General features: G+C 43.2%; 2 protein-coding genes across 3 annotated transcripts; one reads left to right on the top strand and one right to left on the bottom strand.

Annotated features, from left to right (window-relative positions):
- Positions 1-18,651: 18,651 nt before the first annotated feature.
- Positions 18,652-38,786, top strand: ARFGAP2 (ADP ribosylation factor GTPase activating protein 2). 2 transcript variants are annotated; one of them, XM_048483828.1, is made up of 17 exons: positions 18,652-18,794; positions 19,259-19,377; positions 25,306-25,378; positions 25,610-25,741; positions 25,830-25,910; positions 26,251-26,353; positions 28,429-28,485; positions 28,852-28,896; positions 29,584-29,636; positions 31,427-31,563; positions 31,798-31,929; positions 32,604-32,732; positions 32,819-32,953; positions 33,982-34,108; positions 34,217-34,307; positions 34,563-34,681; positions 36,885-38,786. In XM_048483828.1, the coding sequence occupies exons 1-17, from the start codon at positions 18,723-18,725 to the stop codon at positions 36,903-36,905; spliced, it is 1,626 nt and encodes a 541-aa protein (XP_048339785.1). In that variant the 5' UTR covers positions 18,652-18,722; the 3' UTR covers positions 36,906-38,786. The 2 variants fall into 2 exon arrangements, with proteins under 2 accessions (XP_048339785.1, XP_048339786.1); XM_048483829.1 differs by lacking the exon at positions 28,852-28,896.
- Positions 38,787-38,994: 208 nt separating this feature from the next.
- Positions 38,995-183,788, bottom strand: CSTPP1 (centriolar satellite-associated tubulin polyglutamylase complex regulator 1). The gene is made up of 9 exons (XM_048483831.1): positions 183,627-183,788; positions 163,544-163,646; positions 132,506-132,636; positions 60,498-60,582; positions 50,041-50,126; positions 46,664-46,859; positions 45,376-45,485; positions 40,533-40,596; positions 38,995-39,905 (listed from the first exon to the last, which is right to left on the bottom strand). Exons 1-9 carry the CDS (start codon positions 183,670-183,672, stop codon positions 39,725-39,727), a joined length of 1,002 nt encoding a protein of 333 aa, XP_048339788.1. The 5' UTR covers positions 183,673-183,788; the 3' UTR covers positions 38,995-39,724.
- Positions 183,789-204,573: the final 20,785 nt, after the last annotated feature.

Below are 204,573 nucleotides of genomic sequence, written 5' to 3'. Positions count from 1 at the left end.
CTGCCCCTGGGCCGTGGCCCTGCCTTTCCAAGCCCCTCCCCCAGGCCTCAGTGCTTATAAAAGCAGCTCTCAGAAGCCAGGGATGGCAGATTCCCCTGCGCCCCCCACCAGCTGGGCTCCCCTCCGTGCAGAGGCGTAGCTAGGGAAAATGGAGCCTGGTGCAAAATCTGAGTTTTGTGGGGGGACCCCCATGGGCAGCCACTGTGATGCTGGAATCCACCCCCAAACAGCATCACTTTCAATGGTGGAACTTTAAAACCAGGGGAGCCCAAGATTCCTCCTTTTTAAATCCACACTTTTGCTAAAGGGGGAGAATCTGGGGTCCCCAGTTAAAACAACATTGAAAGTGATGCTGTTTTGGGGTGGATTCTCCCCCACTCTGAAACAGCATCACTTTCAATGTTTAAACTGGGGACCTCAGATTCTCCCTTTAAATCCATGCCAAAGGGGGTGGATTTAAAAGGAGAATCGGGAAATTTGGGCGGGGGGGGGGGTGCCTGCAGTCAGGGGTGCAATTGTTAAGTTAGCAGCACCAAACTTTCAGGGTATTTTTAGGAGACTCTCCTGATAATACCACCCGGGAAGGCCACCCCAGCAGGCCACGCTGGGTGAAGTTTAGTTCAGGGGGTCCAAAGTTTTGGACCCTCAAAGATGTAGCCCTCATCTTCCATAAGCTCCCATTGGAAACAATGGGGGAAGGGGCACCCTGTTTGGAAGTCCATAACTTTGGACCCCCTGAACCAAATCTCACCAAACCTGGGTGGTATCATCAGGAGAGTCTCCCAGCAAAACCCTAAAATTGTGGTGCTTGTAGCCTAAAAACTGCACCCCCTTCAGGCCAAAAACAGGAAAAAACATTTTAAAAACACCAAAAACCCACAAACGGGGGGCGGAGCGTCAGACATGTAATGGGGAGGGTTGAACCCAAGAACCCCCCCTTACCTACGTCCTTGGATCGGACCATGCACCTGGGCCAGTGGCACAGCCTGCCCTAGCCCGGAAAGGCCACCTTGGCAGGCCGCACTGCTGGCCCAGGCGCACGACCCGATCTGTGACCGGCTGGCTGGCCCACCACAGGGGACTCCCTCCAGCCCTCCCAGGCAGTGCCGGAGAAAAGGCTCCCCTCTGGTGGCTGGCCAATGAAAGAAGCCCAGAGGGTGAAAGAAGCCCGGCTCTTTCGATAGTCGCAGCCACAGTCTTCCCTCGCCTCCCCCCGGCCCAACATCGAAAGGTGGGGGGCCGCAACAGCTAGGTAAATTCACGGTGGAGGGCACATGGAGAGGGGGATGTGAACTGGTAGCTAAATAATTAGAATCCCACCACTGCTCTAAGAGTAGATGTTTAATACACACAGTTAAGGGATTTGATGTGAATTTGCAGGAATCCAAAAAGCGCACAAATCTTTTCCTCTTAGACTGAGTAACTCTGCATAAGACTGCATTGTTGGTCACTTCCGTAGAACTCATAACGCATAACCATTCCTAAAAAATATTTTAAACATTGTACCGGTATGTGTATAGTGCCATCAAGTTGCAGTCGACTTCTGGTGACCCCAAGCTAGGGGCTTTCAAAGCAAATGAGAAGCAGAAGTGGTTTGCCATTACCTTTTTCTGCATAGTTTTTCTTGAAGGAAACCCATCCAAGTGCTGACTCTGCTTAGCTTCTGAGATGTGACCAGATCAGGCTACACCATGCTGCTTTCCCTCCATTTTTAAAATTTAAATTCCTTCTGTGTAGTACTGACGATCCTGAATTAAAGTAACATGTGTTGCAGGATCTTTTGTAGGTAAAGAACTCTCTTAAAGAAGTTTGGATAAAGATTTTTTATAGAGTGTTTTTTTTCCCTTTGCATGGTAAGAATCCAGTTAAACATCTAATACAAAAGAGTTACTTTATTCGTCATGCACTGACCCTTGTTATCTTCCCATGTTTAATAATGGATACCTACAAGGATTATCCTATCCCTTTTACAGCCATTGTTCTGTGTAGGATGCATCCTGGCTAAAACAGGTTATTTGAGGTGGGAAATGAAATGAAATGAGGTGAGGAATACAGAGTACAAAGGACACTGAACTAACAAAAAGCGACCACTGATCTATCTAAGAGCACACTTCGAGAATGGATGAAGCTACTTTGTAAGCAACTTTTGCTGGATATTATTCCAGGAGGATTTTTGGCTTATGTTCATGTAATGCAATTTAGAGACGTAACACATTTGAGGGTTAATCATTATGTTATTAGCAACTCTGCTGATCTCTCCCCCAGTGAATACAAATTAATGATTTTAACGTTTAAATTGGATTTTAAAAATGCAACAAGTCTGGGTCTTTAAAGATTACATGGTTAAATTAAATCTGAACCTAAGCATGTCAAATATATTATCTCTTAGCAACAAATCAGTGGCTGGCAGTCTCTCAAACTTAGTTAAAGGCTGCTTCCCTAGGTAAATGAAAATCCAATTTGCTCAGTTATCAAATTATTTATCCTTTACTACAAATCAAGCATGGGCACTGTTTTCATTTCATAAAAATTGATCCACCCAATCACAGAAACTACTTAGTTACTGATTCTTAGCAATGTTTTGGCCCATTACTTGTTCATTCTACACAAAGTCACACATGCAAGGGCACTGGAGTACAAAAAGCAAAAACCCTGGTTTCTGTGCTGGTTAAGGTGGGAGTTGGGGTGACACTGCAACAAATAGGAAGAGTAATACAAGATAGGAAAGGGGCAGAAAAACACACTTCAAAGAGGGGAAGATGACAATCAGTATTCAGCTTCCCGTATGCTGCAGAAAAACTGTTGTGGCCTTTGGTGGATGTAAAAGGCTCAGTTTGTGACTATCTTGAATACATTTCTTCTCTGGGTAAAAAAAATGTTGCAAAGCTTATACAAGATATAACAACTCACAGAAAGAATGAAGCACAATTAGAAAAATGCTAATTGGAAGACAGTGACTTTATGGATGAAGATGTGGATGAGTTTGAACAATTTGAATTAACTGGTATGTAAATTCAAAATTTTCTTGATGCTTTATATGCCTTTTATTATTTAACAATTACATTCCCAAGCTCTTTGCAATGGTGCTGTAGTTTCCTATGTTGCTAAGAACATTCCTTAACTAATACTGATGGTTTATTTTTCATTCTAAAACTACATTTACATCTTGGACCACAACAATTTTTAAAAAGCCACAATAAGAGAAATCCAGATTTGCTGCTGGGTATTATTCTCTTAAGATGAATCCGCATTCTTTATTTATAGTACATGTCCCTTTATTTTTGGAACATTGTGCTAAAATAAATAAAAAATAGAGATTTATGACTTCACCATTGTGACCTATGGGTATCAGCCCATATTTTATCCAACATATACAACCCTATCAAATGTTATTTACAGAGCATTGAAGAGCCAGTTAGTTCAACAGGGCTTACTCAGATAAGTATGCATAAAAGTCCTTATTGTACTGCTGTGAAAAATGGCCAAAAGATGCTAGTGAATTATGATTATCTGCAATTTCAGAGTCCTCTGTTGGTATCCTAGCACCAAGGCTGCAACTAAGTGTACTTCAGATAAACTGTTAGTAGCAAGTCAAAGGTGTTTTTTTTTCAATTATTCAGTAAAGCTAACACAGGTGGTCTTAAAGACCAGCACAAGATGAACCATGGCTAATTATGACATAAATTTTCTTTTCATATAGTTAAAGCATTTCATTGACATGGTTGTAGGATAACTACCAAGCTACACTCTACCTGTTAGTGCAGTCTATGTGGAAGATTGTTGGATATAAGAGAAGAAACTTGGTTGCGTACAAAGAATTCGGATGAGATGTTTGCCAGTTACAGCCTTCGTGGGTGGCTCAATGTACACAATGATCCAAATATATCAAGAAGTGCCTACAAAGCAGAATAACAGCCTTGAGTCCAAATGAGAAAGGCAGACTATAAATAACATAAATAAGTATCTAAAAGGAGTGGCAGTAAAATTAAATATATGCAGTTTTGTGACAGTGCTGCAAACATCACAAAGCTATGAAGGTATGTAAAAGGAAAAAAAAGGCTGTTTTAAATCTGATACCAAAAGGCTGCAAAGAGAATGGAAAGTGAAAGCGGGGCTGGAGGAAATGCATCCGCACAAAATCTTGCCATGGTGGACGTTTGCCTCCACCATGTAGCAAACGCCTTGTGCATAATCAACCCTAGTTCCTTAGCATCCAACCAAATTTCAGCATCCTTTTGCCATCATAGTCATTCTTTGCATCAGCAAGTTGAAAGAAGTGAAGGAAGTTTCCCTACTTATGGGGGGTCATCTTCATCTGATAAGTCACCCTCCTCCCTGTCTATCTGAGTCCTGGTCTGATTCTGTGGAGAAAATAGTGGGGGAGTCCTCTCATCTTTTGGAAGAAAGAGTGTGGCAGTAGCCCATGAAGTAGTTGCTAGCAGCAGTCCTAGAAAACCCAGTAAGGCTGGAATCAAATTGCTTTGGATCTCTTTGCAGTGCCTGTGATTTGGGAAAAACGCAGAGATTTATGTATTTTTCTAGTGGGCTGGAAAATATACTGCTCTTTGATTGCCCACTGCCAATTTGTGAACTGTCCAATCCAAGCATGTAAGTCTGGGAGCACAGAAAAGTCATCCTCTCCCCTGATTTTGTGGAATTACAGGGAGTCCCTGTGTGCTTACCATTCCTGCAGAATACACCTGTTCCTCATTCTTTACCGCCCTGGTAACTATTCTCACCATTTGCAACCTTCTGCTTGGCATTACTGACTTTTTGGGCCACAAGTCACATGGCCATTTATGTCACCTTCTGAGCCTGAGCAAGAGGCTCTTCCTTGGGAGGCAAGATCGGGTGCTCACAACAGAGCCATCTTCCAGTCATTCTTATGGGGAAATGACTTGCTCTGTCTCTTTTGATAAGACTGCCACTTTGTCTTCTGCCAGTGAGCCAATGGAGGCCATTGCCACAGTTGAAGGACAGAGCTGTCAAGGACAGACCAGAGAAAACGCAAAGAGGAGGAAAGCTTTTTTGATAGCGTACATTAGAAGGTTGGGGGGAGAGACACAAAGGGAAAAAGGAACCTGAGACCTCCCCTGTTTACTAGGTAGACTGTGTTTACAGAGTGGTTTGCCATTGCCTTCTCCAGTCATCTACACTTTGCCCTCAGCAAGCTGGGTACTCATTTTACCTTAGAAAGATGGAAATCTGAGTCAACCCTGAGCTGGCTACCTGAAACTGACTTCCGTTGGGATCAAACTTAAGTTGTGAGCTGAGCTTCGACAGCAGTGCTGCAGCTTCCCACTCTGCATCAAAGTCCTCCACTCACACTGATGCAGGATGAAAATAAGGCAGAGATGGAAAACAGCAACCTACTAGCTGTCCACAGAGATCATGGGAAGAAGAGTATCCAAATATCTCAGGCCGTTTCAAGACGTTTCCTGTTTATGCAAGCATACCCTAGGGAACGGTAAGCGTTTGGGAATACCATGCTTACAGAAGCGTCGCTGCTGCTAAGCAGCAGCGCCGACCTGGCGTCGCTCCCCCTCCCCCAGGGCGGTGTCAAGCCGCCCTGAAAAACAACCCTTTAAAGGGTTGTTTTTCCCTTAACAGCGTGACTTCGGTGATGGGGCAGCGCCGGGAACACGCTGGTTTCTTCGACGTCCGACTCACCTTGTCCGTGTCGTCGGCCTGCTGGCCGTCGAGAGCGCCAGTACGCTTCATCCTCCGACCCCTGGAGGTCGCCTGAGGGCCAGTGTGAAGCGGGCCTTCAACGGCCAGCAGGCGGCTTCGTAATACGGGGACTAAAGCCTTTATTCGTGAGGGTAGGAAGAGGCGGCTCATCTCGGGGCCTATCTTAGCGCCGGCCTCTCCAGAGGCCGTCCGCATGCTTGCATGCGAACGGCTTCCGCCTCCACGCCGGCAGAATTCTTGCCGGCGTGGAGGCGCCTGGGGGGCCATGCAGAAATGGCCTCAGAGTGTCTTCCTCTCTTCTAGTGAAGATTGAACGGATTCTGTTCTAACTCCACCCTAATTTCTTGTTAATATTTTCAATCCGGATAGAATAAAAGATGCCTAACTTCTGGAGAAGCTGCTGCTGCCATGATGGACCCCTAATAGTTCTACCTGAATTATGCTAAGTGTTATAAATCCCAGGACTGGAAGAAAATCATTTAAATGGTGGGTATTTGCTGATGCAGCCAGTTGACACGTCTTTAGACCTTGAACCAGAGTTCCTTTCATTGCTTAGCCAGCTTTTTACGGTAGTGGCTTCCTCTGCAGACACAGAACTTTCTCATTATTTGGTGTTCTTCATTCCATTCAAAATTCAACCTGCAGCAAAAAAAGCAGGAAAACTTGTATTTCAGTTTCAATCTATGAATGACAATTACAGTAGGAATGGGGAAGATGAAATTTAGTTTACATTTAAGGTTGTTTAGTTAAAATATGGCCTCTTGTGTTCTGTGCAATTTATTTCTAATTAGCATTTTTAAACTACTGTGGCTTGAAGGAAGTAATAAACTAAATTATCCATTTAAACTATTATCTACTGTTTCCTAACATAAGTAAAAATCAAATTATCTAAATTACCTAGAGTACACCCTCCTCAACCATGTGAAGGCTGTATTAAACCTAGACATATTTGTGACCAAAATTGCACATTGCTGATGTAGAAAAAGTGTTACTGGGAGACCTGATTTAAATCAGCTCTTTTCCTTGGTGACTTGAATCATGATTTAAATGTCCCCCCTTTTTTAAAATGAAAGGGTTTAGAATCCTCTAGAACACATGCACAAACTGTAGCTGATGTTGCACCCAAAGGCCATGTGCCCTAGACCTTGAAGAGGCGCAGCTAGTCAGAGGAAGCAAAGTTTTGCGTCATCTTATTGTAGTCAAAGCAACACTGAGCTTCAGCCAATGGAGTATAAAATATCAGTACATGCACCAAAATATGAATATAATGCAAGCTAAGCAGTGACTCAGCTCATGGTCCCTGTCCAGAACTGATGTATGTTTTTCCATCCTCTCAGCCCCCAGGTTTATTTCAGCTTTTATGACAGAACAGGTGCTGGAGGCCTACAGCTTAGATTTACAAAGAACCATTCCAGAAGTACTTCTGGAATCTGAAATAGAATGCCTAATATGGAAGTCAGGTGTATGTGAAGAAGCTTAAATTTGATGCTATAGCATCATATTGTAGTCCTTTTCTTTCAAAAAGTGGAATGTCATACTTTGTGGTGGTGAAAAGTGCTGTCAAGTTGTAGCTGACTTACAGCAACCTCTCATGGGATTTTTAAGGCAAGAGATGAACAGAGGCTGGCTAGCTGCCTTTGCATTAAAAAGTCTTGGACTTTCTTGGTGGTCTCCCATCCTAGTATTAACCAAAGCCAACTCTGCTTAACTTCCAAGATTTGACAAGACTGGGCTAGCCTGGACCACCCAGGTAAAAATTAATACTTGTTACTGTTATGCAACTTTTGTTACATCTTTAAGGAAAATTCATGCATATTTATAAAAACGCTTTAAAAACTTGTTCAACAAGAGCTAATATGGAAACTTGTACAATGTGGTTTCACAAGCAGGGAGGAGGAAAATTGTGCCAATATAACTTACACCAACTTTGACACCAACTTTGAAATTTCGGGATGGACCTGTATTTAATATAAGCCATTTATGGATGTTGGCCCTGATCTGGCTGAAATAATATTTTGCTGTATGCAATTCAGGTGTCAGGAGGGGGGCTGTACAAAGTTTAAGGAAGAGTAAGTTTCTTAAAGGATGGATATTTCAATAAGTTTTACATTCAGCTTCTTGAATCAGAGACTTATTTCCTCTATTCTGCAGATTCCAAAAATATTAAAAAAAAATTCAGCTACAGAAACTCCTCAGAAAGATTGGCACAGCATCCCAGGTGCTAGTATTTATGTTTAGTTGCCTGTTCCATATGCCTTTATACAGATCCTTGGGGCTGCTATGGGGAATTAAAGTCACCCTCTCTCAGCACAACAAAACTCAGCAGTCTTGATGGAAACCTGCACAGCAGTCTTGATAGAAACCTGTAGCTTGTGTAGCAAGCATGCATAATCTTGTGGCTGACATTTTGCAACAGATGCCAGTCTGTTGACATTCTAAGCACAGCTGCTGCAATGAGTCATGTTTTTCTTCCCTGGCCTATTTACTGACCTGGCCCAAGGCTGTAGTTACTGAGTAATGGACTTTGCTTCTCTATAGCCCAAAGGTCAGAGAAGTGGTTTAATTCTGGCTGCTGACTCAGCTTTGCTTGTACAGACTAGGGTGGGGCTAGAATCAGCAAGTCTTTCAGAAGTGAAGGGAAAGAGCCCAAATGTGTGGCTGGCTGGGGGGAAAGGTGGTAAGAACCGGATTAAAATAGAGCAGCAAGTTTCTCACCTGTAGCTTTATTAGTGCAGACTCTTCCAAAAGGAAGAAATAAAAAATACCTCAAAATCAAAAAAGATTCAAGTAGGAAAGCTTTTTATACCATTTCTTCATTTTCAAAAGTGGGCCAAAAGTCTTCTTCATTGTCAAAAGTGGGCCAAAGAAAGGACTAAAGGAAGCAAGCAGATCTGAAACAATAAGTGGTTGTTCCCTTGGGTAAAGGAACAGCACAAAATTACTGTAAGAACTGACAAACTGTAGCCAGGTGAAGTTTTTACTATCAAGACCAATTAAATACAGTCTTCAGATACCACAGATGGCAGTCCTTCATTTACTCCATTTACTCCACAATTCTCCTCTCTACCATTTTTGCACTATTTTGGCTGCTGGGTCCAATCTGCTTCTGCCATGCTTTACACAATATTTTATTTTAGTAGGGCATACTGGGTTTTATATGCTCCACCAATGACAATCTTGCCTGGGAAGGAAATTAGGACTCTCACCTTACTTCTTGTCCATGGTTAAGTCTCTACACATAATTTATATTCTGTTCATTTTTAAACTTCTCTTTACTAAAAAAGGATTCCCAGAATCTTTTATCTATTTCTCAGTCTTCCAGTAACTGAAAATCCAATTCTGTTATTTATCATCCATTCATATGATTTGGTGAGAAGGAAATAATGGTCAAAGAACTGATGTTGAGTTACAATCTCACGTGAAACATAGCTGAAATGCTTTAATTATGTCCTTACATAGTGTAACATAGCTTTTTTATGTTCTCCAGTAATACCCTCCAAGCTTTTCTGCAGGATGTACCATACTACCATACTTATAATACTTCTACAGGAAGTATTATAAAATACTTCACACAGTGGGTAATATAGGGCTAGCAATTTAGGGTTAGGACTTTCTGAAAGACAGGGGGTCTGTGTCTTCCTCTAACTCAACCAGAAGGGTCAGGGCTGTATCATACTGTTTTTCCTTTTGGGAAAACTGGTGCAGTGAGGAGACTGCCAGATTTGCCTGTGCCTCAAAGGCCAGGAGGCCTGCAACTGGAGACTGGCCTATCTGCTCAAGGATATGTCAAGAAGGTTTGGCAGATCAAGTCCCAGCTCAGAAACAGCTCTCCTTAAGACCTGTCTGTGTGGATGCTGGAAATGCCATGCTGGGGGCACTTCTTTATGATCACATGCTTGACTAATGGCTCTCCTACACCATTCCAAAGGGTCCAAGGGAGCAAATAAGCTATGGGGTTGTCCTCTGTTTGTAGTTGGGTCTGCATCACCCACTGAAAGCTGTGTGGGTTCACCAGAAAGCCAAGGAATCCCAACAATGCCTACTCAGCCATAACAGTTCCCCTGTGCCAGTTTGCAATGTATGGAGCAGGTTCTCATACTCATTGCAGAGACTGTTAAAAGCATCTGCACTGGTGAGGGATAGAGGGGCTTTGGTGCCTCTCCCATGGATGTCCCAGCTATTGCATGCATCAAAAACTGCACTGAGAAGCCTAATAAAGTAGGTAGTTGATTCATGACCCTGAAATTGGGGTAGGCCTAGCCTGGCTGCAAAATCTAAAGCCTGTGCTGTGCCCTCACTAAACAACTGAGGCACAGGTACCATTTCCCCACACACGGTGCTTGTGGAGTCAAATTCCTCCAGCTTGGCTTGCTGCTTGGAACACCTCTTCTTCCTGCAGAGCCCCCAGTTGCAAGAGATAGTGCCAGCAGATGGTCTTGCCATTCATCAAGAGGCTGCCATTAGCTTGTAATTTATTATGTATCAGTGTCAACAAGTGACTGGGGCCAAGTAATATGCAATTTCCAGTGGTGTGTGGCTGGATGAAATCATGTGGACTTGACAGAAAGACCATCTACCACCACTCCCAAATGCCTGGTTGTATCAATGTTGGGAGCCATAGCATCAGATATCACACACGACCTGCACACCAATGTGGTACAGTTTGAAGATACAGTGATGTAGGAGATTGTATATGCCATGGGCTTGTATATCAATGTATCACCTCTAAGTGTGGCAAGGAGGAAGTAACCAAGAGGCATAATCCATTTACTTTGGAAGCCAACAGCCCCAAACAGGAGAGCTTCTACAGTTGTGGGAATTTCATCTGCATCATAAAACCCAGCACCAAAATCCACAAGCCCATGGCACAGATCTCTCATTCAAACTGAGAAAGCACTCAGATATTTTGAGGTGATTTGTCCTGTGTTGCACAACACTCACTGCCAGGGAAGAGTCACCAGCAGGAAGCCTCTCCTGTCCTATGCAAGGAAGACAAACATTCTTTGTGCCAACAATTTGCACATTTCTGCTGCTGTGATGGAAAACAGAAAGCCAGGGTTAGCAGGAGGCATCCACATCTGCAGTTGTTCTGATGAACACTAACTATGCAGGCCTTTGAGAGATCCAACAAAAAATTTATGGACAATAACCAGCCTGCATCCGCACCACAACCCCTACTCACCTTGGAAATGGAATCGCATGCTGGGCTGGGATGAACTGTTGGAAAGTCATTCTGATTCAGTGATCTGTGCAATGTCACTTTTAAACCTGTGCTGCTCCCAAGTGCCTCGTCACTTGCAGAAGAATGTACTTTAACTTTCAGAAGGGGGTGACGAGAGTGGATGCCTCAGACTTTCAGTTCTGGACTGAGGTCTACAACAGTGCCTTCTCACACGATGTTGTGGCTGCCTCTTTTGTCCAGACCGTATGTTGACCACAGTGGGAAGAATGGAACAATCCCATCTTATAGTCACTAAAATGTAAAACTCCTTTTGGTAAAAGAATCAAACATATCCCTCTCTTCTGAAAATGTTTAAAGTTGCATCCACAATATGGTCCATAGAATTAAAGATTTAAAAGCAGCGCAGATAAGATGCAATTAGTCCAAAGGATAAAGCAGAAAAGTAAATAATAATTTAATTAAATCAATATATACAAGCCTACAAATTAAGACACACACCCAGAAAGAAGTGTGAAACAGAGATACACTCTCTGTACAACTGCCTTCAAAAGTTGTACAATAATCTATCGGTCTACAGGTTCTCCAGAGACAGCCTTCCATGATCCAAGTCTCCATAGGCTAATGTCCTGGCATTAATGTCTTGCAGAGAGAAGGAACATCCCAGCCAAAATGTATTTTATTTATGCACAGTATTTATTTATGTATTTATTTATACATAAAAGACAACCAGAGCAAGCTCACATCATTCTCCACTCCCCCATTTTGTCATCATAACAACCTTGTTGAGGCTGGGTATGACTGGCACAAAGTCACTGAATAAGCTTCCTACTGACCTGGATGGCACAGGCTGGAAGATAAACAGGGTCGACCCTGGTTAGTAGTAAGATACATCAAAAGCAGGAAGCCAGATAGGGAAGCGGTAGGCCCGTTAGATGATGAAGGAACAAAAGGTGTGCTAAAAGATGACAGGGAGATTGCAGAGAAGCTGAATGAATTCTTTGCATCTGTCTTCACCCAAGAGGAGGTGAGGAACATTCCTGCACCTGAACCAAGCTTCTTAGGAGGTGAATCCGAGGAACTAGCGAAGATAGTGGTAGACAAGGAAGAAGTTCTGGCAGCCATTGATAAACTAAATGCTACCAAATCCCCTGGCCCAGATTGCATTCATCCAAGAGTTCTTAAAGAGCTCAAGCATGAAATTGCTGATCTTCTCACATTAATATGCAACTTATCCCTGAAATCAGGCTCCATCCCTGAAGACTGGAAGATGGCCAATGTCACACCAATCTTTAAGAAAGGGTCTAGGGGGGACTCCAGGAAATTACAGGCCAGTCAGTTTTGACATCTGTTCCTGGTAAATTATTAGTAGAATCTATCATTAAAGATAAAATTATTAAACATGTAGAAAAGCAAGACCTGCTGAGGAAGAGTCAGCATGTGGCTTTTTTGTGGGGAGGCAAGTCCTGTCTTACAAACTTACTAGGGGAGTTCTTTGAGTGGTGTAAACAGACATGTGGATAAGGGGGAACCAAGTGGACATTGTGTCTACTTAGATTTCCAAAAGGCTTTTGACAAAGTTCCTCCACGCAAGAGACTAGTTGAGAAAACTCAGCAATGAAGGAATAAGAGGGGAAGTCCTCCTATGGATTAAAAACTGGTTGAGGAACAGGAAACAAAGGGTGGGAATAGATGGGAAGTTCTCACAATGGAGAGATGTAAGGAGTGGTGTCCCTGCAAAAGGATCCGTTTTGGGACCAGTGCTCTTTAACTTATTCATAAATGACCTGGAAGTAGGGGTGGGTAGTGTGGTGGGCTAAGTTTGCAGATGATACCAAATTATACTTAGGGTGGTAAGAACCACAAAGGATTCGCGTAAGAGCTCCAAGTGGACCTTGATAAATTAGGTGAGTGGGCTAAGAAATGGCAAAATGCAGTTCAATGTAGCTAAATGTAAAGAGTGAATGATGCACATAGGGGCAAAAAATCCAAACTTCACATAACCGCGCTTACTGAGGGGTCAGTGCTATCAGTCACTGAGACCAGGAAAGGGATTTAATGCGTCTTAGTTGATAGTTCCATTGAGGACATGTCAACTCAATGCATGGCAGCTGTGAAAAAGGCAAACTCTATGCTGGGGATCATTAGGAAAGGAGTTGATAATAAAACTGCAAAAGATTGCCATGCCCTTATATAAAGCAGTGGGTGCGCTGCACCGCATTTGGAAGTAACTGTGTGTTCAGTTCTGAGTCGCCAAGCATCTCAAAAAAGGATATCGGAAGAGATAGAAAAAGTGCAGAGACAGGTGGGCAACGTAGGATGATTGAAGGATTGGAGCACCTTCCCTATGAGGAGAGGCTGCAAAGGCGTAATTGGGACTCTTTAGTTTTGGAGAGGAGACGCCTGGAGGGGGATATGATTGAAGTCTATAAAATTACATGCATGGGATAGAAAAATGTTGACAAAGAGAAATCTTTTTTCTCTCTTTCTCACAATACTAGAACCAGGGGGCATTCATTGAAAATGCTGGGGGGAAGAATTGTAGGACTAATAAAAGGAAACACTTCTTCACGCAACGTGTGATTGGTGTTTGGAATATGCTGCCACAGGAGGTGGTGATGGCCACTAACCTGGATAGCTTTAAAAAGGGCTTGGACAGATTTATGGAGGAGAAGTCAATCTATGGCTACCAATCTTGATCCTCCTTGATCTCAGATTGCAAATGCCTTAGCAGACCAGGTGCTCAGGAGCAGCAGCAGCAGCAGAAGGCCATTGCTTTCACATCCTGCATGTGAGCTCCCAAAGGCACCTGGTGGGCCACTGCGAGTAGCAGAATGCTGGACTAGATGGACTCTGGTCTGATCCAGCAGGCTAGTTCTTATGTTCTTATGTTCTTAAGATGGGAGAGCCCCAAGCTAATTCAGGATTGCTATGCTGAGACAAGCAACGGCAACAACCTCTGTCAGTCATCTTCAAAACCCCATGAGAGGTTGACTTAAGTCTGCTGTGACTTGACAGCGTTCTCTACCACCACTCTACATCAATGCAATGTAGAATTTTCCATTACACAGTGGTTCTCAAACTGTAGGTTGGGTGCTAAAAAGTGGGTCATGGCTCCCTTGCAGGTGGTTTGCAAGACCAAGAGGAAGGAGGCAGTACAGAGTAAACTGGACAAGGAGATTCTGGGAGAGTAGAAAATTGAGCAAATAGGGTTTGCCTCTACATAAGGGTCATGAAATACTACGCACTGCTCAGTAATTCCATATATTTACAAATACTAAACATGAAAAATAGAATGTAACATATGAGATTCTTGCATTTTATGTTAGGGAAGACAAAAGTAGTTGGAGTAACTTTGCCAGTAGGTCTTGAAAAGTACAATGCATTTAGAAGTTGTCCCATTTTAAAAAATCTTCAGAACTACTTTAGCAGATGAGTAAACTAAGAGAAGAACAGTCACATATTCCATGTTAGAATTCATGTTAGAACCAGATTATAGGGGAAAAAATTTCCTCAGCTTTGAGTATCTTCTTCATTAAAGCAGCTTACAGATCCTTTACCAGAGATGGTGATGAAAACAGCTAAAAGACTACATGCAGACATACAATAAACACCACAGCTCCACACAGTGGCTGTAGCTCTTGAAGCATTATGGCAAACCTCTCTAACAAGTTATACAGTCATTTCTTAACAAGATTTGATTCCTGTTCAAAGTGCATATGTTGCTTGAGTGTATAAGGGAACTGATCACGTCAGCTAGCAGTGTCCCTTTGGACATCTGCATGTGCTGATGAACACCTTACGGAAACCATATCTTGCCAGTCTGAAGAGAAATATATCAGCTGACAAGTTACTTGCAGGCTCAATTCAAGGCACTGTTTAACATTGAAAGCACTAAAGAACTTGGGAGCAGCTGAGATCATCCACAGAGGCCTTGCTTCATGTGGCCCTATCTTCTGACATAAACTGAATGGCCACTGGACCCAAGACCTTTCCTGTTGGGACACCTGAGCTGTGAAAGTCTCCTCAACTATTTGCAGAGTTTATTATAATTGTAGTATTGATGGTATTTATCCAGATTTGTGGTTGAGTTTTTCCCCTCCCCATCTTCAGCTAGCCCTTTGTACTGGGCTTTTTAATTAATTTATTATTAATTTTATTAATTACTGTAACTGGTCTTGTTACTAGCTTTATACTGCTATACTTTTGTATTCTAAAAGCTTTATGCTGGTCAATTTGTGTTTTGTGACTTTATGTGTTTTGTTGTGGACACTGGAAGTCAGCTTGACCAGCCAATTTTGACCAAGTTTGGGATATGGAACTAATAATGAAAGAATGGGTGAAATTATACCTTGAAGGAGAACTTGGAGGGAACCACAGAGAGAGCCTTCAGTATCTTCTGCCCTCCATAGACCTCAAACTCATCCTGACTGAAGTGCTCTGAGCAAAGGCAGGCCACAGAACCTGGGATCCACAACTTCCTGGAAGCTGGTTCAGTGCGATTCACAGCAAGCACCCACTTCTTCCTCAGCTCATGGGCTTTAGGAAAGTTGAAAGAAGAAAGGAACAAGGACATCACTTTTGCCTCAGGGTAGTCTTGTCCCTCTGTTGTAGCAAAAATAAAACAAAGGTCTTGTTGAACCTTACAGACAGACAAAATAGTATTCTAGCATACGGTGTTGTGGGCAAGGGCTGATTTTTCCAATGCTATAAGCAATGTACACATTGTACTGACTTTTTATGTAGGGAGTTTGATGGAATATATGGAAGAGGCCTGCTGAATCAGACCAGAGGTCCATCTAGTCTAGCATCACATGTCACACAGTGGCCCACCAGTTGCCTGCAAGGCCAAACAAACAGGGCATAAAGGGGACGATTTTTCCATGATGTGATCTCCTAGCACTGGTTTTCAGAGGTTTACCGCTTCTGCATATTGCAGTTACCTTTAGTCACTATGGCTGGTAGTCACTGATGGACTTATCCTCCATGAGAAAAAAGCCTCCTGCATGCACTGAATGGAGACTTAAGATTTTTTTAATCTTATTATAACTGTGACTATATTAATCAGATCTGTAGCTAAGCAGCTTAGGATAACTAAAGAATGGTCCCTGTACTATTAGTGATTACATTTGTATTATACATAACTACATTCCATCCTGTACTTTATTTCATGGTCTTCCTACACAAATTGTCTGCATGGTAGGAATTCCACACAGCATCTGAAGTAGTGGCCTCTCTAGTCCACAAATGCTCATGAAGGAATAAAAACTTGTTAGCATTTAAAGGACTAAACTAGACTCTAGTTTATTGGCTTCCTCTCAGGAGATGGTACTATACTGGTAAAGTCGGGGACTACTGCAAAAAGGAGTATGTCACCACACAGCTTCAGCTTGCAGGCACTGGTACAGTGGCCCCTCCTGTCCCTCTAGCTGACTTCAGCCTCCCAGCAGATGGGGAACAGGGACTGGGGAGGGGGCATGATTCTTTTCCAGGGCCATTTTGGCCGCCCAGCCCAGCCCAGCCCAGCCCCACCCCACCTCAGCCACACTGCTCCAGTCTAAGATTGCCACTTTTGCAACAGGCCTTGAGCTTCCTTTGGCCCTTGCCAGTCCCTACCCGAAGCTGCACGAGGAAAGCCCCCACCTTCAGTTAGCTTCTGCCACCAGCATTTATGAAGCCTAATATCCAGGAAAGGGCCCTGCCTTCTCCTACCACCAGAACCCATAACTAGATGGTGGAAGAGCAGGTGGAGGGAGAGACGGCACTGCCATGCTCCTTCTCAGTGGCTGAACTATGCTTGGGCCTGCAGAGGATGAAGCTAGATGCCACCGTGCCCATGCTCCTCCCTGCCAGTCACATCACACCTGGGCCACAGAAGGGGAAGCTGCACTATTAAGGAAATGAGCCTTTTCAGACAGGAATCAAAAGTTTCCAGCTATCTGATCAATAGCTGGTTACTTTGGTGTTTTGTTGTTAACGATACTAAGTTTTACATTACTGTTTTGTAACATGCATTCTGCATTATCATTGAAATCTGCTTTGATCAAGTATTGGGTAAAGAGCTTGTGTTGGAAAGTGCCAACAAGTTGTGACTGACTGTTCGTGGCCCTGTAGGGTTTTTAAGGCAAGAAATAAACAGAAGTAGTTTTGCCATTGCCTTCCTCTGCATAGCAACCCTGGACTTCCTTGCTTGTCTCCCATCCAAGTACTAACCAAAGCTGATGACTCTACTCAGCTTCTGAGATCTGACAAGATCACACTATTCTGGGCCATCAAGGTCAGGGTGGGCAAAGAACTACATGGAAACAAATAGTAATACCGCATGGGCTCCTGAACTGGAGCAGTGCTGGTGCTGCAGAAGTCCTGGAGTAGGAGTGTCACAGTGCAGTTCCCCCATACCTATGCACCAGCATAAATTCCCCTTATGCTGGTGCAAGTGGCACCAGGGTCACACTGCCTCCTTAGAGGTTTGCCCCCCACCCTCAAGACTGTACTGTTAGCATGTGGTTTTAAGCTACGATTTCCTTTTATAACCACAGTGGTTCTCAAGTTGGTCCTCAAAATCACACTCATTCGAACTCCAGTAGCAATTAGAACAAAACAATTCAAACTACATTTCCCCAAGCAAAGTGATATTTATTAATAAAAACAGCACATTTGATAACAATATAGCAATTATGCAGCTATGCGCACAGTTATCAAAAGAGGTTTTAGCAAAAGACCTGGTTTTTAAAAAGAACTTACTGCATCTGTGGGTGCTGATAATGAGTTCACAAGCAAAAAAGCATGCTATGTTCCATTGCATAAAGAACTGCACAGATGGGCTGCACCAGCAAAGGTGTAACCAAAGCAAAACAAGGTTTGATCTCCTGAGCATCAGGATCATTGGATAAATATTGTTTATTTGAAGATTCCTTTCACACCTTGTGTTTTGCTTTGTTTACACCACTATATAAAGCCCAGAGCCCAGTTTAAGGCATCAGTGAGAGCATTGGGTTTAAATATGTAGGAATCTAGTTCAAAACCTCATAACACTTACTGGGATGCCATTCTCACAAGGCTGATTCAAGAAGATGATGGTGGATTTGCCATTTAATTTACCAGGAGAAATCCTACTCTGCTGAAAGACTGCCGTGGCCACAGCCCACTTTCTCAGGGAGAGTAGGGAAGAGGATGAATGAGTATGGGCCAGTTTCAGCCAATCAGTCTGATGCAGCAGGTGAGGAAGGGCATGGCAGCGCACAATTTTGTCCACTACTAGCTTGGCCATGGTATGAACGGTTGCAACATGTCCCGACTGGCACAAGGTGAAAATGGTCACGGCCATGCTCTCTGGTGCCACACTGGACACAGACCAACACAGGATGAATCCAGGTGCTATGGTGCTCCTGGACATCAGTCTCTAACCACAACTGAGCTTGTGGGGCAAAACTGGGTGCTGCTTTGTTCGTATCCAGATCAGCACAAGGTAAAACCAGGCACTCCTGCTCCTCCCTGCCAGTCAATCTATGTCCAAAATAAGTGGGCGAATCTGGGTGCCACCGTGGTCTTCCCACACTGCACCTGGGTGCAAACATGGCTATCACCGTATCTGTACTAATCCTCGACTGCACTGCACCCAGGAAGCCGGGCAATGACATACTTCTCCTCAGCGGCTGCACCCGGGCTGCGACCCAAGCTACGAGCCGCAGTGCCCATGCCCCTCTTCACTGGCAAAATAAACGATCAGCCCGCCCCTGCTAACACTTTATGTCCCTCCCACCCACAACATTATGTCTGGTCCAGCCTGTGTGCGGATTGGTCCTCACGGGGACCCGTTGCTGGCCGCGGGGAGTGCTGGGAAAAAGAAAAAATGGCGGCCGGGCCCAGCAAGACTGAAATCCAGACGCTGTTCAAGCGGTTACGGGCTGTACCGGCTAACAAGGTACCGTGATGTGCTGTCATTCCGAGGGCTTTCAGAAAGGTCGGGGACTCTGTCATTTGCCGGTCACAGTTCTCCCCCCCCCCCCCCGCCTTACAGGGACATCGGGTGTAGATCCATCGCCCATTCACCGGTCAGGGGCTTCGCCAATTCTCTGGGCTCAAAACTCGGGGCGGGGGGAGCGTGAGCGAGCCCTTTGGTGCTTTGCCTACAGGAACGGCCCCAAGTTCAGTCATTTGTTTGGCCTTTTAAAGAATCTGAGGTAGTGAAGAACGGCCGCTGCTGCTGCTAGTCAGAGTGGACAATACGGAGCAGGGTGGATCAGTAGCCTGGCTTGACATACAGCAGTTTGATACGAGTGGTTCGTTTTTCTGCCTCCTTTCCCTTTTCCTGTTCTCCGTCCTTCCCAACCACCAGTGCGGGCTTTACATTTGTCACCTGCCCAGTCTCGTTTCTGTTTCTTGTAGTCCTGTTTCGATTGTGGTGCAAAGAATCCGAGCTGGGCCAGCGTCACTTACGGTGTTTTTCTCTGTATTGACTGCTCCGGAGTCCATCGGTCACTGGGTGTGCACCTCAGCTTCATCCGGTGAGTGCGAGTTAATGAGGTTGGGTATGTGTGTGATCTGGTACACGCTGTCTGGTTGAGATCGATTTGGTTGTTCACCCCCTCTCTTGCTCTTTGCACGTGTCAAAGGTGTTTAATCAGGTAATTTTTGAGGAAACAGTCTAAGAGTAGTGTAATTTGCCTCTCCTTCCCTTTTCTTTGATTAGTCTGGGGTATCCTTACTTGAACTCAAGCAGGGAACTGAGAGAGAATTCATGGCTAGAATGGTGGGGAGAAACCTTCTTCCCAGTAGTGACCCTTTACAAGAGAACTCTCCAGGTTGGCTTTTGATGCCAGAATGAATTTGGTGAATGGATTTCACTGTATTTTGTGAATGATGACAAATGTAGTGTTCTATGAGAGCAATGTGATCACTAGAGCATTAGGCTAGAATCTGGAAAGTCCAGGTTTGAACCCTCGCTTTATTATGGAAGCTGGCCACAGAACCTTAAGCAAGTCGCATCACTTTTAGCTTAATCTTGTTATTATGGTAAAACTGAAAAAGGAATAATGGCGTAAGCCACCTTTTGGGGAAAAAGTGGGTGTAATTAATTACCTAAATGTTTTGCTTTTGTACAATTTGTGACGTAGCATAACTTCTATTCTGATTGCCCTGCATGTGTGTGTGTGAGACTATGTGTGTGAAGTGCTGTCAAGTTGCTTTGGAATTAAGGAACCCTATGAATTAGCAATTTCTAAAATATCCTATCATTAGCATCTTGCTCAGCAGGTCTGCAAATTGAGTGTCATGGCATCCTTGATTGAGTCAATCCATCTCATGTTGGGTCTTCTTTTCCTAGTGCCTTCAACTTTCCCTAGCAGTATTGTTTTTTTCCAGGGATTTTTGGCTTCTCATAAAGTACAGTAGCCTCAGTTTAGTCATTTTAGCTTCTAGGGAGAGTTCAGGTAGAACCCACTTATTTATCTTTTTGGCAGTCTGTGATATCCATAAAACTCTCCTCCAGCATGTTTCAAGTGACTTTCTTCCTCCTAGCTTTCTTCATTGTCCCACTTTCACACTCTTCCACAGTAATGGGTAATACTAGCATGAATTAACTTGATCTTGGCTGCCAGTGACACATCATTACACTTAAAAATCTTTTCTAGCTCCTTCACAGTTGCCCTTCTCTCTCTTGATCTCCTTCTGATTTCCTGATTGCTGTCTTATGACTTAAGCTAAGAATAGAAAAATAAAAATTTCAGTTTCTTCATCTGCCTTAAAGTTGTGGAACTCCCCTGTGGTCATGTACTTTTATCTTTTTGATGTTCATCTGCAATCCATGATTAGGAGTTGGGCAGCACAGTTCAGATAGGGTGGAAGTGCTGTGCGATGGCACAGTGAAGGTGGTGCCAAGCCACTCTAAGGGGGATTTGAACAGCACAAAAAAGGAGAAATCAGAAACTCCCCCTTGTCCCCGAATCGCCCCATTGAGGAAACACACTTATGGCTCACTTCTGTGTGTCATAAGTCTGCAGGGTCAGAGGGCAGTGTTCCCAGACCACACTCAGAGACCAGTGTAGCTCCCTGGTGATACCCACTTCCAGGTTTGGCCACCATGGAGCTGTGTGGTGCCTAGATGCTGGCATGGGTACCCCTTACACTGGCAGAGGGGGCAGATGCGCCAGTGGGGCCATCTGCTATTCCCAAACACTGTTTTAGCCCCACCATCTGGATTGGGCCATAAATTCCTTACAGTATTTTTGTCAGCTTTGCTGACACAAACCCCTTCACTGTATTACGCACCATTTATGTAACACATATTTGAAAATTTACACACAAAATCATTTTAAATATATAGATTTGTGTAGTTTCTTTTTATCACGCTTCATTTCTACAGACGTCATTATTAAAACCAAAATAGGAGATAGAGTGGTGCATCTCCAGTTATAAAAAGGATATAAAATCCATGTTGTATATCAAAATTCCAAGCCTTTTTCAAATGTGTGTACTGTATGTTCATGTTGTGTTGCTTGACAGCTTTCTGGATGTGTGAGCTGCTTCTATTTCCCTGTGTTTTAATGGGATGTGTAGGGATATCAACACTTTCCATCTCTAATATTTGATCTTTGGTACTTTCATGTATGCACATCAGTATTTTATATTACAACAATAAAGCAATGAGCAAGTGTATATGAACTCCACCTTAGAAGTGTATTTTGTTCCTTTTTAGTATTGCTGTTTAATTACTGCATTTCAATGTATTAGTGGAAGTTGAAGGCTTTTGCTTGCTGTCACATAAGTAGGTCATGTGAAATGTGTTAAGATTTTTTAAAATGTAGTGTTACCATAAAATTACTACTACATTTTTCCTTTCTGAAAGATTGGTTATTTGTTCCAAGAAGGCATCATCCAAATTTTCAGTCTGACTTAGGGATCTGTAATAAACCCCCACAATGACATCACTATTGTTTCTGTCCTCCTTAATTTTTACCCAGATGCTTTCAACCTGGCTTCCAGAATTTAAGTCTTGAACCTCCTCATAGGTATAATCATCCCTGACATATAGTGCTATTCCTCCTCCTTCCCTATTTGGTCTGTTTCTTTGAAACAGGTTATACCCCTCAATTATTAAATTCCAATCATGAGACTCATCCCACCAGGTTTTAGTGATGCTATTAGTCATATTTGCTTTGCTAAGAATTCAAGTTCATCATATTTGCTTTGCTAAGAGTTCGAGTTCATCTTGTTTATTTCCCATGCTGTGTGCGTTAGTGTAGAGATACCTAAGACCAGGGGCCATCCCTCCTGACTGCTTTTTAAAGGTTGTTTTCCTCCCACTGTTGGGATCTTAAACTACTTGCTCAGTTATCTCTATAACATTTGGAATAGTATGTCCAGCACTTTATGAACTCCTGCCCTCAAGAATATTGTCTCACTTCCCACAAAACTTAGTTTAAATCCCTCCTCATCGGGTTTGTAAGCCTCCTAGCAAAAATGTTTCTATCACTTCTGTGATGTGCAACCCATCCCTTGCCAGAAGTTCATCTTCATGAAATCACAGACCATAGTCCAAGAAGCAAAAATGTTCTTGGTGGCACCATCTGTGAAGCTAGTTATTCACCTCCACTGTTCTTCTCTCCCTCCCGGGGCTGCATCTTTTAACTGGGAGGAGAGACAGGATGACAACCTGTGCATCAAGGTCCTTCAGCTTCCTACCCAGAGCTTCATAATCCCTTGTGATATCCTAAAAACTGTGTCTTGCAATGTAATTGGTTCCCACATGGACCAAAGAGAAGGGATAAGGATCAGTGGTCTTGATACATCTTGTCAGCCTCTCTGTGACATCATGGATTTTCACCCCAGGGAGACAGTATACCTCTCGAGACATGTTGTCAGGCCTACAGATCACTGTTTATGCTCCCAACAAGGAGGCTTCTACCACCACCATGTGTCTCCTGTGGGAATTGGCAGAGGTAATTCCATGTACTAAATCTTCCAAGGTCACTGCACATTCTCTGAGGATTGACTGTGTTGCTCATGGGCCTGTTACTTCTTATCATTAACAATGGAGAGAACTGTCATGGGCCATCCCCTGGAGAGTGATGAGTCTTCAGGAGATGAGCAGAGCCCAGTAAGCCCAGACCTGGTTGGGAACCAACAGGGACTGGGCTTGGAGCAGCCAGGCCCCCTGCAGTCTTTCCAACAGCCAGGTCAAAACTCAGAGCCAGAAGTGCCTACTGAAGCAGGCCATGCATCCAGCCCTGCTCCAGCTGCAGAGGCTCAAGCACCTAGCTCACCTGAGCCAACGTGGCAGCAAAGGCAGAGACAGAAGGAGTTGTTGTATGTTAAACAAAGAAATGTGAGCCTGCTAGCTCAGAAGGCACCTTCTGCAGCAGGGGGAAGCAGAGTCTTCACAGGATGAAGCCTAACATGCTGGAAGAGCCTTTATCAAGCAGGTTCACAGAATATCCTGGCCTGGATGCAACAAAACACATGACTGTTGCAGCACTTCCTCTGACTTGTGGATTCTGTGCGTTCCTTGGACCGGACTTCTGATGCTGAAACCTGACAAGAACTTTTTGTAGTTTTAAACTTACAGAATAATCCTTGGTTCTTCTACTTCTGTGTGTCACATTCTGTTTACCTCCTGTGTTTGGGATTTTGCCCTCCTCCTCAGAAACGTCCCCTGTCTGTTCCTCATCCAGGACAGTCTGCTCCACTGTGTCCAAGAAATCCTCCTTCTTCCTAATGTGCTGAGGAGTAGATACCCACACCTCAAGTTGCTGGACCTTCTCTTCCAAGAGAGCAATCAACGTGCACTTGCTGCAGGTGTAGCTTCCCACATCCTCTGCAGAAAAACAAACATACCACAGCTGTTACAGGTGACTGCAGCAACTCCCTCACCATCCATATTCAGTAGTACTAAATAGGTACGAAAACAGAACTCTGGGCTTCCCCCATAAAAGTCTCCTACTAAAATCCCAACAAATGTTGATTGGTCTTCTAACCTGAGGTTTTCAGACCTCACCAAATGTCTAGTGAAGCTGAAAGCACTTAAGTGTGAAAGCCTCTGAACTAATTGTAGGTCCCCAGACCAAGAGCCTTTTAGCTCTCTATGCCTCTGGTAAGGAGAAGTCTCACAACTTAAAGGATCACGGTCCCCACTTCTCAACAGCCACAGCAACAACAAAAGGCAGGGCCAGCAATCAACTCTGGAAAAACTGACCTCCTTCACCCAGCAACAAGCTGGAGACAAAGGAACATGGAGCACAGCAATCAGAAACCCCTCTCCAGCAGGCTCCCAGCACTGCTCTCTCACACACACTGTTCTCTCACACAGCACCCTCCGTTAATCCTTCCTGGCTGTTTGGGACCAGCAAAAACACTGAGTCTACCAAGACTCTAGATTGGTTTTATAGCACAAATTCTTCAGTCTTTAGATTACATGCTCTTTATTAGAACATATTTATAAGGTCTCCCAGTTTGTCTACTTGATGGATGGGTATACAGAAGAACAGTAAACTTTTTTTGTTTCAGCAGAACCATATAAAGATCTTTATTCTGCTGTAGCTTAAGTCAAGCCAGAAGTGGGTTAGCCCCTCCTGACTTCTTGGTCAGGAGACAGAAATGTGAGATGTTTGATACATTCCAACTGCCAGGTATCTTATATCCTGCAGTGCTGCCTTGGATTAAATGAAATGGATACATTTGGGAGCAAATTTCAGGGTGATTGAGAGCCATTCAGTATCAATTGTGCTTCTGAGTACTTACATTAAATTTTTAAAATGGGCTGTTGTAACTGTTCCCCCATCTTTTAAGATGTCTTGCGGAGTTCATGGTGCTGTTCATCTGGTGAGATCTATGGATTTTTGTGTGCGTGTATTTATAAACCTGGTAAAGTACCTGTAAAACATGGTGCTTTTTTTGGTTGATTCAGATTAAATGGTACTTTTTTGGGGGTTGATTCAGATTAAGTTAGACTTCAAGAAAAATTCATTGGGCACTGCTGTAATGTAGTTGTTTAGAGGCACTAAAGCTAACAGTTCCTTTTGTTGCTCTAGTTTAGCTTCTGGTGTAGCCTTTCTTACTGGATGACACCTGCTGAGAAGGATTACATATGTTCAAAAACAATCTTCGTGTGTTGTCTGTTTCCTCCATTCCAAAAATCTGTGTTCCCTTTTGTTATTCTGTCCATTTGGAGCAACTCTGTGCACAGCAAGTCAGTTTGAATAGCATTTTCCCTTCTAAATCTCCAAACAAATTATCCTTGCCCAGTATTTTGGTGCCTGGGTCAAAAGGTGACCACTGCTTTGTATTCAGATTGGAATAGCTCATATTAGAACCCTTACTTCCTCTCGTGTGATGAGGGTGCTGGAAATACTTTGTATATTCCTCGAGCTCTGTCTACATTGCCTTTGTCTATTTTGAATTCTTTTAGACAATGACTTCTCTTTTTATTCTGTTGCCAGGTCTACAGAGCTTGACTCCAGTTGGAGCTGGTTTCAGCTGAGATGTATGCAAGTGGGTAGCAATGCCAATGCGGTAAGGATCCATTTGCAGTTTTGCCTTTGGTGTCATGCCTGGATATTTTATCTTCTTCTCATGAAGCTGTGAGGAGATTTGGTAGCTGTATTCAGGAAAACACAGTGAACTTTCCTTAGGTTCCTGGAGTCCACAAAATATGTGTTTGGGATCAACAAGAGGTTTCTTGAGTTTTAAAATGTGTTATTCCTTTTTGTGGTCTTGGAAATCAACTGTATTTCCTCTTTGCAGACTGCCTTTTTCCGCCAGCATGGTTGCACCACTACAGATGCCAGTGCCAAGTATAATAGCCGTGCAGCCCAGGTGTATCGGGAGAAGATAAGGCAGTTGGCAAGTGCTGCCATAGCCAAATATGGGAATGATGTAAGTGCCAGTGAATCTTTACTCTTTTGGAAAGTATGCAGGTCCATGATGCTTGTTGCTGAGCTGAGTGGATTGTCTTCTCCTGCAGCTCTTGATTGATGGGTTGAGTGGGACACCTGGCCATTCCCCGGAGAAGAGTGATGCTGACTTCTTTCTGGAACACACACAGGTAAGATGAGCCAACCTGGATTTCATTTTCCCTTTCCATTAGAAGGCTTTATGGACATGATACGTTACTGTATAGATGCTACCAGAGCTTTGCCATAACATAGATTAGTTATCTAAGGACGTGGATCAGTAATTTGGGCTGGGTGTTACTACTAGGTTTGTTCCCATGTGGTTGTATGCATTATTTATGTATGGGAATGTCTTATGAGTAGTCCTGACTACTGGCTATTGTAGATTGTCTTTAATTCTTATCAGTAAGTGGCTCATCATTTAGTGATCTCATTGTTCTGGATCATTCGAGCCATTGAACCTCCCCAATAACTTAACTTGCATTCTTTAAGGCTTGTAATACTTGGGATGTGGCTGAGACAGGTCAGAGTACACTAGAATCTTCACTGGAGTTGGAGAGAGCTGCAAAGCCGTCTGAAAACTATGAGGGTCCCTGTGAGTATCTTTATTTGGAACTTCCTCTATGTCTAGTTGGGAAAGAATCCTGGTATTTCTAGACTGGATATATATATATATAATTTTTTCCCATTTGAGAAGGGTTATATTCTTTGAGTAAGTGGAAAGAATAAGAATCTTACAAGTCTATAGAAACTGAAAGTTAACAGATGTGGTGTAGAGGAAGAGTGACCTACTCTCCTCAAACGTGGGTTAGGATTTTGAACATTCACACAGCTCAGAAAAAGGAGACTGTTTCTTTAAAACAAGTTCTTAAAGTTTATTGAACTTAGCATCATTCAACAAACGATAGTCAGATGGCATACTATGCATACAATCAATTGAATAAAAGCAAGCAGAGACAAAATCACTGAACCTACTAAAATCAAAATGTAAAACTTCTCCATTGCTTAGCAGGTGAAAGGAAAATAAAGCAGCTCTCATAACTCAATAGACAGCCTCTAGCCAGCGTGAGGTAGCATTGCATATTGGGAGGAAAAAAGGGAGGGGGGAAGCGGGAAAAGGGGTGCCTCTTTTACAATATGGAAAGGCAGATATAGGGAAATTGTACATCAGGTGATCTTAATAAACCAATCACAACTTAGTGCCAATTAACTAAAGCAGGTGATGTAACTCTTCATTCTTATCAGGTGTTGTGGCTGAAAGTTTATTGAAGTTCCAACCGTTAGCAAAACATTGTGCAGCTGGGCCAAGACCTTCAATTAACTGTTACTCGGTACCAGGATGGGAAAGCTGGTGAAAAGCCAAAGACAGGCAATTAATTTCAAGAACTATTAAGGCCAGCAAGACCGTGGTAGTGATGTTGAACTATTATAAAGTTCACCAATAACGGTTACATTAATAACTGCATACAAAATGGCGATGGTTAAGCTAACATAGCCACTCTCTCTACATGTGGAGAAGCAGTTCTGATAGTTGAAGTAGTAGTAGTAGTAAGTTTATGATCTTGTCCATAGGCCTTCACAATCTCCACTTACACAAACATAGTAATATTAAAACCCACACTAAAAGTACCCTGTATATACCAATATAGCTAAAAAGAACTGTACTGGTGCAAATATCCCTGTCAAATAATAAGACATATCACCATTACACCATAAGTAGCCTAATTCTTCTTGCGGCATGAGCAAAACATGCTACTTGGTTGGAAATGTATAGCTCACCATTGGACAGTAGACAAATCAATTCCCCGTGTTGTCAATATTCCCTACAGTTGGGAGAAATCCTTTAATATATTTGGTCCTTATGTCATCATAAAGAGGACACTCCAAAACAAAATGCAGAATGTCCTCATCTGCCTCACTGCCACGAATGCATCTATGGTTAGATACTGGCACATCATGTGCTATACAGTGCCATTGGTATAGCCTGGAATCTCAGGTTAGTAAATGCCATTCTGAAAATATAAGTTGACAGGTTCTCTAAATATGGCGACCTAATATGGTCCTTCTTAAAAAGTTTAAAGAAGGGGGCAACTTTGGACTGTTTAATTCGGTCTCTATCTATTAATGCATCCATCTGAAAAATCCAGTCCCTCAGGTCCGTTCCCTGGGTACCACTATTAAGAACATCATCTGGTATGGAAAAATGTGCTTGAGTTGAAGTAAGATATTCTAAATGAGATTTCTCTTGGACCAGATAGTTGAAGTACTTTTTGCATTGAGGGTTATTTGCAGGCTCCTGGATTGTGCTACTGCCAGGGCTGAGGAATGGATTGTACTGAGCCAGTATTCCCCTGATGGAGGAGAGGGGACGGTCAGTCTTGCTGGATTCCCCTCATCCTTGCAGCCTCTTGACCGTCATGAGAGTGCCATGGTGTTAACCTCAGTTTTTCAAGGTTTGCAGGCTGCTGCTGAGGTCGGGGAAGGTGGGTGTTGATTAGCTTTTGGAATCATAAAGCTGGCATAATCCAGCCCTGTGTTCCTAGAGTTCCATGAAACTAGAAGAAATGGGTATCTCTCCATTGAGTCCAAGAAGTAATGTAAAATGTTCATGGCAGAGGAGGTAGAGGTGTGTTGTCCTTTCTATGGGTTATATCCCCCTTCTGTACACAGATCCTGACCATGGTCCTTCAACTGACTTGCTGAGCGCTTCTCCTAAAGGGTCTCTTGGTAAGTGTTAGATCTTCTGTTTCTGCTTTCACATAAGTCTGCTTCTGTTTACCATATAATGCAAATAGGCGGCTTAGATGCCAGCTGTTGTTGGATCAGTTAGAGGAGTCAGCATTTCTGTTGTGATGGTATTATAATAATAAAAGGGAACTGAGCATTTTCTTAATCTATCCTTAAAGTTTCCATTCATCCATGTGTTATGAGTTGCCATTCCCCTTCTTCCAATGTTAGTGTCATCTTCAGTCTTGATTTGGACCTTTTGTTATCAGTTTTTTGGGTCTGTGCCATATCCAGATTGTACCCAGAATTCTGGCTTTCTGGTCATTTTTTCCACTACCAATATGTGCATGTCTTTTTCTTCCTCAGACGCATCCATGTGTCTGTCCTCGCAAGGGGCTACTCCTGCCAGAGGTAACTGGCTACTTGTGGTGCCTCTGCCTTCTATTTCTTTGGCTCTTCCTTCAGCCTAATGTTTGTCTGTCTCCCGCTCCTTCTATGTGAGGAGGGAACTCCTGTAAGTCTCTCAACTGGATCAAAAAATAAATCCTGTGCTTTGCCATCTCTGCAATCAGTCAACTGAGCACGCATGGTTCCAGTTGCAGAAAGAGACTTAAGACACCAACTGCTTGAGCTTTTTTGGAATTGTTGGGCAACTTTCAAGACAGTGCGTCATTCTTTAGGAGCACACCACGGTGTTGCTGTCTTGGTGGCAGTGGTCTTCCCACAAGCAAAATATTTGTTTGCAGGTCATATTTTGAATTTTTGCACTGCAGATGTTACTGTGTGGAATGCTGCTTGTCAGGCAGCTGAATTATTTTTTTCTGACCTTTATCCTCTGAAGCATCACCTCTTGGTGTGATCTGCTTTTTCACCTCTGAGTGAGGAAGCCAAAAGACTGATCTGAAACTGCATGGTGTGTGGCCTATTACATTTGGATCTCTGCACACTGCTGCCAAGAGTGTTGGGCCTATTAACCATGCACATGGCACTTCTGGCTTAGCTGCCTGTGCTCTGAAGCCTTTAAAATACTGCTAATTAACAGCAACCTACCTGCTGTCATCTTTTTTCCTGTTCATTGTCTTCCTATTTTTATTGTAGAAGTAAAGCCTTCCCTTATCGGAAAGAAGAAGCCGGGTGCTACCAAGAAAGGGGTATGTTCACTGAGGAGGAACTGCATGTATGCATTTTATGTTCGTGTACACACACACCCCAAACTGAGTGAAGATTTCCTCATTGGCTCTCTGGCTTCTTTACCTGTATGATTTCTATAGTTTTCACTATTTCCCTTGTGGGTAGAAACACTGTCTGCATTTGAATGCTGGTTTCAAAGACACCTAGTGCAGTTCATACCCATGAAGAGGGTGTCCATCTTGAAGGAATTTTCTAGCCTGAACTAGTTTCTGCCTCTCACACATGCGGCGTGCACTCCCCAATAGGGGTCTTTCTTAATGACATGTTCCAAGGCAAGCTGAACTTCAGCTGAGCATTTCACTGCATGGGGTGGGGTGGGGGTGGGGTTCATTAATTCCCTGGAAGCTTCCATGAAGTCAGCCCTATGATTGGTTGAGGGGAGTCAGCAGGTTAGGGCCACCTTTTCCAATAAGAGTAGTTAATGAAAAGACTAGTTCCAGAAAATTTGTGCCTCAAGAAGCTTTGTTTTAATAACTTTTCCTAATTTTCTCTTGTTAGCTTTTTATGGTGTCAAACTTAAGTGAGCTTGGTTACGTTACTGTAGAGCTGCTGGAATGCGGCAGAGCTTCACTTCTTAAGTGCTTGTCATAGCACTGAACTTCATTTGTGTTTAACTGTTGCTGCCATATGCAACGAAGTCTCAGATTGAGTACAGGAACTGAGAATTCTGTTCGTGTGAACTTGTATTTTGCTTTGTCCTCTGGCTTCAGCACATGGAAAAGATGACCCTCCCCCTCCACTAAAACCTGGGTTTGTTATACTGAGCTGTTGCCCACTGTATGTTAATCCAAACAAATAGTTTTCCAAAACTGCTTGGACTTTTTAGAGTTCTGTCTGTGTGAGATCTCCCTCTCTGTTCTTGTTGTTCAATTGTGATGCACCAGGTGGTTTTATTAAGAGGTCCTTTTTGATGTGTCTGAGACACAAATAGGACTGAATTTTGATTTTAGCTGGGGATGTTTTTACTATCATTGTATGCAACCTCGAACCAAGAAAGAAAGTGTGATATTTAATATTTTTAAAATATTTAATATTTAAATAAATAAACCAGGTTTGGGGCTCACAGATGTTTTAAAACCTGCCCAAAAGTAAGGATTTCTGCGGACCTTCCTCTGTTAGAAAGCAATTATGCATTTTCACAAGAGCTGCAACTTGAACCCTCTTCAGTACTAGTATAGAACAACTTAAAGTGTAGAGGTGTTGTCCTTTTTGGACAACATTAGCAAGAAGCCACTGCTAAGACCTAACCTATCCAGGCTCAGTGAGTTCAGGTGTATCGCAAAGCTCAGAACCTCTGGTGACACCAGGCTCTTCTGTCATACGCATCCTTGTTCTTGTACTGATTCTCTCTCAATTGATCCTGTCATAGCCAGAAACTGGGAGTAAGAAGCGTAGAATTAGGCTGGAAACCTGTAAGAGTGGAAATAATGCTGTGTTTTCTGCATAGCATTTCTGAAGCTCTATATCCATTCCCTTAGTTCTCCCACGTGAATTATCCTTGTTATGAGCAGAGCTTGCAAAGTGATATGTGTGTGTTTCTCCCTTTCTGGGAATTAGCAGCACTCCTCAAATTAGTTCTAAACCAGCAAGATAAATAAAGGCTCATATTATTTCATTGATTGTCTTCCTGCGCTCTTTTCCTGCATAGTCTGCTGCAGTTAACACCTTAGCAGTCGTAGTTTTCACAGGTTGCTTTTTATTGTAATTTTGGCTTTTCTGGGAATTCTTACTTTTTTGTTTTTTCTTTCAGTTGGGAGCCAAAAAGGGTCTTGGAGCTCAGAAAGTGAGCAGCCAGAGCTTCACAGAAGTTGAACGGCAGGCTCAGGTGGCAGAAAAGCTGAGGGAGCAGCAGGCTGCAGAGTACAGGAAGCAAGCAGAAGAGTCTCTGTAAGTGTGGCAGACTTACATCATCCTTGCATAGGATACAGATCTACTTACTTGTCTGTAAATAGACAGTGACTTCCTTTCCTTAGCATATAGAGGCAGGATCAAACAGGTGTAGCTCTGCCCAGATCTAGGCTACAATGGCCAAATAAAGTGACATTCAAAATGATGAGATACTAGAACAAGCAAATGTATCATTTAACTCTGCAGTGGACTGATACTACAATTTTTACTCAGGGTTACCTCAATGAGACTGGCCTACCAGGAGCTGCAGATTGACCGGAAGAAGGAGGAGAAGAAACTTCAGAATCTGGAAGGGAAGAAGCGTGAACAGGCTGAAAGACTGGGCATGGGCTTGGTGTCCAGAAGGTACTTGCTGTGCTTGAAGAACAAGGAGATTGTGCTGGGTGGGTAGATGTTTCTTGTGTAATACCTGCCCTAGGTTGCTTGGCTGTTGTGCTACTGCTGTTTAAGTAGGCTTGAGTATTGCAGTTAAAGAGACAATCTATGGTCAGATGTGTCCTAGAGTATACTCTGGCATGATGCATGGATCCTGAATTCTTTAAGAAGAACAATCTGATTGTTCCTATCAGATGACTGTTTACATCCTGCAGGTGTTCAACCCTTCACTGGCTTACCGCTTTTTGGTACATTTATGAAATGGATGAATTGAAGCTCTTTTTGGGCAGCAACTTTCTTAGTAGAAAGTTGAAGGGCAGGCTCAGGTGGATTAAGATCCTTGGAATATGCCATCTGGTGTTCTGGCATCCACATTTGCTCAAGCCTTGGCGTCTCTAAGCTGATTACCTCATGGCATGATGTGAAAGAATATGATACATCAGCCTTACTGGTAATAAGTTGATCATTGACAAAATGGGCAAATCCTAGGAATCCTGAGTATGCAACCTTGAGCTCCCTAAAGAATGTATTTGTACATAAAAATGGGTCTTGTTTTTGTGATGATGGTATTTATAGTGGTGATGGGCAGGGGTTGGGATATGTGAGTTCTACCAAGACTTTATTTTGTCTCTTCTTCCTACCAGTTCCATCTCGCACTCTGTCCTTTCTGAAATGCAAGTGATAGAACAAGAAACGCCAGTGACTGCAAAGTCCTCTCGTTCTCAGCTGGATTTGTTTGAGGATACTGGAAGCTTTACATCTGGACCTCCCAAGTATGGCTGCATTGTCATCTTCAGTCTTACCCGATTTCTTTTTGTCCAGTTTCGATAAATGCCATCATTTTGTGTTTGTTCCCTAGGTATAAAGATAACCCATTCTCACTAGGAGATGCCTTTGGCTCACAGTGGGAAACAGACAACTCCTCTTGGGGCATCGACAAAGGGGAGGAGGAGACAGACATCACGATCTCCAGCATCCGGCCCATTGGTGACAGGTAGAAATAAGTTAAACTTGGAAAAGAGCTTCCTGGGGAAAAACATGTAGGGATATGCAGTGTTGCTTTTCATTCAGCAGCTAAACAAAGCCTCTTAGACCAGTGGTTCTCAACCTTCCTAACCCTTTAATACAGTTCCTCATGTTGTGGTGACCCCCAACCCTAACATTTATCCATTTTACAGATGGAGAAAACTGATGCAGAGAGTCTTAGGCGACCCCTGTGAAAGGGTTGTTCGACCCCCAAAGAGGTTGCGACCCCCAGGTTGAGAACCACTGTCTTAGACCTTACCTATGCCTTTTCCCTGAAGCATAATCTTAAAAAACCAATCTCAAAACTTTCACACTTGATATGGTCTAATGTTGAGTTGCACTTTATCAAAATGGCCAGTGAGATCTTGGCTGTGTCTTGTGGCAGTGCTTGGACTAAGACAGGGTCCCTGAGTTTGTTGATCTGTGGGCATTTTTTGAATTTTGAGAATGCGGAGTAGGCACCACAACAAAATAGTTTCCATTGGAGGTGGGTTATATAAATCATGAAACTGTGGAAGAGCCTAAGCCAAACATCTTCCTGTGATAGAGGCAGCTGATAGAGCACCAAAATGGGTGCTCCCTGCTGGCACAAAGCCTCAAAGGCTCTTCTGAAGCATTTCCTGCCCCAAAGATATAGAGGAAAGCCAAAATTGGCTCTTTGCTTTGGGGAAGAGGAAAGTGGGCATCAGGAAATATAGTCATGGGAGATATGGACTAAGTTGGGTATCTTAAGAGTTTAAACAGCTTGCATTATTGCTGTGTTACTGACTGATGTGGATGGAAGGCTCGGAGACTTCCTTTTAAATTAAAGGGAGTCAATGTCACTTTTTAGCTAAGGAGGGAGTCACGCCATAAACCAGTTTGGAACTGAGCTGGCAGTTCTATGCTGTGGCTGATTTTGGTGGAGCGCATTGGTGTGTGTTAGGAGCTCAGCTGCTTTCTGTGCTGTTTCAGTGAGTGGAAAGGTTTGAGTGTTTTACTTTCTCTGCCCCTCAGACCTACCAACAGAAGGGAAACTGAGGGCAAGATATCCATAGTGGAGTCCAGTGAAGCTCGACAGAAATTTGCTGGGGCCAAAGCTATCTCCTCTGACATGTTCTTTGGGCGGGAAGCTGATGCTGAGGCGAGTGCAGTATTGATTCCTCATTCCTTAAATTGCCTGTCCTGCAACCCTTCTCAGCAATGATGAGCCATCACTAGCTAAATTTCTGTATATTACTTTGTTTTTCAGTATGAAGCCAGATCCCGACTACAGCAACTCTCTGGCAGCAATGCCATCAGTTCTGCTGATCTGTTTGGAGAGTCAGAGTCTATGAACTCAAGTACGTTTGCAAACAGCTTGACAAGTGGAGCAGCATTCCAGTGGGATACTGCCAACAATGGGTTGTGGATGGGTGGCCCAGCTCCATGTTGGGGACAACTTGGTACAAAGTGCAGAGCAGTTCAAGTTAGTCCAGGGCCCAAGGCCCTCAGTCAACCCCCCGGCTATTCGTAAAAGATAAGAATCCACCACATTTAAGTTGCTGGATCAATAGTACTACTTCTGCCTCTCATGCTTCCACATTACTTACTTGTAGGTGGTGTATCAATTGGAAATGTTTTGCCTGCTGCTGATATTGCCCAGTTCAAGCAAGGGGTGAAGTCTGTTGCTGGCAAGATGGCTGTTCTGGCCAATGGTGTGATGAACTCCCTCCAGGTGAGAAAATCATATGCTTGCTGAGTAGAATTTGTTTTGGTTAGGGGCTTAAGGGCCCCTCTGCATGTAGGTATTCTGATAGCTAAATTCAGCATGTGTGGAAACAGTAATGGGAAATAGTTGTAGATCAGTTTTTGTTGAAACTCTGAAGTTCAGAAGTTTACCACATTTTAAAAACAGCTAGATAGTCCACTAACATATTTCTTTCCCACATACAGTAATTTAGCCAATTGTTTAAGTTATGTAGAACTCTTCCTAGATCATACTCAATTCACCATTAGGATGTAGAGCAGAAGAAAAGATTGCAGTCTGAGGCACACTTTCCTATCTGATCCCATTGATATCAATAGGCCTTATAGATAGCGTGAAACTGGTTTACTCTAAAGGCAGGATGTGCAGGATGGCAGCAGCAAGTATATACTTCAGAGGGAATCCTCTCCAAAGAGAACTGGAATTCCTTAGATGCAAGCCCACTAGAAACTGCAGTGTTGCTGCTAGCAAGAGATTAACTCTGTTTATTTTCTAGGGATGATGGAGCTGAACTAGTACAACAGTTGGACAGCGTGGTGTAGTGGTTAAGATAGTAATCTGGTGAACTGGGGTATAAAAACCAGTTCTTCTTTACTACTGGGTTAAATTGATTGGTTAAGAGCTGCTGTTGGGTACTAACTCATCTGCTCTTGATTAGTTCGGCTTGAGCTTCTCGCCCTGTTCCTTAGTAATGGCTATGGGGACAGGAGCAGCAGCCTGGCATGGTGGCAGCTGGGAACTAGCCATTTGGGCTTATCTGAGGTCCTGCACTGAGGCCTTCCTTTTTCCATTTGCCACTATGAGAATGTATAGCAAAATTCTCCAACCATTTGAAGCCCTTTGGAGAACTCAGTGTTGGCACCTGATGATTGAATTCAATACCATTCTCATTCTAATCAGCCTTCTCAGAACTCCAAGGTCAGTCCACACATAATTGCAACATGTAGGTCATACTTATGGCAGGTTACAAAAGGGAGCCATTGTATCATACTTGTATTGCTTTTGTACCTTGAGTGTGAATTTGGATCTTTCTTCCAGACCTCACTGACATTCATGTCTCTGTATGTGAACCCAAGGCACATCCCTGTGCCTGCTTACCTGTTATTGGGGTTTTACACCAACCTGTCTTAAACATGCATGCTGCTCTACCGTGAGACTTGGGAACCAAATCCCATTTCTTTCCCCTGTGACATGTTTTGCTAATAGCTGTTTCCTGCTTTTAAATCCTATCTTTGTGTACTCTGAGGCAGTGCCATGAGATTTTCTGCCAGTGAGGATATTCCTTCTATATGGCTCATCATAGGGATGGGCATTTGGATAATCCAGAAAGGAAAAAAAGGTGTCAATAAAAGAGCAGTAAAGGGGAGGCAAATAAGTGGATCCTGAAAAAAGCTGAATTCTTTGGCATTTTTCGAGTGCCCCTCCCCGCCTGGCTGAGCCCAACATTCAACTAGGGGCTCATAGTTCAGAGCCCTTCAGGGGTGGGCAGTATAAGAAATCCAATAGATAAATAGATAGTTTAACACTGGGCTCAGCCTGGACAGGGCCAACTTTAAACTGCAGGCTCACTGAAGTTGCAGGCTGGTACTGCTGGCTCTGCCCCTGAAGCTCTGCCTCCAAAGACTACTTGACCTGGGAGGTAATGCCAGTGGAATAAAGCTGGACCCAGCCAAGGGCAGCCTGTAATTCAATGCTGGCCTCTGCCTGGCTGGGTCCAGCTTTAAACTGCAGGCTTCAGAGAGCCTGCAGTTTAAAGCCAAATCCAGCCAGGCCAGATCCCAGCAACAAATTCTGCATGCCTCCTACCTTCACGTGGTTCTTGGAGGCAACAGATGGCGCCTGACACCTGCTGCCTCTGAGAGCCACGTGCAGGTCAGGGGGAGCATTTTTGGGCAGTTTGAGTTTAATAACCTGAAAATTTTCATAAATCCTGATGATCCAATAAGCATTGGCTTTTGGGGTTTGTTGAAAATTTCTGGGTCTATTGAATCTGAACCGGAAAAATAACAATAATAATTTTTTTGCCCACCCCTAGTGCAAAGGACCCTCACAAAGAGTTTGGAAGAAAAGGCTTGCTTCCTTACGTTTTGGTGGTTTACTTTGAGTTGGCTCTGTATCCAGATGCTTGGAGTTCCATTTGATGAACTGTCACTATGTCTTTTCCATCCCCTAGGATCGGTATGGCTCATATTGATATTTCTGGAGAATTTGCTGCTCATGGCCATCAGTGAAAAACCACTTGCACCTTGAGTCATCTGGCGGAATTATGCGAGATTATTGTTCAACCGAGCGTGGCTGGAGGGCTGCTTGAGAATAGGGTTGGGCTGAGAAATGGACATGCCTGGCATTTGCTCGAAACCTCTCTGCACATCAGTTGTGTTAGAAACAAGTTTTTTCCCCCAAACCCCAGCGTCCTTCAAACAGAGCATGATCTCATCCAAAGAACGTCCCTTGCTGCTGTCCACAGAGACGGGGTGCAGGGTGGTACTCCCTTTTCTGCTTTTATTCCACAGAACAAATATTGTGGCAGCAGGAAGCAGTATTGAATACTCTTCACCCTTCTGCATCCATGGGGAGTTCGTGGGTTGTTTTCTAGCACACAGGGCAGTTCCCACTTCTGCCCAAAGTAGTTCTTACAGCTTCTTTAAATCGACATGGTATAAGCCAATCAGCCCTAGAGCAAGGGCTGTGGCTTAAAAGCCTAACTCCATAGTGTGCTGGAAAAGTTCAAAGCATGCTTGGAGGAGACCTCTGCATGGTTTTACACTGCAAGTATGGTGGATAATTGGAAACATTAATTCCAATAGCTTTGCAGGAGCAGTTTTTGGGAGAGTATGGATCTAAGGAAGGTTGTCTGGCCTGCACTTTCATAGGAACTTGCTGCCTTGCCTCATTGGTTATCTCTGATTTCCATCTAGTCCTTCCTTGGAGAAAACTGGGGACAGAATGAGGCCATGGTGACTTGCCCCTTGGACTCTGCCACCACTCCTCCAATAATGCAGCCACTGCTATTGCCACTCTCCCTCCCTCTCATGTGCACTGATAGATTTGTCTGAATGTCACTGCCATGCTATATGTGGGGAAAGAAAATAAATAAAAGCAATGCCTTTTCCTCCTGCCCAAGCTTCGTTGCTGTCCCTTTGCTCCTGCACGCCTTGCATTATAGAGGGTTTTCTCCTACAATAATTTAGCTACAGACCTTTCATGAACATGAAGAATCAGAGAAGAAAAACACACCCTTAATCTCCTCCTCCTGTGCTGCTCTGAGGCCCAGGACATTCAACAATATCCTGCTACGAAGCCCCTTGCTGAATCTGCATACCTTATCCTCTCCACATGTCAGAGGCTGGTGATGCTCTTCGGCTGGCAGTGGAGCCTCCTCAGCACAGTGAGAGTGGAGGAAGACTTTCTGTTGACACCTTTGTGCAGTTCCATTGCTCAGCAGCTGCAGCTGTCCTTTTAGGGTCGGGTCTCCTGGAAGCTCTTATCAAATTGACACTGTTTCCTGGGGTAGTGGGGTGAAGTCTGGACTGTGGCAGGGCTTGTTCTTGTAATGGGGAAGCAACCACTAATAGGACGTTGTAGTGACACCTTGAGTTTTAGTAAGCCACCCTTGCTAGAGGAAAGGACTCCGCTCTATATTTGCTTATTTGTTGGTGTGGTTGACCTGCTTTCTCCTTGCACACTTCTCTAAGAAGGCAAGTGGCTGCATGGACTTACTGGAGTTGTCTTTCCCATTAGCACTTTCCTCTGCTCCCTTTCTCATTATTTGCTCCCTGGGTTCTGAAAATGCACTGATGTTTATCTTTGATTATTGCAAATTTTGTCATAAAATATGAGGTTTATCTTTAGAGCGCTTGCTCCTTTTATGGAAAAGGGCTGGCTCAGTGTTCCCTCTGCTCTTAGACTGGAAGAGGGTTCTCTTCATGAGCTGTCTGTATACTTTGAGTTAATGGTAGTATTGATGAGCTATGTGTGGCCAGGATTGGATCTCGGGGTGGGGGTTAAGAGAGAGTCATGTGGATTTTTCCCACTCCCCTCAAGTGAATAAAATTGAATACTTATGTGTCCTTCATCTTATGGTATGTGTTATTTCAAAGGTAGCCCTGGAGTTTTGGTTAGATGTATACAGGCGGTATTTCCTTTTTTTTTTAATTTTCACATTTAGGATTGTAATTCTCCCTGTCCAGATTCAAGTTGGCTTTTGCTGACCTTCCCTTCTCTGGAGAACCAGACCTCTCTCAAGTATCTTTGGTATTTATCCCCCTAGCCCAACATTGAAGAGCAGTGCAGCAGAGTCTTTATTGGGTTCTGTTCAGTCACAACAAATTGCAGTTTATTCATCCATGAATGAGGCTCAAATAATCCTCATGTGCTCATTCCTATCTCTCCCTTCAACTCCCCCACAGGGTGCAATGATGGAAGGTCCCCCACTTCATAGGAAGCCGCTGCCCTAATTGTAATTTATGGCATCTGAATTTGGGGCATCTTAAACTGGGGCTTCTAATACCTGGGATTCTAACACTGCAAACTAAATACATTTCATGCTTGTCTAACCCCAGTAACATAAATGGACTTACAAGAGTATAACTCGGCTTACCAGTGCCCTGTAAATAACAGTTTGCATTTGATTTAAAATGCTGGTTACTGGGAAAGGAAAAAAACTAGTTTGGCAAAGCATCCAAATTTGGGCTAGGGCTATTATTTTGCATGTGACGAGATGGGAAGAAATGGATGAGCCATGAAGCATAGGGGTTAGAGGGTATCTCTGTTCTGTTCATTTGCCTTGCTTGCCATTAGAGGGCAGTATAGCCTTGCAAATGGCGCACTTTTGGTTAGAACAGAGTTGTTAAGCCTTGTTAACAGGAAGATACATGAACGTGCATGCATTGTAGTGTTGATGTGGCAAGAAGGCAACTGAGTACAAAGATGGCCAAGAGGTGCAAGATGTGCCTCTTCTCCTGATTCCCGTGCCTTCAGACTCTGGATGTGAGCTGGTGCTTCTGGCCTCCATTAATTCTCAGACGAATCCGTCTCTTCTGTGGAGCCATCACTTTCAGTGTCCATTTTCCGGCGGTGGTAGAGAGGCCGCCAAGGGAAACTGATCCTAGGTGACTGGCGGGAAGGCAAATTTGCAATATCCCCACTGGAGATGGGAGAACTGGAGATGGAGATCCCTGCGACTTGGGCTGTGCTGAAAAAGAGGACAGAGTTTTGGTGACCAAACTTAATGGCAGAAAGCCCCTCCTATAAATAAGTGGAAACAATTTTCTGACTAAATTCCCCCTCTAACACTATTAAAGGGAAGATAGTCCTTGGCTGTATTAGTTTGGACTTATTGTCTAGCAAAAGCAGTAATCAAAGGGCTTGCTTTGACAACTACATCCCCTTATGCTGTGGAATAAGCAGACTGTGCTCACTGCCACCAACAGACTCTGGCTACCACTGTCCCAGGGACTACGCTTTCAATTCTTTCCCAGCTCCTCATTCTTCAGTGAGGCTTCTCCCAGAAACCTCTGTTCCATGCAAATGAGTAGGGATGAGGGATGCGTATTTGAAATTTCTTCCTTGGACTTCCTTTTTTCTTTTTTTTTGCGGGGGGGGGGGAAGGGAAGGGGTGACCCTTTTGTCCATATCCTACTATAAATATCTCCCCTTTGCTGCTTATACCACCCCTCTGCCACACACACAATAACTTCAAAGAGATATGGTAAACCTCCTCCTGTGTGCTACTGTTTAGGCAGCCCATACAAAGGAAGGCATGGGCTGCCCATGCTGCCCTACTTTAGATCTCTTGCTGTCTGTCACTAATTAAACTTACAGTTTTTCTAGTTCTTGGTCCATAAGTGGGTCTAGCAGAAGTTCTGCTTTATCTGGAAGCGCACCTGCAATGGACAGCACCAACAGAGGAAGAGTTGGATTGATGTTTTGGAAGAAGATCGTCTTATGTAGTAATAATTTGAAGTCTCTGTGCCAGAAGGAATTGATCAGCACAAGTCCAGAGGGGCAGCTATGTTGCAGCAAATAAAACAGGAGTCTAGTGGCACTTCAAAGAGCTTACAGCAGCATTTTGTGCATCAGAAATGAGCTCCAATTTATGAAGACCTATGAGAATAAATTGTTAGGCTTTAAAGTGCCATTGGGTTCCTGATTATTTATCTACACAAGAAAATGTACAAATGAGTGCAGATCTGTGCTCTCCAGCAATTGAGCTCATGCTGGAAATGTGGCAGTCTCTGCAGTGTATTCCTTTGAGAGCCTTGTCAGTGATGCCTGGCCTCATCTTCTGAAAACAAAATTTGCAGATGCTCATTAACCCAAGCTGACTGAGGCCTTTTCCCCTCACAAACTTAAGTCACTATGAGATGTTTCTCCAGGAGTCAAATTCAGCCATCATAGCAAGGGATACGGTCTGCAAATAGTTTTGGCTGGAGGGGCTTCACTGATTGCGTTCAATGTTAGGTATGTACTCTGTGGTACATGTTTTGTAAGGTGAAATTCATAAATTTAATGGCAGCTACAGTGAACGGGATGTATGTGCAATGTAGTGCTCTGTAGAAATCTGCCTGGAAATCCACATCTCACAACAGGGGCTCTCCTTATAGTTCTTTTCCCATGAGGAGCTGGATCAAACAGATGGCCAGCACCATGTTATCTAAGCCAGGGAGCAACAGCTGCTCTGCTCTGACAGCATTTTTTCCTACAACAGGAAAAGGATCCTTAATGAAAAAGATTCTTGTGTCTTTCATCCCAAGCTGTATATTCAGTTGTGTGATTTGGTTTTTCGGCTCAGGTGATCTATGTCAGCTGCAGCCACTGTCACCTGAATGTTGCTTTTGCATTATCAGATTCTTGCACAAAAATGACTTCCTGTACATGTGATACTCAGACATGTAGATAAATCACTGGATGTTCACTAGCACGAAATCCTGTTGGGGCTTCTTTTGCTGCTGAGCACATTAGCAGGAGACATGATGAAGCACAGAAACAGTGAAAGAAAAAGAAACGTGACCTTGCTCCTTATTGCATTCCCTAACTCACAACTGGTTTCTAGTGTCTCTTCACCTCGCCCAGGTTTCAGAGATGTATTTGTGGGGATAAACATATCTGCAACTTTGTACAGGGGAAAGCTGCTTGAGAGAAAAGGATCAAGCACCCTCCTCCCTGCAGCAATCCACCATATACTACGCTCTCTCTCAGAATGGAATTGCAGTGAAATGGGTTGCTGGGATATTATTGTATGTGAACACAATGTTGCAGCCACGTTTATCTTGCAATAACATGTGACAATAGGCCTTGAACAATAGGGACAGATTCCCCAAGCTGAACAACTGGTCTGTTCTGGCAACAGCTGCCCACTAGGAACAGAATCTGTGTATTCCCCCTACCCTAGTAGTGAAGAGAGAGGGGGCTTAAGTTTTGAACTCATGCAGGGGTTGAGAAACACACAGTTCACAGCTCAGGCATTCTACCACCAGACAGCAGCCCAGCCTCTCTCACCATCCCCCCCCCTTCCCAGAAGTCAGGTATTCCAGTGCCCCCAGCATGATGCCATGGAAGCCTGGAACACTGAAAAATGCTTTTATCTGCTGCCAGGCTTCCATGGCCTCAATTAGATGAACTCAACCAAAGACTGGGCTTGTTCCTGAATTTACTGAAAGGTCTCTGGGGTGCTCCAATCTCTTGGGAGAGTTGGTAAACAACACTTAGAGGATTGATGAATCAATATTGACACAGGAGTTAGGCTGGGCGTTGCAATCTGCCTGACAAACTCATCAGCTATGTTCTAATCCCTGGCTCTCTTCTATGCAGGGCTGCCGCTGCTTTTCAAGACCCTTGCATGACTTGGGGGGGGGGGCGTGAGCCCCTGATAGAAATCTCTTTCCTTCTCTGAAGGTCTTGCCCGGGGGGGGGGGGGAGGGGGCTGCCCTTGCTGCAGGCTTCCAGGGAGCCTGTGATCCCCTGCCGACCAAAGCCTATTCAAATCATCCTGTGTGCAAGGAAGATTAAAAGCCGCCAGGATAAGAATCCTGCTTTCCTTGCCAAGATGATAGCACCTGTTAGACTTGCGGCTGCTGCCCCTCCCTGTGAGAGGCTTTGGCAGGAAACCAAGGGACGGGCCTTCCTTAATGGAAGGGGAAACCCATGCACTTTGTACATGGCACAATGGAGACAGTAGGCAGGGCTCTCTCAGCCAGTCTGTTTTCTTTGCACCTTGCTGGAAGTGGATTGTGTGGAGTCAGGAAGAAAGCCTGGCTGGGTGCAATCCAGGCATCATCTTCCCCTGTGAATGCACTGCTCTCTAAGCCTGTTTGCAGAGGGGATTGCAAGCTTGTATTCATGTCCCTTTGATATATAATCCCTATGCTGCTGGGTAAACAGCCCTGCACCAGGAGAGCATTAGCAGCTCAAACAGTCGGCAGGGACTGGGGCACAGCAAGGGAGAGAGGAATGCTGCTCTGCGCTATGCATGGCCTTGTATATAGCAGCAGCAGTCAGCTCAGGCAGGGACTGAGAATATTGCAGAGAATAAGAAGCGACTGGAGGGTAGCCTGTGATGTCTGAAGACCATGTCAGCGCTACATGTTCAAATCCATATCCTGATACAGCACTTTACAGTGATGTGCCACTTGAAGAATAATTCCACACTCTACATTGTATTCAGTGGCGCATAACTGTAGTGGGGCTAGAAACGTATGTTTGTGTGTATGATTGTTTCAGGAAAAATGCACAATAAGAACATGTTTGAGGTCTTCCTGAAACAAGATGGATATCTCCTAGGCCGTTTCTGCACGGGCATTTAATGGCGGCCTGGAGACAGCAAAAACGCTGTCTCCAGGCCGCCATTCGCACAGGGGGCGCAGCTGCATCGCAGCCGCGCTGCCCTCGCACCGCCCGCCCAGCCCAAAGTCGGCGTTTCCCCAGAGCGCTCGGAAGCGCTCTTGTTGGGGAAACGCCGCCCCGAAGCCGCTGCCGAGCGAACGGCAGCGGCTTCGGGACGCCTCCCCCACCCGGCACTTACCTTGTCCCTGGGCCTCCGGCGTGTCGCCGAGGCCTGGGGACACGCCCCCCTGCCCTGCGCCGCTGGAGTGCGGAGTGCGGAAACGGCCCTAGATTCAAGACAGAATTGCTTTCCATGGCATTCTGCTGGATCCTTTTAAAAACTACAAATTAGCATGCACTAACAAGCAAAGCTGGATTGTGTGACCTATGTAAATTAAGTGATATGTTTTCATTTACTTATTTTGCACCACTGATTCTGTTTCTAGTTAGTAGGTCACAGAGAAGTATGACGAAATGACAGTATTCAAAAGCCACACTCCAATGGATATCCTGATTTAGGGTCATTTACCATACACCATATCACCAAGCCTATATTTGCAACTTGGTTTGTTTTTTTTAAGAGGACAAAAAGAAAGCCAGTACTCCTTATCAAATTCTGCATTTGTGCTGTATAATCACGGAATGACAGAACAAATTGAGCTACAATTGTTAGGCCAGCAATGTAACTTGGAAGGCCTGGGCAGGAAAATCTAGAGATTTAAGAGCCATGTCACTCATTTTGCAGCTATCCACTCTGCAGCCAGCCCCTTCTCCCTGATTAGCACTCCTCTTTGCCAAGTTCATGTGCTTTGGGTTTACTCTTCAAATGTCCAAAGTCCACATCTAAAGACACAGGGCAGATTTCTATGCCGCCCATATGCTACTATGAGCAAGTGGAAGATGGACATTTCCCACTTGCCCCTTCCTCCAAAAGCCACTTGTGAGCCTTGAAAAGGCCATCTTGAGGATTGGGCGACTTGCATGGCAGAAAAGGGGCCCTCCAACCTTCAGCACGGCTTTTTTGTCACTGCAGGGAAGTGGGAAATCTAGTCCTGCCAACCTCTGAAAGGAATTCAGGTCATATTATGTGGTGTAATCTTTAGCAATTTAGAAGGAATTAAGGCAACAGCTTCAATCTGCTGGAGAGTTTCTGCAGACAGAAGGATTTCCAACCATGGAGATGCCACTCCCCTCCCACTGCAGCCCAAAACACCTCCCAAAATTCTACTCCTGCCCCCAGGTGCAGAGGGTATTTGGGGCTGTAGCAAAAGCAGAGGCAAGAAAACTGCAGCACATCAGCAGACATCCTTTCACCTGGCCAAACTCCACTGGATCCAAGCCAACTTTTAGCTTTTTTTTTGCTGCAGCATGTCGTAGCTCTTGATAACATCATCTGAAAGGCTTTGATCTGAAGGTACCTTTCTAGTTCACCTTTCTCACTTGAACTCAAGGTGGATTGTAGAGTGAGTCAAAACAATTGATAGGACGGGGTGTTCAATAAACAATGCAATAGGATTGGGGTTATAGAACCAACCAGAATTCTAAAAACAGAACTTAAGAAAAGTGTAAGTATTAACATGACACATTAAATGATGCAAAAACTACATAGTAGGATCCTTGTTTCAGCAAACTGCACAGTAGTATAGACTAATAATCCCTAATAATAGACTAATAATCCCTAATAATTTATCCAAATAACTTTGTGAGTTATTTAGTACTGTGCAATCCTATTGTCTGTGTAGATAAGCCCTCTTGTGGGGCTTTGTGGCCTGGATACAGGCATGTTTCTCAGGGGAACAGCTTCCCTAAATTATGTCAAGCCACAGAATAGGTTTCTTTACCAAGGGCTCTGTTGATCCCATGATGCTTTGTAAGAGCCATTAGGAATCCATAGAAGGTCAATCTCTGCACACTGCTCAGAACATCCTTGACAACAGCAGATGGGGGGCAGCTAGGAAAACAAGAGGAATACAGGAAAAGCGCAGCATGAATACCAGAGTACCATCTTCCTTTTAGACCCATATGGAAGGTCCTGTCTGAATCAGGTCCAGCTTTGTAACCTGCACATGGCTTCCTAAATTATGCGACAGGAACTACACCATGTAGCCTCTCTTTAGCTCATGAGCTGTTCCTTTGGATCCCATTTCCCAGAAGTAGCATTTGGAGGGGGGAGCAATTTGGACTGCAGCATACCAGGTGGCACTCCAGTGCAAATCACTCCTGACTCTAAGCCTCATACTCTTAAGCCTCACCATACTTTACAACTATAGCCTGAAACCATCAAATGCTACCAGAAAGGCTACTCAGTCCCTAGAGACCCAAAAGCAAAATGGCACTGCTTCACTGTTCTGTTATCCAAGTAAAATATCTTAGGTGCCCTGTACTCAGCCAGAACAGAGTGGGAGACTCACAAGCAAGGTGTAACAGTTAAAAAAAGAGAGGCTTTATTGCATAGAAGAAATGAGACCCTAACTCCTCCCAGAGTCTGACTAAAATAAAGTACTTGCTTGACTGGAACAACTTGAAGCTTGAGACTTTGATTCTTTCTTGACTTCTTCCAAGAAAGTCTACTTTGTTTGTGGTTTCTCTTGGTTCCTTCAGTGTCCTTTATCTAGATTCTACTTTCTGTTAACACCTTAACTTTTACACTCCATAGACTTATACACCATAGACGTAAGAGATATTGAAGCCTTCCAACTCCACTGGCACCTTAAACTAAATTAACTAAACAGGGGCACTACTGGGTAATGAAAGGAAGACCGCCTCTAGGGGGATTTCTTAAAGGGACAAGGTCCAACTACAGTTCCCTCCCTTAGAACACTATACAAAAGAACTAAACCCATTGTAACTGAAGGGTCAACTTAATAAGAAAATAATAAGAGCTTCTCTGAGGGCATGACACTCACAGTGATAATAAGGTGTAGAATGACAATGCGGGTCGCCACAGCAGTATACAGCTATTGCTCTTTTGTTTTGTTAAGGAACAATGCAGCTATGTACTTTGTATTTCTCCATCTGAGTTACTCATGTGACCAAGCATTTAGGTAGCCCCTCCTCTACCACTCTTCCAAGGCAGCAGTAGATGAACTACACTTGGATCTGAATAAGCCCACCAATCTCAGGTCTTACCTGTATTTTGACCTGTCACACAAAGACTCAAGGCACTGAAAAAATGCAGCTGCATCCACCCCATCAAGTGGGCTGCAGTCACTTAGTGTCTGGCGTGGACGATGCTGCCCAGAGGATGATGTAGGCACAATGACAGTGTTTGGATTTTTGCCAGTCAGGAGCTCTTGATAGATGGCAGCCACACTTTCAAGGAACTCTGTAAAAATGGTGCAATGGTTTAGAAATTGTTGTTCAACACTAGTCCGTCTATCACAGTGATGGCGAACCTTTTCGAGACCGAGTGCCCAAATTGCAACCCAAAACCCACTTATTTATTGCAAAGTGCCAACATGGCAATTTAACCTGAATACTGAGGTTTTAGTTTAGAAAAAATGGTTGGCTCCGAGGCGTGCGTTACTCGGGAGTAAGCTTGGTGGTAGTTGGTGGCTTTGCTTTGAAGCAACCGTGCAACTCTTCCACCGGGTGAATCACGACCCTAGGAGGGTTTACTCAAAAGCAAGCCCCATTGCCAGCAGCCGAGCTTACTCCCAGGTAAAGGATTGTGCTTTAGTTTTTCACATGAAAGTCAGTGGGATTTAACAGCTTAATAGGGTTACCTGCACTGCTTCCCCAAAACTAGGCCTTAGGTTTAATGCTAATAACCGAGCCCAGCGGCCCAGGCCAGCCTAGATGTGTGGGGGGGGTGGCGATTTCACCCCCACATGATGAACTCTGTTTGCATGTGCCCATGCCACTCGGGAGTAAGCTTGGTGGTAGTCAGTGGTTTGCTTTGAAGCAACCTGCAACTCTTCCAACGGGTGAATCACGACTCCAGGAGGGTTTACTCAGAAGCAAGCCCCATTGCCAGCAACTGAGCGTACTCCCAGGTAAAGGATCGTGCTTTAATTCTTCGCATGAAAATCAGTGGGGCTTAACAGTGCTTAACAGGGTTACCTATACTGCTTCCCCAAAACTAGGTCTTAAGGTTAATGCTAATAATCGACCCCAGGGGCTCAGGTCAGCCTAGATGTATGTGTGTGTGTGTGGGGGGGATGACTCTGTTTGCACGTGCCCACAGAGAGGGCTCTGAGTGCCACCTCTGGCACCTGTGCCATAGGTTCGCCACCACTGGTCTATCAGGCTGAAGGCGGCCTTGGGAACTGATGTCGTGTCTACAATACTTTCAGGAGCATGATTGCAGCACAGCAATTCCCTGATTGCTCACAGTGTATGTATGGCAGGGGTGTCCAACTCTGGTGCCCCAGATGTTCATGGACTATGATTCCCATCAGTCCCTGGCAGATGGACACCCCTGATGTATGGTTTAAGAACATAAGAACAAGCCTGCTGGATCAGACCAGAGTCCACCTAGTCCAGCACTCTGCTACTCGCAGTGGCCCACCAGGTGCCTTTGGGAGCTCACATGCAGGAGGTGAAAGCAATGGCCTTCTGCTGCTGCTGCTCCCAAGCACCTGGTCTGTTAAGGCATTTGCAATCTCAGATCAAGGAGGATCAAGATTGACAGCCACAGATCGACTTCCCCATAAATCTGTCCAAACCCTTTTAAAAGCTATTCAGGTTAGTGGCCATCACCACCTCCTGTGGCAGCATATTCCATTGTTCAGTGTTCCCATGATCTACTGATTAAGTTCTTCAGAAATGCACAGGAAAGCCATGGGAGGATCACAAACAGTGGCCTCTGAGTATCTACTGCACGGGGTTGCCAATTTTTTTGTTAACAAGAGCTGCTTCTGAGTAATGAAACATTTCCCAAGCTACTGGGATTATTATGTCCAGGAACCAGAACACAGACAAGGAACAGCACCAGAAATTAAAGTATCAGCTAAGCAGTGCCAAATAATATCTGAGCAACAACACAATCCTGGAACTAAGAAGAATGGACAGAAATGAAAACTTCCTTTAAAAATATTTTTTTTAAAAAAAATGCCAGACAGTTTTGCAGCTCTGCAGCAATCAACAAGTTACTAGTACCACACAAGCTATCCATTTGATCTAGCAGTTGGGGGCAGGGTGGCCTTGCTCTATGGGTAGCGGATTAACTAGATGGCTCTTGGTCCCTTCCAACATTGATTCTACACAGTAGAGTAAAAGAGAAAGCCACCCAATTTAGTATCTTTGTCCTGAAAGCCTCCACGTTCACAGAAATAAACACCACCCAAGTTATAGGCAGGCTGTTTGAAACTGTTGGAGGAGCCAAGGGAGCTGGGTTAGACAGGCTCCAGTTACAGTCCAGCATGCCTCAGTACAACTCCAAAGTAAACACAACATGGGGCCTGAAGGGAAAACTGAGGAAGTAATTGGCCAACAGCACTCTCCTCCCAGGCTCTAGACCTTTCCAGCTATTTACTCTCAGAACCTAAATTTAAACCAGTTTGTTTATGGACTTGGTCAGCCATTTACAGATGCAGACAGATTCCACTCTGAGTGATTTGTGGGCTGGTGGGCTAGCCTAGGAAAGATGCTGGGTGTGGATGAGAATGGATGTGAGGTATTACAGTGTGTGCCTGTAGAACTCTACGTACACACAAAAAACTGAAGGGCTCTATGCATGCAAGGGGCTGGGGATTATTTAAAATTATTCTGAAGCTCCATGGTTCAGTGAAGATTTCCATATGACCCTGTCTGTCTGTCTGTCTGTCTGTCCTCATGAACAGCACTCTAAACCATTAAGAAAGATGGAAAGATTATGAGGGGAGATGAGACCTGCAAACGGGATTATTTTCTGTTAATGCTGTTGGATTCCATCCCTGTGCAGAAAACAACAGCAACAGAAGCAGCCAGAACAAGCTACTTGGGTGATGTTCTGTATCTTAGAAGGGAGGCATTTCTCATCCTACTAATAGTAATGAAACCCCTCTTTCATTCTTTATCTTACTCACCAAATAATACTGGAAGCTTCACTTAGCTCCTCATTTTCCTTGAGACTTGCAGGAAAAAAAAATTCCCTGGCTCCCAGAAAATAATTACTCCCTGTTTAGCATAAACAAAGAATCTGGGCTACTTCAAACCCCATGTATTTCCTATACCAAAACCCCCACTGGGAAGAAAAAGATGTGAAAACTACGTAGATTGATCATAACACTCATTTCTTTAACTTCTTTCCGACGTGCTGGGAAGTTGAAGCTGTCCACACTTTACTGACTCATGTGCATGTTGTGAAGCAGATGTATGTGTGATATTCATTTGTGCTAGGCCATGTGGAGTTTTCAAGTTTAAAGTGGCCATCAAACCCAGCATAACATAATAGGATTTGCTCTTGCAAACGACTAGGAGGATCTGTATTGTGTTTAAAGGTTTTCTGACCAAGGCCACATCCAAATCTTACACTTCTGTTGTAGTTGAGTAGTAGCAGAGAAGAGAATTTGAGGTGGGCTCACCAGAGTAGTAAAATTGGATCTGGAAAGCAAACAGGAAGTCTGAAAAAGACATCAAGCAGTCCACAGCATCGTCCATTAACACAATCCTGGAACCAAGAAGAAGAAACAGTCACAAGCATGTACTATAGACTGGGAGTAAAGTGTGTTGAAGGAGAACAAAAGACACTCACAGTCATAAAACAGGCTCCCCAAATGGACTCACAACTTGCAAATGTATACCTTTAAAATCAAACCTAGGGTCCACTGTATGTACTGGGCTTATGTGATTTTATAGATTGTGGAAATATTCTAAGAACCCTGTGAATATTAAAGGAAAAGATGGATTGCTCCTAAGAGATGGAGTGATTTTAGGGAAATGTCCTTTTTTATATGAGGTAGCATCCAAAGGTAACAATACTCCTCCACCATGACTTTTGGAATCCCACAAGGTTGAGCAATGACCAGGAAAACTGTCTAATTTTCTCCAGTGTGCTTCACACATAACAACAGCCTCCAAAATGATCTAGTTATTTAAATATCAGCTCATTCATGAAGAAATCTTTGTTTGAAACCCAAGTTTGGAGAAGACTGGGGCTATAGTGATTGGTGAGGAAAAGTAATCCGCACCCACCAAGTAACAGCATGGTGACCCTGGAGGGTTTTCAAGGCAAGAGGCAAACAAAGGGGGTTTGCCATCACCTGCTTCTGCATACCAATCCTGGACTTTGTTGGTGATCTCCCATCCAAGTATTAATCAGGGCTGGCCCTGGCTAGCTTCTAAGATCTGATGAGATCAGGCCAGGTTGGCCATCCAAGGCAAGACTCAAGATATACTGGGACATCTAATAAAGTAGACCCATTATTTAAGAAGGGTATTGGGACACTAAGAGAACAAAGAAATAACAATTTCTTCTCTTAGTTTGGTGTGAGCATCACCCCTCTCCACCATCCTTGGAGGGTAGGATCATACCCTCCCAACTGGTCAGTGTGACCACATTACGTGAAGACCTCGGATTCTTTGCTTGGAAGGCCTTTATTTCCACTTCCAGCAGTTACAGTCCTCCCCTCCCCATATCTCTCCCACCAACCACTCTGTGCTGCCCCCCTCTTCCCTCCTTTTATCCCTCTCAAAAGGGTTCCTCCTCCATTGGAATCTTCCTGCTTCTGGTCATCAATGGCCGGCAGCCTGTCTGTCAAGCCCTGCCAGCTTGGGATTGGCCACCAAGTACTTTTGGCCCTACCCCTTTATTGCAGCCTGGTGTAGGCTGTGTGGGCCTTGCCCTACTCTGAGGAAAGGCTGGAGCCTTCTGATTACAGCCTGGTTGAGGCTGTGTCAACCCACCCTTGCTCTATGGAAGTGCTGAGGCTGGCTCCTGTTGCCAGTGGCGTACTGCCCATGGGGACCTGTGGAGTCACATGTCCTGGGGTGGAGGCTATTTAGTCACATGGGGGGGCAGAAAATCACCCCCCACACACCTGGGGAATGGTGGCTGCAGCTGTGGGACCTTCCCTGCCCCACAGCCATCCTTCCCTCTGCAATCCCGCTGGGGAATTGCTTGCAAGAGCTAGGCCCAAAAAACTGGGGCATGGTGCACTGCTTGGGCTTCCTTGCCTGACCTTGACTATTGGGGTGACTTTCAAGAGTTGTGCATGCAAAGGAGCCAGCAGGAATTTGCAGGTGCCCCCTTGCTTAATTGCAAGGGGGGAGGAAAAGGGTGCGGGTCCCTGCTTTAGCCACCCTCCCAGACCTCTTTGCCCCCTTCCTGGTGCCACTTTCACCACTTTGCCCAGCTCTTTGCACACTGGAGCCCTTCAGCTCTAGGGAGCTCCGACTCATTCAGCAAGGCAGCGCCGGGTCACGCCCACTGTGGCTTTGGATTGGCTGCCGGCAAGGCTGCACTCATTAAGGAAAAAAGGCACTGAGCAGTTGCTAGTCAACAGCAGAGGATCAGGGCAGGGTGTTGAGCTACAGCCCCCCCCACCCTTGGACTCTAATCTGTGCTTGCAAGATCTGATCGCTGGGTGGGACCGAAGTGTGGGGAGGAGGCCACTGCTGGCAAAACATGCCTAGTGTCTATTTCTCCCTCCCCACAAAAACAGACAAATTGCTTGATGTAAGTTTAGGCTTGCCAGTCCAGGCTCCTCCGGCTCCAATAGATCCCTGATAGATGCCCATAGCATTCCATCCTGCCATTCAGTGCCCTTCCTTTGCAAGCTCTCCTCCTTGGGCAATGCTTCTTGGAGAGTGTTTTTGGGAAGGGGGTTGTGCTTAATTTCAAGTGATTCTCCTGCCTGGGATTGGCATAGTCAGATACAGGGCTGCTCGGTTTCAAGAATTGATTTCAAGTTTCAAGATTTCTTAGTGGAGGGGTTGCCCCGTTGATCTCTTTCTGACCTGCTTTGCATGGAGGAAGGAGGGCGAGAATAGAAGCCGGTGCCCTGGGGGAGTGGAGAAGTGGGGGGAGAGAAACCAGCCTCCATACAATAACCTGATGCAACTGTAGGCAGCGAGCAGCTTTCTCAGTGTAAGTCCCCCCCTGGAAACGCTGGCGCCCGGCCGGAGGGAGGCCACAAGGGCTCCAAGCCCCGAGGGAGGGGGCCGACAGCCAAGCAGGCCCAGGAGCATGCAGGATGGTAGTAAGTGCCAGGGCTCAGAGAGGCTCCAAAGTCATGGTGTGTAGGGGGGGCGGGGGGCGTGCTCAGGTTTTGCCGCTGGCTCCATTTCCTCTAGATACGCTTCCTGCCAGCTCCCTGCAGCTTCTCCGGGCTTCTGGCTTCCACAAGGTGCCTATGTTCATTGGTAAGTCTGGGGGTTGGGTTGCCAGTTGCAGGGACTCTTGCTGTCTGTGAGTGGGTGCCTGTGAAAGGGAGGGGTGTGAGGAGGGCTGCTGGGTGGTGGAAGGCATCCCCGTCCCTGGACATTTGGCAAAAAAAATGCCAAAGTATTCTACAGACTGAAGAATTACATAAAAGATAAAAATGAAGAACAAGATTACAGCAATACATTCCTCTTATTTGCTGTCTTAACCCTGGACAAACACAGCTATTACGGCAAGTAGGGCAAAGGCTGTACTATGTCAATTTATGCTGCTATTTCAAGCAGATTTGATATTTATTAAACTAATAGAGCAAGATGAAAGTTAAACCTGGCCTGTCCTTTTAAAGGATTCAGGAAAGAAGCCTTTTGTCTCATCTCCCAAGGTAGACCCTATATTTAAGGAAGCATACCATCCCCTCGGCTTATCATCCATACAGAACTTGCACAATATCTAGCAAAAGCAACAAGAGTTATGGCCATTTTATTTAGTATTTAAGAGAATGGTGGTCCTATAAGAATGGACCTATAAGAATGCAGGCAAGACTTTACAACTTTTACAGAAGAAGTGGACTTAACTCCACAAAACGGGCAAAAAAGGAAACCAGGTGGCACGTCTGGACTATATTTGTTTGAAAGATATCAGAACTCCTATGATCAACAGTCTACTACTCACTTATTTACATTGTTCAAACTGTGGAATTGTTTCTATTGTGTACATTGCACTTGCTTGCACTGAGATATTAAATGGCCATAACATTTGTTGCACCATATTTAGGGTTATGTTAAGCATTATTGTAGTCCAGGTATAGTCATTTTGATTTTTTGGGTCGCTTAGGCAAGACTATTTTTGCTTTGCCCTGTCTTCTTGTTATAATATCTAGCAAGCTATGTATTTGTTTTGCTTTGATTTCTAATTACACATTTTTACCTTTAATTCCCTATGAATAAACAGATGCCTTGATCTGAGGTCCAAGTGTTCTACCTGGTTATTCTAATTGGTCCTTGCCTGAAACCCACATACTTTGGCATTTTAGACTTGCGTTCTGACACTATAGTCAATGTCAGACATAGTCGAGATGGGTCTTGGGCGAAGTACTGCAGAGTCAAATAAGTTCTTTTCTTCTCTTTTCGGTTCCTAATTACTACTGGTTTTGTATTCCAACTTACATGCCAAAACATATGCTCTGATTAAGGCAATGTTTATTATTTGTGTCACTGGCATTAATTCTGGTGACTCATGTTGTCCTTTTCATCCATATAAAAACAGTCCCCTCAGGACTGTGCCTGGATAGAACGAGACCCTATTAGGGCGCTTGCAGTTCCATTATAGCTTATAGGATTTGCTGGCTCTGGGTTCCTGCGGCTCACAGTCGAGGCTCTAGGAGACCGGGGTAGAAGAGATACAGGATCCGTCTCGGGGTGATCCTTCCTTGCCACTCTGACCAGCTCAGTTCAGTAAGGCAAATTCAAGCATGCAGAACAGCTTGAATTAATTATTGCAAGGAAGAAAGACTAAAGCTAAGAGGGTCCCCAGGAGAAAAGCTACTATTTAAAACAAAACCCTTTGAAGATCTCAAAGTGCTTCTGCTTTATTTATTATGTCCCAAAAACCTCCTTCTCCTCCTCCCGCTGCTGCCTAGAACAGCAGTAGCTCCAGTTCTTAATTCCCACTAATAAGCACGTTATGGGGATTGTCAGCGGCCACAGCAAGGAGATGGCTTTGAAGCTGGCAGACGGAGTATCTTTATCTCCCAGGCAATAGAGCACAGCCCATGGCATTCTCCTTCAGACCTTGGAAATATTACAGGCCACATAGCTGGCTGCTCCATTACTTTATGTGCCCCTGATAGCCCCCAGCAGGCATCAAAGGAGAGGTATGAAAGCTGTTGCCTGTACAGTCCTGCTCTCTGGAGAAGGGGACAGTCAAGAAAGAAGGGGCTTATTCAGTGGAGGGTAACCTCTCTATGCAATCCAGCTAATTTGCCTGTGGAACTCCTAAGCTGCAATGTCAGGGCCCTGGTCCTTGGTGGAACTACCTGTGATTCCTCTCCCCCAAATTCTAAAAGTAGCTTGAAGCTATTCTGAGATATTTTTCGATGCTAAATTAAGTGATGGCAACAAAGCTATACAGGAAGATTTTTCTCTATCTTGGGGGAATTACCTCGCTGAAAGCAGGTGCACACAGGTGCTGGGTTACTGACTTGAATCAGCCAAGCTCCTGTGCAGCAGAGAAGCCAAGAATGACTTAGAATCAGTTACTCAATTGGGCAGCAACCGACTAACCACACAGCTGGAGCATCTGGGAAAGTACTGTGTGTGCCTCTTCTGAAGGACTGGATGAGAGGCCAATCTGTGCAAGTTAGGGTATGTAACCAAGGGACCAAATACTTGTACAGGCCAAGTATTACAGCTGGAAAACAGACAGGCATAAAGTCTTCAGAATGCAGGTGTTCGGTGGGGGTGGGGGTGAGGGAGGGGGAGGCACAACAGCTCTTTCCCGTCTGCTTTTCAAAATGCACCACAAATACGTAGTTATATGGCCCATGTTACATGTCATCATGAGGCTTAGTGTATTCTGGGCAGTCATTTTAAAAAAATAATTAATGAGGAAAACCAAGGAAACACAAGTAGAAAAGAAGAGCTACAAGCTGGAAATAGGTGACATGGTGGGGTAGAAACACAGGAATGTCACTTGTTCTGCTGTCAATCAACCCACTAACGTAGTCCATCCCTTCCACTCTTAAGTGAATTCCTGACTTCTCCACCTTCACCTTTCAGCCTAACGTAATCATCCAGGAGTGCAAGAAGTAAATGTGGCCTATTGCACATGGCAGTCCAGGGATGAGAAATGGAAACTCTCTAATATATGCTTTGGGAGACGGGGGGGTGGGGGGGGGGGTGGGGGGTGGGAGGTGGCACTGCTATTTCACAATATGTCAATGGCTTTTGTTACAATGGCTAGATTCAATCTGCTCAGTTCTTTTAATAGTTAGGGAAGGGGTATGTTGCTAAAACTGCTGAGCCAACATGGAAATTTAGAAAACTGCCTGATGCTAAGTGACTGCCCCTTTCATGTGCCTTGGGATGGGCTGGCTGCTTTAATAGTTCAGAGGGGCTAGAGCAGTGGTGGCAAACCTATGGCACGCATGTCAGAGGTGGCACTCAGAGCCCTCTCTGTGGGCACGTGCGCACAGAGTTCGTCATGTAGGGGGAGCGGAAAATCACACACACCCCCACACACACATCTAGGCTGGCCTTGCTTCTGATTCACCCTAGGGTCGTGATTCACCCATTTGAAGCATTGCATGGTTGCTTCACCAAGCTTACTCCCGAGTAACGTGCACCTCGAAGCAACCCGTTTTTTCTAAACTAAAACCTCAGCATTCATGTTAAACTGCCAACTTGGCACTTTGCGATAAATAAGTGGGTTTTGGGTTGCAATTTGGGCACTCGGTCTCGAAAAGGTTCGCCATCACTGAGCTAGAGGGTCCCAACACTTAGCTGACAGATAAGACACAGCACCTTCTTTTTCAGCAGAGGAAGGAAGCACGCTTACAGCAAAGCTCAATTCTGCCGACCAGCCAGGCTTGTGTGTGACTTCTAGGACTGCATTTTCACTCCTTTCTGAAGATCACCTGTGTTTTGGGGTGGGAGCTTTGTAACTTACTTCACAGAGTGTTTAATATTAACAGAGCCTAACAATAACAAGCAGTTACAAGCCTTTGTTCTAAAATGAGATGCAGGATGTAGAACGCATGTAATTCTACTACAGGCCTTAACGTTTCGCCGCCAGCAAAAAAATCTTTCCCACTCCACAAATCAAAGCCCATGTAAGACACATAATACAGCAAAGGATCAAAGCTTCCAACTGCCTGTGGCCGATGCCTTGCAGAGAACGTGCTGACACTTGTGGCAACTGGTCCAGTTCTCTCTGAAGGTTCAATATGAAAACATTTCATATTGTGTTTTCGGAAGGGAAAGGGGATCATGAAAGTGGGGCATCCACGTATTTACACACAATTCAGAGAGGGGTGGAAGCGCCAAAGGGGCGTGCGGCCCTGAACTCTCCCCACACTCCTCACTTCCATCATTTTTCTCAGCCAGGCTCATTCGTGATATAGAATTCTGGCTAAGAGAAAATTGCCTGGAGAGCGACTGCAGGGACTAGAGAAGTGAATGACGGGCTCATCATCCCCCTCCCATTGTCCCCTGTCTTCTCCAATCACACACCACCCATTTTACATGTCAATGGGGCAAGCCCAGCTTTAAAAACCATTGCCTAGGATTATTTTGGTTTCATTTGCAATGCTGTTGCCTCTTATCTTTGACCTAATGGTGCATGATCTCTTTCAAGAGGTTGTTGCTATCACTACTTAGCAACAGCCCCTGAAAAACCTAGTTGTGTTTTGGAATCATCTCAATCTATGATTTCATAGTTTCCAAGGTTCATCAGTTGCCCCTGAGTTGTAACCATAAATTACAACCTACGCTTGAAGCAACTATGCAGCTGTCAGAGCCTTCTTGAAAGGTTACGTGAAAGGCGTGGCCATGTTCAGGAAACTATACACAGAGACAGTTGAATGGAAAAGTGACCATCCCTTGACTATCACTTCCCAGCTGGCAAGGCTAAAGGGTTTTACAGTTGGATGAAAAGGGGCATCAGACAGAAGATCAGAGGAGGGGGAGAAGAATTCAGATAAGAGTGTTTGAAGGCATTGATGAGGAAGGACACAGAAAGACAGATTTAAGTTTAAAACAGTATCAAGTAACCTCACTTGACTAGCTTAGTAGGTGAGAGCAGACTTAACAGAAGGAAGCACTCAGAAGCCAGTGAGATCATCCCCACCTGAGCCTCAGACATAGATCTCATTTTTCTCTCACACCTGCCGTCCCAAGTCCCCAAGTGTGTTTGTCTCCAAGGCACAATGCTCACAGCAGAGGAGTGGTGTGAAAGCTGCCCCCTCAGTGCAGCCCTTGGTTTACAATGGCTTTGTAGATTAAATTCCCTGACATCATCATCATCACATCTGGCTTCAAACTGATCGTGTGTATTTGTTTAGATTTATAGCCCACTCTGCGAAGACGGTGGACCAATATCTTACTCGCTACAGGGTTCCCAATTCATTGTTGTAACAGGTTCGCGAAGGAGGTTATTACTCTCACTTTTGCAGAACAAAGGTTGAAACATCAGTGACTTAGCTAAGTAAATTAGTGTGTTCACAGAATCTGGGCCTACATTTCACAGCCTATATAATATTCTGCCCTTAGTTAAATCCCATGCCATAAAGCTGGCATAGACTGGCAATTCTTCCTCTTGTGGGAATAAGGGGTTAAATGATGCAGACAACATGGTCTGGTAGCTTTTGCTCCTAATGTTTTGAGTGCATCTTTGGCTGGCATCTTCAGAGGCACTTCACAGTAAGATGTGTTTCTCTTTGTGATGCAGAAAACATTGTTCCTACAGCACAGCAAACATTTTACTTGGGAGTATTCCTCTGGCCCTTAATAACTTCACTGGGAACCATTCTTGCTGGCATATTCATATGTTTATTGGATATCCAGAATACTGGTTTTCAAACTATATTGTGGGAAACCCTTGGAATCTTTGGAAGCTGATCAAAGATTTCTGAATGAGAAGATCATTAATGGAAAGTAAGCCTGAGAAAGAGTATGCTCACCACTACTAATCTTCCACTACAATGTGTACCATCCAGGGCATGTTGAGAAACATTCTATGGCATGCTGCCCGTTCATTTGGGGTGATAGAGACCCATAGGCCTGGCCAGCCCCTCGAATACCCTTCTCTAATCCTCTGCAGTCTACAGGAGTTCCATAGTGAATATTAATGGTTACTGGCCATCATCCCTGTTTCCTTTTTGTTTGTTTGTTTCTTTTGTTTTTTGTTTTTGTTTCTGATATTGTTTATTTAATGTGTTTTTAATGAATTGTTTTCTATTTTTAAACCAATGGTTTTTTTCCTCAACCCAAAGCCTCTTGAAACATGCTGCTGGTCCTTATAACCTGCACTGGTTAAATACTACCGAATCCACCTTCCACTGATGGCCCTCTGAATATTTGACTTGCCCAGGAATGGATGCAGCCATGCCACCAGCTAAAGCTGGGTGAAAACGCTCTGGACTGCTGCAGCCACATGATTTTCCAAGGTGACTGCTGTGCTGAGGAACACTCTTAAGATGCAAAACTGGCTTGTCAACAGAAGCAGAGCTCAATCCAAGGTAAGAGAGATCTCAAGTCCCAAGTCTGTGTTTCTACAAACCCAGAGAACCTCAGTCTCACCAGGATTAAGTTTCAGCTTGTTCACAGTAAGCCAGCCCATTACTGACTCCAAGCACCAATTCAGGACTCCATCCTTGGAATTAGGCAGGTAATAAAGGTAGAGCTAGGTATCAGTCACACATGGGTAACACTGCAGTCCATACCTCCTGATAGATCTCTCCCAGTGGCTCAAGTAGATATTATATTGGGTCTTATTAATGCTACCGTTTTTATCATTTCTATTATGGCTGCCTTTAACGGTTCCAGGGTTTAAAGCTCCATTTGCATGGGCTGTAAGAAGGCTTTCAACTGTTTCTGCTTTACTGTTTCACTCATTTTATTTTTTCAAACTTACTTTAGTCAAATCAATTCTCTTTATGTATTTGATACTTATACTCTTTATAAGCTGCCAGAAATGTTTTTTCAAACAGAATGGTAGTATAAAAATCATATCAGTGAATATCAGTCTGGGTTCTGCATGATCTTAGTACCAGGATTCCCTTGGATGTCCTGTGGATGATTTTTTGTCTGAAAACTATGCAAGGAGATTAATACATTCTTCCTCATCTTCCCAGAATTCATCTTTGATCCAGTGGATGCAATAGTAATGGTAGAAGAAGAGTTTGAAGAAGAGTTTGGATTTATATCCCCCCTTTCTCTCCTGCAGGAGACTCAAAGGGGCTTACAATCTCCTTGCCCTTCCCCGCTCACAACAAACACCCTGTGAGGTAGGTGGGGCTGAGAGAGCTCCGAGAAGCTGTGACTAGCCCAAGGTCAGGAGTGTACAGGCTAATCTGAATTCCCCAGATAAGCCTCCACAGCTCAGGCGGCAGAGCTGGGAATCAAACCCAGTTCCTCCAGATTAGATACACGAGCTCTTAACCTCCTACACCACTGCTGCTCCTTGTAGGATTACTTGTAGGATTTGGCAGAAACACAAGGCACATGTAACTGGATCCAATTACTTCTATTAAACCAACCCCCCGCCCAGTAGTATAAAAACCTGTGGTACAATCACATCCCTTACCGCACGGATGTTGTGCCTCTGCCTTCAGTATTTAAACCCTGATGCAAAAAATCCACCCATGTTTAAGTAACTATGTAGTGCAGTCAAGTCACGGGATATTCGTATTTACATGATCAAGGATGAATTTGCCTGAATTAAATGCAGAAGCAGTAGTCTGAATTAAACTGAATTAAACGCAGAAGCAGAAGTTTTATTGCAGCAAAACCAGGCTACTGAAATGCACACATACCATTCGCACCTGGCAGTTCTGCACATTAATTCTGCCCTTTAAACACAGGTACTTTTAGTACCCATTACACAAGTATGAGTTGCATATATCCAAAGCTGTGAATCCACAGGGAATGCACGCATACTCACCTTGCTGCCTTCTGAGTAAGCTCCATTGGAAAGTCAGGGCAAAGCAGCTGCAACAGGCAGTGATATTCCTTGGCAGTCAGCAAGTCTGAATAGACAAAAGGATGAAAAGCTTAGGAGAATGACCTTTCCCCTACCATTTGGCCTATGAATAAAATTCAAGTTATTCACAGTGTACGTTCTAGAAGCACTGTAGTTACACTGGATTTCATTTCAGTGTACATCTCAGCTCTATGTGTGGCTTCCCTGCCCTTTCCCAGGGAGCCTCCAGTTGGGATCCCTTGCATCCCAAACCTATTTTGAGCTATGGCACCGATGCAGTCTTTTCAAGTCCAACTGATATAGCTGGGATCCCTGAGTTCTATAGATGGGGGAGCTGGCTACGGAAGATGGAGCTTTGGGAGTCAGGCTCTCAGAAATCTAACAGGTTCTCATCCCTTGTCGGTCTTCTGACACCTTTTCTGTGTGGACAACAAGCGGCTCTCTGTGATGTTCTCAGACTGGAGAGATACTGTTTTTTGCTTTGGCAAGTCTTGTGTGTGGGATGGCTCTCTAGCACAAACCCAGCATCCTAGCTGCTGCTGCTGCATAATGAGTGCAGGCACTGGTGGAAAGTAGCTTCATGAGTGGTGGCAAAGAGAGACTGAAGCCAACCTACATTACATCTACATACATGGAATCTCTTTTTAAAAAGGAACTGGGAGAGGAGTTGAGCACAATCAAGGAAGTGGGATGTTAATGCCTTGAGGGGAAAATCTACTTGAAAGGATAGGCAATTGGGGGGAGGGCAGAAAAGATAAGCAAAGAAACAGCTAATCCCCCTTTCCCATGCTTTTCCTATCCCAGTTGTTACTTTGGAAGCTGCTCTTCCTGTGTAAACAGAGTCACCAGGATAATGTTACACACTTCTGGTTGCAACATCTAATTTAGCCTTGAGAAGCCTCCCAAATGAAAGCTGCTTACATTTTTGAGAATTCAGTGGCATGGTAACATTCACTCATACCACATGCCTGGAAAACCATCCAAGCAACATCTGGCAACAAGGGCAAAGGCAAGCAAGTTCTAAGGATATGCAGGAAGAAGTATGGAGTCTAAACCCACAGGCATTATTACTTTGGCATCCAGCAAGACAGCAGTATGGTCTCTCTTGGAATTTTGTGTGCAAATATGGTCACACTATATTAAAGGAAGGTGGAGAGAAAAGATCCAAAATACACAGACAACCAACCAAAAGATTCATTTCTTAGAGAACGACTTTGTGAGACTGGCAAGGAACTGCCTTTGCGGTTCAGGAGGAGGAGGAGGAAAAAGAAGCGACTAAAGAGGTGACGCTCAGGGAGGTTTAGGGGATCTAAACAGAATGGAAACATATTGATGTCAGAAAGCTGTTCATGATTGCATGTTCTCAGTCCAAAAGCCTGTGGACTGAAGCTAAGGAGGAGATTGTCTGAACAGCAATAATTTTGCTGTATTTCTATATACCAAAGAATGTAAACTATGGAAGAAAAGCCAGCACTAGAACAACTGCCAGACAGAAGTCAGAGAGGGAGTCCAAAGGGCACAGAACAGGAGGATATGGCTGGAGCTCTTCTGCTGCTCACTTTGTTGTGAGCCTTGTTTTGTTCCAAATATTTAAATCGCATGCCTAACCTCCAAAAAAGTTCATGCATACATGCAAAGAATTTTTGTGTGTACACCCAAGGACAGTGAGTTTCCCATTTACATGAAACCCCCTTCTATGGGATCAGTCAAATGTGTCCTTCACAAATATTTATCTACTTACTTCATCTACACCCTACCTCATTCTGCAAGGGATACCCACCAAAGCAGCTTACTTTGTTCTCCTCTCTTCCATTCTATCCTCACAACAGCTTTAAGAGTAAGCTGACCATCCGTCCCGCTTTTGGCCCGGAGACATTCCGCAATAGAGAACAGAAGACTTGTCCCGCATGGGTTTCCCCAATGTCACGGGTTCTGGAAGGCTGCCGCTGCCTTCTGCAGAGCATACAAGGCAGTGCAAGCAGCCTCCAGCGCTAACCGCCACGCGAGCACACTGCCTTCTGGAAGTAGCTGCCATTTCCCACCCTGTCACAGAGGCGGGAAGCGGCAGCGCCCCAGAAATATCCTGCGACCGCCTCTTTGCTTAGCTGAGCGCAGAGGCATGGCCAACCTTCTGGGGCGCTGCCGTTTCCCACGCCCTGTGACAGGGGTGGGGAAACAGCAGCAGAAGGCCCAAGCAGCAGCCCATGTGTGTCGCGAATATTGATGGCGTCTCTTGGCGGTGTATTATGGCTGTATCTTGTGTGCGTAAAGTGTCGCGAGTGTAGTAATGGCTCCATGTGTGTGTGCGAGTGTGTGTGGCTGCGTGAATATTGTGTGTGCGGTATTAGCGCGCATGTCTTGCTTGTAGCGAATTGCCTGCACCCGTCCCGGTTCTTGAAGGTGACCATCTGGTCACCTTATTTAAGAGGTAAGCTAGGCTGAGTGTGTGTGTTCAAGTGGCTCAAGATCACCCTGCAAGCTTCCATGGCACAGTGGGGATTCAAAAGACAAGTAGAAAAAGAGTTTGGATTGATACTCTCCCCTTCTCTCCCCACAACAGGCACCTTGTGAGGTAGGTGAGGCTGAGAGAGTTCTGAAGAACTGTGACTAGCCCAAGGTCACCCTGCAGGAATGTAGGAGTGCAGAAACACATCTGGTTCACCAGATAAGAGCCAACTACTCATGAGGAGGAGTGGGGAATCAAACCCTGTTCTCCAGATTAGAGTCTACCTGTTCTTAACCACTACACCATGCTGGCTCTCATGGGTCTCCCAGATCCTAGTCCAACAACTATCCCACACTGGCTCTCAAGTAGCTTTTCAGGGAATACAAGAGGCTGAAAATCCCGTGGATATGAACTCCTCTGGATTCTGGGTTATTTTTCTAACCCAAGAGTGTAACAGTCTGATAAAGTGAGGTTTGACACATAAAAGCTCACATCCTGGAAAATGTTGGTGTTTTTATAAGGAGTTACTGAATTTGAATTTGTTCTAGCCTACAGATTAGCATGGTTACCCACTTGAAACCAGCTAAATTCTATGAGACTTCAGCAGACTATGTTTTCTATCCCAGCTCCCATAATTTAAAAAAATTAAACTCCTTGCATTCATGAAACACCCTGTCATGGAAGGTGCTTGCAGAAAAAACAATAACAACAACAGTCCATTATGTTTTCAGGCACCAAGACAGTATTTTGCTCCCTCTCTACTCATTTAGTCTTTTCCCATAGCTGGGAAGGCAGCCTGAACTTTACTCTTTAGCAGACCTAACTTTCTCTTCTCCAGGACCTACTTTCTCCTATTAGGAGAAGCAAGTGTAACCGATGCCATTTTAGTATTTGTGTTTTGTTTGGATTTTAGGGCCCGGGGATAAGAGCTCAATGAGCATGTGCAGTTGGTAAGCTTGTTTACTTATTACCAACTGCAAGAGCCCCACCCTCCTCAGTTGATCTGGCCTGTAGTAGGAGAAGGAAGGCCTACAGCTCAACTGAAGGAATTGCTTCTATTTTTACAGGCCCAAGTTGAAGAAAGACCTGCAGCAGCTACACCCTACGTAGAAGACTAGATGAAATAAAGAAGCCCTGTATTATTCATTGTTTGGACTTTCTTGCTTTTCTTTATTTACTGGGCACTGTTAGTAGTTATAACTGTTTCGAGTGTGCGCGCACACACACACATGTTCACTATTATTTATCCCTCAATGATATAAAGTTGTTGTTTGTTGTTAAAGGTTTGGTAATTTGTTCAAGCAATTTCATATTTTGTCGAAGGCTTTCACAGCCAGATTCAACTGGTTCTGGTGGGTTGTCTGGGCTGTGTGGCCGTGGTCTGTTGGATTTTGTTCCTAACGTTTCGCCTGCATCTGTGGCTGGCATCTTCAGAGGTGCATCACAGAGGGAAGTCTGTTACACACTGTGTCCAGTGAGACACAGTGTGTAACAGACTTCCCTTTTCACTGGACACAGTCGCTGTGGGGCAGAGCACCAGTGTATAGTCAGCCAAAGGAAACTCTAGCAGAGTTTATAGAGGCAGGTGTGGTTCTCCAGTACTTTCTCCCGTGTGTGTTTATGTATTATATCCTATGTTGAACACTAACTCCTGGCAATTGATTCTCAGTAAAATGATATCAAAGCATTTTCCCTTAACTCCATTAAGTGAAATAGTAGTTCCAGTTTCTGTTTCATTTTTTTCCCTCCAGAAGCATAGAAGTAATTTTCTTTTATTGGAAAAATAATATGTTCATTCTCTACTAAAGAAAACAAGACAATGAAATGCCAGATGTTCCCTTCTTTCAAGAGGGTGGAGGAACCTTCAAAAACTGTTTGCTAGCTGCCCAACCCTTCTATTGTAAAGTACTTTCCAAGGGTTCACCAGTTCCAGCAACATTTGTCATGCAAGGAGATGTGTGGGCATATGCAATGGGATTATGCAAATGAGGTAAATTTGCATATATTTGCTTTGTATAATATATTCTAGGGAGCAATAGAATGACATTTTCAAAAAAATTAATAGTGTAGAAAGGGGCTCAGATGACAAAGGGCTCAGGTGACAAAATGTGTCAAGGGAAGATAAAAGCATTTCAAATGGGATGACCAGAAGTAATATATAGTCATGGTGGAGAGTTGGAGCAGTTCACAGCACCCAGACTTCACTCTCTGAAAACATGAAATTCCCACTCAGTCTCTAGTTTTCGGAGCAAGACTCAATTATACAGAAGGCCAGAAGTTTTTATGAACTGCAGGCATGGACCTTCCCCCCCTCCCCTGGATTTATCACACAGGTAATGTAATATGTGATGTTCCTTTTTTTGAGGAGCGTAGAATTGGAGGGGAGGTTTGCTTATAAATGAAGCACCCAGACCACATGTGATCTAACCTGCTTACCATGATAAAGATGTACCCAATTATGCAAAAACTAAAATGTTGGTTTTTGGTAAGAGAGTGCAACAACATACGTGGGCAATGAAGCATAGATTAGAACATATTACTTCCTTTAAGTATTTTGGGATTATCCTTCATCAGCCAGGATTTTGGACAACACATTGATTTAACTTAATAAAGTATTAATTGTATTATATAGATTTTATAGAAGAAAAGGTGGATTATTAGTACCACTCACTCTAGAAAGATTTAAATCTAAATCTAATGTTGTATGGTGCTCGGATTTGGGGATGCGGAAATTATACAAAATAAATTTGCTTGTATGATGTTGGGAGTGCCTGATTCCTTAGTATCAGTTATGGTGAGGTAGCTGTGCCACCAGTATCAATGACAGTACATAAAGTTGATATATATTTCTGGCTGAAACACTTTTTTTCTTAAGCATCACATCCAGTAACAAAGGCATATGATGAGATGAAAGATGTATCATGAAGTTCACAAGTACTGTCTTTACTGGCCAAATCAGGATTATCCAAAGAACATTTATGGGGTTTTGATTATGTAGCTGCTAGATGTTTAGTTAAACAAAAATTATTGGACATGAGGAGACAAGCAGATTATGAGTTGCTAAGCACCATGAGTTCAGCTACTCTTTATAAGCATCTTATTTCTTTCCCTATAGCTCATCTGCCTTATCTTCATGACCTAATGATCATAGATTATAGAAACGCATTTATGAGGGCTAGTATGGATAATTTACAATTAGCAGCAGAAAAGGGTAGCTACAATAAGATCCCATTTGAGGATCGAGTGTGCTCTTGAAATCACAAATCTATTGAAGACTTGGCTCATGTAACATTTTGTTGCCCAAGATTTGTAATGTTTTGAGAAATAATTCATGGCAATATTTCACATATGGATTACAACATTTGTAGAATCAGTAATTAAGGCACAGTTAAGATTACTGAAGTAAATTAATTTAATAAGATCTTAAATATGACTAATTATATTTCATATGATTTTATGAATTTAGATTTATTTTCAGGGGTATTTTCAGGAGTCAATTGTATTGTTTTTATTGGTCAAATTATGTGATAGTTTGTGCTAATATTGTAATTTATTGTATTTTTTTCTTGTGTTAATATTGTTTGCTGAAGCTATAAAGTTATTGATTATAAAGGAACCCCAAGTAGCAGTTTAATGGGCGCCATCATGGCAATCAAGTCCACAATAGGCATTTTACTATCAATAAATATATTTGTGAAACATTTTTTAATCATGTGAAAATTCCAGGATAAAGCCATCACTCACTTTTTAATTATTTTGTGAGTACAGTCTAAGTCTCTGGCTCGATTTATTACTGCAAAGGAAGTCAGCTATACAGCTGCAGGTGAATTCCACATGGAGATCTTTCATAGGAATTTGGCATCACTATTAATGGATATTTTAAAAAGTCCCAGTTGCTGTAAAACAGAAAGATGGCCAGATGTTTTTGTTATATTTTCAGGTTATGTATAAATGATTGTCTATCTCTTAATAAGCAAAAGGGATGGGGCTTTGGTTGCAGGAACCTATAATGATGGGAATAGCAGAACATGGGAAAGCATGATTCTTCACTGTGTCATCTATGAGTAGATTGGATACCTGAACTGCTTTTCAACTGAGGAAGAAATTTAAGTGCCCTGAACTCTGATCTTTCACTTTATCAGTTACATGTGGTCCTCTATAGCAACTGTTTCCTCTTTGATTTAGAAAGCATTATTTGCCACCATCATCCCTCATTTGAGCTGAATAGGACCTGTTATATCCAGTTGTATACTTCTGCTACTCTGGCTATTTTATAAACCTTAGTGGAGTGCTATATTGACGTATCTTGACATATTAAACCCCAATAAGAGCACAGGAGACTGATGGATTCAACACTGACGTTTGGGCAGTCTGGCATGCAAATTATTACTGCTTGAGGTGATCATGTAGAGACACGAGTTGATGTTTTTGCGAGCTGATCAATGACAGGTAGACCTTTAATGAAGGGCCACCAAAGCTATGAATGATCAGTCTTTTAAGACAGAAAACTCATGCATTTCATGCATACATGCTTTTTGACTCTATAAGGAAACCAGCTATAAAGCCTAAAGCATAGAAAAATTTTAATTATATCACTGGTTTGTTACATCAGAGCAGATGAATCAATTGCAGTCAGACAGCATGACACTTAACCTGAACTGGAATGTGGTTAAGAATCCCAGTTACTGGAAAAGGAATAGAGAATAAGACAAAAACAAAGGCACAAACCACATGAAAGAAAAATAATTTTAATAAAAATAAAATCCATTTGAATAAAAAAACAAATTAAATTATGTAAGCAACATCTCTAAAATTTCTTGAGGTAAATTATATAAACATATTGGAAATGTGTATCTTTTTTTTACATAAAAAGGGGGAGTTGATTCTTATTGACGTTGCCTGTTGTTTCTCTCTGTTGTTGTCTCTCCCCCTTAATTTTTACCCTGATGGATTCAGCCTGGCTTCCAGGATTTACGTCATGGACCTCCTCACAAGTATAATCATCCCTGACATATAATGCTATTCCTCCTCCTTTCCTATTTGGTCCATTTCTCTGAAATAAGTGTTACCTCTCAATTATTATATTCCAATCATGAGACATCCTATCGGGTTTCAGTGATGCAAGCTGTGTCCCTGAGGACTCACTTCTTAAAGTGAAGGACACTGGGAGATATAGTCCAAATGGAACTGTTTCCCGAGCAAAGAGGGGACAACTGGACAACACCTCTCACAATCCTCTGCTTCAACAACACAGTTGTCACTGATATGCCTTCCCTCCTCGTCCCCTGAGAAATGCAACTCTCTCTCGTTTGTGAAGTCCCGGCTGGACTCACATGCCTTTCCAAAAGCCCCCTGCCATTCTCCTCAACTGGGGAAAGTGCTTGGGGCCAGGCCTGCCTGCAGTTACCATTCAAAGCCGCTGCTCTGGCATCCTGCAGCTTGAAAGGAGATGGTTAGAAGCGGCATCAGACAGGCCTCTCTGCCCTCTGCCACCCAGCGCAACGTTGATTCTGCACATGGGGAAGGGGGTGGGACTGCCCTGAGGAGGGCCAGACCCTACCCATAGCAAACAGGGGGAGGGACAAAGGCATGCAGCCAGGCCTCCACTACCAGGGAGGGATGCAGGGCGAGGGAAAGAAGGAAGGAAGGATGCCACCAGTTGCAAGCCTCTTACCACCTGGCTAGTGGCCCATCCCAGTCAAGCTGGCAAGTAGCTCATGAGCACCCTCCCCAACAGTTTTCTAGAGTCCTTTGTATTTGTTTGCTGCTAGTTATAACATATTTGCTTTGCTGTGTTAAGAGTTCAAGTTTATCTTGTATACTTCCCATGCTCTATGCATTAGTGTAGAGACATCTAAGACCATGGGTCATTCCCCCGGCTGCTTCTTAAAGGGTTTTTTTCCATCCACTATTTTGCAGTTCTCTTCATAACATTCAGATTATTATGTCCGGCATTTGATGAACTCCTGCCCTCAAGAATATACACACACATGCCTTTCAGCACTTCTGTACTGAGAAGAAAATGAACAGTGACCTAAGATACTATAAAATGTGCAGAAATGCCATTTTAGCATTGGAATGATGCTTTCCTTAATATATTATCAAGTGCTAAAAACAAAAATGCTTTGAAAATGTGCCTTGAAGTGCAAATTTAAAGCAGAGTTATACCCTTCTAGGTCCATTGACATCAGTGGCTTGAAAGAGTATAACTCCATTTAGGTTTACCATTTGTTGTTATTTATACTTTTAAAATGGGCAGACTGGTTTGTAGGTCTTCAATTTGATTTCCCTACTTATCACTGTGGTATAGTGGTTAGACTAGAACTTGGATGTCTTGGGTTCACATGCCCATTTGGCCATGAAGTTCATTGGGTAATCCTGGGTCAGTTGTGTGTTCTCAGCCTATATATAAACATATAGAGATCAACTACACTACAGTGTGTGTGTCTTTCAAGGAAACCTATTATCTATTATGTTTCTTAAAGGTTGTCTCCGTTTAATCATAGTGTCAGTAACAGAAATAGTTAATTTATCTTTTTGTTTCTGTTTATTTGAAAAATGAGAAAATTATTTCCTAGGCTGCCACAAATGTACTATTTGCCCCTAGTTATTATGCATTTTTTATTTTAACAATCAAAAGAGCAAAAGAGATCTATCTGCTGGCAAGTTATAAAGTCACTCATCAAGAAGGTTGTTAAATAATAAAATGGGACTCAATCTAATCTCTAGCACTGTGCTTAAATAATAATCTTCACCCCTCTGTCGGTTTCTTTGAGCCAGAGAAATATTCTCATTTCTTCTAGTTTGATTTCCACATTTTTCATTACTTTTAAAATCATGTGGGCTTGCTCTGCCCAGTTACATAGGTCAAATGTGACAAATGGAACTTCTTCAGATCGCTTAGTATATAAGGATAGTACTGGTGTCCAATGCACTGCTCAACTTTCTGAGCTAGGTTTTACAGATGCCTTGAGATTATAAATGTAAAGTGAACCTCCCAATGGTCCTTCTTGTCCAGCAATCTATTTCAACAATAGTCAAGAAATGACAAAACAAGGACCCTGAAGCAACAACGGAACATGAGGTCAGTGTATTATGTTTATGAGAAAAGTGTATTATATTTAAGAGCAATTGATAGTAAAGTTAGCCTCTGTTAAATGCATTTATGTGTACTTGTTGTTAGCCCTAAGGGACACAAATATATTTCACATACAGCAAAGTCATGGTAGATGTTCAGAAAGACATTCAAAGGTCAATATGAAAAAAGCAGCATAATCTCGGATATGTCTGCAAATTAGGCATCCATTGTTTCCTATTGCTGCTTGTAATTCAAATGATGTCTCTGTGGAGTAACAGACAGTGGAAAGATTTGAAAGATGGGTCTTTAGATCAACTTCTCAGAGACTGTGTGATGCAGTGGATAGGATATTGAATTGGAACTGAAAAAATCCCGACAACAGCTGTGAAACTCATTGGGTAACCTTGGACCACTCATTAACTCTGTATCTCAGGGTATCCTACCTCACAGACTTGTTCTGAAGCTAAAATAGGAAAGGAAAAACCATGTGTGCCATCCTGAGCTTCTTGGGGAAAATATGAGATTAAAAAAACACACACATACCTAGTTAGATCACTGTACAACATAATGGCAAAGAATCATGATATGGTTAAAAATAATCTGTTCTACATGTCCCTTCCTCTTCAGTATGTCAACCTGAGTCCAAGCCTCTTGGAGTTTATGGGAGATACCAGAAGAATAGACAACAAATGCTTATAGTTTGACATGCCAACTATATGAGTCAAAAATATGGTTCTTTAATGTAGTGTGTTGGTGGCCAATATTTTTTAAATGGTAATTTGTGGCACATCAGTTTTTACTTGTGATAGTTTCATTTTTCATCTTATTGTCTATTTCCTGGTAGAACGACAATGAACACTGTTAAAGTGACTGGGGACTGGGCTGTGGCCCAGTGCCCTAGAGACAGGAAGGAGCACTGTGGTCACATACCCAAACTGCCTTTGTTTATTCCGAGCAGCTCTTGGCAGATGAGATAAGTCAATGGGCCACAACCATTTTCCCACATGGCCCTCAGAGGCATCCACATAGTGAACTGGAAAACAGTAAACATAGCAAATGGCAAGGTGCTCCTAAGGCAAGTTCCCCAACCTTTCTGAGCCTATTGGTGTCTTTGGAATTCTGACACATGGTCATGGGTGCAGACACAAAATGGCTGCAACAAGAGGCATCAGGGAGTGAGGTTATACATAGCTCCAATAGTAAATCTTCAGCATTTGAGGCAGAAGCTGTGTCTTTTAAAATGAATATATTGTTTAAAAATATTTTCTTGCATGTACCTTCAATCACACAGAGAATGTCCTATTGTGTTGTGATGGGAATGGCTGGCAAAGCAACATTTTAAAAATCTGCACAGCCAATCAGAACTCCAATAGTCAATTAAAACACTGCTGGGCAAAAGCCACATCTCACTGCACTCTCTTTGTAAAAACCCTTGACAGATTGGGGACCTCTGTCTTGTGCATATGGGCAATCAGCTCAGAAAATGATATCACATCTTGGATAAGCCCTATACTATATCATAGTTCAGGTGGGGGGCTGATCCAATCTTGGGAGATTCCAGGAGGGACAATACTGAAGATGTGTGGAAAGACAAGAACCCAGAGGTTTTAGCACTGGAGGAGCTCCCTTGCCCTCAACCTCTTGGCCCTCAGTCTTTGAGCTACATCTTTTCTGTGAAGCTGGACATTTTCTTGAAATTCTCAGATACTTCAGCCCCTGGGCCTCAATACCTAATATCTACAGATATGGTTTAGGTAGCTTCTAATCTACACAAGGCCATATGATTGTGTTAGTTCTTTGTTTTTTGCACTTCTCCAAAGCTATTCTGTTTTGGGTCTCTAAACTCTCTTTTGGACATGTTTGGCTGAGAGGCTATATTAGTCCTGTTTTTGTGTGCAGAAACATATTCTACTATCTTCTTGGTCAAGTTCAGCAACTGCTCCCCTATATTAATAAAAACACACTATCTCTATTTTAAAAAGAAAGACAGCTTGTACTACAGAAGGATCTGGCACACACAGCATGACATGATTTCTTTCACTGGCGTCCTTTGCAGTCCTTGAGACTTGACCCCACTAGCTTGGAACAGTGCCGCTGTCCTAACATGTAATTTGAGGTCTTATAAGTGGCTACCAAACAGTACAATATTTTCCTAAGAAGACAAGGCAATTAAACCTCCCAGTTACCCCTTCATAACATCAAGGATACATTTTGAGTCAACATCCATAAAGGGAAAAAAAAAGAAAACACACAATCCCACCCCACCCCCCAATTAAAAGAAACCAGAGCTGACACAACACAGTATTTCGTCTGTTTAGTCATGCCTGGGATTCTGAGGGTACAACTAGCTGTACCACCATTCTATTAAAAAAAGAGCTGGAATGGATTCCAGTAAGAGGAATGTGACACTGGGCAGGTGAGGAAACTGATTTTTATCTAGGGAGTGGAGGAAGTTAGCAGAGAAAGTAAGACACACAGGAAATATGTGAAATCAGTTACTATACTAACAAGGCAGGACAACAATTATAAACAGCAACACGCTGTTTAGTAATTAGCTGAAGTGCACAGCTGATATAAATGCACTGTATGCCCTGAAAAGGATTACCCGCAAAGATCCATAGAAACTACCTTTTATTAGGAAATGTTTTTACCTGGAGTCTTATGATCACTTTTTCTTTTTAAAATACAACAAATGAAAGCATTGCTATAATATGACGAGAAATTAAGTGAATTTCCCTCTAGATATCTGAGAGTTTCATGAAATAATTAAACTGATATGTCTGGCATTACTGAAAGCAACAGAGGTCAGAGAGGGGAACTACTAACTGTACCTTCTCTGACAGGCTGTAGCAAGCTATCTCATAATCTGATTCGCAACCTAACTCAGCACATTAGTCATTGATGGGCCAGATTTTCTGGAAGGGTGCTCATGTGTGCCTAGAAGGATTGTGCATTTGAAGGAAATTAATACTGTCCTTTACAATGTCCTCTTCAAGGGCATGTCCCTTGAATAAATGTTCCTTATTTTGAGGAGAATTTGTTCATTAAAAAAAATCCATATGGTGAATCCAAATCCAACTGTACTTCAGTGATTCACTTTAACCTTAAAGCCAAGATAACTGATGCCAAGTTCTTACCTGTTCAGCTCTTGCAGCAACACCATTTAATAACTTTTAATGACACTTTGAATCCAAGCTAGCATCGGTCCTAATACTTATTGCAAAACACTTTAAAGGTCTAAGCTCAAAAATTATATAGTGTCAGCAAATTGAAATTTATCTTAATAACTAACAAAATCTGTATATTGCATTACAAAAATAGATGTACTTGTAAAAAATTAACAGTGAGCTTAGAATGGAGATACTTTGCTAAGGACTGTATTGTAAATTATACATACCGTATATACGCGCGTATAAGTCGACCCGCATATAAGTCGAGGCACCTAATTTTACCACAAAAAACTGGGAAAACTTATTGACTCGCGTATAAGTCGAGGGTGGGAAATGCAGCAGCTGCTGGTAAATTTCAAAAATAAAAAAAGATGCCAATAAAATTACATCAATTGAGGCATCAGTAGGTTAAATGTTTTTGAATATTTATTTCAAAGAAAAACAGTAAACTGGCTCTGTAAGTGGAAAAGAGGGTCAACAAGAACAATATGGTATCAACAATAACTTTAAAAGTACAAAAACCTTAGCTCAACCAGCAACCAAGCTAAAACACAAGAGTTAAAATCCTCCAAAACTGGATTCCTCATCATCATCTGTATGTCCAAATGTAACCCAACTTAGATTTTAAGAGGGATATTATCAGAAATGGAAAATCTACTATTAGCTTCCATTGTAAACAATGGGGGATGGGGCATCCCCTTTGGGGGTCAATAACTTTGGACCCCCTGAACTGAACTTTACCAAACTTGGCTGGTATCATCAGGAGTGTCTTCTGAGGGTTCCCCTGAAATTTTGGTGCCGCTAGCATAAAAACTGCGCCCCCTGCTGGCCGGCAAAGTAAAAACACAAAAATTTTTTTAATGACCTGCATATAAGTCGAGGGGAGCTTTTTCAGCATAAAAAATGTGCTGAAAAATTCGACTTATACATGAGTATAAACGGTAATTGTGATAGTGTGGCTGGGGGCTTTCTGAGGCATTTCCAGGGGTGGAGCCTACCTTAGTCAGCTTCCACTTGGAATTTGGGGCCAGGAGTGAATTGAGCCCAATGAAGGGCTTTCTGATAGGTGTGTGTGTGTTTCTCTCCCTCTCTGTGCCACCAGAAAGCCCTCTGGTGTCAGTGGAATGGTGCTGCAGTGGCACTATCCCATGGGCTCTGGATTGGGCTGCCCATCTTCGAAAAAGCTTTGAGATAGGGATAAGACCTAATATTGGCTTGCCTCCAAAATCTGAAATTAGTTATGAAGTATATGAAATAGCTGTTTGCATGGAGGTGGCAGCAGCCATTGTGGTCAAATTCTTGGATTTAGGGTCACCAGCATGGTTTTAAAGTCAAAGTGTATCACAGATTTGGATTCAGCTGTTTTTAAATCTAGAATAGGCAAGAAATAGATTCCTGAACCCAAAATATTCAGGAAATCAAATTTCCCTCAACCTCTCCTCAAATCTCTCTTTCTCACCACCAGTTGCTGTTTTAGGACATCTACATCCTGATATGCAATTATAAAGACAGGTGTTTACGGGACAGGGACAATATTCTTCTTGGCAAACTATCCTTGCTATACTCTGAGCAAATTTTAAACTAATATTACAGAAACACTACTCCTATAAGACATATAATAGAAGAATTCTGGCCAGATATCAACTTCAACAGCAACCACTCTATTATGACTGACTGACTTCTTTAGATAATTTGGTATATATCATTATTAACAGAGAAGTTATGTTCCGTTGTACAACAGCTTTCCTTATTGAAATCCAATGGGACTCAGGGGGGGTAGTAAAGGACCCAGCAGCAATTTAGTCCACACTAACAGTGAGACTCAGAACTGTGAATTCACTTCCTTCTGGAGCAACTAACCAGTTCTACAACTTTATGAGGCTTTTCCAATATGTCTGCTTTCCCTTGGGCAGTTGCCTCAGAGCAAAAGTAACTAGCACTCAAAGATTGTAAGGATACCTCCAAGCCTCAAAGGTAACAAGCACTACCAATGTTAATTACAAGCAAGAAAACTTCTTTTCTTCACTCTGGATTGGATCCCATAGAATCATGAACAGGGCAAGGTAGTGGAAGCAACCCCCCCCCCCCCTTTAATGACAGCCTCCTTTAACCCAGAAAAATTACTCCCAAGAGTTCGGGGTCCTTCAAAACAATGTGGGATACAGCACAGAGGACTGAAACTAGAAGGAATCAACAATAACTGCCTCACCATCAAACCTTGTGTGAGTTTTGCAAGATGAAGTGGGAAGGTGAAGATAGCAAAAATCCCTTCAGCAAACTTGAACTCTTTGCAGTTGTATAGGATCCATCCCACATATATAAAAAGTAACGGTAGTCCCCTGTGCAAGATGCAGGTCATTACTGACCCATGGGGTGATATCACATCATGACATTTACTAGGTAGACAATGTTTACAGGGTGGTTTGCCATTGCCTTCCAGATCTTTACCTCCAGCAAACTGGATACTCACTTTATTGACCTCAGAAAGATGGAAGGCTGAGTCAACCTTGAGCTGGCTACCTGAAACCAACAACCATCGGAATCAAACTCAGGTCATGAATAGAGCTTTGACTGCATTACTGCAGCTTACCACTCTGTGCCATGGCACTCCCTACATATATATGGCAGGGTGTAAAACTAGCCATTGTAAGTTACAGTGTGTGCGTTGGAGATTTAAAACAAATCCCTTTTGCACACTTTATGGCATACACTGTACATTCTCACACTTAAGGTAGCAGTTTTCAAGATTCAGGGACTCCCATTTGTATTTTAGAATGTGCATGGATACCCTAGCTCTCCCCTTCACCCTCACAGGAACCACTATGAGCTGGACAGCCTTTCAAAGTCCATGCATGACAAGCCATATACGCCTCTTGGAAGCCTCTATCCATTCACATCTTTAAAACACTAATAGCGAGAACCACATCAGATACATTATAAAAGCAAGTTTAAATAAAATATTTGTATTATTTGTACAAAGTCTACAAAGTCAGGTGTAAGAAGGTAGCTGATTCTGCATGGCTGCAACTCAAAAGACCGTGATCCAAATTCTAAACCATTTCACCCTTTGATTGGAAATACTTTTTGCTGAGGAAAGTAAGAAACTTCTTCATTGGTTAATAAATTGTAGCCAAAAGCCAGCTGAGCAATGGAGGGAGAGAAGGAGCCTGTAAAAGAAACTTTCAGAGAAACAGACATAAATAGGAAAAAGTTGAGCATCACACAAAACCTGAACTTCCAATATTTCACTGAACACAAGCACTGGCTGTTATGGATGAAGAAAGGTAATTCCCTCTTTGATGAATTCCTTAGCATTAGAAAATAAACTGAAAACCAGTTAAGTTTTATACTTGAAATAACTATGATCATTGTGTTAGGACTGTACCTCTTTGAAGGAATGGTACCAGTTAAGAGTTCTAGAGCTGAGGTACTAGTTCCTGGTAACTTATCAGTACATTTTCTGGAGAGATCGAGAAACTAGATGACCACAAAAGTTGCAGCTCTATGATTTCCCACTCTTCAAAAAAAGGGGAAGCTGATTTCCCCCTTTCCTCTGAGAATCCCTGACCTCATTCCTAGAAAACTGAGAAAGCTCTGGGTTTTATTTTAATTAGCTAGAGTGGGTACAAGAGGGACTCATCCTTTTGAAGGACTTGCAATCCGTTGGAGTACTCTCACAAAACTTCCCTGGAGCCCAGTTTGAGAAATTCTGCCTTAGCAATCAATAGTGCCTCATTTCTAGTCTAGCGACTAAGAGGCATGCAGCGCGTATATTTTCTTAAATACACATACACAAAGGCAGAAATGTTCCTCTGACATTTGTGAAGTGGAGGAAGGAAGAATGTTGGTTTCTCTTTGTTGCAATGTGAATATCAGATTTGAAGAATAACAAAGTAATATTTCTGTGGCCGGCATGGGTATATGATTTTTGTTAATTATGGCCCTGGTTAGATATTTATCAGCTAACCATTTCTGCCAATATTATGTCTGACATATGCACACCACAAAGAGGTCTGTACATATGTGGCCTGATCAGTACAATCCTTCTCCTTCAAAAAAGGAAGAGGTATCTGCACCATGTCTATGATTCCCTTTAATCTAGTAAGTAATAACTAGGTGTTAAAGAAGGTAATTATACTTACATGAGAGGAGACACATTAAAATACCACTTTTGTACAATGCTAATATCAACTTGTTACGTTCTGAGATTGGGACTAAATATAACTCAACCATTTAACCAGTGTAAACATATATATATGGTTTGGACAGCACTTTATTTTCTTTGCCATCAAGTCACAGATGACTTATAGCGACCCTGTAGGGCTTTCAAAGCAAGAGATGTTGGGAGGTGGTTTGCCATTGCCTGCCTCCATGTCACAACCCTGGTATTCCTTAGAGGTCTCCCATCCAGATACTAGCCAGGGAGAGGGCTGAGAGTGTGTGACTGGCCCAAGGTCACCCAGCAGGCTTCCATGGTGCAAGTGAAGATCTGAACCTGGGGAGTTTTAGTCCAACACCTAAACCACTACGCCACCCTGACTCTTGAATGGCACATTACCAGAAACGGGAAAAGACCATCTAATACAGCTGTATTTATTTTGGAACAGAACTGAACTTGTAACCACTTTTGATCATTGATATTTTATTGAAATACTAATTGTGTATTTCAGTGGCTAGCTGAGAAATTATGTTGTCAATAATGTTTCACATCATGAAATAAACTCTGCAAATGGAGCTTTAAACAGTTTGGAATATACAAGCATGACTTTCCCAGGTTTAATGGGTAGCTATTCTTGTTGAAATGTTAAGTCACTCATAGCACAAGAAAATCTGAATAGTCCATGGTGGGTGGCAGCTTCCCATTCTGCTCAGCTAAGAGTAATGCATTCTGTTAACGCAAGACACATCCCACCAATGCAAGAGAATGACAAAAGAGGCATCGCCATCTTGTGCCAATGGAAGACAAACTGCACTGGCTCTTAGCCAAGCAGAGTGATAGGATACAAAGCCATCAGATGCTTGCTTTGTACTCTAGGAACAATTCTCATGGACGGAGTTTCTCGAAAGGTTCATGTCAGAGGTACCCGGAGCTTCGTCATGCATTAGGAAATTGGCAAGAACCCCAATGTACCTGTTTTGTATTCTATGAATTGTAACAGAACCATAACCAGTCATGAATTCTTGTGCTGTTTACAAAATGATGAAATAAACGAAGGGCAAGCTTTCACATTTCAAAGACTTAATTGCAAAAACAAAAGGCAATCGGTTTACAATACAAAAAGAGAAGTATTCTGCCAGCTGAAATAAAGAATGACTCTACCAACAAGATATTAGCTTTCCTTATAGTTTCTTCTTAAAATGTAGTCCTGTACACCAAAGATGGTAATTAAGGTTTTGAAAATGAGGGAGGAGTGTTTCATATGAACAAAAGGCTGGGAGGTTGGATGTCTGGAGATACCAACTTGGTTTGCTGACTGCTCCAGATAGAGACAGGAAAAACAGTGTTGCACTTAAATGTAACTGTTACTCATCAAGTGTTTCCTGTGCAGGCAGGCGTGGGAACTACGCAGGTGCAGGCCAGCCACAAAGTTAGACTACCAAGCTTCTAGAAGGGTTTTAATTCCTGAGGAGGAATCTGTCTCAAGCTGAGGCTTTCCTGCCCAAACAGTCACATGATGGGTAGGGAATGCTGCTCTCCCTCAGTTCTCCCTTTGCCGTGGAGCCTACATACCGGGCCAATAATGCTCACAGTGGGGAGGGAGGGATGCATGCCTGCACAGAATACACCCAATGAACAACAGTTATATGAAGTGCAACCTTGTTTTCATTTTCCTGTCTTCAGAGCAGTCCGGCATGGGAGATTAAGAAGTTTGCTTACCCTGGAAGTTGGTGAGGCCAGTCAATAAAACAATGATTGTAACACCGTTTTTTCACAGTCAGTGTACTCCTGGAGTCTATATGTATGGCAAAGTGCTTCAGGAATGTCAAAGGAGTTGACCAAGTAGCTGCCATGGATAATCTGAAGATCACCGTTGCCCAGGAATGTCACTGACAAGGCCACAGCTCTGGTAGAAAGCACATTAACTTGGAGCGGGCAAGATCTCCCTGCCAATTTATAGGACAATTTGACTGCAGAGATGACCTGGAAATGGTTTGAGAACTTGGTGGATTGCCCTTGTTTAGACCTTTAAAACAAAGGAACACATTTTTTTCTGAAGGAGGATCTGCAACTGAAAAAGCAGTGCCCTCTGAACATCAAATATGTGCAGTGCTTGCTCTGGGTTTGGGAAAAACACTGGTAATGTAATGTTCTGGGACATATGGAAGGTGGATATTACATTCAGGCAAAATTCCATACTAGTGGTAGCACAACTTTATCTGGGTAGAACCTAGTAAAGGAATTATCATACCTCAAAGCACTGAGCTCTCCATCCTTCTAGCTGAGGCTATTGCAACTAAAAATACTGCCTTGAATAATAAAAAGAAAAGTCACAAGTGGCTAAGTTGGCTAATATCAAAGATAAACTCCAAGAAGGGGTTGGTGGCTTTATCCTGGGATATAAATTATTGGGACCTTTCATAAGCCTTTTACAATGAGGGGCAAAGAAAACCATATGTGTACCAACAGGTGTGTGAAAAGTGGAAATCGGCACCCAATGAGCCTTAACTGAACTGGCTGCCAGATTGGACTCCTTTAGATGAATTAAATAATCAAATATGTGTTGTAAATGTCAGGAATTTGCCAAAAGTCCATTCATAACAGCCCAACTAGCAAAGAAGTATTGTTTAGCTGAGTAGGATTTTTGTGCTGAGGGTTTATGAGCTGCTTCTAAAACCCAAGAAACTGTGTCAGGCCTGGAAGTTATGGAAGGATCAACTGAGTAATCAGATGCAATGGTATTGAAGTCAGACACAATGGCAGAAGGTCGTGGTGAAGTATGCAACCTATGCTGGTCAGGTTGTGCTGCTGTAGCGGATGAATACACCTGTTCCTTGTTAGCTGCCACAGAATGGGGAACTAAGACCTCGTTGGCCAAAAGGGGGCTATGAGAAGGCATGTGGTCCCATCTGTTTTGAGTTTTCCTGGCATTTTGTGTGGTAGGAGCAAGAAAGAAAAAGGCACCTGACCATCAAAACTAGAAAGTATCCCCCTTTGTTTCAGATCTGCATAGAGGAAGGGAACCTATGCCTCCTTGCTTGTTGACATTGCACTTCGCTGACATACTGTTTGTGGCAATCAACAATAGTTTCCCTGTGATGATAGCTGAAAGAGGTGAGAGAGTGTCTAATGGCTTTTAGCTCAAGTAGATTTACTTGCAACACAGATTCAGAATGACACCATTTCCCGCACCACAGACTTGCCACATTGTACATCCCAACCACTCAGTAGTGCATCTGTGAAAATCACAAGATCATGAGGGAGTGTACCCAGATCAATACCCCGGAACAGAATGCCATCACAAGAGCACATTTGAACCTCAAATGGGATCTTATTGTAATGGCCATTCAGTACTCCTAATTGTAAATTATCCATGCTAGTCCTAGTAAATGCCTTTCTATAATCTATCATCAAGTCATCAAGATAAGGCAGATGAACTATAGGGAAAGAAATAAGATGCTTATGAAGAGTAGTTGGATCCATTAAGTAACCTATAATCTGCCTGTCTACTTATGTCCAATAATCTTAACTAAACATCTAGCAGCTACATAATCAAAACCCCTTAAATATTCTTTGGATAATCCTTTGGCCAGTAAAGACAATACTTGTGAACTCCATGGTACATCTTTCATCTTGTCATATGCCATTGTTACTGGTGATGCTTGAGGAAAAAAAGAGTTTCAGCCAGAAATATATAACCATTTTATCACTGATGCTGGTGGTAGAGCTAATTCTTATATCACCATAAGTGATGCTGTGGAATCAGGCACTCCCAACATCATACAAGCAAATTTATGTTGTATAACTTCTAATGGGTACAACATTTGAGGGAATACTTTAGATTTAAATATTTCCTGAGTGGGAGATACTAATGATTCACCTTTTGTTTTATAAAATCTATATAATCCAATTAACACTTTATTAAGTTTTAGTCTCAATATGTGTTCTCCAAAATCCTGACTTATTAAAGGTAATCCCATGATATCTAAGGAAAGTCAGCAGGAAAGCTCCACTCTACCAATGGAAACGTTAGCCTGGATCCAACCATTGTTTATACCTATGAAGCTAATAAGGCATGGAATAGTAGCAGGCAATAAAAAGCTCTGCTTCCAAGATTATCTTCCATCAGACTACAGAACTTGTTTGACATGGCCCCTGAGGGACAGGCACATCACAACTCCAGTTAAAAAATGAGCACAAGTATAGCTACGGTCCTTTTGTTGTTTTACTGTAGTCTTGGAAAAGGTTATAGCAGGGATGGGGTCATGTGGTTAGCTTCACCCAGCTCCCCCTTACATCTGGAGTCTCTCCTGGTCAGCCAGAGGACAGTTCTTTCCCTTATTTTTCCCTTATTTTTCCATTTCCTTCTCTTCTATTTGGCTCTATCTCAGACTCCCCTCCCCATCACTGCCATCATCTCCCCCTTGCCTGCCACTCCACTTTCACCCTTTTCCCAGTCCAGCTCTGGCTCATTTCCCCCCTTTTTCTGTACACTTCCCAATTGTTCCTCCTCTTTCCATGCCCCTCAGCCGTGTTCTTCTATACCACCCATCCAAAGAATCTGTAAGATAAGTCAATCCTGAACTAAATCCTGGGTAAAGCAATGTAAAGTCAATAGCTTCTCCTGTTCCTTGGCTAGTGGTAAATCAAAAAGGCATACAGAACCTTTGGCTGGGCACTTAAAAGGCACTAGGAAACATTCCCATTGCTACTGATTCCTTTTATTTATCTGTCTTCTAACGATTAGGGATTTACATGGAAGACTCTATGGGAAATATGCAGAACTAGTTACTGCCTTATCAAGGGAAAGAAAAAAGCTACAGGTGGAGGCTAGAATTCCTCTGTGTGGATTGTACGTGCATGTACACATGCCTTCCCCATGGCTCAACAAGGGCTTATGCACAAATTCTGCACTGAGAGTTCAAAAGTGGATTGAGACATCCCTTCCAGTATTGGGCTTTACATTGGTCACACAGCCGTTCTTCCAAAGATTTCCTTTCTTGAACCAGAATACATAATTAGCATCTGCTAAAGTAGGGTGGGGGTGGGAGGAGAAGAAACTTTAAAGCAACGCTACATGATACTGCATCTAAAGTGCTTCTGTTCCAGGCTGCGTAATGAGTAGAGGATGAAAAGCAATATTTTTTCTTCATGTGGAGCTCAGTGAGGAAAGTTCCAGGCTTGCCACACAAAACTTCTTTAATAATGCAACCCAGTGTCTTTGATTCCAAGAACATGGTGAAGAATAAACAACCTATTAATCTGAGTTTTCTAGTTTGCCTCAAAGTACAAAGCAGCAGTGAATAAACCTCTTGGCTAAACCAAATGTACTGAAATACAAAGTCGCTTCTCCTCCACCCCTACCCCCCCCCCCCGAATTACTCACAGGGAAATAAAACAGAAATGGCTTTAATGATGGCTGCTCAGTTACAACAGAGGGTGCAAAGTAGTCTGAACAGGGCTTTTTTGTGTTTTCACATGAAAGCGCTTTGCTATAACCGGATACACTCAAGCCAATTATGAAAGGTGCCATGCTATCCAACCCAAGGAGTGAGAATCATCAGCTTAGCCAGTTCTCAGTGTAGCGTCACTGCACTAAAGGAGGCAGTGGCAATTCTGTTTGCCTCCAATTCTCAGGGATTTATTCACGTTGGATAGCTCTGCAAAGGCCTGCGTGTGAATTATACCATTTGAGTTCCAGCAATACGAACATGCTGCTTGATGCAATGGCACAGGAGGTAAAGGTAGCTGAATTATCAAGCCATACTGTTGATAACAAAAACCACTTGTGGTGAAATATGCATCCTTATTTGTGCATGTCTAGAGCACAGCATCACGTCTATCTCTCTGCTATCAATGATCTGAAACTCTAAAATCCCAAGGGATGGAGGAGTGAAAATTCAAATAGCTTCCATGCTGTGCAATGTTCACTGCCTCTCATAGGGAGATATACCCAAACTGTTAAGAATGTGGAATACGTTATACAAAATAAGAGAAATTATGTAAATCCATTGAACTTGCAAAATTTATTCAGGCCACAGAATTGATTTGCTTGGGCTGCATTTTAATTTTTGTATAACAATAAATACATGTGAGCAATGTGTAATCATCTATTACTTTTATTATAGTTTAAGGAGTTATTTGTAGAGGCTGCATTCTAAATTTTAAAAAATTCAAATGCAACAATTAAAGATAATTAATGAAACTCTAAGGCTCATTCCGCACACGCAGAATAATGCACTTTCAAGCTGCTTTCAGGGCTCTTTGAAGCTGTGCGGAATGGCAAAAACAGTTGTGAAAGCAGCTTGAAAGTGCATTATTTTGCGTGTGCGGAATGAGCCTAAACTTCCTGAACTGTTTGGGGATTGCTGTTTGGGAATTTTCTTGTAGCAGTCTTTATCATTTCCCATGCCAAAATGTGAATGAATTCCCTTGCAGTTTAGTCTAATATTTTGAAAAGTTTATTGTGGTGAAAGTGTGTGTGTGTGGGGGGGGGTGTGTTACGGGTGGAAAAGGGTCACTTTGGTGGTATTAAAAGTGCAATGGGGTGCAATGCTTTTACATTTCTGATCTATTCGCCTATAACCTGTCACAGCTCAGATTGTTCAATAATAAGACTGGGTTCAGTTGATTTCTTTATTATGAAACAGAATCAGGAAAGGAGCATTTGGACTTCTATTATCAGAACTAAGCATAGTCAATATTGCAGGCACTACCCTGTTTCCCCGAAAATAAGACAGTGTCTTATATTAATTTTTGCTCCCAAAGATGCGCTATGTCTTATTTTCAGAGGATGTCTTATTTTTCCGCTCCACAGCTGCATGCTCTGGTCAATGGGCATGCTTCCAAACAAAAACTTTGCTACGTCTTACTTTCGGGGGATGCTTTATATTTAGCACTTCAGCAAAACCTCTACTACGTCTTATTTTCAGGGGATGTCTTATTTTTGGGGAAACAGGGTATTATACCCTATGTCACCCCACCCTGCCCACCAGTTCCCAAGGAGAGGAGGGCAATCCCACCGTCTGCTGGAAGGAGAAACCATCCTCCCCCACGAGGGTCAAAACAACTAACATTCCACACTACTGAGAAAGCGGGTGGCTAACAAGCTGATAACAAGTCTGAGAAAAGGAAAATATGAAGGAAGGGGTTTGAACAGAAAGCCAGAATGGAAGCAAGGGCCCAGGTCCCGGGCGGGAGGTGAAACATGGCAGGATCAATCAGGGGTTGATCATGACATAACCACAATGAGGGAGCAACCATTTCCACTAGTTCTACCTTCCCATGGCAGACCCCACTATACATTTTCTGTCAGCTGACCCATCAGAAACAAAATTTCAGGGGGCTCAACAGGCTGCAGCAAGACAGGGAAAATGGCGGAAATTACAACGAGTGTATACTTTAAAAATATTTACGTTAATTTCAGATTCAGGATTTGAGGAGGGCATCCTCAGCATTATTTGTAAGTCTTTGGACCTTTGTTACCATTTAGCAGGGTTTTTTTTTTCAGATACTTCTTTTGGGTCTCAAAAATTCAGGACCATTTTTCCAATTTCTCTCCATCCCTCCTCTCTAAACACAGAAGGAACAGGGAGGGAGGTATAAAGGGGTGGGGGGGTTGGCCCTGCAAGACAATTGTTATACGCTTTTCAGGCTAAAGATGACAGGAGATGGGTGCATTAAGCCGCTACATCTTCCTGAATCTTTATGACTGCTGGGGTCCCAGTGTCTGCCTGCCCCGCTCCCCAATTCCGATTCTCTGGCAGCATTTAAAACTCTTACTAAAGTGCCACTTCTGTCAGAACCATTATTATCTGTCCTAAGAAACATAGCACTTTGTTAAAATAGCATTTACGTGGCTGCAACTTTGCAAAAAGGCAGATCTCGCTAACATGCGTCCAGAGCAATATAAATGTTATTTTAACAAAGTGCTATGTTTCCCAGGGCAGATAATAATGGTTTCGATAGAAATGATGCTTTAATAGGAGTTCTAAATGCTGCCAGAGTATTGGGATTGGGGAGGGAGGCAGGCAGACTCTAGGACCCCTGCAGTGATAAAGATTCAGGAAGATGTGGCGGAATAATGCCCCATTCTAAATGCTGCCAGAGAATCGAACTCCTTGATCATGTGGGTGAACCCTGCTCTGACTTCTGCTAGAGAATGAATGACCACACTGTCAACTTTACCCTGAAAACGGAATAGTTGTGGATCTCCTGTCTCTTTAAATTTTAAAAGTCCTACAAGCCTAACAGATTAGCATGGTGGATTAATGGATTAGTGTGGCGGACACAGGCCAGTACCACCCATTGGAAATGATAAACTTCTTTGGCTAACAGCTGATAGTGGGGAGGAGGAGCATTTATCAGGCCTCCAGAAAAACATGGATGGCCAGCTCGGCTGGCAGGGGTGGGGCTCCTGTACTTCCACAGCACTTGTTTGAACTGTCAAGCCTCACAAGAGTACAGCAGCACACCTACCAGCCCAACCAACTAACCACTATTTTTTCATGATAGCCTGATAAGTCCCCAACTGTATTCCACTGAACAGAGGCCATATCTACCTGTCATTGGCACTAAGAGGACGATAATTTATTATGTGCTGTAGTGAGGCCACATCTACCCACTGAAAAAAATGCCCCCTATGGTAGAACTGCCTTCTTAGTACCCATGTGAAATGATGATTTCATTGTTTCCAAGGGCAATAGACCTTGCCTCCACTCTGACAATCAGCTATTAGTAGATGCTTCTAGTTCCTTTAGTAATTAAAGGGACAGAAATGCTGACTAAAACCTTTGGAGAGTCAGCTTCCTCTTTCCCCCTTCCTACTCCTGCACCTCTGAAAAACTTAATCACACCTGAACTTTTTTTAATCCTAGAATTTCAGGAGCATTGGGGTCATTTTGGATATCCTGGAACTGACAGAAAACAGCCAGTTTTTTTACTTAATTTGGCTCAGTTATATCCAAATGCACACTCCTAAAAAAATCACACACACCTCGCCTTGGAAATCTAAGGCCATTTTAGTTGTCTTAACTGCATGGCTGGATACAATATATATTTTTTCCAGACATGGAGTTCTTCTAAATGCTATAACCACCACCCCCCCCCCACACACACACAAAATAATACTCTTGAGTTTTCACTGTTGGGTAAACTATAGCCCTGTTAGTAAAATCATATTAATATGGAGGAACTGAAAATATAAATAAATATATTTATAAAATAGAAATAGTAAATAAATGCACTAGCTCTTAAAGCTTAAAGAAATACCACTGATTTCATATGGGTGTTAAACATATATAGTCGTACATGTGTCAGTGTACTGGATTGAATCCAACCAACTTTTCCATTAGAAAGGGAAGCAGGGGTTCCATTTGATCACTAAAAAGGCTACACTGGGGGTTGTGAGGCCAGCATGTATAAACATCATGTTGGACAAGGACCATAGTAAGAAGGGGAATTAGATGAGACTGAGTGAAAAAAATTGCCTGGATCCAACCTATTAGGTCCAACACAACAGGTGCATCGCGTAGTATTCTACTACTTCAGAAATTGCTGCTACAATGAAGTCTTTCAGAGGCAGCACACATCTGTTAGAATTTTAAACACTCATTTTACTCACATACTATCCTCAATAGCAGGCATACAAGATTTCAGAAATGCATCGTAACCCTTCATTCAATGACATTTGGGTGCCACTTTAATGGGCTTCTTACATAGTGCCCTACCTGAAAGAGTTCCAGATGTAATGATTTTTAAATATCTACAGAACAGTAAAATTAAAATTAATAAAATATATTGTTGAATATTTTCCTGTCTCCTTCATTTAAAAAATAAGATAATTGTTAAGCATGACTCACTTTGTGCAATTTTCATCAAAATGTTATTTCTATATCTTTAATTTTAACCTCTTTATTAAATACGACAGAACATCCCTTGCCTCAGGGGGAAAAAACAACAGCTACTGTCAGTCCCACCCTTTTTATTTTCTGGAGCACAAGTTGCAGTGGGCATCTCCTTCAAAAGTGCCACGCCTGACTTACAGTCTGAGTTAAAAATGTGAGCTGGTGCATTTCTATAGAAGATTTTTACAAAGTTCTGTACCACTATCATGGTGTCTGAAATAAAAACAGGCTATCAAAAGATATCACTAATTAGTAATTATTCATGATACAAAAATTATTAGTATTATTTATCACTGGAACAACATTTAGAGGCCAGCTTTTTAAAGAGGACATTACTACTTGATATAGATACAGGCAGTAAAGAACCTTCTCCATGAGCATATTTACCTGTATCCTCTATAGGATATCCAAGCCACAGTACTGTAATTATTTAACAGTCACCCCTTATGCACAGAAATGTGACAATATGGTCCTTAATAGCAAAATCACATAATTTCCACATCTATATTTTTCCTCATAAAACTTTAAATGTATGACGTATTATCGAAGGCTTTCACGGTCGGATTCAATTGGTTCTGGTGGGTTTTCCGGGCTGTGTAGCTGTGGTCTGGTGGATCTTGTTCTTAACGGTTTCGCCTGCATCTGTGGCTGGCATCTTCAGAGGTGTATCACTGAGAAAAATCTGTTTCACACTGTGTCTAGTGAGAAGGGAAAGTTTAGTGTGGTATATTGTCCATGTCCCAGGGCGGGGAACCAATCATTAAGTGTTTGGGTGGAACTTGCTATGCAAAAGCGTGGTTGAGTGTATTGTATTGTGGGTGGGATTATCAGTCCATTTTTTAAATACTGGGAGCCAAGCTTTGCTAATTTTCAGAGTCTCTTCTTTCTTATTGAAGTTGTCTTGGTGTTTGTGAATTTCAATGGCCTCCCTGTGAAGTCTTTTTTTTGCAGCAAGCCTTTATTGGCATAGACAACAGTACAACAATAGTAAAAAACTGATTAAAAACATATGCAGTACAGGAAATAAATGTTAAGTGGAAGGAAATCTACTGGCATTTAGTAATTTCCAGAAGAAAGTCTGCCACTATCATACAGAGAGAAGGATCAGGATTGCCAGCAAATACTGTAATCTAAATAAATCGGGGAGATGTAAAGGGGTAAGATTCACATACTTGGATCTGATTTCCTTGAATCTGAAACAGTGTAGTAATTGGTGGGCCAAAGATTCAACTGAGCCATCATTACATGGGCACAATCTTTTAGCCTTTTCTTGTTTGTTAAATCTGCCATGTAACAAGGCAGAAGGCATAACATTAAACCTGGCGAGCATTATGACTCTCTTTTGAGCAGGGTTTATTAAGCAATACAGGTAGTGTGCCAAGTGGCCCTGTTCAAATGGGAGAGAAAAATACAGGGGGGAGCACATTTTCTTGGCTGCGGTGATTAAGGTAGAGAACTCTCTATCCAATAGTTGACCTTTTAATTTTCTATAAGCTTCTGAGTAGGACAAAGGTCAAAGTGAATCCACTGACAGTCCAATAGAAGCCATTTTTTCTTCGATTATGGAAAACCAGGGGTTGGAATGGGTGTCAGAGAGCAGACGGTGAACCAGGGAATTACAGTCCTAGAGAAAATGAATTCACAGCCAGAATCTAAAAGCCCTCAGCCAAGCGGCTGATTCCAAGGAGTTTTGACCTAACTCCAGACAATGGGCTGCATAGGGCACGCAATTTGGGAGTCCAGTTATCTTATGAAAAAATTTGGATTGAAAGGAATTCAAGGAGTGGTTCATAGCTTGAATCCAAATTGGGACTCCGTAAAGCAATCTCGAGGTGACTTTGGCACTGAAAAATTTGAGGGCAGGAGGGATAAAGGAATGGCCACAGCTGTAAAAGAAACGTAGTGATGCTGACATACTGTTAGATGTATCTAGGAGAGCGGCCTTCCTATGGGTTGTCCATGCAAGGTTATAGGAGAATGAAAGGCCAAGGTACTTATAGCACTCAACCTGTTCAATTTGGGTGCAATTCATTGCCCATGTGAGCTTCTTAAAGCACCTAGAGAAGACCAATACCTTGGTTTTTTCATAATTAATTGTCAGTCTGTTGGATTCACAGTAATCCACACAGCGCCTCATTAAGCGTCTGAGGCCAACTCTGGATCGAGAGAGAAGGACAGCGTCATCTGCATAGAGCAGAATTGATACATGGGATGTACCCAGTTTGGGGCATGGCTGTTCACTGCTGAGAGAGCAGAGGGGAGGTCACTTAAGAAAAGATTGAAAAGAGTGGGGGCCAGGACGCAGCCCTGTTTGACCCCTTTGGAAATTGAAATACTGTCTGTCAAAAGGCCTTCGTGGGAACACTTGATCCGGCAGCTGGTATTTGTGTGCAGTTGCCTAATTAAGAACAGGAGTCTGGCATCAATGTTGAGGGTAGCCAGTTTTGTCCACAGAAATACTCCCCTGTGAAGTCTGACATAGTAACCTTCTAAATTGTCCAGAATGTCAGTGTTTTCAAATACAATGTGTTAACTTGTCTTATTCCTTTCTCCCCGTCTCTCCCTTGTTTTAGCTTTCAATTTATGTATTGATATTTTTTCATAATTTTATTTTCATTACTTGTTTGGTGACTAAATTCTCTGTTGCTAGAATTGTATTATTATGCCAATAAAAGTTGTTGAGTTGAGTTGAGTTGACTTTGTCCCTCTGTTGGATGACTTTGCCCCTCTGAAGAAAAGACACCTTCATGGTAAGTCTATTGTGACATTCTCCTTCAGTGGGGGTTCAGTCATCCAGACGGGTTGTATATCTAAGCTAGAACTCAAGGTGGGAAGAAGAGAAGAGAAAAAAAATGGTTATCGTCTATACCTGTGTGATCATGACAACACCTGTTGTAGGATTCTTGTACCACAAGCAACTTCGATAGAGCTCAACTGGTCCAGTCTGTAATGCCTCACAAACATGGAGAAGGATGACCAGGTTGCTGCTCTTCACATCCTCAACCCTCGATAAGAAGGCTGCCAATGTTGCCACTACTCTAGTAGAGTGAGCTTTTACACAGGCTGTCATCTATGAACACTGGATTTCATATTCCTTTTGTATGTGAAGCTTGACCAAGCGAGCAATGGAGATTTTGGAAGCCTTCTTGGAGGATTCTTCTTCCATTTGCATGATTTTCCAACAGATTGAATTGCCTGTAGAACTAGTTGTTTAGTCCATGGCTGAGATAGTAGAGCTATCCAGACAAGAAGGGAGAACACTCAATTGACCAGGAGAGTTTCTGCAAATATTCACAGCCCTGTCTGAAGTGACTGAGGGCATTACCCAACTGAAGGAGAACAGCAATGGTGTAGCGCCAATGGGACAGGGGGCACACACAATGCCCCAGGCGCGAGCCAGGACATGGCCGGGGCATGGCTGGAGCGCAGGGCGCACATGTGCCCTGGGCGCAGTTTCCCCTCACTCTGCCCCTGGAGAACAGGCATATTACTTACTAGCACAGAAATACAACCACTATTATACATACTTTAGAAAGGCGGTTCCTCATCTACATTTCAACATATCTGATTGAATTCAAACCAAAAGTAGAATGGAACTTTACTAACACGAGTTCCTATTGATGTATCCTGCACAACCAGGAATGCTCTTTCTGAAAATCTGGGGGGTGCTATTTGCCCCATGGGGGAAACTATGCATATACTGATGGTGTGCACATAGGTTTCACTAATGGAGCAAATAGGATGGGCTATTTCAGGTCATAAAAATGATGTGGTGAGGAAAGATTAAACATCCTTTCCTTGCTGCCATGGTTCTGATGAGTATTGACCGTGTGCATGGCTGGCCAACTGAGTTAGCAGCAGGGAAGCTACAAAGTGTGTTGGAATGGAAGTCTTCATGGACTCAAGAAGTACTCATACCAGCTATCAGGGAGCCCAATAGGCTGCAGTAGAAATATTTAGTCATTTTTATCTAAGACACATTAAAAAGGAGCGTAAGTCTCCAAGGTAAATCTAAGTTTTGTGCTGTCCATTCAACCAAGAGTTTCCCTAGTACAGAGTGTGGTTATCCTGCTCCTAATAATGGGATCCTTTCAGCTCAGTTCAAAAAACAGAGTTTAATTTTAAAAAAATGAAGAACGGTTACTATGCTCTTCAACTATTAGCAGTTGGAATACCAGTACTTCGAACAGTAAGGAGGAAGAGAATACCATATTTCATATTGAAAAAGGCTACTCCATGTATATATGAAGAGATGAAAATGCATTTGTATATGCATGTGTGAATGTTGGTACAGAAATTCTTGTTCTAGTTCTTCAATAAACAAGATTCAGCTGGAGTGGCAATAGTGCTATAATGACCTATTATATTCACACTTATCTATTTCAAACTTAAATGTAATCCTTACAGCATTGTAGTCTCTGTGGAAACATGAATAATAATATGATACATTCTACCTTCCAACCAAAAATATTAAGAACTTCTCTAGGGAAGAATATCCTTCAACAACCAGAAGTCTTCCAACGCTTGGAAGTCCAAGGACTCAAGAGATACTGTTACCGCCACAAGAAAATAAAGAAATATTTTCTTGAAGACAGGTTGCCTGGCTACACTGGCTCCATGCCCGGATGTGGAGACTTGTGTGGTTCAGAAGCCTTCATAAGGTTCACAAAGAATGTATATGTATGATTATGCCAATGCTATATGGTTTCCCTTGTGTTTGTGTCATTCTAGGATGTAATAAATGCCCCTTTTAAGTTGAATTTAGGATGTGCCTGCAGCTTAGGATGTTAGTTTAGTTAGGTTCTTCAGTTAGCTTAAGGTTTTGTTATTGTTAGATTTAAGAAAGCCATGCCAATAAGTATTTGGGAGGTCTTGCCTATAAGTATAAGTACATGTGTTATCCTTTAAAGTTTCCCTAATGTTTAAGTTAGAAATGTTATTTTTGAAATTTGTGTCTGATAGTAAAAGCAATAGCCAGTTAAAGTCTGATATTAAGGGACAAGGAAGTTGGCTCTGGAATGCAGCTTAGACCAATGTCCAGCCGACCCTTTGATAAGGACAACGACTCTCTTTGGATTTACAAATAGAATCTGCTGCCAGCACCCAAGGGTCACCCAGCCGTTGGAAGACGTGCAGGAACCACCATTGGACAGTTTGAACTTTCCTTTTGTTACAGCAAAGCAAGGCGGGAGCCTTGGGGCATCACTGAAAGGTGCAGCCACCTGATAGGAGATACCTGGGTGCGGCGGCGAGCCCATCTGGATATCACGGACAATAGACGCTATCTGCTTTCCATTCAGGACCATTGCAAAATCCCGCGGGAAGACGCCTGACAGCGAGATTTGGGTTTCCCATTCAGAAAAGTGTAATTGTATCTGGTTTGTAAACTGTTTTGTTTCATGATTGGTGTTTTGGGCGAGGGACTTGCCCCCTCACCTCCCCTTTTCCCCCTTTGAAGTTTGAGAATAAAAGTTCTTGCACTGCGTTGCAAGAGCGCGATTCTCTCCTGATCGAGCTGTGACCACCATCTGCAATAAAATCCTTTTGCTTTGAAGAACGCCTGCTTCCTGTACCTCATTAAGTTGCTGAGCTGAAATCACTTATTGTTACCTGGCAAATCGCGGTAACAACACTAGTAGTAATACAGGCCTGGCCAGTTCAGGCTTATGTCTGGAGCTGGAGTACAGAGATTTCAATGAGGCTAGTCGTCTCTCTTGTGTGCTCATTTACTCTGCTTCTTCCATCGCATTGTGGAATTACGTGTTTACTGTCAAATAACCCAGGTAAAAATGAAACCAGACACTCTAAACTCACTTTCACTTTAATGCCAAAACCAGGAGGACAGCACAGGATGAATTCATGCAAGAGAATCAGGAGAGCTGGAGAAACAGCACACAAGATCCTTGCTTGGCTCCTGATCCCTAAAACTTGGGTTTGAGATCTGAACCAGACCCTGCTGTCAAGACATCTTAGTGCAAAGTTACTGGGTAAAACTACAAAGTGTTTATTGGGAGTAACTTTCTATTCAGAAGCAAGATATCCAGTAAAATTTCTGCAAGTACAATTGTGTAGTACTTACTCAGCTAAAGTCCTGGAAGGAGACTATTAATATTAAAACTATGCAGCACTCCACATCATTTCATGACTGTTTACAACTATTCTTCTCAAATGCTAATGAAAGACATTGGCTCTTCAAAGGAAAGGGAGAAAACTCGCTTCTCTTGCCAGTCTCTGTCTTGGCAGTCTCTGTCCCTGAAACAGAAGTTTTCATCAGGAGACTACAGCCAAGGAGTGGGGATTCAAGGGAGCAGAATGCTGCAAAAAGAATGCCTGCAATTTTATAGAGCAAGGGGCCCAGCTGCTAGCTCACAGAAACATGTTGAAATAGGTTTACATACAGAGTACATTATCACACAGACATCACATCCTGAGGAATAAATAATTGTCCAAAGCAGTCTCACATGCAGCTAACTCTTAATCGCTGTGGTGTCTGTGTCAGTTTAAAGTCTTTAATTAGATCATGAGATAATATATGGTACAACCATGTAATTTTACTTAATTTAAAAATGGCTGATTATATTTCTTTACTTTATACTAACAGTAAACTCACAAGTCACAAAAGTCAATGTTAGAATAAAGTCTTTACCTGTGTTGCATCATAGCACACAGACTGACCCAAGAAATCATTACCTATACCCATTTCAACAAAAAGAACTGAGAATTGTAACTTCGTCTGCCACACCATCTTTGGTTTAGAATGCTCTGCTTGGGTCCTAGTGCCTACCTAACTACATAGGCACTAGGATCCAAGCAGAGCATTCTTAAACAAATATAGCCCGTCATGTGGTAGATGAAGTCTACTTAGTTCTTTTTGTTGAAAAGGATATAGTATATACGATTACTGTTTTCTTGGAAGAATCAAGGAAAAGGACTGTTGCTTACCCTGACATTATCTTGTGAGGGGAAAATATATTTCAAAACTTGGTTACACACTATATTTGTAAAGGATTCAATGGTGTTGATGAGCGGGTCAGCCGCCTGGCCTTGACTACATTCCACAACCCGGGCGATGGGCCAGCTTCTGCCGCGGAGACCTTATCTCTGCGAGGGAGATGAGACCTCCGTTCCCATGGGAATCCGGGAGGGGGGATGGGATGGACAGAGTTATAACCTGTGCCTCTGAAGGGAGACCTTATTCCTGCCACGGCGCAATGGAGTTTAGGATGTCTGAATAAACGGCCTTTACAACCAAAAAAGCCTTTTATTTCTGCTTCTATGGAATTCCTTACAATATTCTAGATGAGTGGGACACAGATGGAAAAGGACAAAGAAAAGGTAACTTGATTATTTACAGTGTAATTTAGTAAGCAAAGAGTTTATTATCACAAATCATGTATTGTAAGAATTTTGCCTGTGTGTCCTTAGATACTTTCTTGAAAAATAAGGTAATCCAATCTCTAATATAACCACATTAACACGTAGGATTTTACAATTACATTCCCAATTAAACATTGCAAAATAATAATAGTAAACTTGGCCAAATCAGAGGATACTCTTATATCCAGAGACTGGAGCAGTTAACAGACAAGACAGATCAAACTGTTTGTTGTGGGCTTCTGTGCTGTGTGGCCATGGTCTGGTAGATCTTGTTCCTAACGCTTACTCCAGAGCCCAGGCTAGCATCTTCAGAGGTCTTCTGAAGATGCCAGCCCAGTGGTGGGATCCAAACATTTTAGTAACAGGTTCCCTCGCCAGCCCCCCTTCAGCAAAGGGGGCAGAGGCGTACCTAGGCAAACCTGAGCCCTGGGCAAAACCTGAGTTGGATGCCCCCCCATGTAAGCAGCCACCCCACCACAACTCCCAAAAAAAATTTTTTTTTGCACCAGGTCATTTCTAAATCATCATCACATTATAGAAAATGCCCCAACTCACAAATCTGAACACAGCAATGGTGAAACGCACAGGTTCTTTGATAGAGACTGGTGAGATAAAAGGTACGAAAGGCTGAGAATCAATGAATTGCAGTACCTGAAAGGGATTAACCCAGTTCAAGGAGTTACATTATTAGTCGCAATTGCTATATGGAACCTTCACGTTCAAAGGCAGTATGCCTCTCGGGGAGGCGAGGGCATGGAGATGGAAAAGCGGACCCAATTAGTAACCCCCTCTCGGCACACACAAATAATTAGTAACCCACTCTCGGGAACTGGTGAGAACCTGCTGGATCCCACCTCTGTGCCAGCCACAGATGCAGGCGAAACGTTAGGAACAAGATCTACCAGACCATGGCCACACAAAAGCCTTCGACAAAACCTCAAAAATATCCCAGATTTGCAGAAAAATCTCTGTGTGTGGGGGGGGGGGGCGGGGTTTGGGTTTAAATACCCAACATGATAAAAAGAGCAGTTGTAGCTTTAACAAACAGATTTTCTCAGTGGCCACTGCTAGGCAACCACAGCATTCCAAGGCTTGGTTCTGTTAGTCAACTACAAGGGGAGAGGTTGAGTGTTTTCCAGGACTGGAAATTTAAAATTTATTTAAAATTCCAGGACTGGAAATTTAAAATTAAAACATTTTAATTATATAGAGAAATTATACATAGGACAATTCGCAGAGCATGTACAGAGAACAATATATAATTATTTTCTCAATACTGAGAAAATTAAATAACAATGTATATAAATGTATTGCAAATTTGCAAAGAAAACAAATTTTTAAATTAACATTAACTAGTACTGAACTTTCAGGTTGTTTTAGTGACATCTCCATACTTACATTATGGCAAAAGTGAGCTGTTCCAACTCTTATCTACAGAAGCGTCTGCCAAGAAATGTTCTCATTTAACCCCTTAGGGTGCAAGGTTTTTAACCCAGAATTATTAAAGATTTTATTTCTCTGTCCACCATTTGTTTCCTTGCCTTAGCTTTGCCTTGGTGTGGCCCCCATCTTGTCTTCATTTTCCTTGGAAGGCAATGTAAAGTTTTGTAACATGGAAAGCAGCACAACAATTAAAAAGTTAATGAACTAATTCTTTCGCTTCTTGCGTCACACCCAAAATTAGTTCCAGATTTCCATTGTACTCATCTAGTCTGTTGATGAGACAATTCATATGCTAACATAACCATGGACAACAATTAATATCCTATTGTAGGAGTCCCCAATATGGTACTCATGGGTACCATCAGACAGACAGGAGAAACAGCTTTTTTTCCTTTTCCTCCTTCATAAGTGCATTAGATTCCTGCAAAATGAAGGCAGACACTACTGGCATGCATATTGATAGCACAATATGTATATTTATTTTGTATGTATGTAAGAAAATATTTTAAAACAATATGTTAATTTTACAAGGCATCCTGTTAAACAGAGCTTTTCCATGAAATGCTAATGGCCTACTATCAAAGTTACACATAGCCTCACTCTGCAACATTTTGTGCCTGGCTCTGCCTAGTGTGGCAGCCTTTTTGTGGTTGCACCCACTATTCTATGTCAGACTTGCAAAAAAAAACACCATAAGCTGAAAAATTTTGGAGACCTCTGCTTATTGCTTCCCTCCTTTGTACCTGAATGCATTCATGTGTGACATTTTCTCAGTCAGTTTCATGTATACAGTAAAGTGGAAAGCATATAATAACTTCATGCCACAATAAGTTAGTTTTAGTCTTCGCAATAATAAGCTATCCATTAAATGCAATTATATTTAAAGAGCACAGGCTTCCTTATTTTAGTCCCCACTGTAACATATGACAGGAGACAGACGCATCTTACTTGAAGTATACAACCTTGACAGTTATGGCTTTCCCCCATGCTGTTTTCAAATTCACTCTCCAATATAAAGCCAACTGTGATATTGGGTCAACAAATATATATGTTTGTGATGTCACATTATATTATCTCTGATCTATCAAAAATCATGTACAAAAGTGGTTTATTTAATTCATTTAGTAAATTTCTATCCCAGGGTGGGTTACACTATATAAAGACATCTAAACATGACATTAAGAGCATCATTATAAACATGTAAAAAGTTTCTAACACATACCTAATAATCCAAAACCCAATAAACAATCCACCCACCCACCCTGCTCAGGTGCAGATAGAAGGTAAGTTCCAGACAGCCAGTGGTCTGAAGGTAGATGGCATACGTCAGTCAAACCACCACCCCCCAGGCATATCTGACCCTCTGTGCCAGGGGTCCCCAACCTGGTGTCTGTGGATACCATGGCACCTGCCAACACCTTTCCCGGTACCTGACAAGCATTTTTAGAAACTAGGTAATGCCAGGTAGGACTTCTGACCAGAGAGGCTTCTCACTGGCTATGCAATATTTTAAAAAATCTTGCATTGGCAACTGCTACCACAACACAAGGATCTTCAATGTATTACTGTAGGTAAGCTCTGGCAACTACTCTGTGGCTTTGCCCAACAAACTGTGAAAGAGTTCCAAAGCTGCCCACAGGCTCAAAAAGGATGGGGACTCCTGCTCTATACTTTTTTTAATAGATATGTTTGGCACAGTAAGTTAAAAAATTCAAACCAGTCAACATACAGCATAATAGGGAAGAAGTGTATATGGTTTGCATTTTAAGAGTTAAGATAATACTGGTAGTTCCAATATTCAGAAGAACACCTAGAAACAATTTTATGGTATTTCAAAATCACAAGTTTATTTGTTTAGGAAACATCCTTAAGGGTATATTACTAGATTGTTTTGATCAGCCTCTTCCATAAAATGTAGCCACGAACGCATAGCCAGAGCATCCCGAATAGCAGAAACAGGTTTACAGAAAAGGAAGCAAAAGTGCTGCATAAGCCAGTGTACTTTAAGAGGGTTTTCCAAGAAAAATTCATACGAAACCAAATAGATCAAGCATTGATCAAGAAAAGTCCTGTTCAGTTCTCACCCTCCATTTCAATATGCTAAAATGCTGAATGGAGCAAAGATAACAAAAGATCTGAAGAACTGCAGGACATTCAGAAAAGAAAAGGTTCAGCCCAATTTTTTCTAGAACTGCAAAATTCCTTTCAGTTGTCGTAACCTTAATGATAATAAACATACTAATTATAGTTTATGTACCCATCAAAATCATTTACTTCAGGCAAGTGGGTGAGATGAATTTTGCCAAGTCTGAATTAAAGGACTTAATTGATGACTATCATGACAGTTTATAAGAGAAGGGAAGGATTGTCCATACAAATAATTGGACTGGAATTTTGCAAGTTATCTTTTGAGACTGTATTTATTTTTGCATAAAGCTACCTAATATATTATTTCAATAGGAAATGGAAGTAGGGCTTTTAAAAAACCTACAATGCAATTAATATCTGGCTCTTGCACCCATACTCCAAGAATCAGAAACATTGTAAATGTTTTTTGTAAGGAATAAATAGACTGTAGAATTGTGAAAGGCAAAACAAAGAAAAATCATCCCAAAAGGGAAGAGAACACTCCACAAGTGCAAGAATTTTAAAAAATTAGGCAGAAAAGATTTGCATTTGTAAGTACCTGAGACTCATGTTGCACAGTTTCCAACCCAATAATTCAGACAGCCCAATCCAAAGGTGTAGGGGTGGGGCAGTGGAGCGGTGTCCAGGGATGGCACTGCTGCACAGCCTCTGAAGAGGCAATCAGTGGCATGGGCAAGAAGGGAAGAAGAAGAAACTCCTTTCTCCCTTGGGGAACTCCATGGCGAGAAATGACATATGCCACCTTTTTTGGTGGCACAAGTCTGTGCTACTGGGAGGGGGCCTTCATGGGGTGAAAGTGCATTGGAAACCAAGTTGGCTCTGCCTCTGAGAATGCCCCTGAATCATCCCCCTCCACGATGGAGTGGGCATTTGTGGTGGAAGTCAACCACCACCTGGCTCAACTTCTGGGTTTGGGCACTGTGGTGGACAGCCGCTGAGGTAAGTTCCCTTGGCATCAGCGTCTGCGCCACTTTGCCTGGTACTGGTGGCCTCTCTTTTGCCACAGGAATTTGATCTCAGGTCTTTTAATCCATGTCCTACAACCTAGCCAGTACATCACACTGGTTCTCATGTAATCAGGATATTTATTTATTTAAAACATTGTTATACCCTCTTAAGATAGCACAACTTGCTGACTCTTTGGAGCTCTTGGTTCTTCCATGGATTACAGATCTATTTGAGCAGTGGCTTGAACTGCGGAGGAACCAAAGGGCTCATACACTGAGGCTCACAGCCTGGGAAACAAACAAGCTTCAAACCTTGGATGTGACAACCTTTAGTGGACTAGAGAATCCTGCTTCCTGCATGTAGAGCAAAGCCAAGCCATGCCATTTTTATAAGAGGGTGGGAGTGTGGGGGCATGCATTTCTCATGTCTGTCTTATACCAGATGACAGCTGGTTGTCTTTGTATTTTTGTCTTGTTCAGAGCCAGGTGGAAGTGGATCTCTGGATTTGCCTGTTCTACCCAGGTCCAGGTGAGAGCTGGTATCTGGACAGTTGTCAGTCTCACATGTTGACTAGGAATGTATCTAGGGGGAGCAAAATGGGGAGCGGAATTGTTCCATTATCAAGAGGGTATAAAGTGGGAGGAGATATGGTGATGGGAGAAGAAAAGATAGGTAAGCGGAAAGGACAACAGACATTTGCGTACTGTTACCTCTTCTGGTTCTTCTTCAAGCCAGAATGATGCTGGGGACCAAATAATCATCTAACTGGGCTATATCTTGCTTTAAATTCCAGGTCAGGTACAGGTAAAGTGGCAGCATTCACGAATTAATCCCACGCGGAGATAGCTGACCTAAGTATCGCAACGTAACACTGAGACCTGGCTGGAAGAGGGTGGTGGAGTTAACCTCTCCCAACTATATCCATGGAGTACTCAGTGATGAATAAGCATTAGCCTGGCTAACAGGGAGGTGGTTTGGCTACAGTCTATTGGGATTCTGTCTGCCTGATTTGATGTCCTGACTAGAACTCTACTGGGTTTGAGATTGTGTATCTAGCACTGGAAGTGCAAGACAAGATCAGGATTCTATTGGTGTACTGCCCACTCTGCTGCCCAAACGTCTCTGTCAGAGCTTGTGGAGGTAGTCTCGGGACTTCAACATCTATGCCAAAGTTGTCTTGTCAGGTGCGGTTCAGGATTTCATGGGCTCCACATGAACTATGGGCCCGTCTCAGGTAATAACAGACCCCACACATGGAGCAGGTCATACTCTTGATCTGGTGTTTTGCTTTGGGCAGGAAGAAGGTGATCTAAAAGTGGTAGGGTTGAAGATGGTCTCCTCATGATGATCAGATCACTATTTACTGGGATTTAGATTTAGAAGGTACCAAGGCCCCATGGGGTGGGGGATGAATTAAGATGATCTGTCCCCATAGTCTAGATCCAGCAGGTTTTGAGTTGAAATAAGGGAATTTCCCTGGTGATATGGTCAGCACTCCTGTTGATGGCCTGGTTGACCTCTGGAATGGGGAAATGGCCAGGGCAATTAATACAATTGCACCTAGGTGACCTGTGTCAGATGTAAGAATCCAGGCAGCCCCTCCGTTTACAATGAAACAATGAAAACATAGGGAATAGGGCTAGAGGATCAATGATGAAAGACTCAGAATGAATCCAACAAGGCAAGGGCTATAGGTCACTTTAAAGCCTACTCTGTGGCAGTGATGACAGCAATGAACCAATATACCTCCATCTCCATGGTATCCGCATAGTGCAGACCTGCAGATCTCTTCCAGATGGTCGAGAGCCTGGTGGATTCTGGGTGACAGAAGGAGGTAGACATAATCCTCTGGATTATGTGCTTTATAGTGACAGCCCTCCCATGCCATTCTCAAAGGGCTGAATTGGACCGGGGGTGGGGGGGTGGGGAGGAGGAGTGTTTTATGACTTATAAAAGAATACCAATGCTGGAAATAGTTCCGTACTCAAACCAGTGGGATTAGATCTATCCAAAACAGAATGCTCAGATGAGAAATGCAGACAGTAAGGACAGGCCCTGCTCTGTGTCAAGGTCAAGTCAATTAACAAAAGGTGTCCAGTGGTACAAGGATATCACTTTTATACTAGTAGAGAAATAAGTAATATGGGATATTTTAGCACTGTTAAATTCATCATACTTCTAACCACCACACCCTGGTATGAACAAACTAACAAGTGCAATTGTGCTGTAGAGATTCGATTGCATGAGTGCTGCAGGGGTAGCTTTTTGTAACAGAATGCAAAATCCACAAGGATGGCAAGCAGGCTGCTGCTCCCCCTGGACTTTAAACTGCATGGGATCATGAGTTGGACTCATTTCCCAAGCTGAAACTTGATATGGTAACCACGAGAAGGCACAGGAGCTGATTTGAATCAAAAGGGGCTGTTGCAATGGGCTACAATATTATATAAGGGGGGGGGGAAGGTTTTTAAAAAGATAAAATTACTTGGACCCTTTTGAAAACTTCTTAGCACAATAGAAAATAGGTTCAAACTGAGCTAATCCTCTCTTATCCATCTTTAATGAGAATTGCTTCCACTTTCAACGCTATGACATTCCAGTTATGAGCCACATGAGAAGCTTTCGGTGTAAAGCAGCTTCACGAGCGCCTCAGTCTTCCCCGTTCCCCATAGCTTGCCACATGGAACGGCATCCATGCAGTTAGTTCCAGTTTGAACAGACTTAAAATAAGCTACTGCATTCACATAATAAAGTTCTAGGATCATGCATTATAGTTAAGAGTGTCTTTATGGAATAAAAGATGTCACAGTAGATCAAGCAATAACAGTATCTTCCATGACCTATTGGTTGTACAGCTTGTTCTACTTTGAGCTGGCCAGCTGGTTCTTTCATAAAAGACAGATTGCTATGTTGTCCCAAATGCTACAGTCAAAGATTTAAAAATTTCCTTTGTTAAAAAGGGATGGAGCTGGATTATTGGAAGACTCTATACAGTGTACGCTTCAATTATCAAGAAATTCAGAAACCAAAACACGCATTCATACTAATTTGTTCTGCAAGTGAGGTTCATATATTTTCCCTATCTGATTGTGAAGAGCTAGTTATTGAGGTAATGAAGTGGCAACTTACAGTCCCATCAAAGGTGGGGGACCAAATCCACTGGTTAAGAAGCACAGGATCAAACTGGTTGATTTGCCCTCCCTGAGACACTTCCCAGAGGGGCGAATCCACCACTGGGTGGCTGCAGCAGCCCTCCCCAGCTGCTCCCCCTGGGACATGGTCCTGGAAGCTATGCCAGCATCCCGGTACTCTGCTGCTGGCATAGTGGAGGTGGTGCATGGGTGTAGCTTGGGGACATTAGTCAGCCTCCTCCTGGTCATTGCTCCCATTGAGTTGGCAGCCAGGACTTCAGACTTAATACCACCTTCCATTAAGCCTGATGGGGACTTACCAGTAGTGGGGAGGAATTTTAATCAATTCAATTTCAATTACCTTTATTAGGCATTTACAGCATAAGAATGGAGGGGGGAAGAGAGTGAATCCAATAATAACCAGTGTAAAGAGTATAAACAAGAGCCAGGGAGACCTAATCCAGAACACACAACAAAAATTTGGCTACAGCTTCAGTTATTTCAACTCCAGGGTTATTAAGCAAAAAATAATAATTTTTGCATTAGTAGAAAGAGTCAAGAACCCAGTCGAGGTTAGGGCAGAAAAATCAGGCCTAAAACTATTATATTTGGGGCAGAAGAGCAAGATGTGTTCAAGGGAGTCAGTTTAAGAGGGGCAGAAAGAACAATGCCGATCATATTGAGGAATGTTTGAAAACAAACCCCTGAAGTAATGGCGACGGAAAATAATTACATCTTGCTCTCATGAATGCCCATCTGAGTTTATGATTAAGAAGTTGGTCCACATAATAATCCCAAAGTACAGAGGTGAACAAGAATGCTGTGCCTTGCTCAAAAAATATTGATATTCATGCTCAATTAATTTATTTTTGTATTGATAAATCTCAGTGGCAGTAAGCATGAGCAAGGAGTCCCAGGAGAGGCCCAAGGAGGAAATCTTAGCCTCAATTAGTAGTCACCAGTCAGTAGTCTGAAGTTCGCACATCGCAAGCTGAATCAAATTATGTGAGTCTGAGTGGAAAAACCCAGAATTTGAAGGTGGCGGCTCAAGCCTTAGTTTCCAAAAGTGCTGTCCTGCCTCAAGGCAAAAAACAGCATAAGGGACACAATGGGGAACTCCTAAGATTTGATATAAAAAGCTGGATTTTTGAGCAATAAATTCTTAATCCTGACCCTTAATGGGACAGCAAGCCTGCATCATCAGTGTATAAAGGACTGGAACAGGAACATTATCCAAATGGGGTCAATGGGAATTTATGCTGTTCAAGGTCAGAGCAAGATTATTCAAAAAAAGATTAAACAGCACAGGGGCTAACACACAGCCCTGCTTGACTCCCCAGGATACAATGATAATGGGTGTTAAGTGGCCCAGTGGATGGTTTCTCACTTGGCAGGAGGGGTTTTTATACAGGGACATGATTAACATAAGGAGCCTGGGGTCTATTTCAAGTTTTGCCAGTTTAGACCACAAAAGACCCCTGTCTACAGAGCCAAATGCCCCTTTTAGGTCTACGAAGGCTACATAAAGACTGGATTTACCCTTCTGTACATATTTGGAGATGAACATACTCAAAGTCAGATAGTGGTCTAAGGTAGACTTCCCCTTCATGAATCCAATCTGTTCAATGCCAATAATTTTTTTTGCCAAAATTCAAGGGAGAAGATGATTTAATAGGAATTTGGAATACAGTTTGTGTAGTAATGCACCGCTGACCCAGCAGCACCGTGGTCGAGCGCTGGAACACCTACGCTCCTACGGCCTTCTGGTCGCACCGCACTTCAATTCTGTCCCCGTTCTATGAGTCAATGGTCGTGGAACTGTCTGGCTCAGTCACCGGGCTTAGGACAATGGTCTGCCCCCAGGTGAGGATTAGGCCCAGACGCTTTACGCCTCTCCTCAAGATCGTAGGGCCAGGTGAGATCATGCATCACATGATGATCTCCCTCGACCTCCGCCTCCGAACTCCCTCCGCTCCTCCCTTCTACACCGATAGAATCACAATAAAAGGTGCCAGGAACCAGCACGCTGGAGACTCCGCTAGGAACACGGACCTCCCCGCTGCTGGCGATCTCCACCAGATGTTATCTCCGCCTCGCCTCTTCGCTCTTTGCGCCTGACCACGCGGTCGCACTACAAGCTGGTGCCGAAACCCGGGAATCCTCAACCTCCACCCTGCTCTCACCGTCACTTGGGAAAGGGCCGGGCTGGTATCGGTCCTGGATCGGCGCGATCCAGGGACCACACCGGCTGCATTTGTCCTCTGATCGGCGATCCAGAGACTCAAGGCCCTAGGACACTCTCTCTCGGTCCGACGGAACACCGTGAGTATGGGAGCTTGCAAAGCAGGGCTTATGACAAGCACGCTAACTTAACTGAAAGCGCGAAGGCTTAAATGCGGCAGGGTCTCCGTGAAGAGAAGGAGCTGCGCAAATTGGTTGTTGAGGAGATTGAAGCTCACTGTCCATGGTACCCAGAGGGGGGACATTGAATCTTAAGGACTGGAAAACATCGGGCCATCTTCGCATTGCATCTCCTCGCGACGATGTCACTGCTACCGACGTGGAGACAATGCTATGTCGCCATCAGCCTGCAGACCTATGGCTCCCTTGCTGCAGGTCACCTCCTTCGATCTTTCACCTTCAATTCTCAACCCGAATTTTCTCTATCCACTAAATTGGACTTCGTCCCTCCTTCCCCCTGGCTCCTCGGGCCCCTTTCCAAATTCTCCCACGTCTTCAGCTCAGCCTCCCCTTGTCTCCGGCCTTCATTTTTCTCCGGGCCACCGCGACTTCGCCAGCGCCATTGCGTAATGGCTGGTTTCAAAACTCGCGAGCCGCATTAGCCACGATCTGCAAAGAAAACCCTGACGGAAGACGATACGATATTCTCGTGATTGTGCCCGTCCATTTCTACAGATACCGAGGGAGGATGGCATTGTCGGGCGTATTGTCGAAGTAATCACTTCCTTAAGCTATAACACATCCTCACTGGAGCTCCAAAGCTTACGCGGGACGTAGGGAATCACTAGCCCCTAACGTGAGAGGCATGCTAGAGGCATCATGTAGGAATCACTTAATGGTTCCGGACGACTGGAAGACCACCTCCGCGTGCTCCTGAGCCCTGCACAATTTGTGATCTGAGAGCGAAGTTCCCGCCAGCAATGCTTTAGCAGGGCTGCCTCGGGCGGGCGCTCTACACCAAGACAGCTTCTACGGGCTTCGGGATGCCTTCTCAGTAACCCTAACAATCAGATAGGTCCTGCTCTGAGGCCACCCTTACGGTCATTTGAGTGCTTTACATGCTGTCTGGTCCCCAACTCCTGGCCAGCCCACATGAGTTCTCCGCTTATCACGGCAAAGCCCCAAGAGCCCTAAGTGCCGAAGCTTGTGAACAGGCTCCAGGGAAGCGCCAAAAGGCAGGTAGATAGGCTTAAGAGGCCCAAACGAGCTCCTCATGCGCCAAGGGAGAACGCTTCCACGGAGTGCCGTGAGAGCAATCACGGGCCTGGGCAAAGACCCTGGAACTGGCCGTGACATGCTTAAGGCTTGCCAGGACATCGGATCTTCCGCCCACCAAGCTAGCCTTCCTCGGGCCAAGGCACTCTCCACCACCAGGGGACAGCCTCAGGATGATTGCTTTAATCCGCAGACCCGACACTTCCGAAGGGAATGTAGGCAGTCTCGTAGCCTTATAACTCCGATGGAGGAGGGTCTTCCCCAAGAGGAGAAGGTCAGCCAAGACCCGGGTGCCCACGATGCCAGGAGAGAGGCTCCATTGGAGAAGCTGACACTGGCCGGGAAACTTCAAGGTCACGCCTCCCCAGCCCAGGACCAAGGAGGAGAATATTAGAACAGACCCAGACACCAAGGCCCACGCCCCAAACTGGGCCCCACTCGTGGGTGCATCTCGGCCACGTGCGGCACCCAGCCCATCTCCTTCCAAGTTCCCCACGAGGTCCTTTGTCGCCCCAACTCCAGTATGAGCGCAATTCCCATCCCTACCGGGACTATTGGGCTGGTGCTGCCTAAGGCTCCTCGCTGAGCAGGAGTGTCTACTATTCCCGGAGATCGACTCCATCGCACTCAGGGACCCATCCATCTCCAGATCTACATCAACATCCCGCAGGAGTTGCCCACGGAACCAGCTGCGACAGCTGATCCTCCTGCCCCATGCGCTGCCCTCACAATGGACTCCAATAAAGGGCTTATTACAAGCCCTGCAGCCAACATGGCGAGCCAGCACCACCATCGCTGCTGTGGAACATTCCATCGAAGCTCCCACCGCATTCCTGGAGCTATAGAGGGGATGCATGTTTAAGGGCCTGGTAGACACGGGCGCTGATGTGACGAGCTATCAGGACAGCCGAGGCCTGACCCAGTGGCTTCACCGAGGCTTCTGCTAGTTCACATCTGGGGTGGGGAAACAAACCAGACGGAGCATCCTCACTACCACGGGTCCACAGCCCAGGGACTGGAGCGACAGCTCACGCACGCCCCCCATCGCCTTGGACATCCATGTTAATCTCTGGGGAAGAGACCTCATGAGCCAGGGTCAAAATCCATCTTTAGTCTGGGATGGATAAATCCATCACGCAGATCACTAATCCCATTGTACCTCGAATTGCCTTCAAACTTCCGCAGGGAAACTACCCCTTCTTTTCCCTCTATCCTTCCAACCAGCAGAGAGGGCGGAGGCCAATTGGCTGACTGGCCCTCCCTGGATAAAAATCTGGGCCCGGCCCTGATACCACAGCACTGCCAGGACAGGCCCCAGTTTAAAAAAGGAGGCTGCCGACCAAATTCACCTTAATAACCAGTTTAAGGCCTTCCAGTGGTGATGCAGTATTATAGCACCATCATCACTTAAGACGCTAATAAACCGCCCCTTTAAGGAGTAGTTTCAAGGGCTGCATTTCCCCAAGATAATTCATCACAAAATTTAGCACCATCCAGCCCAAGCATACCAAGGTCACGGTAAGTACATCTCCTTACAAGGAAAACCCCTCTGCATGTGGAGTCTCCTCTGCCTTCAACCGGCCTCTGGAATGCCTTGGCTGAAGCACCCATCCCCCCCAAAAGAGCTCCAAAAGCCCCTTTCAGACTACTGATTAAGCATGCATACCCACAATTCCCCAGGGTCCCATTTCCCCACCCTGCCCTCTCTGTCATACAATTTAAGAAAGAGGGATAGGCGGCCCCAGCAGAATTGCATTAAAGCAACCTTCAACTACACACCTGCAAAATAGCCTCACACATTAAACTCTAACTCAATAAAAACTCGATCTTGATCTCCCGGGCCACCCGGCTCTAGAACCGAAAGCCTGGCGGGGACCCGCCCTCCTATAACCTGGGGAAGGGGTGTGTTTCGAGTCCTTATTCCTACAGGCTCCTGTGGACTCCTGACCATGACGGGCCAGCCCATGGAATGGTGCCAGGAGGAAACCACCCTATCCCAGAGATGGAACATCTCTGAAGGATTCCAGCGCCTCTAATCGGAATGCCACAGCCACGCTTCTGACGGTTCCAAAGACCCATAGACCTGGGAAACGCCAAAGCAACCGCCAGCCAAGTTTCAAGAGAGCTGCTGCGCCAGCAAGGCCACCCCGACACCCGAGAACCTCTGTGCCGCCTTTGCTATCATCACCGCAACTCAAGGCCACCATCCTTTGCCTGCTCTCTGCCTCCCGTCATGGCACCGGCCACCCCTGACGAGCTTTCACCAGACCAACATCTGGGAGCAGTTTGCTGCCACTGCCAACGCCTCTATCTTTCTGCCTGGCCAGTACCTAGGAGTCGGGAGCCTGCTAAGCTCCTGCCTGCTCCCCGCTTGCAAAGCCTCGAGACTTCCTAGGAGTCTGGCTTTAAGCCCCTTTGCGAATGCTTCATCCATCAAGTACTCTATGAGCTGACTGGGGACCCGTCACTAAACCCCTCCCGGCCGGGCGCTTCTCCCTTATCACTCAAGACTACCGCTAATCACGAAGTCCAACACTCCATGCTCGCATCTCCGCGCGACGTGAGATCGAGGAACCGCACTCCGGCCCATTCACCGGTTCGGGCCAACTGGAACTGCATGCGCTGACAGAGGACATTCTCCGTGTTCGGGAACATCTTAGCTCCGGGAAGGGTTGGTCTTGGACTTATGGGAGAGAACCCGCTACATCCCTGCTCTCGCTCTCTGCTGGACTCTCTGTTGCCTTTAGTCATTTCACCATCGTCCTGCCTCAGGCTCCACCTCAAGAGCCTGGGCGCTGGCCGCGCTTCTGCTCTGCCCTCGACCCTCTTTGCCGGAGCGATGCGGTTGGGTTCCCTCTCCTAAGCGGAGTTCGCCTCCCCTCGCACTTCCTCAGTGGGAGTCCCCGGACTCGCTTCTTACAATGCAGACTATTGGCCGGCTGGCCTGTGCCCTTTAAGTCCATCAATCCTCTACCTCCATTGTTTCACGCTCTGGCCTCCGGAAAGCAGCAGGAACTTCGCCAGCTTACCCTAGATAATCGCGGCCGCTATTGATTACTTATTGTTATTACATCACCAAGGTTGTGAGAATGTACAATGCATATGTAAGGTTGTTTTAATCTCTCTGATAACTCCTGCAATTGATTCATACAGCGTGGAATTGCAAAAGGTTGTATCCAGTCTAAAAGTATGATGTATTGCCCAATTTGGTATTAGCCCTCTGGAGCTGGCTGCCGGAGGATGATGGAAGAGTGCTACAGCTCTGCATATTGATTGTATGCCTCATCGGGCTGGGTCTTGTTTCGCTCAATGTGTATCTAATATTGCCTGTAACGTGTGTAAGAAGCCCCTCGACTTTCCCCTACCCCGCAACCAAGTTCTAATGTTGCACAAGCAGCTCGGTCAACTCATCAAGCAGCTGATAGACAAGGCCCCCCTAAACTTCAGCATTTCGGCCTCCTTCTAAAATGTAAAAAAAGGAGGAGATGTAGTAATGCAATCATTGACCCAGCAGCACTGCGGGTCGGTGCTGGAACACTCTACTCCTACTGCCTTCTGGTCGCATCCGGCACTCCCACTCCTCATCCCCCCTAAGGGAGTCAATGGTCGCGGAACTGTCTGGCCTTGAAGTCACCGGGCTTAGGGACAATGGTCTTGCCCCCCAGGTGAGGATTAGGCTCAGACGCCACGCCCTCCGCGATGAGCCAGGTGAGATCATGCATCACATGATGATCTCCTCACTCCTCCGCTCTCCGAACTCCTCCGCTCCTTCCTTCTACACTGATAGAATCACAATAAAAGGTGCCAGGAACCAGCACGCGGGAGACTCGCTAGGAACACGGACCTCCGCGCTCCCGCTGCTGGCGATCTCCACCAGATGTTATCTCCGCGTCTCGTCTCGTTCTTGCGCTGACCACGTGGGTCGACTACAAGCTTGCCAGAAATCACCAGGAGGCTGATTGGTCTGTAGGTAGCTGGCAGGTTGTGATCACCTTTTTTAAACGGGATAATAGTGGCATTTGTCCAAAAGGATGGAACCAGGCCCAAATTATTCACCATAGTGAATAGAGCAGCTAATTGAGGGGACTGACAATCGGAGAATAATTTATAAATTTCAGCTGGGATGCCACCAGGACCAGGTGCCTTGTTAGATTTATGATTATTGATTAATAGCCTTATTATGTCTTCAGTAATTGGGGGCCAGCAGGAGGCATTTTTTTTAATTTTAAGCCTCCTGACGCTGCTGGGAAGCCTCCCTGGGACTGGTGGACTGCTGCAGTCACGGCACCACAGATGGGTGCCTGGCTCATTGGGTGGGGCTGTCTGTCTCCTTCTTGAAGCCAAATCTTAGGGACAAAGATTAGAATATATCATTATTACAGATATTACTTTGGGCATCACAACACCTTGCTGTGGAAATCATTAAACAAAAATTCTTAATTTAAAACAATACAGGCCTCTGAATTTCAAAAGTGAGTGGCAGAGCTCTTAAATTGAATATTACTTCCCACTGTTACCACCCAAGTTGTTGTGTGCACTTTGCATTAGATAAAGCGCAGAGCTTCTCTCACTGCCCCCAGCTAAATATGGTATGGATAGCATTTATTGATATTACTGGGCAATGGATCAATTGTTCACATTTCTAGAACTTTTTATTAGTCTACCCTATACAGACATTCAAGAACAACATCTCTTGTCCTCTGATCTGCCTAACGCCCAAGTCTGAACAGTTGCTTTTTTAAAGTTACACTTGTCTTTATTCAGAATTCAGAGGATGATTAATTAAGGTGGTCATTGCCAAGCTATACTACAATCATGGAGCTTGTGAAAGTTTTCCTGACATTGTTCTGAAGCCCTGGTACAACACAGTTCCTCACACACAATATGAGGGAGCCAACTGTATTTCCCAGAATTGACAGGTCACTGAGTAACACAAAGGTAAATGTGTTTTAAAAATCCCCTGCACAAAATTTTGTGATAGACTACTGGTACCTTGCTCTGCAGATTTCTTGTTAAAAATATTGTTTAATACCCTCTTACCAAGACTATATTGACTATAACCCTGTTCATATTTACTTGATGATAAACAAAACAAAATAGAACTTACTTCTAAATAAATAAGTAGAAGAGCGGGTTGTAAAAAATTTCCAATCCTAAATACATTTTCTTGGGAGAAACTCTGAATCAATATGAAGGAGAAGAAGAGTTTGGATTTATATCCCGCTTTCTCTCCTGTAGGAGACTCAAAGGGGCTTACAATCTCCTTTCCCTTTCCCCCTCACAACAAACACCCTGTGAGGTAGGTGGGGTTGAGAGAGCTCAGAAGAACTGTGACTAGTCCAAGGTCACCCAGCTGGTGTGTTTCGGAGTGCGCAGGCTAATCTGAATTCCCCAGATAAGCCTCCACAGCTCAAGCAGCACAACGGGGAATCAAACCCTGTTCCTCCAGAATAGAATGCACCTGGTCTTAACCACTACACTACTGCTGGTAAAATGACTTACTATTTCTAAGTAAATGCATTTAAAAACAGGCTGTAGTGCAATGTTTTGTAAATATGATGAACATTAACTCCATATGCCAAAAGATGCTTTCAATATGAACTACCGTATATACTCATGTATAAGCCGAGTTTTTCAGCCCTGTTTTAAGGCTGAAAAATGCCCCCTCGGCTTATACACGAGTCACTGCTTACCAGCCGGCTCTTCATGCCTCTGCCAAGGCTGGGGGCGTGGTCGGGACGACCTCCCTGCGGCTGCACAAGCCGCTTGGCTTGTTGCTGCCCTCCTTGGAGGGTGAAGGGGAACCCTGGCTGGCTGGGCTTCTGCAAACCCTGGGAGGCAGAGGGAGTTTCTATTTTGGTTAGTGACTTTCTGATGGAATATTGTGCCCAAATAAGGAGCTCCCTCCACCTCCCAGCTGGGTTTGAGGAAGCCCAGGCAGCGGGAGGTGGAGGGAGCTCCTTATTTGGGCAATGACATCAGGGGGAGTCACTGCCCAAATAAGCAGTTTCCTCCACTTCCCAGCTGGCTGGGCTTCCTCAAACCCAGCCAGGTGGAGGGAGCTCCTTATTTGGGCAGTGACTCCCCCTGATGTCATTGCCCAAATAAGGAGCTCCCTCCACCTCCTGGTTGCCTGGGCTTCCTCAAACCCAGCAGGGAGGTGGAGGGAACTCCTTATTTGGGCAATGACATCAGGGGGAGTCACTGCCCAAATAAGGAGCTCCCTCTGCCTCCTGGCCTCCCACCTTCGGCTTTTACTTGAGTCAATACGTTTTCCCAGGTTTTGGTAGTAAAAATTAGGTGCCTCGGCTTATACACGAGTCGGCTTATACATGAATATATATGGTAATCCAATACAAATTCACACAGCAATTGGCTTTGAAATAAGGCTCAATTCATAAATTAAAAAACCCAAATAATCCACTGATTACAAACTAACAGAAGATGTTTACTTGTGAGAATAATGTAACATGAGAAGAAATAGCTCATGCAACTACAGCACCAAGTTCTATAGACAGGGGACCTTGAAAACGTATGCTTCTGTTAAGGGGTTGCTCCTTTGGTATTTCACAGATACCTCCCATCCACTCCACTGTTTAACAGGCTGCTCTTATCTGAAAATCTTGTTCACTGAGTGATCCTCCATCACACACTGGGAATTATAGAAGCATAAGTCAGCTACAGAGAAAATTCTAGAGCATCTCTGAGCAAGAGAAATAAGCATAAGCATAAGCATAAGCATTTTATTGTCATTGTGCACGCACAACGAAATTTACAGCAGCATTCCTCGATGCACACAATTTCAGACTCATACAATTTCAGACTCATGCAATTTCAGACTCATACATCATCATCCTCCACCCATCCCTACATAGCCCCAAATACATCAATATGAAGCAGCGGAGTTTAGCATAGCCACAGCTCTAGAGTAGAAGCTGTCTCTAAGCCTCTTTGTCCTAGTTCTGAGGGCCCTGTATCGTCTGCCAGATGGTAGCAGTTTAAAAAGAGAGTGTGCTGGATGAGACGGGTCCTTAGTCAATATTTTGGGCTTTATTTAGACTTCGGGCATTATAGATTTCTTCCAAGGAGGGTAATCCTTTTGTGCAGTATTGATCACCCTTTGGAGCTACCTTCCTATTCTCAGCTATACTGGTGCAACTGGGCAGAACCATACACAGATGCAGTGAGTTAGGACACTCTCTAGAGGAAGTAAGGACAATCTTCAGAAGTTTTCCATCTAGTTGTTGCTTCCTTTTAAAAGTCTCAGAGAAGTACAGTCTTTGCTGGGCTTTCTTAACCACCAGGTAGTTCTATACAATCACTCCCAGGTCGCAAATCCTCTTTAACTTCATAACTATAGTCCAAAGGGCTGAATTTCTGAGCTATTCCTTCTATAGTCCACTATGAGCTCCTTTGTCTTGTTAGTGTTAAGAACCAGGTTATTTTCCCTGCACCATGAGAGCAGTCGGTCCACTTCATTCCGATAGAATGAAGCATTCCTCCCTCCCCTTAATGGATTTTCAGGGCAATCCTAAGCAGAATTATATCCTCCCAAAGCCACTGATAACTGACTTCATGCAATTATAATATTACTTGTGTATCTGTTATTTGTTTTTAAAACTGTATGGAGTCTCTGTATATGAACAAATAAAATAAAATAAAATAACTGACTTTGACGGACTTACAAGGCGGTAACTCTGCTTAGGATGGCACTGTTTCCAACTCTTTCTATCATGCCATAAGTGAGGAGACAGCACTCTTTTCCTTCAGTTCCCTTTATATGTGTGTTTGTGTGTATGTGTGTGTATATATGTATATGTATGTATGTATGTATGTATGTATGTATGTATGTATGTATGTATGTATGTATGTATGTATATGTGTGTGTATATATATGTGTGTGTATGTGTGTTTGTGTGTGTGTGTGTGTGTGCGTGTTGATAGAAGGACTGAAGCTGGAGCCACTCAGCTTCTTAGCAGAGCAAAATAATGCGCACAGCAGAGTTGCTTAAGAAAGTTACTTCTTTATAGTGTTTAAAAATAAAGCAGGCTACATAAAAACATATTTACAAAAGAAAGAAGTCAAAACATAAGTGCACAAGCACTGGCAGATAGCATACAGCAATATCACAGAAAGGGAAACACACACAGTAACGTGCATGTGAATAGAGGAGAGAGAGAGATAATGAGCATAGAAGCTACGCCACTGATAAGCAGCTGGTAAAGGTCATGCTCATTAACCAGTTGCCCAGCATTAACCACTGAGTTCTAGCAAACAGTAAAAAAATGCACCCCAAATCACATGAGTCCAAGCTGCAGAGGCGTCCCTAGCATAGGGAAGGAGGCTATGTACCCCCTGAAAGGGAACACCAGGACCCACGCTGATGCAGGGAAGGCCTGACAGGGTTGGCTGCGGTGGGCAGAGATGGGCCAGACAAGTGTTAGAGGGAAGTCAGTCATAGATTTGGGTGAAACATTAGGAGCAAAAACTACTGGGCCATGGCCACACAGCCTGATCTGTCTTTTGAAACTACTTGAGTTTTAACTACAGGCATGTGCCTGTACTACATACTTGTATGGTGTATACATGAGCATTTCTCAAATACAATAAATAGATAAATAAACCCAAATGGGACACAGCCCTATGGAAATACCACGTGTGTTTGGGTTGCCATGTTTTAATGGAAAACAGTTGCTACAGACTTTTAGACAGGTTTTTTCCCTAAAGAATATTTGTCAATTTACCTGAGAGTGAAGGAAGGATTAAGGAAAATGCTAATCCAAATCAACAAGTTTCACCCACTTTGGCTGTCATCACTTCATCTCTCCCCCTACTCCAACTATTCATATTCGGCAATTACCTCATTATTTCCTTACTTACAGAAATAACGTGACCACAGAACTCAAAATGATGTCAATGAGCCTTGAGTAATACCCAGTTAATCCCTTTTATATGGTCATTTCTTCTCAAATATTTTTACTTTTTTCTCTGTAAGTATTGAGGTTGGTTACCTGATACTTCTGAAATTTAGTTTTCTAGTTTTAATGTACCATGGCAAAAAGGAAGCAAAGGTAAGAACAGTGGCTTGCTCACTCTAGATGACATTTGCTAGGTCTCAAAGCAAACAATATGACAGATGGGCCTGCAATCTTCTAGCAGGACAGCTCAAATGACAGACATGCGTGCATTCTAGTGCTTCCTTAACCTCACATATGTTTGAGAGTAAAAAACTATAATACGTGCCTATCCAGTTAAATATAGCTAGCTTATTAAGAGCGCTAGTTAAACACACATGACTTCAGTCTCCACAACAACCAGTGATTCTTCGCTTATTTCTGAAATAAGGTTGTTGTTTTGTTTTACAATGTGGTTTGGTTTTAAAATGTTTAGCTGCTCTCAGTGTGTTATAATTTAATAAAAACTGAAATTCTTTTGATTGAGATAAGGCAGGTGAATTCAATAAAAACACTTAGTAATGCAATCAGTGTTTTATCAAGCCAACCAAACGCAGAGATACCCAAGAAATATGTGCCATATGAGTGGTCTTGATCTGTGGCATCAAACCAAAACAAATATATCCAAGGCCCTCCAGACTACACAGATTACACCTGATGTAATGTAGGAACAACATGTTTAAATTATTTGCCCAAGGCTGTGGAGGTTATCAGGGTTAGAATTACGGCACTCCTAACTCCCACTCCTGTGCTCATTACCGTGCCTCGTCTCACCAATGCACGTCCTAAGCCAGAACAGTTCTTGCCATCTATCATTTTTTTGCAAATGAAAATTAATGACACTCATTTTCTCCAACACTAACTGAGCATTTTGCCTTACTTGCACAGACTGAATAATTTGAGATCAACAGAATTAAGCAAGGAAGCATGTCACAGCTTGTTGGTTTTAACATGAAGCTTCCTACAACACAACTAGAGCATATAAATGGCAATAATATAATCATCTGACTAACAATTTACATAACAAACATACTTTTTTCACGTCTCAGGGGCAGAAGGGGAAGAAACAAAAACATACCCCTTTATTTCTGGTTTAGCTGATGCATATACTAGGATTTGTTATGTTAATTAAATGAGAAAAAGTGGGATGACATTTTAACCAGAAACATTATTTCCACAAAATTTAGACAAATGTATTTTCAAACTTTTTGAAGAGAGGAGAGCAGAGAGTTATACTGTATTTATTTACATTTTAAACCAGTACATCTCTTTCTCTGCTCTTTCTTACTCATAATAGCATCTAGGAAATGAAAAGTGTAATTGTATTGTTTGTATATGGAGTTTGCTGTGAAATTTAGAATATGTTAGAATTAAAAATCCTGGAAAGTTTGAGGTGTCCTTTTTCTAAATAGGTGCTGACAGTGTTCACTTTGAAGGGCCAGCTAAATTCCTCTGCAGTGGTTTTGAATTTGGAGGACAACTCAGAACATCCAAAAATAGGGTCCAAATCAGCTGTCCTCTTCCTTCCACCTACTCTTAGTCAGAAACCATGGGTAGGATACAATCTAACACAGCACTTTGCAACTGAGCGTAGAATTTTTATGAAGAACATCAAAGGTAAATAAGAAATTTTTGCAAGTAAGTATTATACTAGTTAAGACAGAAGTAGCACAGAACTAGAACTGGAACTATTTAGTCCTTCATTTAAAAAGGCATACCGGTATATTAACAGACTCTTAGTCAGCAAGATTATGTATTCAATGATTATTCATAAAGGCTACAGGGTGGGAAAGAAACCCCAAGAAAATAAAAGCAGACTCTCCCTCCTTGCGATTCACTTCAATCCTGTGAGCACTGGGTGTGGAGCACAACTTTCCCAAAGGCATTCTCCTGCTGTTCCCAAGAACTTTGTTATTCTTACCGAACTAGCCTTGAAAAGATGGCAAAGGCGAGAACAAGATGCAATGAGCACCCCTTTCACTGCTATAAGGCAAAGAATTTCCATATTTGAAAGCTGTACACAAAAGCTGTATACAGCCGTATACCTGGCCTAGCAGGGGGAAAAGGGGCTTACCAAAAACTTTCAATAGAATTTCTGGATGCTATCCAAAGACAGGGAAGCCTGCTAAAAGGTTTCAAGGGATTGGAAAGTCTGTGTTTTGAGGCAACTGACACCTACACAAAGTTCACCCACCCCCTTTTGCTCTGCTTTATTTTTACATGGTAAATAAATCATATCACTTTTCCCAATCAACATAAGCAAAAAGGTGTGATGAAAGTAAATCACACAGGCTCCTTAGATTAATCTTGGTGGTGGTTTTTTTCAGAGAAGAAAGAAAAGCTCATACTTCCCTCCACCCTAGGGAGACAAGTTACCTAATTAAAAGTTTCACTAGGTAACAATATAAAAGAGTTTTAGATGTTACACCTAACAGGTGGTTTCTTGTTAAATAGCTGAAATTTTACCTCATGGTCTGTTCTGATTGAGAGCAACTTAAATCTATTCCACAAAGATGTTTAGCCAAACAAAACTCACACAGGCCAAATTTATTTTCTTAGCAAGGGAATTTCCCACATTGAGGTAAATGACTTTAAAAGAACAGCACTCCTTTTTACTTCTGGAGAGTACATTTTAGTTGGCTCTTCTCAACTATTTCTAGTTTCACTGTTTTTCAGTTCAGTCTTGGAAATTAAGTACATGTCAGAATTATCTTTTTAGGATTCCATTTTATAAGTTTAAAGAAGAGAAAACAGCAAACTGTATTAGAGACTAGCAATCCAGACCAGTTAGGGAGTAGAACATGTCAAATCTTTGTTACAATTGATACATTTGTTTCCTGCCATTCTACCAAAAACTGAACATAGCATTTTAGCCACACAACAACCCTGTGAGGTACATTAAATAAATGAAGCCAGCTGTTCATACAGCAGCTGCCCTGTAATTTGCCTGGAGAGGGTGAATGACAAAGCTAGTGCCAGATTTGCCACCTGATCCAGAACACATCAAGTGCTGTCAGTATGAACTAGCTCCTCCACAAAGGTACTGTCTCTATTACTACACAAGTTCCCATTATAGTTGCAGCTTGAAAAGCTTACATTTATGAATGGGCCCTGTACAGAAATTTGCCAAAGACAGAGTTTCCTAAGAAGTTCGAATTTGAGTTTTCAGCGTCCAATTTATGTTAGTCACTATACCATATTGACAATTGAAAAGGAAACCGGTATTTCATACTGATCTTAATCTTTTCCCCCCCCCCAAAATCAAGACCTAGCAGAGTGAATAAAAATTGATTTTATAAAATCACATTTTAAATAATTCAATTATTGTGTCCTTTTTTTAAACAAAAATCTGATTCAAAAGTAGAGTTGAATAATACAAACCATTATATCAAATCAACATTTAAAATCTCACAACCGTGTGTCAAACATGCTCCTAAAGCTGTAAAAAATGCAGGAGAAAGTATCTGGGATTTCCCACTTGCAATCTAGATATATCAGCTACATATAGTAGATAAGGTTAAAGCTGGGTCTTGTGAAACCATAACCTGAAAAAAGAAGATGGATCTGAATTCCTAGACTCTCACCTGGACTGGGCAAAAGATAATAAGAAAAACAATGTTGCACTTACCTTTAACTGTTGTTGGTTGAGTTGTCTTTTATGCAGCATACATTGAGGGAGGGGGGCTCCACATGTGCAGGATTGATGATAGAGAGACTTTTCTAGCTTCTAGGAATATAAGGGGCACCTCACCCATTGTGCATGTGGAGGTTTTCCTGCCAAATCAGAGTGTGCCTAAAGGTGAGGTATTCCCCTTTCACCTCAGCTCTTCTCCAGCCTGCTGAGCAAAACCCCCTAGAAACAACTAACATCTCTCAGAGAGGTCGCAGGAGGCAGGTAGGAAGGAATATGTGCCTGTATAGAAGACAACTCAACGAACAAGTTATAGATATGTGCAACATTGTTTTCATCTTTGGTCTTTTGTGCAGTTCCACACTGGGAGAACAACAAGCTACTCACCAGGTGAAGAGTGTTGAGCACTTAGTCAAACAGTGAATACAGGACTGCTTATCTTGCATCTGAATGGTGGGCGAATGTGTCTGGATATGATCATGTGGCAGCCTTGTAGATGTCCTGGAGATACATTCCACTATGGAAGGCAGCAGAGAATTTCTGCAGTCTCATAGAGTATCCTCAAAACAACTGAGGGCAATCCATGCAGGGGCGTAATGAGGCAGCCCTGGGCAAACTGTAGCCCTGGGCAAAACCTGAGTTGGATGCCCCCCCACCCCATGGGTGGCCTCTCCACCATGACCAAATTTTTTTTGCACCAGGACATTGGTGCCTGCAGGGGGTGCATTTTTAGACATATCAGCACCAACATTTCAGCATATCATCAGGTGACTGTCCGTATGCTACTCCCCAAGTTTGCAGGAGGGTTTGTCTAAAGAGTCCAAAGTTATGGACCTGCCAAAGGGGGTGCCCCATCCCCCATTGTTTCCAATGGGAGCTAATAGGAGATGAGGGCTACAGTTTTGAGGGTCCATAACTTTGGCCCCCCTGAACCAAACTGCACCAAACCTGGGGGGTATCATCAGGGCAGTCTCCTGATGAGACCTTGAAAGTTTTGAGGCTGTGCATTCAGAAATGTGCCCCCCTCAGCCTGCAACCCCCATTGATATAATATTTAGGTCTTGACTAGGAACAAAGATTCTTGGGCCAATTTCTGGGATCTTCCTGAAGGGGGGGGGCGCATTTTTGGATAGGTATAAGGTCTGAAATTTTGGTAACATCTGGAAACTATCTCCTGATGGGACCCCACATATTGATAGCCATTTGGTTTAGGGGGTTCAAAGTTATGGACCCTCAAAGGGAAAATTCTATCCCACATTCTTTGCTAAGGAGAAGTGGGGATACCCTTTTGAGGGTCTATAACTTTGGACCCCTTTAACCAAACTGCACCAAACCTTTAAGCTTACCGCGATCATGACAGTCTCCCCCCAGATAATACCCTGAAATTTTGGTGTTGGATACTGCTCCAAGAATGCGCTTCCTGTAAGAACATCCCTAAATTTGCCCAAGAATCTTTGTTCTGCATTGAGTTTTCTGCATTGCTGTCAATGGGGGTTGCAGGGTCAGAAGGGGGGGGGGGCGCATTTCTGAAGTCCCCGTCTCAAAACTTTCAGGGGTCTTCATCAGGAGACTGCTCCTATCGATATCCCCAAGTTTGCGTGCAGTTTGGTTCAGGGGGGGCCAAAGCATGGACCCTCAAAACTGTAGTCTTATTCCTCTATTAGCTCCCATTGGAAACAATGGGGGATAGGGGCACCCCCTTTGGGAGTCCATAACTTTGGACTCCCTGAACCAAACCTAACCAAACTTGGGGGGTAGCATAAGGACAGTCTCCAGATGATACGCTGAAATTTTGGTGCCGCTAGCCTAAAAATGCGCCCCCTGAAGGCCAAAAATGGAAAACCACTAAAAATACCCAAAAACGAACCCAGCATTTTGATGCCCCCCACAAGGTGATGCCCTGGGCAGCTGCCCACCTTGCCCAATGGGCATTACGCCAGTGAATCCATGCCAGCCTGTTGGTAACACAGCCTCGTCATCTGCACAGTCCATCAAGACAAAATCTGAGAAGATACTGTCTGGCACAACAACCAGAAAAACAGGTAAACAGAGAATTACTCTTCCTAAAATTCTTAGTGTTGTGTAAACAGTGTAATAAGGCCCTCTTAGCGACCAAGCTGCGCAGTATCCTTTCTGCAGAGGAAAGCTGGGTTGGGGAAAAAATAGGTAAGAAAACTGTCTGGGAGAGAAGGAACCTAGACACCACCTTCAGTAAGAATTGATAATTAGGTCACAGGAGAACCCAGTTTAGTAAAAACTGCACAAAGGGAGAAAAATCCTGAAAGGCTGCCAGCTCACCTGCCCTCCTAGCAGAGGTGACAGCTGCCAGGAAACAAACCTTCACAAAAGAAAGGAAAGAGGGGCCTCTCCCATGGGCTCTAATGGCGATAACATTCATCAAAATAATACTAAGGAAAGAGATGACTGTGATGTAGCAGGCCATCAAAAGGTCATAGATTAAACATCCTTTTTAAAGAACTGCTTAGAAATATGATGGGAAAAAACCAAATAACCATCAATCCAATAATGAAATGGCAATACAGTGGCCAAGGACACCTTCACAGAGGAAGCCCCCAATCCAGCATTCTTAAAGAATAGGAGGTATTCTAAAATAAAATGTAAAGGGCAGGATGAGGGCTCCTAAGGGAGGACCAATTTAAAGAAGTAAGAAGTTAGCAAGAAGAAGAACTAAAGAAGCAAAGAAGTTAAAGAAGCCACCCCCCCCCCCCCCCACCCCCCCCCCCCCCCACCCCAAAGTAGCAAAGAAGCAGTTAAAGAAGCAGTTAAAGAAGAAGAAGAAGAAGAAGAAGAAGAAGAAGAAGAAGAAGAAGAAGAAGAAGAAGAAGAAGAAGAAGAAGAAGCATAGGTGAGCTAATTTATATCCCCCCTTTCTCTCCTGTAGGAGACTCAAAGGGGCTTACAAACTCCTTTCCCTTCCCCCCTCACAACAAACACCCTGTGAGGTAGGTGGGGCTGAGAGAGCTCAGAAGAACTGTGACTAGCCCAAGGTCACCCAGCTGGTGTGTGTTGGAGTGTACAGGCTAATCTGAATTCCCCAGATAAGCCTCCACAGCTCAGGCAGCAGAGCGGGGAATCAAACCCGGTTCCTCCAGATTAGGGTACACCTGCTCTTAACCACTGCGCCACTGCTGTTTACAAAACAATTCCATTTCAGGGTGTATAAGGTGCATGTGGAAGGCTTCCTTGAAATAAAAAAAAAACTTCTAGTACTTGATGGGAGAACTTCTCCGGGGAAGATTGAGGAGCCAGACTGAGGCACAGTTTGTAATCCTCTTGATGAAAGAGGAATTACCAAAAGGTCCTGGGTCTGCTGTTGGCCATGGACAGAATGTCTGAGGTGGCCAAAAAGAAGCTATGAGGATGTAGCTGCACGAGCATGTGGGTGAGCACTTTTCCCATCAAGGGAAGAGGCGGGAAGGCTAAGGGATCTGAAAAGCATCCCGTTCTGATCCCAAGTCATGCCCTGCTTTGGAACAGAAACCGGGCATATTGGCATTTGTTGAGGTGGCGAACAGATCCAGTGCAGGCAATCTCCATGCCTGAAAGATTGGAAGCAGGTGTGACCACTTGAGAGACCACTCATGACGTGGAAGGGAAAATCTGCCATTGAATTGTGTGCCTGGCAATGTAGACAGCTTGCAGGGCTGCACCCCAAAATCTCCAGGAATTTCCCAATCCAGAGTAGGGAAAAGTAAGGCAATAAACTAATGAAACTGAATAGTAGGATACTATGAGCACCCGATTTAAAATAATGACATTGAGTTTGATTTGTGCAGACTATTTGAACACAGGAAACTACCTTATAATGAATTATCAGACCATTGGTCCATCAAGGTTAGTTCTGTTTACTGGCAGCAGTTTTTCAGGCTCTCTTTTGCATCACCAGCTACCAGATGTTTTAAGATGGAGATGCTGGGGATTGATCCTGGGACCATTTGAATGCCAAGCAGATGCTTTAATGCTAGTTACAGCCCTCCTCCTAAAAAAACCCCACAAGAATAGAAATGCTGCTAGTATTGATGAAAAAAAATCAAAGTAGGATGAAAAACGTCAAAAAGGAATGCTGAGAAACCACCAGGACGGAGTGGTCACCTAAGTAGATGAATTTACAGTATGGTATTATTTAACCATGTTAGACAAACAGAGTCTTTATGGTTGAAGCTCCTATATGACTGAATACCAGATACTAGCAATAAACAGGGGTTAGGCTGTTACCTTCATGCTAGGCTCCTGGAGACATCTGGCTGGCTGCTGTTGTAGATAAACACTTATTCTTCCCTACTGAAATAAATGGAATTTAACAGTGCTTAACTTGGGATTCTTGTTGCACCTTTGGTTGGTTGGTTTGTCTCTGAACCGTTCCAAATATCTGCATGCTGTTTATAACTGACTGCCTTCTCCTCATACAAAAGGCCAAAAAAAGGGTATTTCAGAGCAAAATTAATTAAATTGGCTGAAGAGAACTAGAAGAAACAGAAAATCGCCAAATTTCATAAGCTATAGCAGTTTGAAGAGGCACAGGCTGACCTCATGAAGTTCCACAGACCTTGGGGGATTGTTTTTCTGGAGGAAGTACAGTTTCAATAAAACTGTCCTGAGGAACAGACAACAAACTTAAATAGCAGGTCATCTAGATTCCAAAAGGTCAACTGAAAACAAATCAGAAAGAAGACAAAGCTGTATTTCTGGAAACATTTATTTAGGGAACGTTCCTATGCAAAGCACAAGTTTGTTGAGAAAGAGTTTAAAAACATCTATAATGGAATATAAAATGGAATGATTTTTTTCAGCACTTCTGCAATACAAGCAACTTTATCAGCATAAATATTTTCCAAAAGTCACTAGTTTTTGCAAGTGTTACCATAATAAGCACTTTTACTGTGCTTGTGGTTATGCTTTTGATTGTTTTGATTGTTCTCATAGGATAGAGAGGAGAGGAGTAACGGGGAGAGGAGAAGTGGGACAGACAGCACTAGGTGAGCTCTGGTTTTTCTTTTTGGAGGGCTTTTCTCAAGGCCAAATCTTTTAATCCTTTAACAGTGTGTTTTTAACAGGGGCTTCTTTCTTTTTTTCTTTGTTCTGGCCATGTGCTTGCTTCAGGCTTCTGAGAGGCGGGGCTTGCTGAGAGGTGGGGCTTGTTATTAGCTCTGTTGTTCACTCTCTGGCCCGCACAGGTTTTTTACTGAATAAGGACATATCCTGAGGGATAGCAGAAGGTACGGAAAGCTCAAGGGGCAGGTACTCATTAAAAGTTTAATATTTGAATATCTAAACAGAGTTAGGTATGAAGGCAGGAAGCCAGCAGGCGTGTTGGGGCTTTCCAGTGTTTTGCACTGAGTGTCATATGTATGACTATCTACCACTAGGGCAGAAGTCGTGGGTGTGCCCTCACTGCAATGAGCTCCTGGCACTCAGGGAATGTGTGCGTTCTCTTGAAGTTGCTGATCTTCTCACTTTAATAAGCAACTCATCCCTGAAATCGGCCTCCATCCCTGAAGACTGGAAGATGGCCAGTGTCATACCAATCTTTAAGAAAGGGTCTAGGGGAGACCCAGGAAATTACAGGCCACTCAGTTTGATATCTGCCCCTGGTAAATTAGTGGAATCTATCATTAAAGATAAAATTATAAAACATGTAGAAAAGCAAGACCTGCTGAGGAAGAGTCAGCATGGCTTTTGAAGAGGCAAGTCCTGCCTTACAAACTTACTAGAGTTCTTTGAGGGTGTAAACAGACATGTGGATAAGGGGGAACCAGTGGACATTGTCTACTTGGATTTCCAAAAGACTTTTGACAAAATTCCTCAAATTGTGAGACTATTGAGGAAAACTGAAAATCAAGGAATAAGAGGGGAAGTCCTCCTATGGATTAAAAACTGGTTGAGAAACAGGAAGCAAAGCGTGGGTGTAAATGGGAAGTTCTCACAATGAAGAGATGTAGCAAGGATCCGTTTTGGGACCAGTACTCTTTAACCTATTCATAAATGACTTGGAGGTAGGGGTGGGTAGCATGGTGGCCAAGTTTGCGGATTATGTAGGGGGGTGAGAACTGCAAAAGATTGCAAAGAGCTCCAAGTGATAAATTAGGTGAGTGGGCTAAGAAATGGCAGATGCAGCTCAATGTAGCAAAATGTAAAGTGATGCACATAGCGGCAAAAAATCCAAACTTCACATACACGCTACAGGGGTCAGTGCTATCAGTCACAGACCAGGAAAGGGATTTGGGTGAGTTAGTTGAGAGTTCCATGGGAATGTCAATTCAATGCATGGCAGCTGTGAAAAAGGCAAACTCTATGCTGGGGATCATTAGGAAAGGAGTTGATAATAAAACTGCAAAGATTGTCATGCCCTTATATAAAGCAGTGGTACTACTGCACTACTGTGTTCAGTTCTGGTCGCCACAACTCAATAAGGATATTGAAGAGATAGAAAAAGTGCTGAGAAAAGCAACGAGGATGATTGAGGGAATGAAGCACCTTCCTTATGAGGAGAGGCTACAGCGTTTGGGACTCTGTAGTTTGGAGAGGAGACATCTGAAAGGGGATATGCATGGGGTAGAAAATGTCGACAAAGAGAAAATTTTCTCTCTCACAATACAAGAACCAGGGGGCATACATTGAAAATGCTGGGGGGAAGAATAAGGACTAATAAAGGAAGAAGGACTAATAAAAGGAAACACTTCTTCACTCAACGTGTGATTGGTGTTTGGAATATGCTGCCACAGGAGGTGGTGATGGCCACTAACCTGGATAGCTTTAAACAGGCCTTGGACAGATTTGTGCAGAAGAAGTCAATCTATGGCTACCAATCCTGATCCTTCATGATCTGAGATTGCAAATACCTTAGCAGACCAGAAGCAGCAGCAGCAGAAGACCATTGCTTTCACATTCTGCATGTGAGCTCCCAAAGGCATCTGGTAGGCCACTGTGAGTAGCAGAGTTATGGACTAGAGTGCTGGACTCTGGCCTGATCCAGCAGGCTTTCTTACGTTCTTATGATATGCCCCATTCTACTGAAAAAGAGTGAGCAAGTAATTAAAACCTTTGGAATACTCTGAGTAAACTGTCAAGTAGGAATATGAACTCACTTCAGAAACCCAAATCCAGTCGCTTGAAATGGCTTTCAAAATAGGATGGTTCAAGCTTATTGGTTCTGGAGGGTTTTCCGGGCTGTGTGGCTGTGGTCTGGTGGATTTTGTTCCTAACGTTTCGTCTGCCTCTGTGGCTGGCATCTTCAGAGGTGTATCACAGAGAAAAATCTGTTTCTCACTGTCTCTAAGTGAGAAGTGATACACCTCTCACTGTGTCTAACTGTTTCTCACTGTGTCTAAGTGAGAAGTGATACACCTCTGAAGATGCCAGCCACAGACGCAGGCGAAACTTTAGGAACAAAATCCACCAGACCACGACCACACAGCCCGGAAAACCCTCCAGAACCAGTTGAATCGGCCCGTGACAGCCTTCGACAATACATAGAATATAGTATATTGTGGTTTTCTTGAACTTCAACTAGTGAGTGGGGCAACTAGTCCCCTTATAGACCCTGCTTTTCAGGAAGACATAGTTAACTATTTATTAACTATTTATTTGTATTGTGTGCCAATTGCTGATGGTTTGGAGCCTTCACCCAAGCCTCCTGCTGCATTGGCTGCTACTGATGAGCACAGGAACTGCCTTGCACCAGATCAGACCATTGGTCCATCTAGCCCAATATTGTTTACACTGATTGGCAGCAATCATTTTACATGAACTGTAGGTGATGGGGTATATGTGTGTGCATGTCTCCTCACTGCTTGATAATAGATAGATAATTCTTAACTGGTATTCTATTTTTATTCAAATTCTTTGCTTAGGACTCTCGAGATAGAATAAGACTCTGCAAAAATACCTGACCCAAGAAGAAAACAACTGATATGTAGATTTGAGTCATCCAGAGTAATCGTTATGGTAAAGGAAAACAAAACTCTTAGTAAGAGAAATACCTAGAAAGCTCTAGAAAATTCCAGCAAGCACAGAGGTGTCGTTTGGTAGCTTTGGCAGTTTTGAATGCTTCTTTAGATCATAGAATCATAGAGTTGGAAGAGACCACAAGGGCCATCAAGTCCAACCCCCTGCAATGCAGGAACACACAATCCATGCACTCCTAACATATGTTCATCCAGCCTCTGTTTAAAAACCTCCAAAGAAGGAGACTCCACCACTCTCCAAGGCAGTGAATTCCACTGTCGAACAGCCCTGGCGGTCAGGAAGTTCTTCCTAATGTTTAGGTAGAATCTCTTTTCCTTCACCTTGGATCCATTACTCCGTGTCCTAGTCTCTGATGTGGCAATTCAAACCGCTGTTTGTACAACTGAAGCTAAAACAACACGATAGTATCTAATGCTAAAGAAGAAGAGAAGAAGAAGAGTTTGGATTTATATCCCCCCTTTCTCTCCTGCAGGAGACTCAAAGGGGCTTACAATCTCCTTGCCCTTCCCCCCTCACAACAAACACCCTGTGAGGTAGGTTGGGCTGAGAGAGCTCCAAGAAGCTGTGACTAGCCCAAGGTCACCCAGCTGGTGTGTGTGGGAGTGTACAGGCTAATCTGAATTCCCCAGATAAGCCTCCACAGCTCAGGTGGCAGAGCTGGGAATCAAACCCGGTTCCTCCAGATTAGATACACGAGCTCTTAACCTCCTATGCCACTGCTCCTCAGCTCAGCTTTCTTTATTCTTACTAATTGTAAAATATCTTGTAACATTTCAGTCACATATTTCAAATGTTTCAGATTAATAGTTACATTTAAGACTGTGGCTCAATTTTTAGGAGTTATGGGGCAAAGTGAGTGAATGATCTGCAAGTCCCTCTCTCCTTGAGATGATCCAACATTAATTATGTGCATTAGGTAGGTACATGCCATTCTGAAAAATCAGAATGAATTGTGAATCAGGCAAGCTTCCCATTGACCATTCTTGGATAAGTCAGCCACTAAAAAGATACAGGTACAGGTACAAAAGGTACAGGTACAACCTCTTCACTTATTTGTTTTAGACATCCAGTTTGTACATGGTGATGAAGTCACTTAGCCCATTCTTCACATTTGTGTACTTTCCATGTACCTGTACCTGACACATCAACAGAAGGAAGGAGCAGGAACCCCAACACAAAATGTTGCAACAAGGGGCTCTTTACAGTACTCCTCATAAGAGCAGCTGCTAAGCTAGGACTGGCTAGATTCACTACCGCAGCAGCACAATATAAAAACCAACTGACCGAAAAAGAAGAAATGAAGAGGGGAGAGAAAAAGCAGCTTTCTAATTATTCTTCATCTGTTACCTTATATAAGCACATTATCAAGACTGAACAAATATTTAGTTAAGTAAATCAATCTTAGTCAATGAAAGAGATTCTTTCGGATGTGTATCCTCTTGCAACTTGCTGTGTTCATGGCTTAACATGTCTGCTGGGCTGAAGCAAGAAGGTTCAAAGCAAAGAACACGCATTCTCCAAGTTGCTGTATGTTTATTCCAAGATTGATAAACAAACAGCAAACGCTGTTTTGTATATACAGAAAAAGAATCTGACAGGATGGGTAAATGGGTGATTCAATTATTTGCTGTGTTTCTAAGACTTGAATAAAAACCTTATTTCCAGTATGAAGCTTGGAACTGAGTATAAAATAAGTATATTTTAAATGTGTACCCAGTCTGTTGAAGGTTCCACACAGGACCTGAAACTTCACTCTAGATCTTGAGGGTTAACATTTCTTTCAGTAGTAGCACATTTAAATACATATTAACTCATTTCAATACAACTAACCATAAATTGCTCATTGCATTGAGGCTATACTTCACAAAAATAGTCAAGAGGCAAACAATTAGCTTGTTTTCATTAGCTTTCAAAAGTATTCAGGCTGAGGATAGGAGGAACAAAGGTGGCAAACATGCATCCTGCATTCATGAAAGTGAAATCTATCAGGAGCTGCTTCCACATAGCAAGGATTCTCCATGTAGGACTGCAACACAGAGTCTGCATGGCAACTTCCTCTACTCTTTCCTTCCTTCAGTCATTTCTACCACCACCACCACTACACGTCTTTTAAAAAATGGCAGTTGATATTTTCTGTTCCACATAAAAATGATAGTTCGGTCAGTTGAGGCACAGTGGTTAAGAAAGTCGTATGCTTCCGCATTAAAATATAGTCCTGAACGAATGAAAGAATTATTCATTTTCACGCACTGTCTTTGTCAAAAACATTATTTTCTGCATTATTGAACATAGTACTTCAATACAAGAGTATTTACCCAAAGATGTATTTTTACTTTTAAATGGATGCGGGGAGCAGGGCTAGGTAGGCATTAGGGCCCAGGCAGAGAATTCTACAACAAAGAAGGTTTGGCGAGCTTTGTTCTGTTGCAGAGGTCTACATCGTCTTTATGTGGAGCAGAGTATAGATCACTACAGCCAATAATATTAAAACAATCTATTGCCACAAACTGTCAGCTAGTAGACTGTTATAATATTATTGTGCTGTAGGAACATAGCAACTGGCAATTTTTTGAAAGCCCTCTGGTGGCACAGAGCAAAAAGGCGGCTGCAGGGGCTGAGGCAAGGAAAACATTGATGATTGTGGGTGAGACCTTCGAAAATGCCTTCCCATCAGGGATGTAGGTATAGATTTTTTTTATGGGGGGGTTGGGGGGGCCACACCCCACCCACCCCTAGGGCATGGCCACGCCTTCCAAAGCCCCGCCCCCGCCCCCGCTTACAAAAGCAGTTCTCCAAGGCCAAGACTCCCCCGCCCTGCCCTCCCCTGCCCCCCACCAACTGGGCTCCCAGCCGGCAGCTGGTAGTTCCTTCTGTCCTCCCTTCTGGGCAGAGGCATAGAGGGAAAATGGAGCCCAGTGCAATATCTGAGTTTTGCATCCCCCCCCCCGCCCCCGGGGCAGCCGCTGTGATGCTGGAATCCACCCCCAAACAGCATCACTTTCAATGGTGTTTAAACTAGAGAGCCCAAATTCTGGTGTTTAAACTAGAGAGCCCACTTTCAATGGTGTTTAAACTAGAGAGCCCAAATTCTCCTTTTAAATCCACCTTAAAGCGAGAATCTGGGGTCCCCAGTTAAACAACATTGACAGTGATGCTGTTTTGGGGTGGATTATCCCCCACCCTGAAACAGCATCACTTTCAATGTGGCATGGTGGTTAAGAGCAGGTGCATTCTAATCTGGAGGAACCGGGTTTGATTCCCTGCTCTGCCACTTGAGTTGTGGAGGCTTATCTGTCAGGGGTGCAATTGTTAAGCTAGCAGCACCAAACTTTTAGGGTATCTTTAAGAGACTCTCCTAATGATACCACCCAGGTTTGGTGAAGTTTGGTTCAGGGGGTCCAAAGTTATGGACCCTCAAAGGTGTAGCCCCCATCTTCTATTAGCTCCCATTGGAAACAATGGAGGATGGGGGCACCCACTTTGGGAGTCCATAACTTTGGACCCCCTGAACCAAACCTCACCAAACCTGGGTAGTATCATTAGGAGAGTCTCCCGAACAATCCCTGAAAGTTTGGTGCTGCTAGCCTACACAATGAGCCCCCTGCAGGCCAAAGACCAAAAAACACTAAAATGTTTTAAAAATCCACAAATGGGTGGGCGGAGCTTCGGACACGAATGGGGGGGGGGTTCAACCCGAGAACCCCCCCTTACCTATGTCCTTGCTTCCCATCCACACAGTATGCAAAGTGAGGTCTGAGTGTGATCTTCTTAACAAAAATTGTATTAAACCAGATTTGAGAAAGTTCACTGCAAAATGGGAAAATCCAGAAAGTGGATGATTGAGGGATGACATTATGTGGGTCCTCAAAAACAAACAAAACCAACACCTGTTCTAGTTTGGATTCCAAACCAGAGCAAATCCTCCTTATGGAAGCAATCTGGGAATCTGACTGTGGCTCAGTGCACTCATGGCAATTTCCTTGGTTCTCTTCAAAAACAATATGCTGTGACTGCATATTAAAGGTCCACAAACTGCTGTGACTGCATATTAAAGGTCCACAAAGAAAAGATGGGAGAGTGCCTGAGAGGAGACCAGCTTGCCGACATTTTTAAAGCTGCCTCCTTCTTCTAGTCTGCTACAGCTCAATTCTTAATTTAATCTGCTGATGAAAATGTGACATGAGAAAACATTAAGATAAACAATTAAGGGAAGTCCACCAGCTTAACATAAAGCGTAGCGTGGAAGAATTTGATCCAGGATAACATGCAAATCACTCCTCTGGAGAAAGAGAATTCTGTAGAAAAATGTTGCATATACCTGTCAAAATAAAGAATGCACAATAATATCACTGTCCTACATTCTGTATTCCTTTTGTTCGTCCTAAATACAAGGCTAGCTAGTTTCATATGGTGACCCTGAATTTGAGCATTATGGGACAGGGAGACAAGTTTCTCTCTGCACTGGGCATCATTTGGTAGGTGTCTAGCATGACACCCCCGCGTTGCCATTTTTCTAAACTGAATCGACCTTGCTTCATACTAAAGGCATCCCCCATCATCATTCAGTACTTTTCTGTACTTTTTGAAGTTCTCCTATACGCAGCAACCAGTTTAACAAACAGCCTCGCCAGTGACTTGTATAGCAACATTTTTATTCTCATACCCTGTTAATTCCCAGTATGGAATTTATATTTTTTTATCACCATTGCTCATTGAGATGACATTTTCAAGAAGCTATTTACTATAGTTCTGTGGTCTTTCCTTGGTTTGTCACCACCAGTTTCAATGGTGTATTCAGGATTTTTCTTAAATCAGACATAATTTTGAACTAACAATAAATTTCATCCTTTTTCTAAAAGAAAAACTTAATTTGGCTAATAAAAACCAATAAACACAAATTGCTAAAAAGTCAGAGGAATGGGGCCATTTTCCTTCCCAGAAGCAAAGCAGACCAATGGAAGGACCCATGCTCTCCCTCCCCGCTGCAGAACTGTTGGTCTCTGAGGTAGTCTGAAAGGCAAGGGCAAAGTGACAGTTGGACTTGCATTCGCACCATCTTAATAGTTTGGTGTCATTTGCAAACTTCACTGTCTCACTGTTGCTCAGTCACTCACAAGAAATTTATAATTAAATTAAACTACATTTATCCCAAGGCAGATACTTGAAGGGCTCCTCTGCTTTCTTCCCTCCATTATAAAAACAGGTCATTTATTCCCTCTGCTTCCTCTTTTTTAAATCAGTTACCAATCCATGAAAGGACATACATTCTTATCTCATAACTGTTATGTTTATTCAGAAGACTTTGCTGTCAAACATTTTTTTTCAAACATTTTTTCAAAAGTACAAGCACAAAATGTCTACCTGGTCACCACATCTGCATGCTTGTTAAATTCATCAAAGAATTCTAACAGGTTGGAGAGGGAGGATTTAGTTTTACAGAAGCCATGCTGATTCCTACAACAAGGCTTGTTCTTCTATGAATTAATAACTCTGTCTTTATTAACACTTCCTAGCAACGTACTCAAAATATATTACTGAAGAATATGAGTTTCTCCTAACATCATAAATAAAAAATTACACTTAAAAATCAAGGGGGAAGTTGAGATGCAATCATGATCTGGTTCTGCTTCGGCCCAATACAGTCATGTCTCCCAACTGGGATGTGAGATTTTTTCTCTTGGACTGCTATTCCTTGCTTGATAATTCTGCTTTCCTGGCTATTCTGCTCATTAGATACTTACTGGATTCTGCACTTCAAAGCACTGGGGAGTAGAGATTTCGTTCTTGTGAAGGCCGTGTTGTCTCCTGTCTTTGAGAATGAGGAAGGGGTGTTGTTCCCTTTTGGGAACTTGTACCAAGGGGAGGTGTTATGTGACGTGGAAGGGACATGGAGAGGGGTGTATAATGAAAGCTGTTTTAGCACCTAATTCTCAGTTCTGTCCATGGAAGTCTAAAGCCTTATCCTGACACTGTTTTCAATAAAGGAAATCGTTTGAGCATGGAGTCTCGTTATTGAACAGCTCTGGGGCATGACAGATGCTCATTCAAAAATTCTAAAAAACAAACTTTTAGGCATCAGCTCTGTTAAAGGTACTAAGAAAACAACACAATACTAGATTTTTTTAAAAAGACTCACCTCCATTTTTGCCCACTGCTCTGAAACACCTCCAGAAAGTCCTTAGAAAGGATGCTCTATTGTGGGGTGTAGCTTGCACAAAGCTGAACTCGCGGAACAAAACGTGAGTTCCTTGACGCACACTGTTAAAACTAATGAGGGAAAGTTAAAATATCAGAGTTAGCTTAAGCAATAGGAGGTTCAAACCAATAAAGAAATGCTGTAGCCAGCTTGCAGAAGATAATAAAAACCACAACTCTTACACCTTCTAAAGAAGAATCTCAAACTGACTCACTATTAACCTTAATTTACTCTCTAGAGGGACTTCAGATGAATGAACATGATGGCTTTCAGGCTTTCAGCAAGTGCAATATCCAAACTTAGATAAATCTGTTCTAAACACACCATAGCTATGAACACTCCTGTAAAGTATTTATTAAAAGAGACTTGGCAAATGTTAGTGAGTTCAGAACATACTTTTTTTAACTCCAAAATGGTAAAAAATAAAGATCACCATTTTATCTAGTGCACCATTGGCTTTGGTGAAGTCCTCAGCAATACAGCTCATGGTTTCCAGCCTGCATTGCATGGCTATCTGTCACTCTGCTTGCAAAGAACCTTGGGGTGATTGTCTCAAAGATAATGCAGCACTGTGAACTGGAAAGTCCCTATGTTTAAATCTCACTGCAAAAATAAAATGGGTAGCCTCAGCTAGATTATGATCTCTCAGCTGTAGCCTCACCCTTTGCATCCCACAATATAGGAATATTGACTTGAGTGTGCTGATACAGAGAATACTGAGAACTGCTTTGAACACTTCCATATAAATGCTACATCCATTAGGGATATGTTTTGGAATTTTTGTATCGACGCATGGCTGTATGCTATATCTGCTATCTCAAAAGCAAAACACTACAGTGTCTGTTATTAAAAGTAATCTAGGGAAACATAATGAGCTACAGCTTGTGATTTGTGGATGCAAAGACTGTTGATCTTTCCTGCATTCCCCTCCACTAGCAGTCCTTTCCAACCCCAGCCAAGTTTATTCCAGAGGCTTCATTAGTGAATCTAATAGTCATGTGGATCAGAAAGCTGCACTGAGAAGGGGAAACTGATTTTTTAAAAACCCTCTCCCTTCCTTCTCTGCCATCAGCAAATAAATTTTTGGCTGTTGTGGGTTTTCTGATAGCTTTTGCTACAGACATTTCACCCACATCTATGGCTGGCATCTTTAGAGACATGTCATATTAAGATGTTTTTCTTCCCAGACAACAGCCAAGCAGCCTGGAAAACCCAAACAGCCAATTTATTCCAGATGTAAAAGCCTTTGACAACACAAATAAACTTTCTCAGATCCAGAGAGGAGAGAGGAGTAGAATATGAGAGGAGAATATGAGAAAGATCCATGACTGTCAGTGCTTTCTGCCAACAGACTGCAGGATCTAGCCCAGTGGTGGCGAACCTATGGCACGGGTGCCAGAGGTGGCACTCAGAGCCCTCTCTGTGGGCACGCAAAAACAGAGTCCCCACACACACACATGTAGGCTGGCCTGGGCCACTGGGCTCGATTATTAGCATTAAACCTAAGACCTATGTTGGGGTGAGCCAGTGAACCTCGTGGGGTCTCAGAGAGTGCTCGGGAATGCCTGCGCCATCTGTTACCCCTCGGGCAAGCAGACTCACCAATCACAAGACCCCATGACTCACGGGTCACCAGGTGTCCTGGACAAAGGGACAAAAGGTGCATACCCCCAGGTATGGATTAGGCCCGGACTGGAGTGTTTCCTCCCGCACGTACGCAGCCCCTATGACTCATGTATTGCCCAATATTCTCCCGCTCTCCCGCCTTCTAACCCGCCTCCCGAAAACCCTAATAAAAGGTGCCAGGGACCGCTAGCTCGGCAGATTAGCCGCTGGCTTCTCTCCACCGGATGATATCGCTGCGTCTCGTCTCTTCATTGCGTCGCCCGTGACGACTTCAGACCTAGTTTTGGGGAAGCAGTGTAGGTAACCCTGTTAAGCGCTGTTAAACCCCACTGGTTTTCATGCGAAGAACTAAAGTGTGATCCTTTACCTGGGAGTAAGCTCGGTTGCTGGCAATGGGGCTTCCTTCTGAGTAAACCCTCCTAGGGTTGTGATTCACCCGTTGGAAGAGTTGCACAGTTGCTTCAAAGCAAAGCCACTGACTACCACCAAGCTTACTCCCAAGTAACACACGCCTCAAAGCCAACTGTTTTTTCTAAACTAAAACCTGAGTATTCAGGTTAAATTGCTGTGTTGGCACTTTGCAATAAATAAGTGGGTTTGGGGTTGCAATTCGGGCACTCAGTCTCGAAAAGGTTCGCCAAATGCAGCCCCCCGAAAACATTTATCCGGCCAGCCAGGTGTTTTTGCAACGCACATCCACCTTCCTTTCAGGGGCTTCCTCTTGAGCAAGCGTGCGTGCACTTGCAGCCTTGGAGACCTTGGTGCATGCAAATCTTTGCAAGGATCCTCTCAACCGCAAGCTCCACGGGAGGGGAGAGGTCTCTGTTCCTGGGGGGCTGCAATGTCTGGCATACAGAAAGCAGCCCCCTGGCACAGCAACTCCTGCAACCAGGCACCTTGAAGGCGGCAGGCGGGTACACCCACCAGGCGACCCTCACCGACTGCAGCTGCAGCCGTGACTACAGGCTCTGCTCACCATCGTCGTGCACCTCGGTCATCCCGTCCGGCTTCCGTCTCCTCGTCTGCCGCCTGCCAGTACCCGACGCGGGGAGGAAAGGCCCCTGCCACCGGCCTCTCCCCATCTCGCTTGCTCGGCTTGGACTGCTCGCATGACTTGGACCGCTCGTACAGGGGTTGCAAGTGAGCAGTCCAAGCCGAGCGAGCGAGACGGGGAGAGGGCGGTGGCAGGGGCCTTTCCTCCCTGCTTTGGAGCCAGATGGGACGACTGAGGCTAGGAGCAGCGCACGATGACGGTGAGCAGGGTCAGTAGTCACGGCTGCAGCTACGGTCGGCGAGGATCGCCTGGTGGGTGTACCCGCCTGCCTCCTTCAAGGCACCTGGTTGCAGGAGTTGCCATGCCAGGGGTCTGCCTCCTGCGTGCCGGGAATTGCAGCCCCCCAGGAACAGAGACCTCTCGCCTCCCGTGGGGCTAGCGGTTGAAAGGATCCATACAAAGATTTGCATGCACCGAGGTCTCCAAGGCTGCAAGTGCACGTGCGCTTTCTCGAGAGGAAGCCCCTTGAAAGCTCATACGCATGCAAAGGTGGGTGCGAGCTGGCACGGGAAAGATGTGTTAAAACGAATAACAGAGATTCCCATTGGGAACAAAGGGAGAGATGCCTGAAGGCCCATTGGATGCAATGGAACCCAGGAATGCCAGTAGACTTGCATGGACTTCATTGAAGACATTACAGCACACAAAAGAAAATGCAGAACAAATTTGGAGAAGCCTGTTTTTTGCCTGGCATGACAGCCCCCAGTGTGGAATGGTGGCCTCTGGGACCAGTCAACTCAACTGCTGGGGGTCTGCAATGCCAGCCACTAAAAGGAAACAAGAGATTGTGGTGTTAGTATCAGTGTTCTGGGACTGGAATGGCTTGTGCTTTCAAAGTAAGGCCCTGCAAATCAGAAGGGCTTTGCCTAGGGCAGGGGGTCCCCACAGATACCATAATACTCATGACACCTTTTCTGGGACCCCCCCCCCAAATGTATTTAGAGAGTAAGCAGGACTGGGGTGGGTGGATTTTGTCCTTGTATACCATTATATGTATTTTTACTGAGAATTCATAAAATTCATTTTTAAAGAAATGATCTTATTCACAGGAAAGGTTGTAGTGTTTGTTGATGGAAAGTTGTTTGGCAGGGATCCCTTACCTGAGGCAGCTCAGGCATCTTGCCACTATTATGTGATCTTATGCATGATCACTTAGAAAAGAATACAGCCTGATCCTAGGCAAAAACATGCATTGAAACATGCGTAGAAACATTTTTACTTGTTCTTTATTTTAAATATTGTATTTGTTCCCGTTTTGTGTTTTTACTTCAAAATAAGATATGTGCAGTGTGCATAGGAATTTGTTCATAGTTTTTTTTAAAACTATAGTCCGGCCCTCCAACAGTCTGAGGGACAGTGAACTGGCCCCCTGTTTAAAAAGTTTGAGGACCCCTGATGTAGACTAACTTCAAACACTGTGGAAGACCTTTAAAGTACCGCAGGCTTCAGCAGATATTTCTGAATGTACAACCCTTGCCTCTACATGCTCTTCAAGAAGCCAAACCACAGAAAGGAATCTTCTTTAAATGCCAGCGCTGGGAACAACATGCCTTCCAGCATACTTGCTCTATGTTTGCCAGGTGGGTACATACACATGAACAACAGTGAGAACAGGAAGGTGGGCAAGAAGATAACAAAGCCAAACCTCTCTGAGAAGGATGTAATGGGAATGTGAGCACTCAGGTGCTCCTTCTCGGAACAGAGATAGTTCTCAATAGAGCATTGTTTTTTATGTAATTACATTAAGGCAGACTGCCAGAATTCAGAAACTTTCAAGCACCCTTTTGAAATCTTTGGACTTCTAAATACATTGTAAAAGTCCTGGAATGCTATGGTAACATCCAAATAGAAACCAACTGCATTGGTTTACCCTATGCCTACTGTAAATGGGCAAAACAAAAACACACTAGCCAGAAGAATCTTGATGTCCCAGGAAAGGGCAGAAAGACCCTTTGGCTTCTTACCATTCCAGGTATAATTTAGTATGCTGAATTAGTGTACTGCATACCATCCCCCAATCAATTAATGATCAAGGAATGTTATCTACCACTTGACTCTCAGGGAATTTCATTATACTGAAAGTCATATATTACTTATTTGTCCACAAGGAAAACTTCCACATAGGAAAACAAGTTTCAACAGCAGTAAGACAGTGTTTTCTACTTCATTATTAGTTGTGCAATCATTACAACTACTGCGGAAGAAAAAAAACCCTTATTTCTTTCAATGAATGGCATATTACTTGGAAACAAGTACATCAAATGAAATATTAACAATTGTGTACAATTACAAAGAAGAGTAAATCTCTGAAGAAGCATTAGAAATTGAAAATAACTAAAAAGGACAAAGTACTGCCATCCTCATGATGATGATACTACTACTACTACTACTACTACTACTACTACTACTACTACTACTACTACTACTACTACTACGAAGAAGAAGAAGAAGAAGAAGAAGAAGAAGAAGAAGAAGAAGAAGAGTTGGATTTATATCCTCCCTTTCTCTCCTGTAGGAGACTCAAAGGGGCTTACAATCTCCTTGCCCTTCCCCCCTCACAACAGACACCCTGTGAGGTAGGTGGGGCTGAGAGAGCTCCGAGAAGCTGTGACTAGCCCAAGGTCACCCAGCTGGCATGTGTGGGAGTGTACAAGCCAGGGGTAGGGAACCTGCGGCTCTCCAGATGTTCAGGAACTACAATTCCCATCAGCCCCTACCAGCATGGCCAATTGGCCATGCTGACAGAGGCTGATGGGAATTGTAGTTCCTGAACATCTGGAGAGCCGCAGGTTCCCTACCCCTGGTACAAGCTAATCTGAATTCCCCAGATAAGCCTCCACAGCTCAGGCGGCAGAGCGGAGAATCAAACCCGGTTCCTCCAGATTAGATACACGAGCTCTTAACCTCCTATACCACTCCTGCTCCAAAGCAGGTGAGAGTAGTGAGTCTGTTAACAGATGGGACTTTTCAATGCATGTGTGTTGGAAAAATTTCCAATAGTCTCTCAGTAATACAGAGACACATGGATTGGTTCAATGAAGCCAATAAGCTTGCAATAATAGTGAGACAATGTGCTATAATCAGCCAAAAACAATGTCCAAAGAATACATTTCAAAGAGCAATTTTAATACAGTTTATACAGTTTTCCAAGCAAGCAGTTAATTTTGCAAAAACCTAATTGGTTACACTTTGCCACCACCCACTTGTCTGCTAGAGAGTTGTCTTGGTGTCAGCAACTGCAGGGTGAAACCCCCTATCTCCTATAGAGCAAGGGGTCTGTTTGCAGCTAGTTACCAGTGGACCCAGGTATGGTTCTGCAGAGCTTGTAACAGGGCAGAACATCAGAGGCATGTCACACACCCCGTGTTTTCCCCGATAATACACTCGTTGTTCAAAACATGATCAACAATATGAACATGGCAGCTTTCATTTGAGTCTTGTATCTTTTCCTTTTAGACACTGACCCTTATACCCTGGCAATTTGCCTTACAATCTAATATTTCCTATATGTGGACTCATACAAATATCTCTGATGTGTCATTCAGGTGGCCACTCTCTGCTAAGAAACAGCTATCGCATTGACAGAGATCAATAGCAAAGTACACACATACACACAATTTTTGTAAACCAATAGAATTATTGTGCAGATATAAATAGCTATGCAGTTGCTTTAAGAACCTCAATGGCTGGCTAAAATGTTCCTTGATGTTCTTGTTCAAAGGAGAAGTAGACAAGAAACAAAACAAAATTACTTTCAGCTCTATCTGGTATTCCTTCCAGGATTTCCTCTAGTTAACTGAATCTCAAACATTGGACAAAAAGCTACCTTTAAGGAAATTACTATTTTTAAAAGTTGAAGTGCACCAGCAACTTTAATGACAAGGTGACTCAGGCTGCAAACCTAAGGACACTTTCCTGGAAGAAAGCCCAACTGAAAAACATAGGACTCACTTCTGAGTTGGCCAGTTTATGACTGCTTCCCTTATGTCTTGTTTCTAGTGATCTATTTTATCAGTTAGGATTCTGCAATTTTAATGTTTACCTGGCCAGATCCTAATTACATGGACATGGTGCAGTTAGGACATAGTACAGTTAGTTATACTTTTGAAAATCACAAGCCTTGCTTGTTTATAAGCATACTACCTAGAAAACATACAAAATTATTTGTGCTCCACTTCTAATGTTTTACACATTCCCAAGTTAAGAAATACAAAAGTATTGCTTCTGGACAGATAGTCCAATTTTCAAAAATAAATTCTGTAAAACAGTATAGCCCATGGATTATCATCCTTTCCCAGTTCTTTTCTTGCCATTCCTTTAGTAAGTTAGGAGGTACAGCAGAAAACTGGGTCAGTTATTTAATACCCAAATCAAAGCTTCCGTGCCCGATTTTGCTGAGTAGAATTATTAGACCACTATATTTAAAACAAAACAGAAAAAGAAAGAAAGGGAGAGACTTTAAAAACAGAGGCCTTTTGATCAGGGTAGTATAGTACAGCCTGCAGTAATTCAAGCTGGCTATTCTTATGTGGCAGGAATTAAGGATTCCCCCCGCCAGGCAGAGCCCTATTAAAAGACAATAGCTGCTTGAAAAGGGTACGCAAGCTGATATGGATATAATAGACCACATATAGTGCATCCTTTCTACTCTGAAATAAAGCACTTTAGAGTTATGAGTTGGGAAATCCAGCATATTAGAGGATAGCAGGGCTAACATATAAAAGGCTAAGTAACCATGGAAAAATGGTTGGAGGTGGCTCAAGCAACAGGGAAGAACGATTCACAGAACATATCAACAGTTAAGAATTAGTGTTTTCAAGTGTTAGATGTCATTCCATATGGCTCACATCATTGCAAAACTGTGTAACGAGAGAGACATCCTGACTTCCACACTAGTATCAGATCGAAATCTCATTGTTGAAAAACAGAATAAGGGCAGCAGAAGATTATTAGATTATCTAATGATCACTGATTGTTCTGGGAAAGTAGGGCCAAAATTAAATTACAGTACATTCTCAAGAGTATCAGCTTGCGTTAATTTTTTGTAAGGGCCATTACAGCCTAAGTCACAAAGATATTTAACCCTCACTCCATATTACTCTGACTATAGGACAGGATGGAAGAAAAAAGACTCAGTTATGTTTTATATGGCAAGATAAAGTAGGTACAATTTGATGCCCCAGTTCCCCTCAGTTATTAAATGAAGTTAACACGAACCCATAGTCTTGAACAAAGTAAAAGAAAATATACCCTTTGCCAGGGTAGTTTATGTGGGAAAAGATTATTAAAAGAAACACTACAAAATGTCTCTGGTTTCCTTCATTCATGTGAACAATACTTGTCTTAGTCTGAAGTCACAAAGTTAGCCATATCGTAGGTTACAATCTGTTATAACCCATGACCACCATTATTTAATGACACAGCTGGATAAGTCTCCCCAAAGATACAATCTATTATACTAACTTTTTCCACAAGGAATAACACATTAAAAACAGAACACCAAAATGCAAGCTCTATATGGAAAAAAAAGATCTACAAGTAAAAGCAAACTGGAATTAATTATGTTTACAAAGTCTCTCTGGGAAACCTGTGTGGGTTCTGCATTCGGATGTACAATTTTTCATATTTATTGCTCTGCAATGAAAAATGCAATGTTGGAATCAGCAGGTTCTTGCACCACAGGTTTTGCTAATGAATGGGAGGCCAGTACCTGAAGATAATTCCAATTTTTAGTTGAAGATACAACAAGATTTCCACTTGTGCCTTAATTTTGCAAGGAAAACATCTGATAGAAAACAATTCAGAGTTAAAACAAAATTTAGAGTTAAAAAAATTGAAGTATACAGTTCAACAGAGACTAAATAAACTGCTGTGTATAGCTTCTGGGGTTACGTCAGAAACAAGTCACCTCAGGGACTGTACCTCAGAACATATGAAGTTTTACATAATGTCAATACATTCATTAGTTAATGACACTTTGTTTGTCACCTGTTTTCAAACTCATGTTTGTTGCATTCATTTACACATTCTATGAGTAGGTGTCCTCTTCAAAATTATAGGCTAATAATACTTTAAAAACATAATGGATAAAGTCCATAGACTTGAACAATTGACTTTCTGTTGTTTTCTTCTTTTACTTTTTTGTTAACTGAATTAACCCTCTAGACACATCATCCAGATTGTTATGAATTTCTGAAAATTACAGCAAACAACCAGTTAAGAAGGAACTGTTTTCTAGGCAACACACAACAGAAAAAAAAGATTACATATTTTCTTGTAAAATATTCCATTTGAACTTTACACCCTAATCAGCAAAAATATCCTAGTATTCCATGCAATTCTAAGGTTACATATACAGTCACTGAACTTCTCATGGCTTTCTCAGTGGACAGGGATGAATGAAAGCCATTGTGGTGTAGTGGTTAAAGTCTAAGACTGGGAAACAGGAGGCACAGGTGCTCGGTCCGCCATGGAAGCTTGAAAAGTAACCTTGGGCTAGTCACATGCTTTCAACCTAACCATGATGATCAAATGTGGAAGATAAAAATGTGGTAAGCTACTTTGGACAGAAGGGCACAGTATAAATTAAGTACACAAATGACCTGTAGAACACTGTGTCCCCCCCCCCTCTAAAATAGACAATTATCCTTAAAAGGCAAAGTGAAAAAATAAAAGGGAAGGCAAATATTATTTAATCGGTAAAAGTTATTTTTCACTGTAATATTGGAACGGGTATGGAGTAGATTGAAGATCGGGATTTAATACTAAAAGGGATGTGTCTAGAGAGAGTTACAGTAGTCCATCTGGAGGTGAACATTGCATAGATAACAGTAGCTAGGTCAGAGTGACCGGTAGGGTACCAACTTCTTAACCTGGTGAAGAGGGCAAAATGCTGTATTTGTGTCCTGGGCCTCCTTAGAAAGAGGGGCATCCCAGATCATACCCAGGCTTTTGACAGTAGGTGTAGTTCTACCCCTTCCCTTTAAATTTGGCAGCTGGAATCCCAACCCTGACTCCCTTCAACCCAGGCTCAGGACGTCCAATGGATTAAGTTTCAGCCAGCTCTGCTTCAGCCATTCCATCACAGCCCTAGACACCCAGCCATTTTCTCTGGGACAGCTCCATTTCTGGTACCTTTCCCAGTTCATGATCTTTGACAGAACAAACTTGGTAGCATGTTAGAGGGAGTAGTGAGGTAGTAGTAGAAGTAGGGGGGAGTAGCTCAAGATTTGTTTTATTCAGAAATAGTTGTCTTTAAAGAAAAGGTTGGTGACCCATGCCCAAGTTTATACCACTCACATTGCTGGCTTGTTGGGCTCAGGAGGGTTTTCATCTGATTCTATATAAGCAACAATGGCTTCCTGTTGCTTGCAGTATGATTCTCTGGTGGTGTGCCTGCAAAGCACAAAGGAAAATATATCGCTACAGTATACCGGCATATGGACAGAGGAGGGCACTGCAAATTGGCAGGGAAAGATACAGCTTTGGGCAAAAGGCAATACTTTCACTAAGCAGAAAGAAGCAAACATGATACTTGCATACACTAGAACAAGGGTCCCCGAAGTAGTGCCCATGGGCACCATGACACTTGCCAACACTTTACCTAATGCCTATCAAATATTTTCAGAAAGTGAGTAGGGTTAGATGGGACAGTTACCCCACAAGGCTTCTAAGATCTGGTCACTGGAGATCCAAAAGACTGATTTAAAACACTATTCAAATAGCAGCTGCTGCCATCACAGCACAAAGATCTTCACTGTTTTTAAATGGTTATTTTAAAGGCATCCTGTTAAGCAGGGCTTCTGTCTGAAATATCGAAGAGTTGCTTATGCATAACTCTGACATTCTGTGGTTGACTCCACCCCTTCAGAAGCTATTGTGTGGTCATGGCCACCACTGTGTCAAAATCCCAAAGGTCCTCAAAAGCTCAAACAGGTCTGGGGTCTGAACTAGAATAAGCCCTGCTACAGACTGAGGGAGGGATGGAAGCAATGCAATATTTGTCCCTTCACAGAAGCCAGACTGGGGCCATCTGGAGAAAGTGAAAATACAGATTTAGAAAAAGACAAGATGCAAAAGAACAGTGAAAAGGATCTGAGATCTCTCCTTAATTTTATATAGAGCCAGGGACAAGATTTAGATCAGAGCCACAGCAGTGGGGTGGTAATCCATTTCCTCCGAACCATTTTCCAGAGAGAAACAGGAGCAGGAGAAAAGTAGAGACAATGTAACGAACACAGAAAGTGGATGTGGGATCTATTTTTAAACAAATATGCAAGGCGAGGAGAGCTAAACCCAGCCCCACTCTGACACGTCACCTTATTGTGCTTGGGGTTTTGAAATTATAATGGACAAGATTAACAGAAACTTAACTTTCTATTTTTTGGAATTATTCTCAGCACCACAAGGGTCACCTTGCCTAACCTTCTTCCCCTTTCCTGCAAGTAGGGCATGAACAGCAAGATTTAGGAAAAGGAACTCAACTGGTGAGCTGGACTGTCTGAAAGGAGTAGAACAATAGAATCACAGAGAGGGAAGAGACCACAAGGGCCATCCAGTCTAAGTCCTGCCTTCTTCCCTTCCTCCTCACTTACTTTGGCTGGGTCTCAGAGGCAGCAGGCGGAACAGAGGTGAACACTGGACTCTGGTGAGCTAAGCCCAGAGTTCAGCTCTGTAACAACTGCCTCCTACAAGACCCACACAGACTTTGAAGGCAGCTGGAATTTTTTAGGTTTGTGTTTAAAAGACCCAAAACATTTTGAATATCTGAAGAAATCACCTATTGCTTTTGAGATCCACATGGAGTTCACAGGTGATACAAGGTAATGGGGGTCCAGCTGAGCACAGCATTCACCTCTGTTCTGCCTGCTGCCTCTGAGACCCGGCCAAAATAAGTGAGGGGAAAGGGAAGGAGGAGGGACGGATTTTTCTTTTTACAGCAGCAGGATCAAAGAGCCAGAATAATGCTGAAGAATAGAAAGTTAACTTTCTATTAACCTTGTCCATTATTATTTCAAAATAATTCAAGGAAAAAAATGAATAATAAAATTATAGTGTGATAATGCAACAGGTACTTTTTACATGTAAACAAGCCAATTGTAGCCTGTCATGCAGGGATGAGTCTTATTTTCAACAGGAGGTGTTCTTAGATCTTGCCTTCAATGTTAAGTTTACGCATAACATTTACAATTCATTTAATGGCATTTGTGAGCTATTAAGAACATGCATGTATGTATTAATGGGCCAAAATAATCTTTGAAGTGTAATATATATATAATTCATATGTTGCATAGCTATGGTTTAGGGATGCTTAAAATGTAATGAATTTTTTTCTTTTGGTATGTGCACATTGGCCTCCACTGTTCCTTTAACCCAGAATCTATAGTGATATGAATTCTGCCTCATGACTAGATTTGACACAAGATGAGGCTGAATTGCTCTTGAGAATGTACCTTTCTTTTTATAGGGCACACATAGTTAATTTGCTCTTTTTTTCAGCCTTACAGCTAAGTATCCTCTCCTTGTTATCCTGGAATGCATGCCATGGTTGTTTACAGGACACGACTGTGTATAAAGTGCTGACCAGTTGCAGCTGACTTACAGCAACCCAGTAGGGTTTTCAAGGCATGAGACTGAGGCCCTTTCCGCACAAGCAATATACAGAGGCCCAGGGACAGCAAAAATGCTGTCCCTGGGCTGCTGTTCGTACAGGAGGTGCTGTTGCATTGCAACATCGCCATTCTGGCCGCCCGAAAGCGGCATGAAGCCGCCGCTTTTAACCTTGCAAAACAAGCGAGGTTTTTGCAAAATAGTGTCTTCCCATCGGCACGGTGCGAACTGCACCGCTGGGAAGATGCGGCTTCCCCTGTCGCCTCCACTCACCGTCATGTCCAGCGTCGCCCTGGAGGGCTGCAGTGACCCACCCACGCTGCCCTCCAACCCCTGGAGGTCGGAGGGCAGCGTGGGCGGGTCCCTGCAGCCCTCCAGGGCGACGCTAGACATGATGGTGAGTGGAGGGGGCTGACCAAGATGGGGGTGAGTGAGGGCCGCTCGCACGCTAGCGTGCGAACAGTCCTCGAGCCTCCACCGGCATAAATTATGCCAGTGGAGGCTCGTTTCCGCCCGTGTGCAGAAAGGGCCTGACAGAGATGGTTTGCCATTGCCTTCCTCTGCACAGTGACCCTAGTACCTCTTGGTGATCTCCTATCTATGTACTAACCGGGATGAACCCTGCTTTACTTCTGAGATCTGAAAAAATCAGGCTAGCCTGGGCCATCCAGAGCAGGGAAGGACTGAAGATAAGCATACCCCCCCTTTTTAATTAATACTAGTCTCAAACATATTTATTATTTAACAATTCATTATTGTATGCATGTGTTTTATATTAATAATTTGTTTTCATTTGGTTCATTATATTAATTTGTTTTCATTTGGTTCATTACATTAATAATTTTCAGTGGATTCACTTTGCCCTTTGTTCTATTCAGAAGCTTATAGAAAATGAAAAGGTCAACTATTGGATAGAGAGTTCTCTACCTTAATCACCACAGCCAAGAAAACGTGCTCCCCCCTGTATTTTTCTCTCTCATTTGAACGGGGCCACTTGGCACACTACCTGTATTGCTTAATAAACCCTGCTCAAAGGAGAGCCATAATGCTCACCAGGTTTAATGTTATGCCTTCTGCCTTGTTACATGGCAGATTTAATAAGCAAGAAAAGGCTAAAAGATTGTGCCCATGTAACGATGGCTCAGTTGAATCTCTGGCCCACCAATTACTACACTGTCTCAGATTCAAGGAAATCAGATCCAAGTATGTGAATCTTACTCCTTTACATTTACCCGATCTCCCCGATTTAATTAGATTACACTACTTGTTGGACAATCCTGATCCTTCTCTCTGTATGATAGTGGCAGACTTTCTCCTGAAAATTACTAAACGCCAGTAGATTTCCTTTGACCAACATTTATTTCCTGTATTGTACATGCTGTTTAATTTGTTTTTTTATTATTGTTGTACTGTTGTCTATGCCAATAAAGGCTTGCTAAGATTCTCTACATTAATAATTTGTTTCTTTTGGTTTCAAATACACAAAATGCTAGTTTTTACCTTTAAGACCTTAAATGGCTAGAAGTCAGGCACATTAAGGCTGCTTCCAGAGACTAGGAAATGGAGTAATGGACTCAAACTATGGGAAAAGAGATTCCACCTAAACGTTAGGAAGAACTTCCTGATTGTAACAACTGTTTGACAGTAGAATGCCTTGGAGGATGGAGTCTCCTTCCTTGGAGGTTTTTAAACAGAGGCTGGATGGCAATCTGTTGAGAGTGCTTTGATTTTCCTGCATGGTAGAGGGTTAGACTGGAAGGTCCTTCCAGCTCTATGAGCTCCCAAAGGCACCTGGTGGGCCACTGCGAGTAGCAGAATGCTGGACTAGATGGACTCTGGTCTGATCCAGCAGGCTAGTTCTTATGTTCTTATGTTCTTATGATTTGATTCCTTTCATACAGTCCAGCTCACCATTTGAGTTCCTTTTCCTAAACCCTGTTTATGCCCCGTTTACAGAGGTGAGGAGGGTAATGACCAAAGACTGGTCTTTTTCATTGATGGCACCTTTCTTTTAGGATACCTTCCATCATGACTTCTGCTAGGCTTATTATAGCCAGGCTAAATCATTCTTCTTTATCCAGCCTGTTAAGTGAGGTGTTCCTTCTTTTCCAGCTATTTTTATGTACTACTTCTGGTCTGAGGGCTGTTTATTACTTATTTCAATACTGAAAATGTTTCTCAGTTGTTCTTTAGATTTCTTTGAACTTTTAGAAATCTTGAGAACAACCTCCAGCAGGACTCTGGAGAAATGGCATGCGCATGCGCATTTCAAACTAAATTGGGGGGGGGGGGGTTTGGCTAGAAAACCACTCTTCCATGAAACAGGGATGAAATATTCCAGTTGATTTCTGACCCATTTCATAAGCACTTTTAAAAAATCACTTACAGAGCATGCAGAAGAAGATACGTGGTCAGCCAAGAAAATAAATAACAACAAATGGGGAGATTATTATTTATCATATACGCATTTATAACTAGAATAGGGTGGAGATTTAAAACAAAAACAGAGCATGAGAGTGATTCCTACTATGTCTCCGCTGATGCTCCAAAGTCTACATGGGTCTCAGAGATGGCAGGCGTCACAGAGCTGAATGCTGAGCTTAGTTCACCAGTGCCCAGTGTTCATCACTGTTCCGCCTGCCACCTCGGAGACCCATGTGGACTTCAGAGGCAGCTGGAATTTTTCAGGCTTGGGTTTAACAGACAGAAAAATTTCAATTTTTCAAAAATGTCTTGGTTTATTAAACCTGAACTCAAAAATACTGGAAAATGGTGCACACCCCTATGACGTAAGCTTATGTGAACCAGAGTCCACTTTGCCAGGTGAATAAAGTATTAGAATTATTGATATCTGGGTACAAACACAAAAGGGGGGGAAAGTAATTAAAGTGCCAACTGCTGATAAATCTGCAAAATGATATTAACAGCATATAAAAACATGCAACAAAGAACTACTTTTTTCTAGCAAGTTAGCCACTCCTATTCCATTCTAAGTCCAAACTTCATAGTGTCAAATCTTCATATTAATTCCAACTCAGCAGTTTCACCCTGGAGTCTTCCTTTGAATCTTTATACTGAAGTGTTTCAACCTTTAAGTCTTTTATTGGAAGTCCAGGGAGGTTGAAATGCTCCCTCACTGGTTTCAATTTAGCCTCTGTCATAGACACTGAACACTGTAAATGGCAGAACAGTGCTGCTAGATTTACTGTTATTCCTTGTTCTTTATTGCAGATAGTTTGCAACAGGATTCATTAGTTTAGTTTTCTTTTAAGTGCTTGAGTAGCTAAAATTTAATGTTAAAAGTCCCCAGTTCAAACTTCATCTAATCTCAGTTTGCTATAAACATACTATATTGTTATTAAAACAAAGGCAAAAAGAGACAGTATTGTATTACTTACTTTAAAAGTCTCTCATCCTGAAGGAGTTTTCAGTTTTCATAAACGGAGAAAAAATGTAAGAAATACCATAAACTTCCAAACACCTACTACATCAAGTTGCAACTGACTTATGGTGACCTCATAGTTTTCAAGGCAAGGGACAAACCAAGCTGGTTTGCCACTGCCTGTCTCTGTGTAGTGACCCTGACGTGCCTTGAACATCTCCCAGCCAAATACTAACCAGAAATCTCCAATATGATCACTTTTATTTTTGGAGAGAAAACAAACATCAGAGTGTCTGAACATATTCCTGCTGGGATCAAACCTCCCTTGACTACATTGATGAAAATGTTGTTCTGATAGTAAAGCAATACCAAGATGTAATGTCAGTTTATTTCCAAACAAAACCGTCCGATAATCTTAGTAAAAACAATAGATCTTTAAAACAAACTTTATCCCAATGTAACATACGTTCTGGATTCTAGGAAATCTGGATAAGGAATACAAACAGTTTTCCCCATAAGGTAGCCAAACAAGCTGTAGTTTAAACACAACAAAGTAGATTCATGTTGTAAATAATGTGGTCTTCTCCCTAATGCTAAAGTATCCACAGAAAGGAATTATTCACTCAGCAATTATTCCCACTCAGCTCACAACAGCAAATTCCATTTTAGGTAATAATTCCACAACACTCCAAATAGAAAACAATAAAACATATTAAAGGCATCCTAAGGATGACAATAAAAATGGTTTATGTTCTTTCCCACATAGGGCTGCTCCGTTGAAGTTACCATTATATAATTTATTGGCCAATCCAGTTTAGTAGATATATTCTTATTATGATGAAACAGCAACTCCATAATATGAAAGGATTATAACAAAGGCAGTTTGCTCTATATGGAATAGTGAAGAAGTATGAATCCAGTTGATCATCTCCATGGTCCAAGAATTTCCACCTAGTTAACATGACTTTTTCACTTTTCTTCTCTCACTGTATCCCAAAATGCCCTATAAAGTCATGTTCCTGGGATTCCCCATCGCAGGGGGCAGGGGAGGCTTTGGGGCAGCAGCAGGACGGGGAGGCAAGAAAGCTGCATTCCAAAGGCAAAAACAGTTCTACCCATGGAAATACTCTGTTGGATCCAAGCCAGATTATAAACAGATATGAAGCATTCCTACCAGAATTTATAATAGATGCATAACTAACTAACTATGCTTCCTCAACACATTTTTTCTGTGGATACTCATGGAACAGAAGACCATCTTTGGCTCACTGAGCACAAATAAGTGGCTCCCTAGAGAAGGCTGCTGAGAAGATGTCAGCATGCCGCCCATTACTGCACATTTCAGCAAAATCCTCATTAGACTTCATTAGTAGAAAGAAACAACAATTAGTGGCAGGAACAAAATGTAATTACGGTTCACCATTTCTAACTTCAGAGTTCAGCTGTACCCTCAGAAATGGAGACTTGTCAAGCTTCACAGACGCTGAATGACACCAAGACACTCGCTAAATAAAACACTAAAGTGGGGGGGGGGGCACAAACGTGGTTGAAAATTACTCAGAACTCAAGAAAGCACATATAGAAGGATGTCCTTCACTACCCTTCCTCTCAGATGAACCCTAGGAAAGCAAAAAGAAGTTTTCTGTTGGATGTTATAGGTTAAACGTAACTAGCAGTAAAGCCCATTGTATGAACAAATACAACAGACTCTAGAAAGCTGCTGGTGGGTTAACAGACATGCTTCCCTAACTTTGCAAATAGGCTTACCTTTGTCAGACTCCACACACACACACACACACACACACACACACACACACACACACACACACACACACACTCACTCACTCACTCACTCACTCCTCTGATTTTGCAAATGGGCTCTCCTTTCTCAGATCACCCCTACACACGCACACACAGGCACTAGCTTCACAAATTGGCTCTTCTGGCTCTGCTGCTGCTTGACAGTATGTCCCATGTTCCCAGACAGGAAGGTTCTTCAAAGTTCACCACAGGGACCTAGTCCTGTTAGGGAAAAGAACTCTGTGAAGGAGAGAGGAGATCATGGCTTCCTCCTGTACTTTCCCCCCTTTTCAAGGCTTGCTGCTACCAGCAGAAGCCACTCTAGGGGGAGGAAGGAAGTAGGGATTAATACAGCAAGGACTGCTAGGAAGTATAGTCCTTGCCCCTCCAGGGCCCCCTGGATGACTAAGGACTACACTTCCCAGCAGCCCTCATTTTTTTTCTGGATCATTGTCAGGATCTCGCTGTTCAATTATATAGTAAGATGCTGAACTCAGCTAGAGAATGTGCCTCAAATTCAGGCTTGGTATTACATGTAACTGTTGCTAACCCTTGTAAAATGAATCAAATTTAATTTCTAATCCAGGTTTAACTAAAGATCTCTAAATAATACACCCAGGTTAAGTTTAACCAGTGCTAGCACTAGTTGTGCAAATCAGGGGAGATGGAATTAAGAGAATCCTCATGGAATGGAGGCATGCACAAACCTCTAACTCATTCCTTTAATTCTGATTCCATTGTTTTGGCTGAACTGTTTCCCATATTTGGCATGGGATAGATGGCATATTTGGTATGGGTAGATGGCATAAATCCAACCCTCACCTCAAAGTGGTGCCGGCTGGATAACCAACCAATGCGGGCAATGGTCTTCAGCAACAAGTGGTGCGATGCACCAGCTGAAGTATTTACTAAAGTATTTACTGAAGTATTTACTGGTTGTATCAAATAGACTCAATCGACTCAAAGGCACATATCATTTCGTGCTATGCCCCCCAAACTGGATGCCCCGATAATGAGATGGATGAACTTTGGAACTATTTGGATGCCCACTTGCAATCATTACCCTCACATGAACATATTATCCTCAGAGGTGACCTACACAATGACCACATGGGGAAAGAATGATAAGGATACGAATAACGCCATGGTGGGAATGGACTTGGCATCCAAAATGATGATGGATACAGAAAACTGGACTGTGCAGAAGCCCATGACCTAGCTGTGACCAACACATGTTTCAAGAAACAATTTACACAGCTAGCTACGTAATACTAGTGGCAACCATGCCACTCAGATTGACTACTGGATGGTGCGACGACAAGATCTGAAATTAGTAAAAAATACAAAGGTGATTCCTTATTACCATATAGCACCCCAGCATCAGCTTCTACCATTAGACATTTATTTGAACCAGTTGAAGCAGAAAAGAAAAATAACAACCGGACCAGCAAGATTTAAATGGTGGAAAATTAGGGAGCATGGTCAAAAACTGGTGACCGCTCTTGCCAACTTCAATGTGAACTCCAATCAGTCAGTGGAAGCTATGTAAAACAAAACAGATGCTTAAAGAAAATGGGGCCACATTCCTAGCATCACTTTTCAACCGCATTACAGCAGAAAACAAACTCCCAGAAGCTTGAACCTTGAGTACAACTATACCCATTTGGAAAAAGAAAGGAGACGTCTGCAAATGCTCCAACTATTGACCAATCAGGCTACTTTGCCACCACCATTCACTATGACTGTTGGTGTTCATCAAGGCTCAGCACTTTCACCTCTGCTATTTAGTCTTTGCATGGATACTGTAACAGCTGATTTACAAATGCCACATCCTTGGACACTGCTTTATGCAGATGATGTGGCTCTTGCTAACCAATCATGTGCAGCTCTTCAACAACAATCACATGAGTGGAACAATAGATTAGCTGATTATGGATTATGGCTAAATTTACCAAAAAAAACCCACAGAATACCTTGAATGTGGCCCTCAAACAGATGGAACAATCCAAATTAATGGCCAGGACTTGAAGAAGACCACTCAATTTAAATTTTTCGGATCCCTGGTCTCAGCAGATGGGGATACCCTACCAGATGCTTGATCTAGAGTTAATGCAGCATGGATGAAGTGGCAGCAAACCACAGGAGTCCTGTATGATAAAAGAATACCTGAACACCTGAAGGCAAAAGTGTACACCACAGTTATCTGCCATGTGGCCCTATATGGAACAGAATGTTGGCCAACAACTCGGAAACATGAACAGACTCTTCATGTGATGGAAATGAAGATGCTCCGGACTGACTCTTGGCCTGACTCTTTCCGATCGTGTTACAAACAAAGTCATACAACAAAGACTTGGAATTACACCAATGACGAAGAAAATGAGGGAAACACGGCTCTGGTGGTACAGGCACATTATGCACCTGGAGGAGACTTCTGTTGCAAAAACGGCCCTAAACTTTGACCCTCGAGGCCACCGCCCACGTGGAAGACCAAAGAAACAGTGGATGGACAGCATCGCTGAAGACATGATTGCTGTCAACCTTACCGCTGAAAGTGCCCAAAATCGAGCTATTTGGTGAAGAAAATGTGCTAACCCCCTCAAGGGGAATACAGCCCAAGAAGAAGAAGATAGATGGCATATTTGGTATGGGATAGATGGCAAATTACACTAGAATTAGTAGGACCTGAGACTCCTGAAAGAAAGCATAGCTACTAATTTCTGCTACAAGACTGGGCAGACCCATAAAGAGCTTGACTGGTTTTTGCTTTTATAATTTAGAGAAGCAGCTGACCATAACCTTAGTGGCAGCTGACAGGCCAGCCTGACATTTCTCAAACCCTGACTGAACAGCTGTAACGGATGCAGATACTTTTATTAGCATACATTACAACTGTAAAGATGGAGACTACTGAGGCCACTGACAATAGTTGGTATCTTGAATTAACTTGCACCAACATTCTTGTAAAAAAATACATAAAGTTCACATGGACATTTCTCCTAACCTGTTCTCATCTGATTTCTAAATCATTGTACTAACAAAAGGGCAAGCCCCAGAATTAAATCTTGACCAATACAAATACCAGCACACAGAATGAACCATTAAGTTGATGACTGGCAGCAAGACAGAAAATCTATATTGAGTCAAGATAAATGTACCCTCTAACACTGTTAGGAATAACCACAGAATCAACAACAGCAAAATCATGAGGGAATTACACAGTTTCTTTTAGAGTCTGGTAAATATTTTAAGTTGAAATCAGGATTTGTTATGAAATGCTGCTGAATGTGACCCCTATTTTTTAAAAGAAGGTATTAAAAGAATCGGTACTTTTTAAAAGATAGTTATTAATATGGCTATAGGCATAGAGAGGCAAGGAACACTATCATTGTGAGCTCAGTTAACCAAATATGAAGGAGGTATCATGAGGGAAGTTTCTTATAAAGGACAAATACAATCTGAGCATCCTATGAGCACAAGACATAAGAAGGGCAATGCAAGGGGGGAAATGAGGTAGAGGAACTTTTTGCATGAAACATTACTCTGCAGGGGAATGTGGTACGTGCATACACACAGCATCTATTTGTGACACAGTGAAAAACTGTAACATATTCCCTTTAACCTTAGGTAAAATGGAACTAACCCCTCATCTGGTACTAGTGTGGTTTATGGTTAGATATAGAACAAAGGCTGGCAAGATCCAAGTTCAAATCTCACTCAGCTATGAACCTCACTGGATGACTGTAGACCAGTCCCTCTCTCTCAGCCTCATAGTGCTATTTTGATGATAAAATAGAGAATGGGAGAACTACATATGATGATGACCTGGGCTTCTTTGAGGGCATGCAGGAAAATTTAGATAGATCCAGTGTAGTGTAGTGGTTAAGAGTGACAGACTCCAATCTGGAGAAGAACATAAGAACAAGCCAGCTGGATCAGACCAGAGTCTATCTAGTCCAGCTCTCTGCTACTCGCAGTGGCCCACCAGGTGCCTTTGGGAGCTCACATGCAGGATGTGAAAGCAATGGCCTTCTGTGGCTGTTGCTCCCGATCACCTGGTCTGCTAAGGCATTTGCAATCTCAGATCAAAGAGGATCAAGATTGGTAGCCATACATCGACTTCTGCAGAAATCTGTCCAAGCCCCTTTTAAAGCTATCCAGGTTAGTGGCCATCACCACCTCCTGTGGCAGCATATTCCAAACACCAATCACACGTTGTGTGAAGAAGTGTTTCCTTTTATTAGTCCTAATTCTTCCCCCCAGCATTTTCAATGAATGCCCCCTGGTTCTAGTATTGTGAGAAAGAGAGAAAAATTTCTCTCTGTCAACATTTTCTATCCCATGCATAATTTTATAGACTTTTAATCATATCCCCCCCCCCCTCCGACGTCTCCTCTCTAAACTAAAGAGCCCCAAACGCTGCAGCCTCTCCTCATCGGGAAGGTGCCCTAGTCCCTCAATCATCCTTGTTGCCCTTCTCTGCACTTTTTCTATCTCCTCAATATCCTTTTTGAGATGCGGCGACCAGAACTGGACACAGTACTCCAAGTGCGGTCGCACCACTGCTTCTATATAAGGGCATGACAATCTTTAGTAGTTTTATTCTCAATTCCTTTCCCACGATCCCCAGCATAGAGTTTGCCTTTTTCACAGCTGCCAAGTTATGCATTGAGTTGACATTCCCATGGAACTATCAACTAAGACGCCCAAATCCCTTTCCTGGTCTGTGACTGATAGCACTGACCCTTGTAGCTTGTATGTGAAGTTTGGATTTTTTGCCCCTATGTGCATCACTTTGCATTTTGCTACATGGGTTTGATTCCTCACTCCTCCACATGGGTTTGATTCCTCACTCCTCCACATGATGCCTGCTGGGTGACCTTGGGCTAGTCACAGGTCTTCAGAACTCTTTCAGCTTTACCTACCTCACAAGTGTCTGTTGTGAAGAGGGGAAGGGAAGGAATTCTAAGCTGCTTTGAGACTCCTTGTGGTAGAGAAAAGTGGGGTACAACTCCATCTGTTCTTCTTCTCTTCTTTAAACAAACTAGAAGAATGGCTACAAAAGTAATCTTAGCCACAATCCTCTGCACACTTATGTTGTACTAGAACTGCAGAGGATTAGGTTGTTAGAGTTATGCGTTGGGACAAGTACTAACCTATCATTCTTTCCACAGATTGTTGCAATATAAGAGGGTGCTAGCATTTTGTTAGTCAGATTACTTTTCAGTGCTTCTGGGAATAGGAAATCTCAGCTAGCACTGAAGACTTGTCAGGAATCAGGCACACCAATTCCCACTGGAAGCTTCTAGCTGAAAGAATCGTTTCACAGCCAGGTTGGTGACAGCAGTGGCTTCATACCTGTCACACAGTCTGTATGTGACAGATAACACTGTCATCTCTTCACTGGAGCAGGGGCAGCACAGGGGCCCTGGGGAACAAAAGTGGGGGAAGTGCATGGAATCAGAAACGCAAGAAGCTGACTAAAAGGGAGAAAAGTATTAACATTTGGGGCAGCAGAATACAGATCTGATGTTACAGAAGCTCTTCACATATAGATAATCTGAAGAAAAACTCAAAATAATAATCCTGTCCTGCTGAACAGGCCTGATAATAACAAAAAAACCCCACAGACTCCCGAGTCCTGGGGCTGTTCTCCTTGTTGTCTGGTTGCTCAATGGGAGACCGGAAGATTCTACTGTCACCACAAATTAATTTTACTGAAATGTCTCCCCCTATAACAATGCATAAGACAAAGAAAAAAAGAAAGAAAGATTTTAGCAGCCAGGATGGGCAAGGATCCAGAGTACAAGTAGTGCCCATCACCAATCCCGGGACCTTATTGACATCCATCACAGACACTCAGCCAAATTATCCATAAATAGACCAAGTGATGTATTAGGCCCTTCTTCTGGCATTTCTTCTGGTATGCCCATGTTACAACTTAGGTGTATTCTTGATATTTTATGAACAAAAACCTTGGTTTTTGTATCACAGCTAATTGTCTGTTCCTGAGATAATAAAGGCTCAGTTTTGGAATCAGCAGTTTCTGAACTTCTTTGAACTATCAGGATGGTTGCAAACTAGCTAAACCTTTATGCAGAAAACCATGGTTTAAATGAAGTATTTACTGACTAGCAATTTAAAAGATTTAAATCGATTTGACTTAAATTAAATCCACCCTGCTTGAATGTGATGTATAACAGTGGCCAGATCATTACATTATCTGTTTTTGTGTGTGTGTAACACTCATGTTTGTTATGTTTCAGCTTTTATATAATACTTCCATGAAAAACATTTTAAAGAATATGAGTAAAAAGGGAAAAAGCTATGAAGGTGGAGTTAAAGACAACTTAATTTTGTTAATTGGCTAGGCTGGTAAAATTGAAAAGCAATAGTTCAAACAAAGTCAACAGATTACTGCTTGACCTTTAACTGAAATACAATGGACTCAGAAAACGTGTTTTTTTAAAAAAACCTGCCTTTTCTTTACAACGTTAACAATGATTGGGAGGGCTGGTTTTTATTTATGAAGCCAAACAGGGGTCAATGAGTTAAGCCATTTCTCCCCATCCTGTGTGGTCTCAATCCAAATGAGGGCTGCTTTGACACACAGTTTGTCTTATTTATTTATTTACCTTCTTTATTGTCTGCTTCCTCACAGGGATTCAAGGCGGCTAACACATTTTATAGACCAATGGAGCTCTGCCATCTTTACTTTGCCTGCCTGTTCCCTGAGTCACCTATTTATTTACTTTATTAAAATGTGTATCTCATAACTTTCCTCCTGGCTCAGGGTGGGTGGCTCCACCAGAATTTCTAGTGACAGTTCCCCTGATGCCTTGCCTCGCAGATGGCACATTCCAGGAGTGTTTTTTGCTCTGTTGTCATCTCACCTTTAAAGGATGATACCCAAAAGAGACCTCTTATCAACTGTCATAGTTTAAGGTAACTGAAAGACTTGAAACGAGAAAGTAAATCTTTTATACTGCGCCTTAGATACTTCCCGCTCTACTTGCCTGTCCATACATCCCTAGGGATAGTGACACATACACCTATAGATGCCAAAGGAAAATTATACTAACAGCAGCTGAAAAAGGTTATCCTCTCTTGCACAAGCTTTCAGAATATCTAGCAAGTATTTAGTTTGAATAGAAACCCCTTCTGGAATTTCATATCTTCTCTTCAGGAGTGTTAGAGAAATGTGATACCAGTTTCAGAAAGTCTTGATTTATAAAAGCTGAGCACTTTGATAGTCATTCACTCATATTCTGCTGTGGGTCATGTTTACAGAAACAATCACAGTTTTGTTTGACCAGAATACCAAAAGTTCATCAGATCAAAAACTGGAAATGTAAGCTGGGAAGAAGGTGCGTGCGCGGGACGGATGACCTAGAAATCTTTTAAAATGTGTTTAAAAGTAGAGAGTGCACTTCCACCATTATCAAAATCCTCTTGGTCAGAACTGTAAAGTGTAAGAGTCAAAATGTATGCAATTCTGATAGCCTGACTAAAGCTGAAGCTGCACACTGCAGAAAGTTCAAGAATTCTTTCCTCCATCATTTTTTCTAAATCCAAGGCAGCCCTGGCCAGGTTACTAGTTGGAACAGAGGAAGGACAGATGGGGAGAGACTGCTTAACCCTTTCCATTCTATTTCTTTCTCAGTTCAAAATTAAACTTCAGAAGTTGTTGCTTACATGCCTTTTTCCCTACACATTTCACCCCACAACTGAAAAAATAATTCGGGACTTAGCTGTGATGCATTTGCAAGTTTTTTTGCAAATAAAGGAGCAGCAGTGGCGCAGTGGTTAAGAGCAGGTGCATTCAAACCTGGAGGAACCAGGTTTGATTCCCTGCTCTGCCGCTTGATCTGTGGAGGCTTATCTGGGGAATTCAGATTAGCCTGTGCACTCCAACACATGCCAGCTGGGTGCAGTCATGGAGCTACAAGGGGAAGGGGGGGCGCCATGCACCAGGCGCATGCCTGGGGGCGCAGAAAATCGCCCAAGCCCCTCCCCCTTTCCCCAGTAGTGTCCCCCCGTGGCACCCCCCTCCCACACTTACCTAAGTTCCTTTCCTTTTTCTTGAACTTTTTCAGGCTGCAAAAGGCCTGTTTACAGTAAAAACGGCCTGAGGAACTACAGTTCCCAGGAGACCTTGGGGCTCACAAGGTCTCCTGGGAAGTATAGTTCCCATCAGGCCGTTTTTACTGTGAACAGGTCTTTTGCAGCCTGAAAAAAAGCAAGAAAAAGGAAAGGAACTTAGACAAAGTAATGAGGAAGAGAATATGCCACGGGAAGCGCTGAAATTAGAAAATATAGAATGCGCACTGGGCGCAGTTTGGCCCAGCTACACCTCTGGCTGGGTGACCCTGGGTTAGTCACAATTCTTCTGAGCTCTCTCAGCCCCACCCACCTCACAGGGTGTTTGTTGTGAGGGGGGAAGGGAAAAGAGATTGTAAGCCCCTTTGAGTCTCCTACAGGAGAGAAAGGGGGGATATAAATTCAAACTCTTCTTCTTCTCTTCATCATTCCACCAAGATCTTTCTGCCAATTTGGCTACAGTGAGTGAACTGGAGGCCCCTTATATTATCAACTTGTCTCTGAGTTCAGAGATATTCCTTAAGTGGCTTAAAGAGGAGGTGATGGCTGTTCTTTTTTTAAAAAAATCATTGGATCTGGAAGATCCTTCCAACTACTGTCCAGTGTCTCATCTTCCACACCTGGGTAAGGTAATTGAGAGAGTGGCTGTACAGAAGCTCCAGGCTTTCCTGGAGGACACTTCTGTTCTGGACACATTTCAATCTGACTTCCATCCTGACCATGGGATGGAGATGGCTTTGGTCGCTCTCACAGATGACGTTGGCAGGCAACTGGACTGGGGCACATTGGATTTGTTGTTATTACTCAATCTGACAGCAGTGTTCAACCTAGTCAATCATGATCTTTTGTCCACCTTGCCAACCCTGGGATATGTGGGACAGTGGCTCATTTCTCCAGTGTCAGGGACAGAGAGAAGCAATTAGGGAAAGGACTTTAGCACACCATTTGATGGTGTGTGGGGTCTCACAAAGGGCAGTCCAATGTTATTTAATATCTATGAACTCTCTTGCCAAGTTGGTTTGGAGATTTGGGTTGAGTTGTCACAAGCACATTGATGACATCCAGCTATATCTGTTCATGGGTGGTCGGCCTGATACCGCCCTGGATTCCTTGGCCAGTTATTTGGAGGCTGTGGTGAAGTAGTTACAGCAGAGTTGGCTGAAGTTAAATACATTCAAGATGGAGGTTCTGTGGCAGGGCTGGGGAGGGGTAGATGAGGATGGGTGCAATTAACATATACTTCCAACCTTTGACAGGGTGCAATTAACATCTAAACCCACCATCAAGAGTTTAGGAGGAATCCCAGATGCCTCCTTGTCTATGGAGGCCCAGGCAACAAATGTAGCCCACGTGGTGTTTTACTATCGACGCTGGGCAAAACTACTGGCACCCTACCTGCCCCAACCTGACTTAGCCACAGTGATCCATACAACAATCACCTCCAGACTAGACTATGGCAACTCACTATACACAAGTCAGCTCTTGAGGCTCTTTCGGAAACTGCAGCTGGTGCAGAACACAGCAGTATGGGTTCTTACAGGGACCCCATGGTAGGCATACATTCAGCAACTGCTCCATCAACTGCACTGGTTCCAGGTGGAGTACAGAATTAGGTTCAAGGTTTTGGTACAAACCTTCAAAGCCTTAAACAGTCTGGAGCTTTATTATCTACAGGACTGCCTCTCCCATAATGTTTTCCAAAGGATGTTATGCTTTTCTAACAACAACTTGCTGGAGATCTGTGGCCCAAAAGCTATCTGGCTGTCCTAAACCAGGCCCAGAGCCTTTTCAGCTTTAGCCCCAGTCTGACGGAATACTCAGTCTAGCAAGAACTTGGTGTAATTTCACAGGGCCTGTAAGACAAAGCTGTCCTGCCAAGCATATTGTTGAGGACAGCAACAATATTCCATCTATTGGCTTCCATTCTTCCTCTCTTTATCCTCCCTTTCTCTTTTCCTTTTTTCCTTTGCTTCTAGCATTCCCAACACTGGTGTAATAGGTGGTTTAAAGGAGCATGGTTTTAATTTAACTGTTATCCCTTAGTGGAGTATAAGGCGCTGAGATCTAGTGGATTTTATTGCTTTTATTGTTATTAATGATGTTGTTAGCTGCCCTTCCTCATTGTTATTAATGATGTTGAGGGCTGTCCTTCCGCCCTGAACCCACATACAAAAGAAATAAAATAAATACATTTTTTAAAAATCAGTTTCATGAACACAATTTTGAGTTTAAAAAACCACTGGAGGAGAAAGAGTTAAAGAGCCTCTCTCTGCCTTCCTTTCTCTAGCTTCGATAGGATAGGATAGTCTATGTAATACTACTTTGAGAAGGGAGGAAAAAAATCACAGAACTCCAGAGACCTTACACACACCCACACGCCCCATTTAGAGGATTCACTCTTCCTGCATTTGCTTAGAAAGCAGATTTGGCTGGGAAGTAATAAGGAATGTAAAGAATGACAGGAATGTTCATTATAGAAACAGCCACCTGTGCCACACACAGCATGGCATTCCTCTGCTCAGTTGTTCTCACAAGCTGTGACCTTCCTTATGCCTACTGACCTGACAACAGCACCCTGATCTTGCAGCTCCCCACTGAAACAATACATGAGCTTCAGCAGTCAAAGACACTGCCTATCCTGTCTACATGAAGGTTTAAAGAAGCAATACAACATTCCTACCCAGCTATAAAAATCTATGTCATTAGGGATTTTCATCTTTTAAAAATATTACAGTCAAAATCTTCCAGATTCTACCAAGAGTACTCAGGTTATACATGTGACACACAGCCATGGAGCCTAACAGAGCCATCTTAAGCAATTTACTATTACTCTATAAGCAACCCACACCTGAAAGTAACACCATCTTTCGGTTTCACCAATAGTAATATACATCATAGGTTATTTATAAGGGCACTGGTGTTTGTAGAGTGAGTATATGATTTATTTATTTTTTGCCTATTTCCCCCTTCCCTCTGGAGTCCCTATGACACACACAACACTGATCCCCAGGGACCCCGAACATTGTGGGCAGTGTTTGGATGGATCCACAAAGATGAAGCTGGGAAGATTACATCCCATGAATAGAATATTAAAATCACCAGCCTTTTTTTATTGACAACCTATTATTCTCAACAGAAAGGAAGATGAAAGTTCACCAGACAGAGCACAGTGAAACACAGCACCACAGAGAATGTTAAGTGTTCTTACTGAAGAATCTTAAAATAAAAAGTTAATGTTTAATACAATAGTCTAAGATAGCTTCTTATACTCAATTCCTTATGGTCTGTCAAGAGAGCAGGAAACCAGGAGATCTGGACACTGTAAGCTAGAAGGCACCTACACCAAAAGAATATGACAAATTATGTGTCCTGAACTTTTTTTGGTTTAGGATTTCATTCCATACTGTCATATGTAAAGTAGATGCACAAGGAAAAATAGTATATCTGAACATAGTTTACTATAATAACTCTACTATTTAAATGACTACAACCATGAGTCAAAACTACACTGGAATAAAAAAAACCAGAGTGGTCCCACACTTGGTTCTGAACAGGCTGAAGGCAGAGTCTAGTATATCGGGTACAGAACACTTACCTGAGATTAAGGGCCACTGAATACAAAGGAATTTACTTCTGAGTAATCCTACATATGATTATGATGTGACACAGTAGCCTCTCAGGAATTTCCCCCTCTGATCATGATTACACAGAAGCAATGTGTAACAGGCTTGCTTCAAAGCCTGCACACTTCCGCCATCTCTTCCTTGTCTACAGACCACAGTGCTTGAGGGGACAGAAGATACAGATAGAGGAAAAGATGGAAGGTGTGCTGTGTGCTTCCCATAAGGATGCCACAGAGGCATCCTTGAGACAAACAGCTGGCCCTTCACCTCTCATACTTTCTGGTCTCTAGAAGAAGCATAGGTCCTGCTGTTAAGCAAAGAAAGAAAGTGATGTAGAAGATGCTATGTCCTGCTCTGTGCCATTGTGCATCCATGATGGAATTATATGCCATAGAAGAAGCAGTCAGCAAAGCTTCCGCCCTTTCCTCTTCCATCTTTCTCTCTCTCTTTCTGTCCGTTACCCCAACTTTTTCCCCCCACCCCATCTATTTCTTTCTCCCCACTTATTCTAGTTATCTCTTTCTCTATATATACTCCATCTTCTGGGGGTGCGGTCACCTTATTCCTTCTGTGAGGCTGGTGGTGGTGGAGGGGCTGTGGCCTATTCATTCCTGAACAATCGTCACTGGCCTCCTGGTCACCTTGCTGGCCCTGCAGTCAGAGGCCTGAGTCAGCTCCTGTGGCCTATTCCTTCCTGGCTCTTGCCTCAGGAGCCCTTCTGCCTTCTGCTCTGGCCTCAGGAGCCCTTCTGCCTTCTGCTCTGGTGATGGGAGTCACCCAGGCTCCAACTGTGGCCCCAAACTCTGTGCCACTGCCCAAACCTCCTACCCCCAGCACCACAGATAAGATGGGCTCCCAGCTGGCCACAAATGTTGCACTGCCACCCAATCCTTTCCTATCCCCAATACCACAAGTACAATTGCCGGTTGGGAGGCCATTTCTTGGACAGCAGGGAAGCAAGCTGTATTGGTGAGGACCTTATTGGTAAAGCAAAGGATTGTGGGAGTTGCAGTCCAGTCAGCCCCTCTTTGCTCAGGAAATGGCACCCTCTGGACTACATCTCCCAGAGTCCTTCATTTTAAGGAGTGAGTTGTTGCCAACACAGGTAAGCTTTTATATAGTAGAATAATTCTTGTGTCTACATTTACAGTGACCCAGGTTTTTGCAACATATCCTCTGCAGCTTTCCTGTTTCTTCGTCCACCCTGGCTACTGATCTTGTCTTCCATGCCAGCATCAGTTCTCCATCAGATGCCAAGTCAGACATTTTTAGAAGTAAGGTACTAGAAGGATAGCTACATGACAATGGTATCACATCTGCATTCAAAGAAACATAGTACTTGTTGGCAGTGAAAAGGGGGAACCAACTTGAAACTAATAATGTTGGAAACTAAATGTTGGAAACTAATAATGTTGGAAACTAAAAAGGGGGAACCAACTTGAAACTAATAATGTTGGTATTGCTTCCTCATAGAAATAATTCTCACTAGGCCAAATTAAACTTAAATATTAATAACTCCTCTGAAACTACCTTCTTCTGCCAAGCATTCACTGGATTGGACAATTGTTAACAAGACAGAAGCTGGTTGAATAGGTTTCTTAAAGATAGTCATGGACATAAGATAAGTTTCAGGTTTTATGTATGTTAAGCATGCAAGTAGTGCAGGATGATTCAGCATTCTTATCACCACACAACATGTGCTCTATTTCTTCCTCTTTGTGTCTTGCCTGCTTTCAAGACCTCCTTTTAGGCTGCCCCTACTGGCAGCATCCTAATGTACTTACTATTCAGTGAAAAACCTGGCAATACCATATTGAGTAATATCCTCTCTGCTTTCCAGGAGCTGGCTCACTGCATCTTCCATATACATGAGGACATGCCTCTGTGCTGAAAAGAGAAAGAAAAACATATCAGTTCACTGTGCTCTGTTACTCTGTTGTTTGTGCCTGGTACACTGTTGTTCTATTCACAGGGCAGGAATTTTATCCTGTTAATAGGCTTTTCTAAACTTGCCTCTTACCTCTAGTTTCCCAGGAAAACATAACATCTGGGGTATTTGGCATGGACCTTGATCACTGTGATAATAGCCAAGACAAAGGCTCTTGCAGACCACCCCCAAATGTTTCATGGGATGTTCTATCACTAACCATCTAATTCATGGCAATATCTCTGCAAGAAAGGAGAAGAGTTAGCCCTCCCACTCAAGGAAAGCCTTGCTGTTTTATTTGTCTAAACTGCAAGAGACACTTACTAGAGCATGCAAAAAGTGACCCTGGGATAGTCTGAAGACACTCAGAGAAGTATAGACACCCTGGGCTGATGATTTTAATCAAATTAGAGTACAGAACACAGCTCTCTTCAGTAATCAGCATATAAGAAAGGAAAAAGAAGCAGCCCTAGTTATTGCAAAGTTGCTCATAATAGCACATGCCCCCATACTTAAACTCCATATTAACAGTTCCAGGGCAAAGAGTAGAATTCCCTAAGAAAACAGTCCAAGGAAATATATTTGATGTAAGAATGACTGAAGTTATCTGTTTCTTGACAGCTTGATACAGTTTATGTCCCCTCCCTTCTGCTTAGAAGAAGAAGAGTTTGGATTTATATCCCCCTTTCTCTCCTGCAGGAGAATCAAAGGGGCTTACAATCTCCTTGCCCTTCCCCCCTCACAACAAACACCCTGTGAGGTAGGTGGGGCTGAGAGAGCTCCGAGAAGCTGTGACTAGCCCAAGGTCACCCAGCTGGCATGTGTGGGAGAGTACAGGCTAATCTGAATTCCCCAGATAAGCCTCCACAGCTCAGGCGGCAGAGCTGGGAATCAAACCCGGTTCCTCCAGATTAGATACACGAGCTCTTAACTCTCCTACGCCACTGCTTACAAAGAACCATCAGAGTTCTGCAACCCACTTTAATTGCCTTAGCAAATCTACTTCACTTATGTTTGGCACCTCTAATGGAAGTCGATTTGCTAGTGGGCACCATGATTAAAACTTCACGTGAGTTCTGATTGCTATCTGAGATTTTTCTACTGTCTAGAACACAGCTTAGTATAACAGTAGAATGGGTGAAGCACTCCCTGGAAAATACCTTGCAGGTGATAGTAAGACAGCAAGCCAGAGGTTCAAAGATATTATCTGGCAATAAAAGATACAGGGCGTAGCTTTATTTAATTATTTTAATGCAAAGGAATACATTTTAATTTATGTGAGTGATTAAAGAAAAATAACTCCACACACCTGTGTCCCCTCAGGGTAGAGCAAGTCGTGCAACTCAGTCATACTCCTTAGTTAACAGCAGCCAGGTTGTTTCCATCCCTTCCCGCCCACCCTTTTGCCTCCATGCCCAATTTTTGTGCTCAGAGATCACTCCTCCCAGAATTTTTGTGCTCAGAGATCACTCCTCCCAGAAAAGATGTGAGCCAGTTTACTCATTAAGCCCAACTACAACACGCCGGTCCTCTTTCTCCATAGCATCTCACAGCATTTTCTAACATCATGGACACGGAGACACCCTTCTGACTCGGTCTGCTCCTACGCTCAAAGCTCTGAATACAGGATAATTGTTACACATGCCATGAAGTGAAACATATACTTGGTACTGAACAGTCATGTAATCTGAGCCCACAGGCATGTAACATGTAATTTTTATCTTCTTGAGTACATCCCTTAATGTACAGTAATTAAAATCCTTATCATGATGCTACAATGGTTGTTTGCAATGGCTGCTTCCACAGGAGGAGGATTCCCCTGTTTTGCTCTCACTACTGCTGCAAATGCAAAAGCATTCACACACACAACAGCCTCTGCACCGGGAATTTCTCCATGCTTTCCCTCCCACCTGTTCCCTCACACCCTGCCCTTACTCACCATAAGAGGGCTTTTGGGCAGAATTTTTTAAAGAATTAGTAGTAGGTATATTGCGACAGAGTGATATGCCTACTATTATTTAACAATAATGATAAGAGAAAATTTGTACCCACCAGGCTGAAGACTAAAAAGTCACCAGGTATTTTATGACATCATGGCAATGTTTAAGAATTATTTCAAAACAAATTTGTACAATACAGGCACACAGCAAATTTTAACACAATAACAGCAGCAGCTAGCCAGATACAGTGTGCCTGTATTGTACAAATTTGTTTTGAAATAATTCTTAAACATTGCCATGATGTCATAAAATACCTTGTGACTTTTTAGTCTTCAGCCTGGTGAGTACAAATTTTCTCTTATCATTATTGTGTGTGTACCTTCCCCTTACTATTATTTAACGGCAAGAAACCTACTGGATGCAGGGAAGGAGAATGGTGGGCATGAGGGAAAATGGAGAAGAGGTTGATGGAGATGAGAGGTACAGGAATCTATAACTTCCCATCCATGCAGATCCCAAACCCAGTTTGGGTACAATCTTCCAGGAAAGTCTGCATCACAGTACGTCGGGAAATCTTGCAGGGGAACCACAGAAAACCTCCCTCTCTCAAAAAGATGCAGTTGGAGAGGGGAACAACAACCACAGGAATGAAGCAGTGTCACAGTATTTCCCAACCAATTCCTATTTCTGCAAAATGTATACCTAATTGATCATAGCCGAAAAAAGATGATGAATCCCAGATTCGGAACACTTGGTTTTTAAAAAATCATCTAAGATATTGTAGTTTATAAGCCTAGCTCAAAAAAATTTTTTTACAAACATCATATTCCTAGCTGGACCACATCATCAATAAATCTACAAAATGGAGAAAGGGACAAAAAAGCAACCTCTGTGCAAATGAACCAACTTTTCTATGGAAGACCCTGCCTCAGTGAGGGAAGGAGGGAAAGCTGAGGACAGAAAATAGATAAAGGTAAGTTGATTCATAGGAAGGAAGGAAGGAAGGAAGGAAGGAAGGAAGGAAGGAAGGAAGGAAGGAAGGAAGGAAGGAAGGAAGGAAGGAAGGAAGGAAGGAAGGAAGGAAGGAAGGAAGGAAGGAAATGGGAGATGGGCTGCCAGGGAAGGAAAAGAGGAAATAATGGGGGAAAGGGATACAGGGGAAATTGAGATGCCCCCTGAGCCCGTGAAGGTTCTCCACTTGCCCAACTAATAACAAAAAATGATTACCTCTTCAATTTAAAAGTTTTAGAAAGCTGCATCCACAAATCAAGTCATTTTAACAAAATTACACAGTATGCACCCACCAGTGAGATGAATAATAGAATATGCAAAATAAAATGCCTTTGAGCAAGTGCAGAGTGATTTTCTCTTACCTCTGAACAACTAGCTGAGTGCCACAAATCCACTGAAGCCAGCTTAGGCTGTGCATTGCCGCTTATTTTTTTCTGGCCTTACCTTACTCTTGAATTGCTTGATTGATCAAATCCCTTTTTTCTCTTCTACTCCAAGCTCTCTCTGTCCCCTACCCACAAAGCTCAGTAATTTTTCTTTCCAATCATCCCCCACCTTTGCTCCTTCCCCAAATAAATTTCTCAAATGCCCATCAATGTTGATCTCACAATGCAAGTCCCACAATCTTAAATGAGACATCCTACCAATCAGCCTTACTGCCACCTCTACAAGTGGCAGGTGTGTATGTGTGTGTTTTAAATTTTTATGTAAAATAAAATTACTAATAATCTGCTACCATTTAATAATGCTGCCTCACACCCGTCCTTTGGGCAACTGCTTGATGAATTTATCCAGCTCTCAAGAAGTGATGATGACTGCTTATGGGTTAAGGAACAGTGTTCAGAAGAGGAGATAAATAACATTGGTGGAGTGAATGACAGAGGCAGGTGGCAGAGAATGGCAGATGGAGCTGATGGCTGTACAGTCAGAGGAGCAATTGTAGGTTAGTGGAGCTCATGGTGACACACTGAAATTTCATAGACAAAAATAGCAATACCCTGTGTACAATTATCTGGGTGGGATCTAGAGCAGCCCAAGGACCCTGCCCTAGTGGATAATGGTGGCTCATATGATAAAGGGGCACAAAAACAGATTGAAAAGCCACATGGAGAAGAAGTTCATCTATTAATTCACTGCTCTGACAGAGTTTGACACAACAGATAAATAGTTTGCAGGGTAACCATTCCACACAAAGTGATCTTAAGTAGACAATATATGTGATATTATGTTCCCTACTCTAGACTCTAGGTAATCTCTTATTCCAATTTATTCCACTGATTGCCTATCTAATATCTCATCTAAAGTAGTATACCTCTGAAGAAATATAGAATACTACATTTTGCCTCTTGATCTATCACTAGATCAGTGTGCTGTCACTACAAGCACAATAAATCAACTATTTGTTTTTATACTTTCAAATATTTTTTCTCTTCCATTCCTGAAGGCTGAGGTAAAACTTGACACCATCTCCACACAGTATTATACAGTCTGCTCAAGCCTGCAGCATATTCTGTGCAAGATGCAGAAAAGAGACCTTAGCATCATGATCTAAAATATCTCCCTCTTCATCCCTCCAAAAAAATGCAGTCAAATACAGAGTTCTGGAGTACTCAAAATGAACATCAATTGGTGATATTTTATTAGTCCAAATAAAAAGAATTACATGGCTTTTGTTTTTGAAGTGTAATTATATTCTCTTCCAACAAATTTATTATTTATTTAAAAAATTTTAGACCACCTTGCTACCCAAACAGGGTCCTCAAGGCAACAAACATTAAAAATTTAAACATCTGAACAATTTAAACATTTAAAATCTATATATATAAAAAGCTAACCATGTATGTGTTACTGATGCCCTAACGCCGAAAAGCCTGGATTGATCACCACCAAATTTGGCCACGACGTCTGTTCCCCTGGCGGGCATGTTTCGGCGGCTTCACCGGGCTCCAAGGTCACTCCTGAGTCCGGTAAAACTCATGTTTAGGGAAAGCCACCACGGACCAATGAGGGGCCGCCGTATCTCAGGGGGCCGTGCCTTGCCCGCCTTCGCCTTGCCGTGAGCGCTCCCGCCGGCCAAGGCCCCCTGCTGAGGAGCACTCACAGCAAAGCGCCATGGAAACTGTCAGCCTCTCTCCTTCCTCCTCCCTTCCACGCTGAACTCACCACCCTCAGCACACCGGGAAACAGCCGTGGACAATCACCGGCACAGGAAGGAGGAGCGTGCCAACCAAAGCCGCTTGGAGCAGCCGGTACGCCACTCAACTTCCTCCTCCTTTCCCTGCTTTGCTCCAAATCGCCGAGGACACACAGGGAGAAGAAGACGGGTCATTCCACACCAACCTGCAGGGAACAGCCGGTACGCCTCTCCCTTTCCTCCTTCCTTCTGTTCCTAACCCCCTGCCCCCCCTGTAAGCCACAGCAAAGCGTGGCCAGGTCCACTAGTTATTAAATAAATCAATAAAATCAATAAACTATCATAGGAACATAAGAAGAACATAAGAAAAAGCCTGCTGGATCAGACCAGAGTCCATCTAGTCCAGCTCTCTGCTACTCGCAGTGGTCCACCAGATGCCTTTGGGAGCTCACATGAAGGATGTGAAAGCAATGGCCTGCTGCTGGTGGTGCTCCCAAGCTCCTGGTCTGCTAAGGCATTTGTAATGTCAGATCATGGAGGACCAAGATTGGTAGCCATACATCGACTTCTGCAGAAATCTGTCCAAGCCCCTTTTAAAGCTATCCAGGTTAGTGGCCATCACCACCTCCTGTGGCAGCATATTCCAAACACCAATCACACGTTGTGTGAAGAAGTGTTTCCTTTTATTAGTCCTAATTCTTCCCCCCAGCATTTTCAATGAATGCCCCCTGGTTCTAGTATTGTGAGAAAGAGAGAAAAATTTCTCTCTGTCAACATTTTCTATCCCATGCATAATTTTACAGACTTCAGTCATATCCCCCCTCAGACGTCTTCTCTCCAAACTAAAGAGTCCCAAGTGCTGAAGCCTCTCCTCATAGGGAAGGTGCTCCAGTCCCTCAATCATCCTTGTTGCCCTTCTCTGCACTTTTTCTATCTCCTCAATATCCTTTTTGAGATGTGGCGACCAGGACTGAACACAGTACTCCAAGTGTGGTCGCACCACTGCTTTATATAAGGGCATGACAATCTTTGCAGTTTTATTCTCAATTCCTTTCCTAATGATCCCCAGCATAGAGTTTGCCTTTTTCACAGCTGCCATGCATTGAGTTGACATTCCCATGGAACTATCAACTAAGACGCCCCAATCCCTTTCCTGGTCTGTGACTGATAGCACTGACCCCTGTAGCATGTATGTGAAGTTTGGATTTTTTGCCCCTACGTGCATCACTTTACATTTTGCTACATTGAAGTGCATCTGCCATTTCTTAGCCCACTCACCTAATTTATCAAGGTCCGCTTGGAGCTCTTCGCAATCCTTTGCGGTTCTCACCACACTACATAATTTGGTATCATCCGCAAACTTGGCCACCACGCTACCCACCCCTACTTCCAGATCATTTATGAATAGGTTAAAGATCAAATAACCTTTAATGTGAGCATGCTAAATGAAACAAAAAATTCCTCACCCACTTGATGACACCGATAAAGGGAGACAGATGAATCCATAATTTTCTGCTAGTACCCAGAATTCCATAATTATTTGGCATTGCTTGTCTATTCTTATCTGTACATGCATATATGACTGTTCTGTATATCAAATTGTATAAAGGTTACACTGCTTTAAATTATTTGAATTGAGCAGGAATCATCTTATGTGCGGTAACAATGGCAGCAAGGCTGCAAAAAAAGTCAGAAAATCTTCATTTTTGTGCATTTCTACCAAAAAAAGAGAAAATCTTATTTTCTGTGCATTTCTACCAACCAGCACCCCCTCCCCCGCACATAGATATGTTCCAGACGTTAAATTTCTATGTTTCACGGCCTCAGACCTGCATATCTGCGTATCGCCCCTCTAGATCCCTCCACTCAGTGGTGGGATCCAAAAATTTTAATAACAGGTTCCGATGGTGGTGGGATTCAAACAGTGGCGCCGCCGCACACACACACCTCCAGTCCCTATTGGGCAGGGAGGTTGCTTCTCAGTACTCAAAAAAAATTAGTAGAGAAGTGGTGAGAACTGGTTGGATCCCACCTCTGCCTCAACGCCTCGGAGGCGGACCTGCTAGTGATCCCTGGTCCCAAAGCGATCTGGCTGGCCTCTACAAGGGCCAGGGCTTTTACAGCCCTGGCCCCTACTTGGTGGAACAGGCTCCCAGGTGAGATCAGGGCCCTGCGAAACTTACAGAGTTTCTGCAGGGCCTGTAAAACAGATCTGTTCTGCCAGGCATTTGGCCAGCCAGGGTAACATCGGCATCTCGCCATATAATAAACAGCTAGCCTCCTGTGGGTACAAGATAGGGGGAGGGGTGGGAGTTTTGAAGCCGTCTGTAATGTATGTATGGTTTTTTAATTATTGGGTATTGATTGTTTTAGCTGATTTTAAATGTTTTTATGATTGATGTTGGACACCGCCCTGGGCCCTTCAGGGGAGGGCGGTATATAAAATTGATAAAATAAAAATAAATAAATAAATGTTAGCACTACAGCACAAATATAGGTTTTTTCTATCAGTTAAATATTTAGCAGTTTTAAAAATGCCAAAATCTCAAAATACTTTTTAAACTTAGGGATATTTTAAAAGCAGTTAAAGGTTTGTTGGGCAGTATGTATATCTACAGGCTGCCAAGAGCACACGATTACAGGACTTTGATTTCTATATGTAGATTTCTTCCTTTAAATTAAGGCATTTCCCATTTCAGCCCTTATCTTTCAATGCCTGTGGCCAGGCGACTATGGTTGAGCTTTACACTCTCAAAACATGTCCTGCCATAACAGCTACAGTCCACTGAACTATTCAAACTGTCAGCCAAGAGAGTGGGAGAGACGTGCACATGAGGACCGTTTTGTCTTGGCAGCTGGTCCCATGCTGGCAAAGTTGAAGGTGCTGAAAGTCAGGAACAAGCTGCACTGAATAATAAGGCCAATCTTTGTTGGTTCTATGCCTCATTAACTGAAATACTAAAAATACAAATATCTGACACAGTGCAAGTATATCAGATTCACTATTTCCCATTTCAGACACTGGAAGTTGGCTTGTGCTAAAAGTTTTGAAAACTAACCCCAAGATTGGAAGGATTAATTTTTAAAAAATCTTAAAGAATATAGAACATTTATTTGCTTGGATACTTTTCCTAATGATTTCAGTGGAGCTGATGTCTATAATCAAGTGTTTTTAGAACTGCAGCCTGAAATTGTAAGCCACAAAGCAGTAGTTCCAGAAGAGACCCACTAACGTCAATGTTACTACCCCAAGGTAAGTGATATGCAGACTACAATACTTGCTTTCTTTACTCATTCAAGGCTAGTGCACTGTAGCACAAAACGTACCCATACAGCTAAGCTCACAAATACAGCAGACTCGTATCCTTTCACTGTTTTTTAAATCTTTACCTAAGACACTGAATACATAAATTTTTCCCATGTCTTCAACAAAGCCGATACTTTTGAGGAGTCCATAGACAAGTCAAAATAAAGTCAAACAATTACCATGAAGGTTCCTTCTGCTTGGAGGCAAAGAGGGCATCTTCTATATAGAGTTATTCCCACTGGTTGCTTAGAGGCAGGACTAAAACTTCCACTTCCTGTTCCACTGTTCTTCAAGGTGTTGGTTTTAACCTTTAAGGCACTCCGCAGCCTGGGGTCTTCATATCTTAGGGACTGTCTGTCCTCATATGTCCATGGTGGTGAACCTATGGCATGCGTGCCAGAGGTAGCACTCAGAGCCCTCTTTGGGCGGTTTGGGCACTCAGCAGTGGCATAGCGCCAAGGGGACGAGGGGTGCACAACGCACTGGGCTTATTCCCCTGCGGGGCATAGTGAGGGTGTTCCGGGAGCATGGGGGGTGTTTCGGGGCATTCCAGGGCAGGGCAGGGGTGGATGGGGGTGTGGCAGGGGCACAGGGCACACATGTGCCCCGGGCGCAGTTTCCCCCCGCTCTGCTCCTGGCACTCGGTCTCTAAAAGGTTCGCCATCACTGTCATATGTCTCTGTTTGACCTCTGCATTCGGCAGAGGCCAATTTGCTGGTGGTCATGGGCCCCTCCATGATACGGCTGGCCTCTACCCGAGCCTTTAGTGCCCTACCTGGTGGAACACTCTCCCTTCAGCCATCTGGGCCCGGCAGGACCTAGAACAGTTCTGCAGGGTCTGCAAGACGGAGTTGTTCCGGTGGGCTTTGGGGGAGGTCGGCCATTGAAGGTGCCATCCCCTGAGCCCCATATTCCACCTCGGGAGCTTGTCCATATTATGCCAACTGGCCAATGAGTCCATTTTTTATGTCATCATCTGATTTTAAGATGGAGGTAGGAGCTGACGGTATATTAAATCAGATGGATGGATGGATGGATGGATGGATGGATGGATGGATGGATGGATGGATGGATGGATGGATGGATGGATGGATGGATGGATGGATGGATGGATGGATGGATGGATGGATGGAAAAACTTTTATAATGGGAATAAAGCACTACAGATTAAGACAAGAGAATGGGGCTTCCTCCTCTCTTTCTTTTGGTGAGATGTTGGTCCATATCGAATAATAGCACATCACCAGGATGAATTGTGTGGATCCTTTTTTTAGCCAGAAGTACATCATTATAGAATTCTTCTGGGATCCTTCTTCATTCTTCGGGTGGGCAAGATGCCCTCCTTACCTCAGAGTAGAAGGAACCCTCGCAGTAATTATCAAACATTCTGTTCCCACTCTGAGGAAGAGGGGGGGCATTCTATCTAAGGACTTCTATGTAGAGTGGTATCCTTGGTATTTCTAGAGGACATTATGTCTCTTTCACCATTTGCTGAAAAATGTTATGACCAAAAGCTGCATTGGCAGAAGAGGATGAGTTTATCTTATACTCAACTAGAGTAGAAATGGATGACCAGGTGACTGCTTTGCAGATTTTTTCAGCCAAGGCCTGGCAATCAAATGCTGCATTTGTGGCTGCACTCCACCCTGAATGGACAGTGATGCCTTTTGCAATGGATAAATTGCTGGATGTGCAGTCTTATCTATGTGCAGTCTTATTCCGCACTAACAGCTTAGCTTTCAAGATCGCCTCTCCTGGACCTGAGTTCCAAGAGGGCGGGATTTACCTCCTCGCATCTTTAAACTCCTCGCTTCCCGACATTGGCTGCTGTTCCTATGGCAGGGGGAAAGCGTGTTAATGGCATGGCGATCCCCTTTCGCTTTGCCACGTAGGGAGCTACATTGTGACAATCGCCACAAGTGCCACTTCCGCCCTGTCTAAAATTCGGTGGGAATCTGCATTTTCACGAAGCCTTTCTCTACTCGGAGCAGAACGTAGCAGGCTAGACTGGAGCCGTTGCCGTTCGTGCATGAGAAGGGTTTTTTTGAAGGCACTGCTTTATTGCGCCGGGGCCGTGGAGTCTCCCGTTCTGCACATGGCCGAAATACTGCACTGTGATTGGCTGGCTGGCAGAGTCGAGGTGAGGGAGATTCCGCACTCCACCAGCTTCGGCTTGAGTGCAACCCGAGTTCGGCAAAAAGTCGTACCTTCCAGTCGAGCTTGAAAATTTGACGGTGGGGGGGGAGTAGAGACAGACACGAGTCGAACCCTATGGCTGTGCGGAGTACCCGGGTCAGACCTACGTCGAACTAAGGTCAAATCCTACAGTGCGGAGGGGCCCTCAGTGGTGCAATAGCAAAACTATCCGAATGCTATTTCTACTGAAGACAAATGTGTTTTTTTAATTGGTCATGCACCGATGTTGAGAAAGGCCCTCTTTCCTCTTGCTTCTGGTCACAGTGCTATTACTTTTTTGCCTCCCCTTGTGTGTTTTAGTCAAATTATTGTGATCCAGAGTAAAAGAGTGTGTGGTACAGCTGCATCACATTCTGCCCCTTTTGTTGCCTGAGCAGACATCTCCAGATTCTGCTTCTGGTCACTGGATCAGAAAGAGAGACAGAGAGTGATGAATCCAACCGCTTGCTCTTCTTGGATGACAGGTTCCCCAGTGTACCTGGCCACCCTTCTTTCTTCCCAGCCATGCTTGCTGGGCTTTTCTTAAAGGGGTTGCTCCACACCCTCTCCCTTCCTGGCCCAACCAGACTCCCTGGGATGCTTTCTCGCCCTTCCCTGGGGTTCAGGATTGGCTGGTTCCACCCACACCATCACTTCCCCCCTGACCTAAACTCAGTGTTCCTGGATGAGGCCTCTACTGCTGCCTGGCTGTGGTCCTCCTTATGGCGAGGGCCTGCCCTCAGGAAAGCCTCTCCCTTTGCACCACTGCCAGTCTTTAGCGGCCAGTGCAGAAGTGCCACACTTTGGCTGGCCCTGCTTCCTGTCTGCAAGACCAGGAGGCATCCTTTGCTGCAACTTTCTCCAGCTCATCCTTCCTCTCAGTGCCTTTCATTGGTTTGCCTGTGCTTTGTCTTCTTCTGACCTCAGGAAAGTGCTCCAGCTGAGCCCAATAAAAGGGTAGGAAGTGAATGGAGTCCTAGGCAGCTGCCATTTTGGGACAAAGATAAAAGGGCTGCTTTGGGGACTCTGTGGCATTATATCACTTCCCTCCCCAAACCTCCCCCTTTTCCAAAGACTTTACCTACAAATTTCTAGGAATTCCCCAACCTAAAACCAGCAACCCTAAGGAGAGAAGGATGCAGGAAAAGGGAGAGTCCATGGGGGCTTTCACAAAAGGGAAAGAGGAAAGAGTGGGGGAGGAGGAAATGAGATACCTTCCACAGGTCCTTTTGGGTTCCCACTTGTCAATTACTATTTTTAAAACTGAAAAGTCCATCATGTCTGCGCTCCCTGACAACAAAATAGTTCTTATATAGGCAGCCAGTCAGCCAAATAGAAAGAAAGGGGTAACTGAGCTGCCAGTAAGCATCAAACACATCTGCAGTGCCCCAGGAGCTATTTTTCTCAGACACTAAGGAGTCAAGGACTCTCTGACTGGCAATAGCAATATAGCACCACTCCATCACTTACTTTCTATAAGAAATCACTGAATCTCTGGCATCAGCCAGTCCTTGTCTTTACAAAAGGCAAAGCCTCCCTGGCACATGTTCTCACAGGTCCACAGCTGGCAAAAGATGAAGGTGAAAGGGTTCTGGTACAAAAGGGAAGGAAAACTTAATTCAAGAGGGAAAATAACTAAATATTTCAAAATGCTTGACGAAAACCATGCTGTCTATTAGAACTCGGGTTTGACAGAAACAGTTCATCTAAAAGGCAGTTCTTAGCCAGAAGATCCAAGAGACAGACTGAAAAAAACATTCAAATGCCACAGAGTGTAGCTGTAGTTAAGAATGTCATCAAGAATGTGAGCTATGAACTGGGATCTCACCTCAGACATTTACTCATTTGGCAGCTTCCTGGACAACCTTTATGCCTCAGTGTCCCAAATGAAATATGGGAATAACAACAGCCTATATTTTAGAGCTGTTGAGAGTTTTACTGAAATAAAGGAAATAACACAGTACACTAAGCAACATTATTCTTATTTCATTCATCCACTGTGGTCTCCATTTTTGAGACATCCATGAATCTTCAGCAGTGTACATTAAACACACGCAAAGGATGCCATTATGGCCCATTCTACCTTCAAGTTACATTACATTTATATTTTGCTTGTTTTGGATTCTTTTTTCCCCCTTTTTCTACATTCCTGTCCTTATGTATGTCATTTATCACAAGTTTTGCACAGAATTTCGGCTTACCAATGTTTTTCTCAGCCACTATCACATCTATATAATTTCCCTCTCATTGCATGGTTTCCTACTTAAGTAATACCATTTTCTGCATGGTTTAACACATCATGTCTAATACTTTATGCTTTGTTTCAGATTTCTGCAACCCTTGTTCTGTTAGATTGATTATTAATGCTTCATCCTACTGATTATAATCTACTTGAAACTTAGTGAGAAAGGAAACTAAAAATAAATTGTTCCCATAAGGAGAGTTGTAGGCACTCTCTGGCTCTGTGACCAGTTTACTAAGCACTTGGCATATAAAATCACTTGTATCCACTCCAGTTTGGATCCCACATTAATCAGTGAAACGCTGTTTGCCCAATTAAAATGGATACCTTTCAGTTTGTGCAGAACTATGCAGACTCTAGGAGTGGTGATGTCTCTGAACAAAAGGCTCTTGAATAAAACTGATTATCTGGATACATTTCACAGGTTTTGACCTGCATTAGGAATTGAAACCCCCCTGGTGGATAACCTATGCTGGGCTTTCGATGAAAATAAATCCTTGTTGGTACTGCTGGACCATCCAACAACTTTCAGTACCATCAACCATGGTATCGGTGGCAGAACAGCCTGCCTACCATGTTTCACCCTGCCCTCCAAGGTATCTGCCCAGGCAGTCCAAGTTCTCCACCTGACACATGTAATCCCCCTGTCCCTCCTTCTCTACATGCTCTAGCAGATGTTAACCTAAGACAGGGTCTTTAGCATACAAGGTTACCATGATTCTAAAAGATTCCCATAACCTCGCAGCCTCTGTTCAGACCTCTCGGTCTGCACATGGCAATGGCCATCTCCAGCAGGTGAGGTCTGCCTCTATGGAATCAGCCCAAAAGAACCCTTCTCTTCGAGCCAAGGAGTTATCATCTCTCTTTCCCCTCCCACCCACCTGGTCAGGCCGAGACAGAAAAGCTTCTCCTGAACTTTCTCTAGCATCTTAACTCTTCCAAATCCCCGTATTCTGCAAGGTGTCACCTTTCCAGTTGGAGGGGTATAAGTATACTATAGCCCTCTCACTGTATCTAGCCAGGCCAACCACCTGCATTTCTAAGGCTCTGGTGGAAGCAATCGACTTCTCCTTCTGCCTGTACTCTTCCAAGAGAAGAGGAAAAAACCTTTAAAACTCACGGGGAAGGTTTTGCTCAGTTCAGACCTTTGGAGAAAAATACATTTCCTCACAGTATCCTTCTGATGTGCCTGATGAAGGACAGCACTGAGAGAAATGGTATTACAATGGTCCTGGTTCAGGAAAGTAAATTTTAGAAAGTCTCCACCCTGAGTCAGTGCCAAAAGGCTGCGGCCAAGTGGGTAAGAGAAAATACACTGAAACTGAGTCCTGACAATACAGGTGTTTACTACTCAGTAAGGCATATGGCTTTGGAAAGTGCCTTACTCCCATTGTTAGTCTTACTCAGACCTTTATTTTATAGACACCACAAAAGGCTTTGCTAGACCAAGCTCTATTATTTAAGAAATAGTTGTCTACAGTAGCCAAAAGCTCTTTTTAACAACTAGATTTGACCCATAAGTTGCCTCCATATTTTGGAACTGCCAATCTAGCTGTACTGGTCCATGCAACGCCATGACCTTAAACTCTGAAGTCCTGCAAGGTTCCATTTTGTTTGCAATGCTATTTAACATCTACATGCAACTGCCTGGGGAGGTTGTCTTGAGACTTGGGCACAGACCAAAAAACTGTTCAAAGAATACCTGATACAATAGCCTGCAGCAACAAATTATCTTGGGCATTAGTGTTACCCATAATCAGATGGCATACAATGCACATGCTCTCTGTCTGTCTTTTCTGTCTAACCCTGAGGAAGGTGTTGAGAAGATACTGTAAAATACTGTATTATAGCAAGGACACTGAAATGTAAGCATTACAATATCTTTTCTGGATTCCAACAAGATACTGATCATGCTTTGCTGCTTCTTTCTACTTTTAGCTGTTTTTGGTCTTTTTATTGGTGTTTCTAGCTTTGATTTTGTCATCTTTTGGTTATGGCTTTATAATAGCTGTTTTAATGTTTGCATGCTGCTTGAGGTTTTGGGGGAAAATGGGATACAGATATTTAAATAAATAAATTAGCACTGAATCTATAAAATATTAAGTCTCAAGGACAAACTAATACAGGGAATGTTTACAAAAAACATGGACAGAAAGCATCTCTTTACCAGCCCTGTTCCTTTTCTGTGTCAGGGTTTAAAGACAGTTTTGCCCATCCCAGAAGAGAAGGGTTGAATTAGAAACTCTTCAAAGAATACCTGATATGACAGCATGCGGCAACAAACAAACTTATGAATGAGATTAACATGATTCGGTTTCTCTAATCACAAAGTACCTGTAATCTCAAAGCAATATAATGCCATTAATAAGACCCTGAGAAACACAATAAAGCACCTGGAGAAAGGCTCCTATTCTTGCCAAAGAATTTTGTTTAAACAAATGCAAGGTCAATGCAGAAAGAGAAGGATTTAAAAGCACTTTTTAAAACACTGCTTACTTTACTGGATTCCCATTAATCAAACAAACCCTTCGTCAACAGCTTTTATGGCTATCATATAAAAATAAAGTACTCCTTTTAAAATAAAATGATACTGGAGCATAGCAGGTGTTCTAAATGTGACTGAAGAATTTACACAACCAACATTTTCTTTACATTAACAGAGGCCCACTTTTGGGGAAATGGATTCTGTATAGAGCAGAAGATTCATGTTGGTGTAAAGCTACTGGATTTTTTAACCTGTTTCATAAAACATATTCATCTGAATATAAACACAATAATTTAAACATTCTTAAATGGACAAGCAGATCAAATCCATCTATTATGTGGGAATTGAAACCAGACAGATTCCTGGAGGCGAGGTCTATAAATGGATAGCAGCCATGGTAACTGCAGGTAGCCTTCATCTGAATATCTGTGTTGGAAAGGCCACAACAGGTAACAGCCTCAGCCTTTGTGCCCTGTTTGTTTGGCCCTGCCAGACAATTCATTGGCCACTGTGCGAAACGGTATACTTGACTAGAAGGTTCTTCCTACATTCATATCTGACATGCTACTCAATTGTTAGGGAAAATAATGCATCATTTTGGAATAGTCTGTAATCAGAACCCTGATGACACCCTGCTCTACATTTATTTATCCATACCCAAAAAAGTAAGACTCTAACTCCTTATGTCACAGAGAAATAAGGCAAAAGGCACATCTCCACAGTAAAAGGGGCGAGAGACTTGCTTTTAAAATATGAAAGCAGAAATCCAGAGAACCAGATATACAGGTTGTTATAATGATACAAAGATATCCAATTGCCCATTTTTTAAAATCTGAAAAACCCCTAGTGGCCTATTTGAAGGGGGTTAATGGCTACTGGGGGATGGAAACTATGGGAAAATCTGCCATGTGGAAGCCTTGTTGGCACTGTGTTGTATCAACAGTCACAGCAGCAATGGAGCCCCTACACAAACTTGTCCCTATGTGGACAACATTTTAGACAAGCCATTACCTCTCAGCATCAGGCCCCATTTGCAGTACAGATGATAATACTGATGCCTCTGACAGGATTACTATAAAGCTGTACTAAGGTATAGCTGTCTTCAGAATGCTCAAAAAGCATCACCTTTTCATTTAATGACTTAATGATTTTATCTATAAATCACAGCATGGATAAAAATCAATGATTTTTTTAAAAAATTAAAAATCAGATTTTTAAAATTTAGATCAGATTTTTAAATAAAAGGCCTTTGAAGAAGAAATCTACCTAAAGATAGTTTAAATAATTTTGTTTTTAAGATACATTATAATCCAAAGGTTACCATGAAATAAGGATTAATTTTTTATGTAGCATGTTAACCTATCTCAAAAAGGATATCGAAGAGATAGAAAAAGTGCAGAGAAGGGCAACGAGGATGATTGAAGGATTGGAGCACCTTCCTTATGAGGAGAGGCTGCAGCGTTTGGGACTCTTTAGTTTGGAGAGGAGACGTCTGAGGGGGATATGGATTCAAGTCTATAAAATTATGCATGGGGTAGAAATGCTTGACAGAGAGAAATTTTTCTCTCTTTCTCACAATACCTAAGAACCAGGGGGGCATTCATTGAAAAATGCTGGGGGGGGAAGAATTGGGACTAATAAAGGAAACACTTCTTCAATGAGCGTGTGATTAATTGTCCTGGAATATGCATGCCACAGAAGGTGGTGATGGCCACTAACCTGGATAGCTTTTAAAAAGGGCTTGGACAGATTTATGGAGGAGAAGTCAATCTATGGCTACCAATCTTGATCCTCCTTGATCTCAGATTGCTAATGCCTTAGCAGACCAAGGTCCTAACTCCAGGGCAGCAGCAGCAGAGAGAAGACCATTGCTTTCACATCCTGCATGTGAGCTCCCAAAGGCACCTGGTGGGCCCTCACCCAGTAACAGAGATGCTGGGACTAGATGGACTCTGGTCTGATCCAGCAGGCTAGTTCTTGCTAGCATGTTCTTATGTTCTTAAGCATGTTAACCTATCTCCAAAAGGATATCGAAGAGATAGAAAAGAGATGCAGAGAAGGTGAGGGATGATTGAAGGGATTGGAGTACCTTCCTTATGAGGGAGCTGCAGCGTTTGGGACTCTTTAGTTTGGAGGAGACGTCTGAGGGGGATATGATTGAAGTCTATAAAATTATGCATGGGGTAGAAATGTTGACAGAGAGAAATTTTTCTCTCTTTCTCACAATACTAGAACCAGGGGGCATTCATTGAAAATGCTGGGGGGGGAAGAATTAGGACTAATAAGGAAACACTTCTTCATAGCGTGTGATTAATTGTCCTGGAATATGCTGCCACAGGAGGTGGTGATGGCCACTAACCTGGATAGCTTTAAAAAGGGCTTGGACAGATTTATGGAGGAGAAGTCAATCTATGGCTACCAATCTTGATCCTCCTTGATCTCAGATTGCTAATGCCTTAGCAGACCAGGTGCTCAGGAGCAGCAGCAGCAGAAGGCCATTGCTTTCACATCCTGCATGTGAGCTCCCAAAGGCACCTGGTGGGCCACTGCGAGTAGCAGAATGCTGGACTAGATGGACTCTGGTCTGATCCAGCAGGCTAGTTCTTATGTTCTTATGTTCTTATGAGACTGCATATTTATGCAATGTTTGATTTTTTGGTAAATAAATTCCCTTAATCCATTCACATTCCAGAGGTTTCTATAAAATAATCTGGGGCAGTTGGTTTTTCCATCTAGAAGATATTATCACACATGCTTGGTTCTGCAGTTCTCAAAACTGTGCATTTATGTCTTCTAAGGCAAAATGACTCTTCTTCACAGTAAAAATTTTATGGAATAAAGATACAGAGTTGTGAAAAGACCTTAAATCACATTGTTCTTTCACAAACCCAGGGATACAGAATCAACTCCTTAACTCTTAAGTGCTAATTTTCAAGAAGTTTAATGAGTGGAAGATTGTTTGGAGTAGAATACAGTAGCACAAGGAACTAAGTGTGAGGAGACGGGATCTTTGTGTGTATGCCCTGAGGTTTTTCATATTATACTCTTTCTGGAAGAGAAAATCTATTATGGCAGAAGCCTTAAAAGAGACCAAGTTTGGAAATATTTTAATTAAGTTTCTCTACCTATGGGAAAGACAGGCATGATTCTAAAAATGAAACCTTCATGTAAATACTATGATTATATCAGCCAGAATGAGTCTTTACATAGAAAACCATAATATAAATCAGTGATTTAAACCATGATTTAAAACAATTTTATTTAAATCAAATCTACTCTGGTTATTCAGACCAATTTTGTCAGTTTTGTAGAAAGAAGGTGCCTTCAGAATATTTTGTTTTGGCAGAATATGGTTATTTTAACATAAATAAAACATGTGAATGTTATTATTTAATCTCAAACTGCAACAGCACTCTTTGCCTTTTAGGAAGAGTTCAAACCTTGGTTATCAAAGTTATTATGGTTGTTTAATTTAGATTTCTTTCAGCCATATTATTCTTCCAGTGCATAAGCTCCAGTGCATAAGCTCCAGTCTGACACACAAAGGAGCCTTACTTTGGATCCATCCAAAGATTGATCCCAGGATACCAAAACTGCCAAACCACCAAACGCCGACATTTAGCACAAAAGGCACTGCATTTACCTGGGAGTAAGTCCCACTGAATACAACAAGGCTTTCTGTTGAGAAAATCAGTATAGGATTGCATTAGCCTGATTCAAATAATCTCAAATAATCCCACCCCTAGTATTGTGATAGGTAAGTGTGCCCAGTGTAGTTCTGCGAACCCACTGATCAGCCTGCAACTCAAACTGTCCAGATGAAAATTCCATTTTGTATTTGAATTAATAGGGCTGCCAACTTGTAGCTGAAAAGTCCTGGAGATTTGAGGGTGAAGTTCAGGGGGGCAGAGTCCGGAGAGCGGAAGGACCTCACTGAGTTATAATGCCGTACAGCTCACCTTCCAGAGTGGTCATTCCCCCCGCCCCGCCCCCCCCCCCATTCATTTTTTTAAGGGGAACTAATCCATGTAGTCTGGAAATCAATTGGGAGATCTCCAGGCCTGACCTCCATGGAGGCTGGCAAACTCAATTACAGATGAGGAATGTTTAGAATGATTAGAAATCATATTTCTTGTGTTATTAGCTGTCTTGGGAGACACTATATTCCATTTTTATTTTCTCTACAAATAATGTGAAGTCAGCGTGTTTCAAGTAAAATAAAATGAAACTAGCATGCGATGTCTTCAAGGACTCTTTTCTACTGCTCCGCGCAGCATCCAAACTACCATTGCGCATTTTAGAAATTGTAGAAGAGAGTAGGATGCTATTGAGAATTGATCCACCTGATGCTGATCGGCAGAAAAGCCCTTCGGCCAAACCCCAGCCCCTGCCAAGCTCTTCCTCCCCATCTGCACACCCAACAGCCTTGCGCCAAGTCATGCGGCATCTACGAGGAAAACGGGGGTAGATGGTGGGAAATGAAAGGCGCAAAGGAGTTCTATTCTTCTCCCAGAGGTTCCCCCGGGAAGAAGATAGAGGTGGATTTCGCACAGCATATTTATAACGAGTTGCAACCGCAGCCCCGCTTCTGCGGAGAGAAAGCAGACAGGCGGGCTGGTTCGCACGCGGCGTCCGGCTGAGCCTCACCCAGATAGTCGAGTCCAGACTGGGAAAGACGGTCGACGTTCAGCATCTTCTCTTCGCCTCCCCTGCGGTCTCCAGGACACCAGACGCGGTCGCGAAGGAAATAGTTCCCGGGCAGAAACAAATGCCTTTGCAACTGAGATCCCCTCCAGAGCAAAAGGAAGGGAATTTAGAACGCACCCGGAAACCGTCCTCTCTCTTTCGAGTCAAATGCCCCTAATTTCAATAGCACTTTATCGTTCCAAGAAAGGGCATTTATTTCAGAGCTCTGCAGAAATACGAAAGAGTGGGTGTCGTTTACCAGACCCTCCCCATCCTCTTAATTTCAGGGAGCAATCTTTTGAGATGTTGTCAGGCCCACAGTCCAGTGCTCCAAAATTCTTCATTTAATAGTAATGGGCACAGATGTATGGTTGCAAGTTAATGAACTAGATTTATAAGTGGCTGAACAGTTTTGGAATATCCAAAGGATAATGAAAACACACATTCCAAGATGAAGATTCCTGAAGTTCTCCAGATCATTGTGGAAGTGGCTACTTTGCTCCTTCACTCCCCTCTCCCTCACAATGTATTTTTTTCACATAATAAATAAGAGTAAACAGTTTCATCTAACAAAAAGTAAATAATACTGCCCTTGATCTATAGTCATACATTACTACTATGATATACTTTTTGCCTAATAAATGCCAATTTATGTTGCAATTCTGCTTTTCCGCATGCTTAACTTCTGATTTTCTTGGCAGCTGATCCACATGTCTGCTCTACCTCTGCATTTTCACACATGTGGAGGGAATTTACTTTCTTCTGCACAAGCCTTAAAATAATCAGGATTTTCAAGGGAGGGTAGTATTGTAATTGGTGACTTCACAGCACCACCAACTTTTTATTTTTGTATCCTTATATTGATATATCAATATCACATTTACGTTTAAAAAATAATGATAAAATAACAATATATTGATATACCATTGTAATGATAGGTCAAGCAGGCTCTCTTGTTGTGGGGTGGGGGGGTGGAAACAAAGTAAGTTTCTATCCCCTTCCCTGATGGTGATATAATGAAAAATATCTCTGCAAAGAAAGACTCTAGAGACGTCATTTTTCTTTTTTAAAAACGGAAACTGAAATTTAGGGAACTTGCTTGACCTATCTTTACATCAGTATATAGATACATTGATCTTTTAGGACAGTTTTAAAAATAAAAACAAAACCACTCATCTTCAGGGGTAAAAGGAATGGTTTGATGATGACTACAGTCCAGTCATCCATCAGTGGGCTGGAGGTGGATGGGAGTGGTCAGGACAGAAAACCAAAAGAAACATTGCACACAAGTTAAAAAGCAATGCAAAATCCAGAAGAAGATCAGGTTAAAAGTTGTTTTTTTTTTAAAGAAACCAGAAAAGAAGGGTGGAATAAAAATTAAACCTACCAAAAATGCATGCGGAAATCAGGGAGGGAATAAACTGAAGCAGTATGGGGGCAAACCCCCACATGTGCCCCCCAAGCCCTACTGAATAAAATGGGACTTACTTCTGAGTAAACATGCATAGGGTTAAATTGCTAATTTACTCATTATGGGCAATGTTTCTGCGATAGATATGTATCCTATCATATGTATACACAATCAGCTCAGGGTTTGAACAAGCAGAATTATCTGGAACACTGATTTAACTACTATGAAACAACAGAGCTTCTGGCTGATTTCACATAGACCAAAAACAGCCGTGTGAAAACAGTGTGAAAATGGTATAAACCCTTTTATACTTTTATACCATTTTCACACCCTCACACCACTGTTTTTGGCCCATGCGGAATCAGCCTCTGTAACAGTTGAGTGTCTTTAAGTCTTCCTTCATTACATTACAAACTCTCCCTCAGAGTTTGGTTTCAAAAAGTACTATCATGATTCCTAATTCCAGCAATATATTATCAATGGCTCTATTATTAAAAAGCCTGGTAGAATTATTTTGCAACTGAAAAAAGAGGTATTGGTCTTGCTGTTTTCACACACACAGAGAATAATGCACTTTTCAGCAGTCATTTGCAACTGGATTTTCCTGTGTGAGAAAGTATATTATCCAAAGTGTGTGAAAGAAGCAGTTTGCAAAAAAGGTGGGGGGGTATTTGATGAGATGATGAGGCTGGCATGGCGTAGTGGTTAGAGGTTCACACTGGAACCTGGGATGGCTCAGTTCCAATCTCTGCTCTGCCTTGTGATAGTTCCCTCTCTCTATATATTTTCAAAGGGATAAAATCTTATTTTCAAATGCAAAGCCATTTATGGTTGTAATAATTATAAGTTTCAGAACTACTGGCGCCTGGCTTTTAATGAGTAAAAAAAAACTAAATAAAAACAAGATGTTACTTCTGGAGCCTTTTGCAACTTCACTTTGCTCATCCCCCCCCCCCCCGAATTGAGGTGAGTTATTACAAAATCCCCTGAAGAAATCACCTGTTTTTCTGTAAATGAGACAGGTTATGAGAGTTTAGTTTGTTTCAAAGAACATGTGATTTCATGATGACTGTGATTTTTCCCCCCCAGCCCTGTCTCAAATTAGGGGGGAAATCCAAAACAACGAATGAGCAAGAACTCTTTCATAAATATTAAGGTAATGGTTTTTAGCATTTTTTTCCACTACCATCCCCAAGCAGTGGTGGGATCCAAAAATTTTAGTAACAGGTTCCCTTGGTGGTGGGATTCAAACAGTGGCGTAACGTCAATGGGGTTGGGCGGGGCACGACGGGGGTGTGGCCGGGCATTCCAGGGGCAGGGCATTAATAATTTCTCTGTTACTGTAAAAAACTCTTACTGCAAAAAAAAAGTTCCTAATTTCCAACTGGTATCTTTCTGTCCATAATTTAAACTCATTATAGCAAGTCCTATCGTCTACTGCCAACAAAAACAACTACTTCTCCTCTAATTGACTGCCTGTCAAATACTTAATACTTTCACATACTTAATTTTGTTTCTAGAAATCAAAAGAAGGATACTTTCCTTAAACAAGGAACTTTACCATATTTCTAAAACATGTTTTTAAAACAGCCCAACAGGGAGAATTTATCCCGTTTTCTACCTTCGCTAACCAGCCACATAGGAAACAACAGGACTGTATGATTTTTGGACCTAATGAAATTTCTAACGGAAAAGCAGATCCAATTAATAACCCCCTCTCGGCACACACAAATAATTAGTAACCCACTCTTGGGAACTGGTGAGAACCTGCTGGATCCCACCTCTGTCCCCAAATACACAACATTTTCATCAAATGCTCACATTTACATATTTAAATTCTCATATAACATTTTTCAAACCAATCACATGAGCTAAAGGCAATTTACAAAAAAACAAAACAAATCTGACCCACAGGTTAAAGTTAAGAAAAACAATATTATACAACCTTCCTTCAAAATAACATCCTTCTTATACCGTTAACTGCAACTTGACTATCTAAAATAAACTGTCTTATATTTCTTACAGAGGGTGGATCAATTCTCCACTCTTTCTTTGGGAGGGCATTCCATTATGTTGGAGTCACCACCAGAAAAGAGTAGGCCTGCAATGTGGCTATTCAGACAACCTGAAAAGAATGTCCAATCAGGAAGAGACCTAGGAGGATTCAAGGTGGTGAACAGGTTCATAACAGGTAAACAACTAAGACATAAAAAGATCACTCCAGACAAGACATTTACATATATATATATATTTGAAAGGAACTAATTGACCATCCTAGTATCAAGGAAAGGTGGAAAGAATACACAGAAGAGTTATATTCTTGCAGGCAGAAATCCAGACCAATACATGAGGCAAGCAACCTGGATTTAGAGCCCCCGATCCTGGAGTCAGAAGTCGCTAAGGCAATGAAGCAACTAGCAAAAAACAAAGCACCTGGTATAGACAACATCCCAGCAGAGTTAATACAGCCAGTACCAGTTAAAACCATCATGGCCCTGTGCCAGGCAATATGGGAATCCACTGAGTGGCCTCAGGACTGGAAAAGATCAATCTTCATCCATTTACCAAAGAAAGGTGATTACCGCGTTTGTTCCAATTATCGCACAACAGCCCTCATCCCACATGCAAGCAAGAACCTTCTCAAGATAATGAAAAAAATACCCAACTCCCTGATGAGTGTACAAACGCCAGGGCTTTTAGAGCAAATTACGCGATTAGAAGTACCCATGATCACATTACCAAACTTGTGATGGATCCTTAATTTCGAGAATACCAAGAAGAACATCTACGCCTTAAGCCCCATTGAAGTTACACTTATAGGCCTTTGGCTGTGTTAGGCATGATAAGCTATAGGCAAGCTCCCCTGCAAAGGCTAGATGTATTGTTACCTCTAATCAAGCTGATACAGATGCTCTTCACCAACCAGAGGAAGCCACAGTAGGGAATGGGTGCATATGAGGGATTACAGAACTGTGGTTCGAATCAGCAAAGGTGTCTGTCAGGGCTGCGTTCTCTCACCCTTCTTGTTCAACTCCTATTTCGAAGTGATCATACGAAAATCGGAGCTAGAAGACTCAAAAATAGGAGTGAAAATTGAAATTAGCTAGAAACATCAGCAATCTTCACATTAAACTGTTGGCTTACGAAAACACATATTTTAAAGGCCGAGAGCGATCTGGAGGACAGTTGATAGTGAAGAGATCAAAGGAAACTGAAAGCGAAAAGAATGGGCCTCCATTTCCATGTGATGAAGACAAACATCATAGCGAGCAGCTAGCATGCGATCAGGCCCAAATTAGCATTGACAGCAATGAGGTCATTGGAGTCACGTCCAAGACTTCATCTTCACTGGGCTCAAAATTGACTTGAGAATGGAGAAGTAACCCCTGAGGATAAAGTGGGAGAATAGCATTGGGATAGAAGCACAATTACTTTAGAGCATGGATAAAAGTTGGAAAGAAACAGAGACATCCCAGCATCAAAGACCAAGCTGGAGGCTGGTCCAAGCCATCATCTTCCCCTATAGCCATGTGTATGGGTTATGAGAAGCTGAACTTCTAGAAACAAAGCAAGCTTCGACAGAAGAAGAATAGACAGATTCAAGTTGTAGTGTTGGTAGAAGCTACTGGCAGCATGCACCATGGACCCAGCTAAGTGAATAGATGCAGAAGTCTTGGGCCAAGCATAAAATGAAGACATATTATCACTGGAAAGGAAGAAATAGCCAGACTCAACTGGACTTACATGCTTTTGGTCATGTGGATTGAAATCAAATTCACTAGAAAAAATCTAGCAGTGCTTGGACTTATCAGTGGTGAGAAGAAGACCTGGATGCCCAAAGAATCTGATGGCTCTGAGATACCATAAGAAACTGATGCAGGCATGAACATCAGCCAGCTAGAAGGGAAGCAAGATGTAATCAGAAAATAATGCTGGAAAGAGGCTTAAGATATTGGGTTGCCAAGGGTCAAGAATGACTGAATGGATAACATTATCATCATTTATGATATATGCATATTACAAACTGATCCTAGACATTTTTCTGTCTGACAGTCAGCCCACATTTTACTGGTGGGTTTGATTTTTTATAGTAACTTGCTTAATACTGTTTTTTCAAGACCAGCCAGGGAAGAAGCAGGTACTAAGGAATACCCCTTGATCTGCCCCAAAGGCTTTGAAATTAATCGCCCAAGATTTGTATGATGACTGTTAAGAATCATTATGTCAACTCTGCCTTTACACAACATTGTGGGTTCATTAACCTAACTACGAATAACTGGTCATCTAAACATACCACCACACTAACTATGGTTAGTTTGGGTACCTTTAACCAGGATATGAAGTAAAGATAACAACAATCATTCTTAACTATGGATGTACAATCTTAACTCTGTGTCCATCTTGCCTTCAGACTTGCTAGACAAGAGTAGCTCATAAAAGAAGCCACTCTATCCACCTGGGGGTTCTTACTAGTGTCCAGAATCTTTCTTTCATTGGCTCTAATTTTTCTGACAATGGCATTTTCCCCATGGACAAAATATCCTGGGATAGACCTGGGATCATATATCCTAGGGTGTTTTTATCTCGATTTCTCCCTTTGCACAGCTGCCCCGTCAGTGCATTCAAGCCGGGAGGAAGAACTCCAGTGGATTGTGCATGAGCTCCCGGTTTATTTTCATTTTCCACATGAATGTTTATGTTTACGTTGTTTACATCATTTACGTAGTTTGTGTACGTTTACGTAGTTTACATAGATTCCGTTTTTCCAACTTTCTGATTGGCTGCAGCTAAGGGGCAAGGAGAGCAGGCAGCAAAACCGGAAAAAATAAACTGGCCCATCTCCTGTGGTGTTTGCACGGGAACGGTATTGTTGCTGGCTTTTTCAAAAGAACCACCAAATTCATCTTTTTTTGAAAGCTGCGGGATAAGGGAAATCTCATGGGGCAGCCCCAAGTTAGGCCCGAAACCATGAGGAAACCATGCCCAAACCAGGATGTTTCCCCTCCTTATCCCAAGATATTTTGTCCGTGAGGAAAACACCAATATTAAGAGGAAGCACCCTGGATGTGATTCCTTTGCTTTAGAACACATTGCATTAAATGTGGATAAACTTATCCCTGCTGCCTCTGAAAACCTCTATGGATATTAAGATTCTTGTTACTTGTCCAGCTGCCCCTCTAGTAAGATTTCTTTGTCTCCTTTATGTGATCCATATGTGTTGCTGAAATTTATTTTGTTCCTTGATTGCTTGTCTACTTATTTTCAACAATGGTTTGTGGTTAACTGTACTAGAGTCACTAAAGTTGCAATATGTGTTTACCAGAATTCTTGTAGAGAGGTGAAAGCTACATGCCCAATTTAGATCACTGTGGTCAGTATGGGTACAATAAACGCACTGTATTATTTATGCCAAGGCTCAATTGGCTGGATAGACCAGAACTTTAATTATGGTTCTTTTAAAATGTTTTGCTAGGAACTGAGAGCATGACAAAGCAGGGTCAAAATACTATAACCCCCATCCCAGAATGTATTGGCCATGGTGCATCTTCACACTACTCTGTATTGCTGTACAATTTGTGGAACTTGGAAACAAGGTTTAATGGAGATCTGTTCCATTCTGTTTTCCTTCAGTATTTCCCTTGTTTATAGGTTAAACCAGTAATAGCAAATCTTTTTAGCTTTTGCATCTGTGAAAATAAACTTTAATATGCTGTGTAAAGGTTATGCAATGTATGTAAAAGTTTTTAACAACAGTTCTATATAGAAAGGGTAATGTTTAAGAATAAGAATTGGATTGTTAGAGAAAGATTTGGTTTTTATACCTCGCTTTTCTCCACCATTTTTAAGGAGTCTCAAAGCGGCTTACAATCCCCTTCCTTTCCCCACAACAGACACCTTGTGAGGTAGATGGGGCTGAGAGAATTCTGAGAGAACTGTGAGTAGCCCAAGGCCAACCAGTAGGCTTCATGTGTAAGAGTGAGGAAACAAACCTAGAATACTGGTTGATTTCACAGCTGCCAGTTCTTTGGCCTTTCATTACAATTCAAGCCTCACCCGGAGGCCTAGGAAGTTGTAATGTATTGGTGTATTCGTGTGGATCCCAGCAGGGCTGCCTTCTGAATCTGAGCAATGTTGATTTTGTCGATTTGAAGATGTTTCAAGTGCTGCCCTAGTGTTTTATTTATTATCATTGTTATTATTTGTACATGACAACACAGCACAAATGTCTGGAATTCGTCTCCGAATATCGAGTCCTTCCCAAGGACCTAGGATATTAGAGGTGTTTGCGTAGAATGTGTGCAGTTCCTAGAAGTGCTGCTTTCTGCATCATGTGGACTGATGTTCTGTCCAAGTTTAGGCTTTTCAGATGCTTTTCAAGGTTTCTTGGGATTCTTCCTAGAGCGCTGACTACTATTGGGATTGGGGTTCTTTTTCACCACAGTTATAACTTATTATTACTGTAGATTTCACAGCTGCCAGATCTTTAGCTGGTTGTTGGTCTTTCATTACAATTCGAGCCTCACCCAGAGACCTAGAAAGTTGTAATGTATTGGCGTAGTATTCGTGCGCATCCCAGCAGGGCTGCCTTCTGAATTTGACTTATGTTAACTTTGTCAATTCAAAGATGTTAACTTTGTCAATTCAAAGATGTTTTAAGTGCTGCCCTAGTGTTTTTGGGATGGCACCCAGCGTGCGGATTACCACTGGAACAAACCTCAGCTGGTTTGTGCCATAGACGCTGAAGCTTGATTTTCAAATCGTGGTATCTAGTAACCTTCTTGTGTTCTTTTTAAGTGAGTTAACTTAGCTGAAGGAATGTCCTATAGTTACAGAAGGACCATGTATATATTTTAGTATTTAGTATTTTAGTATCAGTGTCTATAATTGTGAGCAATAATGGGCAAATTTTGTATGCTGATTTTGTATGTTTATTTTATGCCAATAAAGGCTTGTGACTGATTGTGTTCTTTTTCAATGACCCTGCTATCACCGAGTACTGCTATGTCAATGATGGTCACTTTCTTGTCCTCGATCACAGTGATGTCTGGTGTATTGTGTTTCAACATTTTGTCCGTTTGGATTCGAAAATCCCGCAGGATCTTGACCTTCTCATTTTCCATTACTTTCTCTGGACAATGTTCCCACCAGTTCTTAGCTGTTCTTACGATGTAATTCTTGCATAAATTCCAGTGGATCATCTTGGCCACTGAGTTGTGTCTCTGTTTGTACTCAGTCTGGGCAATCTTTTTGCAGCAACTGAGGACATGATCTACAGTTTCATCAGCTTCTTTGCACAATCTGCATTTTGCATCATCCGAGGATTTTTCAATTCTTTTAGAACATGGAATGTGAAATGAAGTTCTGCAGTGCTTCCTTAAGCTCCCACACTGATGAAATAAGGAACCTTACAGTTTTTAAAGATAACTTCCAGTTCTTATAATTTCAGAGAAAGTTATTTAAAAAGGGGAATCAGCTATCTAAAACACAAATACTCATTTAAAAATAATGATCCTAAATTTTTGTCAGTTGGAAGGCTTTTTTTTAATTTTCTTTTTGAAAATGTGTTATGATTTTAACACTTGCTTCCTCCAGTGTAGTTTTAGATTATACAATAATTGTAAAAGCCCTAAACAAATAAAATAAAGTAAAATAAAATGAGGAGCCAGATAAAATTGCTCCAGTCACTGAATCTTTATGACCAAAACTCAGTGACATGAAGTTATTAATTTGCATTTGTTATTCTCTGTATGTTACTTACCCTGTTATTGTGGATGAAGAATTATTATTTAGTGAATTATTTATTTATTTATTATTTAGTGAATACAAACAGTTTTCTGTTTGGCTTTCGTTGCACTAAACACAGGGCACAAAACAGAATGGGGCGGAGGGGAAGGATTTATGAGCCAAAATCCCATAGAGCTTAGATTCTACCTTTATAGAACAAATAATGCAGCAAAATGCAAACCTCAGCAAGATGGAGATCAAGGCATCTAAGCATATATTCTTCCTGATATACACTGTTCATTATGTCCTACTTCAGCAAATTCCAAACATATCTCCCATTGCCATTATGCACATCCTTCTGCTTGTGCCACCAATCATCATTCAAAACTGCTTCACTACTATATTGCAAAGTAGCTCTCTCTCTCTCTCTCTTTACTCTTTCAGTAATGTAGTAATGCACTGCTGACCCAGCAAGAAAGCCGTGTGGTAGAAACGTTAGGGGCGTAATAGCGGACCTCTCACGGCCTCCTCTGGTCGCCCACCCAGCACTCCCCACTCCTCATCCCCCCTATGAGTCATGGGTCCATGAACTGTCTGAAGCTTCTCCAGTCACCGGGCTTGGGGACAATGGTCTTCAGCCCCCAGGTGAGGACTCAGGGCTCAGACATGCTTACGCTCCCTCTCCTCAAGACGTGAGCTGTAGTGAGATCATGCATCACATGATGATCTCCAGGTCTCCCGGTCTCCCGCTCATCTCCCTACCCACCTCCTTACACGCCCACAATGAAACCCTAATAAAAGGTGCCAGAGACCAGCACAGGGCAGAGTTGTCAGGATCACGAAATCCCGCGCTTCCTGTTGCTGACGCTCTCCACCAGATGAAACCTCCTCCGCGTCTCGCCTATTCCTTAGCGGCGACCTTGCGGGGATGACTACAAGCTGGTGCCGAAACCCGGGAATCCTCGAACCTCCACCCTGCTCACCGTCGCCTGGGAAAGGGCCGCGGTACCGAAGTCCGCTGGATCGGCGCATCCAGGGACCACCGTTTCGGTATCGCCTGTCCTCTGGATCGGCGCATCCAGAGACTCGCGTCCTAGGACACTCTCTCGTCCGACGGAACACCGGTGAGTATGGGAGCTTGCAAAAGCAGGGCTTATGACAAGCACGTTGACGAACTGAAAGCGTTAGCGAAATGCGGCAGGGTCCCCGTAAAGAGAAGGGAGCTGCGCAAATTGGTTGAGGAGATTGAAGCTCAGTGTCCATGGTACCCAGAGGGGGGGACATTGAATCTTAAGGACTGGGAAAACATCGGGCGCACTCTTCGCACAGAGCCTCGCGCGCCGATGTCACTGCTACTGACGTGGAGACAATGTTATGTCGCCATCAGCCTGCAGACCTATGGCTCCCTTGCTGTAGGCCGCCCTCCTTTCGATCTTTCACCTTCAATTTCAACCCCGGAATTTTCTCTATCCACTAAATTGGACGCCTGTCCTCCTTCTGCCCCCCTTGCTCCTCCGCCCATTTCAAATTCTCCCGCGGCCCAGCCGCCCCCTCCCCTTGCTCCGCCTTCATTTTCCGAAGCCACTGCACCTCCGTCAGCGCCACGTAATGGCGCGGGTTTCAAAACTCTCGCAGAGCGTATTAGCCACGATCTGCAAAAGAAAGAAACCCTGACGGAAGACGATGCCGATATTCTCGCATTGTGCCCCGTCCATTTCACAGATACCGAGGGGGAGGATGGCATTGTTCGGCGGGTTGTCGAGTACCGCCCCTTAAGCTATAATATCCTCACTGAGCTCCGCAAAGCAATGCGGGACGTAGGAATCACCAGCCCCTATGTGAGAGGCATGTTGGAAGCAGTCGCCAGGAACCACCTAATGGTTCCGGAGGACTGGAAAACCGCCTTTCGCATGCTTTTAAACCCCGCGCAGTATGTGATCTGGGAAAGCGAGTACCGCCAGCAGTGCATAAGCAGAGGAGCAGCCTCTGGCGGCGCCTACACCACCGCGCAGCTTTATGGCTGCGAAGCTTTCGCTAGCCCCAATGCACAAGTCGCCCTGCCGGTGGCCACCCTTACGGTCACCTCTGAATGCGCCTACAAGGCGTTTTTGAAAGTCCCCAATACCGGACAGCCAACCCAAAGTTTTTCTAGCACCCGGCAGAAGCCTCAAGAGCCCTATGCAGAGTTTGTGAACAGGCTCCAGGAGGCCCTCAAGAGGCAGGTTGACAACGAGGAGGCCCAGGGCGAACTCCTTAAGCGCCTTGCCAAGGAGAACGCCTCCGCCGAGTGCCGCAAAGCGATCACAGGCCTAGGAAGGAACCCCGAGCTGGCCGACATGCTCAAAGCTTGCCAGGATATCGGGTCTTTCGCCCATCAAGCCAGCCTTCTAGCCGCCGCCCTCTCCGCTGCCATGAGACAGCCCCGAGACGAGTGTCTCAATTGCGGCAAGCCAGGACATTTCCGGAGGAATTGTAGGCTGCCCGGCGGGGGGGGCCTACAACCCTGACGGAGGAGGGTCTCTCCCCAGAGGGCGAAGACCCCCAGGAAAGTCTAAGACCGGGCGCTCCCAATGCCCGCTGGGGAGGCCCGCGCCCGGGCATCTCCCCAGCCCGGAACCAAGATCCGCACCTCAAACCCTTCCCCCGGAGCTCCCCCATGAGATCTTTGCTGCCCCAGCTCAGTATAGTGATCCCATCCCCACAGAGACCATGGGGCTGGTCTTGCCAGCTTGCTCCCCCCCTATGTCTATACTTCCTGCTCTGCTAACCCCTTCTACTTCCAAAGTCACCATGCCTCCGCCAGTGCCCCAGAATGGCACGCATTTCAAAATCTCTGCAGAGTCCACAGTCACTGAATTGCAACAGAAAGAAATGCTGACGGAAGAGGACTGCCGTTTTGAACCCTCCTCAGAATGCCCCATAGCCAATCTACAGGACAATGAGGCATGGAAAGGGGAAGATGCTCACACAATGGCCTTAAGCCAAAAGTCCTTCGTGAAGAAGAAGCCCCCTTGGCCCTCTCCAGCTGTAAGGTTCAAACCAGATCTCATAGCCTCTGCGCCTGTGCAAAGCCCTAAGCTCAAAGCTCCCAGTGGCAGCAAAATCGTCAGTACCTCAGAGAGAGCAAGATCTCAAATCAGAGTTGTAATCCTCCTTGTTACTTTATATGTGCTCTGTATGCCTATGTATGTCCTGTATGTCTTGCCCCCTTTCAAGAGACCCCTAAGGTTCTCCCCTCATAAGAGGGATTTTTCCATTGCTTCTAAGCTATGCTCTTGTGCTTCAATTAAAGTTTTTCTCCTTCTGATTATGTGTGCCAATGCCTTGAAAGGCTTCGCCCATTACAGCATCAACCTTAAACAGGACGCAGCTCGTGCATGCTCCCTAGGAGGCCGATGGGACCTGCTTCGGGCCGCCTCCATCTTAGTTTAAACCCTCAAAACTCTTCTTCAAACCTTTCCTTGAGAACCTTTTCCTTCGTCCATCTGAGCCTACACTGCCACATTGGCGTGGCGCAAGTTACATATGAAGTCAAAATCATTTTCATGCTCCCACATTCTCTGCTGAGCGCTCCCTGGCTAGTCACAGTGCCAAGGGGGGTCTCTCAGCCACACCTATCTTACACAGCCTCCGCTGTGAAGGTAGGAAGCGAGCTCAAACCGGCCAAAGTCTCCTTACAGGAGGGGAAGGTAGAGCTGACTTCCAAACCCTTCCCCCCCCCGCCTTCTTTTCTGCACACCCTCCTTCTCTCTCATGGGCTGACGCACCCCACCTCTAGATCTGGGATCTGACAAAAGGTTTTTCTTGCAAACCCCTCTCAAATTGCTCGTGTGATCAAACCTCAAGCCCAGGAACTGTTCTCTTTGCATCTTTCTCTAAATCTTTCCTATGAATGCTATATTACGATATGACTATAATTGTGAATTGTTTAAGTTGCCGACCTGGTTGTGACCTCTCCCTTCTCCTAAGCCTTCGGGCAATTCCCTGCCTTGTATCTCTTAACGCCTTGAATGTTGCAAGTGATCGTTGTCGGAATGGGCCAACTGCGCCTAACGAAAGCTTGGCCAAAACAAACGAAAGAAAGGGGAGTAGTCCCCCCCCCATCGACCCAATCAAGGTCTCATCCAGCAGACCATATCCAAAGTATCGTTCTCTATCAATCATTCAAAAATTGCCCGCCCCCCCCCACTCAGGGCTCAGGTCCTCTATTGTCATCTACTAACCCAGCCAGCGCGCAAAACCCCTGGGGGAAAAGCGTTGCTTGTTTTTCTCTTCCATACAGGAGTCCAGCTCGCCATGCCAGGCCAGCCCCATCCCGGAAATGGAGCGGGCCTCCCTGGAGGATCCAACCCAGCCGCCCTGTCGAGAGGGCCCGATTGCCCCCCAGCCTGGGCCGAGATGGGAGGGATCTCTCTGGAGCCAGCACACCCATTCTTCCACAAGGATCACAGCCCCCGCTGGGGCCACCCCCCTGGGGGGAACGGCAGCCTGGGCCAGCTGTGGCTCAGAGGTTGATGCCGCGTGTTGCTGCTCCTCATCTACAGCCGCCATTCTCTCTCCCTCTCTGCCGCCCCCTGGCTGAAACTTGGAATTGCAGCCAGGAACATTCCTGATAGATTAACCCTTGGAACTCTCCGCTGTTTTCAGCCGCTTGAATAATTGTCGGAACACGCCTTCTCTCACAACCTTGCTCGTGAGAGTCACTGAACCTGCAATGCTAAAGACTATCAGTAGCTCTCCCTACGCTCTTGAGAAACCCATGGACTCTAACGCCATCGCTCTGTAGCTTTGGTAGTCAAACAGCAAGAGCCATGCATTGGACAATTATGCAACCACGGGTTGCCTTCCTTCTTTACATCTAGCCTATGTACTGTTTAGCTATGATTATTGTTTTCATTTATATGATGTCGCCTATCTACAAACATGCATGTCTTGTATATATTGTTGCCGACGCAATGTCTGATGCCTTGCCCCTTTATGCCCATTGGAGCCGACCTCCAAGGGAATTGTTGAGTACTATGACCCGACTGATTATTGAAGTTACTGCATGCCTTAATTTTAGAAGTTATCGTATTTGCTGTTGTTGCATTCCCGCCTATCTGCCTGCCGGGACTCTCTACTGCCGTCTCACCATTGTTTTGCATCAGGCTTCACCTCGGGAGCCCAAGCACCGGTGCCGCTCCGCCCCTCCCCTCGACCCCCCTTTGCCGGAGCGACGCAGCGGCTCTAGCCAAGGCGGAGTATGTTTCCCTTGCGACTCCCCTTGTGGGAGTCCCCGGACTTGTTTCATGTAACACTAAGACTATCGGCCGTTCTGGCCTGTGTCCTTGCGAAGTCTACCAACTCTACCTCCACCGCTCTGGATGCCCTGGCCTCCGAGCAGCAGGAACTTCATCAAGCGACCTTAGATAATCGTGCCGCTATTGATTACTTGCTGTTGTTGCATCACCAAGGTTGTGAGAATGTACATAATATGTGTTGCTTTAACCTCTCTGACAATTCCCAATTGATTCATATGAAAGTACGTGAGCTGCAAGAAGTTGTATCTAATCTGAAATATGATGTTTTGCCCCATTGGTGGTCAGCCCTCTGGAGCTGGCTGCCGGGAGGATGGTTGAGTGCTATTGTACAGCTCTGCATTGGTTTAATTGTATGCCTCGTTATCGGATCTTGTTTCGTTCAGTGTGTGTCTAATGTTGCCTGTAACGTGTGTAAGAAGCCCCTCGAATTTCCCTTACCCCGCAACCAAGTTCTAATGTTACACAAGCAGCTCGGTCAGCTTGACCAGACGGCGGAGGAGACAAGCGTCCCTTTAAATCACCCCTTAGCATTTCGGTCCCCCTTCTAAAATGTAAAAAAGGAGGAGATGTAGTAATGCACTGCTGACCCAGCAGCGCCGTGGTAGAACGTTGGGACGCCAACGGACCTACGGCCTTCTGGTCGCTAGTGGTCTTGCTCTGGGTGGGGGCACTAAAGTTTGCCCTGGGATGGCCGAATCTGTGTGGGCATCAGGTTCACCTTCAACAGTGCCCACAGCATTTTAGCAAATTTGGTTGGTTCCTTTCCAGGAGTCTTCACACCAAGCAGCCCTGCAGGAAATGCCCCACTTACAGAGCAAGACCCCTACCACAATTGCCTCCCATTGAAACCTCTACCACAGAGCCATCTGGAGCATGGAAACAAAATAAGCCTTTTGGGGGTCCATAAAATTGAACCCTCAGCAAAGGTCTCCTATGCCTGGATGCTAGCCCAGGAGGGCCTCCCTGAGGCCACCTTGGAAAGTCTGGTGCCTCTGTTCTTCAAAAAAAAATGTGCAGCCTGCCTACACACTCACAAATTCCCCCAGTGGCTACAATGGAGCAAGTCACTGGAAACAAAGAATCTTGGGCAACTTTCTTGGGGTGCCTGTAAGGGGTGTATTTTTAAAGCTAGTGATACCAAAATTTCAGGGTATCATCTGGTAACTATTCTTATGATACCACCCAAGTTTGGTGATGTTTGGTTCAGGGGAAGCAAAGTTATGGTCCCTCAAATGGGTAGCCCCAATCTCCTGTTAGCTCCCATTGAAAACAATGGGGATGGGGCACCCTCTTTGGGGGTCCATAACTTTGCTTCCCCTGAACCAAACATCACCAAACTTGAGTGGTATCATCAGGGCAGTCTCTGGATGATGCCCTGAAATCATGGTGCTGTTAGCTTTAAAATGCCCTCCCTGAAAATTTGGTGTTGCTAGCCTTAAAAATGCGCCCCCTGCAGGCCAAAACGTAAAAACACTAAAAAAATTAAAAATCACACAAACGACCCTGAAATGGTGGCGCCCCCCCCACATGACCAAATGGGGGGCGCCCGGGGACATAGGGTACCCCCTGTCCCTAGGCAGAAATGCCACTGGTTCTGTGATATCTTCAAAAAAAACCACTGGAGGATGAGGGGCGGGGTCGAGAGAGAAGGAAAATAAGAGAAGCATGCAAGATCAGAGAATCAGCAAACCAGAGAATGTAGCATAAGGAGGGTGAAAAACTTTAGTCAAAAGAATGGGCCAAATAACTGTTTCCTCCAATGTAAAATGCCACTTGATAAGTATGGGTTACGACAATGTCAAAAGTAGTAATTGTACACTTTTTATGCATTACAACTATAAGTGGTTGCTCGCTCTTTTAAAAAAATATAGGGTAAGAAACATTGAATCCCTGCCCTTTCCTTGTAGGCTGAAAATCAGGGACACTTTCAAGAAAGGTTGTAGCATCATCTGGACAAAATGCAAAAGCCAGAAGGTTTTAGAGTATTACCAGAGGTTTGAAGAGATGACAAGAGGATGATGCAGAACGGTCAAAATAAGAAACCATTGAAGATAACAAATAAACAGGACAATGAAAAGCCAACTTAAGAACTGATTAAAAAGTGGGTTTCAAGAAGATAAGAATGGTTTTCAAGTCCCCCAAACATAAATGACTCACTTTGGCTTTTTTGCTATTTAATTTTTTTATTTGAACTTAATAATTTATGTACGTAATTGTGTAGCAACTGAAACAGTTGCAAACTGACCTGCCCAGCTGCAGTCACAAAACTGCCCAGCTGCAGTCACAAAACTGAGACACAAAACCCCCAAAACAAAATAGAACAGCCTAGAATTTTAAAATCTCACTAAATATACAGTATGAAAATATTATTCATCAGTTATGAGTCCCAAACTTTGGCAAGAGAGATCAAATACAAATCTAAACTGTGTGACTTGACACCATATTTATTATTTACCAGGCACATTGATATGATCTGAACAAAGCAAAAATGATACAACCTCTTCACTGACATCAGACAGTATGCATATTTAAAAATGCAGCGGATATATGCATAGAGCCCTTAATTTTTAGACTATAAAAATCACTGCTGTAAGTATGCTGTTTCAGCCCATACAATTTAACGAGTATGGAATTTTAAACAAATTCTTCTTCTTTTTTGTTTAATATTACAATTCTGTTTTTCAAAAGTAGGCAGGGTGATTGTGATATAAACCACTCCACAAATTGCATGGAACATGCCAGCTACTGTTCCAAAGCAAACACCATGCAACCTGCAGAAATTATCATTGGATGTCCAGAGAATCAGAAGCCTGATGTATGAAGAACATACAATGAAAAGATGAAAGCCAGGTAGCCACATTCAAATGGTCTGCCACACATTTGATTTATTTATTTAGAAAATGTGTATACCACCTCCCCAGACCAACTGTACGTACCTCACAGTAAACAAAAGTAAAATCAATAAGAACACACATACAAAAGCCAAACTACATCAATAAAATCAAGATCTTTCCTGAGCTTTCCTGGCCAATCTTATCTCATTCTGAGCTTTGGCCTCCCTAACTTTCATCCTAAAGCTAGATTTGAGTCCAAACACTGATGAAAGGAGCTTTTACTTTCAAAAGCTTATACCCTAAACCTCTTGTTGAATGATCTCTAAGGTGCTGGGAGACTCAAATGTAAATGCAGCTCTTAACAGTGTTATACTCCTTTAAGTCTACTGAAGTCAATAATCTTAAGGTTGTAACTCTGCTTAAGACTACACTGTATTTGATTCCGTGCTTGGAGTATTCTATACAACCATTAAAATTCTCCTCTATTTTTGTTCTTTATAATTAATCTGTTGATCATCCATTCCTCTATATTTGGAATGGCACAATCCAGGTATACCTGAATGGAGGAAAATGTCTTTGTTGTATACTTTACTGTATATTGATTGAATCAGTTGTTCTCTGGCTATTTCTAAAGAAATGGATAGTTCCCATTACTTAGAAATACCCTTAATTTTTTTACACTGAATCTTTGGAGGAAGGTCTGGTTTGGGGACTGGAAGTTCAGCCACCTGTGCTGCAATTTGATCATTGTCTCTTCAAGGCATGGCTGGATGTGGCACTGGTGGTTGGGATGGATGGAGGTAGATCAGGTAAAATATGGAGATTCATGAAGCTGACTAGTTTTTGGAATGCCCTTTGGGATTTCAAGATCCTACTTGACGGCTCTGTTGAGACTGCAGTGAGAACACAGAATGAGAAGTTCTTAGAGGCTATTGACATCTCACACATAGATCTCTTCCACCCTTGAAACTTAATCCTGCACCTTGGTTTATTATGGAGCTAGGTGTCTTGAAGAGGACTGAGAGACATCTAGAAAGGGGTTGGTGGAAAACTGAAAGTAAACCTGACAGTGTTCTATAGAGCTCACTGGAAGGCCTATGAAGCAGCAGTGAAGTGGCAAATAAATTGTAGTTCTGTGCTACCATAGCATCAGTAAGTATGAGCTACTTAACTCCTGACTTTGCCACTGCTATCCAAATATTAATGTGCCATTTTGCCTAGAAAGGTCAGAGCCTCTCCCTATTGATCAGCACACGCAAATTGCAGACAGGGTTCCAATGCACTCATTTAATACCCACATGCTCTTAAACATTACTCATTATTGTCTATACAGTGTGGTTAAGAGTGGTGTCATAGTTAACAGTGCTGAACTGTATTCTGGAAATGTGGGTTTGATTCCCCACTCCTCCATATGAGTGGTGGACTCCTATCTGGTGAACTGGATTGTTTCTCCACTCTTACACATGAAGCCTGCTGGGTGATCCTGGTCTAGTCACGGTGCAGCATTAGTGTGTTATGTTTTTCCTTTCATCATGTTACTACACTAGTCACAGTTCTCTCAGAACTCTGTCAGCCCCATCTACCTCATAAGGTGTCTGTTGTGGGGAGAGGAAGGGAAAAGTGTTTGTAAGCTGCTCCTCCTCCTCTTCCTCCTCCTCCTTCTTCTTGGCACTTTCCAGATAGCCAGTTCTGTAGCAGGGTAGAGTTAAAAATGAAGCCTGATCAAATTGCTGTGCTGATCACAAGCTGAAGCTACTACATGCACAGCAGTTACAATTATGCTTGTACATCTAGCTGCTCTGCTGCAGGACAATCAGCTCTCTTTTTCTCGCTTGGCTCCTGCACCACTGCAAGATGCTTTGCAGATACTTGTTTGCCCAGCAATCGGTGCAATCCAGAACAGAGTTATTCCAGTATAAGCCCACTGAAGTCAACGGGCTTAAACTTCAATGGGTTTAGACTAGAGTAACTCTGCTCTGGATTGCACTGAAAGTCAAACAGAACACAGGGATACAGTGGCAGGGAAACTTAATCTATGATTAGGCTGTCAGTGCAGCTTTCAAAAGTACATGGGCCTTGCTAGAACAAGAGAGCTGGCAACCAGCCCCCAGTCATCTGACTCACTTTTCGAATGCCATTCCTGATGCTGTTCAATAAACATTAGGATTTTTTCACAACTGCTTCTCTATATTAATGGGGTTTCTCTGTATTAATGGGGACCCTGTCTCCTGCTCAACAACAACTCAACTTTCTTTATAATGGGATCTTCACTGAAAAGGGGATGAAAGATGCCTCCTGTAGACAGTTATACTCCAATAATAAGGGATGGCATGCATTCTCTCTTATCATTGCTAATGTGATAAATCATGCAGGCTATATAACAGAGAAAGAAGCTGGAAGACAGTGGCTGCTGGGATGATTAGCCTGGGGCAATGGTAATTAAGTTCATGAATCTAGAGGTGTGAAGCCAGAGTGAAGATTATGGGTAGGTGTGAAGACAAACAAATGGAATGTAGGGCAGCCATTTAGAATATGCAGCCCATTCCCAATGATTGGATTTGAGAGGGCAAAACTGTTACTGCATCTTTATGTCTTTATGTGGTCTCCTCCCAGGCACATTAAATCTAGTTGGGGAAAATGATTTACCATGTATGTGATGTGGGTACCTGCCATGTCTTCATCATTTTTTTCCTGCTGATGGGATTATTGCTGTCCTAAGGTAAAGTCTGTCTCCTTTTTCTATTTGGTAGGACATAGTTCCCTTGTTCCTGTTTCCCACATCAGTTGCCTATTCTGCATGTGTGCTTTGTGCCAGTTTTGGGCCCAAACTACTTCAACTCCCCCCCCCCCCATTTTCTGCATGTGTTTTGCACCTAAAGAAGTAGCTTTGATTTTTTTTCTCAGCTTTTCTCCAGTTTTTTTTACAAGCACTTTTACCATGAGGTTTTTCTTTCAGTCAGCTTTACTCAGCATGTTACCGCCACTGCTCGGGTAACATTAAGTGATTTCAGCTCAGGCAACATAGTGAGGCACAGGAAGCTGGTGTTCTTCAAAAGCAAAGTAGTTTATTCAGAAGTGGTCATTAAAGCTCAGGCAGGGGAATCGCATCTTCATAGCCAAGCGCAATAACTTTGATACACACCGATCAAAGGGGGCAAAGAGGCAGGTAAGGGGGCAGGTCCCTTACCTTACAACTGTAAAGAAAACATCAACACATAAAAAGAAAAGGTACAATTACAACTTTGTGAATGGGATCCTACAGATCTAGCTGTCAGAAGTACGATCTTCATGAGGAACTTTACAATGGCCTTGAAGAGGGTTGGAAGAGTGTCCATTCATAAAACTGGGTGAGGCTGTTAATGCACCCAGGTATCTGGTTATCAGATGGGCTGCTTCCTTGAGTTATGTCCTGAGGCTTCCACGCCTCAGTCCTGCAACAAAAAAAAGTTCAAATGGTCCAATGGTGATCTGGGCACGTTCTTCAACGGCTGGGATATCTGGGGTGCCATCATCAGATTCAATTTGTAATTCCAAAGGGGTCTTTGTTTTCGCTAAAGAGATATACTGGGTGTTGGCCCAAACTGAATTTCAAGGCTAGCTTCCTTGGCTCTTAATATCAGCTGCTACAAGCTCTTTTT

This window comes from Sphaerodactylus townsendi, linkage group LG02, assembly GCF_021028975.2.
Source record: "Sphaerodactylus townsendi isolate TG3544 linkage group LG02, MPM_Stown_v2.3, whole genome shotgun sequence".
NCBI lineage: Eukaryota > Metazoa > Chordata > Lepidosauria > Squamata > Sphaerodactylidae > Sphaerodactylus > Sphaerodactylus townsendi.
Note: the sequence above shows the minus strand (reverse complement) of the source record. Positions and strands in the feature narration are given on the sequence as shown.

Coding starts and splice junctions, on each gene's coding strand:
- ARFGAP2 (XM_048483828.1), top strand. CDS start 18,723: ATGGCGGCCGGGCCCAGCAAGACTGAAATCCAGACGCTGTTCAAGCGG. Junction 32,733..32,818: donor TTTACATCTGGACCTCCCAA/GTATGGCTGCAT, acceptor TTTGTTCCCTAG/GTATAAAGATAACCCATTCT. Junction 34,682..36,884: donor GTGTGATGAACTCCCTCCAG/GTGAGAAAATCA, acceptor TCCATCCCCTAG/GATCGGTATGGCTCATATTG.
- CSTPP1 (XM_048483831.1), bottom strand. CDS start 183,672: ATGCTGAACGTCGACCGTCTTTCCCAGTCTGGACTCGACTATCTGG. Junction 132,637..163,543: donor GCCAGGTTTTTCACTGAATA/GTAAGTACATTA, acceptor TTCCCTCATTAG/TTTTAACAGTGTGCGTCAAG. Junction 60,583..132,505: donor AGCAGTGGGCAAAAATGGAG/GTGAGTCTTTTT, acceptor TTGTCTATTCAG/ACTTGCTGACTGCCAAGGAA.